The 202,213-nt window shown below is 40.5% G+C and overlaps 18 protein-coding genes across 30 annotated transcripts; 6 read left to right on the top strand and 12 right to left on the bottom strand.

The window, feature by feature from the left end:
• Positions 1-1,097: 1,097 nt before the first annotated feature.
• LOC121181842 (gliomedin-like) lies at positions 1,098-9,894 on the bottom strand. 2 transcript variants are annotated; one of them, XM_041038021.1, is made up of 25 exons: positions 9,435-9,894; positions 8,338-8,389; positions 8,216-8,233; positions 8,065-8,127; positions 7,495-7,578; positions 7,132-7,260; positions 6,707-6,790; positions 6,526-6,615; positions 6,331-6,423; positions 5,839-5,916; positions 5,659-5,748; positions 5,284-5,376; positions 5,126-5,200; positions 4,594-4,668; positions 4,198-4,287; positions 4,009-4,101; positions 3,776-3,859; positions 3,564-3,617; positions 3,352-3,441; positions 3,167-3,259; positions 2,933-3,013; positions 2,692-2,760; positions 2,480-2,605; positions 2,241-2,391; positions 1,098-2,097 (listed from the first exon to the last, which is right to left on the bottom strand). In XM_041038021.1, the coding sequence occupies exons 1-25, from the start codon at positions 9,813-9,815 to the stop codon at positions 1,635-1,637; spliced, it is 2,799 nt and encodes a 932-aa protein (XP_040893955.1). In that variant the 5' UTR covers positions 9,816-9,894; the 3' UTR covers positions 1,098-1,634. The 2 variants fall into 2 exon arrangements, with proteins under 2 accessions (XP_040893955.1, XP_040893956.1); XM_041038022.1 differs by lacking the exons at positions 3,564-3,617; positions 3,776-3,859; positions 4,009-4,101; positions 4,198-4,287.
• A 2,280-nt stretch (positions 9,895-12,174) lies between these two features.
• Positions 12,175-14,802, top strand: LOC121181855 (aromatase). Its single transcript, XM_041038047.1, has 9 exons — positions 12,175-12,325; positions 12,662-12,812; positions 12,909-13,063; positions 13,242-13,418; positions 13,543-13,657; positions 13,745-13,859; positions 13,970-14,132; positions 14,207-14,448; positions 14,551-14,802. Exons 1-9 carry the CDS (start codon positions 12,175-12,177, stop codon positions 14,800-14,802), a joined length of 1,521 nt encoding a protein of 506 aa, XP_040893981.1.
• A 1,005-nt stretch (positions 14,803-15,807) lies between these two features.
• Positions 15,808-25,606, bottom strand: ap4e1 (adaptor related protein complex 4 subunit epsilon 1). Its single transcript, XM_041038011.1, has 21 exons — positions 25,285-25,606; positions 24,413-24,484; positions 24,168-24,291; positions 23,838-23,911; positions 23,636-23,757; positions 23,349-23,508; positions 23,054-23,220; positions 22,866-22,939; positions 22,658-22,780; positions 22,461-22,570; positions 22,234-22,373; positions 21,526-21,638; positions 21,293-21,411; positions 20,626-20,928; positions 19,781-19,892; positions 19,544-19,682; positions 19,194-19,449; positions 18,231-18,791; positions 17,955-18,145; positions 17,708-17,871; positions 15,808-17,393 (listed from the first exon to the last, which is right to left on the bottom strand). The coding sequence occupies exons 1-21, from the start codon at positions 25,423-25,425 to the stop codon at positions 17,233-17,235; spliced, it is 3,426 nt and encodes a 1,141-aa protein (XP_040893945.1). The 5' UTR covers positions 25,426-25,606; the 3' UTR covers positions 15,808-17,232.
• A 1,328-nt stretch (positions 25,607-26,934) lies between these two features.
• Positions 26,935-30,897, bottom strand: gnb5a (guanine nucleotide binding protein (G protein), beta 5a). Its single transcript, XM_041038052.1, has 11 exons — positions 30,762-30,897; positions 30,096-30,232; positions 29,931-29,972; positions 28,708-28,784; positions 28,480-28,612; positions 27,963-28,106; positions 27,776-27,867; positions 27,627-27,675; positions 27,419-27,515; positions 27,103-27,269; positions 26,935-27,001 (listed from the first exon to the last, which is right to left on the bottom strand). The coding sequence occupies exons 1-11, from the start codon at positions 30,895-30,897 to the stop codon at positions 26,990-26,992; spliced, it is 1,086 nt and encodes a 361-aa protein (XP_040893986.1). The 3' UTR covers positions 26,935-26,989.
• Positions 30,898-31,550: 653 nt separating this feature from the next.
• Positions 31,551-42,276, bottom strand: myo5c (myosin VC). 2 transcript variants are annotated; one of them, XM_041038010.1, is made up of 40 exons: positions 42,136-42,276; positions 41,656-41,766; positions 41,379-41,550; positions 41,126-41,270; positions 40,887-41,043; positions 40,563-40,706; positions 40,400-40,481; positions 40,145-40,252; positions 39,961-40,067; positions 39,606-39,871; positions 39,427-39,508; positions 39,193-39,333; positions 38,978-39,100; positions 38,753-38,836; positions 38,496-38,597; positions 38,262-38,359; positions 38,069-38,155; positions 37,861-37,972; positions 37,560-37,771; positions 37,290-37,455; positions 37,037-37,183; positions 36,792-36,956; positions 36,586-36,679; positions 36,426-36,489; positions 36,026-36,300; positions 35,850-35,913; positions 35,678-35,758; positions 35,353-35,533; positions 35,151-35,244; positions 34,993-35,056; positions 34,740-34,908; positions 34,555-34,639; positions 34,376-34,474; positions 34,064-34,218; positions 33,683-33,772; positions 33,426-33,576; positions 33,047-33,332; positions 32,797-32,971; positions 32,626-32,706; positions 31,551-32,542 (listed from the first exon to the last, which is right to left on the bottom strand). In XM_041038010.1, the coding sequence occupies exons 1-40, from the start codon at positions 42,160-42,162 to the stop codon at positions 32,390-32,392; spliced, it is 5,199 nt and encodes a 1,732-aa protein (XP_040893944.1). In that variant the 5' UTR covers positions 42,163-42,276; the 3' UTR covers positions 31,551-32,389. The 2 variants fall into 2 exon arrangements, with proteins under 2 accessions (XP_040893944.1, XP_040893943.1); XM_041038009.1 differs by having other exon boundaries at positions 38,496-38,627.
• Positions 42,277-43,252: 976 nt separating this feature from the next.
• On the bottom strand, positions 43,253-59,083 carry LOC121181835 (unconventional myosin-Va-like). Of its 2 annotated transcripts, none has more exons than XM_041038007.1 (40): positions 59,001-59,083; positions 58,508-58,618; positions 57,719-57,890; positions 57,381-57,525; positions 57,115-57,271; positions 56,889-57,032; positions 56,380-56,461; positions 56,133-56,240; positions 55,871-55,977; positions 55,442-55,707; positions 55,270-55,351; positions 55,043-55,183; positions 54,780-54,905; positions 54,127-54,210; positions 53,678-53,803; positions 53,335-53,432; positions 53,135-53,221; positions 52,932-53,040; positions 52,602-52,813; positions 52,363-52,519; positions 51,479-51,718; positions 51,081-51,329; positions 50,393-50,486; positions 50,162-50,304; positions 49,794-49,907; positions 49,387-49,521; positions 49,181-49,237; positions 48,736-48,963; positions 47,134-47,201; positions 46,819-46,893; positions 46,533-46,731; positions 46,207-46,300; positions 45,961-46,104; positions 45,695-45,849; positions 45,518-45,607; positions 45,271-45,421; positions 44,873-45,155; positions 44,312-44,486; positions 44,140-44,220; positions 43,253-44,015 (listed from the first exon to the last, which is right to left on the bottom strand). In XM_041038007.1, exons 1-40 carry the CDS (start codon positions 59,025-59,027, stop codon positions 43,863-43,865), a joined length of 5,469 nt encoding a protein of 1,822 aa, XP_040893941.1. In that variant the 5' UTR covers positions 59,028-59,083; the 3' UTR covers positions 43,253-43,862. The 2 variants fall into 2 exon arrangements, with proteins under 2 accessions (XP_040893941.1, XP_040893942.1); XM_041038008.1 differs by having other exon boundaries at positions 50,162-50,319.
• A 977-nt stretch (positions 59,084-60,060) lies between these two features.
• Positions 60,061-62,173, bottom strand: arpp19b (cAMP-regulated phosphoprotein 19b). Its single transcript, XM_041038063.1, has 3 exons — positions 61,995-62,173; positions 61,343-61,465; positions 60,061-61,257 (listed from the first exon to the last, which is right to left on the bottom strand). Exons 1-3 carry the CDS (start codon positions 62,037-62,039, stop codon positions 61,087-61,089), a joined length of 339 nt encoding a protein of 112 aa, XP_040893997.1. The 5' UTR covers positions 62,040-62,173; the 3' UTR covers positions 60,061-61,086.
• Positions 62,174-63,206: 1,033 nt separating this feature from the next.
• On the bottom strand, positions 63,207-65,593 carry rsl24d1 (ribosomal L24 domain containing 1). Its single transcript, XM_041038062.1, has 6 exons — positions 65,436-65,593; positions 64,350-64,463; positions 64,191-64,263; positions 64,032-64,095; positions 63,781-63,866; positions 63,207-63,641 (listed from the first exon to the last, which is right to left on the bottom strand). The coding sequence occupies exons 1-6, from the start codon at positions 65,514-65,516 to the stop codon at positions 63,565-63,567; spliced, it is 495 nt and encodes a 164-aa protein (XP_040893996.1). The 5' UTR covers positions 65,517-65,593; the 3' UTR covers positions 63,207-63,564.
• A 2,751-nt stretch (positions 65,594-68,344) lies between these two features.
• LOC121181840 (protogenin B-like) lies at positions 68,345-82,342 on the bottom strand. Its single transcript, XM_041038015.1, has 19 exons — positions 82,276-82,342; positions 81,316-81,615; positions 78,127-78,271; positions 77,831-77,964; positions 77,447-77,743; positions 77,058-77,217; positions 76,662-76,909; positions 75,865-76,029; positions 75,288-75,593; positions 74,167-74,352; positions 72,140-72,235; positions 71,838-72,024; positions 71,472-71,599; positions 71,155-71,325; positions 70,573-70,755; positions 69,362-69,485; positions 69,110-69,248; positions 68,861-68,968; positions 68,345-68,758 (listed from the first exon to the last, which is right to left on the bottom strand). Exons 1-19 carry the CDS (start codon positions 82,340-82,342, stop codon positions 68,345-68,347), a joined length of 3,558 nt encoding a protein of 1,185 aa, XP_040893949.1.
• Positions 82,343-84,949: 2,607 nt separating this feature from the next.
• Positions 84,950-98,576, bottom strand: LOC121181906 (DNA-binding protein RFX7). Of its 2 annotated transcripts, XM_041038128.1 has the most exons (10): positions 98,191-98,576; positions 96,083-96,116; positions 94,324-94,409; positions 93,888-93,926; positions 93,674-93,796; positions 93,448-93,564; positions 92,430-92,514; positions 92,117-92,324; positions 91,191-91,486; positions 84,950-91,094 (listed from the first exon to the last, which is right to left on the bottom strand). In XM_041038128.1, exons 1-10 carry the CDS (start codon positions 98,316-98,318, stop codon positions 87,684-87,686), a joined length of 4,527 nt encoding a protein of 1,508 aa, XP_040894062.1. In that variant the 5' UTR covers positions 98,319-98,576; the 3' UTR covers positions 84,950-87,683. The 2 variants fall into 2 exon arrangements, with proteins under 2 accessions (XP_040894062.1, XP_040894063.1); XM_041038129.1 differs by lacking the exon at positions 93,888-93,926.
• Positions 98,577-106,776: 8,200 nt separating this feature from the next.
• LOC121182067 (transcription factor 12-like) lies at positions 106,777-116,008 on the top strand. Its single transcript, XM_041038381.1, has 13 exons — positions 106,777-106,913; positions 109,346-109,445; positions 109,828-109,970; positions 110,060-110,183; positions 110,282-110,352; positions 110,736-110,832; positions 110,943-111,016; positions 111,629-111,805; positions 112,568-112,679; positions 112,828-112,981; positions 114,153-114,382; positions 114,704-114,881; positions 115,109-116,008. The coding sequence occupies exons 1-12, from the start codon at positions 106,845-106,847 to the stop codon at positions 114,844-114,846; spliced, it is 1,494 nt and encodes a 497-aa protein (XP_040894315.1). The 5' UTR covers positions 106,777-106,844; the 3' UTR covers positions 114,847-114,881; positions 115,109-116,008.
• Positions 116,009-117,123: 1,115 nt separating this feature from the next.
• LOC121181562 (cingulin-like protein 1) lies at positions 117,124-128,239 on the top strand. 3 transcript variants are annotated; one of them, XM_041037498.1, is made up of 19 exons: positions 117,124-117,327; positions 118,932-119,933; positions 120,008-120,102; positions 121,043-121,148; positions 121,240-121,335; positions 121,440-121,588; positions 122,189-122,330; positions 122,469-122,651; positions 122,762-122,968; positions 123,151-123,255; positions 123,384-123,536; positions 123,762-123,932; positions 124,262-124,414; positions 125,210-125,299; positions 126,061-126,144; positions 127,101-127,225; positions 127,494-127,602; positions 127,698-127,861; positions 127,973-128,239. In XM_041037498.1, the coding sequence occupies exons 2-19, from the start codon at positions 118,959-118,961 to the stop codon at positions 128,049-128,051; spliced, it is 3,186 nt and encodes a 1,061-aa protein (XP_040893432.1). In that variant the 5' UTR covers positions 117,124-117,327; positions 118,932-118,958; the 3' UTR covers positions 128,052-128,239. The 3 variants fall into 3 exon arrangements, with proteins under 3 accessions (XP_040893432.1, XP_040893429.1, XP_040893430.1); XM_041037495.1 differs by having other exon boundaries at positions 117,125-117,327; positions 122,439-122,651; XM_041037496.1 differs by having other exon boundaries at positions 117,125-117,327; positions 120,035-120,102; positions 122,439-122,651.
• A 470-nt stretch (positions 128,240-128,709) lies between these two features.
• Positions 128,710-132,541, top strand: LOC121181565 (aquaporin-9-like). Its single transcript, XM_041037503.1, has 6 exons — positions 128,710-128,811; positions 129,118-129,244; positions 130,287-130,424; positions 130,657-130,775; positions 131,558-131,775; positions 132,337-132,541. Exons 1-6 carry the CDS (start codon positions 128,710-128,712, stop codon positions 132,539-132,541), a joined length of 909 nt encoding a protein of 302 aa, XP_040893437.1.
• Positions 132,542-136,335: 3,794 nt separating this feature from the next.
• Positions 136,336-151,351, bottom strand: LOC121181564 (disintegrin and metalloproteinase domain-containing protein 10-like). The gene is made up of 16 exons (XM_041037502.1): positions 151,200-151,351; positions 149,286-149,436; positions 147,340-147,458; positions 147,016-147,174; positions 146,371-146,471; positions 144,545-144,694; positions 143,578-143,670; positions 143,296-143,479; positions 142,811-142,974; positions 142,508-142,691; positions 141,570-141,720; positions 141,259-141,442; positions 141,043-141,151; positions 140,717-140,937; positions 140,464-140,590; positions 136,336-139,753 (listed from the first exon to the last, which is right to left on the bottom strand). Exons 1-16 carry the CDS (start codon positions 151,264-151,266, stop codon positions 139,542-139,544), a joined length of 2,376 nt encoding a protein of 791 aa, XP_040893436.1. The 5' UTR covers positions 151,267-151,351; the 3' UTR covers positions 136,336-139,541.
• A 503-nt stretch (positions 151,352-151,854) lies between these two features.
• fan1 (FANCD2 and FANCI associated nuclease 1) lies at positions 151,855-157,948 on the bottom strand. Of its 5 annotated transcripts, none has more exons than XM_041037500.1 (14): positions 156,487-157,948; positions 156,244-156,384; positions 155,776-155,977; positions 155,458-155,691; positions 155,230-155,361; positions 155,016-155,124; positions 154,807-154,926; positions 154,505-154,669; positions 154,237-154,399; positions 154,034-154,137; positions 153,763-153,957; positions 152,971-153,099; positions 152,738-152,827; positions 151,855-152,539 (listed from the first exon to the last, which is right to left on the bottom strand). In XM_041037500.1, the coding sequence occupies exons 1-14, from the start codon at positions 157,640-157,642 to the stop codon at positions 152,504-152,506; spliced, it is 2,976 nt and encodes a 991-aa protein (XP_040893434.1). In that variant the 5' UTR covers positions 157,643-157,948; the 3' UTR covers positions 151,855-152,503. The 5 variants fall into 5 exon arrangements, 3 of the variants coding, with proteins under 3 accessions (XP_040893434.1, XP_040893433.1, XP_040893435.1); XR_005894051.1 differs by having other exon boundaries at positions 152,522-152,539; positions 152,738-152,873; XM_041037499.1 differs by having other exon boundaries at positions 151,855-152,827.
• Positions 157,949-160,764: 2,816 nt separating this feature from the next.
• apba2a (amyloid beta (A4) precursor protein-binding, family A, member 2a) lies at positions 160,765-165,691 on the top strand. 3 transcript variants are annotated; one of them, XM_041038581.1, is made up of 11 exons: positions 160,765-161,986; positions 162,201-162,310; positions 162,525-162,555; positions 162,654-162,799; positions 163,398-163,484; positions 163,569-163,754; positions 163,921-164,100; positions 164,256-164,468; positions 164,868-164,987; positions 165,142-165,282; positions 165,620-165,691. In XM_041038581.1, exons 1-11 carry the CDS (start codon positions 160,765-160,767, stop codon positions 165,689-165,691), a joined length of 2,508 nt encoding a protein of 835 aa, XP_040894515.1. The 3 variants fall into 3 exon arrangements, with proteins under 3 accessions (XP_040894515.1, XP_040894513.1, XP_040894514.1); XM_041038579.1 differs by having other exon boundaries at positions 160,765-161,985; positions 162,206-162,334; positions 162,516-162,555; XM_041038580.1 differs by having other exon boundaries at positions 160,765-161,985; positions 162,206-162,310; positions 162,516-162,555.
• An 855-nt stretch (positions 165,692-166,546) lies between these two features.
• Positions 166,547-169,393, bottom strand: duox2 (dual oxidase 2). Its single transcript, XM_041038769.1, has 8 exons — positions 169,327-169,393; positions 168,764-168,942; positions 168,494-168,551; positions 168,273-168,407; positions 167,870-168,077; positions 167,566-167,780; positions 167,264-167,454; positions 166,547-166,955 (listed from the first exon to the last, which is right to left on the bottom strand). The coding sequence occupies exons 2-8, from the start codon at positions 168,908-168,910 to the stop codon at positions 166,944-166,946; spliced, it is 966 nt and encodes a 321-aa protein (XP_040894703.1). The 5' UTR covers positions 168,911-168,942; positions 169,327-169,393; the 3' UTR covers positions 166,547-166,943.
• Positions 169,394-169,869: 476 nt separating this feature from the next.
• Positions 169,870-181,742, top strand: duox (dual oxidase). The gene is made up of 33 exons (XM_041038612.1): positions 169,870-169,995; positions 170,104-170,187; positions 170,299-170,463; positions 171,003-171,190; positions 171,328-171,529; positions 172,754-172,920; positions 173,414-173,477; positions 173,868-173,964; positions 174,107-174,197; positions 174,764-174,866; positions 174,959-175,131; positions 175,227-175,402; positions 175,578-175,696; positions 175,783-175,920; positions 176,010-176,123; positions 176,237-176,439; positions 176,738-176,923; positions 177,167-177,392; positions 177,607-177,700; positions 177,797-177,972; positions 178,065-178,134; positions 178,274-178,315; positions 178,449-178,627; positions 178,734-178,964; positions 179,089-179,188; positions 179,315-179,364; positions 179,470-179,597; positions 179,711-179,864; positions 180,056-180,288; positions 180,390-180,548; positions 180,654-180,809; positions 180,920-181,048; positions 181,208-181,742. Exons 1-33 carry the CDS (start codon positions 169,929-169,931, stop codon positions 181,328-181,330), a joined length of 4,587 nt encoding a protein of 1,528 aa, XP_040894546.1. The 5' UTR covers positions 169,870-169,928; the 3' UTR covers positions 181,331-181,742.
• Positions 181,743-202,213: the final 20,471 nt, after the last annotated feature.

Here is a 202,213-nt window from a genome sequence, read left to right on the forward strand (position 1 = left end):
TTTCAAAATGTAAATACATTTCGAAAAAATACTATAAATATAGATGAAAAACAATAAAATAAACAATAAAAACAACAGTAACAAAGAAAATAAAAACTGTAAAAAGTGTGATACCATTTAATAAAATAAATGCTGGACAAAAAACAAAAGCCATGAGGCGCAAGTCAATCCATTTTTTCCCAGATAATCACAAATCAGAGAGGAAAGCCAGTTCTAGCACGATTATGTAACATCCTGTAACAATCCTATGAGGCACACTCTGCCAGTTGATCTCTGGGCACAATTCCCTTTTTGTATAAATCGATATTTTCAAGAAAGTTAACACGGCCTTCATGTTTATTAGTGGCATTCAAAATATCTTTTTCCTGTAACAGTCATGCATAATGATTTAAATAAAGAGAAACATGTAGCATAACTTCCTGTAGATCCCTCGATTTATTCTCTGTTCCCTTTGTAAGCCCCAAACCCAGCTGGTTTGTCTTTAAACTTTAAACCATCTTTGCACCACAGACATCCTATACCTCTGGTTAAATTTCAGTGCATGCCATCTATCTGTTCACTGCAGCTCACTAGCTGTGTGCAGGACCAGATCCACTGATAATTCACAAGCCAGGCAGCATGCAAGAATCAAGCATGAAGCTGTCTTATATGCTTCAAAAAGAGGACATGACTCCTCTCTGTCTGTATGATCAGAATGGTAATGTCACCATTTAAAATTCACAGTAAAATTAAATATGAATTATTTCTTGATACAGAGTGACATCCAAAGTAGGATGATAGAGCCAAATCACCCCATGCCTGCTTCAAAGTGTACAGTAACAATTACACTTGAGACCTGCAAAAACAACCCACTTAGGTGAACATCTCAAGTCTGGTTTAAAACTAATTTAAGGCATTTTCTCTCTCCAAAGATCAGGTCTCTTCCCTGCTGCTCTAACTTGATGAGACTACAGCTTTCATAAGTCTGTATAAGAGGTAAATTGTACTGTTTTTGTCATGCAGGATTAATACCCAGAGGGCTACTGACCACTAATACCCCATTACCTGAGCGTTTAGATGTTGTGATCCCTCCAAGTTTCTAAAAAATAAGATAAAACTGCAGAAACTTCTTTATTGATGGTGATACTGATATTGACAAATAAACAATTGACAAACATGAATACCTGGGGCCTGGGGCCCCAACACACTTGCCTGCTTTGCCCAACTGGTAATCCATCCTTGGCTTTTCTGCAGGCAGAGGTTCTCTTACAAGTAAGCATGCATGTTCAGAGCAGAGGGTCCTCTTCTGAGTTGCACAACAGTCAGTGTGGCTGTTTTGGGCAAAGCACTTTGTCATATGACTGTGATATGAACAGACTCTTTTTCTCATGTTCTTGCAAAACCTAAAATCAGACTGTTGCAGCTCTTTTAATCTGAATGTGAAATTCATGAAAACAAATGTTTCTCTCAAAACAAATGTTTTTCTGTCTCTCTCTCTCTCTCTCTCTCTCTCTCTCTCTCTCTCTCTCTCTCTCTCTCTCTCTCTCTCTCTCTCTCTATCTATAGATATATTTATATCTATATCTATGTATAGATATAGATATATAGATATATAGATATATATAGAAGCCATATTAAAAGGTTTTTGGTTATTTTTAGGTCCCTTTGAGTTTAACTCTGCATGTTTTCACACTGCTGTTGTTCCACATATACAAAAGCTTTTTGTTGGGATAGTATGACAGCATAGCCAAGATGCCATTAGCTGGCCGTAAATCAAAACTTGCATCAAAAGGACTCTCTTTCTTTAAATCAAAGGCATATTGCACTCTTCTGTCTTTATCATCTGTAAAATATAGCACCCCACATACAATGAAAGCATTTCCTGCTTTAGTTGTAGGGTAGGCAGTGTTAATCACAGATTCCACAGAGAATGTGTCAGGGTTGAGCTTCGCAACCATCGTATGATCATCTGTATCTGACGCAAAAATGACCCACAGTCCATTTTCATCCACAGCAAACTTGAAGTACGTCTTTGAGTTGCTGAAAAGATAAGTCAGGTTGTTATATCTGCTGTTTGCCATGGAAAGTCTGTGTATTCTCCTTGTGTTCAGGTCAAACCTGTAAAACCAAAAATGGATCACAGGTAAGTTAAAAGGCTGTGTTCAAAAACATGTTACATGACACAAACACAACAAATTTCAGAATGGGAACGGTACTAAGACACGAGCAATGTCTTATACATATTTTACACAAAGTCTTACTTTAAAAGTTTGTTTGTTCCTGCATTGTGGAAGTAAAATGACCCTTTGTAAATAACATGGCCACACCCCTGGTAGAATCTCCTGATGTCTATAGTTTTGTCACTGTTGCTCTGAAATGCTGAAACATTCTCGTACTCCAATAAAAGTCGACCTGGGGAAGAAATGTTAACATGTTATCCCACGATGATTCACTAAACTCTGACGAATGATGAAAGCGCCACAATTGCTGCATAACTCACCTGAAAAATGGTCGGCCAGCCAGTATGGACCTTCATCCAGCTGTGACGCATCTGACATCCAGGCTCCAAAAGTAAATTTCATTTTGATGGTTTTCTCAGAACATTTAATAGATTTAAGATTGCACTCTAAATGAATAAGGAAACATATTTTAGTATTTGAAAAGTTAGTCAACAGATAGATACATAGATTATTTTTTACCCATTTTGCTAACCAGTTTTTGTCCATCTCTCATTGGTTGTCACATTGATCTTGTTGGCTGTTTGTGCTGGATGTGAAGAGTCTTCAGAAAAAGAAAAAGGCAGATTTTTATTTTCACAAAGCTGAACCTTTGAATAAATTATATTTTTAAATTTTCAGCATTTTAAAGATGATAGATGGTTTTGAGATATCTAATAAACTACATCTTAAAGTCAGTACTGAAAGTAAATATGGTGCACATGACAGTTTCTTACCACTTTTCATGGGTGTATCAATGATGTTTCCACTGGTATTGAAAGTGTCCCTCTTTTGTCCCTGTTCCCAAGAATGTGAGGCTGTAACATGAAATGAAACAGACATACTGTAGATAGATATATATACATACTAATGGTGTTATAGTGCAACATTAGATACAAAAGACAAAAGAGAATGTTTTTAGGTTATTATTACTCACAATTACATGTCATTCAAAAAAGAATGTTTCCTACTTGTTAATAAATTAATTGGTGCCCCTGTGACAGTCTCACTGTTGTTATCATTTAAGTTGCCATGGCTGTCATCTTGATGAAATGATACTGACTCTAGAAGATAAAAGAAAATTTAGATTAACATGCTTTTTTTCATAGTTTGGCTTGTCTTTAAAATCTCGCTGCAACACAAAATGGTTGTTTACCAGTTTCAGTTTTTGTGTCTTGAAGTTTCTTAGAGTCAGCAACATTCACGACATCTCTGCTGTTGTCAGGTGGAAGAGGTGTTGACGATTCTGCAGAAAGAAAGATCAGATTCAACTTGGAAAGATGTATGGACATTAAATATCAGTGCCAATAATAATTCATTGTTGTTTAGTCCTGTAATTTGAAGCTTAAATTTACAAAGTTCACTCACCAGTTTTTGTCCATTTCTCATTGCTAGTTAAATTTAGATTGTCATTCTGGGAGTCTATAGAAATAATGTGAAATAAATCAACTCACATTTTCTTAAATAAGAGATATACATTAAGCAGAGTTTGCTTTCATAAAATATATCATAGTGAACCTTAAATCGTACCAGTCAATACTAACATCAAATACAGTACATATTGTGAGACAGTTTCTCACCACTTTCCATGGGTGTATCGATGATGATGTTTCCACTGGTATTGAAAGTGTCCCTCTTTTGTCCTTGTTCCCCAGAAAGTGAGGCTGTAACATGAAATGAAACAGACATGCTGTAGATAGATACATATACCTACTTATGGTGTTATCGTACAGCATTAGATACAAAAGACAAAAGAGAATGTTTTTAGGTTCTCATAACTTTTACATATAATTCAAAAAAGAGTGTTTCCTACTTGTTAATACATTAATTGGTGCCCCTGTGACAGTCTCACTGTTGTTATCATTCAAGTTGCCATGGCTGTCATCTTGATGAAATGATACTGACTCTAGAAGATAAAAGAACATTTAGATTATGCTCTTTTCATATACTCAGAGTTTGGTTTGTCTTTAAAATCTTGCTGCAACACAAAATGGTTGTTTACCAGTTTCAGTTTTTGTGTCTCGAAGTTTCTTAGAGTCAGCAACATTCAAGACATCTCTGCTGTTGTCAGGTGGAAGAGGTGTTGATGATTCTGCAGAAAGAAAGATCAGATTCAACTTGGAAAGATGTACAGACATTAAATATCAGTGCCAATAATAATTAATTGCTGTTTAATTTGTTTAATGTTTAATTTGTTTGTGTAATTTGAAACTTAGATTTACAAAGTTCACTCACCAGTTTTTGTCCATTTCTCATTGCTAGTTAAATTTAGCTTGTCATTCTGGGAGTCTATAAAAATATCTATCATAGCTATCATAAAATATATCATATCGAAACTTAAATTGTACCAGTCAATATTCACATCAAATACTGTACATATAATGAAAGAGTTTCTTACCACTTTGTATGGGTGTTGTCATCACAGTTCTGCTGCCTTTGACAGCATCAGCGTTTTGTTCTTTAGAAAGTGGGCCTGTAGTGTAAAATGAGTATTTTAATGGTGTTAAAGGGCAGAAAGTTATACTTAATTTCAATGTTCAATGGTTTTCCCACCTGTTAATAATTTTATTGGTGTCTCTGTAATGTTCTGTCTTTTACTATAATTCAAGTTGCTAATTAATATTTGTAAGAAAAATATTGTAAGTAGTCTCCAATACTTTTAATAGTCACTTAAACTGTCCCAAACTGTAACCGTAGAATAATACCTGTTTACCTGTTTGTAGCCAATATTACATATGAAAAATTCACTTTTGTTTTTTCCTTTTTGTGCAAGGTATAAATCATACTGCTGCTAATGTATTTCATTGATCTTTGGAAAAAACTTCAATCTTTAAATCAGCACATTAAGGAGGATGGACAGGTTTTGAGGAAAGCAAAAAACTGTGGAATGTGCATTAGCCGCTATTAATAAAATTACAACAGTTTCTTACCACTTTTCATGGGTTTATTAGTAGTGGTTCTGCTGGCATTGAAAACATCTCTGTTTTGGTTCACAGAAAGTGGGGCTATGGAATAAAATAGAAGAATATGTATAAAGTTGACATTATGGTCACTCACTACACATAACACCCAAAACAGTATTTTCTACCTGTTAATAATTTTATTGGTGCCTCTGTAACAGTCTCTGTGTTGGATTCACTCAAGCTTTTGCGGCTGTTGTCTTTCTGAAGTGACACTGACACTAGAAGATAAAAGGCATTGAGTTTAACAAATGTTTCATATAATATATAATTACAGTTTATATTCTGTACTTTTACTTTTGAGACTTCAGGTACATTTTGCTGCTTATACTTCTGATTCACAATTCATAAGCCTAATTATTTATATTGAACCACTCTATGAGTTAATGTTAGTCATATTCTTTTCTAATATTAAGAAAGGATATGAGATTAAATATCCACTGTAAGGAAAAAACAAAGAGGTTAGTCAGTGAAGTCTTTCCATCCCTCAAATGATTGCTTACCAGTTTCCTTATCTACATTTGTGAGCTTCTCCAAGTTAGTAAAATTCAAAACATCTCTGGTTTCATGAGCTGAACGTGGTGTTGGTAACACTGTGGAACGAAAAAGATGAGCAAGGCATGACGTTAAGATCAAATCTGTGGGTACAAAAAATTAATAAGCTGAGTTCCAGTATCCTCTACCTGTAAATTCATTTGGTGCCTCTGTAACACTGGTTTCGATCCAGGTGTCAAGTCTGTCTGGATGAAGTGATACTAACTCTGCAGAAAATAAAACAGAATTTGGTCAACCATAATTTTTAATACAATGCAGAACACTCTGATTCCTAGATAATGTTAAGGTATATTAAAGTTTGCATTTAAGATTAAATGAATGTGTAATTAAATAAACTCATATCAGTAAAATAGTCTGTCAGTAACATCTGCCTTCCATTCAAAGTGCAAGTGAATTGGACAGTACTGATACCAAATACAGGACATACAGTGTGATTTTCTCACCATTTGCCACTGTAGTATCAGTGATATAGTCACTAATGTGACTCCAGCCTAAAGAAAGTAGGGCTGTAGAGTGAAATTAAACATTATGCTAATGGAACCATTGCATAGAGCCTCTGGGACACAAGAGACAAATGTGGGATAGTTTACAAGTACACTTCAAAACACAGAATTTCCCACCTGTTGACAATTCAGTTGGTGCCTCTGTGACATTTCCTGTGTTGGTATCATTGAAGGTGTTGTAGCTGTTGTCTGGATGAAATGATACTGACTCTAGAACATAAAATAGAATTGTATTTAAGATGTTTTTGTTTTTCATGCAGTCAAAGATATATTTTGTCTTCTGTGTTCCCAATGTTCAAAATGGCCTTTTACCAGGTTCTGTTTTTGTTCCTAGAAGTTTCTCAGAGTCAGTAACATACAGGATGTTTCTGGCATCATCAGCTGGATGTGGTGTCCATGATTCTGCAGAAAGAAATTGAAAAAAGATGAAATTCAACTAGTGGAAACAGTATGGACAATTGTCAATTGTTGTACACAATAGATGTAAATGTACCAGTCTTGTTCATTGTTGGCCTGCTAATGTTTTCAGTGTTTGTTTCAATGAAGGCCTCCGTGGTCAGGAAAGGAGGAGATGTATCTAAACATGTAAAATAAGAGAAATGGAAAGTTAACTTTTGTGTTTTTACACTTTAAAACTTCTGATCATAATAAAAAGGGATGGTAAAACACATGAAAAGTCAATCAGAATCAGAATCAGTTTCATTGGCCATGTTTGTGCATACAAACAAGGAATTTGACTCAAGTTTTTCTTTGCTCTCAGGCAGTACAGAACAATGACAAGACCAACAGCTACAGCAACAACTTTTTTTTTTTCATTTTTTTCTACAAATACCAATAGTGCAATGACCAGTCTACTAAAAATACTGATCAACTATAAAATGTTTAGAGCCAGCGCTTTATGTTGAAAGATGTTCTTACCCATCAGCATGTTGGTTTGATGAACCTGTCCTTTGGCGGTCTTGTTTCTCACTTTAATAGAATAACAGGCAGGGCAGGCAGGACCAGGTGGGCCCGGTGGGCCTGGTGGACCCCTTGGACCAGCAGGACCTTCAAATTTACACATAGCTACAAGTCAGACATGTAAAACTGGCCCAATAAACAATACTGCTGGTCAATTACAGAAACTCTTTACAACAGAGTTAATGTGGGTCACTGTATTTCACCAAAAATTGAGTCTTGGGGGAATATTGGATGCAGTCTGATTGACTTTGAGAGACGTAATGTCTTCTCCCTGTTAGACAAATTATTCATATCAGGTTCAAGTCTGGTGCAATCCCTCACCGTCAGTGAGAATGTTGTTGCAGGTTTCGCCTTTCAGTTGAGGAGGCCCAGGGTCTCCTTTAGGTCCCGGTTCTCCAGGAGGTCCTAAAGTGTACATTGACAGGTTTGTTGGCATTAGTTCAAAAGAATGAGTCAAAAATGGAAAAGAAAGAAAAGAAAAACTAACAACAGGAAGATTATGTGTTAATTACAAGGTTGTGAACCTGTCACCAGGTGATCAAACATGAAAAACATTTTCTAAATGAAAAACACAAGCTGTGCCAAACTGTGATGCCTTCAGGGAAAAATGAAATATTTCAGAGAATGAGTGAAAGATAAACACTTTGTCCACAGAGTGACTTTCTTGTTGAAAACAAGCTACAACAAAATGCAGCATAATTAAGGTGTAATCAGTCCAGTTAAGTGGCAGATGTAAACAAAGCCTCCTGTACACAGTGAGTGGGATGTTCATGTTACATAGCCATAGTTTCACAATGGAAGACAGTTTCAAACTTGTTGCTGACTTCTCTTCCGTTTCTTTGTCTTGGTTAGTCTATTGTGATGGATTATTAGATTGAACAGATCTCTCACCTCTTTTTCCTCGTCTTCCCTCAGGCCCTGGCACACCCTGTGGTCCTGGTGAACCAGGCAAACCTAAAATGGAAAAGGCACTTTGTTATTCTGTAATAAATTCAGCTTAGCTTAAGAACTTAATGCGGTTAACTAAAATGTCTCTTTTTACCTGGAGGTCCAGGTGGACCTGGAAAAAAAACATAAATGATGTATCACACAAACTGAACACTGTAGAAGCATCAGTGACCATAAAAACACAGTATTTCAATGGTGAAAATTTATGAAGAGCACCTGTTAAACAAACTCCTCCAGAGCTGCTACACAGATCTATGAGGGATTTAATCTGAAATTAAGAAAAAACAAAAAAGACACTGTAAAACAAGCACTGACTGTAAGTACGCTTTGACAAACAACACTGCTCTGCTCTTTTAGTCACTTGGAAACAAAGATCAGTTTTTATTGTGTCATGTCTGGACAACTGCAACAGTGGCATTTACTCTCAGCACCAAGGGAAAAGATTACTTTCATTTTAGTTTCACAATTTTCCTTTTATTAGAGCTGAAACAGTCGATTGACAAAATATCAACTGGGAACAATGTTGATAGTCAAGTGACTGTTCATATAATACTTCTTTCAGCTACTTACATATGAATGTTTGCTGGTTTTCTTCATCTTCTACAATAGGAAATTGATTGTTTTTAGGTTTTGGACTGTTGATAGGACAAAATAAGCAGCTTGAAAATGTCAGCTTGTATTCTGGGAACTTGCACTGGGAATTTTCACTGTTTCCTGCCATTTATTATCTTAAAGGATTGATCAGTACATCCAGAAAGTAATTAGAAGATTAACTGATAATGAAAATAATACCTGTTATTATTGCTAATTATAAATAATTACAAAGTGAATTTACTGAGTGAAATCTATATCCATCAGGCCAATAATGACACTAGACTTTATTTTAGGCAAAGACTTGCATATCAGTGATAAAGGGGCTGTCAAAATACACAGTAGTGCCTGCTGAAGAAATGCCAGTTCCCCGAGGATGTGAGTACAGCCGAGGGAGGAGCAGGCAACAGTCATGCTCCACTACTCAAAGCATTTTTCCAGGAAACAGTCAATGGAAAAACGTACCCCTTCTTAATCACTGCAACAGATTCATGGATTCTTTGCATTACATGCGTTTTCCATTCCCCAAAAGGGAAAAGAGAGGAAATGTTTACATTTAAGATGAGAGACGAAAATGTAGAATCCTTACTTGTTCTCTCCCATACTAACAGTAATCAGAACTTCTTAAATCTTTTTTTTTCATGTTTTACAATACAGTGAATGACCTGTAATATTCACTATCTCACAAAAAGAGCCCATAATCAAACATTTGGGTGTCTTACAGGGACCATGGAGTATGTCATCATCATCAGCATGTCTTTCTTGTCTTCACTTGGTGTTGGTTCTTCCTCCTGGTTCCTTCTGCTACGGTGAAGGGTCTTCAGCTCTGCAGCCTCTCCAGGGTCCATTGTCAGGATTCCTGCCTGCAGCTTGCAGCTCTGTGACAGCTCCTGCATCTGAGCGTCCAACCTGACCAGCTCCTCCGTGAGCTCTTTCTGCCGCACCAATAGAAACACTAAACCTGCAGAGCTGAGGAGCAGCAGCAGCACACACATCCCCACCAGCAGCAGTTTGCACGCGTTAAAAACTCCACTTTGCTCCTTCATATTGGTGCCCTGTCTCCCGGTACTCTGCTGCAGAGTGATCTGGGCTCTGAAATTCATGGGCACATACAGCACATAACTGAACACCTGCCAACAGATGAGACGTCAGAGGGAAACTACGTTCGAGCTGTCGAGAGGAATAAACATGTCAAAATCTGTCTGTAACTACTGGGGGAACCACATGATGCATTGCGTAACAACAAGCATCTGGGAAACAGTTACAGTATAATCTGTAGTCTAGGCTTGATTTAGAAGCAGCAAATGTACATATTTCCAGAATGACACACCCTGCAGACAGTGTAGTGCTTCACATCTCTCTAGTACACTTCCTCTCAATATTGTCACCAGCCCATCCCACACAAAATTACATGGAAGTGTAAAAAATAAGTTGTGAACAAAGGGAACATTCTTTGGATCTACAAAAGAGCTTTCAGAACACTTTCAGTAAAAGACTGTGAATATGTGAATGTGAATGTGAATGTGCATGTGAATGTGTATCCAGATATATTTTTTATGTAAGTGGCTAGATGTTTTTTATTTATCTAAATATGCATTTACAAATAATCAATGTTCTATATGTGTTTTTCAGCTTGTGTTGGTATGCAAGTAACCTTAAATTTTCCTCTATTTGAAAAAAGCCCTGATCATTCAAGTTGCAACTGAACTACAAAGGAGAAAGAAAGTTTTTCAGCCAATGTGGAATAAAAGCTCCAACTTAAACCCCTAAATGTGAAGCCAGTATCAACAATCAGCTATTCAGTGGGACTGAGCTTGAAGGACAGCTCATTATATGCACAGTCTCTGCACGAACACCGTTTTCCCTTTCAAGTTTGCATTTATGATTTCATACGTTGAAGGAATACACTGTGAACAGCATTTCTAAAGGAAATTCTAAAGGAAAGGAAAAGATTAAGTTATTAAAATGATAGAGATAACAGTTTCTCACTCCCCTGTTTCCTTATTTGAACTTGCTGGGTAAATCCCTACTCCCTTTTGTCACAGGTCAGTCTGACCCAGCTAATTAATTTCCCCTTGAAAAGCCTCCTTGGCTGATGAATTGGACAGTGGGGTTTCTTTCTTTTGAACAAAGCTAAATGTGAAGTAAGCCCATCTGGAAAAAAAAAAAAAACATAATGCGAGTACAACCCATAAAAGTGTTTTTTTTCTTCGTATGGAGGAAAACACCTTTTCTGTTCTTTCAGAAGGTGTTTTGTGCTTTAGACATGCACTGTCATCTGGCCTGTTCAGTGTTCTGCCATGTAATGGTATTTGTAACCCCAAAGTGGAAATGTTTCTAAGCAACCAGTGAAGTGACGGCTTAACCAAGGATTTATAAACACTTGAATCCCTGTGATTTATTTGGTGGCAGAAGGCTGTTCATCTTTAAAACCAGTGGACGTTTCTCTTCAAACTGCACTCCAACTTGTCAGGAGAAGCAACAGAAAAAAGTAAGTATCATAAATAATTTGATCATTTGTTAGTGAAGAATTAAAAATAAAATTGTTCAGAACAGTAAATAAATTGATCTTGAAGACACTGCTTTAATATTTTAAAGATGTTATCCCACCTTGACTTTTTATTCTTTTTGAAAAATTAAATTGGACTTTTAAAGTGGACTCTGTGTGGAATTTACTTAGTTTGGAATTAAATAAGAAAACATAAACATATTCAGGAATTCAGTGCTGGACTCTGCTGGATTTTTTTTTTTTTTTGATTGACAGCATTCATGAGTTTTTGCATAGTCATTTCAGCTTTTAAGTAGGTGGGTGTAAACATAAAGCAAAGTGAACTACTTTCATTTTTTATTACACAAGGAGGGAATAATGATACGCTTCTACACTCTTCTCTAAGTAACAAAAACCTTTATTTCCATCACTCCAATAAAGACCTGACATCGTCACTATGCTCATGTTTACTGATTTTAAATCCATCACGGCCTTTTTAAACCAGTGTGATCTCCTGTTTAGGTTTTAAAAGATGCAGCACCACAATAGAGAAAAAGTAAAATCGGGAAATAATGCAACCCACTCAACATAGTAACTTGGAGGATACACCAATTAAAAATGATTGAAAAGTTATAAATGCTATGCAAAACAATAAACCATTATAAAGGATGTTAGATAACTGTACCAGGTACAAACCGCTTTGTCAGCAACAAACAGTTCATCATAAAGCTTTATGTGGGTGTATTTTGGTTTTAATGTGTACCAGAGCTTTTTTTTTTCCATGTGAGCACTGAAGGACAAGAGCATTACAAGGGATGAAAGGGAAGGTTGTCCACAGCATAAGGCACTTGTTTTGTGAGCTCATTTGTTCACTAGTTGAAGTAGACAGTAGCTCTATGAACACTGGTCAAACTCTGTCTCCAGGCAGACAGAAGACAGTGAGTCCGTTCAGGTGTGTGTATGTACCTGGAGTTATGAAGAAAATGCTGCCACTGGAAACGCTCTCCGTTGGCCCCATAGTGGTTGACACAGTGTCCGAAGTCACCTCCCTTCTGCTTCTTCTTCTTCTCCTGCTGCTGCTGCTCATCAACGCCTGGAGCCAAACAAACCGGTCTCACATACCAGGTAAGGAACCACAGCCTCTGCTCCCTCACATAACTTGTATAGACTGATACCCATGAACAAACTGTAGGTGTAAGCAGGTCGAAGTAACATAGGAAACATGAGAAATATCTCATTTAAATAGGGATTTTGTGCTTTAAACAGTACTGTAAAAACTGATGTCTTGTGTAGGTGTTTTATAATCCAATGAGAGATGGCAGGACAATATAATTCATGCAAATTCAGTAAAAGTAAATTCTCTGCAATTCCTAACTTGGACAAGTCACATCAGTAGACTCGATGCTTGCTAATAGCAGGAAACTATTATGTTTTAATTCACCACCTGTTTCTTTCTGCCAGGTCCTTCTTTCTTGGCAGGGCTCGGTCCTATTCTCTCCTACATCAGGTTCATGTGGACTGGGATTGGAACAGCAAGCAACTACTACAACAACAAATATGGCAGCATGGTCCGGGTTTGGATTAATGGCGAGGAGACTCTCATTTTAAGCAAGCAAGTCCTTTTAAGATAAAACTTTTTGCACTCACAAATTATATCACAAATCTGTAATGAGATCATCATCATGTCAAAGTCTGGTTTCATTTATAGGTCTTCAGTAGTGTACCATGTTTTGAGGAGTGCCCACTACACAGCCAGATTTGGCAGCAAAAAAGGGCTGCAGTGTATTGGGATGGAAGGGAGGGGTATCATTTTCAACAGTGATGTCCCACTCTGGAAAAAAGTGAGGACATACTTTGCTAAAGGTGAGCGATTAACATGGAGTGTATTGCAGTGCCTTATTTCATCTCTCTTTCGAGACATTTCCCACATCTGACAAGTTAACAAAAATAAATCAAATTCCTCCAGGTTCAAATCTGATGGTGGTGGAACCACTGCTCTGTGGAATTTGAATTACTGTACAGTTATTTGGTTGTCTCACAGCCCTGACAGGCCCCGGCCTCCAGAGGACAGAGGCAATCTGTGTGAGCTCCACTGCCAAACACCTGGACAGCCTGCAGGAGATGACCGACTCCTCCGGACATGTGGATGCTCTAAATCTGCTGAGAGCCATAGTGGTGGACATCTCCAACAGGCTTTTCCTCAGGGTGCCGCTCAATGGTCAGCTGCATGTTCACTGTCTGTAAATTCTGCACTCAAACTGTATATTTCCTGCCAGTAAATAACATTTCCAGTCCTTGCACTCAAGCCTGCAGCTCCTGACTATTTTTCGTTCATAACTCAGAGAAGGACTTGCTGAAGAAAATCCAAAACTACTTTGAGACCTGGCAAACAGTTCTAATAAAGCCTGATCTATTCTTCAAGATTGGATGGCTGTACAACAAGCATAAGAGAGCGGCGTAAGATCCTCCCACACGCACCAGTAAATTAACATTTGTTTTGGAACTTCTTCAAGCTAATCTTCGTGTTGCTTTTTGTGCTAACAGCCAAGAGCTGCAAGATGCGATGGAGAGCCTTCTTGAAATTAAAAGACAAATTATTAATGAAACTGAGAAGTTGGATGATGATCTTGACTTTGCAACAGAGCTCATCTTTGCACAGGTCAGTCTCTCTCTCTCTCTCTCTCAGTGAATCTGCACCAACAGATTTACTGTCCTGATAAACCTTTGTGTTTGACGTTTTCCAAGCACCTTCATTTTTCTGTTTAATAGAACCATGGGGAGCTGTCAGCAGATAACGTCAGGCAGTGCGTGCTAGAGATGGTGATTGCAGCACCTGACACGCTTTCCATCAGCCTCTTCTATATGCTGATGCTGCTGAAACAAAACCCAGACGTAGAGCTGAGGATAGTGGAGGAGATTAACACTGTCTTGAGTAAGTGGCATTTGTCTTGTATTAATCTCATTTTCACTCTACAACACATAAATATGAAACTATTTCACTTACAGGTGAAAAAGATGCTGAAAACATTTATTACCAAAGAATGAACGTGCTGGAGAATTTCATCAATGAGTCTTTGAGGTTTCATCCTGTGGTTGATTTCACTATGCGAAAAGCTCTGGAAGATGACAACATCGAAGGCACTAAAGTCAGGAAAGGAACCAACATCATTCTCAACATTGGTCTCATGCACAAGAGTGAATTCTTCCCCAAACCAAAAGAGTTCAGCCTGATGAACTTTGACAAAACCGTGAGTCAGCAGAATGTTCAAAAATGTGTGGCTCTGAAAAGAAAAAACAATCAAACAAACAAAAACACCAGTTCAGTCTTTACCTGTTTATCTGTTTGGCAGGTGCCGACTCGTTTCTTCCAGCCCTTCGGCTGCGGGCCTCGTTCCTGCGTGGGCAAACACATTGCCATGGTGATGATGAAGGCCATCTTGGTCACTCTGTTGTCTCGTTATACAGTGTGTCCTCGTCAAGGCTGCTCCCTAAACAGCATCAGGCAGACCAACAACCTGTCGCAGCAGCCTGTGGAAGAAGAGCACAGCCTGGCCATGCGCTTCATCCCACGAACTGCACCACTTCAACACAGTCAGCTCTGAAACACAGTGATGCTGTTACATTTTGGATGAAGTTTATAGTTTTGAATATGTTAAAGTATGTAACTGCTAACTTGAAGGGGTTAGATTTGCTGAGCTGCTAATACTCTCTTACACTCTGCTCCTCCAGCGCATCATATTTCTATATTTGCTTATATTTGTAAGAAAACAGAGTTGAATGTTGCAGAAGATGTTTTAAATACTTCGACATAACAGAGCTTTAAAGGGATGCAGCTTGCAGTTTCTGCCCACACAGAGCAGTGCAAGAACGACCTTATTGCCCAGGTGACACCATATAAAAAAAAAAAAAAAAAAAACAGAATCAACATGGCTTCAGTTTTTGTTTTGTTGTCTTGGGAGTCACCAAATAATTGTAATGACAGAAACAACAGAAATAATTAATATGGGGCCAAGCTGCACTTCAGCATGATGGAAAGCTGGACTGAGACAAACACCTTCATTTTTTCATTTTGTACATGTTAATTAACAGTAGTTCTTGTTGATGAAGGCAGTGTTATAGTGTAACCTTGATAGTTTACATACACAATGTGTTTCCTTTACATGGGTAGTTATTTGTATTAAATGTAATCGAGGGAACAGTAAAGTATAGTGAGTAGTGTTTGTACACATCATGTTAATAATTTCAGCACACACTGAAATTATGTAGAAATGATTAGGAACCGATGAGGTGAGTACAGGTGAAACATTTTCTTTTACCATCCCTTGTTTACTAAAAAACAATAAATAAAGTAGATGTATCTAAGATGTATCTTTTTTCCTTCTTAAACACTGAGAAATGTGTATAGAAAGGAGGATTGTGCTAAAGGGACAATGTTATTAACAGTTTTTACATTTGAAAATGTCATTTTTAGATTCTCTGTAGGCTTAAAGCTCATGCAATAAAGGCTCAAAATATTCGTTCCTAAGTAGCAAATATTAAAAACAGACCACAGAGAGAGGAAAGGAAAGAACATCAGAAAATAATTAACTTTCATAATATCCCTCTTAGCCTCAGGTCTAGCACATTACAGCCTGTATTGAATAAACCACAGTGGAATCAAAGTGAAGTTTACATGTGTAGAAGTTTACATGTGTAGAATTTATTCAGGAGTTAGCAGAATGACAGGCACTCTGAGAAACAATGATTCTTCTCTGTACCACAGGCACAAATCAAACACGCCAGCTTGGCATTTGAACATAAGGCGTTGGGTTAAAGTTGAGTTTTAGACGCTTTGTTTGCGCCATGCTGTGTTTCAGATCAGGACACAAGCAAAACAGAAAAAAAGGAAACTTTCCCTTCATGATAAATTAAATAAAACAGGTTGAGACATGTCATACAAACTGAAAACCAAATCTGGCACAGCGCAGACAAAACAGTACATGAATCACAATGATTTTGTTTTTCTTGGAGCAAAATTAATATAAAATATTTTCTGTAAGAATATAAATCCAATAAATATGTTTTCAATACTGCATTGATAGAAAAATATAATAATCGAAAACCACTAAAATCCACCTCTCAAAGAAACTGACAAACCAGAAATATGAGTGCATAGACACACAGAGGGCAGAATCTGCAAAACATCACCATGATGATAAACGGCCAATGTGGACATCGCAGAGTCAGATCCTCACTGTTATATTTAAAACAAAATACACATCGGCTGGATGTTAATGTCAGCATAATGCCATCTTTTAGACAAGCAAGGAGGTAAACCTCTATTTGCTGCATGGAAACTTCAGCAGAAGACAAAAAGGTTCTGTTTGAAAAGAAACACTGCAAATGTTAGTTTGCTTGACTGACAGGTAGAGTATTTTAAATTCCATTTTAATCAGTATTGCTTCAGTCAGTATTGATGAACATGAAAAAAACCAAAAAGTTTAGTTAATAACAACAATGAAATTCTTTCTTCCATCTTTGTCTTATTTAAATCCAAATGGGCTTCACTGTCATGATGTCTCTCTTACATTATAGCACACAAACCAGAGGCACAGAAACAACTTAATGATTTTCCTCTTATACTGAGAATATCACACTTATAATCAATGTTTTCACCATTAAAGTTTCATCAATTTAAGACATTAGTGTTGTTCCGAAACACCAAACAACCACACAGGGTTAAACAAACGGTCTTTTGGCCCTGAGGTTATTACCATCCGTGACTTTCAAATGGTTGTGATCCTGTGAAATATTCTACCAATTTATCTGTTAAAAATCAATGATCTGTGGATAATTAAAGACAAATCCTACTAAGGAACTTATAATGGAAGAGATAAACAGATGGTAAACACTGTAATAGAAAGATGAACACACAACATCAGATGTGTCCCTTTCTGTTCTGCACTACAGCTCCTTGTACCTTCATCTTCAGTGGCTGAGGGTCTGGTGGTCTTGTCGCTCAGTGGTGTCAGTGGAGGTGTTGCAGTTGGGGCTCAGTGCTCTTGTAAAGCTCTCTGACAGTGGTAGATGAGGCAGTCGGGCAGGTCGGGGACCGGAGAGCGCAGCCACACGGCCAGCGAGCCCGCATGCACACGGCAGTGCATCAGACATGGCTGATCCCGGAGGAGCCGACAGGCTAAAATACCTTCCACCCCTGTGGGCAAAGAGATAAAGGTCACTCACCTACAGTGTAAAATATATAAGAGTAGGCTGCATTTAAGACATATCAGACATATCTGGAACAAGTGGACCTGATTTGAGTTGAGCTGAGACTGATTGGCAAAAAAAAAAAAAAAAAGAAATCAAATCAAATCCGTAAGATTTTCTAATACATATTTCTGCTTAGGTAATAATACATAAATTGGCTGCAACATTAAAAAAATACATTCTTCAGCTTTGGCATTTCATTTGACAAGGTTGAGGTCAAAGAGGCAACTGAGCCTGAGCAGGTTATAAATGTCTCTTCACCTATTATTTCCACAATATGAAGTTTAAGTTTCTTCGTCAGTACATTCAGAGAGGCTGTGAGAGGTTCTTGGCCATCACTTATTATCAGTGTCAGATTCTGCTTTGTGTCATGAGAGAAGGACAGCCACATCGCCCCGTACTCCTCCGTGGACACCGTCAAGGGTCTGCAGGAAAGGTGAGATTAAAGTGAGCAAACAATGGTCTCTGAACGGCAACTCTTTTAAATAAAAGAAGAAAAACACGTCACCTGATGAAGCTGGTTAGGGGGAGCTTGTATGAGAACTGCATTGCCTGAGGCGTCCCAACAGGCAACTGGTAAGAGACCATCCCGACTACTTCAACATGAACTGAAGGCCTCTTCACGGTCAGGGAATACTGGTATACTGCTACACTGTGGCTTCTCACTTCCTCCACTGGACTGTCAGACACGCAGGATACCTGAAAATGAAAATGTCCTTTAATATAAAAGATTAATAAGGACAGCATTAGCCTTCATTAGTGAACTCTTAGCTCAGTACATTACCTCTAGTTGTTCTGAGTCAAGATCTAGTAGTATCTGTTGAATGGCTGAGTCAGAGGAGTTGGTAATGAAAACGACTAGCACTAAGGAGTCCTGTTTCTGCACATGACAGGCTGAGAGATCCAAGCTTTGGATGGTGCACAGAGGAGTGATTTCTGAGTGGCAGAGTTCAGAGAGCTCTGCAGGCAGATGAGAACTGAGAGTCTTTAGGTCTTTAGGTCTGTCTGGGTCTTCATGTGGAGCAGGATCTGCAGCCACCAAACCGTTATTCCTAACGAGAGAGGGGTTACTTTCCTTTATGCCACTGTCAGTTAACTCAGCTTCTAATTCACAGGTGCCATTAGCAGTAGTGAGGCTCTGAGAGAGTTCAGGTGTCTGTTTGGATGAGGAAACGGGCAGTTCTGGGGTGATGCTGGAGTCCAGTAGGTTGTTACACAGCAAATTATCCACAGCGCTGGTAGCAGAGATGAGGGAGTTGGATATCTGGTCAGAGGCGCCCGAGGACGATCCCTGACCTTTGGTTTTTCTTCTGAATCGTTGGGGTGCCAGCTCAGATTTTCCCATCTGTTAGACAGTAAACTTTAAGTTTCACAAGGTGATTTTTCAACAATGCAAAGGGATGTAATATCACATCAACACGGCTGAGATTAATAGAGCCACTAGATCCACTGTAGAGCCAAAACGACTAGTCTGAAATTTTCTTATGTGAGGAAAAATTAAATATCTTTGGATTTTAGACTGTTGATCGGAGACAACAAGCAAATTAAAGACATCAGTTCAGGCGTTGAAAAGTTCCGATTGTGAACAAATGGCCCAGATTGTATATATTTTTGAATCTGTTAATTTCTCCTTGTGTTTCAAAGTAATGTCCCAAAAATATAACAAAGAATCCATCTTTCCTCCATTCTGTGCAGCCCCACCTCAAACAGAAAAAGGTAACCAATACAGAAAACTCTGTAAACTCACCAGACACACAGAGCTTTGGGAGCTGAGGCCAAAAAACAGAGAAGAAGCCAGCTGCTGCTTTTCTTGTTCAGGCTCAGGGGTCGGTGTCGGTGTTGGAGTTTGGCTGTGTGAGCTGTCAGCCTCTGCCTGCTGGTTGGGTGACCGGAGGGGACTTGGTACCTCCACCTGGGCAGTTTCCTCCACTGGTTCCTTCTGCGGCAGGTATCCCTCCCTTCCCCACAACCTCTTCACTCCATCCAGCTTCAGAGTTGCAGAGCTGAAGCAAAAATGGAGAACCACCAGTGTGAGTTCAAAACAATAAAGAAGAACATAATTCTACCAGCAGAGGAATGCATGTTGTGACCACATACCCTCCTTTGTGTGAGAGGTCGGTACTGTCGCCTGACAGACCAGAGCTCATGGAAAACAGCGTTGGAGACTGTCTGTCAGCAATGCTGCAGGAAGACATGCTGATGGGCAGGGACAGGCCGTATGGCTCCAGGCTCAATGCTGAGGTAGACAACACAGCCAGAACAATTCAAACCAAGGCAGTGCACATGTTGCCAAATGTACCAGTGTGAAAGTTAACTTTTTTTTTTTTTTTTTACCTTTTGCCTGGGCTAGTTCCTCCTGCCGTTGATGGGGAGGCTTGTATGGAGCAGCCCCAGCAGCCAACGCCTCCGACACAAATCCATCCAGGAATGACAGAGAGGAATCCACCTGGGAACCAACATTATAACAACAGCAAGTTTAAACGTCTCCTTTAATGAGGAGGAAAAGAGTATTAGAAAAATTCTGCAGGATTTGAAAATTGAAGACGTCATATGTGACGTCTTCAATTTTCAAATCCTGCACGATTGAAGACGTCATATGTGAGTGCTTGCAAATACACTATGTCTTTAGTATTTTTACACTTTGTTTTGCCACAAAGGACAATAAATCTGCAACAGGAAATTTGCATATTTTTATAACATCACTCTTGTTGTCTGCTTGGCTGACACTGCATCTGATATTGAATGCAGTTCTGTGGTAAACCCCACCCTTCACATTATTCCAGACATGCCGAAACTGCTGCAATAGTAACGGCTGAAATGATGAACCCTATTATTTTGGTATAATACTGTCATTAATCTAATTGACTGAGTGCCATGGAGGGCAAGTGTGTGCAGGCCTTTTACCAACCACCAGATAATGAGCACTTACTCTGCCAGAGAGGGAGCACTACAAATTGACACCATCTGCTGTGGTTCCAAAAGCTAAATCATTTTACTGTGTTTCTGGCATCTTTTACCAAACACTGATAAGTTTCAACACCAGTGGACATTTAAAATCAAATCAAATGTTTTCATTTTATCAATACACCTGATTTCTATGAATATTGAACAACACTGCAATCATAAAATGCATACACTTAAAACATTATTGTAATTCTGCAGCCCTTCATGTCTCTTACCTCCAGGGGCTCCAGGCCAGTGTCTCGATGTAGCACCCTGGCTCGTAGCTCAGAGTTCTGGCTGAAGTACTGCAGTTCCTGAGCCCTCTGTCTCAGCACTGTGTCCATTGAGCTGCTGTATGTTTCACAAACCTCCTGAGCGACAGAAACGCCCGCCCTGCCCTCACAGAGCTTGGTCATTGCCATGAGGACCCAGCTCTTGGTTTCACTGCTGGTTTGCCTCATGTCCAGCAGCTTCGCCAGAGGCCTCAGGACTGTCACCGGTTCAAGGTCCTCCCTCAAATGGGAGTATTCACCGAGGACCTGAGCATGGCAGAGAGGGGGCAAAGCCTCAGTGTATGAATCAGATAAAGAGAAGTACTGTCTATACAACTAAGTTTTTATTTGCAATCATCAGCAGAATGTTCTTAAATACATATCAGATAAAAGCACAAAACTTCTAACCAGCCTCTGGTTCTCCTCTCCCCTTATAAATGATCTGCCAGAGGAACTTAGGCAAAATATCCTTTACTGATATTGCTTCTTAATGGACTCGCTTTTATTGCTTTTATTTTCATCACCTCTTTTTGAAAGTAATACATTTTCCTTCTTCTGCTTCCTGTTTAATTATTATTACAGAAGAGTAACACACACTGCTCATCCAGCTCATTATCCATGCCGCACTCACCCAGCTGATGACTTGAAGGAAGCGCTGGGGCAGCTTGCCAGGCTCTCCTTGCAGCAGAGAAACATATGAATCCACGGCAAACAGCCTCAGCTTCCTGTCCTCCTCCTCACTGTCAAATCCTGGACCATTAAAGAGAAATGAAGCATTGTAAATCTAATCAATACCGGCATCAAATTACTGAACTTAAATATCACAACACAGGAACACCACAGAACAAGTAGTGGTTATCTCACCCTCAGACAGCAGTTTAAGGAAATTGTTTGGGATGTCAGGCTGCATCATGTCTCCACCTACTGAAAACACTGTGTTCATGGTCTCAATGAACCATTCATTGTCTGGTGCATATGTATAATGTGTATAGGAAAAAAAAGCAAATAGGAAGAAACGAGGTATAAAAAAATATGACAGAATGTTATTAAAAGACTGGATTACTTTTCTTCCACCCAAACCTAATTTAAATGTCGTACTTGCACCTCAGCAGCAGCTTTAGTGTTGGGAAACTGAGAAATTCAGCTGCAGGCCACTGGGCTTTAACACAGTCCAACCAGTTTAAATCTGCAGGCGAGTCATACCTGTTTTTATGCTCCACTGACAAAAACTGCATTGAAAACCATGCTTTCTTCCAGTTTTTTTTTTTTTTTTTTTTTACTTTTTCTTATCTCTCTCTGTGTCAGGGGAGGGAACTTAATAAAGTCAAATCAACTTCAAAGAAAGCAAAGTCTGTGACCCCTTTTAACTGTCAGAACCAATAAGCCTACCAAGAATGTGAGCTTCCCATTAGTCAAAACACAATTTATGGTTGTTTTTGAAGGCCTTGACAACTCCCCCTTTCAACTTTGTTTATTTTTGAAAGGGTTTTTCCAGTTTTCCAAGTACAGTGAGTCACCAGAGGTAAAAGAATGTATGTTTAACACTGAGCACTGTCACATGCAGAAGGATATTTTTCTGCCAGTTCTGCGACCTTCCCCACCAGGTCAATAGTAGTGTAGTCATCTGTACTGATGCGCAGAAAATCCAGCATCTTCTCCACAATGACCATCACGTTTTGGCCGTTTGTGATCCGAAAGAGCAGCTCCAGTGTCTACAAGAGAACAGAGGACACACCAAATCCTGTAAACCTACAAAGCTCACGACACCAAAATCCAAACTACACCACTATCTGCCTCACCTCACGCTTGATGATGAGGTCAGGGTGATCGAGACACTCTATGATGGTCATCTGATGCTGCAGGGCCAGTTTAGGATCCTGCTGGACCACATAAGTGAGGGCCTTTAAGCCTAAAATAACATCAAATAAACAGAGTTTATAAATGAAATCTTGATTGCCAGTGGAGAAAAATTACTCATTAAATCATGCTTTCTTACCGAGATATTTCAGATTTATCTTCGGAGACAGAACAAAGTTGCCAATGCACTTTGCAGCTTTTTCCAAAAGGTCGGATTTGGGATGAATTGTGTAAATACATTTTACACACTCATATAATATTGCTGGAAATAAAAAAAGATGTATATGAGTGGCTAATGATTTCAAACAAACACATTCATTAGAAACGCTACTCTACATTTAACATACCATAGGTGATGTTATGATTCATCTCTGCTCTTTGTAAGGACTCGTCAAGGACTTCATACATGATCTCACTTGTACTATGAACACAAAACAGACTCACAAATTCAATTTGAAGGAATTCATTAAAAGAGCACAACCACACAACAGCATAAACGTCCCATTTATCCAAAGACAGAATAAGTAATAATTACCTCTGGTCATTTTTTCCCAGTAGGGACAGTATTCTGAGAAGCTGGATTTGAAGCCATGGAGCAGGAACACTGTGATAGTTAAAATCCATGGGCAGTTTTCCTCCTACCACCTGCTTCAGTATGGTGACAAAACTTGCTGTTAAGTCCTTATAACCCTCTGGATTCTCCTGTAACAACAGAAAAAAGGGTCTCAGGAGCAGATTACACCAAATTTGAGCAAACCAAGATGTATGTATAATGTTTTTTCAGTAAAAGCAGTTAATGTGGTCAAGTCGAGTCCAAAAAAACACATTACCTGGATCATCTGTAAGTAGATGTGTAGTGAAGCTGTCATCACACCAGGATCCTTGTCACACAGAGCTTTGCGAAACTTGTTGTGGATGTGTTGCACTTGATTCGGTGCTATCAGGTAGAATTTGTACAGTGCCAGGACTGCTTTTCGCCGAATGATTTCTCTACAAATGTTACATGTTACAAGAAAGATCTATAAATCCCAATATTCAAGCTAATTTTTCACAGTCCAAGTACCATATGAAGAATCCTGTAACTAATTGACCCAGAAAGGCAACAAGTATTTCTTACTTTGGGTGATTAAGTTTCTCCTCCACCAGAGGAAGGATTGCAGGTATCATATCTTTGGGGAACATTTGGCTGACAACAGTTAGAGCCATGCACACTTCAATAAGGTTTGTACTCTGAAGATCCTACAAACACAAAACACATCAACATCCCTTATTTGCGTTCAAACTCAAGATGACAAATGCTGTAAAAACGTAACACCCACCTTTAATACAGTGTTCACAAGAAGAAGAAGCAGCTCATGACTTTCATTCAGAAACAAGGACACAGAAAGGTAACCTGCAAATCACACAGAGAACTATTTTTTGCTTGTGTCAGTGTAGGTGTGATGCAGTGGAGCTGTTTCAGAGTTAGATCAATAAAGTTGTTGTGATGACAAATGAAGAATGTTCTCAAAAATCACCATTTTAAAACATCAAAAGGCAACAAATTATGCTCCTAGTGTTGATTATGAGACTAACTGAGTATTGCTGAACCAGTGAGTAAGAATTCAGAGGAATAATTAAGCTTTTCAGCTAATTTCAAAAGGACATACCAACTCTTTTCTCCAGAGCAGTGCCTTGTTGAGCCAGTTTGATGGCATGAATATAGCTGAAGGAAGCCTCATAACCCAAGCTTTCACAGTAGATTGCTCTCACCATTAGCTCCTTCATCTGCCTCTGAATCAGATCATAACACAAGGAAGAGGTCCACACATCAATAATTTCAGGCATTACTGGACTTATTTAAATAATCTGGTTTCTTGTGCAAAATCAAACTGGAAAATCAGGTGAACTGTACCATGGTGGTGTTGGGGGAGGACAACTGTTCTTTGATAGATGCAAGTTCACGCTGAATAAGTTTCTCTTCTTCCTGAATAGGAGAAACAAACAAGTAAAGACAATAAGAACAAATGTCTGAGGTAAAACTGACTGCTGTCATTGGCCATGTTAAGTTAAAGAAACATACTTAAGCCTATTAATATATCAGGATGTTAGCTACTTTTTAAAATATTTCAAGAAGGTAGGAAAGGTTAAAAGTATAAATACCAGAGTCAGTGTAATAAATTTAGGTATTTATGGATTTAATACAGTTCAGGATGCTTTTCTGTACACTGGTACTTACAAATAGGATAATCTGCCTTAGGTAAGCCTGCCTTCATTAAGAAAGTGTCAAACCTTACTGCCCTCCGTTAGCTGCATTTTTGTGGCATAACTTTTGTGTTGTGGTTGTAAGCAGAGGTAATGTGAAACAATTTTTGTACAGTAACAGGATTTTTTTTACCCTCCATGTTTTGCTTCCAGGTTTACCTTCCCAACACCACAGTGTGTTAATGCAAAGACTGTGGACGCTTGACTTCTAGCAACTTGAATGCCAGAGCTTATCACAAGCACATGAACACACCAAGACAGACAAGCTTTTAAAATAGCCCTGTCTCTATTTCACACGAATTACCACATGATAACAACCCGACAGAAACGAGAGTGTCTGTAAATCTAATTAAGGTAATGTCCGAAACACCTGGCATTTATTAACATAAAAATACCTGTAATTCGAAAACACAGACACACCTTTTTGAGTTAGCATAGTCAGCTTAGCAAGCTAACGTTAAAGCAAAACTGACTGACACTCATGTTTTTCCCCAGAGCTCCAGTTTTAAAGGGCAGACTCACATGTTTGGACGTTAGCTCTGTGATTCCTCTGATGAGGTTTCCTAGTTTGGAGGTGGAGGACAGTTTTGCAGATCCAGGCTGAGAGTCTAAAGACAGGAGGCTAGGCAGGGCTGTCAGGGTCTTCTCCACAACATCGCTCATTTTGGCAGCAAAAAGCGGGTTTGGCAGCTGGCTTCTCACTCCGAAAACACGTTTACTAAATCATCTATCCATCCCAGCGAGACTCTCTCACACAGAGACAGTAAGCGTTGTCTGCTAAACATTTAAAAAGATCTCAAGAGGTAAGATGCTAGCCTGCCAGTCGGCCATTGTTTTGATTCAGCAGAAGAGCCAAGGCTTGTTGTTGACGTCACTTCCCCTTTAATTTGAAAACTTTATTAGAAACCTTAAACATAAACAGTGTTTGCTGGGTCAAAATAATAAAAATTGTACAAGAAAATAAGTGTAAAACTATTAGATGAGGTAAAGAAAAATAATCAAACACACAGCTGTGATATTCAAAACTCAGTTTATTATGTTTGTAATATTTTGATAAACAGTCCCTTGTATAACTGTACACTAAACTACAATAAAATAATTACAGTAAATATGAAATTACAGCCATTGGACAACCGCATGAAAATGAGTACATTATAAGAATTGAAACATGTTTTGTTATATATATATATATTTATTAGTATTTAGATATCTAGTGGGGGACCATAGGTTGAGAGTGTCTGCAGTGACCGAGTGTGCACATAGAGCAGTGAGTAGCTTCCACAGCTGGAAACAAACAGAGATGAGAGGTAAACCATATTTTAAGACCATAGCAAAGGAAAATAAACATCACAGATTTAGGTTTACCTTTAAATGTGCTTTCTTACAATAGAATAATATTGGCAGGTGAGTTGCTGTCAAGAACAAAGATGATGTAGGATTAAAAAACACACAAATTTGTTGTCTATTTCAATCTTTAATAAACTACAAATTTGTATTTTTGGCCATAGTTTTGGTCAATATTTTACTTCAGCGCTCATTCATATGTAATGTTATTTTCAACTGCTGCAGAATAGCTAATATTGATTGATTTCTAGAAGCCAATCTAATAATTCTCTCTATTATCCCTCATTTTCCAATATATCTCATTTACAGAGAAGTGACATATCTGCATCCTTCCCTTTGTATTCTCTGTCTGTGGCACGACTTGGTTAAACCGAGTGAAGCTGAGGCCGTCACATAAACGTCACTGCTTCTCCTGCAGATGCATTTTGTTTCCTTTGGTCCCATTTTCTTCCACAGACTGCATTCCTCCATTACTTTTTGTGCAGTAAAACAAAATAAAATAAATAAATAAATAAATAATGTCCTTTATGTGGGCACATACAATACATCACTTTATTGTGTCACTTCTATCCTAGACTGATGCTAGCCACTACCAATTATATTTTCTGCAATATACATTTTACTTCTTAATTTGTAACCATAAGTACTTCTGTGCAATTTTCTTTCAATCATACTGTAATACAAGCGTGCCATTTGGTTTAATTACTCTCTGAAATATGTAAATCTACCCTGGCCATGAGACTGGAGCTTATACAGTGCTATTAATATGCTCTATGTACAACCAAGACTGAGTCTCTATCTCTGTGATTGTACTCTAGCAAACAGAAACATCGGTGCGTCTTCAATAGGTCTGTCTACCATTTAATTCTCTGTGTCTTCATCCTTAAGCCCAGATCTGGAAATGAAGAAAGAGCAGCCATTACAAGGTATCATAAACAAAGATCATTTCAGACTGAAAAGTTGTCAAACCAGACAAATATAACCGACATCTCATACCCGGAGAGTGTGGTCCCAGGAACCTGTGCAGAAGGCAGTCCCATCTGGGGAAACACGCAGTGTACTGACACGGTTCTCGTGTCCAAACAGAATAGACACCCGTGTTCCTTTGAGAACATCCCAAACATTTATGGTGTAGTCGTTGTAGCCGCCAAACAGTAGCCGGCCTTTGAAAAAAACACACACGCATACACAAATGCTTTTAACAGTTTGTAAAAGCAATATCTTTAATCTCAGGAGGAACCAAAGTGCAATGAATTTGTGTTTGATTCAATATTCTGAGTAAATCTGAGGAGAAAATGTATATTTATCTTACCACTGAGAGAGAAATCAACGCTAGAGACCCCAAATATGATGCTCTCTTTGGAATAAATAGCCACTTCTCTGTCTGCCCTTAAGTCATACAGGCGGCACTGTAAAAAAGGTCAGTGTTTGAATTAAATACGTAGATGAATAAACATATTTCCCAAAATGCTGAATTATTCTTTTAAGATCAAATGAATAAGTAATATCTGAATACATACTGTAGCATCATCCGAGCCAGATGCAAATGCATCTCCACTGGGATAGTATCTGTTTAAAAAAAGACATAAACAGCCACAGTTAGGAACAGTGTGCTTATCTGTACACTTACATCAGAACTCAAAGTTGCCATTTCAAGGTAATCACTTACCGCACACTGTTTATGTCTGATTCATGAGTTTCAAAGGATTGAATACACTGTCCTGAACGCATGTCCCACACATTGGCCTTCTTATCACAACCCTGCCATAAAATAAAATCATGTAGAACATGGCAAAATTCAGTCGAGTTAAAAAAGTGATAAGAAATTGTGAAAACGGAGGAAGGAGTGTCCTCACCCCTGAAACAAATGTGTTTCCGGTCTCAGAGGGGGCCAGGTCCAGACAGAGCACATCTGCTGCATGTCCATGGAAACTCTGCAACAGCTGCCCACTCTCAACATCCCATAATGCACATGTACCATCTCCGCTGGACGTCAGAATCTTTAACACAACCAAATGATAAGGAGGAAGAATAACGGCAGTTCTTAAGCTCAGTAAAAAAGTTGATAAGGGCTAACACACTGCTATAAAGGGATCATCTCTGCTGTGTGAAACATCATGTGACCAGGACATCAAACGGCTGCTGTGAATTATTAACAAAGCGGGGAAGCTTCTTTCACTTGAATATATAAGGCAGCGATTTCCGATTAATAATGAGAGAATAATTACAATGAGAGAAGCAGCCGTGTTTGCAGGAAACGAATTTGTTGGTGAAACAGAAGCATGACATGAAACACAGTTTTTCTAAATATATACTTTGTATTGCTTTTGTGCTTTGTGTAATTATTTATTGTGTATGCAGGGATAGTCCCACCTGCATATCCGAGTTGGTGAAGCTACAGGCAGACAGGTAGTTTGTGTGCATGGCCACTGACTTCTTCTTCGCGGCCAAATTCTCATTCTTGTCCAGGGACAGAGGATACACAGAGCATTTGTTGTCCAGGCCTCTGTGACAGAAAACAACAATAGTTTACAAAAAAAAACAGAAAATCAAATAGTTGATACACCGCATTAGGATCATCAGTGGTAGTAAGACACTCACCCACAAGCTACAGCGCACCCAGAGGGGGCATAGGCACAGGCCATCACCCAGGTGCAAGGCATTGTCACAGCATGCTCCTAATGAACATAAAAAGACAAAGCTGCATGAGCTGCACTGGGACAGGGAGATGAACCAAATTCATTAGGCATAATTAGAGCAGAGCAGGCAGCTTTAGGCTGTTAGACATTAGAGGTGTTGCAGTTTGTCCAAAACTAAAAATAATGGGATGGCTTTTTTTGTCACCTCCCTCCTTAATCATATCGAAGGAAGCCTTTGGGCAGCTTTTGTGTCCCTTACAAAAAGGTGTACAAATGTAGTAATTCCCTCTGATTCCATGCGCTATCACAGCTACTTCTCTTAAAGCCATGATAGCTCATGAATTAGATTTTCTACATGATAATGGAGAAAGTGAAATTCTCAATTATAAGCTCAATGGAACAATTTATTGCAGCCCTTGATAAATTACATAAAAAATAATGGACACTACATTCCAGTTTTCATGGACAAATGATAACCACTATTTCATAATCTACACACATATATTTTTAGATTTTTGGTTTCAAAGTATTAAATTACTGCTGTGTTCTCATGATTTAGATTACTTATTACACATATAACATTAACTTTACATTTTACTTTAAATATGGATATTTGTTTAGTAAAGTTATGGATGTACACCTGTGGTTCGTCAACCAAATGGTCCTAAGATAAATTTTAGCGTCACAAAATGATTGTGTGAAAAAATATGTTACTCAGGTTATTTTTTTTATGACTTTGTTGTAGTTTTTACTGTTGTCTGGGGAAATACCTAATACTAAACACTAATTATTATTATTATTATTATTATTATTATATTATTATAATTATTATCCTTTCAGACCTTATAAAATCCTTCAAATAAAACAATCTGAGATGGAAAAATCACTCTGTTGGAGCTATTTACAACCTGTGTCCATACTCACTAATGACATACCAGGAGGTGGAGGTGACAACAAGGTAGGAAACCACTGATTAGACTATAGCTATGTTGTAGTGTTGAAGTACTTTCAGGACTTTGGTTTTGTGTAAAGAAGTACGGCTTAAACACCTGTTTGTAAAAAGTTTCAAGGAGGATGTAATGAGAATAGGAAAAAATGTGAAAATGTTTCAGCATTTTGCTTAAGCGGTCCTGATGATTTTCATTTTGTAATAAAATACCTGTGTACTGAAGAAAAAGCATTTACCTTGTTGGTGGTGAAAGCATCCCATACAATCACTTTGCCATCCTGTAAAGAGATTAGAACAAGTAGAATGTTAAAATACGTAGATTACATGCAATTACAAATGGTCTTTAGAGTTGGCTGCAAGGTACAAAGGCAGCTCTGAAAGCATAAAAGTCAGTACATGACCTGTGAGGAGCTGACGATCCTCCTCTTGTCCTTACACCAGTCCATGCACAGAACTTTGTTGCCATGTCCCTTCAGAGTTCTTCGGGTCTTCATGACAAACTGACCCAGTCCCTCCACCTTCTCTGCCACCTGATGTACTGTACACACACAGAAGCATACACAATGCACATTACAGACATTACATCAAGCCTTCGACTGTATACACCCTCGATTAATATTGCTGGCAGCAATAAGGATTAAACAACAGTAGGCCTATGTTAAATGAAGGGACATATCGAATTGGTCTTTGTTTTTTGCCCTGTTCTGAAATAGCTTAAGTGAGCAGACATGCATTACAAATATCCTGCTTCTAGTTTTTCACATTTACTTTCAACATCAATACATATTGCTAAGACGTGAATGGACAAAACCACTACACAGAGGAAATTTGGATGGAAGCAGTGGACTGTAAAATCGGAAAGCAAACAAACATCCTGTCCAATCTAGGGTAACGTCAGGCCAGTCAGATCAATAATCAGCTTCGACAAATTCACATCACTGAGAAATTGGCGATATTTGACTCCTGGCAGAGATACGGGAGGCTATTTTCGGTGCATTTGATGTTATTTGTCCCGTCACAGTGTAAACGAAGGGGTGAACCGAGGCCTCTCCATTTTCAGGACTCACGCTCGACATCGTGCAGCTTCGCTCTTTCCTCCTCCAGCTTCGACTTCAGCGTCTCCGACTCCGTTTTGAGGTGGGCCAGAGTCTCATTCAGCTGTACCTCCTGTGTCGCCATTTCAGGGATTAGAGGGGATCTCATATATTTCCTTTGTGCAGGCAGCGATCGGCAGCGAAAAGGCTTAAAGCAGAGCTAACAGCTGATGCTGCTGTCATGACGTCAGAGGCAGAAGATGCTCCTCCAGTTTCCAGGGAGGAGGGAGGAAGAGGGGGGGAGGGAGGGATGGAGGAGGATCCTGTATCCTGGTGATGCTGCCGCTCCACACGGTCTGCATCAGCGGCGGTTTTTGGCAGGGGCTTTTCATAGCTAACTAGAATTAGATTTCTATTCAGAATATTTATTCTATATTTTATTTGTATATTATTATTTTATTTTATTATTCTAAAATTATATTGTTTTTATTTTATATTATTGTTATTCTCTGCTGTTGTTATGTGTGATTGTGTATATTTTTGCCACTTTTATGTATATTAAGTATATTTATTTAATTTCTGATAACTTTAATTTCTGCACTCAGAGGGGTCTCGCCCAGGGAGTAATTCAATGTAGAACCACCACTGGTCTGCATCCTCATTAACACACGGCCTCACACGGCCTAAATAATGCATTTTCATACCGAGCTCGATGCTGTTTCTCCATCTGTACCGCAAAAATATGGCAAATAAATAAGGCACCCAGCTTTTTGACTTATCCAACACTTTATTTCAGTGGATATACTTATTAAACGTCTGCACATTAAATATAGAGAAAGAAATATAGAAATAGAAATATATTAAATTCTAATCTAATCCTCTGATGTGAGTGAATGATTCAAAATACTGCAGTTTTATGGATGTCACATTTTAACAGGGCAGGTCATGTCCTCAGTGTACTGTCTGGGAATTCAGGACTTTCAGCAACTCTGGTTACTTTTGAGGCAACAACATAAAACAATAAATCAGTGATTCACTGTTTCTCCACTAGAACTTTATTCACAGCAGTGTAGAGAAGGCTCTGAAACAGCACTTAGACCTTTATGTTGGGTAATAAAATTTAGGGCTGCAATTATTATTTTCATTATGGATTAAAGTGTCAATTATTTTCTCGATTAATCTATTAATTGCTTGGTCAATAAAATGGTGAAAATTACCCATGAGTCCAAACTAATGTCTTCTTGTTTTGTCTGACCAACACTACGAAACCCAAAGATATTCAATTTATTGTCATATAAAACAGAGAAAATGACTGAAATGATCAATCAGTAATCAAAATAATTGCCAGTACATTTTCTGTTGATCACCTAACTAATTGACTATTCCTTGCAGCTCTAATAAAAATTACCGAAATATTTGAAAGAATAAACTGTAAAAAAAAATGATGACATTTTTCTGACAGGGGAGCAGCGGGTGCACTATAGGGAGACATGACCTCAGTCTTTCTTAAATCCTTGCTACAGCCTTACATTTTAAATATGTGGTGTACGGTACATTGTTTATTAAAAGTGTTTACATATTTATATATACAGTAAAATGCTGCCTTAGGCCACTGGACTATGATTCAGTCATGTGGAACAAAAGGTCAAAGGCCATTTGTGTCAGATCCTGGTCAGAAAGCCCAGATGAAGACTACTCGGAACCTGCAGCAGCTCCAGAGCTTGTGAGGACGGGCAGAAAGGAAATGTGACCTGGAAACGATAATCTGTGTCCAGCATCAGCTGCGTGGACCCTTCACGATCTTGTAGTAATGACTGCAGACAAAAGCAGGACATGTTTATAAAAGTGCAAGTAAGGCTTGTTGCATTAAAATGTTAAAATTCACAGAAGATCTTACCTGAACTTTACGGACAAATGATGACGTCACCCTTTTCTCAAAATCGTCAATGGGTGTGTATGAATTCAAAATCTTGACAATCTATAAAGACAAAGACTTTTGTTCAAATTTATTGCCCTGCTAGAGTTTTTAATATGAAAATGCATAATGATATATCACTGAATAAAGTACCTGAACAGGGTTGAGTTCAGTGCATTTTTCAGTGATCTCCTTGGCATCATCATCTGTGGACTTGTTGACTTGCAGTAGCCAGGCGGCCTGAGACAACGGCCTCAAAGTGTCTATGGCATTAGAGCTTTGAAGTTCCTTCTCCTTCAGCCACTCCTCCAGGTAACTGATGTTGCACCTAGAGAAACAAAGGCACTATGAAACTGAACATTTTTTGCTTTTTAATTCATGTATCATAAAAGCAAGCACAGACCTGATTTGCATTCCCTTCCTGCAGGAACACATATCTTTGCGGAGCATGATATTGTTGAGGGTGACCGCACCCACAAGAAAGAACAGTTGTTTGACAGCCTGTTTGATGAGGCCCTGCTCCATGCCATGCTGGAGCATGGTGGAGTGGAAGACACTGAGCTGCTGAATGATGGAGGAGATGGTGTAGGTCTCTGAGTCCTCGTAGATGCTGTTGGATCGCTTCCTGAAGCCTGTCGGCTTCATGCTAGAAATTCCCTGTAAACTCTCGTGCTCCAACATACCGGGCACTGTTGGTAAAGACAGTAAAGAATTTTCGAACACTTATAAAGGTTAATCAATATCAAAATCTGCATGTGACAATAATGGACTGTGGAAAATACCAATCGCAGGAGTGAGGGTCTTCTCCATGACCGTGATAAACTGATGGTAGATGTGTATGGCCAAGTCGCTGAGAATCTGTCTGTGTTCTGACAAATCAAAATTCTGCAAGCAGTTCTTTTTCTGACGGGGAGTATTTTGTTTCAGGAATTCCTGTGTTGAAGAGAAAGTGAAAACAGAACAATGTCAAAATATGCCTGCCACTGTATATGACAGCCAAAACGACAGCCATAACAGTTCAACCAGGTTAGATCCATACCTCCTCCCCGCTGTACTGCTTCAGACAGTTGAGCAGCTGATACATGTTTGAGAGCCAGAAGGACAACAACTCAAAGTCCTTGTGGTGACTCTGAAACACAAAAGTGGCATGTGTGTTTTGTTTTCATTTATTTTCAGCAACTCAGTTATATATGTTTTTCTAATGTTATAGAGATGTGACATTTTGTTTTATTGATGCAACTTTCTTTTTTATCCTTCTTAGATAAACAACATATCAAGAGCAAACTAAACCGCTGACAAATTACTACATAATTTCAGATATGGTCATGAATAATAGCTTTTTTTTAATAATATTTACTCTTCATTTAGCAGATCTACAGTGCAGACAGGAGCTAATACACTCATCGCTAATTAACCTCACCATGATGACCTTTTTGACAGCACTGATGATTGCATTCATAAGAGACTTGAGTTTGGCTTCATCGTTCAGGTAGTCAGCATGGCGGACACACATGAAGAGGATGTAAGCTGGCAGGCCCGGGATCATGTTGACCACCACACCTTTGGGCTTCAGATCTGTGGGCAGATAGTGACATGTTTGATTATTAAATCTGTCTGTTGATTCCTGCTCAAACTCACACAGGTTCCAGCCTATGATAGCACTGGGAGAAAGGCAGACAAACTCACAAAATGAATGAGACCATGTCATAGAAACAGTACAGAGGAAGAATACCCAGAATGATGTTCTGAATGAGCCTGGGCTCGTCCTCTCTCTTGTACTCCAACATGCCCAGGTAATCTTTAGGAATAGCGGGCGCAGATGTTTGCTTGGCTGTGTGAGAAACAAGGAAGTGATAAATGTGGCAAAGTTAGATTTATTTGAGAATTCCCACTTACAACCCACAATGCTACCTTTCTGTGATGACTCAAGGCTCTTTATTTGATTCTGGAGTTTCTTTATTAATCTGTCTTTCTGGTCAAGCAGCTCTTCAAAGTCCTAGTAGAAAAGCAAAATAAATGTGTTATTGTTTTTCTTAAACAAGACATGCATTCTCCCACTTGTACTGTAGCCCTCAGCCTTTTATATCTACACATACCATGTTCTCAGCAGTTAACCGTGAAGTCTCCTGTCTGAGTTTGCTCTTGGCTTCACTCTCCATCAGCTGTTGTCTCTTCAAGTGATCATTCTCCTCTTTCAGCTCCTCCACTTGGCCTTGAAGCTCCCTCTTCACCTCCTCCAACTCCTCAGCTTTCTCCTCAAAGTGCCTGAAAATCAGCAAAAATCAGGCAGACTCAGAAATGACCATCCCATCTTTAATCAAGGAACAGACTCTAATCTAAGTATATTACCTTCGTTGTGAGCTCTCTTCTTTAATCTTCCTTTGAAGGATGTTGGTGATCTCCTCTGTTTTTTCTTTCAGATGACATGGGGGAAAAAATCAACAAGTAAAATGCTACTCTGAAAGAATATCCAAAAATTCTTGGACAAAAAAAATTCTCTGATCTACCTGCTAACTCTCTGTTCTGCTCGTCTACACGGACCTCCAGTTCTTGTTTTTGTCTCTGCAGCTCTGAAACCTGCAGTTTCAGCTCTGGTATAACCTGTGGATCACATCAAACAAGGGAAAATATAATCAGGCTACACACTGCACCTCATCTATCCTAAGAAAATAAATATGGAATCAATCAATCAATCATTAAATAACACACCGAGTTCTCACTGCTGAGCCTGGACACTTCTTGGCAAATATTCTCGTTGACATTACTTTTCTCCTGGAACAGGTTTTGCAGCTCACTGTTCTCATTTTGAAGGTGGTCCACTTTCAATTGCAAGCCCTGGAGTTGGGTCTCATATCTTTCCTTCTGCTCCCTCTTGTGGTTTTCCAGTATTCTGCAATCAAAATCAAACCATGAACAAACAAACAAACCGTGCTTAACAGGGTCAAGTCTATGTAGGTTTGTCACACAGATACAATATTTAATACAAGTGGTACGAAGTGGAAGGACTGTTATGGCTGACAGCAAAAATATACACCTTGTAGCTTTCTGCAGGCCTTCAAAGGCTGCCAGCAAATCTTCAATTTCATAAATCTTCTCAGAGTCATCTGGAGTTAGCCTTCAGAGGAACAATGTGTGAGATTACATGTCTAAATGAGATGTGGAATAACTTCATGAGAGAAAGGGAAACCCTAAAAAATGTGGATTACCCTAAAAGAACCTCCTCTTCAACAACACCACCAAGAAGTTGTCTGGTAATCTCGTTCATTTTTGCTGCAGAAAAATATTCAGGGATTATGAGCAAAATGTGATTTTCATTCGTGTACTAACACAAGGACGTATCATATTTCTAGAAAAGGTTCACAAAATATGGAAAACTCTATACCTCTTGCTTGTTCTGACTGTTGCTTCATCTTTCGGTCTATGTTATTCCTCTGATTTTGCAGGTTGTTCAGATCTCTGCGGAGCTCAGGAATGACCTTGACATGCTTGGTGAGCTGGATGACTTGTTCCTGCAGGTCAGAGGTCACCTGCCCTCCCTCCTCTATCTTTCTGTGCAGACTGACTCTCTCCTCTTTCAATCTCTTAATCTCCTCCTTCAGAGCTTCCACCTCCTTCTCATGGTCCTGTCTCTGGATCTCGGCGTTGTTCTCTGCAATCCTGCAAGCAAAGAATACTCTGATCAACAACCTGACTAATTGAGCAAGAGCTGAAATTTGCTTCAGTGGAAAGCAAAACTTCCTCAGTGCTGTTAAGGAGCTAGATTGCACATTTTCATGACTTACTTTCTAAGCCTTGCTTCATTTTCTTTCTCATCCATAAGATTCCTCTTTACATGATCAAAGCTCTCTGCAAGAGAGTAAAACCAGACATAACTATGGTGCAAATTACTACAAGAAGTATTATAATATAGGTAGCATAGCAAGGGTTCTCTAGTCCTATCACCTTTGGCCTCTGTGGTGGAAGCTTCAAACTTTTTCTCCATGTTCTGCTTTTCAAGGGTGAGAACCTCTATCTCCTTTTGAAGCTGTGCAATCATCTAGAGTGAGAATAACATATAGTTTTTAATATAGTTTAAAAAAAACATAATTTCAAAATAAAGGGCTCATAAAGTTTAGTTTGCCAGCAGACAAAAAGCTGCAAAGACTGACCAGAGAAGAATCTTCTTTCACTTTCTTCTCTCTTGCCTCGAAAGATGCCTTCTGACTGGTTGATTTTTCCAGCTGTGCTTCCACACCCTGAAGTCTGTCCACAGTTTGAGAGTGGGTGCTGGCCAAGCTGGTCAGTCTTTCTACCAGCCCACGGTTCTCTTTATTCTGCAAGGTTACACAAATTTTTAAACGTTATGTCTTCTATATAAAAGCCACAGTTAAAATAACTTTGGAAGCATCTTTACCTGCTCCTCAATCTTCTTTCTGAGCTGCTGCACTCTGTAGGAAAGCTGAACATTAAGCACCAGCCGACGCATGGTCTGAAATCGCCGCCGAACCAGCCATGCTCTGGCATACTTCTGAAGAACAAGGGCTTTGTGCTCTTCCATCATCTGGCAGGTAACGAAGAGATGGCAAGACATCAATCTCATGTGATGAGATTTTGTATTTTCATTACATTAAATGATACAAATGATTGATTAATGATCAGTTACCAACCGTCTTGTACCGTTTACGGGCCATCCATCCTCGTGTGAAGGCCTGGATGGTGACAGAGGCCAGAAGGACTACCTGGTAGATCTGTCTCATGCGGTAACCTCTCCAGTGTTTCTGGATCACCACAGCTGCCCAGCCCTGCTTCAGTGTTGCAGCACTCACTGTTTTACTGGAGGTTTACAAAGAAAACGGGTGTCTAAATGTCAAAATCCTAGTTGATACAGAAGGACAGAATAGAGGATGAAGACAACACTGTTTCTGAATGCTTCTAACCGGATTGTCCTCTTTCCACGTATGTACTCTTGGAGGATGATGGCTGCCTCTTTCATGCGCAGGTACTTCCTCCTCTGGCTCCATCCACGGACGTGTTTCTGAATGGTTACACAGGCTCCTCGAAGTCGGTCCAGACGCAGCTTCTCTAGATAGGCTACCTGACCAGCTCGAAAGAAGATCTTTGTCCGACCAAACTTGTACTGGTTGGGGTCCTAGAGACCAAGCACATACACAAACATGTAGTGTGCACTAATGCATGACAATGTTGTATTTAAAGGCAGAATTTAGAGAGGCAGCTAACCTGAATCAACCTCTGCAGCACATTCTTGCAGGTCTGTTTTTTGTCACTGAGGTCTGCCTCCTGATGTGACATTAGGATACTATATCGGCTGTAAAACTCAATGTATGTCCACCTGCAAACAAAAAGCATGTTAGCCACTGCAACACAGCCAGAAAGATACGTGAAAATTAATATTAGGCGAACGTAGAATCACGTGGTGGAGGATCACCTGGACGGATAGCTCTGTGCACTGATACGAATAGTTTCAAGGACTCCGCAGGCTCGCAGCTGTTGCACTACCCTCCTGGAGTCGTATCTGAAAATACGAGCAAACACTCACTTTAAACCAAAAATACAAACATGTGCAAATGGTTCAGTGAATCACTCAATCAAACAGAGTGAACCACGTCTGTAGTACTCACTCAAACGGGAGCTTTTCTTCGTTTGGCTTAATGCAGCGCACATAGTGTGGGGTGGTAGCGTTCAGTGTTTCCATCAGTAAGGAGAGGGAGCTGCGAAACTACATTTGACCACAAAGTTCATGAGAAAGAACAAAAACAAACTACAGACTCAAATGTATGCTGTACACACCAGCAAATATAGGATTGGGAGCTCCAATAATCTCCAGTGAGCAGTGACTGAGTAAACATTTTTACCTTATCTCCCACAGAGGTTCTCAGCTGTTTATTGGCTGGTTTCACCCCAGGCCTGGCAGGCCTCACTTTCACACCTCTACTGTTCACAGTGCTTTGCTCCTCCTCATGGAAAAAGTTGGCCAGAAAAGGAAACTGTTGCAATCAGGAGATATATGTTAAAATGAGAAAGGAAAAAAACACTGCTGCGTGGAACATCTTTTATAATAATACAGAAACCAAAATATTAAAAGCCTAAATAAAACAGGGTCTTTGATTACCTTACTGGCTCTCATAATGTCCACCAGTTCTTCATAGAGAGTGTCTCTGTTCTTTTCAAGAAAACCTCTGCTCTGATACTCCACCTGTTAAGGGAAAAAGACTGTCATAGTTTAAAAAAAGACACCTACAGTGGAATCCAAAGGCATTAATTGTTAATAACAGTATGAGTATTTTTTGTGCTCCATTCTGGAGGTAATGGGTCTGTAAGGGGCATCAGACTCCACCTTGTCTGCAAAGTGTTGTATCACAAAAGCCTCATTTGATAACCTGGGCTTCTCAAACAGAGGGTTGGCGTCTAGGTAGTTGTACAGCTTTTGCAGCCAGCTTTGGTCAGTGCCCTGAGGGAACTGTAAAGGGAAACATGCATCAAAAGAAAAATGAAAATACAGAACTGAAAAATAGAACTGTAGAAGTCCAAGTCATGTCTGTTCAATCTTACCAAACATTCCTCATCAAGCAAGTCAAGGATCCCCATCTTTGCTTCAATCAGGTCAATGACCGGCTGGTTGTCATAGAAATCTATCAGCGTCCATGGGATGTCCTCTTTCATGTACTCCTCTTGCTCCAGCTTGAACACATGCTGAAAATTTGGGACACAGCAGAAGAATCCTATGAGTTTGCAAAGATGTATGTGCGGTGCTTTGCAGTGATTTTGGTTGATCGTGTTGCATACCAAGTTAAACTGCTGTTGGAGCTTTTCGTTTGCATAGTTGATACAAAACTGTTCAAAGCTGTTGATGTCAAATGTTTCAAAGCTGAGGACACAGGACATCAGTTTCATGTCAAAAACGGTGTCAAAATAAATTTGAACATATCAAAAAGATGAAGAGATATGTGTTGTATCTGCATTACCCATAAATGTCCAGAACACCTATAAAAGCATGTTGCTTTCCTGGGACCTGCAGAGCTGTATTAATCCTGTTAATAATACAGTCAAACAGATGGGCATAGATTTGCTTGGCTAGGGCATCTCTGGCATTTACTGCCCGCTTCTTGGGCACCGGTTTCACCACCGTTTCAGCCACCAGAACGATCCTTCGATGGCACAGCCAACGCACCAGCCCCTCTGCGCTCACACCCAGCAGATCACAGAAAACCACCAGGTGTGGATCACTGGGCTGGAAGTTGTAAAAATAAAGTTTTGAATTTAACCTGGTTCATGCCTGAAGTTCCACAAAAAAAAGCAGTTTAAGGCTTTATGACTCACACTAACTGATGATTTGTCCTCTCCTGAGTTTCTGATCTCCACGTTCCCCAAATGCAGAATGGCTGCCAGAACTTTGAACACATCTGACTGAAAGTCCTCCTTCAACCCTGGAAAAGCACAGAGAGGAAGGTAAAGCTAATGTAATAGTCACAAGGTACAGCCTGACAGCTGAAGCACTTTTTACCCAGCAGTGAGAAGGTCCGTTGAGTCTCTTCCATGTCTTTCTTGTCATCCACACCGTCAATACTGATGTCGCCGCCCATGCAGGTATAACGGAAGTTATCTGCACTCACTACAGGTAAAATGAAAAAATAAACACAATAAATATGTGCACAACTGTGAGACGTAGCTTTGCTAAATCAAATTAAACATCACAGCAATAAAACAGTAAAAGCTCCGTCTCAAACATGCAGTATAAGCCCTGAGTACTGGAACTCACACAGTCTTAGGTTCTTGAACTCTGGCAGGTGAGCACAGGAACACATCTGGTAGAAAATGTGATAATTCCGCTCGTTGTCTGCCTGAAACAGAACAGAAAATCATCATTGTGGATCAGATAAAAGGAAAATAACACTCATCAACACCCTCATCTCATACACTACCTGAAAAACTACTCTGGATTTCTCCAAGAGGTAGGTCCTCATGTTCGCTCCGATGATCCGGTACCTCCTGTCGAAGCTGATCTCTGTGTACTTCCCAAATCGGCTGCTGTTGTCATTCCTGGTGGTCTTTGCATTTCCTATTGCCTGAGACAAAACCAAGCCCTTTTGTTCTCTTTTCGGATCATCAGAAAGATATTAATTATGGTAATTAAACAATGGGTTCATAAAAATGGAAGCCTATTAGTTTAATGTTTTCACAGTGATGAAACATCATCAGATTAGTGTTGCCCTCTGAGTATGGCTCCAGGTTCAGTAAAATCATACCTCCGTTATTGGATTGGATGCCAGGACTTTGTCTTCAACTCGAGTCTTGCTACCAGATTTGCTTACAACAGCAAAGTACCTCATAGCATATCGAGCGGACACTGTTTTACCAGCTCCAGATTCACCACTGACGATAATAGACTGGTTCTTGTGGTTTCTGAGAAAGAAAAAGGTGTAGTTTACTGTTTACTACACTGTATATTCTACTTTCAGACTTTAATGTCTGAGGTTTTATTTACCTGGCCATCTGCTTGTAAGCCTCTTCTGCCACTGCAAATATATGAGGGTCCATGTCTCCCATGTTCTGGCCTGAGTAGGCATGAATGATTGCATCTCCATATATAGGGAGCTGTTTGTAGGGATTTACAGCCACCAGTATAATACCTGAAAATGAGGAAACAACACAGGTTGAGCCAAAAGTACAAATCTCCGACAGCCTACAGCTCGGTGCTTGGATATTTTTTAGTAGGTAAAAGCGTGTTACAACTGTACCACAGTAAGTGTAGATGATTCTGGACTCCACAAATCGCACTTTGAGATTATGCAGGACGGCAGGTTCATGGAGGTAGCTGAGAGCAGTGAGGTCATTCTCTCCAACCAAGATGTCTGGGTTGCGAAGAGGAGGGAGTTGTGGCTTGGCTGGGTCAACAGGGTAGTAGTGCTCCTTTCACAGTGACAGGTTATGTAGAGTCAGGTCAGCTGTTGTTTCTCACCATCATAAACCCACTACAGTTGCATGTCATGGCTTTGTTAGTCACATTTTACTTACTGTGCCATCTTCAAGAAGCAGTTCGAGAACATTATCTCCAAAATGAAAATCTCTCATAATCTCGGCTGATTTCCACACATGTTCTGCATCTGGAACCCACACCCTGTTGTACTGAGGAAGATTTCACAGGGAAAAAGTTAACAAAAAATCAATACTTTCTAAAGAAATCATTAAAACGTTATTTAACACAGTATATGGAAGGAATCACCTATGTAAACACTAACTATGTAAACTGAGGACCTCATTTTCAAAGTTTGTATTAATTTGTTGTTGTTTGTTCATCTATATTATAACATTTGCATTTAAGAAGTTTAATATCAGTACTAGTTGACCATTTAGACTTTAAATTCCATTGGGCACAGCTTCCTCTACATCCATTCAACTTGTCTAAGCACTGACAAAGTTTCCATATGTCTCAGTAAGTAAGTCAGTATGGAAATATTATCTATACTGTAATAATGCAGGGTGCTTTTCTCTTACCTCGGTGTACAGTTCCAACAAAGCCATGTTTATGCATTATTCCTGAGACTTCCTTTCTCTCTGTATTTGTTGATCACCCGTTTTATCACTGTACTTTCCAGGTTACCAACGATTTTCCTCCCTGCCCCTCACAACTATGCCCGAACCACCAGTCAAGTCACACAAAATGCACAATCACTCTTCCGGTTGTAATTTTCAAAATAATAGTCCTTGAATAATTCGAAAATCTCTTTGAGAAACACTCATTTGTTCGATCTTTTTCTACATGCAATATTGCATAAATGCTATTAATGTTAGGTGCTTAACAAGTATTTTGCCCATTTCTCCAGTTAGTTAAATATGGGGTCAAGTCAACATTTCTTCGTTTGGGGATCACATAATCTGTAAATGGAAAAAAAACCCTGGAGCTTTTATTCTGAAAGCCCCATTCACTCATATTTCAGGTTTGTCTCGTGTCTTGCCGGATGGCTTGTCGCTCACCTGCTGCGGACTTTGGCTGGGTGACTCCGCCCTCCCGTCTTGTGACAGCGGCTCCACAGAGTGGGTGTGCTCGTTTGATCAAGGATTGTGACAACAAAAGAAACCGGATGCAGATCTCAGCCAGCTCACCGTCTGAGAACACATTTCAGCCAGTGCTTTACCACAAGTAAAGTAAAAATGATGTTTTGAAAAAGTAAATATTTCGCCACCTTTTGCCAACTTGGCCCACATTATCAGCTGACAAATGAAACTTGAAAAGTTTTAAAGTACTTAACACATTCCTGGGTTGCACAGCTGTGAAGCTAAGCCCATAGAGGTTAATCATTAATGCTTTTAAGGTATTTCCATATGTTAAACATTTCAAAATACCGAGCAATGAGGAACATGAAAAAAATAAAAGATAAGATGTTCTAATAGCACAGCTTGCATGTAAAGTCCTGATACTGCATAGACTGAAAGTCAAAAGTTGCTCAAAAATAGCTCAGAACCCACTTTGGAAGAAAAACACTGAGTTTGATCTACAAGACCCATAACACCTCATGTGGCAGTGAAACCCTTTGTGCAGTATTTTTAAACATGTCAAACCATCTTAATGAAAAGCCAGCCTTTAATACAATCAACAGCATTAAGACTGGTTAAATACATACTTGAATTACTTTCTGTTCCTTCACCCTGTCCTGGCATAAATACCATCACTTGATATTAGGAGTTATAGAAATATAGTAGTTACAGATATAAAACAACAACTGAATTTCATCATTTCATCACTGAGACATTTAAATGAGTCTGTTTAGTTGCACAATAATGTTTTAAAATTGCTGATGGTTGTCCATCTCTTTAAAGGTTTGTAAACACTCAAATTCATAGTTACCAGTTTTGTGTTGGAAAAAGGTCAAACTTCCTTACTTGGTTTTAGACAATACAGTAGGCAAAATACCCATGATTGCACACCTACATGATTACAGTATCTACACCTGTAAATCTGCACAACATCAGGTGTGGCAAGAGGTGACCTTTAAAAGACATTTTTTGCATATTCGCTGCTCACGATTATTACCCTTTGGCTATGGAGAGCTGAAAAGCTAATACACAGATGCATGTAAACAACATACTTGTATTCTGGTGCAGTACTGTAATAACCAGTGACACTGACAACATTACAAAAGATAGAAACTTTGGTGACTAACAGCCTTAGTTGTTTTTACTCTTGTAAACGGAACAAGGTGAAAGTGTCAGAGATCACTAATTTAGATGCGGGTGAGGAAGCTCAGATTAAGGCTAGCAGGGATCTGGATAGTCTCCAAAGCCACAGAGGAGGGTGTGAAGGGGAGGCTGACAGAGAAGATCTTCTTGGCGTCCATCATCAAAGTGGATGACTCAACTCTATCTTTCAAAAGGTTCTAAAATATAAAAAAAGGAGATATAGTAAAACAAGCTGGGAATAGTGTTATTAAACACAACACTGGGTATAAAAGAGCACTGCATACGTTCAAACTCACTCACTCAAACTTTCCATCTACTCACTTTAATAGTTGTGATGAAACTGGTTGACACTCGCTCTTCAAATTCAATCACTGGGGTGTACAAGGTCAACACTTTTACAATCTGCAGACAAAAAAAAAACAAACAATGATGAAACACAAGCAAAATATTACGTCTCCACATTTAGAAGGCTGGACCTATACTGATGATGGACCTGTGCTGTGGTGAGGGCAGTACACATGTTGCAAATAGCTTGGGCGTCTGCCTCCGTCTTCTTCTTGATCTGCAGAAGCTGTGCAGCCTGTACAAGAGGCTCCAGAGTCTCTTTGGCACCACAGTCTGCCAGCTCCCTCTCCGTCAGCCACTCCTCCAACTGCCAAACATTGTACCTGAAGCCAGAGGCATTTGGGAAATAATGCAGATTAATTCAAGGCACAACTTAGGTAGTTCCCCCAGCATTAGTGCTGAAACAACTGAATACACTATATACTGTATATTTGATCCAACACTGTGTAATTTTGTGTAAAAGGTTAAATTTGAAGGGGACACCATGGTTTGAAAATGACTAATAATGTTGTGATGAACAAAGTTGAAATTTGAAATTCTGAATAATTCCTACATGTTTTTTAACAATCACACCAAATGGCAGTTTTAGATATCACTTCAGAAATCTTGTTTGATGTAAGACCAACAAACTCCAATCCATACTCTCCTTCCTCTCTAATTTAAAGACATACAGTACAATATCATGGCCAGTGTGTGTCCCCTGCTGTACCTGATCTGCAGGCCTTTACTCCAGGAGCACATGTCCTTCCGCAGCAGCAGGTTATTGAGGGTGACCGCACAGATGATGTAAAACTGCTGCTTTACCACCTGCTTAATAAGGTCTGAGTCCATCCCGTGCTGACTCATGGTGGTGTGGAAGAGGCCAAGACGCTGCAGGAGGACTTCCACTGTAACAGCCTCCTCTTCTGGGAAACTGGTGCTTCTCTTCCTCAGGCCTGTCGGTTTGGAACCCAGCACTCCCTGGATTGTCTCATGCTCCAGCATGCTTGCCACTACACATAACACGTAGATTGAAGGGGGAAAAAAATCAATTCATGTTGTTCTGTTATAGTCAGAGTTCTGAGGAAGTCAGTGTTAGTTATTATTTCTAAGATCATGTCTCCTCACCTATAAGGGGCTGCAGGATGTCCTCCATGCATTTGATGAGCTGTCGGTAGATCTGGATGGCCAGGTCTCCCAAAACCTGCTGGTACTCTGACAGTTCAAAGTTGACCAAGCAGTGCTCATTCTGCTTAGTGGTGTTGTGCGTCATGAAGGCCTAGAGTGAAGAGCAGTTGTACAGACATCCAGGGTTAATTAAGGGACATGTCCAGCTGTAAACATAACTCTGGCAGAGGGACCTTCGCAAGCTTACCTCAGCTCCACTGTACTGCTTCAGACAGTGCATTAACCTGCATGTGTTGGCCAACCAGAAGGACACTACTTCTAAATCCTTTCCTCTTCTCTAATATAAAAAACAAAACAGTGTAAAAGCAAATTCATGTTGAACACAAGTTACTTTACTTACACAGATGAAAGCTATATACTGCACCTTAATGACCCCTTTGATGCTGCTGATGGTGGAATTGAGCAAAGTGCTGACTCTCTGATCATCATTCACGTTGTCTGCATATCGTAGACACATAAAGATGATGTAGGCTGGAAGCCCAGGAATGAAGCTGACTGCGACACCACGAGGCTTCAGATCTGAGAAGATTTTAACATTTCAAAACAAAATACTCAAAGAATGTGAAAAATATTTGCATGCAATTTTAAAACAGTTAAGAAAAGTATTAAAAAAAAACAGGTTAAACATACCTACGACCAGATTCTTAAGCAAGCGGTTCTCGTCACCCTCCTTGTACTCCAACATACCCTGATACTCCTTCTCCTTGCGGGTGATGTTAACTGCTCTGATGGGAGCGTTGATGGGGGAGGCATTATTCTTTTGCTGAGTGCTCGCTAAACACAGCAAGGACACAATATGAACAATGACAGGAGTCATACTGTACTAATATAATCAGAAAATATACTGTACGATCACAGTCAGCACCAAATAATTACCTTCTAAATCGTCAACTCTTTTCATGTAAAATTTAAGTTGTTTTTTGAACTTTCTTATGGTTTTGTCTTGTTTTTCCAGCTGCTCCATGAGTTCCTAAAATTATTCAAACAGATTAGTGTGATGAAAAACAGCACTTTTATACACGGCTTAGAAGTGTTTTTAAAACTGTGAAATTAAAACAGCTGTGAATAGCAACATGCTCAAAATTCTTTTTGGCCAGCAGACAAATTCATTAACCACCACAAAGCAGCGCTTTGTGATAATAGGAACTGATAAAACACAGACTGAGATCTTCAGCGTCTGGACAGACAGTGAGTGGACCCACCAGGTTCTCACTGGTGAGCCGTGTGATCTCATGCTTCAGGCTCGCCTCAATTCGGGCATCTTCAGGCAGGAGGAGACTCTGAGCGAACAGCTTCTGCTGCTGCTCCCTTTCATCCTTCAGCTTGTTTACCTCCTCAAGCAGCTTCCTATACTTCTCATTGTGAACACGTTCCTGCTCCTGCATCTGGAATTCCAGGAGCCTGGAGAATGGAGAGAGGAGTATTTGATTCCATATGGCATGAAGATGCTTGAATGCACGAACCAACAACGGAATATTACTCCATTACCTGTTGGTCTCTTTCAAGCCTTCATAAGCCAGCCACAGCTCTCCATCTTCATTCAGAGTATGGATGTCAGCGGATCTGAGGAGAAGCATCAGAACATGAAGATGACACATTACTCCTGATACAGTGTGAAGGGTTCACCAAGTTTATTTTAAGACTTCTTAATAGCACATAGAATGCAATTTAATACTTGTTTGATGATTATACCAGCCAAAGTATGAAAGTATGATGGAAAACCAGCAGTATGTAACAAAAGTTCATGTCAGCAAGAAGTCACCCTGTACTGTTTAGACAAGAAGAGGAGCCAAAAGGTCTTACCTGTCAAAATCTTGAAATGAGGGAATTTCAGTGAGATCTAATTTCACACTTCCTCCCAGTGCAGAGTCCTAAAGGTCAGTACACATGGAATAAATGATTTCTAATTAATGTAAGATGTAATGAAGACTATTAAAAAAGCATTCCTACCGGCACAAAGCAGATACAAGTTCTGCTTGTATCTGTATCCAAAGTATGCCATTCAGCTATAGTTAGGGCTGGCCAATTTAAGTGGATCTCATGTCGCATGAAGTATTTAGAGGTCAAATTGTGCACTGATACATATTAACGTGACTCCCCTCCGCACAAAGATTAATCACTGCCTAGAGATGTGATGGTGGGCTTTCCCAAGACACTGGATTAATGGAATAATCACCTGGATGGGGACAGAACAAGAACTTACTGCCCCCTTTAGTCCAATCGAAGCGCTACCACAAAATAGCCCATATCTGAATAAGCCCTGGAGCAAAGAGACTAATCCAATTTTACAACCCAAGTTCAGAATGTCTGAACTAAACTTCACAAATTATTATAGATTTCACAATATTAGCAGGTATGTTCTTCACCTTGAAATAACCCAGCGATAAAAATGAAGAAAATAGTCCTGTCAAGAACTCAGTACACAGCTCAACCTAAAAGATAAATCAGACTTCTGGAGATATTTGCAGGTAGTTTGGGAAGTGTAGTTTAGAAGTCGCCTGGGGAAGATAATATGCTACACTGCTATTTTACACTACCTAAAAATAATTATTCAGCTTCCACCTTTGATAACTGCTAAAGCAATATATGGCAACTGTAAGAACTTTGGGCTTATCTGGCAGAAAAAGATTTGAATATGAACATTGATAAGAACTCTTAGGCAAAGATCATTTCCACTGCAGGCTGGTTTTTAAGAGAAGCTCTGGGACAATTTAAACACTATAAGATACTTCTTCAATATTATTATACATCTTTTCATAAAATGGGTTTACTAGAAATATAATTTAGGCGCCTTTATCCATGCAGCGTGGGCCTGCCCTTTGGTTCTGTGTCTCTGGAGAGAGACAATCAAAACGATGCAGGAGTGGCTAGATGCACGTATATGTGCCTGGATCAATTCCACTTTGCCTCTTGGGTGACAGGTTGTGTTCACCCAAGATCTCCAAGCCAGCATTTGCTATAGCTCTAACAGGCTTTATTTCAGCTGCTACATTAAGTTAGACCTCAATGTAGAAAGTGGGTTAGGCTAATGACAGAGAATGTGTTATTTGAGTTAATGATAGCCCACATTTTTTGTTTCCAGGTTTGCATGGTTGCAGGGTTGCTGCATGGGTTATTTGATGACTCCTTCAAGGACTGGCGCTGTGCTGATGGACTTTTGAATCATTAATGTTAGGAACACTGCAGAAATGATACTGTACTTTGGTCTGGTCTGTGCTATTTTGGTTCTTGTTTATGTGTTTATTAATTAATTAATTAATTAATTTGTCTTTTGTACTTGTTCATTTGTGTTAATGTTTCTTAAGTGAAAAATATATAAAAACTTAATACATAATACTTAATAATACACACAAAACATTCCTACTGTAAAATGAGGATAAAGACAAATGTAATTTACTCTCTCACCTTATGTTTAAGAGCTTCCTGGCGGACCATATGTGATCGAAGGAGGAGCACTTCCTCTTTTCGCATCTCCAGCTCCTCATTGGAAGAGTTGAGTTGCTCTAGCAGTATGCTGTAGGGCAGAGTGCCAGGGGCTGGAGGCATCAATTCAGTGTTCTCATTGGTCAGAGACTTTCGCAGCTCATTTAGATCCTGCTTCAACTTCTTGTTCTCAGACTCCAGTTCTTGCCGCTACATTAAGACATTTAGAGAAACATAAACAAATCAAACATCTACAAACTAATTTTTGTTTCTATTCACCTTTCAGTATTTCAATACAAAAATAAGCTATTGTAGACATCTGTGTTCACAAATAGTAACGGGGTGACTCTTTAAGAACACCCCCTTTCTTGGGATGTTGGGACAGGTTTTCCTTGGATCCAATTATATATACCTGACCAAGTCATACCTTCAATGTTTCCAAATCCAGTTCTGCTCTGCCAACAGTTCTCTCCTCCTCCACCTCCTTTTTTAAAAAAAAAAATACACATAATTCAAATATCAAACATTCAATCACAAAAATCTACAAAAAGAAAGAACCAATATCTTATTGATAAAAAAAGGGTTTGGTAAATTCCAATTTCACCAGTAAGAAACTGGTGTTTCAGAGCATACTTTTGCATTTTCTTGTTGGGCTTCTTCTCTCTTATCCAACTGCTGCAATAGTGACTGTTTGTCCTGCTCAAGTTCCTTCACTCTTCTCTGGAGCTTCAGAAGGACAGGCAGGTCCACCGAGGGCGGGGTCTCATCCTAACATAACACAGCAAGCACTGATTAATGAATCTCTCCACAGACTAGAATGCTGCACCAATAGGATTATAACACTAACAAGGCCAGAACATACATCATCATATATCAAACATCAACATCATTTTCCATTCTTTTATTTGTGGCACTAATAAAATGTTTCCTGTAGGCTGCCATACATCCTTCTTGACAGCAACCCAATTATTAAAGAACTCATGTAAATTGAGGCTATTAGGAAAATCAAATCTAGCATTTTGTGTGGTGTAGTACATTACCTCTGTTTGTACAGAGCTGTCTTCCCCCTCAGTAGAGCCTAAGCTCTGACTAAACTCAGATGAGTTGCTGCTGTAGTTGGAGTCTGTCCTCTTGTGACCAGATTCACTTGAACTCTGGTTATGGGTGAAACAGAAAACAAAACATGCAACAGAAAAAATAAGTAGCCTGGTCTAATTTAGTAGGTACTGTAACCTGTTCAAACCAATGTCACATTTTCTGTACAGATACTGCACTTCTCAGTTGGAGTGACAGCATTTTGAAATCACCACTTGATTTGAAATCACCACCTATTGAAATCTATGAATCAAGAGGAATAAACCAATGTTGCCATCTGAGAGGGAAGTGAAGCCAAAATAAAGTTCCTCACAATGTTGAGATTCATCTCTTCTTGCAAGTCTCTATGCCGCTCCTCCAGATGCAGGTGTTCACTCAGCAGATTTTGGTAGCGAGAGCGCTCTTCAGTTAAGTCCTTCTCCAGCTGTTTTGTATTCTCAGTGTTGGTTTTAATCTCTGAAACAAACAGTTCTGTTTTATTTATTTGTTCTGAATTTAGCTATCACTAGTCAGCTGTAAAGGTTTAAGGTGAACAGTTCGGTACCTGATAACCGTTGGGCTTGTTCAAGGATTATCGTGTTCAGTTCATCTTTCTTGTTGTTCAACAAGCTGTTCTTCATATTAAGCTCTTCTACCACCTGATTGTGAAAGAAGCCAAAATCATGCGTTGTCAGTGTTTATTTCCATTCATTAGGGCTCTTTGGGTTTTCTAAACCAACAGAAATAAAGCAAAATAACCTACTAAGTTCATAAAATGCTATTCTATTTTGCATTTCATTATGATCCCTTGTAACTCAAATGCAGCCAAGTAAATTCTATTGTTGTCCTCCATAGGCCACCATAGGTGATTTGCGGAAGCCTAAAATCCAAATGCTCCACTCTTTCCTAAATGTTTTGGGCAAACAAACTTATTTTTACATAATTACAACTAGCAACAGAAGTTAAACGTTTTTTTTTTATGAAAATGAAAGAAAACACAATTTGAGCAATAAAAGGTAGACTGACTGGACTCGGGGAAATGAACAAAGTTCTGCCATACACCCTAGTGTAGGGCACAGAGTACGGTATGAATTCAATTTACTGTCATTGAAGGTATCTTCACCATGTCTATGTCATTAATCCCATTTATCACCATTCCAGATAATTAAAGAAAAAGCGCCATGTAGAAAATTCTAGTGAAGCTGCCAGGCAGCCAGGTTGTATAAACTTAGATGACTGTGTGGTAGGCCTACCTGTTGTGTCTGCTCCTTGTAGACTTCTGTCTGCTCTTCCAGGTCTTCTTTCTCTCTGCGGGTGTTTTCCAACTCATGCTGAAGGAAGGACAGCTGCTCCAGTAGAGAGGGAAGTGTTTCTGCCTTGGCTCTGGCCTCCTGCTCTGATCTACGTAGGTTTTCAATCTCTCTGCTCTGTCTCTCTCTCTCCACAGTCTGAGACTTCTCCACAACACTCAGTTTCTCACTGAGCTCTCTGTTTTCCTTTTGCTGCAGGGGAAAGATACGCACACATGCTGTGCATGTGATACAACAACTCCCAGTGACCTAATATTTCTCCAGCAACATTTTTTTTTCTATTGGTAGATTCCAGAGTAAACAACTTTAACATGGACAAAATAAGATATCCATACTCTCACCTGCTCATTTATCTTGTGCTGCAACTGCATAATCTTGTTCTCCATCCCGATGTTGAGCTTCTTGAAGTGCTCCACAGAGCGTGCCTCCACTTTGAGCTTCTTCAATTCCTTCTTGGCCATCATGCGACGTACACAGCTCTGTAGCAGAATGATGGCTGCCACGGTGCGTCTGTAAAGCTGTCTGGCCAGCCAGCCTTTCACCCACTTCTGGATGACCAAAGCCTTTTGCTCAAACATCAACTGTAAAAACAAAGACAAATATATAATGTTAAGTTTTTAAGTGAAATGACAAAGACAAGACTTGCAGTGAGTGTCAGGGAGGTAAACACAGACCCAAGCTGTTGCCTTGTGATCCTGTGCCATACTTAAGTGTAAATGAGGTCAACAAGTTCAATATGATTATTGTCCAGCTCTATTTATTTGATTTAATGATTAAAATCAAATTGTTGGGTAGTATTACCCAACAATCAAGGTTCACAAACTCCAAAACAATCTAATGTACTCTGTGTCCTGCTGCTGCAATCCTTCACTACCTCAACAATGTTAATACCAGAACCTTGCACATCTGGACTTCCTCTGAGCAAGCAACTCTTCAACAATATGTTCAAGAGGCAATTCCTGTTTTTTCTTGGTGGCACCTGTTAAATCCAACTGTGGCGCCTGCCATAATCAACAATCCACTTCCTCTATGGGTTGAGTAATTTCCTTTAAGCACCCATTCATATGACAAGAAACAAACCCAAAAAAGCTAAACTCAGGACCAATGTTGATATTGCCTTCTGGAGCTATGTTAGCAAAATCTAATTTTGACAACCATACAAGTGTAGACTTATAACCTAATTCATTTCTAAAGGCCTCCAAATTTTTATCAAGTAGGGCATTACCTTATGATACTGCTTTCTAGCCATGTAGGCCCTCAGGAAGCACTGAATGGTGATAGCTGCAGAGCGTTGCTGTTGATAGCGTCTCCTATTCACCCACACGCGCACGTTCCGCTGAATGACAACAGCTGCTCTGGTTCTTCGCAGAAACATAACATAACTGACAGAAAAAAAAAAACATGTAAGAAATTTCTAGTGCTTCTAAAACTCTTCTTCTACTGTTGTTTAACATCTCCACTCACCAGCGTGCCTGATGGCCCCGTGCATATCTCTGAATGGTGATGGCACATTCTTTCATCCTCAGGTACTTTTTGCGGGCCAGCCAGCAGCGGATAGTCTTCTGGATGCGGACACAAGCCATACGCAGCTTGTCAGAACGCAGCTTCTCCAGGTAAGCCACCTGACCAGCCCTGAAGAAGATCTTGTTTTTGCCAAACTGATACTTATCCTGGTCCTAGGGACAAAACACAAAACACAGTGGCATATGTAATTTGTCACATTTTAGTAGGTCTTGTAAAAGTTATATTTTGCTATTAACACTAAAGAAATGTTTTTATACAACGCTGACATACCTTTATAAGTTTTTCCAGGAGGTTTTTGCACGTCTGTTTTCGATCAGAAAGCACATCCTTTTGCTTCATGAGGACCCGATAACGGCTGAAGAACTCTTGATAGGTCCATCTGCAATATTCATAGAAAAAAGTTGGATACATCATTTTTGGTGTTTGCCACTGCCTATACTCCTGTGCACCAGTTGCTGTTGTTGATATGCTACCTAGATGGGAAGCCTGCTGCTGAGATCCGGATTGTCTCGAGGACGCCACATGCTCGAAGCTGCTGCACTGCCCTCACAGGGTCCAAGCTTTATAAAAGATAACACATAAGCTCTTGTTACAAAAATGAGCATACTACTCTTTCCTCTGTGCTTGTTGCAGATAATCGTACAAAACAGAAGAGTGACATTATCATCCTCACGTGAATGGAGCTTTATGGTCATTTGGCTTGATGCAGCGCACATAGTGAGGAGTCGTAGCATTTAATGTGCCCATCAACAAATGCAGAGACTGTCGAAACTAAGTAAAAAGACAACAACAAAACCTTGTTAATTATGGCAGTACATGCATTGTAAAAATGTGTCTGAACATTCACTTTAAATGTCAAATATCATGTTTTGACTCACAATCACTTAGACATTATCCAGTCATACAATTTTTGGCGGTTATTTATTCTTCCTCCCCGGGTTTTTCATGGGTACTGTGAATGTATGACCAACTATCACCACCAAAAGTAATATGTTTCCTGCTTTTTATAATCTCACCTGCAGTCCAACAGTCTTCTTATTATCCCTCTGGCTCTGACCAGCCCTTCCAATCGTGCTACTAAGTTTTTTAGTAGAACTTGTCGCCATCTCGTCATCCTCAAACAGCTTCAGCAGCAAATCAAACTGAAAAGATCATTTTTCAGACATCAAATCAGCAGAGTACAAAGTTGTCATCGTACAGCAGATGGCAGTGTTTTAAAACTAAAATTCAACCGTGGGTGTATTTCCTCCAATAGTTATGGTTGAACAATTCTAGGGTGTGTGCCTGGGGACTTGCAACACAAAAAAATACTTAACAGTTATTTGCTCTTGGCTTCTTGGCAGTTGCAGAGGTGCTGACATTAAATGACACTGAATACATTTCTAACTCTCTACCAATATAAAGACTGAATAATTGAGAAGGAATAATAAGTGGAAATATTGTAAACAATGATAAACTATTTCACCTTGCTCTTTTTCAGCACATTTATCTGCTCCTCATTGACTGTGTCCTTGTTTTTCTCCAGGAAGCCCTCGCACTGGTACTCCACCTAGGCACAAAGGACCAGGTCACACAGTGCTCTTCAGCTAAAAGAGCAAAGGTCATATTCATCATCCAGAGTCTGAAGACGACCATTAGTCCCAGTTTAATAAATAGAATTATCAAAGATTTGTGGTGAAGGCATAGAATTATGACTTTGCTGACAAACTAGTTACAATTTCACACTTCACTCTCTTGGTGCCCTTTACTAGAAAATATGAGTCATGCATTCATCCATCCGTCCATTTTCCACACTGCTTTTTCTGTGCTAGGGGGGGAGCTGGAATGTGTCCCAGCACACACTGGGAGAAAGAGCAGGTTATACCCTGGACCCGTCGCCAGTCTATCAAAGGGCAAACACATAGACATACAAACACATTTGCACCTATGACCAATTTAGAGTTCTCAATTCACCGAACCTGTACACATTTGGACTGTGGAGGGAAACCTGAATACCGGGAAAACACCCATGCAGATACACACAGAACATGCAAACTCCTCACAGAAATCCCCACTGAGACACAACCACTGCTACTTCAGCATGAGACATATAACTGTGTTTTACTGGGCAGTTAGTACCTTGTCTGCAAAGTGGTGGATGATGAAAGCTCTATTTGATAACCTGGGTTTATCAAAGTGAGCATTCTGCTTCAGGAGGGTGTTGTACAGTTTCTGGGCCCATGTGTCATCAGAGCCTTTGGGCATCTATGGAAAGAGGAAGAGCTGACACATCATTTAGTCATGGCATTACTCATAACCTCTAAACACAGTGTGGTGGAAATGCCTCCAGTGGAAAGTAGCTGAACAGACTTTTAGTGAAAAAAGTAAAACAGGCATTTTACCTTGCATTCCTCATCAAGAAGGTCCAGGACACCCAGCTTGGCCTCAATGAGATTTATGCACGGCTGGTTGTCATAGAAGTCGATCAATGTCCATGGGATCTCCTCTTTCATGTACTCCTCTTGCTCCAGTTTGAAGACATGCTGGAGGGAGTGATAGCTAAAAATAATTTTCATGTATATTTTGACTACAAAATGAATGTGAGTGTTGAGCAGGAAAAGACACATACCAGGTTGAATTGCTGTTGAAGCTTCTCGTTGGCATAATTTATGCAAAACTGTTCGAAGCTGTTGACGTCAAATGTTTCAAAGCTGCAGAAAGATTCATGTTTAAATTAAAACATGTTTAGTCATCTAGGGTTAGTAAATCGAAACAACACAAACCAGGGGGTGACAACATACCCGTAAATGTCCAGAACACCAATGAATGAGTGCTGTTTCGCTGCAGATTTTAAGGCATTGTTAATACTGCCCACAATCCAGCTGAAGAGTTTGGCATAGATGTGTTTAGCAAGGGCATCTCGCCCATTGACCGCATTCATTTTGGAGACGGACTTCACATAGGTCTCTGTGGTCGTCTTGAGTTTCCTGTGACATAACCAGTGGGCCATTTCTTCACAGGGCACACCCACCAGCTCACAAAACACCATCAGGTGGGCATTATCTGGCTGGCAATACATAAACAATAATGATTTTGCAGGGGAAAAGAAATCTACATCAATCTACATTTCCTCAATACAGTGTTTGGACATAAAGTTGACCAAATATACTAGAAAAAATACTTAAAAATACTGAGCTCTCTTGTTGTGTCCAGTTGTAATCAGTATTTACCATGATACTGCTTCTGTCTGCTGACTGATCTTTCACCTCCACATTGCTAAGGTGGAGAATAGCTGCCAGAACTTGGTAAATTTCCATTTGATCACTTTCACAGATTCCTACAGTGAAATCAGAACAACAAAACTGTGATAAATAACATCACGTAATCCCAAAACAAAAATGTATATGGACAGTACTGTCTATTCAACATATGGTGTAAATGCAAACTTTAAATGCACTGTAAGTGCAAAACTGAAATGCAACTAAGACTCACCTAACAATGTGAACGCCCTCCTGGTGTTGCACATCTCTTTGGCATCATTCACTCCATCTATGACTGGGCTCTGACCTTGGTTAGTACAGTGGAAGTCATCTGCGCAACCTTCAGACATTAATCATATAAAATATTGTACTTATACAGACTAACCTTTACAACAGCTATTACAGTTGTTGTTTTTTTCACTCCTTTGTCACTCCTAGATCATGGTAAAAGGAAACCAATATTTCAGAGTTTCACATACCTAACTTGAAGGCTTTGAACTCTGGTAGATGTGAAGAGGCACACAGCTGATAGAATATATGGTAGTTTCTTTCTCCATGGGCCTAAAAGTAGTGCAAACAGATGTAAAATGGAAACCAGGTAAATAACAGTAAGTACTAAAAATGCATTCACTAAAATTGAAAGCTCTTTCAACTGTAGATGCATGCATGAACAGCAAGTGCTTTGCTAAACTGAAATCATCATTTTTTTTATTTTGAAAATACTTGACAATAGTTAACAAAACCCAATATCCTGACATCTCTGAGTCAACAGCCAGGCAGGCTAAACTATGGGCTATTTATGTTGTTGGTTATTACGTTGCTAAGATATACACATGGTACATGTTACATGCCCATGAGAGTGTTTTAAATCCATTAACTGCAAGGAGAAACACAGAAGCAGAAGATAGAAAGATAGGATGGGCCACATTCAGACACTGAGGGTAGTCACCTCAAGACATGCAAGTTAAATCCATACCAATGAAATTACCTGAAACACAACTCTAGACTTTTCCAGTAAGTAGGTTCTCATGTTAGCCCCAATTATACAATGCTTCTTGTCAAAGCCAATCTCAATGTATTTCCCAAACCGACTGCTGTTGTCATTCCTTGTTGTCTTGGCATTCCCAAGGGCCTAAATAAAACATACAGAGATCTATTAGTAAGCTTTATCATTTTATGATTCTGTCCTATTTTGCTCTAGTGGCAAATGTTACCTCCATTATGGGGCTGGAGGCAAGGACTCGCTCCTCAACATTGGCCTCACCAGAGGAGCAGCTGACTATAGCAAAGTAACGCATGGCGTACTTAGCAGAAACGGTCTTGCCAGCCCCAGACTCACCGCTCACTATGATGGACTGGTTCTTTTCATCTCTGCATGAAAATGTGTTAACATACAGATCAAAAATCAGATAAAATGAACGCAGAGATTCACCATCAAAGAAAATGAACATTTCGATTGTTTCAAATTTTGTGTCAAAACCTGGCCATCTGTTTATATGCTTCCTCTGCCACTGCAAATATATGGGGGTCCATGTCCCCCATGTTCTGCCCACTGTAGGCATTGATGATGTCAGCTTCATAGATAGGCAGGTTCTCATAGGGGTTGACGGCAACCAGGACAATTCCTAAATACCACAAGGAGAAAAAATTATCAGAATCTATATCAATAAACATTTTGGTGTGTGTTCCTTTAAGAGCGGCCTGTGTCACAATAATCTGCAAAATGCACTGTAGATTATGTCAGGGCGTACAGTCAGCAGGGCTCCAAAGTCTACAGTGACAGTGATAGTGTAAGTCAAAGGAGATGAAGCTCATTACCACAGTATGTGTAAATCAACTTGGAGTCGATAAAGCGCACTTTAAGGTTGTGCAGGACAGCTGGTTCATGGAGGTAGCTGAGAGATGTGAGATCATTTTCCCCCACCAGGATGTTGGGGTTTCTTAGTGGTGGCAGGTTGTTGGTTCTGGGGTCTATTTTGTATTCCACCTCCTAGAAATACACAGGAATTTAGCTTTGAGTACCTACAGCATTAGTCTGAAAACATTTGTTTTCATTTTAGAGAAACTACAAAAAACTGGGAGGACAACCAGTGGACAAAAAAATGCTTAGCTGCTTAAAAAACATTAGCATCAGTAGTATATCATATTAGAGCTATCTAGCAACCACCATGCTTCCCTAGTTCAAGTTCACTCATGATAATACTCTGGCCTTATTTCCATACCTGAAGTGCATGCCCAAACTTGACATCACTGCTGCAGGTATAAACAGCACTGAGAACAGTATTTAAACCTCATTATTTGTACCCTTTCGTCCATCAATCCACCTGTTTTGAAGCCAGCATCTTAAATAGGCTTCTTATATTAAAGACAGGCACACATGATGTTTGTCTTGTCTTTGAATCTCTGTGCATTTACCAAACATCACAGCTGCCTCGAATAATCCCAAAACACAGATTTATGAGGCTCCATTGCCAATGTTCTTTCTGCGAAATGTGCTTATGACACAGAACATCGCACACCCATTTCCACCTCAGTGCATATTTGAGTGCGTGTGTGTGTGTGTGTATGTGTGTGTGTGTGTGTGTGTGTGGCATTTCCCTGCCTCACCGTGCCATCCTCCAGCTGCAGAGACAGTGTCAGGTCGCCAGGAGTGTAATCTTTGATAAGCTCCGCCGACTTCCACACCTCGGCTGCATCTGGGAGCCATACACGGGCATACTGATGGACGGGGGGGGGGGGTGCTTGGTCAGAGCCTTTCAACCACTGCACTTACAGTAACAGCCTTTTACAAAACTACAGTAAAATGGCACTGACATGTACCTAAGAAAATACCGGGATAGCTAACTTGAAGTCAACAGGCAGCTCTCAGCGTAAAATGTAGATGGATATAGGGTATTTTAAGTGCCAAACATAAATAAAGCAATAAACGAAGGTTTTAAAAAAACTCAAATGCCGTTCAATGGATACCTATAAGTGACTGACACTGGTAAACCTCCATTCTTGACTGATATATTTAACGAGAGGTTAACTAACGTTAGCAAGAGGAAACCGTTGAATGAGCTGGATAACCGATACAGACTCACAAAGTTCAAATACCTACCTTGGCGTAAAGTTCAGAAGCTGCCATGTCTTCTAACTTGCTCAGTGAGCCCTCACAAACTTTCTCTGCCGGCAGAGAGAAGAGTGACACATCTTACAGACTCTCGGAGCAGAAAAAACATAAACTTTTCTGAGCTCCTCTCCAGGGATCCGCGCACGGCAGAGGACTCAGCCTGCTACTACCAACAGTTGTCAGTCAGCTGCGCGTGCCCTAGCACGTTTTGCTCTCGAGCGTCTTGTGCCTCCCTGCGGCCAGCACGTTCAAGTCAACTAAACCCACCCGAGGAGGAGGAGGAAAGGGAGGCCATGGAGGAGGAGAATCAGACCACACTGCACATCGGGTCTTATTATTTTCTTCTTCAGGTCATAATTTATGGGGGATCATTTTACTCAAACATTAAAATTAAAACATAGAACATTTCAGAGAACTGGAACTGCGGTAATTGCTTTTAATCACAATCACAATTTCCTTATCATCATGACTTCTAGTCCACATCAGCATGGCCGACCTCCCAGAAGACATCCAGTAGTCTAAAGCGGAAATGATGTTAATTAATCAATGTTTAATTAACTGACATAAAAATACTTTGCAGCAATGGCTAATAAGTAAGTTTGGCTTTCATTAAGTATTCATTGTGATTACTTTCACGGTTGAAAAAGATTTCAGTACCATTTCCTGTACTGCTTACTGGGAGCATTTAAGAATGAAATCAGTGGTGTATCCACTGGTGGTGGTAATTTCAAAAAGGAAAAACTGTGCCTTCATTAATGAGCCATGTATGCCATAAAAAGTATGAACAATTAATAAATATGGGGTAATACATCGGAAAGATGCACCAAAACATCAGCAAACTGGGCTTCCTCAGGCAATATCAAGACCACATGCATATTTTGAACTGGCATTTTTATTCCTCACCCTACCCATGGATGAAGGCATAGTTTTTTCCTGTTAGAAAGTCAAGCTTTTACTTTAGTACAATGTAAACAAGGCTCTGAGCACAGGTAGTTCTGTTGTTTAGTCATAACTGGGTGCAAAAAAAGCAAGGACACATTTAATTGAGTAAGTGTTCTTATAAGATATTATGCAAAACTATTTTATTTACAAAACAAATGGCACAGTGTGATGCACAGTAAATGCACATGCACACTCCAGACATGTCAAGGGAGTTTCTTTCCATAAAATCCTAAGTGATTCCAGTCAGACAGTGACAGACATTTCAGACAAGATTCACAACTAATATTCTCACTGAGGGAGCAAATATTGCTCAAGAGGAACAACAGTTCATTACTTTTAAGGCCATTTTAGAGGTCAAGATGAGATGAAAACCAGCAGCAAGTCTTAGCAAACCAATGTCACTAAAATGAATTAAAATACAACTGGCTACAAAGTGTGTGTGTGTGTGTGTGGGTGATCTAATCTTCAGTACTTCAAAAGCACAGAATCAAATTGCTTCACTGGGAGAGGAGGGGACAGAAACAAAATCAAGGATTAGAAAAAAAACAGCATAATTATTTCACTTTTCACTATTTAAATGGACGTCTCCACATGAGCAGTGGACACTTGAGTTTCAAACTGAAAGGCATATCTGAAAAATTACACTTCTACTTCACACATACATCAATGCAAACTCAGATGACATATTCTCTGTGGTCGTAACTCAGAGGTACTTTTGCCTCTAATCATCACTGACAAAATTCCTTTGTAGTGATGAAGACAGATCCTCTGCACAGGCAATTCATTTGTTGTTAAACAGGCATCTGTATGAAGGCATATATCCTTAAAAGTGAAAATGTACTGTGAAAATAAGATAGCATTAACATCTATTCATATCCGTGAGTGTGATATCATGTTCAGAAATCAATCACTACTCAGTCTTTTAAGAGCTTGTGAAACATTTTCCATCTTTTCTTTGTTGAATTTAACTGACAATTCAGTGCCTGACAGTTGCCAATTTTTCTCAAGTATTTGGCTTAGTACATAACTTGTTCTTAAGGAATACATACAAAGGTGAAAAACAAAAACGTAAACGGCAGGTAGATATAAAGTGGGGAGTTGGAATGGTAACAATACAGTAAACATAAAACCATCAACCTGCCAGTTTGCTGGTCACGATTGAAGTCTTTCTTTGAGGCAGGTCCTGAGGTGTTGGGATGTGGCCCCCTGTGATTTCAGTCTTCTCTGTTGGGGCTGATGGCAACTGTTTATTCTTCATTTTTGCCTTGGCCATGTTGTAGTCACCAGAGTCAAAATACTTTTGCTGGATAAACAAGAAAACATAAAGTGAGAACACTGCAAGGCTGCTATTGTTTAAATGTATAGCCGAGTTTAGTTCTGAAACACACCCCCTTCTGAAGTCTTTTCCTGAGGAGGTCTGAGCCTCCAGGCTTGGCTCCGAGGTTTGGATACCTGGCCTTCAGTTTGGCCTCCTCTGCTTTCTCAGGACTGATTACTTTGTCCTCCATTTCCTGTTTAGAGAGCACAGAGTGTATGGATGGCAAATGCTGCACTAAGCTGACGGGTGAAAAACCGATTAGTTTCTTTAAGACTGAACATGACAATGATTAATGAAGCTGAAATATATATTCTCACAGCAGAATCAGTTACAGCCAGTATGGCTTCTAATTATTTTCTACTATATGCAGGCGCCGCCATGAGGGAACTCCCAGCTGGTGTTTGAACTAGCATTAATCTCGCTATTTAACTTAGCACGTTTGGCTACCGCATTAAACTCCCTTAGCTAAGCTATCACCCAGTTCACAAGTGATTGTGGCAACCTCCTCGTTGGCCCTAAAACAGCAGGCTGTTTGCTTTGCTTTGCCAACAAACGCTTGAGGCTAATTAGCTAATTACTTGGCGGTAGCATCGTTGATGGCATTAGCTACAGTAGCTACTAGCTAACTGCCTTGCTGCTAGCCGCCTGCTAATTTAGACGATTTGGCGTGCTAGCGGCGCAGGGCTACTTGTTAAAATTAGCCTTTCGTCGACACAGTTTACCTGCTGATCTTCCGAAGTCCTCGTTTCTTCAACCTCCTCAGACATAGCTGTTGTGAATCCCTACTCTGTCCGCTAAACTGTAGATACAGCCGTACAACCGGCCCTTGTGGAAGATGAAAGACAACAGTGTCAGCGACGACGCGGGCCAGGGTAACAGCAGCAGCCTGTCCAGCAACAGGCCGGTGAATCGATGCCAGAGAAGCAGATTCGACCATGAACGTCACATGAACAATGACTGTTTATACCGTCACAGCATGAACAGCAGACTATGGCATTTGAAGATGTTTACAGTCAGTCTGTGACATGAACGTGTCACGCGACCTACAACTCCTTTTTTAATCTTACCTTTCCAAACCTTGTGCCATTCAAAAATACAATCTGCCAAATTCAATGTGCACGAAAAGGTAAAAATAGCTTCTGGACTCATGTGATATCATACATACTGTATGACTCTATAATTTACATGGGATTTTATGAATTGGATGTGTAGATTATATAAAGATGCTGAGGATTATTCATTTATGCTTTGACAATGAATGAACTTTCATCTACATAACATCTTTAATACGTTTTAAGTATTTGTATACAAATCAGCTGTCTTCCAATATGAGCATTTAACGTGGAGAAATTCCTATTTAAAAATTTCCATGGACTCATTATATCCTTAAAACCCTTCATTATAATCTCAATTATTAAATGATTAATTCACAGAAATTTCATTAAAAGGTGAAAGAATTTCTCTCTGATGATGAAGTTAGCCTATTTGCTGTCCTAAGTGATAAGAAAGTCATCAGAATAAGTAGCATGGTAAGTAAAACAGTGTGATAAACAAGCATACAATTTTCTCTTTATTTTTTGTGGTGCAAATTTTGTGTCTGTTATTGTTCATTTGTGTTTGAATGAGTGACAGTGATGCACTCCACTTACTTAGAGGTTACACATTGGATGGGTAAATTCATCCTATAATGTACTTGTACAGTTTATACATTGTGTGTGCAGTGAAGAATAGTGCTGCTAACTTTCCCTTCCTCCATGTTTTTCATACCATCCAACAGAGATTAAGGGTTGATCAGCAAAAATCCACATGTAACACTAAAGAAAAATGGCTTATTGTTTCTAACAGCTACTCAATTCTACTTTCATTTTGGCACCAACTTGGGGTTATGGTGGGTTTAATGTCACAAAAAATCTGAAACAGAACAGTAATTCCCAAAAGATGTATTTATTTATTTTTAGGTTGTTATTATTATTATTATTATTTTTTTTTTTAACATTTTCTGCATTTCTTTAAAACTTTATACTTTGCAACAAGACTGAGTAAAAGCCCCAACTACCACACTGAAAAAATACCTGGGAGAACTGTGGTTAATTGCTGCCTTGGAGGCAGATCTTTGCTAGACCAATGCTTTCAGTCTTTTTACAGCAGTTAAAAACTGCTGTAAAAACTGAATGCATTACTGTGTCCATCATCTACCATCTGGAAATACCAAAATTAGAATATAATACAAGGTCAACTTGCTCTCAAGTTTCTTGACCAAAAACAAAAAAAATAACCCCCTTAAGCAGAAGATTAATTATCCTCATCCCCCATGTCGACATCCTCTTGTAACTTTTGCACCATTTTGTCTTCCATTTGTTTGGCCTTTCCTGTAAAATAAAATAAAACAAAGAAAGTTTCAACAATGACAGACATTTCACAAGGACAACCATTCTGCAGACTTTTAAATTTTCCCCTAACTTGATTCTCCTTTTAATTTTAAAATTTTAAAACCTGTGAACTCTTTACCTGCATGTGGTGCTTTGATAAGGTGAATATTTTTCTTCACTTCGTTGATGGCCTCTTCTTTCTCCAACTGTTTGCCCTTCTTTAATCTATAAAGTCGAAACAAACAGTAAAAGCAAAGTAAACATCTTGTAAATACCATATTTATTTTTTTTAAAAATCTATTACACACAAAACAATAGCTGTAAGATGCAAAGAAGATCAACTCAAAAGAAAATTCATTGTCAAACATGAACACAAAATAAACAGCTCACCTGTTCATGATAAATCTTGCCTGTCGTTTCTGTTTTATCTCCTCCACCCTCTTCATTGCTTCCACTGTAGAAGATAACAGTGAAACATAAACACTCCACTCAAAAATCAAATAACCATGTTTCTACATAGTTCTTTAGATAAGCAAACTGACTCATTACCTGTCTTGTCCCACAGTTCCCTGTTGTATTTAACAGGTATATTTCTGCGTTTCTCAAACTCCAACGAGTTATCCTGCAAGACAGTTTATTTGGTGCATAAGTAACAGCAAAATAAATAGTAATGAGACAGAGGTACTGCACGATAGATAAAGAGCTCACCACTGTCAACTCCTTCCCTGATGCCTTTCTGAATGCTTTGGTCCATCTTGTTTTTCTTGGGTTACGCTTCTTCTTGAAGTTCTTGTGGCATTTTGATTTGCAGAATCTAAATGTCTACATTTTTTTTAAAAAAGAGAGACAAAATAAGAAAAACAGTGTAACTCAAGAAGAAACCAAAGGAATCCAAATGGATGTGAATGGCATTCATGTTGTCTGACGAAAAACAAGAAAGTGCAGTAAAGAAATGCCAAAGATATGTCTGAGGTAATCTAGAAATTACATTTATGAAATGTAATAAATGTAAATTATTTACTATAATAACATAAAATGCACCTTAATGATGCAGCTGGTGAACGCAGGGATCATTTTTAATGACTTCGGATACTGTGGAATGTTTTAATCTTCTATAATATTTAATTATTTCTCAATTGTTTATATTTTATATTGATAATATGAATCTATAAAACAATTGGTAACTAAAGTTATTAAATAAATGTTTAACAGAAAATGGAAACACTGAGGAAAAGTACTTCAAAATTGTACAGTACAGTCCTTGAATAAATGCACTTAGTTACTTTCCACCACTGTATCAGACAGGTATTAACTCTATCGCACATCAAAAAATTATGCAAAGTTTAAAAATGGCGCTGACACAATCTCCAGTATTTAAAGCTTGTTAAAGGACAGTATAACTTTCAGAGCTTCGACTGTGGAGATACTTGTGATTTGTCCAGAAGGTCCGGCTCACAGCTTCTGTTTCCACATCTAGCCTTCGGGGGGCGAAATCACCCCATTAGCCAAAACCAAGGCCCTGCTAGTTAAATGCCCACGTCTTATAAACTCAATTAAAAAAGCATAAAACTCTAATTTAATAAGTGATTAAGTAAACGATATGTGCTTCACCCAACAAATCTTGTCTCCTGCTGAGTTATTTACTGTCTGTCAGCTCCTAAAACCTTGTGTCGACCCACGTGAGTGAATCCAGCACGTTAGGTTAGCCTGCAAGCTAACGGGTGGACACTGACAGCCAAACATGAGCTCCTGTTAAATTAACATGATTGTTCAGGCAGAAAGACAACACCATACCTTACAATCGTTGCGTACAAACATCACCCCATGACCAGGGTACACTGGTCCCGAACAGAAATAACACTTTTCGATGCGCATTTTCACAGCACACAAGCTGCGTGCGACAACCGACACAAACAAGACCGCCCCGTGTCGTGCTTCTCCTCCTGCTTCTTCTTCCTCTTCTTCGAACCTCGCAGCTGAAGCTTCCGCTGCAGATGTACTGCCCCCTGCTGGGCCTTCTGTCGCACATCAGTCTCTACTTCAAAATGATACAAAGGTACTAAGGATTCACCTTAAGCGTTTGAAAACGTTTCATCCACCTCATGCTGGAAAACCTTGCACTTGCATTGAGTGTTGATGAGTATAGTTTTTATAATTTACGTTCTTGGACTTTTCTGATCTGCTGTAACACAGAATATTATTACTTCACATTGTCCAATGTGACATGACAATGACAGTTTATTATGTAATTTTTTATGACTGTGGTTGTAGGGCTGTGGTACCAGTCCCTGCCACCTCATCTTTCAGCCAATCACATGGACATAAATACTTTATCATGTAAATAAAGATGAAGAAATACCATTTTAATAATGAATTTAATTCAAAATTTAAAACTGTATCAGACCCATCATATACTTTACTATAGATTGTATGTACTGTAAATTATAGATAGTTTATGGGTTTTGGTTTAGAAACAGTGTTCTGTTTGTCCACCAGAGAGTGTTGTCAAGTTAATTTCTCATGAGTTAAATATCCTGCTCTGTGCTGGTCATAGTTCGGAAAAAAATCTCTACCAAGACAAAAAAAATAATTGAATAAAATATTGGATTTTACTGGATTTTTAAAACTCCAGATACCAATATCAGTATTGGTCTTAAAAATCCAGAATCAGTCAGGATATACAGGGAATGTTCATTTGCTCCAAAACACAACACATGCACGCTGATAAACCCAATGAGACAAATGACAACACAAAATATATTTTTCCAAGAACAATTTTATTATCTAGTATGTATGATCATCTTGAGAGTATCAAAAAAATCTGTTGCAACATTTCAGCACTTAAAATAATTTGTTTTGTTGCTCACTTTGGATTAAAAGATGTGTTTTGATATTAAAAATGAGAAATATCAGAAAACCATAACTTAAATAATAACAGATAGGCCTACACTCTAAATCTATTTTTGGCACATGAGTTGGCAAAAATGGCCTGTGGCTTTCAAATTACCCTTTTATTTTAATGCACTACACCGACAAACTCTGAACTTGAAACCAGCCTTATTAATTTAGGAAAATGTCACATTAAAACTGGGGAATTTTTTTGTTTACAACACCATGCTAAAAAGACGATCTAAATTATAAATTCCAACGTAACCAAAGTACCATTCAAGGGGAAATTTCATGGTGATAAAAAAAAAAAAAGAAACAGCAGAACAGTTTTTGACATCTCAAGCTTAAAAAAAAAAAAAACTATGTAAAATGCCTTAGGAATCAAAACCATTGGAAATCTATCACATTTAAATTCAAATAATGTAAATGGAAACCAAAGAAAATCACTAAATAACAGAGACTTCAAGTTTCTTTGGTTAGGATTATTTGTATTACAAAGATATAAAAATTGATTATGTTGCTCTTCACACATAGGGTTTCCTTTATGATAGTCAGAATCCTTCATTGTCACACCTGGACAGGAAATATTATAGGGAGATGAAATGAATTCTTCTCCATAAAGCAATATTGGTGAACGGTGACAGATAATTCTCTGAACAAATAATAAATATCATCATCTATCACTGGTAGGACACACTGGATCTTTGGTTTCCACCTCATCATACCAAGGATCAACTGAATGGAAAGCCACACCCATCTGAGGAAGCAGACAACTCTTTGGATAATAGCACCGGCATCACCGCTGCATTTAGCAATGGTCTAGAAGGCAAATGGAACACAAGCCGGGGAGACTTGTGCTAAAGCTTTCACCAGAATAAAGCATCAAGAAAATTTACACTGAGAAAAGCATTCAAACCACCATTCTAAGGGAAATTTACATCATTGGCAAGAACAATATTTTGGCACACGCACCCTTAATGTACAACCACTATATTTTTGGTTGCCTTAGAATATCTATTGTATTATCAAAAACTCTTTGGGTACAATTTTTCCTGTCTTTGGATCTCATTATCTTTAGTATGCAAAGCCCTTTTGATATTAAGGCCATATTAAAGCTTTGAGTTCAGTGCACTGAAAATGCCAAACAATATAGTATGATAAAGCTCAAATAGTTTGACAATATCTAATGCACTTGTTCTTTCACAGCATACATCATTCAAAGACAAACAACGTGAAACAAAAGCTCCTTCAACCATGAAAATAAAAGAGAGGGAATTTAAAAACATGAGGCCCACTATATAATAACGCCCCAGCTGAGGTAACAAGACCTGGCAATGAAATGTTTTCACCTCGTCCCCTGAGTCTGAGATAATACTGCACAATATGTGGTAAAAAGGAGGTAGTAGTATACATACAAGAACAGAACACTGAGGTAGATAATCAGTCAACGGGGCTCAACTACACCCTTCACTCCAGTGGAAAGTAATTAAATATAATGAAAATGTATCACAATACATTTCTGACATTCTTTTTAACATTCATCATGGGTGAGCTTTGGTTTAGGACAGACAACGCCAAACACAGGCAAACAGGTAGAAAGTTGTAAAAAAAAAAATGGAAATAAAATGTTATAACAAACATTCATACAAAATCCTGAGGTAGATCCGAAGCAAAAGCACATCACCTCCATCGCAGCAGCTGGCTTCCTGATCCCTTGTGCCTCAAGAAACAACTGAGTGGCTCAACTCAGGAAGCGAACGAGGTAGAAGTGGTGTAGCTTCGGCTGCTGGAGAGCAGACACGGGCCGGGTGATGTCAGGATCCGGCTGCTTTGGACGCATGCGGGGCAGGACGAGAGCCCTCCGAGGTGCAGCAGAGCCGGGAAGCATCAGGGGCGGAGTGATGGAGGGGGTGACTCGACATCTCCTCATTTTCCACTTCAAAAGACTGCTTCAGCTCAGCGATGGTGGTACTATCGTCCGGCCCAAAAGATTCTGGTCTGGAGCTCATGCTTGTCAAAGGGTTGCTCATCTCTTCGTTGCTTTCTTCGTTGGAGTAATGTCCAGAGTCTCCCGTCTCTTGGCTGCCCTCACTGGTGTGAGAGCTCTCCGAGTGAAGTGGTCCATAGATAATCTCCCGGGAAGAAGGAGGAAGGGGCGCTGAGCCTAAATTCTCATCATACCTCAGAACGGTTTTGCCAGCCTCATACAAGCTGGCTCTCCTCTCCACCTAATGAGATAAAACATGATGAGATAGAAATCAAGATAAATGGAGATATGGAGATCTAACTGAAAGATTAATGATTGATCAGAATAATGTCACATCATTTACATCAGTTTCAGCTGGATTCCTGATCTCCCTCTTGAAGAACAGCCACCTCTTGCTTTGATTCTGGTTGCTGACTGGACCAGCACTGTTTATGACCATATTAGATCCACCCTAAAGCAAACAAAAAAATACATGATAAGACCAGATTTCTTCTAATGATCCTGTGCTCTTTTGAACATAAAGCATGTACCTGTGAAAGCTGTTAAAATTCTATTTCAGAAACCAGTAGTCATCAGGTTTTGTTTCGCTCACCTTGGAATCTAAAAAGTGACCACTTATCATGGGCATAAGGGCCTCGACATTCTCTGCATGGCGTTCATTAGGCAGGGACACACCAGCACGTGGACCTTCTCCAGTTCCTACAGCAATGACTTTGTGACTGGAGGACTTTCTGTAAGTCATACAAAGATAATGATGTAAAGAAATGTCAGACAAACCTCATTGATTATGTTTTCTAATATAATTATGAACTGTTTAATTATTTCAGATAATTAGAATCAGTACCTTGGTCTGCCCTTGCTGATGAGGATCAAGGCACACATAACAATACAGGACAAGGCGATGCTCACACCAACAATGATCCCTGTCATCGACCTCTGGTCTATGTGGTACAGACCATCAGAGAACACTGGAGGACAAAAAAAAAAGTGTTTCAGGTGTAAGTAAGTAATTACACACTAGCTACACCTATGAGAAGCAACTGAGATACAGTGGGGAGGTAACATTAAAGGACAACAGAAGTGAATACTCTCACCTTAGAGGCAGCTGTTTAAAGACTTTACATTTATGTATTCTGCCCCACAAGGCAAAATGCAGTTGCTACGAATTTATTATATAATTCATGTGAAGACAGCATTTTAAATTTGCAGTAACAACAAAGCAGAGCAAAACACCGAGCCAAACCACAGTAACTACACTCTGACTGAGTAGTTACTGCATAATGGCTTTCTATTGCTGGCCAGGCTGTGGTTAGTGCACTCTGTGGACACCAGAGGCCACTCCATCACAGACCCCTGCCAACTAGAGAAAACTACATTTATTAAATTGATTGCAATATAAATATTAATACCCATGGACACCAAGATCCAAATATTTCCCAAAAATCTATGAACTCAAAATAATAAAATGAAAGTTTATTTTCTTAAATCAAGCAGTGAAAAAGCATTAAGAAAGTTGAAAGAACATATTTCTTTGGTAGATACTGTGGAATGCAATATCTCCATCTTTTAGGTATTGTGTATGTTTGATGCCAGTTTTTTGTGGTCAAAAAATAAGCCTAAAAGACATAAAATGAGGGAATTACAACTTTTCTGTTACCCAGTTTGCCAGCCATCCAGGAAACTCTTCTGAACCACTCTTTTGTTTAATTAACAGTATTAATAAATGTTACTGACCAACGCCTCCTAGTGGTTTGTTTCCAACCACAGAGGAATCTTCATTTGCACTCCACAGACCATTCTTACTAATGATTATAAATCCATACTAGTGCCAGAATCACAGGCTTTGCACAGCAATAAATAACACAATGCAGTTTTATCAACACTAGATACAAAGATGAAATAAAGCTGGATTCAAATTAAGCCTAAGTGGCATCACAGCCCTAATATTACATTATAGACTGAAAAGTTCCCTGTGGATAATTCATACCATTTCATTTCAAGTAAAGAACACTAACACCAAGCCTCTATTGTGTGCTTGTGTTTCATGATGCTAACCTGTTGTATCTGCGAAGCTGTCAGAGTGCCTGGGGTTCTTGCTGCGATGGGCGTTACCCCGCTTCAATGCCAGTTCCACAATGTTAGAGAAAGGTCCGTCTCCCACCTGATTGGAGGCTGAGATCTTCACCAGGTAGACATTCCCCGGCTCCAGCTTCTCTAGCAGGGCCATTGTATGGCTTCCTGTAAATGGCAGCAGAATCATACAGTTAGGATTAGAAGTTCAGAAAACTGATACTGATTTATAGCCCTCTATGACATGCACACTTGAAGCTACAGAGTTTATATTTCTTGGGCAGTGTAGATGAATAACATACAGCAAAATAAGATATACTGAAATGCTTCCTGGAAATGAAATGTTTTTATTATTTAAAAAATTCCCTAAAATACTCACATATTACAGGGAATAAAAGTGCTTCAGTGGTTTTTGTAAATTTTATAGAGTTTTCTGTCTCTATAAAATTACGAAATCATTACGATACAGCACGTGTTTGTAAGAGGTAGTGTTGGAACACATATTTCCCCTAAAATTCTTTCTGCATCACTGACATTACTGATAATGTGATCAGGTGTGCTACTTACCCTCCCTCTGCATTATTTGCCAGTGTCCAGCCATCCAGGCTTTCTGGGAAGCGTACAGGATGGTGTAGTGTGTAATCACCACATTGGGCTCTGTGGGCTCCCTCCAGGACACCAGAGCAGTGTCATCCTCGATCAGAGTTACTCGTACTCCGGCAGGTGGTTGGCTGGGTGCTGTACAGCGAATTCACATTCATATTAATCAACACATTTATTGAGAAATATCTGATTTGAGTCTGCACCATAGAGGAAATAATGGGACACACAAAAAGCAACACAATCATGACAAACTGATGTTACAGTAATGTCCAACTTGTTACCTGCTGGCAGGGTTTGATGGTAAACAACAGAACTCCAAGAACTCGACATCTGGTCCACATGGAGGCGCACAACAAACTCATAGCGAGTGTTTGGATCCAAATTCTGAACCATCATGCTCTGTTTGGTACTGTGAAGAAACAACATTCTTTCATTATCGGCATGTGGCAGGGATGAATCCAGACCTACTTACTGTATGAAATGTACAATTATTGGCTAAGCTTATATTCCTATATTATCATTAAAAACAGCCAATGATAAGACACATTCATACATAATTTGCAAACATGTGATATACTGTATGTTTTGGAGGCTTTATTTGTCATGCCAGAGGTAAAGTACTAAATTGTTTTTGGTTCTCAGCTTACGTTTGAATGTAGCGTATAGCAGAGGCATTGTGGGTGCCCACAGGTGTACAGCGGACTGTATAGCTAACAGCCTTTCCAGGGGGGAAAGCGGGACGACTCCAACGCAGGGACACTGCAGATGAATTGTTGGCCAAGACGGTCACGTGATCTGGAGGTGGAGGGGCTGCTGCCAGTTGGTCTCTAGCCGCTGAATGATGGAACAAAAAGTATATTTTCATCACATTTCTCAATTTGAGAAAAGGAACTATTTCATTTAGTATCAGAAGACTTCTGAAATAAACAAAAACGAGAAATGTACTTACACACACATCCTGGAGTACTAACTGTTTGGTCAGTCTGATAGCCGTCTCCAGCTTGACTGACAGCCAGAATTTTGACATGATACTTTCTCCTTGGGTCTGGAATATAAATAATCAATATTCAACTACAATTGCAACTGAAGCTTGCTCAAACAGACATTACAATAATTGCACAGAGCAGCTTCTTTCAAATACATAATCCAATGTGGGTCAAATAACGTGGCTAATAATGCCAAAGCCTGAAAGATCACCATTAAAATAGCAAAAGTGACAATTTACAAATGGAGCAGCATCTATTTGAAAAAAAGGCAGAGACACTTTGATAGTTAGCTGCTGGAGGGGAAGTTTGTAGGTCATAACTAGCTACCCCCCATGAATGGACAAAGCATGGTCTCCTGAGCCACAACAACCTCATTTATCATGTGTTGTCATGTGTAAGGAGCATAAGAAAGATAAACAAGCTCCAAGACCCAGGAAATATGGTGACATAATCAATAAGTTCTTTGAAAATGATCACAAAATGATACAGAATTTTCCCCTTTGAAAGATTTTACAACTATAAAACCCTATTAGAACCATGTTGTGTTTTAAGCACAGTACAAACAAATCACTAACTTTGAAGGGAATAACAGAGGTAGTTAAAATAAAATGTGATCTTGTCTGCAATGTGCACTTATAATAATTATGGACAGACAAGACTGTATGAAGGACTGGCTAAAATACATCAGAAATATCAATGACATCTAGGGGTTGGAAGCTTTTGTACATATGCCTAAAATTTTGTGTATTAACTTGAGAAAGTATAATTGCCTCAGCTCCTAAATCAGGACATTTTTAGGGAGTATTAAGATTTGGTTTATGCCTCCAGTGTGAAAGGTCAGCGTATGGGTATTGACCAGTGAAGGCGGTGTGTCCAGGCCTGTTGTGGGGGCTGGGCCAGGGGCAGTGTTCAGCTGCTGGGATCCTAGGCCCATGGGACTGGGGGGGTTTGACTGGGGTCAACAGGTCAGGCCAAGATAGAACAGAAAGAATCTGGGCGCAGGACTGTGGGAGAGAAGCAGGGCCCCTTTTGTTTCCCCCTTCACATTCTTCTTGCTGGCCTTGTGTTATAGCCTTCAACTTGGAGCAAACATGGCTTCAAAACATTGGAGCCAAGTTATATTGAGAACGGTGATATAGTGGAATATGGAACCAATGACAGCGGCTTGTGTTATTGTCAATATAGAACCATACTAAAAAGGTTTTACATTTATAATAAGTAATTACTACAAAAGCATTTAAGTTAAAAACAATTATTAACAATCTACACAATTCTACTTCAACTTTTAGGGTATGATCTGAGTTGGAACAAAACTGTGCTTGAAGGTTCAGATCAGAAAAAATGATATAGTTCTGATCAGTATGGCCTTGTTCATATTGCATATAGATTGCTGTGGGTTATTTACATGGACAGCACAGATGACCACTGGGGGTGGGGTCCTAATACAAGACTGCTGTCTCACGGCTAGAGGTCAGTGGCTCGGTCCAGCCCTGGCCAATCCCAGGGGTCTTTGTTTATGTTCACCAGTGTCCAGCTAAAGGGGGGTAGTGACCAGAGTCTTACAGGGCAGGTCTGGCCTTGGATACAACACAATGGCCAGGGGTAATTATGCAAGCTGCAGGATGGGAAATGGTGGTGGGAGGGACATCTGGACCCTGACCTCTAACCCTGGGAGCCTGAGCTCACACAATACTGCAGCCAGACTGGAGAGGGCTTCTGGTTAGGCAAGAGGGGTCAGCCAGGACAGGGGGTGAAAATGCAAATGCAGCATCCAACTGCCCATTGAATTAAATTGGACAGTGCAAAAGAGAGTCATTAGAGTGAGAAGCGATCGGTCACTCTATGTTGTCTCCACACCCACACATAGGTCTAGATGGTAGAAATGCACTACTACTATAAACAGTCAAATGTAATCTTATGTTTTTCATTCACTCCACTACCCTGTGACCCTACAACTAACCAGCTATAACAACAAGACTGCATCACTCACCAAGGCCACTGATGGTGTAGGTGTAGGTTCGAGCCTGAAGTTGGATGCTGGGCTGTTCTGGTTGACCTTCTTCATGGTAACACAGCTGGTAACCCTGGACAGCCACAGATTCTGGGGAGGTTTGCCAGCGTGCCACAATGGAGGTGCAGTTAAGCGGCTCAAGTTGAAGAATAGGGGCTGAAGGCACTAAGGGGGTGGGAAGGGGGGAGGTGTGTTAGAGACAGCAGGCATCAAATCAATAAACACTCATATTTAGAATATCAGTGAGCACAAAGGGAGACTAAACCCCTGAACAACAAAAAACAACAGGATACTGGGAATAGAAAAAGGTGGATAGATGGACCATCACCTAATTAAGACAATGATTTTCAGAAGAATCAGCACATGTTGAGAGTTCCAGGTGTTTGTCATAATTTCAGCTTCCTTCTATCAGAAAATGACTTTAAAAATGCAGCTGGCTTTGTAGTAGCAATTTTGAGTTGCATTATCTTTATCTTAAATGTGTAATTCTCTCTGTGATCTATGTCTACACCTAAATATATAACTAAACTTCTGAAAACAAGAAATCCAGCTTTGGTGGACAAACAGCCTCCCCCCAACACACCAGGCCATGAAAAGAGGCTATTCTTTCCCCCACACAGACGCCTGAGGCCCTCTCTTTATGACCCGTGACTGAGACCGCTCTAACATCACTGACAGCGAAGGGCAAAGGTTCCTGGGTAACCAACACAAAGACTGTGGGACAATGCTACAAGAGCAAACTCTAGTCATAAGCTGGCCACTCTGCATGAGCTCCAGTGATCCTCCTGGTATTCTAAGAGCAGAGAAGCACTGTCTGACAAAAGCAAAAGGACAGCCAGTTACGGATTTGCAACCACATGATTCTATACTCTATAGCACATACTTGTTGCTTTCTTATAATTCTGTTGAAGATTTCTCCTTTTGAGCCAACAAAATAAATCCAAACATGCATGAAAAAGTAGCAAGAAATGAAAAAGTTAAGTAGACAAAAGGCTCTATACAACCACGTGATGAGATTACGTAGAAAAAAGTCATACAGCTTTATAGCACCAGCTCTCAAAATTTCGTGACATTTTGGTTTCAGCCTTCTGCAGGTTTACCTTTGTTGCTGGAGGTCTTAGGTGTGCGATGCGAGGTCCATGCAGAAGGCTCACACCAGCCCACACGGGTTGCTGCAGCCATTCGGAGCAGATAGATGGTGTCAGGCTGCAGGGCTTCCAGCAGATATTCAGTGCTGTTCTGTGGTAGCTCCACAGAGGTGACAGTGTTGTCTGCAGCTGTACGATAGGATAGTCTGTATGCAGACACCCGACCACGGCTCACCTTGGCTGGCAGTGGCTGCCAGCTCACCTGGATATCTGTTGAGCTGTGGCTGGTCAGACTTAGCTCTGGGGTACGCAGAGGCACTACGGAAAGACAAGTATGTCACAAATATGCTTGATACTAACGTGGTGATGTATCTAATCAGAGTACAAATTTGCTGGCAAAAAGCTAAAATGTCATATATTCTATGCATCTTCCACCTAAGTTTGTTTTTAGTGAGTAGAAGAAACCAGCAGCATGCCCATCCCCCCATTTCCACTCAAAATGTGCTCTGTACACACATCACTTGCATGCATGTTAGCTTAACTACCAAAGTGATTTATTGCAAGGAATGCTGGGAGTCTCTGTGCTTACCATCCTCTAGGGTATGTTGACTGACTTGGTCTGACATACGACTGGCTCCCATTGGCATATAAGCAACAATGTAAAAGCTGTAGTTTCGAGCTGGCTCAAGGTCGTCGATGATATAACTGGTCGTGTCGTTGCCAATAACAACTTGATATTCTTCATTGTTTAGCCCTGACATGGAACAGATCAAAAAGCATGTTAGGAAATAGATTAGGATTATCCAAAGAAGAAGAAACTTCTATGAAAGGCTGGCGAGCATGGACCATGTAAAGAGTTAGTGTTTTGACTGGCTTGATGCTTGAAGTTTCTGAATGTCACTCATCCTTTCTATAAACATGTGCAATGCTAGGCATGACAACCTTACTGCTTCCAGACCTCTTAAAGCAAACTCAATTAAACATCTAAAAGCCAGTTTACCACAAAGGCAGAGGTGACGTAATAGAGTTAGTTAACTTTCAATTCAGTTGTTAAAGCTAAATATCTCTTTACATTACTAGTGTGCAAGACTGTGAGGCCTTTAAAAAAGCTTTCCTGTCCCTTTAACTGCAGGCAGAATGAGCTGGGGAGTGGACAATGGGTTGGCTAAGCCTGTTGTTATTTCAGTGAAGTTGCCATTCTGAGTCCTCCTTGACCTCTGCTCTGTGCAGCATCAACAGATGGCCTTCACCAAGGAAGGTTGATCACATGTGAGAGAGTGAGATTGCTTATTGTGTCATCTTGCATCTCTTCACGCCTTTATCCTTCCCAGTTCACAACTTGCAAAACCCAAAACATAATTAACTGGCTCTTTCTCTTGGCCTTACCTTCAGCCTTCATGTAATGGATGGAGTAGGCAATGACTTTGTCTGCATTGTAGAGTGGTCTCTCCCAGGCCAGTAAAATAGCAGAGCTTGAGATGGTCTCAGCATGGATATTTCTAGGCGCACTGGGCCTGTCCTCGGACATGACAACAATGAGGCGAGCCAAGGACAGCACAGAACCTTGTTCACTCTCTGCCATGCACTGATAGATGGCATCATCCTCAGGGATGATCTGGGTAATCACCAATTTACTGTGAACCAATAAAAAAGACAATGCATATCAGCAAAAAAACATATAAAAGTTACTTCAAGCTTTTCATTTTAATTAGTTTAGGGAAGTTTGTTTTCATGGTACTAAAATTATGTTTGATTGTGACCATTACTCCTTTTGCAAAGTACCTGTTATACATTTTAATCCTCCCATTTAAGTGAACCTCTTCTCCATTCTTTAGCCAGGTGATGCGTGGCTGGGGCACACCTTCTGCTTGGCACATAAACCTAGCAGTGCCTGCTCTTGGACGGGTCTGGCTCTCAGGCTTCTCAACAATGGATGGTGGCTCTGAAACAGAGTTGTAAGAGAAAAGTAATCAAAACATTCTATTGCTTACCATTTATTAACTCAAGCACAAAATGCTAACTGTTTGGCATCTTGCACCTAACAGTGTCTCTACAAGCAGACACTGACTGGTCCTGTGAGTATAAAAACTAGCTCATATCTGCAGAAGCTTGGAGTACAAGAAGCAGGCAGAAGATGTGAGAACCTAGGTGTTATGACTACTAAAGAGTACCTAGAATTGTGAGGTTAGCTGCAGCAATAGTGTGGTTGCGGGTTCCAGGGGTGGTGGCCCTGCAGAGGTAGACTCCACTGTGCTTGGAACTGACATCAGTAATAACCAGGTTCCCATTTCCCAGCACTTTGGCATTGTACACATCGATGGGTTTACTGTCAGCACGGCTCCAGGAGATGATGGGCCAGGGGTTGCCTGTGGCCACACACTCCAACACCACTGTTTGGTGAAGAGAAGCGGTGACATTCTGAGGTCCAGCAATGATTCTGGGCCTCTGACGTGGTTTAGGACCTACACCTTCAAAAGAAAAGGAAATTACTGAAAAATCAATTCAGATTTGTCTAAACAGTTTACACAGTTTAGCGTCAGATGCAATGTTTTTACCTTTGTTGACAGTCAGAAGTGCTTCTCTACTCTTCAAACGGCTACCAATGTTAGTTGCCACACATCGATACTGTCCAGCATCTTCCACTTGTACATTGTGAATCTGAAGGACTCCATTAGGCAAAACCGTAATTCTACAAACACACAAAGGTAACATTAGATTGAAGTGAACAGAAAAAGAATCTGGCAGTGTAAAACCACTCACAGGCTACAAACATACTGACATAATAAAGTATATTATGCGGGGATAACTGTGTGACGTTGTCTAAAATGACTCAAGGCATGTCTGCAGGTACCTTTCTGTCTGTAGTGGTAATGTGCTTTGGTTGAGCTCCCATGTGATGGTGGCAGCAGGGCTGGAGGTGACTGCACAGGAGAATCGTGCCACTGACCCCTCAGTCACCACCATAGGCACAGGATGCAACACAAACTCTGAGATACCTGTGGAAAAAAATTAATTAGAGATCAAGGCCGGGAAGCATCAGCAGTAGAAATTTTTAACCAAAACCTACTGTATTAACATATTAGGCCATCGGTGGGTATTTGTTTTAGGGTGACTGAATTAAGTATTTTACATCATTATTTACACTAATTTATTTCACAGTTACTTGTGATAGCCACACACTCAATATAACATTTTATTCCACATTTGGTAAAACATATATTATGCATGCAAGGCTCTGGCTTTGATGGATGTTAACTGATTCTATGAAAGGAATTGATCTCTGTAAGACACCATGATCTTGCTTTTGTGCAGATGAGCTATGAGGTCCCATACTGACCAGTTGGTCCAATCAATGGATCAATTGAAGAATGACACTGAATGATGCATTGTTATAGATAAAAACTAATCAATTCACTTTGCATAAGAAGGGCTGCAAGCAACCTCTAGGCAAAGAAAATATCTAAAACAATATTGCAACACAAAGGTAAACCTATGTCTTGCAGATGTCTAGGATGACACGCTGCATAAAGGCAAAATATTCCAATTTAGTCAGAGTCATGTCACACATTTACAGTTTACTTAGACCCAGATATGTAGACAATGCTTAAGTATAACATAACTGCTTTACAATAACTAAAACGACTGTGCACAATTTGCTGAGTCATGCTCTATTTATGTGCATTCAAAAGATCTTTCAGTAATCTGCATTATCAGAAGCCCACTCTATAAGATATGACCAGTGACCTTCATTCATTAAGGTGATAACTCTCTCCCTTCCCCCTCACTCACAGGAAGGAAGTCAATATCATGTTAAAGAAAATCAATACCCTGTTCCCCCAGTGAAGCTCCACATTTAAATCCTGAGCTTTGGGAGATTCAAATTAAAGAGCCATCCTTTAATTTAAGACCTAATCTCATCAATATTACACAAATAAACTGGTAACCCTGCTTATGTGAAGTGCATTAGGGGTTAGCCTCAACCAGAATCAGAAATGATGATCCTTTTAGGTTTGTTTGTAAAGTATTCCTTGGAAATGGCAGTAGGTTTTGGTTTAGAGTTAGTACATGACAACCAAATCCCATGCCAAATGACATTTAATTATTATCCAAAGGCCAGTATTGTCATGAAGTCTGTTTTATCCACCCATCCTATCTCCAGACAGCACACCTGACTGCTGAGCATCATGAAAAGTCCCTAGCTCCTGGTTAGAAGTTAAAAATAATATGTTGTTTACTCTCCTCTGAGAGATGACAGACCATCTTCACTCTTGCTGTGGGAGCAGAGATGTAGATGGTGGGTGTGGCCTGTACAGACTGATCCGCTAATTTGGTCACCTCTGTTGTAAAGAACAAATCAATGTCTAGGTCAAACAGCGCAAAGGTTTCTCTAAAGAGGTCAGAGTTCACTTCAACCCCCTTCAATTTTAGCCCAAACTGGGGGCCAGATCGAAGTCAGTTTACCATTAGTCCACAAAAGAGAACCTTGTGATTCTCATGGTGTTTATATCCTCTATCAAATAATATAGTAGTAAATAATTATAAAGGCCTTATTTTGCAAATTATAAAAAAGAAATGACAGATATCTGACCCTTATAAATCTAAGAGGGGTTGAAACTGGTAATGTAGTCGTAGGACTGCAAGGAAAATACTTCCTGGATGTAAACATCCAGGAAGTATAGAAAACAAACGTTCTGAAAGGCCCAACACTATTTATTGTGGAATATCAGGCACGTTTGTTCACATGACAAACTGGCCTTTCTTTAACAAAAGGCCTCAGCTTGACAGAGCAAAAGCGAGACTGATCCAGTGAAAGGGATTGTGGGCTGGGAGAGAGAACAGCAGGACAGCCCAGGCAGAGCAGGCCTGTGACATCACAAAGCCTTTCCTTGCTGACCCCTGACCCTCAGGACCTCTGGACAGAAGGGGAGCACAGAGGAGGCCCATCCTCCACTCCCCGCCTACAGCTGACCAAAAACCTTTAACCCTTTCACTGTCAAAGGCTAGACACCAGATCAAACCTGACTTTTGAGGATTTTGATGTGGTCATCTTATAGAAAACTTATTTTTTTTAGCCCTTCAGTAGGTTGTTGCAACAAGATTGTCAGACAGCTGGTGTGTGAAAAAGCCGCTTTTCCTGTTTGTATTTCTGTATTTAGAAATGTCTTCCTGCATCCTAGTTGTATCTAGTTCTACATCAGCTTGTACTGTTGAGTATTAGGACCCATTGCCTGAAATTTCCTATCTTCAGTGTCAATGTCAAAATCAGTATATTTCAGAAGGCCATGTTGGTTTCCATGACAGCAGTCATGGGATATCCCTTCTAAGATCTGTGAAAAGTGGCCATGGTAGACCAGGCCCAGTGAATAGACACAGCTGTCCTGTCCACTGATATGTGGACAAACAAATGCCCTGAAAACCTAGCCTTTTCTTCTGGGGCAGTCAGGGGCACTCCAAACAAAGGCTAAAAGGCAAATGGCCTTTCAGAGATTCCTCTGTGTAGCAGACCATTCAGCAATTACACAGCCACAGTCTGCAGTGACAGTGCTATCCCACCGGCATGGGAGAGAGAGAAGGCTAATTTCCAACTTTTTGCCGATGTTTCCTGAGCAAGTGATACTTTGCCTCAAAACAAGGAAGACAGAGTGAATTCAGACTGAGAGCTGCCTATTTATGGAGTATTTATGAGCTTTTAGATAGACTCTCCATCTATCTTTAACTGTCTCTTAAAATGTTCCTATAACTGGACTGAGAGCTTTAAACTCAAGCATGGCAAAGTCTGAACAACTTCCAACAACATGGAAACCCAGACTTTAGAAGTTTTTACTCAGTAAAAAAAAAAAGAGAGGGGTGGGGTACATCTGCTTCCCATCTCCAGGTTAATAACCCATGAACTTGCTATTCTAATGCCTGCATGTTGACACCACAAAGTGGATATCACCAACAAGTTTAACCCATTTCATCTTGGTCCCATCAGTGGAAAACAGGAATAAAATCCATGTTAGCCCCAGGGAATCCCTTTGACTTTGAGCTCCATACTTACTTGCGATAGTCAGACGTGATCTTTGGCTTAGGATAGCTCCATATTTGTTCTGGGAGAGGCACTGGTAGAATCCTTCATCTGAATCCTCCTTGGTATGCTTTGTCTTTGGTATGTACAGGGAGCCGTTGGGCAGAAACCGTATGTGCTCACTTTCTGCCAACCGAACTCCATTCTTCAGCCACTTGATGGTGACTGGAGGCTGTCCATGAGCCTGACAGTCTAAGACAGCAGGGTCCTTTGGTAGCACAGTAACATCACTGGGCTCTGTGATGAACGACAACTCGCTGAAACATAAAACACCTAGAAAAAAGTGGAAACATTAGTGAAGAGTTGGTTATGTTTATAAGTAGTGGAAGACCACTGCACAACAACTAAATAGCCTGACAGACCATACATATTGTGTACTGAAGGGGTATTAAGGAAAACTATGTTGCTATTTCAGGAAGATTAAAACAAAAAGGAGACCATACAGAATGATGCTATTAACAAACATTCACTTTAAACACACTGCATATCTAAACACAAATGTTAAAGTAATAGCAGCTGTATTTGATGATGTGATGTGTCGTGCTGTAATGATTTAAATAAAGAAAGAAAAAGCATTTATCTTTAAAAAAAAACAAAAAACGAGATATGGTGTTTAAATATTTGCAGCCTGTCATAAGCATCAGATATGAAGTTAGTGAGAATCCACTACTTAACTGACATAATGACAGAGAAGCTCTGGACTACTAGAAAGTACAGAGTTAACCTTGCTATCTCTTGTTTATCAATGCAGTTCAAAATACAACGTTATTTTTCAACAAAATAGTTATTTATATATATATATATAAATACATACACATGTATATATGTCTGTTATGTATGTATGTTTATGTAGGCAGTGGACAGTACGTCCCCGGACCACAAATCAGGTCAGCGTACTCAAAAACAGCGATAACATCAATAACAAAAACTTACCTGATAAAGGAAGAAACAAAAGAAAAAGCAGCAATTGCTGGCAGGCTTTCATCTTAAATTTCGCCATTTATCCAGATTGTTGTGTCATTTTTTTCCCCCCCGCACCGCCGCTCTCCTGCGTGCTGTCCGTAGCTCCCCAAAACCGATTCTGCCGGCAGCGGAGGACCAACGACTCTACAGGGGGGTGCCAGGGACACCTCCAACCCTCCCTCTCACGCATGCGCTGACACTACAGGCCAAAAGCAAGCGTGTGTGTGTGTGTGTGTGTGTGTGTGTGTGTGTGTGTGTGTGTGTGTGTGTGTGAAAATGGGGTCCGTGGACCTCAGGGGCACCAGGGAGGAACTCCTAGAAAACGCGGAACTGGAAAGTTTCTATAGCAGTTTCGTTTATTATATCAACAGAATGATGTGATGATTAGAGACTGTGATTCCTATTTGATCCTCACCTGAAGCTGAACCTGGCAGCCAGAGGAAAGTCTCATCAGGTACAACACTATAGTCAAATTTCTATGGCCATGTTTCCAAATAATCATCACATTTTGTTATTTGACATAAATAACAGGGAACTTTGAACAGCTTTGCAGACATCTTTAAATGTCCTGTTTTGCTCCATCAGCAACCCAGAATCCCCCAAATATTTTATGTTCATAAATGATGAAGAAAAACAATTGACCATTTTTTTCAAACTTTGAGGCTATATGAAAAAAAGAAAACAAGAACTGATTTCATTTCATTGAACTTGAGTTGTTCAACAAGTTGAGAGTTTTCATTTCATTCAGTGAAATTAACATGCTATAAAGCTAAAACACACATACACACTGAGCTCTGATCAGGTCCACACATGACATCCTTACACACTGATTTTTCAAACTACAAACTGATCAGTAATTAACAACTGGTTTCTCATGTAACGACTTAGCTTAGTGAGATCTTCTTTTCTGTTTATCACATATTTAAAACAACAAAATAAGATGACAAACATAGAGAATTATCAGTTACCAAGGGCCATTGGTAATAAGGTCACACTGAACAGCATCTGCTCCTACCACAGAACCTGGTAATTATGAGGAGGTATTGATGGCTGCAAGTCAGCTGCCTAATGAATTCAGATATTGATCCAGCGACCATGCCTTTTGACAATGACCCTCCCGTCTCCCAGCACTCATTCAGTAGCAATACAATGGGCTCCAGCTGTTAGATCAGCCATGCTGTATCAGCAAAACACACCCATCTACTGGTACAGGTAAATGCAGTCATCACATTCAGACTGGGAGATGCCTTGCGCCTTATAAAAGATATTATATAATATAATCTTATTCTAATCTACGAATGGTTGTGTAATGATTTTAAGGGATTACTGGCAGAAACAGACATCTCCACACTTCAATATCCAATCAAATGAGGAGAGTGAAGTGTAATTATGTATTGATTAAAGCTAACTATTGATTTAATCATCTAAAGTCTTATAGTTATAATTCAACGCTCAAAGCCAATGGTCAGTTAAACAGCATCCTGTAATATGTTTACTTAGTAGTTTAGATTTTGAGATCATTTTCATTATTCTTAATTTAGGGAGAAATACGTGCATCTGCTATTATATATTTAAATTACATTTTCTGTATTTGGAAACACACTCATGTAGTAGTTTATTGGGAATGGGTGATTATTAACTAGTTCACTGTGTTCATGTAACAGTTATTGACACGCATCAGTTGACAGAAATGAAAAATTGCTGATATTTTATTTCTGTGGATACAAAAAAATATATATTTTCTTCACTCTCACAAAACCTGCAGTGATATTTTAGCTGTGAAAAGGGTGGCAAGATGTCTGTTAGCGCATAAAACACAGATAACCGGAGTTATCTGTTGTTGTTGTCTATCTACACTTATACTATAAATTGTTTGGTTATTGATAAGTTGAATACAAACAGGAAACATGATCATGCGTTCCTTGTGAAATCTGTCGACTCACGTTGCCAAATGTTGTGGTGTGGAGGTCACAGTTACCGCCGGGCTCCACATGGCTAAAGGTTAGGCTGTTTGGCCATGATCAATAGGGTGAAGGTCATTAACATGTTATGAATATCATGAGGCCCTGGGAAAGCTGAGCAGAGGACCAGCGCACTGGGCTCTGATTGGTTGGAGCTTGTCTCTAGGAGAGGCCACCCCCACTGACTTTAGAGGTCATTTGAAGAGCTGATGACCTATAACCTTATGTCAAGAGGGTGATTGAAGGGTTTTTGCGTTTGCATAGACTTGACTGCTAAAATATTAAAAGTCTCTTGTGTTTGACTAAAAGCAAATAAACATCAGTATTCACAGATGATGGATTTCTTTCCTAAAATTACCTGGTGATGTTTTAACAGTACTGACAATGATACCTAATATAGAAATAGTTTAGCTAATAAATCAGCCAATTCAACTGTTAATGCCTAGTATGACTATTATTAAATTACAATGACAACTAAGTCTTGGAAAGTTACTTTATCTTGTTTTTTGTTTTTTTTTTATTTACTGCAATAAAATACAAAATCATCAGCACATAAACACGCAAGAACATTCTTTAAAAAAGTTTATTGGCTTTTAAAACCACTTTAAAAATCTCACCAGTGAGTACTTTCCATTGAAAAAAGAAACAACGCGTTTGCAATATTAACAAGCTACTGTACATTAAGCAGTACACCAGACAACACCACAGAGGAGGGTTTTTTTTTTTCTACTGGTAGAAATGGACAAGATAGTCAAACAGAGTTGGTTCTGGGTCAGTCAAAGGTAAAGAATCAGTCACTGCTTGATGGAGCTCCTGTACACATTAAGAGGTGCATTTCCTTCATTCAAATTCAAATATCAGTGCCTTATTGTTAAAAAAAAAAAAAAGAAGAGAGAAAATGTTAAATTTCTTCACAAATGCATTTAGCAAAATAAGAATATGTAAAATCGACCGAAAACAGTCATCAACATAACATATAGAACAACATTAACTTAGTAAACGGCACACAACAAACGTAATGTAACTCATAAAACTAGCACTGCCAGTCTGGTTAACAGAACCTGCCCAAATCACAGAAGACAGTGGTTACCAAGAATACAAAGTACAACAGAAGTCATCACACATGCGTGCGTACAATCATTTATCAACATAATGAGCATGTAGGTTTTAAAAGGTTATTTAACTTTTTTTTTCCCTCAATGCTTTATATTCTCATGTATGAGAATGAGTAAGAAATGTGTATCTCACTGAGATTAATGCACATTTTGCTACAAGACAATTAGTCATTTTCTGACAATTCAGTTAATTTCCTTACTCATCTTGTCATAAAAATGTTTTTTTCTTTTTTTTTTTGCGGGCATCCATCATTACATTTGTCCATAAAGATGTGGCAAAGCCATGTGTCATAAAAATTTAGTGCAATAATGTGAACCTCCAAAGTTTGTTGAAACATGAGTAATCATTTTTTTCTCCAGTGTCTGCTGAAAGGCTTCGAGCACAATGTCTGTCACAGAGATGTTTGCAACCAGCTAACAGTATCACAACTTTTTCTCAATATACCATGCTATTGATCCTGCTCAAAGCACACATCACTTCTGCAACCGCAGAGACCTATTATCTTTGAATAGAAAAAAATAAAATAAAATCAGCAAGCGAGACCAGACAGCATTACTTTTACGACACATTGAGCCAGAAATGTAACACACAACATACAGTATCTTGCCGACTATAGATCTGTTAAGCTTTTTTTTTCTTTTAAATGGCACATACTTAGCTAGAATAATGGCCATAATATAGTGTCTTGATACATCAAATCTCTATGTATCTATCCTATTTACAGATGGAGCTTAAACATGACTTATACAACATTGACAATAGCCAAAAACTCAAGCAAGCATCCTACTGTATCACATAGCCTACCTGGCTAGCAGTGATGGTTTCAACATGCTTTCAGGTCCATGGTTACCTATAAAACATAGGACAGTGACCATTTCACAAATTTACATACTGTACATAAGATTTATGCAACTTAATCCTTTTCCTCAAATGCAATAAAACTCTTTTATATCTCCGAGGCTGCCCGTTTCCCGTTGTTGTTAATGTTTACTAGGAGTGTCTCTAAGTGTAATAATCTCTTATGTTATTCAAACAGATCATCTTTGGTATGGAAATAAGGCTGGATCGCCACAAACAATAATTTCACTTCCTTTTGATCTCAAGATGACATCAAAACGTCAGCCTTTAGCCTTCTATGTAACTAAGCCTTCTCCATACCATTAATATACTTATCCAAGCTGGGAGTATAGCATGCCAAAAAAAATCTCATGACTGAAAAGTGTGCCTGCCATGGTTTTCATGAAAGCAAATCAGATTCCTCTAAATCCATTACTGATAAGGGCACACACAGTGTCGTCGTAAGCCTATACAATACGCGTCTAAATTGTAACACTGCAAAACAAAAACAGAATAAGAAATAGTACTGAAAATATCAGAGTAACAGCTGCCTTGATATGATGAAGCTCTGGATGGTTCCGAAGATATCTTAACATTATACTATATACAGTCTCTCTAAAGATGGCGTAAGGCCTTGGACTTTGGGAATAAGGCAGCCAGTTGTTGATTCCTTTCAATGTATAGTCCACAAAGAGGCCTAAATTCCCACCTTCTCACTACTGATTCGTCTACTCCCTTTATAAGATATTAAACAGTACAAGAAGTATAGGCTTTAAGAAAATTTCACTCTTGGACAATGCTCAGATGTGAATCAGTTTTCCACTGATTTGGTATATGATAAAGTATAAAGATTATGTCATAAATTCAGCACCTGGCAGCATGGGATGCTACCCTTTTTAATATTCAGATATGGCAGGCAAATGTACTACAACTATTATGTGCATATACTACAATCCCAATATTGTCTCCATTTGGTTGAACTTGAACTGCACACACTGAAAATAATTATACAACAGCATACGTTTTTTTTTTGGTGAAGTCTTTTGTGCCAATTTTCCTACCCATCTCACTTTCATTAAGTGTTCATTGAATACAAATATTGCATTATTGATTGGCTATAACGTGGAAGATTACGATCCTCTTGATGTTCATACCATACAAATCTGCTCTTGTGAGTGCATGCTGCCACCAAGTACTCAGACTTTTTACTTGAAAGGCTTACATTTCTGATTTCAGATGAGGGAGAAAAGTGGTTAAGTACTGAAACTCTGGGTGACAAATGAAAAAGGAGAGAAGTAACTAAACGTCAGTAGGAGAGATTTTCTGGTAAGCCTGGCACTTTTAACAGAACAGAACGGCAAAGTCCAGAAAAATCCCAACAAACTATAGTTTTAAAAACAGATATACTACATACGCACCAAACAAACAACAGAGAACAGAAATCATACAGAGTAAAAGATAACATTAGCCCAGCATCTCTACTGTAGTAGGCTGGTCTTTGCTTTCTAACCAGTCAAAACCAGAGTTCACAGTATCACTGCATATCTGCTGAAAAAGCGGGTCGTTCTTCAGTTCTTCCAGTGTTGAATCTTCATATTGTTCCTGCTGTTGATTCGGATCAAACAGTAGGTTGGTGTCCAACGTGTTAAGGTCAGTGATGCTACTGGACAGATCTGAGGTCAGTCTGATGTCGTTTGAGAAGTCAGATGCCACGGCGTTAAGCTCTGAAGCTACCTGACCCACCAACTGGGAACTGGGGTTGAGACCATCATCCCCCAACAAGTCCTTGACAGTGTTGTTGAAATCCAGCTGCTGTTGCTCGTCCTCCACCTCCTGCTGCTGTGTGCTCTGGAGCAGGAGCTGTGGTTGTGTCTGCACAGGATTCTCCTGGAGCTGCTGCTGCTGCTGGTCTTGCTCACCAGGACCCACTTGTGCTTGGCTGTCCCCAGTGGAGAAACTCACCTGTTCTCCACTGCCAGTGGTGAGGTAGCCATGCTGCTGGAGTTCAAAGGCAGCAGGGCTGGAGCTGACAGGCAGCTGAGTCTGGTGAGTAGTTCCTCCAGCAAAGCCAGGAGTTGTCTCCAGGATCTGTGTGAGGTTCATACGGGCCGTGTAGTTAGAGGGGAGGTTGTTTATGCCCAGGCCACGGACAGAATCATCCCCATCAGCGTCCATCTTGCTGAGAAGAACATTGGTGATTTTGGCGGTGTTACTCTGACCCTGCACAGGCAGCATCTCACTCTGCATCATGATGTTCAGCGGTACAGACTGGCTACGCTGGGCCATGCTGTGGACAGAGCTGACTGTCTGGGTGTTGGACAGGATGCTGAGCACCTCAGAGGTGATGGGGGAGTTAAAGGGTGAAACCACAGTACGGGTGGTGGTGGTGGTATTTGTGGTGGTGGTTGGAGGGCCGGTGTTGCCACTGAAGTTCCTCTGGCGCACTGCAGGGCTAACACTGCGGCAACGGAAAGTAATGGACGCAGATGAGGTTGATGCTTTGTTGTCTAATGGTGCAGGCACAGCAAAACTCTCCTGCTTAGTGGGAGTAGTTACACCTGTAACCAGCTGCTGCTGCTGTGGCTGCTGCTGCGGTGTTTGTTGTTGCTGTTGTTGCTGCTGCTGCTGCTGTTGCTGCACTGGGGAAATGGGAGTCAAACGGCCAAAATGAGCAGCATCCTGTCTCGACTGGGCTTGAAATGACTGGCCTGGAATTGCAAAAGCATGTGGCTTACGAAACTGGTCATCTACCAGGTCTTGGTAGCTGGGCAAAATACCAATACTATGGTTGGAAAGAGGGCCTCCAGAGTTGCTGTTATAGCGGTTGTTGATCCACTCCAGTTTGGCCTTGTCAGGGTGTGTAGCCATGGGCCTCTGCATGGGCTTCACAGGGCTGCTGGAGACAATACTGGCGTCATGATAACCTGTGATACTCGAGTTTATGGGAGTGAAAGCAAAAGGGTTCCTACACTCTACCGGGCTTGGGGGGACGCTGCTGCTGCAGTTGGACAGTGGTGTGCTGATAGGGGTGTGGCGACCCATGGCTCCATCCACAGGGGTGACGGGAGCCATGCGGGAGCAGGGGCTCTCTCTCGTCAAGCTGTGCCCAAGCGTCATTTCAGAAGTGGGGGTGGGTGTCGGGGTTGGTGTCGGCGTTGGAGTGGGAGTTTGGACGGGAGTGGTACTACTGTGGGCAGAGTGGTAGAAGGTAGTGCTGGTCTGGTGAGCATTCAAGATAGAGCCTTGGTTGCTGGCTGACTGGCCTTGTAGAGACACGTCAACACAGCTTCCAAACAGACCCTTCAGCTTCATCTGCTCCTCCATTTGAACCAGCTCCTCCACGATGCTGTCCTGGGTCATGTCGTCATCGTTGAACGGGAAGTAGTCCATGTTGGGCTGAGAACCTGCAAAGTCAACCATCTCCTGGGTGAGGGTGAGCTGGCCTGAGGCCTCAGCAGGTTGAGCTATAATAGAAAGTTGGTCAGTAGGGGCTTGTTTGTGTTCTGCTGGTATCTGCTGAGCAAACGCCTGCTTCCGAAGCTCATCAAGCTGTCCCTCCTCCCATATTGTGCTCTTTAATTCACTCATCACAGAGGCTTCGTGTGCTCCTGAGTTGGCTGGTATGGCACGAGGGTCCCCAGTGATCTGCTGTAGCAACACCTGATCAGACGGGTTGTTTCCGGCTGCTCCAGTGCTGGTGTCAGTGCTGAGAGAATGGTCTTCGTGTTTCACCACCAAGGCCTGGGGTTTGACAACAGTCTGGGAGCCCTCAGTGTGTGTGATGGGCGAGTCGGAGAGTGCAAGAATCTGCGTGGGCCCTATGGGTGTGTGTTTCACAGTCACTTTGCAGGGGGCACTCTCTGGTCTAGCAGGAGTTCCCGGTCGGGGGATCCTCTTCACTGCAGCACTGACTCCAGGTTTTGGATTGTCAACTACAGCCAGTGGCTGCTGGGAAATAAACACCCTCTTCACAGGAATCACATGGGAATCCCCGCCTGGGCCTGTGCGCTTCCTGGGGCTCTTGGCATCTGGGCAGGGATCCTTCGACATCGGGGTAACAGCGGATGAGCCATTGGATGACATGTTGCCATTGGAGTTCTGATTATCAACAGTCAAGTACAAAGTACTGTCATGGCAGTTACTGTTATTGCTGTCCTGAATCCCAGCTACAGCTACCGAGGTGGGAGAGGATGTGGGGTCACTTTTTATCCTAACCCCTTTATCTGGTCCCGGAGAACACTTAACCAGGAAGCTTGGCTCACTGGCAGCCCTGAACTTCGCCACTCTCTCCTCTTTGGCCCCAACAGCAGTTTTCTCTGTGCCACATGTGGGGTTACTGTCATTTCCAGCTTCAGACACCACTTTGGTGTCAGTGGAGAGGGCCGAGGTGGATGCTGGGGCACCGGGTCTAATTGCAGGAGACTGAGGCGCAGCCGAGTTCCCACCATGTGACTGCTGGGAATCATCCGAAGCCACCGTGGTACTCACACCCGCCGAGGCAGGACGCACAGTTGTGCTACTGCTGTTACTACTGCTGCTGCTGGGAGCCAGAGCGATCGCTGTCATCTTCACCACATTGACCGAGCTCACGTGGGAAGAGGGCATCACAGTTTTTATGGGGCTGTTGGTGATGAGCAGGGTGGGGGGTGAGCGCAGCGTGATGGCACTGGTGGCAGAGGGCTTGGGCAGGATCTGAGCGTATCTTGTACCGTGTCGTGCCAGACGGTCACCCACAGGACTAGCTGAGATATTCTGGGGAGTTTTCGGGGACTGCTTAAGAGACTGAGTGACCACTTGGAAGTTCACAGGCAACACTTTTCCCTCTGCTGTCCCTACAGGGCTGGGGGAGGTCATCAACTGCCTGCTTCTCTGTACCTGGTACAAAAAACAGAGAGAACATAAAATTACATTTGGGCACATTCATCAATAACTTATCTGAGAATAAGTAGTGGGAAAAATTCAGTCACATACCGTGACTGGGCTGGGGACAGCTGCTACTACAATGCCTATGGTGGGCTGAGGGGACAGCAGAGCAGGGCTGCCACAGGGGATGGTGGGCCCGGGGGTACTGGCCTCCGCTCTCTTGACCTGGGTCTCACTGGGCAGGGGTGAGTGCAGTTTCTGCTCCTGTTGTTTCTTCTGGATCTTTCGCTGCAGTTGCTGCTTTGCATCAACAGAGGGAGAAGGCAGGGTCTTCACCTGGGGCTGGAAAGAGTTTGCCTCAGCTGTTGGCACAAACGCAGAAGCAGGAGTTGGCGTCTTCATTCCTGTCAAGGGAAGAACATTTCAAAAACTGATCAATAATTGGCAGCTATGAACAGTATTACCAAGCATTTCAAACCTGCACAAGGTTTAAAATTGAAAAAGCTATTTCAGTAATATATTGTATATACTGTCATTCTAATTGTCAGCAAGCTATTGAACTAAGTATAAAATATGGATCAAATCCTTTGTTTTTTTAGTTTACATAACATCTCCTTATTTAAAAATGTATTTTTGTATTATAATTATTATTATTAGTTATTTTTGCTATTCCTTTTGAATTTGGGCCAGTTTCTATTTGTTTAACGGCTGCGTCAGGCTGTTATCTGACTGAGAACATAAGACTACACTTTCATGGTGTACCCTAGTGCAATAATGAATTTTTCAATAATTCATAATTTATTTTTCACATCTTTCAAATCTGCACAGACAGTGAGGTGCAGATGTGTAGACACATATATACACAAATCCTCTGAAATAAATGAAAATCGGTTTGTATAACTGTTCTACCACAGCCCTGGGTAACAGCACTTAGCTGACCTAACCCTTTCCAATTTAATATATCCCTCCTCAAAACATGTCAACATGACATCCATACACAGTAGTAAAATTAACAGATCAGAGGACATCTTTACCTGTGGGCGTTCCGGTCATAACAGTGAGTGCAGCCATGGACTTAGTACCAATGTAGTGGCTGTTGAGCAGGAAGCGGGCCAAGTCCTCCACGTTGTCAAACTGACGACTCAGGACCTTTTGAGCCCACTCACACACCAGTCCACAGGCCGCAGATCTCATTTCATCTTCAGCGCTTGGCGACTGGCCCGTCGGCTCCATCAGCTCACACTACAGTCAGACCGAGCAGAGCAGCAGGTGCATGAGCATCGGACTACCTTGAAAGTGTAACTTGATATTAGCTTTATGCTTTGAAATTCTTATGATGTAACTTACCCCATCACCAGACTTCTGCAGATCCAGGTTGGGTAAAGACGGCATGTGAACAAAAGCTTTCTTCCTCAACCCGCTATAACAGTATGTAAGAAGGAGTTAAGGTTTCTAAAACTTCATGGCTCTGGATACAGAAATGGGTATAATACGCTGATGCTGACCTTACGTTGAGTCTGGCCAAATCCTTTTCTGAAACTCTCTAATCTCTCCTCTGCTAGTCTTTGGATCAACAAAGAAGTTGCTCTGAAAATCTGCCCGAAATGGTAAAAAACAAACTCTGCAGCCAAACATTAGCTTTTCAGCTCTGTGCCGTGGATACCCTGCAACGGACTCTTTAAATACCACCAATATTGGCAACAGGTTTTTGGCAATAGTGGTTTACAGTATTACAGACTAAGTCACCACAGAGCAATGTGTTCAGCGCACTGACAAAACTGACAACTACTAACACATACCATTTATGTGGCACTTCCTGTTGTAATCTTTTGAAACTGAAATTTCCTTCTGGATCACAAGCATTACGTCATTTTTACAATTCCTTTGCATGTGTAGGATAAAATCCCCTAATTACCGCAATCACATTAAGAACTGACAATATTTTAGGAAGTTTGATTTCTCACTGGCACCTCATTGACGCCATGTGCCTCTGCTTGTGCATTAATGATGTTATGTACAGTTTAAACAGTATTTTTATTTTGTCTTGACAAAGTCAGAAGAGATTATCCACTGTGCATATTCATGCATTTACACTGTGAGCAACACATGATCCAAGGCTTTATGGAAATATAAATAGCAATAAAGATGTTTAAAATGCTATTTGGCTAATGGCTATGCCCAGTTTGTCCATTTTGAGTTTTTATGTTCATAGTAAACATAATAAATTTAGAAGGCTGGCCCTTAATAGGAGCTTGTTAAAACTTTAAAATGAAAACAAAGTGACACAAATTTACAGCAGTGAAACTCCACATACAACAAAACAGTAGGACAATTTGTTGACGGGTTCATCAACATTAAAGGATATTTGGATTTGCCCCTCATGCCCAGCCGACGTGCCTTCATGTTAGGAAAGACATTCTTCATGATCTTTCCAAAGTCTGCTGCACTCAGTGGATTGTAGCCGAGATTGTCACAATAGCTCCTGTAAGAAAAGAAAATCCACCATAAGATTAAAGGGTAAAACAAACACTGGTCTCCTCCTCTGACCCCTTTCACCTCCCCTGGTCACACTGTGAAGGTCACACACTCACTTGTATTCATCATACACCTCTTGCTTTGGGAGGGAAGTCTCTGGGTGCTCTTCTAGGTGATTCCGTATCCAGTTGAATGCATACATCTGTTGAGTACGGCTTGATGACATGGAACTCTGATCACTGAAATTAGTGCATGAGAAAAACAAATCTGGTGAAGCGGTGTCCTTGAACTTGTATGCATCATTTCTTGTTAATACAGAAACTTCAATACCATAATCCAGGAGTGGAGGACCCCCTCTCATTCTCAGTCCAAATGGGCAGAATTTGGGGGTTGGGGTGATGAATAGATATGGGGAAACAAATGAAACACAGACAGCTAGGTATAGCAAAAATCTACACATATCAGTGGTTTGTGTCATAATGATATTCAATCATACAGCTGGAAAATGAGCGATTATTTCTTATGAAGGAACAACCCCCCCCCCACCCCCAGAAAAAAAAATGTCTAGGAGCTATCAGCCTAAATTGACTCTGTGCAGTAGCCAGTGGATAGAGACTTTTTGACAAGCAATGAGACGACAGTGCCAATAATGTAATGAGAGCCACAACAAAGCAGCCAAATGTGTGTGAGACAAAAAAAAAAAAAAAAAAAAAGGCCAAAGAGCAAAGTGGAAAACCGGAGTGTAAAGTGTGTGTCTGTGACATACCTTTTATCATTGCCACTGCTGGGACCAGAAGGCAACTTAAGGTAGAGGTAGAGTTTTTCGATGTCTGTAAACTTCTCAACATCTTGCTGTGAAAATAAAAATATCACAAAGGAAACAAGTCAAAAGATCATTCAAACAAAAGTAAGTAAATAAAATGCAGGCTGGTATCCTAAAGTCTTTCCATTTTCCCCTGTAACTAAATCTATAAATGTATGTTTCATGAAGTATTGAATACTTCATGAATAAAGTCAGAAGGTGGCACCAATCAAAAGAATCAAAATCGAACGGTTAGGTCTTTACAAATGGACAGACAGATTTAAGCACACGCTAAATTTAGCGCCAATTTCAAAATACTGCACAGGTATGACAGTCGCACACAGGCTCCTTACTATTGATTCTGCTCCATCTATTTTTCAATTGGTTTCTAGGAATGGATTCATCTTACCTGTTCCTTTCTATTTGTCTCTTTGTTGCTAGGGGAACCAATACTTGAATGAATGAGGTGAGAGCTGTCAGCCAATGAGCAGTGAATGAAAATGCTATTTACTACACTCTCTCTACACAAGCATAGAGTGAACTACCTGAATACTTCTCTGCTAATACCATGGCTGGAGATTTAATTTTCTTCATTTGCACCATTCCTATATATATATATATATATATATATATATATATATATATATATATATATATATATATATATATATATATATATATATATATATATATATATATATATTTGTTTTTTGTTTGTTTCCTTGGACTATCTAAGATGGCCTATACGCCTGGCATTAGCATGTACACTGGTAACCTGGGCAACCTTAGAAGTTTGCATTTAATTTGATTTTTGTTTCCAGAATCCTGTTCAAATGTCTCAAATGACAATTAAATGAGTTATATTAAATCATCTGTAAAACTACATACATTTATTTTCAATGTTTACACTGGAATTAACCCTTTATTATAGTCCATTTGAGCATCAGTTGCCCTAATCTGATGCTGTAAGCTTCAGAGGTGCTAAAAGGTGGATATTTTATTAGGACTTGTAGTGAAATGAACTGAACCTGCCTGCTGAAATCTGCCAAGCACCAGACAGACTTGTTGAAATTAAAATACAGACTCTGTCTGTATTTTTTCTTTTTTAGTGGTGACATAAAAATAGACAAAAGCTTTATCATGCAGCTTTGGTTGCTGCTCAACACAAGGTGTGTGACACTTCAGCTCAGATAAATCCACAACAAAATGTGCAGAAATAGATCAGTTTTTACTGATTTAAGAAAAATTAATACACTGATACACACACACACACACACACACACACACACACACACACACACACACACACACACACACACACAAACACTCAGTAACCTACTTATATTCTCGTATATTTGTTCATGTTAGTTGGTTCTTTGTATATACTGGAAAATTTATTCAGAAGCCAATACTGTATAATATGGCAGCAGAATAATGTATACTATAGTATGTACTATAGTACATATTATCATTCTATGCCCTATTTTATGTCTACAGCTGTGATGTAAATAACAGATAAGCAAATTTAAGCATCATGGTTTCAGTTAGTCACTTCATCAGGTTAAAGGCATGAAACATACATTTATATACTTTTATTTATCAAAAGCTAAGATGCACACCTGGTCTGATGACCCACAAGTAAACAGTTGTATTTGTCTGTCTGATAATATGGGGGTGGCAGACTGACTGTCCTAATGAAGGACAGTTTGTTATGAATACTCACCAATATGCTGTCCACTTTTGATTGTACAGATTTGCTACAATGAGAAACAGAGCAAAAGACAGAAATGTGAATGAGTGTGAGATTAATAGAAGCAGGAGTTTCAGCTGAGTTTGTTTTTATTTCCTAAACCCTGTTTTGTTTATGGTTTTTATACAAACAGTCAGACCGACCACACTGGGAAATTTTTTTATTATGATTTCTTAAAATATTCTAATTTAAATTAGATGTGCTGAAAAAAACATTATATCAACGTGCAGTAAAGTGCAATGAAGACAGAGTGACATTTTATTATCTATATCTACTCAGGTATTATGATATATAGCAGGTTTGGAAAGTGTTCAGACTATTTTACTTGAAATGGAATGTATGTACTTTTTGATAATCTACACACAACAAACCATTTTTGGGGAAAATGAAAACATGTTCATTAAAAATGTAAATCTCTCATTTACATAATAATTCAGTGCCTTTATTCAGTACTGTCGAAAGCCCATTTAACGACCGTTAACACCTGCAAGTCTTTTTCCAGGCAGATCCTCTCAAGGTCCCTCCACAGATCTGGCTGCAACTGTTCTTCACACAAAACTGACGGGTCTCCCTGTTCATGCCCCTGCCCCAGTATGGTGCTGCTACCCTTCTGTTTTATTGTAGAAATGGTGTTAATAGCCCGAACAACTTCTTTGTCACCTGCGTGACTGAGGCTCTTCTTGCTTGGTTACACGATTTACCTGGAACACCAGCTCCACAAAGAGTCCTAGTGGCTTCATACTTCATCCACTGTACTCACTCAAAGCTTAAAGCTATACCTTGTCAGAATTTAATCTCAAAAAAACTGCACAGACCTCATATGGACTAAACCATACACTACACTAAACCTCTGTGCTCAGTAAGTCAAATTTGTCACAGGTGGACTCCAACCAAGGTCTAGCAGAAAGCAGTGGACATGCCAGAGACACTTTTTGAGTTGTAAATAGTAGAAAAAGCATGTTTAACTATTGACATTAATACTGACTTTGTTATATTGACATGTCCTGGTAATCCCTGACAGTGATCCAGCATGTTCAGTACCAGCACCCTAAAACTGAAGCAGCTAAATGGTATTCAGCCATCATTACTTTTATTATTTGCATAAATTCCACATTAAGAATCCTGAAATTCAAACAATGGCTGCCAGTGAAAGTAGTGCACTATTTAATGAAGAGATAGATATATATATAGTATAGTAATCTGAGTTAATAACGATTTCAGACACAGATATCTCAAGGATAATCAAAGCAGGTGCATCAAAGGATGTAGCTGAATCCCACGGCACACAATCTGAATATTTATGTAAATGAGATATATCATTTATTTATTTTTAACAAATTAAAAAAAAAAAACTCTAAAAAACATATTTTTTCTTTGTCACTGTGGGTTATTGCACGTAGACTGACTGTGTGCAAAAGGTGAAGAAGATCTCTGTGCTCTCTCCAAAGCAACTCAACGGTGTGTCATAACAACTGGATTCATCCATTTGATAAAATGCAAAGTTATTTAGATGATTTTAATCACAATTTACTGCATGTTAATGGGGAACCAAGCTGAAACTGCATAAGGAATTTCCAAAGCCACAGTAGATCATCTTGAACTGTAAAAACTGAATCGCTATCAGAGGAACTTCTTGTATTCTGACAATTAATATAATTGTGAATTTTTATTTCCTCTCCATCTCTTTGTCGTTAGCAGCATTAAATCAGTGTGGAGCTGTATCTGTGGAGCTGTCTGACTTGACACCTGTCATCCTGAGCATCAACACCACCGGTGGATTTGGTGTCATCTGTAACATGGCCTCCTATGGCTCGATGCTGATGATTATAGCTACTACAGGTGGAAGCACGCCGACGTTAACGTGTTATTAATAAACAGGTACCAGACAGCGCGGCTCTGACTCTCTGCCGCCGTGTTTCGATTAAAATATCCGCGGTTATCACCGGGACCACTCGTGTTATTTTCAGCCGCTTTGTGCAGCTCACTGCCTCCCTGCCACTCCAGAGCTAGATACGCTAATTACGAGGCTACGGCTAGCGAAAAGGACAGTGTGGCTGCCTGAGGACCATGTCCATCCTTACCAAATTGAATTCTTTATTTTGAACTGTAACGCGTTAGCCTCGGGCCCCTGGAGTCCTGGCACCAGCGCTGGAAGAGAGCCTAATCCCGAGGCAGGCTTCAGACCAGGTTGTTGTTGATCATCAGCCATCACGATGGAGGGGTGGTGGGGGAGCTTTAACAAGTAGGCCTCATCCCCGGCTGTGCACTGCACCGGACCCACCGCTGCTGGAGCGGCTCAGTCAGCTAGGACAGCCCGCTGAATCCACCGCAGAGCATGGCTACAAACGCTGTGATCTGACCCTCGCAAAACGCAAAACAAAAACCGGAAAGAAAAAAAAAAACACCCGGGCATACAAAAGGCATTTCGAGGAGGTCTCTCCGCTGCCGCAAATAGCACGCCTGCAGCAGCAGCCAGCAGCAGCTACAGACGAGCTGTCTGCGTCAAGGTGCACACACGTAGCAGAGACCAGACCGGAAACACAATCGATTTCGCTGTCGATATAAAAGCATGAAGTTTGACGTGTCAATACTGTCTTAAAACATTAAATAAAAAAATGCCCAGCTATAGAGAGTGCTGTGCAAAAAAAAAAAAAGTTTTAGGCACATAAGGATGAGTGAGGATGCTTTCAGAAATAGTGCCATGAATATCTTTTATTTAGCAGTTAGTAGCACCAGTTCTCCTCTGTACACACCAAGGTTTATTCCAAGCATCTTGGAGAACTCGCCACAGTTCTTATGATGGATTTAAGCTGCCTCAGTGTCCTCTGTCTCTTCGTGTGATCCCAGACTGTCTCCATGATGTTGAGCTCAAGTCTCGGTGGGGGCCAGACCATCTGTTGCAGAACTCCTTGTTTTTCTTGTTTCTGAAGATAGCTCTCTGTGACTAAACCTTTGCTCAGTTCTGAAGATTCAAAGAGTTTCTGTTTGCTGTAATAATTTCTTCTGTTCATACAGGCCATTATACGATCAGGAAGGGAGTGTTGGACAGTATGAATAGGAGGGACGATTACAGCAAGCAAAACTGGTTCAGTTCATATGAGCATCTGACCACTGTTTTAACACAGACTTGAAAAATCATGAAACTGCCCATTAAAAATTACAGAGTAATGCAGGATTGGGTGTGCACACACAAACTGGAATACTACATTTCAGTTCATGTTATTATTCTTCAGTTCATCAAATGACTGCAAATGAATTTCCACATAGTAAATCTCAGGCATTTAGAGTCCCTGATATACAGTGGTAAAAAGAAAGTAAATGCTTCAGTATGCTTGCAGTTTTAAGGTACTTGTACTCCACTCAACATCTTTCATTTTATTCTATCTAAGCACATTTCAGAGGGAAATATTGTACTTTTTCTCCACTGCAATTTTTTTTCCACAGATAGAAGTAGGAGTTATTAGAAAACCAATATTTTTTATATCTTATATTATGCTAAATTGAAAATCTTCAGGTTAGTGAGTGGTGGTCAGACAAAATAAGCAGCTACAAAATTGACAGTTTTTTTTTATGGTAGATTGGTAATTACGATCATACTCATAACTTTCCCCCAACATACACTGCTTTATTAAGCACCTAACTAAATTAGCAAACACTCAGATTTCACAAAGTCCGGAATTGTGCATGTCATTTAAACCGAGTTTTAATTTTAAAATCCACACCGGGGCTTTAGTTTTTCATTGTGTCTAATTTGACGCTGCCAGTGCGCAGCAGTTACGCTGTCAGCCGGTGGGGGCGCTGCTGCAGGAAGCTGGTTGATCAGATAGTGACAATGACGGGTAAACAGCCAGGATGATATCACTACACCGTGTAAACCGGTCGTTTACACCAGCGCATGTATTGATCTCGATATCCACCTATATCTTCCTATCGAATGGTTATCTGCTCAGACAGTCGGCGGGGACACTTCACAGACAGATTGTCCCAAGGTTTTTCTTTGCTCATCACACAGCTTACTATTTTTTCCTTCGCCTGAAATCTGAGACACAGTTGGCGGAAAAAAAATAAATAACCTGAGAGGATGAAATTGAACTGAGACTGACCAGACACAAATATAACGCTTATGTCACATCATTAAACCTGCCATAAATGACATATCACACACACGTGCTGTTAATTTGATGATAAGCACTTCTTTTAACCTTCAGATAATTAATAATGATCCATAAATTTCCTTCATGAGAATAAAAATGTGGGAAAAAAATCAAAAGAATCAAGCCTCCAGGTCAAGAAAAACAAGACCTAAATAAATTCTTTCATCATGACTTATTTTATGCTGCCATCTGTTGATGGAAACCGGCAACGTTAAATCCACCGCTCCACTGACACCATGGTCGTGAAACATAATGCAAGACAGCAATAGACTGACGCACACATGGGAAAGGCACGTATCTACAAGTGTACAGTAACCTGGCTGACTTTGAGATAAGAATAGCAGGCACATAAGGGAATAATAGAAATGTTGCTACGTGCTTTATGTTGCAAGACATCAAGTTGCTGTGCCCCAACTTTCTTTGTACCATGTGTATTTCATGTCTCTTTGCACAGTATGTGAGTGCTTTTCTGTTTGTCCTTTGCAGCAACAAACCTTTTTTTTCAGTACAAAGAGTCTGATGATGGAGTCAGAGGCAAAGGTCAGACATCGAGGTGCGCAAACTTAACACAGCTGACTACTGGTTGGTACTTTAAACCTTACAGGGTCGAGTGTGTGAGTGGGTGTAATGTTTCTGCAGGTGGAGGTTTAAGGAGAGTCTGAGCGAAGCTACTTGTTTTTTTTAAATCATATATCATATAAGCTGCACCACATTTGTTATGAGTACAGTTCAACGCCCTCTGGAAAATGTATGTGAACTGGTAAATGATTATAGAACAGGTCGGCTGAGTGATGCAGGGAAGTGTATGTAGTAATCACTGATGAAAATAAGATGATTGCTCGAGTTTGAGTCCTCGATCTCACACCTGGTATTTATTCCTTTACTATACTGATGTTTATGGAGTATGTTTTGTATTTTTATTGTGATTATACACTTTCTCTTAAAGGTCACACATATTAGTGTATAGCAAGAAACATGCATTATGTGAATATTGCAGATATGGTATCTCTATGTAGTTGCATAAATCTTGAATTTGAATGATCATAGACTGAGATGCGGTAGTTTGGGAAATCATGAACAAATGAAGGACAGATGTGCAGAATAGAGCTGTGAGCTGTTTCCCAAAGAATACGTAATAGACAAAAATCTTACGGTTTGTGGAAATATGATGAGGAAGCCATGTGAGGGGATGCATAAGGTTTGTATGGAGTAGTTCTGGAGCAGGTCAGAAATATATTCAGTTTTTTTTTTACTGCGGAATATACAATGTCCTGTAGGTGAGCTTTGCACCCTCTGGTGTATGACATTCAAATAAAACATTCATTTATCATACTAAAGGCCAATAAAAATGACACTGACTTGCAGAAAGGGAAATATTTACTTTGACCTCTTTAGCCCTTGTTTGGTGACATTTATCAAACATAAAAACTATACATTTGAGTAGAACAGACAACCTGTGATGTAAAGTTGCAAGATTATATCTTTAATTTTGTTGTTTTGTGTGTAAGTGGGTGTTCTGGGAACAGTCTGAAATTGTAAAACATTTTCTCATACACTTGTCAGGCAGATGCTTTAATTAGGATTAGAGGGCGAATGTGCCTTATTCTTATTGCTGGTGTGATTTAATGAAATAGATCTTTGCTTCAACATTTAGATATTCCTGACAATTTCTCCTTCTTTCCACAGCGTATCACACACATCCATCAAACCTTGTCATTTGCTGACTTGTGAACAACACCGGAGGTGTGGAACGGTGACACTTCATCTAAATCTCAAGAAAATGTTGTTTCCTTGTTAGTCATTGTTTTCTCACTCTATTTTTGACCTTCGGTTGCTGGCTATTCTGGACTGATTTATTTTACTGTCAATCTTCTGTCACTTCTGATTTGGGTTGGAAGGTCTCATCTCAGCAGTCTTTGCCCTTGCTCATTCCTCCAAATGTTAAGATTTACACAACACTCCTCCTGAAGTGGCTGCCATTTTTGTGGCCATAACATACCACACTTAGGCCTCACAACACCTCCTCAATGTAAGATGTGTAGTTCGGAGACAAGAGTTGGCCTACATTGCTTTATTGTTACACAAAACATTACTTTTTTAGAAGGAATATGTGCCGTTATGCTTATCAAACACATGCTATTTTAATTTTTTTAAATTTCCAAACACAAGTAATTTTCAGGGATGCTCTCCTCAGTATTTAAATACACTGGAAATAAAAGATATATTAAAATAAAGAGAAATACATAAAAATTAAGCTGACCACCCAGTCTGGACAATCAGCCATAGCCCAACAATGTTCTTTTATTTTTTCAATTTGTATTTTATTTTAAGAGAATTAAAATGAAAGGTAATATTCTGAACCTTGTTCTGTATACTGTAGCTTAAAATAAACAGTACTTGTTGGCACATTTAAATGCATTTGTTGATGTAAACACCAATTATTTTGTTTGTCATAGTGTTTTGATTTCATGACATGCTCCCTGAATATTGACCAGGTCACACATTAGAGTGACAGTGACCTAAAGCCACCCGTCCTGTCCTTATAGGTGCCGCTGAATGTGGGACAGCAAGGTCAACGTTGTGCAGAGGTCGGTGAGTCTGGCTCTCACGTGCACCGTTTAGCCACAGCCGATCCAATCCTCTTACACCCCCCACTTCGTCCACCGCTCAGGCCAGACTGTAAGATCAGCTCACTGTGTTCAGGTTTTATCCTGAAGTAGTAGATCCTCAGTTGAGAGTCACGCCAGTAGGTATCAAACACCACAGCCAACTCCCTTTACCTCTGGACACATATATTAGGCCTGTTTGCTTTTGTGATGCATTCACTGACATGTCCTCAAAGAAATATTGGCAATAAAATACTTTAGAAATCAAAATTAAAAATTGTCAAATACATTTTTATAGCACTGACAGGCAACAGTGTAGAATCTCATTATGGTGACGTTATGTGTTTAATGTACAGTATAAACCAAACTAGCTTTATCTGTCTGATACAAGCAGTATAATGTCGATGGTAACCTGCATCTTATTAAAGTGGTCATCCAAGAACTTTGCTGCACAAGTGGACAAGAAAGTAACAAAAGCTGAAGTGATTGATTGGTTCCTTAATCAATGAGTAATGACAGAAAATAATTTGGCAACTGTTTTGATAACTCAACATTAATATTTATATGTCAATTTTCAAACAAAAATGCCAACCATATGTTGGTTGTAGCTGTTCTTCATGCATGATGGACTACTGATCTATCTGGCTTCATTTTTTGTTTTTGTTTTTTAATTAGACAAAATCAAGTACAAGTTTGAATAAATCACCCCTACCGGAAATTATAGTTGACATTTTTAAAAACTATTTTCTGACATTTTATAGACAAAACAGTTGTTCAAGTAAATAATAACCAGATTAATCGATGAAAAAATGACTAGAAATCAGTCATGTTTCTGTAAAAACTAAGCCTAAATATTTAGTTATGTTCATGTAACACTGTCAGAGTCAAGAATGCGCATTGTGTGTGCAGTAAGGAAGTGATTTTAGTCTTTTTATCCCCCAGATACTGTTATCAAATCCCCCAAAATAACACTGCACTTTTGTCTGCTTTTTACTTTGATTTATCAGTTTAGTACCAGGGTGAAATATGGGAGTCCCTGGGTTTGACGTCACTTACACAACCTATCCCAAGCCAGGCTGTTATTGCCGATTTTATACAGTGTGTTTTTTTTCCTCCTTTTTCTTGGCATCCTGTGGAAGAGCGGATGGGAAATTCTGATGTCATCAACCTTGGCACAGCGGGACAGAGGAGCATGCAGACCCTCAGGGTGCCACGATTGGTGCCCGTGTATTTGTGCCCCGTAGATGGTGAAATAGATGGTGTGGTGCTGCCCGCCTGTGCTGCACCTGCGTCCCAGCATGCTGATTGATCAGTTTGGTCATGTGGAATGTCACCATCTGCTCCCCAGTCCCACTCACCCCTTCTTGTGTGAATGCCAATCACTGGCAGGAAGATAGTTATTTAAGCCATGTCAAATCAGGCGCATGACGATGAGGAATATGCCAACAACACTTGAAATGTGTGTTGAAGGCATAGTATGCACAACAGCATATCGTACACTAAAAGGACAACCATGACTTCAGACTGCAAAGAGGTTTTTTTTTTTTGTTTTTTGTTTGTGTTGTTCAGCGACATCAACACAGATTTGTTCCTTTCACAGTTTATAATCAGATTTTGTGCACCTCACAATATCATACATTCTGCAAAAATTAAATTTGAAAACCGAGAACTGCAATGATGGCATGATTACGTGAATGTGTTTTTATTTATTTGCATATAAAAGTCTTCATTTTATTTTGAGCGCCGCTCCTTATTTATTTCTCCTCCATCCCCTTCAGTTGCTCTTTTTTGGCCTCTTAATGGCCAACAGCCTATCAGGGGGCCATCAGGAGTGACATTCTTCATTGTAGAGCGCCATAACCAATGACATTTCAACCATGGGAAAATAAAGATATGCAAATTTGAACTCATTAACATTTGCATTACCTGTTTGAATAATCGCACTCCTGACAAGACTGCAATTAACTAAGATTGATGCAAAGTTCAGGGTTAGGGGACTGTATATATTTGCTCTTGGATCATTTACCCAAGATATGTGTGTGTGTTATGCATGCTTAGTGTCTCAGATAGGAAAACTGATCTCTGTCAGCTGAAAAGGTCATTCAGTAGCCACTGGTGTTTTATTGGTGGATTATTTGTTTAAAAAAAAAAATTAAATAAATAAAAAAATGTGAATTTTGTTTTAAATTTTTGGCTTAAGCCAGCTGCATTGAGATAATTTCCCCTTAACAACCATCCAAATCGTAAGGAAAAAATGATCACGCCATTCCTAATGATCCACAAATGATTGTCCTGATGTAGATGAAGGGACTGACCTCCTAACCCAGTTAACGCTAGCGTGGATAGTCAGGATTAGACTTTGACTTTAAGGAAGCTGCGCTGACTGCACAGCTCACCTTCAGAGAGACTGAAACCATTTGACAGTGGTTTGTTTTTCTGCTTTCAGATCCGTTTATTAGTGCACTGTTTGCTAACCTATGGTCATGCTTCCTAAATAACTGTTTTCTAATTATTTAGTGAAGGATAACACATCAGTTCTTTAAATACAAAAAAAAATTACAGTCAAAGAATCTTTCCCAAACACATTTGCTATTTTTAACCTGCACTGGCTGTGTATTAAAATGTCATAGACTGAGACACCACTGCAAATATTTTCTCAAAGACTTAAATAGAAATAGATGCTATGGAAAGATTCCAAAGAAGCGTTAGTTTGGCCACAGTGCACCCAGTCCCCTGTGGCTTCAGGGGACTGGGTGCACTGTAACACTAGAGGGTTAGTAAGACAATGTATTTAAGATAAATACTTTGCTGCTTTCTCAGTGGGAATTATTTGATTGGATTCTTGTGGGGTCTCACTCAGATAAAATTACTTGCCAGGACACTGTGCCACACCACAGGTCCATGCATCACGCCAACTGCGGGTTTTTTTTTCCCTCCATATGTGTAACATACAGAGTAAAGTGCACAAATACTGCAGGTCAACTCCTTGTACTGTTTACATACTCTCTATTGTGGCTGATAAAAGAGGGTATGTAAGCTTGGGCAGCTGACTTTCCTGGAAGAACGTTTCTGAAGACATAATTGAGACATCACACCTGTAAGTTGTTCATTTGGACATGTAATAGGTCACTGTGAGTTTCAGCACCAGGGCAGCAGACAGTGGAGTTTACATCAAACAGGAAGTCTGACTGTTGTTCATTAGCAGATCACCCAGACAGTCTTGTGTATAAATAACCTTTAACCCAGCCGCTGGAGGAGCTTGCCACGCTACACGTGCCTTCAAACTAAGACTTGGTTCTATTTGTAAATGTAGGTCAGACAGGGGTGTGGTATCCCCTGTTTACTGGAAACCTCTACCTGTCTAACAGGAGTTAATCTTCACGGCGTCATCACTGCTCACTGGTCCTGAGGAGGCACCTCTGAGCTTGTTTGCTTATGATTTTACAACAACATAGGATGTGACAAGGATAGGACGACCACTGTGTAGCAAAATTTATAACCCACATTGATGATGGCTTCATTTTTTTTCTTTGGACTGGTGTGGTCACCCTGTTTGTTCATGCCTGGGTGGGGAATTCCCTGATTATCACAAGTTTCAGTTATTTTCACGTTGCCACTTTTGCACAAACAGGCTCCTTAACTGTCAACACACACTAAACACTACAGCCTAACCACATTTATTTAATGACTGTGATAATGAATGGGATGGGAAAATGGGAAAAGGATGCTCGCAATATCCTGGACCAGGCTTGTACCATAATAAATAGCATCAACCCTTGGCCACCCCCCTCTCCTGCCTGGAATGGTCCAGCCCTTATTTGCATAAGTTGTCTGTGGGTAGCTGCATGACCAGCAGGGGTAGGTTAGGGGAAGGAGTGCATGTGGACTATATACACATGAGTAGAGACACGAACAGACGAGCTGTGTGTGGACTGTATCGTGAGCCTGGAGTCTTGAACTGAACCACAAAGAGTTATGTACTGTGCTCATCCTGTCTCAGGCACAGGCAACAACTCATTGATGTATTGCTACAACATGAAACCAGTGAGTACATTTCTTATATATATTTGTATTTTTATTTCCAGAGGTTGCATGACACTGTCAGTGTGTTTGGTGATGATGCTGTTGCTCTCTGAAATTATCCTCTCAGACTGTTGTGTTTGTTTGATGACTTTCGTGGTTCATCACTAGTTTCCAGCTTTATCTGTTCACAGTGCTTCAATAACAAAGTGTTCTCTAACAGATGAGAAAATTTAAGCCTCAGTAAGAAATGCATTTACATCTGCAACCTGTATAAAAGTTAGAATTATTGTAATTTAAGACTGTCTCATTTGGATATACCTTTGGTGAGGCTCTTTAGAGTTGGTAGGAATGTTTTCTACTCTGCACCAAACATTTGCTGGAATATGAGGTTGTTTTATCTGGATTGTTTGGATGTGTGTGTCTTTCTGTGTGTGTGAGTGAGAGGCAGAGGGAGAAAGAGCTTTGTGTTTTATTTGTGTCATGTCTATAGTTTGTACTGAATGTGTCATTGTCACTACCTTGATGAGTTGTGTACATGGTAGCCTCTGAAGCTTACTCTTGTTTAGACCAGTGGTTTCAGCTTAGCAGTTAATGCAAGAAATGCATGACTTTGTGTAAATATAATAAGGTTAAAACCTGAATTGCTTCATATTTATCTTGTTTACATAAGAATTAAATTTTCTGACATTGTGAACCATGGCTATTCCAACATCACACCACTCATAACCACTACCCATGCACAACACCCGCAGTAATATTATCATTCAGTCAGATAACACTAAAAGTCCTCACTCACTTGTGGTTTTATGTTGACAAACTCATGTTAAAATGCAGCAGTGAGACTCATGCTTCCTGTTAGCTGAGCACCATGTAGTCAAGCCAAGCAGCAGAAAACATCTTGACATGAAGCAGATTGCTGCTATTTCTATTTGATTTAACCCTGCTATGTTGGAGCAGTCCCTCCACCACGAGCCATTATCAAAGGCAGCTTTGATCTCTGTGAGACTAACCATATCCAGACATCGTGGATCACAGAGGCAGAAAATTGGTTGCATGTGGCTGGAGTTGGCCATGGTGGAACACAGCATAGGCTCTGAATAGCAAGTTGATATTTCACTCATCTAGCATCATAATGCTGTGTACATTTACAAGGGGAAAAATGGTGTAGCTGCTTACTCTTTTTGTACAAGTTTATAGCTGGATTTAGACTAAAATAACTTTAGAAATTCAAGGACATGTTCAAAATGAATATTTTCAAGCAGATATGAAGGTTTTGTAGTATTACAATTCCCTCTTAGTTGTGTTCCTTTTTGCTGAAAAAAAAAAAAAAGTCCCATATCATTTGTGATGCCATGATTGATGGTTCCTAAATCAATGCTATGCTAAAAGAGGATGCCATGGTGACGGCCCCTCTCCAGCGGGGGCCAGAGAGGGCGTGCTGGGGCGGGGGTGTGACCATTATTAACGGGTCGCCTGCTATGCTGATGGTAAGGAGGACAATTGGCTTTATCCTCCGCCATATGCTGCCCATGGCGGCTCAGACGGGCCCAGTGTCGGCAGGGGCTCCTCTGTTTGGCCTAGCCCACAATCACCATGGGACTCATGCCAGCCAGGGTCATGGCTGTGTGTATGTGTGTGTGTGTATGCTTAAGTGTGTGAGTCTTTGTGCGTGTGCGTGTGTGTGTGTGTGTGTGTGTGTGTGTGTGAGCCTGTGAGTGTGCTTGCACGAGCATACTCAAGAGAGTCTTTAATAGCCTGCTTTACAGAACTTGTCGTCCGGGTAACTGACACCCCATTGATGCTGCGCAGGGAGGTTTATTTTCATTTCCTGGGGCACATCAAAGCAATCGAGGGAGGTGCAGGTGCAGCCCAGACCTCTTGGTGTGTTTGAGTGAGTGAGCATGTGTTGGTGTGTTTTGTGTGCATATGTGCAGTTTGTAGCCCCACGCTTACAAGTAAAAGAAAAAGAACAACATATAAGTTGAAGATATCTTTAGTTTCATTCTTTGATCCATTTGCTATTTACAATATGTTTTTTCTAATAGGAGAGATCGTTAGTGGGAGACTCAGTTCTCCGTTTCTTTCTGAGGGCAAAGCACAAGAAGGACTGTAATTCAATTTTATTTGGGAGGGAATTGTATCCCAGTCTTCTGAAGCCAGCCGAACCTGATCATGATTAGGGCAGGGATTTCTCATGGTGAATGGTTCCTAAATCCGGATGAGGAGGTGCATGGATCTGCAGCTTATGGATTATCGCAATAGCTCTAAGTGTGCATCAGCTCTCTGCTTTGTTTTCATAATACTGTTGCCTCAGCCTCACAGTACTCATGCATTTGTGTCAGTAAGATCTGTTTGAGTAATTTAGACGCATTAGAAAATTAGTGTTTGATTATACATTATCTTATGGTTCAAAGTTGTTTTCCAACAATGCCTAATATAAGTCTTCTTTTTAGGTTTACGGGCAGTCTCCCACTAATGACGACATCAACCAGAACTCATCTTCACATCCATCCAACAAGGTCCCCAGCAATGTGTTCGCAAGCACCTTCTTTGGTGAGCTCACACAGTCCAAAATTAACATGATAATTCATCAACAATTCTAGCAGAGACAGCCACTGTAATTAGAACATTTTGTTTGGTTCAGTGTTCATTCAAACCCGTCATCCCTTTGCAAATTCTGTATGAGTTTCAAGGCATCCTCAAACAGCCATTAGGTTCAAGTTTGATCAAACAGTCTTATCCTGTGAACACACCAATGGTGTGTTTTGCCTGCTTTGAGTTAAATGCTCATTGTCATTGTTTTCATACTGAACAAGTGCTAAACATTGGCTTTAGGTCATTGTTTCCATAGAGGCCTGTGTAGAGCTTGGTGGCTGGACTGGCTGCTTGAGATGCTGTTTCAGTGCAGGCTATAACATATCATTATGCATTTTAGAGGGGACGAGCAATTCACCCGACATCTGGAATGCTGTAAATGGGCTGAACCAGCAGGGCTATGAAGGTGCACTGGGAGCGGCCACAATCCACCAAACACAGCCGGGGAGCTACAGCAGCCTGCAACCACCACACAGTCACCTGGTGAGATTTACCTCCAGGAACCTTGGATGTTGACAGCACTGCACTTTTTGACCCCTGTGTGTTTAACTGTGTGTTTGCTTGCTGTTCAGGACTACTCTTCACATTCAGTGATGGCCACTGATATGAACAGGGGTCTCCCACCCATGTCCACATTTCACCGCAACAATACGGCACCACGCACTCCGTCAATCAACACCTCAGAGAATTCAACAGGTAAGGAAGTGGAGAAAATAGTCTTCACTTTTTATTTCAGCGCAGATTTGACTATTCTTTATTCTTATATTTTATGATGACTGTTTTTTTTTTTTCAGTCTCAGGGAGTCAGGCAAATGTATCAGGAGGGTCACAGACAGGCGATACCTTGGGCAAAGCTTTGGCCTCTGTAAGTATGCACCACCTCAATCCCATTAGACCGACTCATCTATGCTTCGTTATGTTCAAACAGTCAGACCAGTCAGAGCATAAAACAAATCCCTGAGAGTCCCAGTGGCATAATGGAAAAAGGAAATAGTTGTTCCTCCCTGCCAGTAACAGTGCTAGTGCATATTAACGAAGGGCTACTTTTGTGCCGCTGGACTTTTTATTGGCTGCTGACTAGTAAAATGACCAGAATTGATGAGTTTAGTTCAGGTTACGAGCCTGCTCCAAAGGCTGTGGCAGCAGCTGTAAAACCTTACGCAGAAATGACAAGTTGTGCTTTTAAAATGATCCATGCCCTGGTCCCCACCCCTCCCCCTCCTTCTCTCTCTCCCTGTCTGCCGCCAGATTTATTCCCCTGATCACACCAGCAGCAGCTTCCCCTCCAGCTCGTCCACACCGGTGAGGTCTCCGTCTCCACTGCCAAACACAGCTGAACCTGCAGGTAAACTGGAGTAACAGATGCAGCCGCAGGTGCTGCTCAGAGTGAAATGAAATGTATTTTTATTTTGTATATCTCAACATATTCTATTTTGGTTGTTTTCCTCCTCCCAGGTACTAACATGTGGCCCCGGAGTTCAGTTCAGGCACCAGTCTCACCACATTATGAGTCTTCACTTATATCAATGGTAAAGACCTAATTTAATATTATCTCTTCATACAGAGGTAATTAATAGATGTATATATAAATAAATAAATGATAAATGAAACTCATGACAGTATTCCAGAAAATTGAATAAAGTAGGAAAGACAAGCAAAATATGTTATATAAAAATAAAAAATAAAATAATATCAGAACAACTACATGCTTTAAAAATACATTTAAAGCTATTTAAATGCATTAGCTTGTGTACATACCTGAAAAAATTACCATTTTGAAAATACCAATATAGTAGATGTAATAATAGGGCATAATATTTGCTTATTATACCAATTCAAGACTGCAAACCAGGCTAAATAACTGCTTCCCTGGCAGCCTGGTATCGATCTTCTCTCAACAAGAGAGTGATTAAATGTGTCCCTCAAAACATCTAGCTACTGCTTTAAGGTGTCCATCATTCAAGGAAAAACTGTGACCTTCGACTCATGTGACTTGTCGAAACTGAGCAGAAAAAGTGCTGTTTTTGTATTTTGAAAGGATGAATTTTTAATGTGTAAAACAAAATTTCCCATCTTTCTTTAACCAAGATGATATGAAATGCCAAATGCAGTTTTAACTTTTTGTCTCCTGGTGTTTGCAGTCTCAGGTGGAGGACCGTCTGGACAGACTTGATGATGTGATCCACGTCCTGAGGAACCACGCTGTGGGCCCGACGGCCGGTCTGCCCACTGACATCCACGGCCTGTTAAACCAGACCCACCACGGCCACCCGGGCTCTGCCAACACTCTGCCGCTCACCTGTCACACTCCAGCCATGGTTAACAACCATTACTTTGAAGTATTTAAGGAAGGACAGGGCTGTGTGTATGGAAATTCCGTGTTGTGTGTGTACAGTACGAGTGTGTGCCAGTATTCAGTTTCAGGAATTTTCCACCCGCTATGTCTGCATGTTTTCCTCATGTAAAGGTTGTTGTCCTTGAAATAGGAAACTGAGCACAATAGGAGAGCTCTGTGACGTGTCACCCTTGTATGGAGAGTGTACAGTATGTGCACACTCTAATTCCACTGTGGGGTGATTGGGGGGGGGGGCTGCAGTCCCATTCTAACATGTTTCCCTTTCAGCAGACCAAGGGGATTTTAGCCCAGCTGGAGTGGAAGTATATGCAGGGGAAAGGGGTTTTTAGTCTAATCCTTTGGGGGAGGGGGTATTAAATTCTCTCACTTTTATTTTTTCCAAATGATGTGTCGGTTGGGAGCAAATCATTCCTGAAGAGAATTAGGGGTATGTTTAGGGAGTATATAGTAGTTTTAAGGGAAGGATTAAGATTGCCTGAGATTAAATTAATTCTGCAGAGCGAGAGGTCTACTCAGAGCTACAGATGTTGGTTTTGTGACTTATTTGTCATTAGTTGTAAACTGTATGTGACTGAGTCACGCTCGCTGACTGAAAGATTTATGGAAGAACAGCATCGTTCACACTCATCATTTAGAGAATTTTCACGTGCTCAATGCACCTCCGAGGACTTATGAACACATGAACATTGCCCCTGTCTTATCGCGGTCTTTGTGTGTCATAAAGGTTGAAGCTGTCAGTATGAACAACAACCACTCAGCCTTCCAGAGAAGTACACAAAATGGCCACCCGTACCCAGCCAGACAGAGGGCCACACTTCAGCCCATGCAAGGCGGAGGTAGAGGCGAGCTATTCCTCTCACCTGTCCACTGCTGCATTCCTGTATTTTTTAATCTGCACTTTTCAAACTTTTAACTTTTGGGACTTTAGACATTTCACAGTTTACATTTTAAAAGAAAAAAAAAACCTTGTGTGATATTCCACAGGAGGTCTGGGAGTTCAGGGCAATCTGGAGCTGAAAATGGAAAGCGGGGAAAGGGAAGAGATGATGCACACCAATCACAGTCACAGCTCTGACAGCCAGAGATCAGATGAGGAGAGCGAACACAAAACACATGGAGAAAACAGCACAAGGAACAGGTACACTCGCACACTGTCCTGCTTTATTCTGAGGAGAATAAAAACAGAATCCACCTGGTCAGTAAAACCTGCTGCTGAAAGTCACTGTCAAAGAAAAACTGCCCCAGACTTATCGTGGCGATTATGCAGAGTCAGGACTAATTTAAAATACTGTCAGACCCCCTTCTGGGAAAGACAGCTGTGCCTGTGCCAGTCTATTTAGCGCTGCCTCATATTTCGTCTTCAAGTTTCTTGAAGTTGCAGTAAATTCAACCATGAAAAAGAGGCATAAGAACAACTGCTAGTTAGTACAGTTCATGGTAAAGACATCATGGTAAACCCCTGAGTCAAAATTAAGAGTAAGATACCGTTTAGGCTGAGTATTCTTTTTGACAAGGCCAAAGACAATTATTTTTGTTACTGATGGTTAATTTTTTTTGTATGTAAAATAGTGAAAAATGCCAGTTGGAAACTCCCAGATGCCATCAACAAATTGTTTGTTTTATCCAAATCCACATTAGAAAATGTGGATGTATAAAGTCGGGGTGATTGAAAACTATACAAAAATTTCACAGATGAGACTCTATGTCCTGCAGAAGTCACTTCAGGACAAACCTCCTCATGACATCAGCTCTGATGTCTGAGTGCATGCTTTCTTTTTATTTAGATCCATAATCTAATTGACGGATATCAGTGATGGCATATGTGAATGACCTCCAGCAACAATTTTATCTATTGAACATTATTTTTAGTTTTTATTCAAACCAAATAATAAAATAATGGAAAAGAATTGTCAAAATATGACCCAAAGTGAATCTCTAGACCAAAAATGGACACAGACCGTTTCTAAAAAAAATGTAAAAATGCTCTCATGGATTAATTATTCATTTAGAAATGTGTGACTGTTTACACGAGCCTGTTGTTGATGTTCTATGTAAGCCTTTTTCAAAGAACAACTGAGAGTATATCAGATGACCTCAGGAGACTCAGTAACTCAGTGTCAGCTCAGTGACCAGCAGAGGGCAGAGAAATCCACAGTATGACTCAACACATTCCTCCTGTCTGTAATCCGTTAAATCTTAGACATGGATCCACTTAAGCTTGGATGTCATTTTTTGCAATATGCAACTTGAAATCATTTATACATTCATGAGCATTCTGTTTTTTTTCTTGTACCTTTCTCTTGTTGTAGTATCCACGAGGACGAGGAGCTCAGCCCGGAGCAGAAGGCCGAACGTGAGCGTGAGAGGAGGATGGCCAACAATGCTCGTGAACGTCTGCGTGTGCGGGACATCAACGAGGCCTTTAAGGAGCTGGGTCACATGTGTCAGCTGCACCTGAAGAGTGAGAAGCCGCAGACCAAACTGTTGGTGCTGCATCAGGCCGTGGCGGTGATCCTCAGCCTGGAACAACAAGTCAGAGGTCAGTGCACCCCATTTCACATTAGACATAGGCTTTTGATTCAATATCAATATACAAACATCAATTGGAGCAGCTTTAAAGTGCTAATAAACAGTATTTGAACATTTGGATTTCTTGTGTATATATCAAAAGTGCACTGTGGCCGACAGCAGCACATTCATTTGCCACATCAATAGCAGAATTCAGAAGGTATTTTCCAGTAGTTTGCCCTGAGGTAAAACATTTGAGTGTGCATTACACAATGAATAATATCCAGATCCAACCACACGTCTTCACCTTCTTTATTTAGATTCTAACCCTATTGTTTGCTTAATCCCACAGAGAGGAACCTGAACCCAAAGGCAGCGTGTCTGCGGAGGAGAGAGGAAGAGAAGGCGTCTGCAGTCATGACGGATCCACAGTCCATGCATCTCGCTTTTCATCCCAGTCTGACTGACCCACCAAACCCCATGGGCCACCTCTGAGCATCTGATGATAACTACGTCACATGCAATATCAAGTATTTAACATTAACTTTTACAATTTGATATCAGCAATTTTTTTCTAAAATGAGAAATACAGGATCTGCTACAGGATGTCTCTACTTTTAGAGATATTGGGAGGAAACGTAATGATATTTCTATTTGGAATAAAGCATATTTAGGAGAAACCCTTCAAAAATTCATTAATGGTATTTATACAAAAAGTCTGTCATTAACATTATGTCGCTGTGTCTTTGATATCCAGATGTCGATTGAAGAGCATCCCAGCATTTCTTCTGAATCTGGACCAGAGCAGAGAGGTCGGCCTCTCTGATTGTAAAGTGTGATGCAGTTGAACAATCATCTCCTCACTTCCCAACAAACTTCCAACTTTGTGCCTAAACTTTATCTGTAAGAGACAAATGCATTGTAAGCTGCAGATGTTTTGTAAATATTTTGTATATTTATTGATTACCTTTATGTTTGATTATATCTGAATGGATGAAACGCAGTAGAGGCAAAGTGTCATCTGCAGTTTTCTTTGTTTTTTTTTTTGGCAGGGCCAGATATATTGTCTGACTTTTACAGTGTGTCACTATTTACCACCTACACTCATGATTTCCACTGAGCTCAGAGAACTGACATTACCACACATGTGCGTTCAGACAGCGGATTTCATTTGTCCTGTGGTTTGTGTGTGTGAGTGTGTGAGTATTGCTGGAGTTTGACCATTCTGTGAATGAACAGATCTCCGAGAATGTTCTTAAATGTGTGGGCATCATCTATTGTTCGTATATTTGTTATAAATTTGTGTTATAGCACTGATGACAAGATTACACTTACTGAAACACTGGTGGACAGAATCTTTCTTCTTCTCAGTGTAATTATTGCGCTTCAGATGTAGTCAAAGCTCTTTGCATGTTTCAGTTTTCAATAGAACATTTTGTTTTTTCTAAGTTATATAAGTTATCTTTTATACAGATGTCGTGAATTTATCAATGTTTGTTTTGTTTTTTCCATTCTGATTTTACACAAAACACTTTTTGTGCAGTTTTGTTAGATGTAGCCACATTTCATGCTCTGAGCAATACAGTATTACAGAATAATTGATGTCTTGTTTGCTTATCACACTGCTGAACAGATAATGAATAATAATCCAGAATAATCTGAAATACTCCTATCATAACATGTACAGTATGTGTACAGTTTGAAGTAGCCTACAGGCATGTGTCAAAATGATAATGTAGCAATAAATGTCTTTTTTTTTTTCAAATATTTTGAGTCTGTGTGTTCGATAGTAAACTGTAAAAGATAGTAGCACACAAACACACACACAGTACATATAGTGTAGTTCCAATTATCAATAAGTGACAGCTTTAGATGTTTGAGACTCACTGAAATTAATAAACAATGGACAATGCTCACAAAGTTACAGTTAATTGCTGCTAAATGACAAATGTCGACCCAATGAGCTTTGGGGTTTAATGTGCTGACCATGTAATTTCAAAGTCCCAGGTTCAAGTCCAGGAAGAGTCCAGCATGTCACAGCCCTTTCTTTCCTCCATTGCCCATCTGCTTTCTTCTGTCAACTCTCTACTAAAAACAAAAAATCACAAAGCTTGTGGTCTATTTATAGCAGGGCTTCAATTCAGAAACCATGTTTAATCAAGACCTGGATACAAAGATATGATTTGGTGCAAGGAGCATAAAAACCTTGAAAAACCCCAGAATGATGGAAAGATTCATGGAATGGATGGAAAAATGTGTTAACTTCCTTCAATTTATATCCACACTGTGCAGAAAAAATGTGAACGTGCACAGTGTGACACCACTAGGGTGTTTTCTCATTCGTCTGCTGAAGCCTTAAATCTGAGCTTGACACATACACTAGAGAGCAAGAGATTTTGTGAGCCAATTACACAAGTGTGTTGTGAAAACATCTGGTGCACATAAACTGAAAATGGGCTTCTGAAACAAAATATTTGTGCATATACATACATTTTGTAATTTTAATACACAGAGCTCTGGTGAAAAACGTTTCCTTTCTGGCGTTCAAATATTCCATGATGATAATGCCTCATTGTACTGAACATTGAACACTGCTGAACATCTGGATGAAGTCAGACGTACAAAACTCTGGTCCAATTTCCCCACCAAAGGAGTTCAAGACTTCAGTAGATCTGAGTACTACAACGTGATAGATGGTCCAGTTATTCTCATCATCACCAGGTTCCTACAACATTCACTCAGCCTGTAACATCCCATTAAGCACATACGGGTTGGCTGTTAGACACGGAGCAGGCAGTGAACGCCTCTCCGAGCGGGACAGTGTGATCGTGTCCGGAGGAGGACTCAGAGCTCAGACTGGACACACAGCGGGTAACTTTCACCTCGGATCGATTTCTTTATAACCCGTGTTTGCTCAAAGGAGGAACTACATTATTGATCCTGTAGCGACGTGTACTGTTCGGGCTGCGCGCAGTGGTGAGTTTTGGATCATAATGTACTTTTCTTTTCACTTTATCTGTTATGTTCCTCCTATAACACTTCAGTGGGACTAACAGCTTTCTCTGACGTTTAGCGCTTATGTGCCTTAATGTAACGTACCTTTATATATGTATTTGCCAGACTGAAGGACAGGCTGTTTGTTTAAAGGTAACAGTGTGAGACCAAGTGAAGTTCATCAAGAAAAACCGGATAAACGCAGATCACACAGCAAATAAACGTTGATCCTACTTGCAAGTGATATATATTTTTTAAGCTTTCTAATGCGACTGTCTAATAAATTACACTTATGATCATAAGCGGCAATTAATGGTTAATATGTTATATGTTTCAGAGAACAGTTATGAGCTATGAATAAGACTATCAATGGGGTTGCCAAGTTGTATAAAATCCTCCTTCTGAACGAGAACGAGATATTTAATTCATTAAGGAGACTCCTTAAATGGACTATCCAACCAATTACCTTTTTGTAAGTAGTATGTTGATAAGTTGATGTGATTAAAGTTGGCGATGAATGGATTCAGGTGGTCAAACAGTCCATTTGAGTTTAAAAGTTTGCCTAAATGTCAAAGGAGGTGGTATGTTGGAGGAGTGTTTTCCAGAACCTAGCAGCCCAAAAATGATCCTTATTAAAGAATTCTGTCATATGAAGTTCCTGTTGAAGTTTACAAAATTACAGCCTCAAAAGCTGCACAAAATTGGCCTCACCATGGTGGTTGACGGGTTTAAGTAGCTGATCAATGCAACGCCCCAGGTTTGAGTCAGGGGACCTTTGTTTTTTTCCTATCTGCTTTCTAATAAAAGCATAAAATGCCTCAAAATAGTCAATTTGAGTGGACTTTCTTGGGAATTTAAGAGCTATAACAAGTCAGCAAGTGTGCTAAAGGAGGATTTGTATAGCCTGGTAACACAAAAGTGGTTCTTATTGATGGCTCATAACTGATCAATAAAGCATTAGTGAATGATTACTAACTATTAATATAATCTATTACAGCTTATGAAAGTTATCTTAGAAGAAAGTGGTCTCAGTGCTTGTCTTTCTTAACTTACACTTATAATAAAGGAGCTGCAGTCTGTAGTGGTATTAACTGACGTATCTATGCTCGGGACGATGCTCTTAAGAAGACACTGTTTTGTCTGCAGCACAACACCTCTTGTGTTCTTGTGTTTCACCCTCACACTAACATATTCACTGGCAAACATTTTCCTGAAGTGTTATACCATGAAGTGGGTGACGACACCTTGGAGACCTCGGCCAGTTGTAGTCGTCATGGAGTTGGCTCAGCTTTGGCTGTACAATAGTGCACTGTCATTAGCACACAGAAGGAGCTGTTTTCATGGCACAGCAATATCAGGCTGCAGTCAGTGTCCTTTTATTGTGTCTCTATGTGGGATGAGTGCAGCTGTGTGAGGACCTCCCTGGATATGTGTGTCATCGTGTCCCACTGAGGCTCCAACCCTGCTCTAGTGTTTTGTAAACACCAGCCTCAGCTCAACCAACCTGATGCATCAGTTTTCAGTTCACCTTCCCATGCAGGATTACGTCTCCTTTTAACATACCTGTATGTTTTTTCTTTCACCAGTTCATCTGTTGATCTAGTAGAGTCAGGATGGAGTCTCACAGACTGAGTGGCTCTCCAGACATCAGGATACAGAGAAGCTACATGCAGCAACACAGTCCCAGAGGCAGCCAGGACAACTTGTTTGGAGTGAGGGTGCAGGTTCAAGGGATTAAAGGTCAACCTTATGTGATTCTGAACAGTTCTGGCCAGGAGAGCCACAGGGACATCTCTGTCATCACTCACCAGGCGGGGTACAACCCGGGCATGGTGAGGAGGTCTGTGGATGAAAGACAATCTCCAGCTGAGACACGGAAGACTGCAGCCTCCTCTGTTCTTCATTATCAGAGACACCCAGAGATTCTGAGACCTTATGACCCTGAAAGTAATAACCTGAACCCAGTCATTTCTTCACAAACAGCCTCAACTGCCCGGCCTGGACTTGTTCCTGAGACAGCCCAGACTGCTAATATGACCAAACCCAGGATCCCTCTGCCAGCTGAGGGACCAGGAGGAGACCAGGTAGATGTGGCCCAGAACAAGACATCTTCTTCAGGTGGACACATCCCCGCAAGATCCCCAAACACAGTGGACACAGACTCCATCTTGTCTGTGGGGAGGCTAATAAGCCAGTTCAACAGCAGCCAGCGGAGAGGAAGGGGCGGCCCGAGGAACAGGCTGGACCCAGAACAGTGTCGAAGGTCACGCAGCGTGGACAGCGGTCGAACCTCAGACTCCTCCTCGTCCTCCTCTTCCTCCAGTAGACCCTCGTCTCTGAAGGGCATCAGGGGGGAGAACCCAGGTGGGATGTATCCTCCCGGGTCAGCCAGAGCTCGACTCCTCAGCGGAGAGGCCTCTTTGGCGAACAAGAGGGAGGAGAACAAGCCCAGCACCCTGCTCACAGGACATCATGGAAAAGAGACCATATCTCCACAAGCTGCAAAACTGCTTCCCAGAACAGAGAAAGCCTCTATCTCAGGATCATGTAGTGACCAGACCGATGAATCTGATGAAAGAGATACACAGGTAATGAGATTTGCTTTAGATCACAGTTGTCCTTTTTAAAGGCTCTATTTATTTGTTGTATGTTCTCTAACCAGGTCACTCCTGATCTTCTGAAAGGACAGCAAGAACTCTCAGCAGACCCAACTGAAGACACAACAAAACAAATACTGTTTACTTACCTCAAGGATGGGTAAGCGCTCCTCAGCTTTCAACCCTTTTAGTCAAAAGAATGGTTCTGAACTTTTGGAAAATAATTCTTATTTGCTTTCTTGCTGACAGTTAGATGAGAACATTGATGCCACTTTTGTGTTTACAGTACAGTAAATGTGAACCTATAGCCAGCAGCAGGTTAGCTTAGCTCAGCTCAAAGGCAAGGAAACTTGCTTGACTATATATATTGCAACACTGATACAATTCAGAGTGCTTTACATAAGGCAAAGCAATACATTAGTAATACTTTAAACACAATAAAAAGCTAAATGATGATGAAAGCTAAAATAAATCAAATACAATCAATTATAATAGAATAAAATTGCCTTCTAAAAAAGTCTGGAAAGCTAGCATGAGTCTGTCTGACTCTTGTGAAGTATAGACATGACAAGTTTTAAAGACTAATTCTTTGACTTTCTGGAGTCAAACAAATGAGATACAACCTTTTAACTCGTGATCTAACTCTCGGCAAGAAGGAGAAGAAACATCAAACTACTCCTTTGAAACAACTTAATAAATGAAATTGGGTTTTCGCTTTCAGCTGAAGATTCAATAGTGTGTAAAGCAGTCAGATAAGAGGTTGCAGATCCAGCTGTGTGTGCTCAAACACACAGCAGTCAGGAATGCAGAGCATGAACTTATTTCCACTGATAAATAACTTATTCACAAGGAAAGTTTTTAAGATCAGTGCCTGTTTTCGAATATGTGCTGGAGCAGGGGTATCTCTTCTTTAAAAAGATATCAAAAGTCTCATGAAAGTCTTAATACACATTTTCCTCTCTGGATACCAAAAGTAATGGAAATTTACACGACTCAGAGGCCTGTACAGCCATTTATTTGATGAGCTGGCAACTGACTAGATTTCATTTTATCATTACACCCTATCTGTGTGTTTGTGAAATGTTTGTCTTGCTTCTCAGAACGACTGATGATGACTCCACCACTCAGAGGAAAGTCAACCTGCTGCTCGAAAGGATCAACAAGCTCAAGTGGAGGACTGCTGAGAATGTGGAGGAGGAGGAGAAAGTGAGTGTTGTGTTTTCCTGTGTTGATAGTTGTTCAGAATGATTTGGTGTCTTTGTCTGAAACTCCCAATGTTACCGCTCTTTTCACACAGGATTATGCAGCTGAGGTGAAGCAGTTGCAGGAGAAACAGGCAGGACTGGAGGAAAAAGTGTCCGAGTTAAAGCAAAAACTGGAAACTGAGATGAAGGTGCAGTGAAGTCAGATCCAGGCTGATTCAACTCTAAACCACTCACTTCCTGTTCCTCTGGTTGATGTCCTCCTCCTTTTCTTTTCTTTTGCTGTGTTGTGCAGAATGAAAAGACTCTAGCCAAGGCCTGTGAGAAGGCCAGGTCAGAGAAGAAGAAACTTCAAGAGGAGTTGACCAAAAGTCAGACAGAGCTCTGCAAACTCAGGGACAGACTGGCTGAAATTGAAGAAGAACTTCAGTCAACCAAACAGGAGTAAGTCATTCGGAAAAGTTTCAAAGTAAAGCTCCGCTAAGTAATAATACTCTCATCTCATCACCTGAAAGGGGGCTACAGCTGAGAAGAATGTTGTCTTGTTTAAACTCATTGCTCACAGTAGCTTCATACTTACTGTGCTGACATGAGAGTGGGATTAATGTGAGAGTGGCATAATCTAACTCTTGGCAAGAAAACAAATAAGTGTATTCCCCAAAATGCTGAACTCATCCTTTAAATGATTCTCATTGGTGTCTAGGGCCACAGAAGAAAGTGTATGTTTTCCATGAACCTCTAATGAAACCGTTATGAAAGTCAGGACTAAACAGCATATCCACACACTGTATAGTCCACTTTCTTAACAAATCTTCTTCTCATACTCTTAGGTCAGTGAAGTGAACCATAATGCGTGATCTGATGAAAGTCATTAGACCGAAAGCAGAGTCAAAAACCATTTGGATTAAGTGCGCAGATATCTGTTTGCATTATCTAGTCCCACTGCTCTAAAACTTTAAAGCAGGGTGAGCAGGCTTCTTTTCTTGAAGTATGGAATTAAAAATATGTCTTTGCTGCATATTTTTGTTTCTTGTACATTGTCAGATTGAATCGGATGAAGGCGGAGAGAGAAAGATCTAAGACGGAGATGAAAGACCTTCAGCAGCAGCTCTCTGAGATGCACGATGAGCTGGACCAAGCCAAGAAGGCAGAGGTGATAAATACGGAGAAAGAAATCCTTCTGCAGGTAAATGAAACCAGGTGTAGAAGATACACTTCACAAATCAACAGCAGCTGTAAAGCTTCTTCACTGGACTCACTGTAGTGACACTGTATTATGATGGATGTCTGTCAGGATATGGTACAGTTGCGTGTGGACTTCCAGGAGATGCTACAGGTGAAGGAGGAGCAGGAGGAGGCGCTACACCACCGGGAAAGGGAACTCAGTGCTCTGAAGGGGGCATTCAAGGAGGAGGTGGAGACTCATGACAAATACATGGCTGCTTTGAAGGATGAATATGAACAGGAGATTGAGAAGCTGCTCAGGGATTTAGAGCTGGCCAAAGAGGTAGGAGGGAAGACGTGCGCTTCTTTTGATTTCTCTTTATTTCCAAAAACTAAAATGTGGTTTATTTCACTTCTCATGTTCGTCATTTGTTATGCCAACCTGTCTTTTAGAGCAATGCTCTGCTGGGTCAAGAGAAGGCTGAGGCAGAGGAGGAGAAAGGTGTGGCTAAGGTGCAGCTGAAGGAGCAGAGTCAGGAGAGAGATCAGCTGAGATCGAAGGTGCAGGAGCTCAACAAGAAAGTGGATCAGCTGAGCCAGGCAATCCAGGAGGCTAAAACCACAGAGAGGCTGCTGGAGCAGAGAGCAAAGCAGCTGGAGGTGAGGAAAAGGTGGGGGTGGGGGTGTAGGGAGTTTGATGTGGAACATGTTTTAGTTACTGTGATTTTTTCATAGGTGTTTTTTTTTTTGTTTTTTTTTTTTGTTTTTTTAATCAAAGTCTAACTGATTTGATCTGTTGTTTTCATGTATATTGCTGATGTTTTTTTTGTCTTGTTGCTCAGAGGGAAAAGCAGCAGCTTGAGGAAATGCTAAAGGATGTGAGGAGGAATGAGGAAGAGATGTGTCAGTCTAACCAGCTGCTGCTCACTCGGTTGGAGGACGTGCAGGTAAAGCCAGGTCATGATGGTGGCCTTAGTGATCTGCGACACATATCATGTAACCACAGTGTCCCCAGTATGTCCCCAATATGACTGGAAGCTCACAATCTCCCCTTTCCTCTGTTTTCTTTTGACAGAGTAAGTTGACCAAACTCAATCATGAGCACAGGGACCTGAAGGAGAAGCTCAAGGAGGAGAGGAAACAAGTAGAGGAGCTGTGGAAGACAAAAACCGAACTGGAGGATGAGAGGAGGCTGCAGGACCGGGCTGTGGAGCAACTGCAGAGGAAGGTGAGAGGTGGACCTGGGCCATTTATTAGGCCCCTATGGGAAAATTCAACATTTTTGGAGCCAAACACCAAAAAAAAAAAATGTTATCCTAACCCTGAAGCCACATGATATCAGCAGAAACAGCCGATGTTTCTTGTGCTTGCATAGTTTCTTTCATCCCTTATGCTCATACACCCAAAGACACTCATCTCACTGTAGCAGCTCTTTGTTTATCTGTCTGGACAGATGAATAGCATCATGGAGGAGTGTGAGGCATCTACAGATGTACTTCAGAACCAGGTCGATGAGGCCAGAGAAAAGAGTCAGAGGGAGTTGGCTGAGCTGCGCAGACAGCTGCAGGAAAAGGGAGCAGAGCTGGAGAAATCCCGACAGGCGGCCAAAAAACTGCAGGAAGAGGTGTGGTGCTCATTGTCTCTCTGATTCATTAGTTTGCGGGTTCAACTGTCTTAGTCACCAATAAAATGAAAAGTCAGAGGCAGGAAAAGAGGAATTATTAGTGTTTCAGAATTTTTCTCCTGATAAGGTGCTGTGAAGAGAGGCTTTCAAACATTTTGCAGGAGTTGAAATTAAAAACTTTCAAAATTAGTCAAATGTATTTTCCAAGACTTGTTTTCTTCTGCACTTTCTTAATAATGTATGATTGTGTGAACACGACCCAACACTAAACGTTGCATGTTACCTTATCTCATAGTGTGTGTTTACTCAGCGGTCTGTTCTGTGTTCAGCTCCTTCCTCTGGAGGAGGATCTGCACCGGTGTCGCAGGGAGCAGGAGGAGGCCCAGCTGAGGGGTCAGCAGCTGGAGCAGAGGGTGGTGGAGCTGGAAGAGAGGAACGCAGCCACGGTGGAAGAGAGAGAACGGCAGGTCAAACTCATGGAGGTAAATGTCTCAAGAACTTTCACTCAGGATTAGGAAGTTGTCAGAAGACAAACATGCATCCAAATGAAAAATATTCAACGCACAATATTTGCTAACAATTGCAAATTCTCTTGTGATGAGCCATATTTATATTATTATTATAATTGCTTTTTTGTTTTTTACAATTTACAGCCATGTATGTTTATCTGAAAAGCTGCCATTGCACACTGATGGCTATTCAATTAGAAACTGTACTCACTCTTATTAGAGTACACATTCAAACATACTTTACTTTATCACAAGTTTTGAAGTGTTTATCTGTTCAGGTGCCAGTATTTGCACTCACTTGTTCCTGTGAAATATGAGGGTGCTGAAAGGAGCCATGGCAACAACATCTCACAGCTCAGCACTGTTTGTCTTGCTGATGACAAAACATTACACGGTGTGACACCAGTCCGCTCCCTGTTGACACTGCGTATCAGCTGAGGAAGCTGATGTTTACTGTAAAAAGTTATCAGACCAGTCTGGGTGTTCTCAGGAATCTTCTATCCTCCCCCCACCCCCTTGCCCATTCTCACTGTTATACTCCTATCCATCCAAAAATCTATTGTATTACTATTACTTTGTCTTACTGCATTTCTCCCACCAGCCTCCTCTTATATTATTGCCCAATAACCCTTTTCTCTGTGTTGGTTTTCTAACCACAGCCTCTGGGGATAGACTCATCACATTCTCTGTACTGGTAAACATTGTTGTGTAGTGTAATATAAATTAACTCGATGGTTTGACATTTTTCATGTTTTCCTCTCGTCTTAGGGACGTATCAGGCAGCTAGAAGACGATCTTCATGATGAGCGCAGCAGTGCTGACCGCCTGATGGAACGATTAGACAAAACCAAAGAGCAGGCAGGTTTACTCCCTCACTGTCTTTTTTTTTTTTCCTTTTGACACAAAGCTCTCATTTTGCATTTGCTAACGTTCATAAATTTCCACATCTGCCAAGAAACAACCCATCAGTGATAGAATTATGCACAGTCTCGAGTTTGAACACCCAGCCCTACATCTGTTTTTATCATAAACAGATGTAGGGCTGAGGACTCAGGTTTCCCCCCCAGACACTGAAAGCTGCTGATCCATGTGTTCAGACCAGCTCCTTAAACGAGTTTTGTTTTTGTTTCTTAACACACTTTTTTTTGTAACTGCTCTAAAATATGACTTCATATGTGTTTCTTCATCTGATGCCGTCATAAGAGCCTCACATCCTCCGTGTGTCTGTAAAGTAGGCCACCATTCATGGGAGAAAAGTGGTACAGACTAATTGACACCAAAACACTGTTTTGGGTGCAGTGCAAAGACAAAAAAAACAAACTAACTATTGTGAGCAGCTTTTCACACTCCCTTCACTGGGCCTCTGGATGTTATTAGAGAGGAAAGAGCCTTCAGGTCTGATGTGGCCGCTCAGAACAGACAGCATTTCCTCTGGGTTTAGGAATTAAGCTGGAAACGTTTCATTTAACCTGAAAGTGCTTGTCAGCATGTCTGGCTCTTTTTAATAATAATACAGGCATGTTTTCAGTTAAAATGGAGGAGAGTACATACTGTACGCACAGGTCCTACCCCGATTAACTTACTGAACTGTGTCTCTCTCTGCGGGTTGTGTATGACAGATGGATCAGATGAGGAACGAGCTGATGCAGGAGAGAGCAGTCAGACAGGACCTGGAGTGTGACAAGACCAGCCTGGAGAGACAGGTACTGACCCCTGACCCCCTCACACTGGACAGCAAACCAGAGCTGAATCGTTTTTCAACAAAGAAAATAAGCACAAATTTCACTTACTGATGCCGGTGTTATAATGACAGCTGTAGCCAAGAACACAAGGGAAGAGGACCCAAATGCAGACAGCTCCAGGCAGACTTAAGGAGGATGATTTTCCTTAATAACAAAAAGTCACTGTTTACAAAGTCTTTAATCTTCAGTGATAGAGAGTCCTCGTGGGGGGGAGAGAAAAACCCAAAATCATGGACTTGAAGGAAGCGTTGGACTCTTATGTGCCTCAAAACAGTCACAGGGGTTAGATCCACAGAAGTTCCAGGGAACAAGGAAGTGACCAGATACAAGCACAGGCAAAATCAAAATAAACTGAGGCAAAAACAGGTACAAACTTGGGCAGAATGACAACAGGAACACAGACTAGGGCACAACAGACAAATCCAGACTCCAGGACAGAGAGGGTGACTGACCACAGGTGATTCACATTTGGGCAGGGCAAACAATCAACATGGTAGGAAAGACAGGAAGTGAATTAGGAACAGATACACAAGGAATGGGACTTCAAAATAAAACAGGAAATGCAAAACACAACCAGGGACAGGTACCAGTAGCAAGACTTCAAAAATAAAACAGAAAATACAGAACCAAGCAAGAGTCCACAAATAGTCCATAAGGAGTTTAACAAATTCTAAAAAAAAAAATAAAATCATGCCAAAGAGTCCAAACGAGCAACAATAGTTCAAAAAGAGTTTAACAAACAGCCACCCAGGGCGCTAATCATAACAGCCAGAGACCATCTTCAGTCAGAGACTGCCAGAGAGGCTCATCTTCTCCATACCATATCTGATGACCTGTTATCATGGGAATGTATAGTCTGCCTAAAAATGTGATTTTGCCTCATTTGTTGCACCATTCCATTTGATTTTCTCTGTCAGAATAAAGACCTGAAGAGCAGAGTAACTCATCTTGAAGGTTCACAGAGAACCAACCAGGATTCACTGGTCTCCAAACTTAACAGCCGCATCCAGGAACTGGAGGAGAGGTTGCAAGGAGAAGAACGGTGAGCATTTGCACATGAATATTAGTTACAGACACGAATGTATACAGTGTTTGTATTTATCAGTGTAGGCTAACACTTAGAAGACACCTTGGATAATAGCTCCATCAGATACTTGATGGTGGCTGTGGAGGGGTGAACCCACTCATATCACTTTCCCTGTGGTTGTACGAGTGAGAGTATCTTTGGCCCCGACACACTGGGAAGGTGTTGAGTTACAGGAAGCTGCAGCAGCAGCAGCGATGTGATCTCTAGGTGCTTTTGCCCTCAGGGACAACAACAGCCTGCAACAAGCAAACCGCAAGCTGGAGCGCAAAGTGAAGGAGATGAAGATGCAGGCAGATGAGGAACACATCAACCTGCAGAACCAGAGAGACCAGGTAGACACAGCTTTAACCATCAAGAAAGAAGTTAAGCAGTCAGGAGCAGCAGACTTGACTCACGATTCAATATCTCACTTATGTGAACTCTGCAGCTGACTCAGAGGCTGAAGACGGCGAAGAGGCAGATGGATGAGGCGGAGGAGGAGATCGAGCGTCTGGAACACACTAAAAAGAAGCTGCAGAGAGAAGTGGATGAGCAGATCGAGGCCAACGAGCAGCTTCACGGCCAACTGAACGCACTGCGGAATGAGATGAGGTGACCGCTCACCTTCTGCTGCTGAGTTTCTGCGTTTGATGTGTTACATTAAATCATGTTGTCTAACTCTAGCAGTTAGATTTATTTATTTATTTATTTTTGCTTTAACAGGCGTAAGAAGAAATCACCTCCTCTCATCAAGGTTGTGGAGAATGACGCGAACGACGTGGATGACTTTGGCTCGGACTGACTGACTGAGGAATCAGAGGAATCGCTGATTTAATGATTCTGCATATTAACAACTCAGGTGTGATCTCATAGTGTTTCCAGTTATGAGCAGCATGGCACCCTGCCAAAGCTGACCTCTTGTGGCAATATGTATAACTACAAGATCTGACAAACTAATGTTTTACAATGTGAAAATGTGACTTTATTTACTCAAACTGTTTCCTAAGTTATTCTATAACTGTGTGAGTTAACATGGTGCAAATCTTAAACTGATGAATAAATGTATTCAAATGCTTTCCCAGCATTCACTCATGTTTGTACACCTCCAGTAACTCTTTAAACTGAAATAAATCCAGCCGTATGATGTCTATGATGTTTCTGTAAACCTGAGAGTTTGTCACTGACTACACACATAAATAAAGAAACTCAGATTTTAATTCAAATTTAAAGGAAATGCCTGGTAAAACACACCTGTCAATCACCTGGCCTCTGCTGTGAACTGTTGGTGTGTTGGCGAGGCTGACGAGAAGAGTGCGATGGTTGTACAAATGGATCAATGGCCTGTGCTGACTGGCTGGAGTTGGGAGGAGGTGGGGGTCTGACACGAGCTTTCTGATCAGCTCCAGAAGTTGACACAGCTGGACATCTGGCAGTTTTAACAGCTTTTTGCACAGTGATACATGGAAACACATCACAAGAAAAGCATGAGGCAACACTGTGCTCTCAAACATGGAATATTCAAGGAATTCCTGGCAGAATTCCTGGGGACGTTTGTCTTGGTTGTAAGTATCACGTTGTTCAATAAAACTGTTTTTTTTTTTTGTCATTTGAGCTTCAGACTGAGCAGAATAATTTCAGTGTACTGCACTTTATCCAGTGTATTTGCTTTATGACTTTAAAGTTGACATTCTCTTTCTTATGTTTTCAAGTCTGAAATGTTGTTTACGTGATAATTTCAGTTTATTGTTGAGGTCCGTAACAGTAAAGCTTCAGAAATGTTTTTTTTTTTTTTTTTTTTAAAAGGAGACTTAAGTCACTTGATCAGATGTGTGTGAAAATCTGTTGTCCTCTTCCTCCCTGGTGATCAGTTGTTCGGCTGTGGCTCAGTCGCTCAAACTGTCCTCAGTCGAAACACCCTGGGTGAGCCTCTCACCGTCCACATCGGCTTCTCTGTAGGTCTGATGATGGCAGCCTATGTGGCTGGTGGAGTTTCAGGTAAATATGATTTTGTGCTGTTGTAAGTAAAACCTATCCCACATGAGCCACAACACCCCACTAGCAGTGTTTGATATTGCACTTTCAGTTTAATGCATATACAAAACAGTGAATCATTGTTACTGGATGTTGCTGAGATCAATTTCCCTCTCTCCTGATATTGGCGTCCTGTCAAATCAAGTGAGAAATATCAGTTTCAATATTATAGTTGTTAACAGTTTGTTGTTTGCACATTCAGCTTCTTTGCTGCTGTATAATCTCCTGCTCAGCACCACAGGCTCTATGAAGCCTTAAAATAATTCATAGTTAATTCAAACAAACTGTGTCAGGTCACATAAAACAGCCCGACACAGGTTGCTTTGCATGTGTTGTAATCCAAACACTGTTACTCATGTGGCTTGCAGCGTGTAATAATATAACTTTATGGCTTCCTGTCCAGCCATGTGCCACCTCCACAGCTCCAGTGTCAGCAGGAACGTGCCAGCTCTCTCCGTCCAGATCCAATGAGTGTGTACTGACCATTGATTTGTTAGTGCTAGTGCACAGCCTCTCCGGGGTCATACATAACCCTGGGCACCAAATGTCCTGCAACCTCCATTGATCACAGGCTACATTCATCTGTCTATGACAGAGACCAGACTCATTCCAAACGAGACTGCTTGCCTCCTCTGGGCAACAGCTACCTCCAGTTCTACATCAAAAGGACCAAATGTATTTCATAAGGACAGATTAGAGACAGACATTTTATAATATGTTTTTAATTAAATACTTGAAGGATGTGAGCACAGTTTGACTAAAAAAGGAAGAGAACAAAGCTCACTTTTGTTTTTGTTTTTTAATTATAGGAAGAATTTCTAATATGTGACCATTATTCTGCCTCTCTGCTCTTGAACATACATAACAAAACCCAGCACCGCCCCCGGGGGCTGTTCCCCTTCTGCTGCTTCTTGTCAGTGTGACGGCCTCGCTAATGATGGAGAGGATATCATGCCAGCCACCCACTGCACCCCTCTTTCACTCTGTCCTTTGTCCTCCGTCCCAGGGGGCCATGTGAACCCTGCTGTCTCTCTGGCCATGGTGATTCTGGGCAAACTGAAGATTTGGAAGTTTCCCTTCTACGTCATCGCTCAGTTTCTTGGTGCTTTTGCTGGAGCTGCTGCAGTCTTTGGATTATACTATGGTGAATACACCTAAACTCCACTCTTTCATACATGCTGATTTAACCATAACTGCTGGTAATGATCTTCGGTAATGAACTTAAAAACCCAAGCCCTGTTAAAACTGAATGTGTCGACCTACTGAGCTGTCACAGTAAAAAAATATTTGAACTACATGTTCATCCATATGAGATACTCATGGATGAAAGCCACCATTGCACCCAGTTAAAACTATCTCTTTGTCCCCCGTCACAGATGCTTTCATGGACTTCACCAGCGGGATTCTGTCAGTGACAGGAATCAATGCAACAGGTCACATTTTTGCTTCCTACCCTGCGAGACACCTGTCAGTCCTCGGCGGCTTCATTGATCAGGTGAGCTCTGCTCTCTGTGACCCAGTAACCTCCCGTCTATTGTGAACTGCATTTTTCAGGCTCTAAATACTGCAAAGTCTGGCAAATGTGGCTAATGCAAAATTGATTGCTCCATTTAGTCTGAGAACGCCCCCTCATTTGCTTAGTTTTGGGTCTAATGACCTAAATCCTGGCATTCACTGGGAGGTCAAATCTATACTTACCACCATTTTCAGTCTGTTTAGTTGGTGCAGCGATCCAAAAATAACACGTCTACCTTCTTAAAAAGATTGAAAACCACATCGGGTGAACCGCTGAGATAAGTCTAATTAGTTTGACTGTGCTTCTGTTAATGCCTGCTTTGTTAGTTCTGTGTAACAGTGGTGAGATGAGGAGCCAGTTGTGTTCCCTAAATACGTTTTAGTAAGACAACTAACAAAAGCTTAAAGCTTAGATTTGAACCATTAGGATAAGACTTACTTGATTTAGTGATAGCCAACAACTGTTTTTGTCAAATTTATAATATGTACACATTCACATATATACAGACACACTTTTACATACATTAATATAAAGTACACAGAAGCTTGTGCAGGAGAGGTGAGAGGCTAAAAGCTTGTCTGCTCCTAAAAACTCAAGGCAAAATAAACAGGATAATGTTAAAAAATAATGAGGAAAAAGAAAACTGACAGGCTCTGTAACTGGAAAGTTACCAGTGTGTTTTATGATGTTTTTACTGCTGCAGTACTCTGTTGGGCCTGTAATCTGCAGTACATGAGCTAACTGATGCTTTGCTCCTTCAGGTGGTGGGGACAGGTATGCTGGTTCTGTGCATCCTGGCTGTCATCGATGGTGGAAACATTGGAGCTCCTAAAGGCGTGGAGCCGCTGGCCATCGGGCTGATCATCATGGCCATCGGTGTGTCCATGGGACTGAACTGTGGTTACCCCCTGAATCCTGCCAGAGACCTGGGACCCCGACTGTTCACAGCTGTAGCAGGATGGGGGATGGAGGTTTTTAGGTAACTGTACAACAGAGGAGGACAGATAAGGATTTTGCTTTTAATTCATCTTATTCCCCCAGAAAAAAATAAAATCATGTCCATAATGGAATAACGTGAATAGTTGTTTTTGAGAGAGAGAAAAGGAAATGTTATTGGTTAATTGTCTGCAATAGGATGTGCTTGTTTGCTATAATTACATGTTATTTAAAGCAATCAGATTTTTATAAACAAATGAATTTAGTAGGTGATGTAGATTTAAAGTTATTATGTTTACATTATGGGCTTTTTGGAAATGTATACATGGCTGTTTGTTTGTGTCCAAATCTCCCAAAGCTGATCTTTTTATAAGATTTATTCATTGAGATTTTTTATTAAACTGATAAAGACCTGAGCTGCTAACATGAACCTTAGTGTTATATAAAGTCACATGCACTCAACAGATGCAGTCAATGATTGTGAATGATCCGGTGGTGGCACCGATGACCTGCGGTGACCTCTGTTGAAAGACTGCCAGAGATGTGCCTGACACTTTCTTTTCTTTTCTCTTTTTTTCTTCTTACACGTTTCTATTGTTTGCAGCACTGCAGACTACTGGTGGTGGATCCCCGTGGCGGGCCCCATGGTGGGTGGGGTCGTCGCGGCCGTCATCTACTACTTGCTCATCGAGATGCACCACCACCACAGTGAGCCTGAGAAGCCCCATGAGGAGGAGGAGGAGGAGGAAGACGAGGAGGACGAGGACAGCAGTCTGAAGGACAAATATGAGATGATCACCATGAGCTAAAAAAAAAAAAGAAAAGAAAAGAAAAAAGGAAAGACATTAACCCTCAGGACTGACTGGTCAGATTCAGCTGTTTTACTGTCAATCAGATGACAAACACCCAGCACAGTTTCCATCTGTAAGCACAGGCTTCCTCTGTCAGTCTGCTCTCTGTGGGAAACCCGTTAATAGCAGGATAGGCTGTAGTTACACTGCTGATTGACTTTATGCTTTGCAGAGACAAGCTTTTCCAGCTCAGTGATGACACCATTAAAACCTTCACGGGTCAAAACACAAAGTAAAATGAATTAGGAAAGTTTTTAGACTGAAAAACTGCAGCTAGTTGCACAAAATAAGTTGTGTGGATCCTGTTTTCCAAACCAATACTGGACTCCGCAATTTAACTTTCTATGTTTTATGTTTCATGAACACGTGAAAATCTCGGTCCTGCCTCACATTCTTCTCATTTTTCATATAAATGTGTTGTAAATAATGTATTGTAAATATTATAGAAATCCACACTGGAATAGTAGTTTAACATGCATGCCAGTTTCCTTTTAGGTTTGTTCCTATTTTCTTCAGTATTATCTTCAGTATCTAATTGGGTTTTTTTGTTGTAATTATTTTCTTCTCCCCCCTGTTATTTATTATTATTATTTGTATTTCACTCAGTGTTGTTTTGTCTACATTAAAGTTTCTACAAATATCAATTTCTTAAGAGATGCTTCACTTCAGAGACTGATTCCACTTCATCGGAGTGACACCATCGTCTATTTGATTTATCTCTGAACACTGCAGTTAAGCTGAATGGGTGTGTTGATGTAATTTTCCTCTCAGCATTTACAGCTACTCTTGTATATCCTCAAACATCCCGGGCTGTAATGGTCTGTGTGATGAAGTGAAAGAAGACAGTAACAGCAGCATGAATCTTTTCAGTAAACCTCACTAGTACGTTCATTAGTCTCAGACTCAGCACCTTCAACAATAATTGGACGGATATGAGAGATGGATTATTTGTGTTTAGATGATACGATTGCAGAGGATGATTATGCCTCACAGTGTCATCTCAGAGCACTATGCTAAAAGAAATATTTGAGCTGATCACTCTCGTTAATGTCCTTGTATGTATCAAAGTCGATCTGAGTCACAGTTGGGTGTCTGATTTTAATTCTACCAGGAACCTCAGGTGGCAACGCCGCTGTTGGAGAGTTGAGGGAATATGGCAGCTATTAAAGTCAAAGTGAAGGAGAGCCTTCCCCTCATCCTGTGGAGACTCCTCACAGCTTTGCTCAGTGGTGGAAGAAGTATTTGTAACCTTTACCTGAGCAAAAACATCAATACTTTTGTTTCAAGTAAAACTCTTGAATTCAAACTTTTACTTAAAGATTCCTGTCAGACTCCACAAAAATAATCAGTTACCTGGTTATAAAAATTCCTAGAAGAGGATTTACTCCTTCCCCTTCATTGAAAACACCACAGTCCGAAATGCAGCAGAGCAGATGTATAAAGCTGCATAGAATGGAAATATTCAAATAGAGAATAGGCACCCTGTTACTTCGCTGGCTTTGGCTCAGTATTTATCTGTGGGTGAAGGCAAACTTTTCAAAAAGGGTGCTGTGATGCCTTCAGTGACACATGAAACTTCTAACCAGATTTCAGAGGCAGGGTGAAGGTCACTGACTCCAGCAAGGCAACAGGTAAAGCTCTCCCACTGGAGCCCAAATTCTCAATGCTGAAGGGTGAGATATCTGAAGGGTGAACTGCAGGGTGAGTTTATCTAACACCAGCCTGAGGGTGCAAATAACAGATTATCGCATTATTGTCCATGTCAGTGTGTCGTGTATACAGTGCATGATTGCATACATGGAACAGAGAGGAAAATCAGTTTGTATGGACTGACAGACGGCTCAATAAGGATACATGTGTAGGTGCATGTGATCTTTTCTTTACCTAGAGGCCGCGCTTTGAACAATGCAGGGAGACGTCACTGTGCTGATTCAGCCAGGCTTGGACAGGCCTGTAAAAAACACACATTTCTCCTTCTCTCTGTGAACAAGTTCAATATGAGGAATGCAGTTTCTCCAAATCATCTGTTACCTTCAACTAACCTGACACACATTTTTTTTTTCAAAACTGTGTGGAGCTGTGTCTCTGTATGTTGTATTAAATTAAGGGAAAAGACACAGTAAGATTTGATAGCAACAGATGAGATTTCTTCAACTTGGCAGCATCTCATAACAAACAGTGCCCTTATGTTCTCATGGGATACACAAACCTAGATCTAACTAAATCTCCTTAGACTGACAGAATGGAGGGGTTTTGAAAATCTAGTGGCCATTATGTGATACTGGACAATGAACTGGCAGTTGTTTCTGAGCCTCTAGTGTATTTCCACTCTTTGTTTTGCAGTCTTCAGGGTCAGCTGCTCATTGGAGCGAGGGTTGGCTGCCACTTAGTTTGAGTCTGGGTGACACTAAGCAGACCGGTGCCACTTTTACAATCATGCTTTGTCACTGCGAAGACAGACAAAAGGTACTGCTCGCCTATTGGCCGTGACGTCAGCTCCTTGCACAGAGCTGTGGCTCTAAATGTAGAATATTGACCAGGGTTGGTCACATTGGCCTCTCTGCTAGGAAGGACATTGTTTCAGGGACGGAGCGGCAACAGCAGTTTGTAGAGAGCTGTGGGAAAATGGACTACAGCATCAGTAATAACAACAGTATAAACTTACTGGAAAACAGCTCAGGCCCCTGCATTGTCCAGAAAGTATTGAACCTAAACTCTTGTTGTGGGTAACTGTGCTCGTTCATGTCACAACCAGCGAATGCAGCTGAGGATCTGCATTGAAAATCAATAGCAGGCCTCATTCCATTGCATGTGCAAATGTGTGCTTGCAGGATTTCACATATACTTTCCTGTGGTTGTTACATCATCAAACACACTCATGAGGAAAAATCATCAATAAATACAGGCAATGAAGGATAAAGTGTGTAACAAACACATGGATTATTCTGTGAGTGAGTCGTGTTTGCTTGTGCAGGACATTACAGTAGCTGTATTTCCTTCTGCCAGCTTTGCTCAAATAAATATTAATATTACTGAGCCCACAGCACATTTGGAGAAAAGATCTCGGTTTAAAGTCATCAGTGATTGACACGGAGGGGATGAGAAGACGGTCTGTGGTGCTGATGTTGGCGACTCACTGGCTGCTCTAAAACCTCTTGTCCCAACATTTCACCCACAGCAGCTGCTCCCTCTGTGTGGACGCCCCTCTACTGCATTTGGTAGAAGGTTAACGTCACACAGGAATTCACCACAGGAAATGATCAATTCAGGACCCGGCTTCCAGAGCCCAACGCTACAGGAAAGGCCAGACCAGCAAGCAAACATGTATGTACACTAACGCAACCAAAACAAGCTGTAGGGACAGTTGTAAAATCAGTTTCCAAGGGTTACACAAGTGACAGAAATTTGCATAACAGTAAATTTGTGGTCCTGCAAGAAACAGATTACTTATGAAAAATAAGAAAAAAGAAAATCATCCGTACAATCTGATCTCTGCAATTTGGATGTATTAAAACAAGCTTTTGGTCAGAGACCTGAAAGCTTGTCTCAATAAATGAATATCACAAAGCCTGTGAGGTGCAGATGCTTTTCCTATATAGTATATTTTGTCAGAGAGTCTTAGCTCCAGCACTTCCAACAGGCTTTTATTTGGTGGGCAGGGATATTTGTTTATTGGAGAAAGAGATTACAAAAACAGATGACAGAAATCGATGCAGCAGAGGTTGAGATATTCTAACTTTTATTCCCAAGACGTTCAAAAAAAAACAAAAAAAACAAAAAAAAAAACAAGCACTGAAATCCAACAGTTTCCATAGTAAACCTCAGTTTTCTCAGACCCTTCCTGTCAGCTAAAGGCCCATGTCTTTCAAAATTCACACCAGTTTGTAACACGAGCTGCTGTAAATTTTAAAGTCTCAAGCGCTGAACTGTGGCCTCTGATTTCATTCTCAGTACTCATGACTAAAACGGCACCAAACAAACAATAAAAACCAAAGAGCGCACACTTTACAGACAGTAAACAGGGGTCTATTTTATTTTTGAATGAGTCTTTTAATTAATGCATTTCAAGTACTCCAAAAATTACATCTCTTTGCACAATACAATTTGAAATTTTTTTTTTTTTTAGTAAAAATGTTCAAAGTGAACAAAAATTTCCGATACTGTATAAAACACAGTGAACATTAAAATCAGACAGTAGTATTACTTTTTAATCTTGTGTTCTTTCGGCCTACATCACCTACAACATTTCAACTCAATTTGGACATTTTCAGTGCACGTTTATCTAAAAACTTTACCAAGACTACGAAATTAAAAAGAAAGTAAATTTACAGGCATTATTCTTCTGCTCTTCTACCCAAACCATGCCACAGGATAACGAAGACGAAAATGAGAATGTAACATTAACTCCATCACACTGAATTGTTTTTTACCATTGATGATGGTGGAGAAAAGTATCATAAGCAAACTCCAGTTCAACTAGCACATATAAGAACATAAATAACTTAGAGGAGAGGAAAGTTTGTCACATATGAACATCTTTGAACGACTTACTCTGGATTTAGAATACAAAAAATGAAACAGATGTATCAAAATGTAATTTTCATTTTCAAATGAAATGCAAATTTCCGAAGTACTGTACAAGTTTACATGTAAATTCTCTAGGCCTAACGGGCGGGATTCAGCCTAGACGTCAGAATTTAAAAAGAGCTCCATTTTGTACAGACATGAGAAGTTGTAGCAACTGCCGAACCTGCCCAATTCATCTGCCATGTGAAAGAGATCGTTAACTGTTAGACAGCTTATTTTATGTCCCCTCGAGAGCACACGTGTGATTATTACGACCATCAGGACAGTATTTTAAGATATTAGTAGAGGTTAGTATTGCATGCATTCAAAAATAATAATGCCAGGATAAACTAAAGCCAGAGCAGAAAAAAAAAAAACAATCCTTTGCCAACTACACAATGCAAAATCCTGTGCTTTATTGTTTATGCAAAACCTTTCTCCCGCTTGCCAAATTCTTTTGGTGGGTTAAAATGTTTGCATGATAAATAAATCTAGGGATTTTGCATAATATATCATGACCAGATTCATCCAATCCTCTCATTTAGTGTCATCATTTTTTCCAAATTGTTCACCTCTTGCTTTGCTGCAGAGAGCAGGGGGAAAAGAAAAAAAAACCCAAACACCTGAGGTGAAACGATCTCACAAAAACAATCACATCTCCTTCATTTCTTCCATTTAAAGTGGTTCCACAAAAACCTTTACAGAAGCTTCCTGTGTCTAATAAAACCTGTGCACAAAGATCAGCTGTATTAAGTTTTATGGCACGCTGATGTAAACTCACACTGAGGCCTGCACTCATGAGCTCTTAAGGGGATTCGGTCCATGATGAGATCTGACCAGGAGAAAACTGCAGGTGAGTTTAAAAAAGAAAAAACAGACAAACAAAAAAAAAAAGACAGCTGCGTGTCTCCTGTGAAACTAGTGAACACACTGAGGAATGCATTAGTGAATAGTGTTACAATACTGCCGCGTCACACCGCTCCTTCCACTTGGTTTAAGACTAACATTAACAGCTGTCAAAGGAAATGGTGCTGAGTGACATACAAATATTACAGACCTTGGTCAATTAATAGTCACATTTAATAAATGTGTCTGCATGCCCACATTGAAAAATTCTTAGATTCGCTATCTTGAAGAATAATAGAATGATTTAATCTTACATTTTTTTTTTTGTACATCCACACTGGAGTCATTTTTAAATTTATTTCCACACGCATGTAAACTAACTCTGTAACATGATACACTCTCATTTCTAAACTAAGCCACAGCAGCCTTCACTTTCCCTTGTTTTTTTTCCCAGATCTGAACAGGTAGAATCATCATAAGCTTCATTTAGTGGTTATTCATTCTTCATTATCAAAAAACAATTCGGTGAAGACAATTTAAAAAAAAAAAAAAAAAAAAAAGGTAAACCAAACTAGGTGAGCTTCCCTTTCAGTTCTCATGACTCCATACCTCATCTAGCTGGTTATGCAACATGAGCAAAACATGATGTTAGCAAGACAATAAAAAATAAGAGAGGGAAAAGGGGACCTTGAACAAAGAAGGCCTAAAATGTGGGATATGGTGACCTTGTTGTTCAAATTTGAAACCTGGCAATCTAAAAGTGAAAGAGATCCACCTGATTGGACGACCGCGAAGAGAACTCGACGGCCTCAAATCCTCGACAGCAACGTCCAAGGAACTCCTCACAACCATCATTCCTTCTTTTATGTGTTAAGAGTCCTGAGAGCACTAACCAAAAAAATAAAAGAAAAAAAGTGAAGAATTACACATTTACAGTAGAAGAAATAGTTTGTTTTCACTTATGATACACTAAATATGTACAGTCACATGCAGAAGACTGTCTGCACGAGAGACCGGAGCCTGTGTCTTTTGCCATTTGACATGTGTAAATCACAAAAGTGCCGCAAATCCCCTCTGAGTGTCTCTCATTTCTGGCTTGAATGGCGAAAGAAAAGCACAGAACAATTCACCAGCAGCCACGGGTGTGTCACTCAAGAAGATGTTGCAATAGAACAAAAAAAAAAAAAAAGAAAAAAAAGAAGAAAAAAAAACACACATCACAGAATGTACTAAAGCTACACATGATTCCTTAACTCCTTGGCACTCCTTAAAAAAAAAAAGAAAAAAAAAAAAGGTGGAAAAAGATGCTAGATCGCACTGCATTGGAAATGGCTGATGGTCGAGTCCACTCCACAAAGAGCCAATTGAGTTGCTAGATAGTGTTTTCTCTTTTCCACGTGTCTGTTTTGTCTGTAGATGGAGGATATGATGGTGACTAACAACCATGTCAGGCTTTTCTTTGGATGGAGTGACGCTTTTGTTTCCCACTGTAGGCACAAGGAGGAGCCAAGGCATTGGGGGGCAGGAGGGGACAGGGTGCAGGGTCTCAGCGTCTCATCTGGCCCATCTGATAGTTCTCTCTGGGCTGACGGTGGTGCCTCTGGGGCTGCGCCTGCCGCTGAGGCTGCCTCTGGGGTTGCCGCTGGCCCCCGTGCCCGCCGTGGCCACCGTGGCCGTGCTGGTGGGAGTGCGGGTGCTGAGACTGGTGCTGCACCTGAGAGCCAGCATGCTGCTGCGCTCGCCGCCTCTTCAAAGTGCCTGTGAGGGGAAAGGTTTTAGGTGAGCTTGTTAAAATACAGACTATGAGATCAACAGTGCACTCCCAAACAAAATATATCAATTAATTTATTACAATGACAAATGGAGGAATTTGTGAATTGTAATGGGTGTATTTATGTAAATATGTATGAGTATATCATATAACATTGTTTACATCTCTGCAGAACAGTGTAGAATAGAATAGAATAGAATATACTTTATTGATCCCTTTGGGAGGTCCCTTGGGGAAATTTGGGAAATTTGTGTGCCGATAAACACTTAATTTTGATTGCAAAATTGCCTTTTAGCCTGCAAACAGGCTGAGGTCTGTGTCAACATGTCAACTTACTCACACGCTGCAGACAATTATAAACAGAAGAATTTGAGCTTATTCAACTGCAAAATTCATCATGTCTGTAAGTACATGAATTAAGGCAATACATCAACTGTAAGACCTGTTTATGCATGTATTTATTAAATGCATATGTTTTTGCAAAATCTTACAATATATTGAAGTATGTAAACATTTTTAAAGATTTCTTTTAAATATTAAATATAAATAGTACATCACCACCCACAAAACAACACCTGTACAAGCAACAAAAAAAACCACAAGTGGCAAGTGATGATATGTAAGTCTGTCATCTTAATATAATAAGCCTCTTTTCCTCAGGTATGACAAAACTCTGCTTGTAAACGCCTGGACTCACCTGGAAGTGGTTTGGGAGGGGGAAGTTTGGGGTTACTGCTCGGTGTATGCACACTACAGATCTTAATGAAGCCAGCCATGAGCATGATGAGGGCAATTCCCATCAACAACACTGCCCACCAATGGGCCTAGAGAAGAAAATGAAGAACAAATCAAACACAATCAATACAAAAACATCTAATAATAATAATAATAATAATTATTATTATTATAATAACCAATCATGCAATCAGAATCGAGAAGTGGACACATACCACAATCCACTCTGCAATGTTCTCATAGAGCTCTGGGTTGAAGATGGCCTTCTTTAGCCTAGCAAGAGGCCCGTCTGCATCCACCAGACGGCATTTCATGAATACGTCACAGTAGCCCTTGAAGTCATTGCAAGGCGAGCCGGCTGGCAGCGTGGTGACTTTCTTATTGAAGAACCGAGCCAGGCGCTCTGATCCGGTGCTGCTGCACGTGTTGGGATTCACTGAGGAGTTGGATCACAGATAGTCAAAAGCAATTCAAATGACAAAGGCCGGTTTTATTTTTAAACAAATCACTTGTCAAGGTGAGAAAATGATAAATGACTCACTCTTCTCCATGCAGCATACGTGGCAAAGCTCAGTCTCATCCTTGCCATCTTGGCTGGCACAGGTGCATGCCTCAAGCCCATACTTCTCACAGATGGAGCCGGAGCAGCCCTGCGGGGGAGGAGCATGAGGACAGGCAAGATCAGACACTGACTGGTATGAATATGAAGTTGCTATAACAACCAGTTCCTCCAGGTGCAAAGTCTTCAGCCACTCACCCCGTTGAGGCAGACTTGAGTCTCTCCGTGGCAGGCGGTAAAGTTGGCCTTGGGCTCAGACGTGGGGCACTGGGCACTGACTCCGTTACACATGCCCTGGTGAGCACACTCTGACTCCTCTCGGCACTTGTCATTACGACCCTTGTAAGTGCACTCGGCAGTACAACAAGGACCCTGGCTGGGACTGGTGGGCAAGAGACAAGTGTTGAGTCAAGATTGAGCACAGATGAGCTGGCAGTTCTTCCTTGTTACACATAAAAATGTTCACACAAACAAAAAAAAAAAAAAAAAAAAAAATCTACCACATCTACCTGCAGACTTTGTTAGGCTTTAATTTGCACTTCTTGTTGTCAGCCTGGTTGGCATCATAGCAACACTGGTCCCTGCACTGATCGCTGTAGCCACAGTCGCACTCCTCTCCAGGCTCCACCAGACCATTCCCACAGATGGGCTGGCCAGACTCTGTTGGGGGAAGGAAGAATAAACATTGAGCCTGGTCCCCCCAAAAATTTCAAACTCTGCTTCATTCTTTGACTTCTTGCACAGAGGACTAAACATGTATGAGAAATCAGACATTTACAATGAAAACCATCTCATTAAAAAAACAACAACAAAAAAAACAAACATTTTTGTAAGAGAATAAGTTGAAAAAATAGGGAAACAAAATCACAATCAGTGTTTAAAGTGTTTGTTCAAATAGAAACAGATCCGTGGGGAAAGCCCGATGCAACATTAAACACAAGCAAATACTCATTAGTCTGCGGATAGAAAAGCCTAAATATCAGGCAGTGCAAGTGTACCAAGTCACTTCCAGGAAGCTAACACAAATATCTAATATTTTCCAACTAATATCTGCGAAAACCGATAAGTTTGAGACTGCGTGTGCAGAACTAACAAGGCATAACACGCCAAACTTATGGTTAAGTAAGTGAATGATCGAAAAGAATTTATATTGCTGTTTTATGTTTCTGTTGAAAAACACCAAAAAGAGCACAGTCAGCCAAATACTGTCAGTAAAAATAATACTGGACTAATGCCAATATTGCTTTTCAAAGCCAATACCAGCTTGAGTCGTGGTGTATTTTTAGTGACATGGATTAACTCTCCAGCCATCACTGGGGTTAAAAATCTCCCACACTCATCACTCCGTGTACGAATGGGAATAAAATTCTAGTTTCTATTTGAAACAAAGCTTAGTGTGAACAGTTAAATTAAAACTCCAAGGTCAAACACAAACAGTAAAACGTACCGACAAAGCAGTTGCTTCTCTTCTTTTCCAGCACCTGGCTGATGTTGCGAATGCTACAGATGGAGAACTTATTGTTGTTGAGCTTGTCTCCTGATGTAGCTCTTGCATACATGATATAATTGCCCTTCTCTTTCTTGTCTTGGCTCTTAGATTCTCCTGGGGTGCACTCAGATCCAGAGTCGTGCTGAGTGTGAGAAAGAAAAAAAAAAAACACACAGGTTAAAAGAAGAAGGGACAAAGTGTACGATCCCCTAATAAATTCCTTCTCACCATGTGTAAATGTGGAACATCTAAGTAACTCACCGGGGAGCCAAAGTTGTGTCCTACTTCATGTGCAAAAGTGATATGGGAGACTTTTGGAGGTACGTGGGAGGCATAGTTCTGTACTGTGATTATACCGGTGTTGAGAGACTTCTTTTTTCCGTCTGAGTACAGCTTGCTTTTTTCACAAATGCCTCCAGAGCTCCCTGAGAAGGAAAAGCAAAGGTTGGAACAAACCTCCTTCCAAAGTACGGCTAAAAACATAAAGGATTTTGCTCACTAAGGAGGGCAAATCTGATTAATGTCATGACAATTACTTCATTATTCTTTCACAGAATAATCTCATATTCAACTAAGACTGGGTGATAATGTGCCTAAGTGCCCATAACAAAGACTGTGTTACATAATGTTTTAAAACCTGGATCTGTTTGTTAGGAGTTTACTCATATTTTCCTTTAAAAATAGGACAGACTGTTTGCAGCTGCTGACAATTGTCACTGACAATATACCGACTTGTCTTTCAGTACCTGAGGGAGCTCCCACCCAGGCCAAACCCAACACTCCGTCATCAAAGTCTCTGTCGGTGAAAACATAAGCCAAGCAGTAGTCGTCATGGTTCTGCTCTGAGTTGAGCTCCAGGAACTTCTCCACGCCAATGTTGGCAAAGCGGAATGGGTTGGACCTGTCCCGCTCATCGCTGGTGGTGTTTATCTGTGAACAGAGGATGAGGACGAGGTCAGAGGAAAGGCAGGTCACCAAATATAAAAACGTAAAACTCAAAATCAATGTATCGTCAGCACAAGACGTACCCTGATCCTTTTCACCATGAAGCTGATGTTGCGAATGCCCATGAAGTCTGTGCCTTGATAGATGGCATCAATGGCCTTGACATGGCTGGATATCTGAAACAGAAAGGTGATACACAACATTAGATAAAAAAAAAAAAAAAAACTTAAGGTGTGAGACACAGTTTTAACAGCCTGATGACACAACACACAACATCTCACTGCCAGATTCAGTCCATAATGTGTGAAAATACAACAAAATGCTAAATGTACAGTATATATGCGTAAAGGGGTAAATAAAGAAATAGTTTCACTGTAATCAGTGTCAGTGGCTTGTTACACTGATTAACAATGCAGCATCCAAAATTAGATTAAGTTTAACAGACTCACTTTGTATGTGATGAGTACTAATGTCACTTTTTTGCTTTATGTTAAAAAGGTATAGTTCGACAACACGTTTATTAGCTTTCTTGCCGTGAGTTAGATGAGGAGGCTGATACCAATCATAACTGTACAGTACATGTAAAGCAGCTTGGCATAAAGACTGGAAACAGGAGGAATTAACAGGTAATCAACACACTGCACCATGTCGCTTGACATGGTGAAACTATTCCTTAAACATATCATATTTCCATCAGAATTATACTTTAATGGACACTTGCTATTTGTTGCTATTTTTTGTGCACTTCCAGGCTCCGAATTTGAATTCCAAACAGGAAACAGACATTAGTGCACACAACCGCCGAGTGAACCCTAGAGTGATGTTTTTTGTTGCTCTATTGTAAAGTGTTATGACTCACCCCTTGCATTGAATAAGAGGTGTTATTATTCTGAGACTAATTAGCCTTTTTACTTTATACTAATTAGCCTTTTCTGGTGGTTAAAAATGTGCCTCTGCACCAACATCACCAGACACAACTCACGGTGTAAATCTAATTTTAACAGCACTGCAGCAGAATGAGTCAAGTGAATGGCACCGACTGTGTATTACCTGAGCGATGACAGCCTCTCTGCTCTTGTAATACTTGTAGAAGAGGTGATCAGTTTGGATGAAAAGCTGGCAGGTGTTTTTCTCTGCCTGGGCCATCCTCTTCTTCCTCAACAGCACAGGGTCACTAGAGCCCGCCTCAGTGTGGAGCTCCTGGTGTGAGCAGCAAAGGAGATGCAGAGCAGGAAATAGACAGTTAAATAAAACATACATATAGAATTTCAACCAAACAGTTGCTAAATAAATAATGTCCGGTATTTTTAGGCTGTGGTTTTTGCTGCAGTACATTCATGGACTGCAACCGCTAAGGAACATGTACTTCTTATGTTACATACGATGGGGAAAAACAGAAGGAATAATAAGAGCAAAAACACACTAAACTTCCAGATGAAGAAATGATTTGGTTTTGGGGAAATGTCTTTTTATAAACTCTGACCGACAACTGGTGGGTGCCTCATATGTCATATTGTGTGCAGCTTTAGGTAGCTCCAGTTTGTGGAGCTAAGCATCTGATCTGATCTGAGAGTTTTCCATCTGATAAAAAAAAAAATACACATTGATAAAAAAAAAAGATTTAAAATGTTTTATAATCTAGGTAGCTATGCCATTACTCTTTTTCTGTAAAACACAAGCAAAATATCAATTAGTTAATTTGCAAAATTAAAAAAATAAAATATACTGCAAAGAAACAGCAGTGTTAAAATAATAACATTTTTATTTTTGGTTCTTGTGGAACAAATTGAACAAGTGCATATGTAATTTCTGGCAAGCATCTTTGTTTGGATTAGAAGAAGAGGCACTCGAGAAGGGGGTTAAAAATCTTTGTAGGCTGGAAGAGTCTTTAAGGATTCTGGAAATTGGAAAACTACATACTGAGCTCTATGACTTGTGTGTAATGATAATACATGGGAGGCATAAACTGGGGCTAGTTTTATGGGATACTGGACAGTGTGATTAACCCAGCTTTCCTCCATTCATGGAGGATTATGACAGCAGTAACAGCTCCTCTCTCTGAAAATAAATGCAATGCAAAACTTCTCTTAAGAGCCTAACTAAATTATCATTTATATATTTATACTATATAATTTGACAGTATACAAAGAAATTACATTATTTCAAACCTCCAATTGACTTTCCCCCTATTTGAACTTACACCCTAGCAGGTCAGATGGAAAAAGTAATTTCAAAACTAATGTCACTGATACAATATATGTATTATTTTAGCTTTATGTGTGTAAGTCTTTAGTGAGAAAAAAACAACAACATTAGGCTAATAGCTGTGACAGTGGGTTAACTAATGGCGAGTTAACAATAAAGTAAATAAGCTTAATTAAACAGATTTACTTGTTTGATATTGTATGTTGAGGAGTAGTAATGCCACTACTCCACTTTCCATAGAGTTTGAGCATATTTCAATGGCAATAATACTTAGATGGACAATTTGCTATTTGCTGCTTTTTGCTGCTATTTGATGTGTATTTCCAAGCTCTGGGTTTAAAATTTTAAAACAGGAAACCAGGCATTACTGCGTACAACCCTACTTTAGAATGAAGTATAAAGCTTTCAGCTTTCTTTTTTTTTTTGCTATTGGGAAAAGATGCTAATTAATTGTGTAGACATCCATTAATTAAGCTGAGACAGGCGATTCTCACCAGTCAATATAAGTTCAAACTGCACACAGACTTCAAAAAAAAGGCCTCTATGCATATCTGTGACCCTCACTCTCTGACCCTCACTAAGTTGAAAAAAAAAATTTAATTTCATCAAAAGCCAAACTATCTCTGTCCTTAACACTGTAAATGTCTGTTGTGGTGTGTGGTGAAGTTCACCTTGGGTGGCTCCTCAACGGCAGAGGCTTGGTACTTGTTCATCCTTTCAAAGACTGAGCTATCAGCACAGCCTCCCTCTGGGCCGTACTTGTGCGGGTAGTCTGAGTGAGAGAGGCAGAAACAACACTGTTAGGATTATGGGAGACAATGTTAGCTACTTAACCCCCTGAGTCACTCTATTTCTGGCGCTATTCATGATCAGCTAATGGATGTACTTACACGCCACTTGAGCCTAGCTTTGCTGTGTGAGCTGTTACCTTCCTGTCTCTCTCATTAGCAATTCTTCTCACATTTCTGTTTAATTTGCCCCTCAGCCACACACTATATGTACACAGATGATCTGAAATTACAGGGTGCCAGTGTAGTGAAGTGTACTTGGTGCTCACTATCAGTGCCAACACTGTAAAGACTGCTTAAATGAGCCAGTAGCCCAAGAGAAAGATTGTGTTACTCAGCTAATGAGCACCCCAGGTATCTCTGCTCCCTGGGGGGCGATCGCACCAGTCTGCCTCTATCAGCTCAACTGCCCTAACCTTGCGCTTTTTCACACATTTACATATACATGCATCCAATTACAGATACTCAATGGTTACAAGAAAACGGGCTGTCAAAGGGTTTGCGTAGCTGAATTTGCTGAGGACTTACGGATGTCGTCTTCGTGGTAGATGACAGAGTGGAAGGGCACATCTTTGCCCTCCAAGTATCTCTCAGCAGGCTCCACGTAGTAGGTGCCATGGTAGCTCTGAATGAAGCCCTCAAACTTACCATCCACAATGGAGCCATGAGTCAGGGTACCTTTCTCACCTGGGTGCCCAAATTACAGAAGTATAGGTGTCAGAGGATTCACACAAGATCAGATATTCGTATTTCAGAAAACAGTAAACAACAAAAAGCCTGAGGCTGCCTTACTGCTTTCATTATTAAGAAATAAATCAAAAGAAGTGGATTAAATTAGATGTAAAGTCTCACCGTAGATTTCTCCGGTGTAGATATGAGAGGTATCATATGGAATCTCTTCTCCTGAAACATCTACCTTTAAATCTTGGGCAAACAAGGTGGTGTCCCTCTTCATTCGTAAATTAAAATGCCTGAAATCAAAGATATATATAACAAAGTTATATATATATTGCAAGAAGTTTGTTTCCTTGATGTCCCAAAAATGTCTCCTGATTTATTCATGTTACAGGGTTCAAGCCTATGGATTTGGGTGTGGATCTCTATTTGGCTTCACTTTGGGAGCTAAGCAATATTCCGCCAGCCTCTGAGAAAAAGGAAAATGCAAATGAAAGAGGGAAAAGGGTGAAAGCAAGGGCATGGTTTGGCAGAGAGAAAACATCTAAGCATTTGCTGTTGCAGAAGAGGAAAACTGCAGTATTTATCTTTTCAGAAAGGGAACAGAAAATTAGGACATCTTGAAACAATGCTGTTTTTTGATGATCGAACATATGGCAGGGAAACAAAGATGTTACAGTAAACCTTGGGTTTCATGTAACACCTACACAGTGCTGTTATTGTATGCTCGTTTGGTGTGTAAGTCACTGTTCTGTAGGTCAGCGCACAGTGGCTAGATGAACTGCAAGAAAACTGAGGGCTTTGTAAAATTTTGATCTGAAAAATATGGTCAAACTTTACATGATGGCACACAGATCTTGCCCGGTATGTGTACAGTACCTACTGAACCACAGTTGTTAAGTTATGACTCAGTCTCAGGGAGAAAACATACAGTACACAAAGCCCAGAAAGCAGTAACGCATCAGCTATTTCAGACGCTTTTGGACATTTTGTTCAAATCAGGAAAAGAGAAAGCGGATGGTGCTGCAAATTAAATGTAAGCGTCTGAGTTATGTCTTGAGTTTTGTCATGAAATCAAAAGGAAAAGAAGCTGACACATTCCTGCTTTTCAAAGGAACAGACATCTACCTTCTTTGTGCTTGTTTGCACAGCTCTTATCGTTCTCTTCCCTATTAAGCACCATCAGAGTTTGGGAACAGCAGGCCTTGCTACAGGCAGGATGATAAACAGCCTTTGCCAAGCTCCCAGCCAGATGGTCTTGACTTTGTCGTGGAGAGTGTAGATACTTCCTATCAAATAACATCACCTCTTCAAAATGCTGTATGGGGAACCATGACAAGAACTATACGTATCCATACATCCACCCTCTATACCTTGAGGGGACTCCCACCCAGGTATCAAGTGTATGGAAACACCTGATCCATCATAGGGCGAACTAACATATTCACAGTTTCTACTTCACCTGCCACGCGTATATTTCGAATGTGGCAGGAAATCAAAACAAACTCAAACTGAGCTGCAACAGATAATTATTTTCATTTTCATATTAATCTCGATTTAAGCTTCTAAACTAATGGTGTTATTGTTTGGTCAAAAAGTAGTAAAGAAAAAAACCTACCTTACAATTATCTAAAACCAATGTTTGTGTCTTCAGATATGTTTTGTCCAACCAACAATTCCACCCCCCCACCCTCCCAAAAAAAAGAAAAGGAGCAAATCCTGACAACTCAGAAGGTGGATTTAGGAAATGCCTGGCATTAATGCTAGAAAAATGACTTGAATGATTAATTATCAAAATAACTGATTAACTGTTTTAGTTCTAGTGAAGAAACTATACAGAATCAAACAAGTTTGAGATTTAAAATCTGTCCTCACCACAGTGTCAATGTGATGTCCCTGACCAGGTCTATGACTTCATAAAACAGGATTAAATGTAAACAACTTTCAATCACTCTGCAAATCTCCGCTACAGCTGACCTCCACCTTCACTCATAAACAATGTATTCACACGGGATGAGTTTTGCAAATAAATAAACAGACAGAGATAGACGAGGAGACATAAAAATAGACAGAGATGCAGACAGAATTTCCCTTTAGGTTAATATGTATAAAAACTGACAAACCTTCCATGGGCATGAAAGTCTAAATGAAGGAACTTGTCTTCATGAGAGAGCGCCCTCTTGGCTCTCTGATGCTTGCTGTGCACAAGCTCTGTGTCATAAGACAGGCCTTCATAGTGACGGATGTACTTGTTCAGAGGATTTCTGTAGTGTCCTGTTTGAAAAGAACAGAGGAGCTGCTGTTATCACCCAAAAAAAAAAAAAACAAGGAAATCCAAGCCTAACAAATTCTTGTGTGAAATAAACACCCTCATAGCACACATTTCAGAATTTCATGATGTAAACAGACAGCAAACCAGCAGGGACTGTGTCTTAAAATCCAGCTAAATCTATTTAAGTCAAATGGCTGCCAGTTTTGGAGCAGTGTTAAAACAACAGCCCCCAGCGTCACAGCATAATTATTTTGCCACCAGAAGAGTGGGTGGTGGGCTCGTAGGACAAAAAGATTCTCAAGCACCTCCACCCATTTCACCAACTGCTTCACACTCAAAAACATTCTGACAAACTCCATTTCAAGATAACACAGTAACTTTCAAAAGGTCTTAAATGGCCTGAACAAATTTACTCCTACTTAGATCTTTGTCCCACTACACACAAACCAAAAGAAAGTATTTTCAGCAAATACAGTACATATAATTAGTTCTCTCAGACAGGTAATTATGCCTGACTAGTGAGCCATAAATTACAGGATTCAGTGGAACTATGTAACAAAGATGGGTAAGTAGACCAGGCTTCAGCTACTTCTCCAGTCATGTGCATTATGAAATATTTAGCTGCTAACATTAAATTTTTCATTGAGGTGACTATGAGAAGTGAAGGCTGTGACTATTCTGAAATACCTTAATTCCTTAAGGCCTACAACAAAGAAGACAAACACCGAGTAAACACATAGATTCCTGTTTCCAACATTTCTGTGATCACACAAAACCACCAGAAATACTCAAAAAAAAGAATCCAAAATAATATCTATAAAATAACGTGGTGAAGCATAATCACGTTCATCTTTTGATGTTGATTTTACCACACGAAATTGTCCAAATGTGTGAAACAACTGTAGCTGTAACTTTTTATAGTTCGACAAGGGATCCAACCTGAGGTGAAAAATATATGGATTGCGAATAATCAATATGGACCCTGCAAGTGGCTGAGATCTTTAGAGTGAATAAAGTATATAACTAATTTCAATTCATTGCACTAGATTTAAAATCACAATAGCAATATAAAGAAACTGTATGATACCATAGGTACAACTATCAATACAGCATTTTTGCAGGGAGATAATTGGACTGCCAAAAAATTTCATACAGGAGAATTATTTTCTAAATACCTAATCCAAAATGACTGCGGTTAACGGAACATTAAATAGGAAAATAGTGAGAAAAGATTAACACAACGATTTAACCTGTGGCAAAACAGAAGGTAAAAATAATGCCAGCAAACCTGAAAACTCGTGTCATGTAAACTGTTAACGCTGCAACAGAATGTCAAGAGGCTAAACTTAGTATTTTGACAAAATTGTTCATGTTAGCGGCTAAAGTGTTAGCTAGCACAAAGCTAACGGTCCGTCAGCCCAGTCGGCATCTCCATCTTCTCATAACAATGGCTGTCGGCGCTATTCGCACGATAACAACAAAACCGACCCAAACCCGACAATAAAAACCGTGACAACCCACAGAAACAACTCAGCAATAACGCTTCATCTCAATCAACTACACGAATCCAAGTCAGCTTTTGGCCGACGTATCATTTGTTAGCTAGAAGTAAGACGGCAAAAAGGGTGCAGTCCTCTTCACAACAAGCAGGCCCCGCTGATCCATCCTGTTAGCTAACGGGCTACCAGCCTTTCTGCTCCTCTCAGCCGCCGCTTCATGGATTCAACACTGCACGTAAGGTTTTCTCTGAAAATGCCTCACTCACCGTGGGTATAGTTTAGTAAGTACGCGAAGAGGAAAACTTTAAGAAGAAGCATATCTGATAAATCCATTGTTAGAGCATTGATGCCGTTTTCACTTTATTGTCCTACTTAGATAGGCGCAGACGCCCTGTGTGTTTATTGCAGCTTCCACTCATCGCCTCCTCTCTCCCCTGCGCCCTGACGTCAGACGCAGGGCTGCTTGGCATCCCTTCCCCCAAACGCGTCCATGATCCAGGCCTGGGAAAATAACAGCGCTGACTGCGCCTGTGTGAAGTAATGTATGCAATGTAGGTATTTTTTTTCCACCCTTCCAGACACATTCAAAATGAGGAAAATAAAGCCAAAGTTTTTTTTTTTTTTTTTTTGGGTTAATTTTCAGTATCCACATTATTGCATCCCAAAGGTTCTTCCATTTTACCATTGGTGCAAACTCAGTACATTTACTTTAAGTACTGTCCCTCGTACAATTTTGAGGTATTTTTACAAGAGTATTTCAGTTAATGCTACTTATTATTTCTACTTCATTGCAAGTAAGATGGAAACATTTCTTCACATTTAATTATTTATTTTGAATAATAGTTACTTTCATTTTGCATACAAAACATATGGTTTACTTATAAAATATTACGTGTCATTATGGATTAAAGGCCGTGGAGTTTTGCAATATACATGAGGTCACCATGTACTAATAAGGATATTAAGAATGAATAAGAGCTAATTAGAATGATAATGATAAAGTAACTTGACTTAAAACGAAGCTAGCAGGAAAGCCTGGAGTCCTCCCAGAAATATTAGTTTTCATCTTCTTCCATAAGATAATAGCTTATGTGAATTGTGGTATTGTTGCTTTTACTTGAGTAAAAATCTGAATACCTCTTTTACCATTGCATTTTAATTTAGATCATTCATAGATCTTTATTGATATTATTACATACATACATACATACATAGATTCAATAGTCAAGTCATTTTTAAACAAAAGTGGTAAAATGGCATAGTGGCACAACTGAATATTTATAGCCATATTACCACAGTAATTACTTGCATAACGAACTCGTAGAGCTGTCATACAATTCATAAGCAGCCAACTAAACGTTTACGTTGCTTGGCAACTCAAGATCCTGAGAATATAGTGTTGCCAAAGAGAAGGAACCACCATCAGTTTAGTGTGGTTGTCGGATCCATTTCCTGTCATGCATCAGCTCTGATTATCCGTAAGCTATTTCTGATCCTGGCAGTTCTCAGTGATGATCACCTCATGATGCAGCTCTTCCTGTTGAATGCAGTGGTTTCCTTGATGACAATATCATGTCACAAGGCGCACTCCTTGCCACAACATTCCCTATACTCAAATAGGATAAAATTAGTTATATATGGAAGATAAATTCACTTTTTAGAGATAATCTTCGGCATCTGGTCTGACCAGAATCAGAAAGAGCACCCAAATCATGTTTAAGCAGCAGCAAAATCTTATCAGTCAGCTCTTCTGTGTTTATTCCAGACAAGCTCCTCTGGCTCCAGTAGCTGCCACATGACACACCTCCACATCAGCCCCCAGTTTCTGCAGCTCATCCAGCCATATCTGTTGCTTCTGGGACAGTCGGTCATTGGGCCCCTTCACCTCCACCAGCTACAGCAAACCAGACAACCCGTGTCACAGGTCTATATGCAGTTTCCTCCATGTAATCAGACATGAAATGAGGTACCACAGAGCATCAGAATCCATACACAAAGGAAAATATATAATTCAGCTAGGATGTGACATGATCTCACCTTGTAAGTGTTGTTTGAGGTGTTCCACACCACTAGATCAGGCAAACCTCCACGGCAGTGTCTATAGTCTTTTGACATTCTTGCTATTACTCCTCCTAAGAAGGCTCCACCAAGGCAAGACACGAGAGACTGCAAATGCCAGTGTATAAAAGTGGTTATGTTAGTACCTACAATAACACATGTAGACAAACATCTAATCCTTGTTATTTATTGAAGTCTATCAAGGCATAATTTGCATTATTTGTCACACTGTCACTACACACAATGTAAGAAAAAAATAAAGATACATCCGTAACATTTATGTAATGTTTAATGTGATATACAGTGGCTTCAACAAGTGTTCATGCCCCAACACTATTGTGTTGTAGATTTCATTTAAATTGATAAAACTGCCACGCCAACATAGAGAACCTTGGCTTTTGTGCTGACATGCAGTGTGAATTATGGGACATTATATACACACTGGGGAGTACTTTTCTAAACTATTTTCAGTCGTTTTGCCACAGTTGGACTCCAATCAAGTTCTAGACATATCTCAAGGCAAACACGTGCACCTGACCACAGTTTGGCATGCCACAACAAAGGGTCTGAATACTTTTGTAAGTGTGACATTTCAGCTCTTGATTTTTAAGAAATTTGCAAGAATTTCTAAAAACATGTTTCCACTTTGTCATTACGGGTGTGAGTGAAGACCGGTGGGCAAAAATGGCAATTTGATCCATTTAAAAGAGCTTCAGGGGTCTGAATACTTTCTGAAACCATCTGTATATTTACAAGAGTGACAGTAAATACCTGTGCCTGTTGAAGTGATGAGAAACGCTCCCAGTTGACCAATGAACACACTTTACCCTCCTGTGAGGTCCAGACATCCTCCAACATGCTATGTAGTGTGTCCACAGACGCCTCGCTGAGTAATTGAACACGAGAATCAATCGCCTCTTTTCTGTTCTCATAGAAACAGTCAGTGTAAAGATCCAGTGGACATGTCTGTGAGGGGAAACAAACGTGTTAAACTTGTATAGATACACGGTTTTCAACTAAACATATGTAGAGGTTACTTTACCTGGTATGGGTTTCGGAAAACATCTGGTATACCTTCTATAAAAATTATATCCCACATCAAAAGACCAAACAAGGTAGAGAAAGTTGAACCCTCACCATGGATCCCTTTTATAAAAAAAAAAAAAAAAAAAAAAAGACAATGTTGTTCTCGTGATCAGACGATATCCACGTTTTTATTTTTTGATAGAGGAAAAAGTTGTTTACCTTGGTCAAAACCATGCTGGCGGTAATGTGCTAAAGACAGTTCTTCCACAGAACATATTACAGTGGCATCAGCACTATCATTCCCCTCTCCATTAGCTGGTAAAAGAAACTTAGATTTCCCCATGCCTCCCTCATGAGGAAACAGCTGTCCTCGGATTGTCACCTGCAAGCAAAAGTTCAAACATGAAAATCTTTCACTTTCATACACCCAGCAATTACCACAAAAGTGCTTCCCAAGCTCAATACTGACATATTGTACCAAACTCACATGTTTGACATCTTGGACATGAACAGTTTGTAAGTCTTTGAGTTGCAGTCGGTACTTCTTGAAGCTGGCGGACTCTTTCATCCTAACAGCCCTCTGATGCAGAGAGAGTTTATGTCCTGTTCGTACCAGAGTGTCTGACAGCCCATCTCTAATAGCACAAATAGCCTAAGGGCAATGGGAAAAGACCAGCAGTCAGACAAATGAAAACACAACCTCTATTACTGAGCACAGTGTCATGTAAAGATAAAAGTGACGAGAATGTCTCTGAGGCGGTGAGTGGAACCAAGGATACTGGTGCTCACTTGCTCAGGTTTTTTGAGGTGCTGGTGAAGGTTTAGTGCCAGTCTGTCCCACCATCTCCCTCGGCTGTCAGGACAGTAAACAGACTGCGACAGTAAGGACTGCAGCTCCCCTACTGCTTCCTGTAACAGAAAAGTAACCCCTATAACTATAGCACACCTCATAAACAGTTAAATGTGTGTGAGGGTGTGAGTGGATGAGGCCAGCAAACCTCATACTGACGTAGCCTCTGGAAGATCTCCACCCCTCTGGATAAGATACGAGTGTAAGCCCATCCTGTAGTGAAGCTGCGCAGGAACACAGGCAGCTCTTCCTGATGACTATACAGAACAATGATAATGTTAACATTAAACAATCACAAGCGGACTCTCTAAATGTGCTTGAGATGCTACAAATATAAATAAATAGACTGATGTGCTCATCACCTGAGGTCATGGTTTTTCCTCAGCTCCTGCCAAGCCCTTTTGGCAGCAGTATAAAGCTCTAGGGCCTCTTCCCACTGACCTGCCTGCATAGCAGAGATTATCTCTTGCAGGGATCGCATAGATGCTTCATATCTGGTGGGATGGATGGAGTCATGATTACATATTCCTGCCTATCCTGCTTAGATAAAATACAATACCCACAATTTAACTCTCTTGGCAGGCTCTCACCTGATCAGGTCCTCTCTGTCCTGGAACACCTTAGCTGCACGCTGTACTGTGTAGTTCGGGAAGGCCAGACGTCCTGAGTTGACCAGCAGGATGGTAAAAAGCTGGTTCTGTCCACCAGCTGCCATCTCCTCCTCATCCATGGTGTCAGTCAGAGAAAAGAGCAGAAGGATGCGAGAGAAGACAGCACGAGGACCACGACACAGACGCACACAGGAACCTGCAAGCTGCTTCGCCCTTTAACGTTAAAGAGGGCAGGAGTGAGATTTTTTACTACAATACAAATACTGTGATTAAACACAATCTAAATGATCATTTCACCTTTTGAGGATGACAGCCCTAATGTTGTTTTGAGCTGGGGTAAGAGAGAAGAGGGACTTTTGCCTGCTCAGACGAAGAAGCCCGTCCACTAGCTGCTGTTTCTGAGTCCCAGAACTGCCCAGATGGAAGGTCTTAGCCAGAGCTTTGAGTTCTGGAGCAGGCAGGAGATCCAGAGCCTCTCCTAGGTCCTCAAGATCATTCTCTTTGAGAGGCAAAAATCAACATAGGTGGGCATTAAGAAGAGAAAAATAAATAAATGTACATTTGTGGTGATGTAGTATTTCAGAAGGATAACACACATGCCATGTACTTCCAGTGTTACAAGCTATACACTAATTCTATCAATCCATTGACCAGTCATGAAAATAAATGCAAGAGAAATATGAATATACAGCCATCAACAGCGAGTTTTCATCTACCTCAGCCAGTGATGTTCTAAAATATTAAAAGGTTTAAGGCAATATTTACCTGACTGTAGAAAACCGTTTTGAACCAGCTCCTGAGCAACAGGTCCCAGATCACTGCATATCTCTTGATAATCTAGTTTATTAACTTGAAGCCACTTCAGCTTCCTCTGAAAGAGCCTCACGTACAGCTTCTGCCCCATGACTTTTGAAAGAGAAGACAAGTGAACAATTTAGTTTTTTTATTAACATTCTAAAATAATTATTATTTCTTAAATCACAATAGCTGAGTGATATTCCCGTGTACCTGATAGCTTCTCAAATGCATGTACGAATGACATATCATCCTGGTCGAATAATGTCCTGTCGTCCTCATTTTCCAGTACAGCCTGTAATACGGTCCGGAAGTTACGGAGGTAGTAGGGAAGCCGAGGTTGTTCTAAGCTCTCAACAGCCTGGTCACTGGTGGTTTGCTGAGCACCAAAGTCTGGTAGCGAGTCACTATTAACGACTGCAGCACTTTTCTCGTTAATTTCCTCTGAACTCTCAGTTTTATCCGCATCAGCTGTCTCTGCTTTACTTTCCCTTGACAACCGCTCCTCTGGCCCCCTGCTCCCCTCAAATTTAGCTTTCTTTCTGAAATCAGCCTTGTCAGTGGAAGTTGTTTCCTTTTTCCTCTTTGCTAGTTTGGAGGAAGAGGAGTTCAACTTTGGAGTAACCAGTTTTTGGAAAGTCCCCGGTGTTGGTGCTTTCTGTTTAAGCTTATGTCCTTTTTCTGAGCATAAATGATCTACCACTGTTGCTGGAGTCTCAGCACTGGTTGTTGTCAGGTCAATGACCGTCACACAATCTTCTTTGTCCTCCAAACTTTGAATCTGAATATTTTCTTTCTGTGAGCTGCTGAGCATCTCAGGAGGATCTTTCTCCTTTTCAGAGTGCACTGGTGCATGTTTATCATCTGCCTGGGTCCTCTCAGGTACTTTATGACACTTTCTAGATAACTTGGAGGAGAGACTTCCCAGGTCAATCGTCCTGACCACAGTCTTACTGATTATCTCCCGTGGTGCCTGTTGAACATTATTCTTTTTGAAATAAGGACTGGTCTTGGTCTCTCTGACCACATCTTCCTTTTTTTGATCCAGCTCTGGGGACTTTGGGAGGTTCCTTCTGGGTGACAGCTGGATGCTTGGCACAACACTATTACTTGCTGATGCAGCACTGCTGTCTCCTCTCTCAAAGTTCTTACATTGCAAATCAATGTGCTCATTGATCCTGAATCTTGGTACCATCTGGCCACACAGAGGGCAGGCCAGCTTAGATGGGGGCTGGCTGCTGAAGAAGGAGCTGATTGGGGTTGTGGTGGCAGCACTGGCAGAAGTCCCAGCCGTGTCATTGCCTTTCTTCTTGCTCCTGGACAATGACAGACTTCGCCTCAGTTTGTTCTTGTCAGCTCTCTCGGTCATGGTGCAGCTCGCTGTGGTGTTGCTAAATAAAAACGTCTTCTGGAAGCTTTTCTTTGTTTCATACTCTCCAGGTGAACTGTCAGTGTGGACAGGTCTGACAATACCGTGGCTATGTTTAGCTAACTGAAAAAGAGCTAACTTGGCTCAGAAATAAACACTTTAACAGATTTTGAATCGTCACACATTTGCATCTTTTAAGAGTTTAGTGGGTGCATCGTAAAAACAACAAAACACTGATATAAAATCTTTTACTGATTTAAAACATTTGCTAACATACCGGTAGCGTTTGGATACAGAAGCGCTGCACGATTACAATCCCGCTTCGCAGGCTTAACCAGGAGAGCACAGAACGCCTGGTAGGATGAAATAATCGATCACGACTGCATCGATGTTTTTGAAAACTACAAAAATACAAAAACCAAAAAGGTAATAAATAAAATAAATATTCTTGTTGCAGATGTAACATTGTCATGGTTTAAAATTAAAGTTAATTAAAATGAATAAGAATAATGAATATGCATACATAACACTATTTGTACTTCAGTTGACTGTTATACATAAAATATACAAGAAATAATCTCTTTAAACTAAAATGATGTGGGTTTATTATTTAGGTGTATGTCTGACCATTCACTGATTATGCCTCTCACACTGTTTTTATGTTGGGGAGCAGAGCAGTGAGCACATGATGAAGGGGGGTGTATTTTCTACACAGGTTCCTGGGCTGCTGTGCGGCTTTTATTCAAAAATCACCATTCCGGAGAGCAATCTGATCTGATCAGCACACGGGCATTTTACAAGGAGGGCCGCCGACAGGACTGATGTTGGTAAGTGCCGTACCGGATCTATCTGCGCATAGATGGAGAAATGTAATAGTGATGCATGTAGGCCTATCCGGCTTGCGATAACAGGGATGAGGACAATGCTGGATGTGCTCCTGTGATACAACATCAGCCCATAAGCTGGATGTCAGCATGGTGCAGTCTCGATGCTTCAAATCAAGGTCGATGTGAATTGCAGCAGCAGCAGCAGGATAATATGATGCTTCCAGATGGTAAATCCAGCAGTGTGTGTGTGGAAGGAGTCAGCTCCATTAATGCGTGCTATATGCGCAGGTAAACCATATATCCGATTATCTTATCGATGTTTAGGCAGATGGGGGTGCGGCGTCTACTTGAGGGGAAGCCGGAGCAACCACAACAACCACCCCTGCAGCTGCGGCAAAAGTTCGGCGTAATGGGTTTATAAAATACCATCACAAATACCAAAATGACAGGGCAAAATGGAACATTGCACCGCGATTACTACGACTATAAATGACCCTTATTGTTTTTAATTATCAGTTCAGCACCGTGGAGAGGTCATGATTAGGTCCGCGTGGTTTTATTATAGGTTTTTGTTCTCGTAATACCGTTGTATCAGTTGTATTATCCTCTGATCAACGTCGTGAATGGTTGGGATTTACTGTGTTTATTGTATTAGATCATATCCAAAGAGCTTGACCCTAAACACCACAGTCGAAATGTTTTTCCAGTTCAGCCACAAGCTTAGATCCTTCATGTTTTGATGAGGTTGTTGATGATGACATGTTTAGACTGGGCGTGTACAAACCGCTGTGCTTAGTGTGATGGATCCCATACATTCAGCACTAATCAAATGCTAAAGCTTTTGTTAGCAGACTGAGAACGCCATCATCACATTTCAGGGGGTGTTTCATTGTTTAAAAATCATTACAGAGATGAAAATAGATTTGATGGATTCTGGAAATTCATATAAATTCAGTGTGTGTGGGTGGGTGGGTGTGCGTGCGTGCGTGCGTGCGTGCATGTAATATAGTTCTTCTAAAACACTACTACATTTTTTTAACAGTATTGTTTATATGACTGTTTTTTTTTGTAGTTGAATTCATTATTTATCTTTATAAAGTTCTTTTTAAGATCCTTTTTTTAGTGTTAGATGTTATTGTGTGCTTGTATTACTGTAGAGCTGCCACTAGCTATATGCCCATCATCTCTTCCTAGTGACTGACTTTAAATTTAATTTTTTTTTATGACAAGCATTCAAACATTCAAAGATATTCAGATGACTGTCACAGAAGACCACGAAAACGGAGAAATGTTCACATCTGAGTGGCTGAAACCAGTGAATTATCGCATTTTTGCATGAAAAGTGCAATTAACTATCACAATAGTTTTAGATCAATTTTCTGTTCATCAATTTATCAATTAACTGCCTAATACTTTCAGCTTCATAGTACTGTATGACTTTATTATTTGATTTAGCGCAACTGTGGTGTGATTACTATTGTTCCTTTTTTCTGTTGTTTGGGTCCTTAAATAACTTTTTTATAAAAAACAAACAAACAGTGATTTAACAGGAAATAAACATCACATGCTGGTGGTCTGACTGACTTACAGCAGTTCTGCAGCAGGTTTCCTGTTCTGCAGGACATCAAGACAAAATTAGAGCAGACACATCAAAGCAAGATGACAGATAATAAAAAACCATAGACAAAGACACAGCAGTCACCATAGACAAAAGGACTGAGAGTGTGTGGGTGTTGATGGTGTAGAAATAATGGATGAATGTAAATTAATGAGTTTAGTAAATGTCAAGCAAGGCTTGATTCTGTGTGTGTTTAAAGTGTGAAACAGAGACGTTTATTCAGATATGATAGGGGATGTCATTCCAAATTTTGTGTAAGTGTGGAAAACAATCTTTAAGTTATTTAAATCTGGTACAGTATGGAGTGCTTGAGAGATGCTCTGGGAATGTGTTGTTGCCTTGTATCTTATTAGTTTACAAAGTAAGAAAGAGAAGAGGTTGTTTTGTAGCTAAAATGAAATAAAGGCTAAATAATTTGTGTATTTATAGAAGAGAGAGCTGCATACTCTGTGAAAGTTCATTTCTACAGAATGTTAGTTCCAATGAAGAATTTCATGTTAACTGCTTTCATGTTCATGTTTGCTTGGCTATAAAACTTTATCATGGGTATGAAGGAAGAGGTGCTATTGAAAAGTGTCAAAATTTACAGATATCATAATGCAAGTATCTGAAAAATTAAGTTTTGGTTATCTCTTAATGTTCACAGGGTTGAAGGTAGTAGGCTTACAGGGCCAGTTATGGCTCATGGTAAGAGGCCAGGAACCATCTCCAAAATATTGGCTTCCAGCGCTCCACCGTGTCCTGGTCCAGGACTCACAAAAGAGAGCCAAGAGGAGCAGGGTGGTTTGGTGAGGGAGGCGTCTGAGCAACCACCTTGCATCTTGAAGGATGATAAGAATGATCAGCTGACTCCACCTGCTTCTGCAAACCACTATTACATGAGTTGTGACCCTAGTCCTGAGGACATGGAGGACACCTGCTCTGAGTACGACAACGTGGGCTCTGATGTCGAGCAGGACTATGATGAGGTGCTGCATTTGAGCAAAGAGGGCGTGGTGGACATGAGATACTACAAACAGTACTGTCCTGAGGATGGGGGCTACATAAAGCATGCAGTAGATGATAATGTTAATGAGAACAGCAGTGCTGTTGACCAGTTCACTCCCAGAGCTCGTCATAGCACAGAAATATGTGAGGGACCACAATGTGACACTAAACCTCGCAAGACGGGCCATCGTTTTAAGTCACATTGTGCCCCAATTGCTGGAGTTGAAACAGAGAGGGAAGTGGAAAAGGGTCAGGAGAACAGGTTCTTCTTCAGTGATGGAGATGAGATAGAAGAGGTGCTGGATGGGGCCAAATTTATAGAGGATTTAGAGGAGACAGAGACCAGTGTTCAAAGACCGACCAGCCTTTATCAGGGCAATGATAATGAAAGAATTAGAAAAGGAGGTGATGAAAGGGGGAGAGAAGATGACACTCGAGTTACAAGAAACCATGATATCCAAGGAGCCGGTAAGAAGTGTGAGTCATCTCACATGGGTTCAAAGGAGAAGGAGAGGCAGGGTAAAGGACGAGCAAGGAGGGGAACAGGAGAGGACATTGAGCATATTGTTTCTGGGATCAAAGGATGCACGACCAACAGCACTGAACAGCCTCCAAAGATTTCGTCAAAGGACTGCAAAAAGGCCGCTGTGCGGACCAAATCTAGATCGGGTTCCAGTAAGCAACATCCTCCTCCACCACCTTGTCATTCCCATGCTGAGTCACCTGCCGAGACCCAGAAGGCCCAGCCTCGTAGAGAGACTCCTCCTGTTCCCAGACCCAGCCACTCCTCTGCTAACAGCCAGGAGAACGAACCCAGGGTTATCAAACCATCGCTGGCTCCTCATCACACACCAGAACAACAGAGGGAGCCTCTTGAGGAGAGGCAGAGACGGCCAGAGAAACCCCAGCAGGTAACCACTGCAAATGGGGCAGATCTTTGTCAGATCTCATCCCCTGTGGCTTGTGTTTGCTAATGCTTATGCCCAGTCTACCATCACTGTGTCCCAGTGTGAATTAAGTCAGACATTAATTACATCCTTTGCCACAAATAGTCTCTGTGCCTGCCTGACAACAAAAAACCTTTAAAACAAGTTTAGCCCAAGTTAAAGCAGATGTTTTTTTGTACAACAGGGTGAGAAGCTAAGCACAGCTGTAAAGCCTGAGGAGGCGCCAGAGCAGCCGAGGAGGCCCCAGTGCCAAGAGCTCGTCCCTGCAGAGGAGACCAACACACCCAAGGTGAAGATGTATTACACAACAGCAGTTTTCAGCCAAGATATCTGGTTTGACAAAGATGTAAATAGCCAACATTATATGTATGATCATGCAAATTTAAATACTCTACATGGAAATAGATACCCACAAATACTTGCTAATATTTCTTATTACCATTACAATGTTTGCACTTGAGGTCTAACTAATGCCATATTGACTTATTTTAAAGAAAACACAGGAGGCTACTTCTTTCCCCAGCTTTGAAGATGGTAAATATCTCAAAACATTCTTTCATTTTATAGCTTTTATTCATCTGTGCAGCCAGTTACAGTGTCTTACTAAAAGAGCCTTTTGTTTTGCTGTGCAGTCCCAGGTCCCTGTGAGCCAGAAGATCTTATTGATGGGATCATCTTTGCTGCTAACTATCTTGGCTGCACTCAGGTGTTGTCTGATAAAAATCCATCTAAGTCCGTTCGCATGTCCCAAGCCCATGAAGCTGTCAGTCGTATCAAGGTAATCTGCATCCATTGATTTGAGTTATAAATATTTAAATCTGTCAAAAAAGATTACTTATATGCTTTTTTTCCCCCTATTTGCCTGTCTCAAAATTGTAGGAACAGCCTTGAAATAAATTTGGGGAACAGATCAATTTTGGTTTCAGGAGAAATTGATTAGATTTCGGTGGTGTCCTGTATCCGAGATGCTGTTAAGCCTTTTTAATGCCTTTTAAGCTTTAGCTATCAAAGTAACAGAGATACAGACTTGATTCCAAATCCTAAGGGTGTGTTTGCAGGTTCAAGAAATCGAAATTTGTGCATTTGTAAGATACTTGTTCAGCACTGGCAAAGGTTTGCGTCCCAAAGTGCCTTTTGCTGTGGGTTTCATTTAATGAATGGGCTTGCAAAGCTGTAGCTGTATTGCCAGGTGAACCATTTATGAGAGGTGTGCTGTGCAGAACATTCATTTCTTTTACCACATGGTGGCGCTGTTGCATGCCTTTTTTGCTTACCTCGTCTTGTCATTGTTCTGTTAATGAGCTGAAAGTTTGCAATGTGAGATTAAAGTACAGAAATATGAAACGTCTGATTAAAACAATATATTATTTATTTAGAGTCAAGATGAAGACTCACAGATGGTGACAGAAGTGGACCTGTTTATCTCCACTAAAGCTGTCAAAGTGCTGAATGCTGACACACAGGTTAGTAACTCCTAGATCTTTGTGTTTTGAATCTATTTTTAGACATAAGAAGAAATGATTGTTATTTTTTTTGGGTCCACGTAGGAGACAATGATGGACAGTGCCTTGCGTACCATCTCCTATATCGCCGACATTGGCAGTATTGTGGTTCTGATGGCTCGGAGGCGCATGTCTCAAGCTTCGTCAGAGGATTTTTCCGAATCTCCCGATTCCCCCAGTGAAGGGACGACTCAGTACAGCATGATCTGCTATGTCTTTGAGTCAGAGGATGTGAGTATGTGTTACTAGATCATGCATTTAGTTTATACTCAAGCTTTGTTTTAGATAATTATTCTGTGGTCACTTAAACCGCTGTAATCTTTCTCACCTCCTTACTGTTGTCAATTGGGATAGCCTTTTTGCTGAGTAGTTTTCCCCAACGCTTCCCTACCCATAGGCACAGCTCATCGCACAGTCCATTGGTCAGGCCTTTAGCGTGGCCTACAGAGAATTTCTGCGAGCCAACGGCATCAACCCGACCGACTTGAGCCAGAAACAATACAGCGACATCATCAACTCCCAGGAAATGTACCACGATGACCTTGTCCATTTCTCAAACTCAGACAACTGTAAAGAGGTGCGACATTTGACTGGAGGTCAAATGGGAATTATGACTTCTGGATTTCCCTTAACAGAAATGGCTTTACCTGAATCTTACAAATCTAATAAATAAATATCAGCATGTAAAATTTTCATTCATTAGGATTAGGAAATGCTTTTTCTGCTTTCCAGCTGCATGTGGAGAAGCAGAAAGGGGAGAGCCTCGGTGTGGTGATTGTGGAGTCTGGTTGGGGCTCCATTCTGCCAACTGTCATCCTGGCCAGTATGCTGAACAGCGGCCCTGCAGCTCGCTCCGGAAAACTCAGTGTTGGGGACCAGATTATGTCCATTAATGACACCAGCCTGGTTGGGCTGCCTCTGGCCACCTGTCAGGGCATCATTAAGGTACAGAGTAAATCAGGGAGCTAGGTAGTCTTTGCAGACAGTGTAATGTTAAACTAAGAGTTTAATGTTAAACTAGTTTTGATGAAATGTAGGAATGGCACAGTGGCTTAGTCATCACCTACAACAAAAATATCATCTCCATCTATGTGCTTTTTTTTTTTTTTTGGCCAAAAGGATTAAATTGATAAAAGATACACGAATAAATGTTTGATTTAATCACAACACCATACCATCTTAATATTTTTAGACTTTATGAGATTTTGAATACACAGAAAATACTAGTAGTAGAACAAATCCATTGTTACTTTAAGGCTTTTTGTATGATTTGTTGATAAAAAATATCAGTTGACTTTTCCTTTAAGATTGCTATATCATTATGTGTTTTTTGACATTTTCCAGGGTCTGAAGAATCAGGTGAAGGTAAAGCTGAGTATTGTGAGCTGTCCTCCTGTCACCACTGTCCTCATCAAGAGACCTGATCTCAAGTTCCAGCTTGGCTTCAGTGTTCAGAATGGCATTGTGAGTAAGCCCTTGTTAGTAAGTAGCGTGACACTAAACTTTGGTTGCGGCTCGAAATGAATGGTTGGCAACTTCTGAAGAGCACCACTGTTTTTAAAGAGTGATGGTTGTGCACTATGCAGTTACATATAACATGTCTCTCTCACTCCCTCAGATCTGCAGTCTGATGCGAGGTGGCATTGCAGAGCGAGGCGGTGTCCGCGTTGGACACAGAATCATTGAAATAAATGGTCAGAGTGTCGTTGCCATGGCACATGAGAAGATTGTTCAAACTCTGTCTATCTCAGTGGGTGAGGTAAGAACTCTTCATGCCACAAGATGGCAATTTTCAGTGATTACTGCACCACTCAGCTTACTCAGGCATACATCCCTCATCAAGATAAGCATCCAAAAAATTTGATCTTCTGATTTTGTGTGTGATCTTCACCTGATTTCTCCCAGTATACATGTCCATAAAAGCTCCTTATTTGTCAGTAATGGACCCAAGGTCTCTTCCGACTCTCTGGTGGTTCCGAAAGGAGTAAATTAGGCCTGAATTCAAGCGATGTGAATTACGACTGTGCCTATATAAATGGGCTCTTAAGCTGACAGCGTAATCGTGCCCTCTCCTCTCATCTCTGCCGCTGTGCCAGATAAACATGAAGACGATGCCTGCTGTGATGTTCAGACTACTGACAGGACAGGAGACACCTATCTACATATAGAGACCCTGCATGGATCAGCCCACTGTGGTTCTGCATGTCTGGCTGTGTGAAGACTGACGGACAGATGATGGACAGGTGGCTCAGTGGGACAAGGAGAATTTATTTTTCTATCATTTTATTTTTTTGGCCTCCTGTTGCAATGCTGTAAAGAACATCCAGTTCTCATTTTCAGGTTTTATCTCGAATTACATTGTCATAATGGCCTTACAATGTGAATGCTTTGTCTGTAGTACTGTATGTGAGTCTCTGGTGTTGAAGAGAAGTAGCTTTAAGGTCATGATTATTTTCTTATGAAGAGATAAATTAGTACATTTATTTTTTATTTAGTCATTTTTATAATGTGTATGGAGTTTAAAAATGTACTTTTACTGTAAATACTTTGGATTACTCAAGGACTTGACTGGAAAGGCCATATTACTCCTACAGTATATGCATGACATTATGAAGAATTACAGACCAGGGATTAATTCTCAATCTGACATGATAATCTAATACAGTAAGTATTAAAAGAAGATAATAATATGCTGTACAAAGGCACTAAACTATGTGTATTATGGTGACGCTGAAGGCCAAAGACACACCTACTTTTCAAAGACAAACAGTATGGGTGATCATTACCTTTACCAGAGCGTACAAGAATGTATCAAAAATATACATTTCTGAATGAATGTAATGTTAAGACACACTAAAAATACAATCTCACTGCTGAACTTTTCTTTGTTTTCATTTTATTAAGGTGTTGCTGCAAAAAAAAAAAAAAAAGTGTTACCTACAAACAGATAAGACAATAAAATACATTTGCTTGGATCAGAGATTAATCAGTTGAACTTTCACAGGCTGTTTCCTGTTGTGTTTTCACATTTGTTTGGACCTCGGAGGCTGTGAAAGCAGGAAACTGCAACTGACAGTGCTCAGAAAGTATGCACAAATGCAAGAAATCCTGCAGAGGCTATCAAACACCAAAGTAATCAAAATCAGCCTAAGGAGCTGAACAGTGACAGACCTATAATCAATATTGATCAGTGTATATACACACTGTATGGCTCCCATACAACTTTATATATTGTATTTACAACCACTGCTACATGACGATAAACTTCACAAATCCAAGTATTTACAGTTAAATTAACACATAACACTCACAGGCTCACACACATTACAAGTAAATTTAGACACTCCCATCTGTAACACATTCAGCAAAATCTCTTCAAGTACTGGCTGGAAATGCTCCCTGAGGGAAACCTGGATGGCTTCATATATGTTCCTGAAACACAGAAGCAAAATGATCAGAGTCAGTGAGCAGCGTAATTGTTTTAAATGGTCTATAGACATAGAAGTAGCCATAGCAAGAACAGCAGAGATACATTTCATTTTAATTTTGCAGCCCGAATTATTATCGCATTGGTCACATGTCCTAAAGTAGAAATGAGTATGTTCTGTATTTTGCAACAATAAGCTTATATCAAAGTCAAGTTTTCCAACAAATTTATAAACGGACAAAGAATAATTCACCTTTGCTGCTTGTAAATAAATAACTAATCCATTAACAACAAGCAGCAAAATGTTACATACCGTGGAGTTTTTTGATGTCAGTGGTGAAATTGTCACTCCATCAAGGAAAATTGAATTCAAGTAGCCCTCCCCGTAAGAAACCTCCTCATCTTCATAACTGTCGACACCAACACTGAAAGCCTCTCTTATCTTCTCTGGTATCATGAAGTTGAACATCACCACCAGAATCCCAATGACAGTGCACAGGATACCTAGAAATAATCTCAGTTAGTAGAAATCACTTCCCTGTAGTGTGCTTTGTACGCCAGTAGGAGGGTACAAAACATCTGAAATCAGTGTGCAGCTTATTACAGTATCTTTACCTGTAGCCAGAGCCAGCCAGAACGAATGGCTGTACTGTGTTTCAAAGGAGTCAGTTCCTATGGAGAAAACACACTGTGGCACATTCATGATGGTGGAGAAGGAAGCCATGGAGAAGAAGATGAAGGCAGCGGTGGCCATCATCATGTACCCGGCATACAGAATGACCGGCATGGAGAACAGGATATTGGCAAGAATCCAGCAGCAAAAGGCAGTCCTGAAAAAAAAAAAAAAAAGTACAACCATTTTAATTTCTGCAATTTGTTCACAATTTATCTGCAGAAACTCTATATTATGTGTAGTTACCAGAGAGTTGCAGAGGCGTATCGTCCAGAGTATCTGTACTGAAAGATGAGTCCACATGGGCTGCTGAGGGTGAATTTCTCAGCAATGTACAGGATGGGATTGGGTAAACCTTTCTCCAGAGCTTCCTCATACTCTTCTTCAATGGTGTCATGAAGGCTGAATATCTCATTGTAGTCAATGGTCTCATTGAACTGTACAACAGGATTTCCTGAGAAAGAGAAGAAATGCAAGCTCACATACATGCACTGTGACAGATGCACCTAAAATTCATATACAAGGTAAAATGACTTGTCTGACACACTGTTTCACAAAATCGCATTTTTTTATGACAGATATGGTGGGAATAGTTTCTCTGACATCTTAATTAAACATTTAAGTTGTTCAAAACATTGCAGTGACTCACCCTTCAGTGTAACGTTAATGCCGTACAGTCCAACGTGCAGGCCGATCTCTGCGTTAATCACTGCGTTGCTGAAAGACTTGTAGGTGGCATTAGTGGTCATTCTGGCCTCAGCCCAGTCGCTAGTAAAGTTGAGCGCTGCAGGAAAGAGAATAAACGTTTATCACCAGGGAACAGAGAATCTGTGATTTATTCAACAACGATGATAAGAATCCAAAACTCACCCACAATCACCGCACCTATGAACAGGCTGATAATTATTCTAAACATCCAGAACAGCCGCTGATTGAAAGAGAAATAACAGAATAAAGATTATTTTTGGGTGCATAGGATAAAGGAAGGGGAGACTAATTAAATTAAAGCACTGAAATATGATATTTTCAGCATTTTGCACTTTCAAAAACCATCCAAAGAAGCACAAAGGGAGACTACAACTCTGAGGTTTAGTGACACGTTTGCAGTGAGTAATAGTTTATCTGATGGGTTGCACTCACCGACTTCCCTCGTATCCCTGGCAGAATGAGAAGAAGACTGACTGCTAGCACAAGGAAGACCAGAATAATGGTGAGCAAGCGCCCACTGAAGATGAACGAGGTCCTTTGTAGAGGGTAGAATGGGTAAATGTCATTGTAGAAAGTCATCTTAGCTCCTGATCTTACGGACTCAGCTGAGACTAGACAGTGTAACAGAGAAGACAGTGTTAGTGGCAGGGCTCTCAGTTTCCTCCAGATGCAGAGATAGCAGCTCTTGTTTCTTACAGTAGATGAAGAGATGGGGCATTGTTACCACTATGTAACATTGCACATGATTAAGTACAAGCATGTCTGACATATGAAATAAAAAAAAGAAAAAAAAATGCATCTATGATACACAAAGGCATGCAATTCTAAACATCTATTTGACCAGGCAGTGTAGTGTAAATAGTTGCTCTTAACTTGGCTGCATCCTGATTTTAATGCACCCACTTGGTCCTAAATTATTAGGAAAGTTTCAAAGAGTCTAATAAAAACCAACCCAAGGAACAGAGAAAAGGTAAAACCCAAAAGAGGTTTCTTACCTGAAAGCTCAAAGACGAGGACTGAAGTGGAAGAGAGTGAAGTGTGAATGTTGAGGGAACATACACTTCTTTTATACCGCTGGTCCCCTTTGTGTCACTGAGGAGGAGGATGCATTGAATGGAATCCTGTGGAAAAGAGGTGTGATCCAGACATGATGACCATTCCCATTTGGGCGACACAGGTCACATGCAGTTTGTGATAAGCTGTGCAGCACATGTTGGCTTTGGTGTTGCACCATTCCTCACCTGCACCTGTGCACCTGCACTACCTCTTCTCTACATTTCAACCTCTACGGGAGGTAAGACTCAACTATTTCATCCTCTCTTATAAGACATTATGCGAATAAGGACACACGACATTGTCTGTGATTGCCTGGGGTTTACAAAAAGGAACAGTGGCAAAGTTTAGAAAAGTTTTGTTCATTTAAGCTGATAAAGGGCGTCAGCTGGTGAGTTAGACTACCTGGCTTTTCTTTTTAATTTCTGCGAAATTTGACCGAGATATAAGAGTAAATGTGAGTTACCTGCACCTTGTCTTCAGTTCTCAGAAGTCCTTCACTCCTCTTGGCTGCAGGCTGAGCTGAGGAGCATCTCTCGCATCAATGGATTTGCGTAAGCGGCTCTGGAGTATGTGTGCAGTGGTTGGCTTGGTGCTCTTTGTCAGTGAACGTGAGTAGACGGCAGCTGAACTTCATATTAACTCTACACTCAACTCTGTTGAGGTAAAAATGATGGTAAGGAGAGAAATTTAGTTTAAACTCGACATGTGTTGAACAGATTCACGCTGTGAAATAACCTGGGAGGTTCCCCGCTTTGACGGCTGGTACAACAGTCTGGGGTATCCTAGACGCGGAGCTGTAGGTAAGTCACAGAGTTACCAAAGCGTTCAGCAACAGCAGCAGCAGCAGCAGGAGCGGTAGCACAGCCTGCCAGCTACACACCTGCTCACACACTGTGTTTGTACTCGCTCAGGTTCTCACCTTGTGCGTCTCGTGCCCGCGCATTACTGGGACGGAGTCTACCAACCTCTCCAGGAGCCGCTGCTGCCAAACCCCCGCAGACTGAGCAGCCTGCTGGCCGAGGGCCCCTCGGGTCTGCCCTCCACACGCAACCGGACCGTGCTTTCTCTCTTCTTTGGTAAATATGTGCTCTTTAGAATGATCAGCAAAACTGGGATACGAGCCAAACACACTGTTCCAGCAGGAGTTCTGATAATCTGCCAACATGGCACACTGATATTCAACGACCCATTTTAACGAAGTGCAGGTGCAACACAGGTGTAACCTTTTAAGGTAATTAAATGGTAAAAAAAAAAAAAAAAAAAAAAAAAAAAAAAAGACAACAGTACCCTTACAAGTGTTTATCTCACAGTTGGATTAAGTGACAAAACCATGGAAAAATAGAATTACAAAACTGCAAATTACAAAATCGGACAAATAACACTGATAAAAGATTATATTGATTTCCTTTAGACTTTCAAAGCAGATATAAGCTGATACCAGTAATGTCAAGATATCAGCTCTTTGGTTGTCCTGACATGTCTGTGATTGGATGTCCTCCAGTGTTGCACTCCAATCGAACCCCCCTGTTTTATGATAACCGGTAACAATATATTAATTTAGTAATATAGTTGGTCATGACTTTTTGAAGTAATTAACTTTTATTTAACTTTTCAGGTTATCATGTAGCTTTTGAAATTTTTGACTCAAGAACTCCTGGGTGCCCGCCTGAGTTTATGAACATCCCAGTCCCAAAAGGCGACCCTGTCTTTGACCCGAATGCCACCGGAACAGTCCTGCTGCCCTTCCAGAGAGGACCATGGGACAAAGAGTCTGGACAGAGTCCCAGTAACCCTCGCACACAGGTGCTGATTAACTCTCAATATGGAAAAAAAAAAAATATTATTTAATGGTATTGAAATGTGAACAGTACAGCCAGTACACTACAGTCCCCTTTTCCTGAAGTGCAATAATTTGAGAAAAACAAATACAACACATGCAGGTCAATTTGGTGACAGCGTGGTTAGATGGCAGCTCCATCTATGGCCCATCCACATCCTGGTCTGACTCTCTGAGAAGCTTCTCAGGAGGGCTCTTGACTTCAGGCTCTGAGTGGAACATGCCAAAACAGGGCAGAGGACACAATCTCATGTGGAGCGCTGCTGACCCCACTACAGGAGACCACGGACCCCAAGGCCTTTATGGTGAGACATGTTACATTTTGAGCCTCTGACCTGCGCCACACACTGTTTGCAAAGAATTTTATTTTCCACTTAATAGGCTACCTGACAAGTGTTTTTATCTGATTAGGGCCATTTTCTAAATATGTCAGAGGATCTGGTTGTTGCAGAAAAATCCAGTAAACTGATTCCGTCTGTGTGTCATAGATTACAGGAACAGTTCGCACAAAAAAAAAACCATCAGACATTATTACCACCTTAACTACAGTGCAGTACATCCAACTAAACAGCTAAGTGTGATTTGTTGAAGAAATCATGGCTGGAATTCAACCCAAAGCACTGGTTTTCAGTAATATTTCATTAATGGCCTTTAAAGCCCCAAATCTCAACAACAACAATTTCTCTTTCCAAGTAGAATGACACAGCTGTTCACAATAATCCAGAGCTCTGGTTGTGAGCATTTTCTCCTCCTTAAAACAGTAATTTTCAGTGGAAAGTATTTCCAGTGTTTTTTCAGATGTAACTTTTCAGAGTTTTTAAACATTACAGTCGTAATTGCAAGTAACAGATCTTCAACTCTCAGCTCGTCACACTGAAATGCATGTTCCACTCGAGGTAGAATTTGTTTTGCTGATCTGTTGTTGGTACTGTCTTTTAGTTGTGTATGTGGCAACACCCACCCATTCGATACTGCAAGCTGCTGAAAACAAACAGCAATAATTTATTGCAAATATTATTACACCGAGGTCTGCTTTGATCAGGGTTGCAGCCTGTGAGGCTGAGTCAAGAGAGGCCCAGCCTGACGTGTGTTATGACTCTTTAATTATTGTGTAAATGGTTTGTCACACTCACCACAGTAAATCCCTCTCTCTATAGCAAAGAAGATGCCGTACAGGTGTCATGAAACCAGTGTTTTGTTGCTTGTGTTGTTAAAGGTGTGTAGTTATTATCTGGGGCGGTGGTGGAGGATCTTCTCCTGTTGTCACCGCTCTGTTGTCACGTCCTTGGAAACAAACAGCAGAATTATCATTCCATTAGTGGTCAGATATCCTCATCAATTAATGCAATGGGAATGTGATACTATGTCAATATGGTGCAGAACATCTGGGAATTTTGGGACAGTTTTCTATGTAAAAGCCGTCAGATATGCAGCTTGTTCTCTGTTTATTGTGTCATAGCTGCAGTGATGTTAATTCACATGATGGACCTGAAGAATTCCCTATAATTTGTGCCATCTTCTTTGTCCAGAGTTGGGAAATGCCTGGGCCAATGAGAACATGTTCACGGCAGCAGAGGGGATTATCTGGTTTCGCTACCACAATTATGTAGCCTCCAAACTGCATGAGGAACACCCAGATTGGTCAGACGAAAAGCTGTTTCAAAACGCCAGGAAGACCGTTGTGGCCACATTCCAGGTAGAAGGAAAAGTCTGCATGTAATCCTCTCGCTACACAGGTGCTGATTTAATTTGCACTCTGGAAAGAACTAGTTGGTTGCATCAACACCAGGTGGTCGTGATTTTATGGATGAAATTGATGGTTGTAGTTTTAAGGGCGAATGCATCATCTCTGACCGTTTGCAGAGTCTCTCCTCTGCAAGAACATGCCCTGAGCATTACACACACTTTTTCTGCTTCGATTGAAAACAATAGTTAACATACTATTTTAGTATATTTAAATATATTTTAAGTCACATCAAATCCAAAATACAAAGTTAGTTATAAAATCACAATTTATATATGAAAAAACTATCCTAAAAAAAAGAGAGAGAAAATAGAAGGAAAAAAACAGATTGCGGGATATCTTTGAAGCCCATACTGTCATGTTCAGTTTGTCCTTTTTGGAAATTGTTTAAGCAGGTATTCAAAAAAGCTGCATTAACTTTTATCCATGCTACTTTTCTAAACAGAATATTGCTCTCTATGAATGGCTGCCTGGATATCTTGGAGACAAAAAGCTTCCTCCTTACCCAGGTAAGAATCAGCCAGAGTGCGTGTGCGTACAAGTGGAGGGGAACGGGTAATGCACCAGTGACCACAAGCCGTGGTCAGGTGAGCTATCGTTGGTGCTGTTTGACAAATATGTGCTCCGTCAGCAAAGCATCACCCCGAGTCTCCTTCTTCTGCTGAATAAGCACCCGCAGCTGAAGAAAGTTAAAGAGAGAATGGTCAGATGACCATACCACCTTAATCACTCTTCATTTTTGTATCTACACTGATTTTCTTGTCTCTCTCTGACCATTCGGATGGATTTGGTGGAGGAGGTTTGGAAGCTCAAAGATTCTTTCTAACTCAGCTTTAGTTACTTTTCTTGTCATTCTCCTTTTGTTGTTTTGTATCCTGAGCTTGTTTATCTGTATGCAGGTTACCAGAAGTTTGTTGATCCAGGCATCTCTCCTGAGTTTGAGGCTGCTGCCATACGATTTGGTATCACTATGGCCCCACCTGGTGTTTACATGAGGTAGTGATTTCTTTTTTATAAGGAAAAAATCAAAGCTCAGTGTTGTTGGTGTTCTACTGTGAATGCAAACACAATTTAAAAGACAGCATGTGTTTTATTGAAGAAATGTAGCCTATCGCGCCAACTCTCCTTTTTCCTACAGAAACAGAACCTGCCATTTTAGGAAGATCGTCAACATAGACGGTAGCTTATCACCAGCAATGCGTCTCTGTAACAGCTTTTGGAAACGTCAGGTATATAACAATCATACTTGTTCTTTTATCATTGGAGCGCACTAAACATTTGACAGTAAAATTACAGGTGTGCTCGTTTAAATAGTATGTGTGTTTATCACCACAAACCTTTTATCCATTACCCAACTGTATGATGTTTTCTTTAAATGACAGCAGAATTATTCATTTATGGAAACAGTGGAAGAGAACAGGAGGGATTTCTGGCAGGATGTGACCCAGGGTCTTTGTGAATTAAACCAGTGTATGTCTCACAATAAAGCACAAATGAGGAAGTTTATAAAAATGTCTTTACATGTATATAACAGTCTTAACTAAACATTTCTCTTTGATAAATTCATTTTATAGTTAGTGCATGCCAATGAATGTTAGATATATTCATGCTCTATTAAAGGAGGATCTTTTAAATATTTTTAAGGATATAATGAGCAAATACTTGCTGTGATGGATGATGATTGTTTTTCTTCCAAGTATCTCTCCAAAGAACTGGTGGAGTCAGCGTCTCCTTTTTAGATACCATCTGTGATTTTGGTGTATTATATATTAATGCTGTGTCTTTATGTTTCCAGAGACTGAACGTGAAGACAAGCCGGGATGTAGACGACCTCATCATGGGCATGGCCTCCCAGATTGCAGAGAGAGAAGACAATATTGTTGTGGAGGACCTCAGAGGTTTTTAATCAGTCTTATTCGCTGCCTATCATGCAGTTAGACCTATTCAATTTATAAACAAATATTCACTGCTCTGATTTATACTTTGATAGACTACATGTACGGACCCCTAAGGTTCACCAGGACTGATGCGGTGGCCATGACCATCCAGAGAGGAAGAGATTTTGGCCTACGGAGTTACACTGAGGTCAGAGAAGCTCTGGATCTGCCCTCTGTAAAAGCATTCGAGGACATAAATCCTGAGCTCAACAGAACCAACCCACAGGTAAAACTGTCTTTCATCAGAGTTATCAAACATGAGCTGCATAAAAAAGTTTGTGTGAAACAGTAACTCTGTGAGTTAAACTGTCTTGTGCACAGTTGCTCCATAGTATTGCAGAACTATATAACAGAGACATCTCAAAACTGGAGCTCTTCCCTGGAGGTCTGCTGGAGTCTCTCGACGGTCCAGGTCCAGTTTTCTCTGCCATAATCTTAGACCAGTTTGAACGCATCAGAAATGGAGACCGCTTCTGGTTCGAGAACAAACAGAACGGGTAAGCTCCCCTCTAAAGGACTTTGAACTTACAGTAGAAATCACTGTAGTATGGGCTTAACCCCACAGAAGTCTGTGATTGATCTCACTTTACTGTTTGTGGTAGATCCATCTATTGATATCATGTGGGTCAGTCAGGTCACAACTGTTTTTTATCCACTTTGGGCGTTCTCCAGTTTGTTCACAGATGAGGAGATCCAGACGATCCGCAACATGACGTTTCATGACGTCCTTATTGCAGTCAGCAGTGCAGAGGCCACTGATGTACAAAATAACGTGTTCTTCTGGAGGGATGGTACAATATGCAACGTGTCTATCACACAAATAGATTAATATTACATTTATTGAATGACTAAAAAAACAATCTCTCTGTTGCCTTAGGTGACCCTTGTCCCCAGCCCGCACAGCTGAATGCATCAATGCTCTATCCCTGTACTAATGCTACCAAACTTAATTACTTTGATGGGAGTGAAGCTGGCTTTGGCATATTTATCATTGTTCTGTTCCTCTTTCCTGCTGGTCAGTATCATACTCTCAAATCTATCTCTTTTTGTACTGTGATAATAGTGATATCACTCATCAACAGTTTGATTGGTTTGGATTCACAGTGAGCTTTCTAGTGGCCGGTATGGTGGCGTATCTTCGCAAGTACAGGTACAGGAAGTTCCAGAGAAGAAGAAAAGCTGGTGCCAAAACAGAGGAGCCGGCTGTGGGAATCGCAGGTATTGATCACAATATTTTATTTGCGTTGTCCAGTGTCTCAACTTATGATCGGTTATTCACAGGTGACAGTGAAACCAAAATGCCTTTGCTATTGTCTCATTTCGCTCTCCAGCTTATGAGTGGCAAGGCCATAAAAAACCTCTGCACCCTGTCAGCGTGGAGGTCATTGAGAAGAGGAGGCTGCAGGTCTTCGACAGATCTGGACCACCTCTGCGCTCGCTCAGTCTGGGCAACCAAGACTACCTAGATGTCCATCTCTCCAGCGACTGTTACCGCAAAGCCCTGCTGCTCAAAGTACCCAAAGAGTATGACCTGGTGAGTGGCTGGAAAAAGGAGGGGATTCAACTTGATCTAAAAAAACGCAGCTGTTGTCTGATTCAAATTGCAAGAAAGAAACTGTCAAAAAGTGTTGTTGATGGTGCATCTTGCGCAAGCACACACAGCCAAATTTAAGATTGTTTGCAGTTTAAGCATATATACACTCAGGTTGCCTGTTTGACCTCTCCAATTGTTGTTGCAAGCATGAGTCTGCAAATGTCCCTGATCTACATCACTTTTATCTCCTTCCAATCCTGTTTACCATCCTCTGATGTCCTCTTTCTCGCACATCCAGGTGCTGTTTTTTGATGACGAGAGCAAACGTACAGCATTTGTAAAGCATCTGCGCCCGGCGGTGACAGACTTTGGGCAGGAGATTAGAGTGAAGGAGAGGAGAGAGAAGGAACTGCTGAAGGAGGCCTTAACCAAAGAGCAGAGGGCTCAGATTGTGGAAACTTTCATTCGACATGCTTTCTCTAAGGTACCATCAGCCTCTGGATGTTTACCTCATCCTCTGCTCTGTTACAGAGGCAGCAGCTTTAAGCTCAGCCACAAAATGTCGTCAAACCTTGTTTGAGGTCAAATTAGGTCCAACCTCAAGCCAAGAGAACTAATTGTTGGTCTTGATGGTGACCTCATCTGTGATGATAACCTCAGCTGACGTCAGTGATTTTACTAATGACACTACGGTGACATATAATGACACTGTCCATTTGGTGCACAGGTTCTGGAAATAGAGAAGTGTGACGCTGGTGACATGAGCGGCATTTCCCACGAGAAAGCCAGAGAGGTTCTCCAGTGCGAACTGACAGCCGCAGAGTTTGCTGATGCACTGGGTCTCAAGCCGGACTCTTTATTTGTGGACTCCATGTTCACACTAGCTGATAAAGATGGAAACGGTTACCTCTCCTTCCAAGAGTTTCTTGATGTGATAGTTATCTTTATGAAAGGTAAAACCCTGGACAAAATATTTTACTTCACTGGACCTCCAGGTGTGCTCTCACACAGTACAGTACTTTTCATTTAAAAGAACAAAACTCCTTTAAACAATTAAGTAAATCAATAAATACACCAATAAAACAGATGTCTGAAATTTTATTAAAATTTGATGCCATACAGACCAGTAAACAGTATTAGCTATTGATGATATATGTATTCTTCCAGGGTCTCCTGAGGAAAAATCCAAACTGATGTTCTCTATGAACGACATTGGTGGAACTGGTTTCTTGTCAAAAGAAGAATTTGCCAGGATGCTCAGGTTTGATCGACTCTTTTTTTTTTCTTTCGTGCCTGAACCAAGTCTCTTGTTGTTGTTTTTTTAATGAGCAATCTCCACCTTTTCAATGTGCTGCAGGTCCTTCATTGAAATCTCCAACGGTGCCCTGTCAAAGAGCCAGGCAGAGGATGGCATCAAGGCCATGATGGAGGCTGCAGGCTTTAATGACAAGGAGAAAATCTCATGGGAGGATTTCCATTTCCTCCTGAGGGACCACGAGAGCGAGCTGCAGTTCGCCCAACTCAATGTCAAAGGTTGGAGGAAGTTCTGTCTAAGAAGGTGTATTTGTGTAATATGTATGTCTCTGACCTTGTGAGATGAGTTAGTGCATCTGCTGTGTGTGCAGGGATGGAGAAACAGGGGAAGAAGCGGCTGAGTCGAGACCAGAGAGTTTCCTTCATCTGTCCAGCAAACAGGTGAAAGATCAGGACACGGGCTGTTTATCGCTATAGACAAACACTAATGACATCCTGTAACTTTTTAAGTTTCATGTGATTTTTGTGATTATTGTTTCCAAGCTCACAATAGGATTTTTGATCACTTTTTTGTTTGCAGCATCAACAACACAAATGGACCAGAGATACGTAGACGGAAAAAGTATGCTTCTTGTTTTATTTTTCTGCTCCTGTAAATGTAAAGTACAAGTACAAGGAATACTAACAATGACAGTACTTTCAGGTTAGTAGATCTGACTGTCATATATTTACTATTGCACATTGAACATTTTCAGGTCAAGCATCAGCACCCCAAATGTCTACGTGAAGCCCAAGCGTGAGCAGTACATAAGGAACCCAGTGCGACAGAGGATCCAGCATTTCAAGCGTTTCATTGAGAATTATCGCCGCCATATCGTCTGCTTCATCATCGTATATGGCATCACTGCTGGTGTGGCACTTGAAAGATGTTACTGTGAGTGTTCCACTTCCTCAATATGTCTTGTTGATGTATTATAGTCCTTCACTACCCCCTTGTGTCACACTTTTCGGTCTGACCTGATTAAAAATACTGTGTTCAGACTACGGTTTGCAGGCGGAAAACACAGGTATCCCTGAGACTTCAATGGTGGGCGTCATCGTCTCCCGTGGCTCAGCAGCCGCCATCTCCTTTTTGTTTCCCTACATGCTCCTCACCGTGTGTCGTAACCTCATCACATTGTGCAGAGAGACTTTCCTCAACCGATACATCCCCTTTGATGCAGCCATTGACTTCCATCGCTTCATGGCCATGACTGCTGTCATCCTCTCAGGTTGGCAGAGAGAAGGAGAGAGTATTACAGAGATAATAGTAGAGAGTAATGATGGAAAGTTAAAGTTTTGATGTCTTCCCCTGTACGTTTTGAGTGCTCACTCCTATTTATGTTCTCGCTTTAGTTGTTCATAGTTTGGGCCATGTGGTCAACATCTACATCTTCTCCATCAGCGACCTCAGCATCCTGTCTTGTCTGTTCCCCAAAATCTTATCCAACAATGGGTAATGTTTGAAATATCTGCCTGACTTTAGTATATATGTTGTGCACTTTGCTGCAGTGCTATGGCATGTGGCTTTTAGCTAAATAACAGCGGTATAATAACAGGTTTTTATTTATTTATTTTATAGGTCTGAACTTCCTCTCAAGTGGTCATGGTGGTTCTTTCAAACTGTTCCAGGTATTATAGGACACCGATTTTAGACCTTCAGTGGTTATACAGTACATTGACTGTAATACTACTCTGTAATCCATCTTTTAACACTCTGCTTTGTCCTTTTCCTAGGAATGACAGGCGTCTTGCTTCTTTTTACTTTCTCATTTATGTATGTTTTTGCCTCACACTATTTCCGTCGCATCAGTTTTCGTGGATTTTGGATCACACATTACCTCTACGTTGTCGTGTACATTCTAGTAAGTGGTTTTCTGACTTAAAAACTCATCCAGATGCTCTCTGCAGTCAGACGGCTTTAGTGATGGATACGTTTTACTAATGGTGTGATGCTGGCTTTATTTTCATCCAACAGACGGTTATTCACGGCAGCTTTGCCCTCCTCCAACAGCCCCGTTTCTACATCTATCTAATCCCTCCTGCGCTCCTTTTCCTGCTGGACAAACTGATCAGCTTGAGCAGGAAAAAAGTGGAGATCCCAGTGGTCAGAGCAGAGCTGCTGCCTTCAGGTTACACTTCACCATCTTCTGGAAAATTACCAGTCTTTAAGATGTCTCTTTTCTCACTATAATCAGTTTTTCTTAGTTTTAATTTTTGCTAAAGAAATTGCACTTTTACCTCATCTTCACTGAACTCATGTAATGTGTGTGTGTTCATTGTGCATTCGAGTTCACACTTCCCTTGGCTGTGCTACCTGTAGGTGTGACGCATCTGGAGTTCAAGCGACCACAGGGCTTCATGTACCGTTCAGGCCAGTGGGTTCGCATTGCATGCCTGATGTTGGACACAGATGAGTACCACCCGTTCACACTGACGTCAGCCCCTCACGAGGAGACGCTGAGTCTGCACATCCGAGCCGTGGGGCCCTGGACCAGCCAGCTCCAAGAGCTTTACACTGAAGAAAGCCTGGCTGAGCTCGGAGCCTATCCAAAGGCAGGTCATTGTGTTATTTTGTGTGTGTGAATAGTTTCATCTGCTTCTCCATTCTTTATCTTTTTTATGACATTTATATTCATATTTCATTAAATCCCAAGCTGTACTTGGATGGCCCGTTTGGTGAGGGCCATCAGGAGTGGATTGACTTTGAGGTGTCTGTTCTGGTGGGAGGAGGAATTGGAGTCACTCCATTTGCTTCCATCCTCAAAGACCTGGTGTTCAAGTCCTCCGTCAAATCCAAGATTCTGTGTAAAAAGGTGCAGCTTAAAATCATACAGCCTACAGCCCCGATTCCTGATTTATTTATACAAGAAGCTGAGTCTCTATACAAACGCTCGCTAACAGTCACTGATTGTTTGAAGGTGTACTTCATCTGGGTGACACGAACACAGCGTCAGTTTGAGTGGGTGTCAGACATCATCAGGGAGGTGGAGGAGATGGACACCCAGGAGCTGGTCTCAGTCCACACTTACATCACTCAGGTGGCTGAGAAGTTCGACCTCCGCACCACCATGCTGGTGAGGTCTACATGTAACTCAGCAAGAAAGTTGAACTGTTCCTTTAACAATATATAATGGTGGAAACCACCAATGAATTCCTCACTGTTGTCTTTGAAATGTGTTGACAGTATGTGTGTGAGCGCCACTTTCAGAAGGTGTGGAACCGCAGTCTCTTCACCGGCCTGCGATCCGTCACCCACTTCGGCCGTCCGCCCTTCGTGTCCTTTTTTAGCTCACTGCAGGAAGTCCACCCCGAGGTCAGCTCTTCATCCATCTTCATCTACCTTGTGTCTTCCTGAAACGTTGCTCATTACACCAGCCTGATTAAAATGAACAAATTATTATTTTTTTATTATGATTATGATATTTTTATTCTTTTTAATTATTAAGTTTTAAATTTGTGATATTTTCTGTAGGTGGGTAAAATAGGTGTATTCAGCTGTGGACCACCTGGACTGACCAAGAACGTGGAGAAAGCTTGCCAGCAGATGAACAAGAGGGATCAGGCCCATTTCATGCATCACTATGAGAACTTCTGACTTGTTCTCAGCACTGGACATGGCTACAGAAGGAAGGACGAGCCACTTTATCCTGGAGAATACAAGTTACTGTAGTTTTTCCACACACAATTAGAGAGCCAATGTAGGAAGTTTAGATTTTATGTAATACTGAATATTGAAGTGAAAGATACTTGTTGCCTACAGATTAGACGTGTCTCATTCTTTTACATTTTTATTCTTTAATCATTAATATTTTTGTTACATTAATTTCAATCAATCAAGGATGGGAAATTTTATTTCATGTAATATCACAGAAAATACTGGATTTTAGTCATAATTTATGTCAAATTATTGTTTTAATCATCATGCATCATGGGAGTTTTTCTTTTTTGCTGAGATCATATTTTATAACTGATTTTATCTTAGTGATTTCTTGTGTTTATGTGTTAAATATCTGGGACAAATAAATATTTTACAATAAATATTAGTAGCACTGTCATGCCAGTCAATGTTTCTGTCCCAAAGCAGAAACATCTTGTCACACTCTGCTCATAGATACAATATGAGCTTTCAACGCTATGTCTTTGTTGTAGGACACCAGATTATGTAAGGACCTGTGGGGTTTTGTGCACTGGAAGTTCACTAAATTATGCTGTTGGCTCTTTCTGATGCCTCTAGCTTTTGGACTACAATTACACTTGAATTAACCCAAACTAAATTTGATTTGTTGGTTGAGTGATACGCCAGGCAGCTTCTCCATCCAGAAGAAGAACAGCAAGTAAAAATGCAGATTTTCCACAAGAACTAAACGGTCTCTTTGGTGCTACGTATGATTTATCAGTTCAAGCCCTCAGACATTGTCCTGCATTAAACTGTATTGTTCACATTCATGTGTTTGCTTTTTATTAATTACAGAGAGAGAGCTGCCAGCACAAATGTCGTGCCACTGAGCAGTCCCAAAACAATGGGCTGCACACATTTGTTTCCTTATCAGACTCACTTAAGATAACATAAGCAGGGTGTATGCAGACATTTCATGAAGTGAGTCAGTGTCATGGAGGTTTTAGGCAAACAGGAAAAAAGAAACAAGCTCAACCATAGGTGTATATTGTTTTTGTTTCTTCAAATTTTATCTTAGTGGCACAACCACCAGATCTGCACTTCAGCCTGAGGTCATGGAATTAAGTTTGTGTGCATCGTCAGACAAAAACGTCCACAGTATTGATGAAGGTTTTGTCTTTGATCAAGACACTGAACCACTAGTGGATCCAGAGGTGCCAATTTATATGACTGTAATAAAGTCACACCATTTGCAATTACAGAGACCAGCCTGTAAGCTGATGTAATTTTTCTTTACCTTTATCTTTCTTTACCTTTAACGCCCCTTCAACGCCCTGACCCTATCACCTATATGGTTACACATATTCACACCCAGGAGTCGCCGGGTTTGACCACTGTCTGATCTGCTGACCACAGGCCTTTAACCCACTAAAGCTTGATCACCTCAGCGTGTGTAATGAGGGAGGGGTAAGCACAGCTATTTGATTTTCCTCAACCAGATTTACTGCAGTAGTTTATGGATCAAACTCAGGGCCTTCTTGTCACAAGCCCACAATGTACTGTCCTATTCTGTAACACTGAAATTAACATGAGACTCACAGCATTATCACAGTCATGCAATTAATCACTTCACCAAATACTTCACCAATTCAGCATTACTGTCCAGTTACAGTGTCAGACTCATGATGAACAGTTAGCAAAAAAAAAAAAAAAAAAATAATAATAATAATAATAGATAAACTTTTTTTTTTCTTGCACTTTTCTGCCTTGACAAAACCTGCCACCAAGTGTCACGGCTTGGGAGGCAAGGACTTGGACCCAAACACACGACCCCACAGACGTAATCAAAAATAATAATAGTTTTTATTCTAACAAAGGTTCAAACAAGGATCACCCATAAAGGGGAAAAGGGTACAAAAACAAAAATACAAAATGCAAACGCAAAATCGCTCTTAGCGAGGAGAAAGACGGAACACGGAGCTAAAACCAAACAAGAAACAAAGTAACAAATACACAACCTGACTGGGGATACAATGACGAGAGGCAAGACGAGGAACGAGACAAGGCAAAGGCAAGAGACAGAAGCATGAGACAAAAACGAACTGACAAGAACAAAGGGAAACGACGAGACTTCAATACACAAGGTAAGGGGCAACAGGTGAAACCAATTAGGGCGGGGCAGACAATCACAAAGGAGGGAAACGAGACAGAGACAGGAAGTAGAACAAGACAAGATACACAAGGGCAGTGATTTCAAAATAAAACAGGAACTATAAACAAAACTTGACAAACTAGAGTTCAAAAGTCCATAAAAGAGTTCAGGACATAAAAGGATTCCCCAAAACAGCCCCCTTAGGGGCTAGTCATGACACCAAGCTTGGTTAGAGATTGAAATCAGTTCAGTTCAGCTCTTTATTGTTTTTGCAGCCATGGAGCATAAAACACAAAAAACAAAAAAGATCTGCTCTTTGTAAATACCATTTCCTTTCATGCGGGAGGCCAGAGTTCATGTCCCATCACAGACCTGCAATTCACATTTGCATTTTTATCAAAGTCACACCATCTCTTCGACCTTTGGCCTGATATCTTGGAACTTTTACAACTCTCTTGTAATCCTGCAGCCATATAGGACATGCAATCACACTTTAATAATGCATTTTGCAATATTAAGAAATGTTTGGGCAATGAGATAAGGAGCATTAAATAAAATTGGCACAAAAGACAAACACTTTCCTTTTATATGTGGTTTATTTGTTTATGGGCTAATAATATTACACTGGTAGAAAAGATGTGAGCACAAATGAGAGAACAATGAATTTCAGCCCACTGCAAGAATGTGCTCAAGAGCCACTTGATATTGTTTTTGTTTGTTCACATTTCATCTTAGTGGCACAAGCACCAAATCTGCACTTCAGCCTGAGGTCATGGATTTAAGTTTGTGTGCATTGTCAGACAAAAACATCCACTATATTGATGAAGGCTTTGTCTTTGAGCAAGACACTGAACCACTAGCGGATCCAGAGATGCCATGACATTTCCCACATGCAAGACAACAGAAAGAAAATGACTGAATATCCATGATGAACTTTATATATAAAGCCACACCATTTGCAATTACAGGGACCAGCCTGGAAGCTGATGTCATTTTTCTTTACCTTTATTTACTCAGGGTAGTTTCAGTGAGAGTAAAGCTCTCTTTTTCAGGAACGCCCTGGTCCTATCACATAGTTAGACATATTCAGGCCTGAGGGCCGCCGAGTTTGACCATTGTCTGATCTGCTGACCACAGACCTTTAACCCACTAAACCTTGATCACCTCAGCGTGTATAACGAGGGAGGGGTAAGCGCCGCTATATTATTTTCCTCAACCAGATTTACTGCGGCAGTTTACGGATCCAATTGAGGGCCTTCTTGTCACAAGCCTGATTAATTATGATGTACTGTCCCATTCTGTAACACTGAGAGACTCACTGTATTATCACAGTCATGCAATTAAGCACTTCACCAGGTTCTTCACCAAATCAGCATTGCTGTCCAGTCAGTGTCAGACTCATGATGAACAATTACAAAAAAAAAAAAAAAAATTTGCAGCAGAATCAGAATTTTTAATTTAAAAAAAAAAACAAACTATTATTTCATGCAGTCTTCTGGCTCAACAAAACCGGTGCTGTACCCACAGTCGTGACCACCAAGCTTGGTCGGAGATTCAGGTCAATTCAGTTCAGATAAAACATAAAACATAAATTTAAGGGAACTTTGAATCTGGTTCAGGATTTTTGTGGTGTAGGAGAGAAGAGAATTTATTGTGCAGCTGTCAGAGATCAGGGGAAATGTTTTTCTTTTTTTCAAACCAAATAGGTTTGTAACATGTTGTCCAAGGTTTGATGATAATCTTCCCTGAAAAGCTGTGTACAGTAATTCGGGAAACCAGAAGTACCTGCACACTTACTGTAAATGGCACACAAATATCTGACAGCTGTAAAATTGTCATCACTCAGCATTATAAGGAATATGGCAGGCAATCACATTTGTGCTGCAGAACAAATTAGAAAAACATCACATCTTTATCTTATATTTGGTCATTATTTCCTGAATTATCTTTATTATGTTTTTTTGGGGGGTTTGTTTTTCTGTTCTTATCTGTTTGCAGTTGTTTTATGCAATGACTCCATTTTCAAACTGTCATAATTCTAATCTCATTTAATCAGGTGGTTCAAGGAAGTACCAATTGCCAGCAGTGTCCTTAATAGTTCCAATCATGACCACATCCTTTTCTGCATACAGTACAAATCCTTTTTCCTCTTCATTTGTACAGTTTCAACACATTGGAAAAGCAGACACTCATTACGTGACACTGCTCTTATATTGTCCAGTTTTTGGCCTTTGCCACTTTCGCTTGTTTGCCATCATTTGCACAGCTGCAACACCAAGTGTTTATTACAAGTCAAACAGAAGTTGAGTCACAAAGCCAGTAAATTGCTGACTCAAGTCAACTTACCAGAAATAAAACCAATTTAAAAGTACAGTGTGTGTATATGTGCCAGCATTTAAAAAAAAACTGGAACAGAAATAGATCAAGACTTACAGTCAGCCGCATGATTGGGCAGCAAATAAGAGAGCCTTATTTAAACAACAAGCCAAACCTTGAACACATGGTTATTAATTTTAGAACTCATTACTGATAAGTGATAAGCCTTTTGTTTATTTTATCTCCAGAGGAATATTTTTGTTAAAACTTTCCTTTGGAAATCTTTCCGCAGACAACAAAGGCATTACATAATTCACCCTGATTGCTAGTTACTGTACATGCAATGAAAGAAGCAATTCATGCTTTGGACATATGACAACTTTCAGCACACACTGACACGTCGCACAGTGTCTTTGTTAGGCCTGAGAAGAGTGTCAATGGTGGAATGGTGGACGATGCCATTTTTGTCTTATCACTTGCCTCTGGCCTGTTTGCCTCAACATCTTTAGAAGTGAGATGAGAGTGAAGTGCTGGGTGTAAAAGTGACCACTGTATGGAAAAGTCTTTAGTCTTTAGCTTTAGCTTGGATCTGTTCAGTTAGTTCAGTCAGTAAGTTAATCTTTTTATTCGAGCTTCTACATTACAGATCAAAGTTGTCACTGACGTTCATATTTAGAGAGGAACAGGCCGTTCATGGCACATAGCAAGCAACCTGTTCGATCCATGACCGATAGATGGGAAAGGACTACTGATGAATGTTTTCATTTCCAAGGAACTAAGCAAAATTTGTTTTTGATAAGTTCAACCTGCTCTTTGTAAATATCATCCTTCACAGATGAGCGAAGAACCTAAAGTAAGTGACCTACAGTTGCTTATAATGGTCTTCTCTGTGGATCTCTATCAAACAGCTCTTTTGTAATCCTGCAGCCATATAGGACATGCAATCACACTTTCATAATGCATTTTGCAATATTAAGAAATGTTTGGGCAATGAGATAAGGACAAAATGACAAAAGGCAAACACTTTCCTTTTATATGTGGTTTATTTGTTTATGGGCTAATAGTATTACACTGATAGAAAAGATGTGACCACAAATGAGAGAACAATGAATTTCAGGCCACTGCAAGAATGTGCTCAAGAGCCAAGTTCAACTTCTGTGATTCAGCAGTTCATAGGAAATAATGCAATGTGGATTATCGATGCTGAAAATTTGCACCCTTACTATTATGCAGATAATTTAGTGTTTGTACTCTGAGTGATATTAAATGATAAGGAAAATTAGTGTATATTATTTAGCCAAGTTCAACAAAATTAAAAAACTCAAAGATTAGGTTTAAGACAATACTCATGTGCCATTAAAACAGTTTGTGGTCATTGTAGATTATCATCACGTTCATACCAGCCCTGAAGTGATTCTCTCATACAGTGACTACAGTTTACCAGATGGGGTCCAAAGTCTTTGTTTTATGCAAAAATGCAGTTTAGAAATTCAACACTCAAAACTGATGTAATGTTTCAGCAGTCTGCTTTACTCAAATCTAGTGGGTATTTCCCAAAGTAGCACTGTTTTTGATACAAAAATTCTTCTTTGTGTTTCGCCCTCCACTGCAGCTCAACGAGGAAACGATGTCTGGGGAAACATAAAGAGGGAATTTAGTTCTCGTTTAATATAGTTTAGATCACACATTCAGCGTCTTTGTGCTGCAGACTGAAGCATGGTCAAATACTGTACATAAACATGAATTATTCAGTCTTAATGACTGTATAACAATAGTTATTTCTTATCTTCCTGATTTGCCTTATGGCAGCAGGTAGTTAAGTGATCTAATGCATCGTCAGGTGGGATTGAAAAGCCTGGTTTAAAGGTCTGGTTTTATATTTTGGACACATGCAGAGGAGAAATGTCTGTCTGTTTCAGTTTTTGTTGACATTGCTGGCAGATATCACTCTGTATTTAGCAAAGATTTTGCTCTCAATCCGATTTTTATCAAACTGTCACCACAGAATTCACTGTAAAGGTGATACCCAGTGATCAAATAGCACCCCCTTCTGGTACAAAACAGACCATCTTCTATCCTTTTACACAGCAGCTGGATAAAATGTGATTCAAGGTCATTTGATTTGTGCTGCCTTTTTTTTCTTTTTTTTTTTTTTTTGAATAGATTTTCAATACAATGTATTAAGCTCTCCTTTAAATGCCCTTGTTCCATTTTATTATATGTTAATGCCTCTCCTCAATAGAGGCCTGACATCTCAATATAACGGGTCAATGCCCATTGCAAATTGCTGTAATCTTGTTTCAATCAGGTGTCACATTGAAAGAAATAGCCAAAAAAACTGTGAACTGTTGACCAGCTGGGTGCCTTAGGCGGCACAGCAAGAAGTGCCTTGCTCAGGGGCAACTTAAAAGTATGTTTCATCCACATCACACATATTCATCTCACGATGTGTAGAGGATTTGAACCTCACAAGTCTTCTTTTGTAACTCTCTGGTGATTTTAGGGCTGTTTAGCATTACCCAAAATACATGTGGAGCCTGTGACATCGTTGGAAGTAACAGAAAAGAGAAGCTAGTTAGACACATTTTTAATTAAAGGGAGCATATGGTGACTAAGTGACCACTTAAGCAGCTCAGAGGTTTGATCTTCCAACGGGAAAGGCAAAATAATGTAAAATATGTTCAGGATGTCTGTGCAGTGGTGAGCAGTTTGCATTGGTGTGCTTAAGAGTCTGGTAATCTTCTTAGTGTCGGTAAATACCCAGCTAGAAATCAGCTACTGTCCAGATTGTCTCTTCCTGGCCCAGATAAACGACTCAGACAACAACAAAGTGAGGCTCGAGGAAATATGTGGCATGGTTGTTTCACTTCCATGAAATATGCGCCTCCCCTCCTTCGGGAACTGTGTTGACAGAGCCGTGGAAGAAGTTCTGGTGGGTTTCCTCAACTTGAAGATGTTTGGCAGCGGCACCAAGAAGTGGTTTGTGAAGAAGCAGAAGAGGCAGCAGCAGCAGAGGTCTGGCAGGAGGCCATGCACCAGGAAGAAGAAGAGATGGGCAGCTAAGATCCTCAAACAGCACCGACAAAAGATCCTGAGTGAGCTGGATGTCAACATTGTACTTCCCTACCTGGTGTATGATAAGGTTTTCTCACTGGGGGAATACAAGGAAATACTGGGACAGGAGTCCAACAAGAAAAAGACGGAAATATTCCTGGACCATCTGTCCTCAAAAGGGCCTGCTGCATTCTGCTCATTCTGCTCTGTTTTGGAGGAAGTGTGTCCCCACCTGCTAACCTGCTTTCTGCTGGATGGAGAAGGTATAGCTGTTGATTAGCCATAAATTACATCGATATCTAACACTGATCGGTAGTAGTTTTCCACTTATTTGTTCAGTATTTTCACTTATCTTGTATTACATTTAATTTTCTGTGAGAAACTGAAAACAAACAAATAAAAAACAATACAAAGAGAGGGAAACTACTTTGCAGTAAGCCAGAGCACAGACTAAGAGCCAGCAAAAATAGCCTCTTAAATCTGGATGGCTGAGGGGATTACTGAGCCGCCAGCATTCCTAACTAGCCTCTGACAACATATGGCCTCAACGTGGCTACAGTCTGCAGGGCCTTGTCTGTGCTGACCTATTCCAAATCAATATGCTTTACTTACATATATATAAAACTGACTGCTGTCAGGAAATTGGTTCACATTTACAGCTTAGTGTCTGCTTTATCTGTGGCTAATGTCCCACAATTAAGACCTTGTGAATCCTCCTGCTTACTCACCCAGTCACAGGGGAAGAAGCGTAAATTAACAGAGCCGTAAAAAGTGTCTAATATATTAATCTGTGCCTACAGATGGTGCTCCAGGACCGGGGAGGAAAGGGGGGCACCCTGGGCCCCCAAACAATGCAGGAGAGCAATCCCTGTGCTCCCCTCCAATGTACACCAACCCCATGTTCGACTCCAGGTGAGTCGACTTTACATATCACTGATTTCATGAGAAAGTCTCATATAGAAACTATTTTAATTTCTGCTGGATTGCATCATGTTTGAGGAGTTGATAAAATCATCCATCCAGGGCTTCATAGCCTCTCAGGTTGACATGGTGGAGAGTTGAGGTTTTGCCAGAAAGCACAAACATGCTTTCACTTAAATTTCAAAACTCCCCTTTAGTGCTTTTAAAGAGTCTTCACAAATGTTTTTGAACCTTGAACTGACCATCACAAGGCCTGGGGTCAACAAAAATAGCAAAATTATTCTTCCAGTGTGTTTTGACTGCATCTAGAAGCCCAGACAATGTCAGGCAAATTGTATTTTCTCATTTCCATCACAATATTATAGTTTTTTTTTCTTATGAAAGGGGCTGTTTTAGCATCTATGGCATCCTTGCAGTTTCCAAACCACTGCCACTGCTCTCTCATTTTTCAATTAATGATTTGCATTTCAAGTATACAGCTGGATGATTAAATTGAAGGAAGAACTTAATAAACGTGTAGAAACATAACAAATGCAAACATGGCACAAGGAGTCCTTGAGTGCTCTCAAGCAGCATTGCTAAAACGCTGAATGAGGGAATAAGACACTAAGACTAAGACACTTTATGCTGTTTTTTTCCTTTAATTTGTCACCAATATATAATTTGACTTCTTTGCATAAATGATTATACACAACTGAAGGCTATTTGCTGCGCTATATTCATGTCTTGAAATGGTGACACTTCACTGTGTGCATAAATGAACTGACAGAGAAGAGGAGCATAACATGTCATGTGCTGAGCTACACTTTGGTATCTAAGAATGAGAGCGACTGGAGCAGTCCAGTACACCGGTGCCCAGTCCTGCGGGGCTGCTTTTGTCACTGTGTGTCAGGCAATGTGAATGCGTCATGACTGAGTGATGGTGTCGTTCTGGGTGTGTGTGGACCCCTGGAGAGTACCCTTGGCCCAGCTAACACAGCGGGAGGGGCGGGGGGGGGGGGGGGGGGAGCACTTGACAGTACTGGTATATGTGTGTGTGTACATGAGAGGAAGAGTGGGTGGGGGTTTGCCTGGATTGTGATGCCTGAAGTGACGGGACAGACAAGCTGATATACTCCCCAGACCGTTAAGGAGGCCTCTTTAATGTATGACAGCTAAGTCAGCATGGAGACAGCTATCCCAGTGGTCTGGCTCTGGGCACTGACACACACTCACACACACACACACACACACACACACACACACACACACACACACACACACACACACACACACACACACACAGGCTGACAGAAACAGACCAACACACATAACACAGTACCATAGCAGCACACACAGTCAGAATGGTCACAGAGCCTCCACAGGAGATGCAAGACACCAACAAAGCAATGTAAGTCCTCTTAAAATGTTCTTTCAGTCAGACACTTTATTTGTACATACGTCAAAGACTCTTGAGTGCAGTTGTATGTGATGCTGCTCAGACACAATGAGCGAGTCAAGTGTCAGGCAAGGTTGACTGCGTGGATTTCTGGATAAAAACGAGATAATCTTTTGTTTGTTCACTCTTTAGAGAAGTAGGACAGAAACTGCCTCAAGTCATGGATGCTTGGATTCAGAATTTGTGTGCCAGCATGTGCCCCTGTGTGACAGAGTCTGCAGCCGTGCTTGTTATAAACGTGGAAACAACCTGGGAATATCTTCCTGTGGTGAACAGTATCTTCTCACGAAGTCGTGTGTGTGTGTTATTTTCACCCTTCTGCTCTGCACACTTTCTCTGATCCACAGAGGAAGAGCGGATTGATTGTCAGCTGTGTGGGTTCAAAGAGACACTGTGTTTATTAGGTTGGCTTTTTGCGCCCGCCTCTGGTCAGTATCCTGCTGACTGAGAGTGAGCATGCAGCATTTAATCACATCCCTGGACTTCTGTCTTAAAGGGCACAAAGGACCTGTGTATCAATGTAAAGAGCAGCGCGGGAACTGATGAGAAGCTGACTGAATCCAGTGTAAGGGCCATTGACTGCCACACTGTTTTCATGGGACTGTTGTCTTTTAAATCAACATTTGAAACCTCTAGAGCACTAATCTCTGTGTGAACTTGCAAATTCAAGTGCTGACTTCAGTGCATTAAATGCATGATTACGTAGGAATTATTGATTGGATAACTGTCTTGTTTTAACAGCAGCATATACCACTTTCTCCTACAGAGGATGTGTGTGTGATTCACCAGGATGAGTTGGCTGTGTGTTTGGATCTGAGACCTTATATGTATATGTGAGGCTGCAGTGATGATGTAAGTCACGGTGCCTTCATCCATAAGTGGAGAAAATGAGATGCTGGCAGGTTGAGGGGGAGAAGGAGGTGGAGGTGGAGGAGGAGGAGGAGGAGGAGGAGGAAGAGGAGGAGGAGGAGGAGCAGAGGAGAGATTAGCTGAAGCTGTGAGGTTATGCTTCTCTGTGCTGATGACTCACCTCACAGCACATGGAGAGAAAGCACTGCGACAGCACTGAGGTGTGACTGTGTGTGTGCGTGTGTTTCATTACTCTTGTTCTTCTTGGTGCAGTGCATTCATGTGAAGAGGACTTTCTCTGTGAACTTCTCCTCTTTGTTTGGTGCAAAAGTAATAAATCACGGTGTTACAGCGGTAGTGGTTCTTAGGGCTTTCGTCCAGGTTTGTCTCCTCTGGGAGCAGCCTCCGAGTCCTACAAACCAGCTTTGATTTTGCTACACAGAGTAAAGTGGACAAGAGAGTCTAAGGACACAAGAAAGAAGGGCAGGCCTGTCTGTCCTATTTACATGCTGAAAAAAAGGTACTTTAGTGTGTTATTAGTGCACATGTGTCTGTGTGTGTCTACGTGAACATGCTGGTGTCGCTGTGTGCGAGTGTGCGGCGTACAATAAAAGATGTCAGCAGTGGGTTCTCATGTGAGAAGGGTAATGATGGGGCAGGCTGCTCTGAGCCATTACTGTGGAGATGCAGAGGGGGGGATGCCAATGTGAAATCAAAGTGCTGCAGTGGAGTGTGCATGGGAATGCAGTGGGCTTCAGACTGCAGCACAGCCACTGACCCACTGCTGTCTCAACGCTTCCCCACTGACACACTACTACTACTGGTTCCCATACAACCTCCCCATAAAATGTGTGTGTATGAAACAGAGAGAGAGAGCGAGAGAGAGAGAGAGAGAGAGGGAGAGAGAGAGATAGGAGAGAGGGAGGGAGTCCTGGGTAATGTGTGTGTGTGTGTGTGTGTGTGTATCTGTAGCAGTTTCCTCATCCACTAATGACTGCTGTGTCTTACATGCCTGATAATGATGATCTGTAGTGTCTGATTAATCAGGAGAGTTATCTGAATGGCGTCCTGGTCAATGGGAGATGACAGAGTGCGTTGCTGGTCAGTTTGTTGTAGCTCTGATGATTCTGTTAGTGGTGTATTAGTTGAGCGTTGACAGGATTCAAGAGGCTACGAAGAAGAAAGCAGTGATATAACTGCCAGCATGTAACCGACACTCAATGTGGACATTTTCTGTACGTGAAAACTGAAGTATCTAAACATACAGGGGGGTGTCTTCATGCTACCTAAACTATTTCATGCTAGTGTCAGATATTTTGCTAATATACAATTTAGTAGAAATCCTTTCAAAATAAATTTAAGCCTCATGAGCTCCAAATCTGACATTGATTTTGGCTTAAAATGTAACTGTTGTTATCACCTCTTATTGCCAGGACCAAAGCCAGGATTTTAAAAATACTGAAGTCATGAGTTGAAGTCCAACCAGCACCAAAAAAAAAAGTTTTTTCAGATCTTCCATATTGAGTCAGCTGTTTAGTTTTATTTAAATAGAGCAGTTCTTTCAAGGAAATCAAAAACTACTGGCAAGCTCAACTAAGTAAAGTAAACTAAAGTCTCAGAACAACATCTATGTTCTCTTTAATACCAAATTACATAGGTTATTATGAAGAAATAATGGACCTGAAAATGACGTGTTACCATTTCACTTCCCACCTTAAGTAAAATTCTGTTATGAAAAACAATGAATCTTTTATTAATTTATTTTGCTGGCTTAAATGTACTCAAATTGAAATCTACCAAATCTAAAAATACTGGAATGAGTCCACAAATATGCAAAATGTACACTTGTACTGATTTCTTCCTAAATATTCTGTTTCAAACTCAGAAAACTGTGCAGAATTCAGGCTTGTTTGACATGTATACACAAGTATACACAGATAACATTTGATGCTTTCTAATTAGCAGGTACTATGTTTAGGACATTTTGGACATATAAGCAATGAATGTAGGTTCCTTTAATGCCCTGAAGGGTTTTCTGCCTCCAGTCACTCAGAAGTAACTGACTAGCAACCACAAAAAGGGTGGTTTTATATTTCAGAATAGGCCTGATGTTCATTCTCTGCGTATTATTTTGGGCTTTACTGTAATGTCTAAATACTACCATACTATAATATCTAAAATACTAAACCAATACAAGCTGAGCTTTTTATTGTAGATATAGGGGACATTTGTCATTGTTTAATTTTACATTATCATACATCATAGTATACTCAAACGTGCAGTTCTAGATGTTTATTCTCTTGCCAAAGAGCAGTTTACACTGTCAGTACTGCAGGTTAACATAACACACAACATGTAGAGGAGATTTTCACACATAGAGCGCTACAGTGTCATGGGTGCATACATTTTTAGCAACATTGGCCACAGAGGGATTTGCTCCCCTGACACTGGCAGTGTCAGTGCCGTGCTCTGCCTCTTTAGCTGTATGAGATCTTTCGGAGGACTCACCATTTACTCAAGATCATTTTTAGTATGCGATCAGATAATCTCTTTATCATATAATGCTTATATCAGCTAATTTTTAATGCTTTTGTATTACTCACAACAGATAAGATCCTCAGTTTCCATTTATCTGGCTTCCTCAGACTGCCTGTGTCGTTCGACATCACTGTTTAAGTCTGTCTGGTCTAGTGAGAGTGAGAGGTGCACTTTTCTACTCAGGTGAGAAGGCGGCTCTCTCCTCTAAGACTTCAAAGTCTAGACTAATCGACTTACTCTGAAGCTTAGAACGGCACCAGTGTGTCAGTCTATTGACTGAAAAACAACCCACGCCAGCCTCTGTTTGCTGCTAATGACAGGTGGTGTGGGCACAGTACACTGAGGCAGAGCTGCTGTGTACTGCACCTCCATGAACTAAGTCACGGTATAATCTTCAGCAAAACTGAAAAATGTTTTCTAGCATCACAATGTCACTTTAAATTACTTAGGTAAATAAATATTGCCTGATGAAACAAAAATGTTTGATTTTCTCAAGATAAACTACTGTTTCTTAATTCATGTTTTAGGCCCATAATAGCTGAAAACATACAGGGTTTATCATTCAGTGATACAATTAGAACACGTCCAATATTATAATATTATATATAATATAATTAGGGGGAGGGAGGGGTTATGGTGAAGATCAGGAACTAATGATTTTGGCATAATTTTCATCCTTAATTGCTCAGTAATCCGACTTAAAGAGAAATACCACAAATGTTTTCTTTCTGTGTGTATTCTCGTTTCTTAAAATGTATGCAGTGTAAGGGAAGATACTTGCCCTGATCATTCCCACAAGAAACAAGGTTGGTGTATTTCTGAAAATGCTGACTTTCTCTGTGGAGTTTGCTCGCTTGGGTTTCATCCCACAGCCCCAAAACAAGCATGTCCTGATGACTCAGAATTAGGTGTAACTGTGAGTGTGAATGGTTGTCAGTCTAAACTGTATGCGTCAGCCTGTCCAGGGTGTACACCTGCATCTCACCCAGTGTAACTTGAAATAGGTCAGTCCCCTGTGACCCTGCACAGGATAAACAATTTGAATTTAATGAATTTAATGTCTGATAAAATCAAACCCTTCCCTCAACCATATTTTTTAGCACAGTGTGCTACATAAAACATTCTTTCTCAGCCCTTGAACTCAACTCTGATGCCTCCCAATATATATATTTAAATAACTGAATTAATGTCATAAGAGTGCAATGAATAGTCAACTAAATGGCTAAATGTTTGTTGATTTTTTTGTTTGTTTCTTTAAATTGAAAATATGCTTAAAATTAGGTGACTGGCAGCATGCACAATACCAGCAACTACATGGAATTCAACCATCAATCACTTACCATTTACATTTACGCTTTTCCTAAGGTGACATGTCAAAATGTCCTCTGATAAAGGTCTCATGTAGAACAGGAAGTACCCTCAAAAATACCCCCACCCACCTCAAAAAAAAAAAAAAGAAAAGAAAGGAGTGAGGGGAAGCACACTACTGTGCTTTGAGGCTTTCAGGGGGGCTCAGAATTTCTAGCTACGCCCATGTCAGTGATTACTGCTTCCAGAAAGTATTGTGTAACACAAATACACACGAGTATCTGAATAAGCCACCCTTTAACAAGTGATTAAAGACAAACTTTCGACTTCCTAAACAGATGCTACCGAGCCCTCCCTCGCCTCCCCTCCCCTCCTTCCTCCTACTCCCTCTTCCCCCTCGCCTCTCCCTCCTCCCCTTCCTCCCAGTCGCTCCCCTCTGACTACACTGTACACACACTCTCTCCCCTACCTCACACACACGGACGCCTGGACGCTGCAGCGTTTTTAAGAGAGTGTTTCCAGCCCTGGATAGGAGGGAGGAGGCAGGAGGAAGGAGATAATGTCCAAATCCTGAAAAAACACACACACATACTCTCAAAGAAATACAAATCGAATGGATCGGCGAGCTGTTTCCGAGCGCTAAAACACGGTCAGAGTGTCATTGCAGACATGGGTCGCAGCGGTACGGCACCTTTCGCTCAGCTCCTTGGGGAGTGTTTTCACTGTCAGTCCTTCAGCGCTGGAAATGGCGTTGTGATGCTGAGCATGGAAGACGCAGCGGAGGCGGATGCCAGGGAATAAAGAAATATATGATCACCTGTGCTTTTCTTTGGGTTGGATTTTTAGTAGCGGTGGACAGTACCATGGTGAATTACCAGAAATACATTACTGTTATGCAGCTGGCTCTGGGGGTGACCGCCTCCAACAAAGAACATTGTCTTCCACCCAGGAAGCGTATGTGGTGAGTATGAATCTTGGTGCGGATGATGATGATGATGATGATAATGTGATGCAGGTTGGGAGAAAAAAAGGGGGGCTGCGATGAGCCGAGCTGTCGCCTCCCACATCTCGTCAAATGGTGAGCGGGTCACGGAGCCACGGTGCGCCCGCTCACTCTCCAAAATGACACAATATTCATTTCAGCCACTGCAGCCAGTCTGCACCATGTTGCAATCACCACAAACCTACTGTGGTCGATACACAGTAGGTAAGGCAACTACTCCGCATGCTGGGAGTTTGTGTGCGTGCGCGCGTGCCTCTGTGCGTGCGTGCGTGTGTGTGTGAAGTCCAGTGGCTCGAGCCTATATGTCCTTCCTCTCCATCAGTTTGCAAAGTTGAATGCGTAGGATGATGTCATAGCCTCATCATTGTTTCTTTGCCTCCAACTTCATGTGCTTTAATGTACTGTATGGCCTCCACTGCACTGCTGTTGTCACTGGAAATGTCACCATCAAGCTAACCATGTGGTAAACCACCACCACCACCACCGCTTCCCTCCTCAGCCCCATTCTTATCCCCACTGCTGTTGTAACTAATTAATAAAATGTAAAGCATGAAACATGGTCCTCTCCTGTTTTTATTTCCTGTGCTGCTGCCAGGCCTCTGTACACTTCTCATAGCCCTGTCTATTAAACATTTTCTACCCATACTCCTATCTCAGCATGTGTGTTTGTGTCTTGTCTGTCCACCTGTTCGGTGTCCTCATTACTCTGTGTGCCTGTATGCTACAGTATATTGCAGTGACCGCCTCTCACTCTCTCTGTCTTCTCCTGCGGCCTTGTTCATTTGTTTACTTTAAGACAATCTTCCTTTCATTCCTTTTCCTTGCTGTAAGCAGATTGCTGCCAAGGCTGCAACGTGGGTGACATAGTTTCCCTAATTACAGCCGGATTATCATCTTGTTTGAAAGCAAAGACGGTTAATTAGGAGTCAATGGGCTCAATGGCACTCTGATAGCAAGTGTTTCGCACAAACTCGAACTACATTGCACCGTGTGGATCATTTGCCCACATAATGCAGCTACATTGGCTTGGATCTAGTGTGTGAGGCTTAACTATTATCATCACCGCTTTGAAGCCAACCTAAATCATTTCCTAAACCATTTATGTCACTGAAGCAAAGACAAAACATGGATGCTGAAAATCTCTGAGCATCATGATGTGTTGGGAAAGCTTATTGTGATCAAAGGTGGTTTAGAGACACTTGCACAACCACAACCTGAACATTAGAACATGTGAAATAACGTTAGAAATTAAACAACTGTATATTATCCAGATAGTATGCATTCAACAGGATTTTTTTTCAGTTTGTACTTACCAGTGTTCCCAAATCTCTTTTCTGTATCTCAAATTCAAACATTTACAGGAACATGACCACCATCCTTTTATAAACAGCAACGTGACTGAAGTCAGTGTGCTGCTGTAACCTCAGCGGGGGTCAGACGCTTATCACATGCAGCTTTTTATCTCTTGGTCTCTATGGCTAATCATATTCCTTAGTCATCTTCTTATTAGCCTAATTGCCCTTCTGGGAGAAGAAGAGGGATTTCACTGAGACAGTGGACTCCTTTCATGTTTCTGCTCTTATTGTAATTTTGATATTTATCTCCATATTTAAGTAGATTTTGTGGAGAGCGTCTTGTCTCATCTACAGCAGTGCACTGATACAAAAGGCTAAACTAGTTATGTAACTCTTAGAACAAGCTCTGACCTTGTTAAACTGTATATTTTTTTTTACAGCTTGGGTGAAGAGCAGTTGTCCCAACTATTGTGAGATGGAGTGTAGATGCTAAGATCTCCTAGCTCGGGCACCCTTTAATAAGCCACTACAAACACTGATCACTTTATAATTGGTATTTTTGTTTCTAAACTTTTTTGTCATTGTTTGACATTTAAAGCATCATAGGAGGGTTTTTGAATGTTTGACTCCATTTACTACACATGCCTCTGTTACAACTGACCATCTTTGGAAATCGTGTCAGTGTGGTTTAGACATTTTAATGTAGGTTGGGGTTTTTTTCCCAGCTTTCAGGCATCACTCATCATTAATTTCCATGACGTAATTTGCCTTAGTTGTGTAAGTCATCACCCACGCATCATGTCCGCCTTTAATTTCGTCAAAGCCATATTATTGTTACAAGTCAGCCTTTTTGCATTTAACTGTCATTGCGATTTAACAATAACTGATCTCTGACAAAAAAGAATTACTGCAGTCTTAATAGTTACTGTGATAAATGACCTGTCTGTAGCAAGTTTCATGAGTTTTTGAATTTGTATTTGTGCAAAGGAAAAAAAAATTCTACAATATCATAGAAACAGATTAAGGTTGAAAAACAAAGGTGGCCGGGGAAGGTGGGAAAAAACAAAAAAGACATTTGAAACTCTACAGCACGCATTTGAAATTTTTCAGCAGTAGTATTAAGACTAAAAATATTAGTAGAAAAGGAAAAGCTCTTGATAATACAGCCTAAGAACTAATGTACAAAGATAACACAAAGGCTTGAAGCCACTGTCTGGTGCAAGGAGACACCAACAGCTGCACTTTGTTTAATACCCTATTAACCTGACTTAATATGGTGATTGTTAAAAACACATAAAATATAGTATCTGGGATTCATATTCATGACTAAAGTTTATCCTTATGTTTTCCTCATTTTTATTAATTTCATTGTAATCTGTATCATCAGTAACTAAGAAATACTAGAGATAGTAATAGTAGTAGTAGTAATAGTAATAGTACTGGTGGTTGTATCATTAAAGCACCTTCCCTGTGACTCAAAGTGCCTTCAGCAGATATGCCGCTCCTTGACCATATATTATACAAGAAAACACACAAAGCGTGTGTGCAGAACTGATCTTTTAGTTATTTATTTTGGACAAACACGTCGTCCTAATGAATGTGGTATAATGTGATGTTGTATTGTGCAGTGTCCTGATTTGATAAGCTTGTGTTTTTGGAAATATGTGTGTGTGTGTGTGTGTGTGTGTGTGTGTGTGTGTGTGTGTGTGTGGCTAAAGACCTTGTAAAACTGATTAAAAAGCAGCCTAGTGACAAAAAAAGTAGAGCAGCACGTTTTAACACATGAATCAGAAATCCTCAATGAATGACGTATCGTTTTTTCTTTCAAATACAATAAGCACACATAAAGCTTCTTAATAAGTATCAGACAGGAAGCACAAAAATATTTTTATAAAGACAAATGTGTGTAAATGTAAGCCTTGGGTTGTATAATTCTTAATATTTTAGTTGTAATTCATATTCTTACATAACAGCTGGTATTATTATGTGAGGACTTGTTCCTCCTCGTCTCCCTGCCAGGATTTTGGAGAAAGATGTTCTATTGGTTTAACCTTTTTCCACAAATGATATTGATAGCTTGATTAAAGTGACCTTTAAGATCAATACTGCTCTATACTCATTAACACTGTGTGTCCATGGTCAGAAATTTAAGAAAATACTCCAGATAAAAGATATAAAATAAACATAAGATAGACATAAAATTAGTCTTTGGCTATAATATTATTTTATTTTTTTATTTTATATTCTTTGGTTTTAATATTTGATTATCACCATTTTTTGTTACAGCTTCTAAAATGTAAAGATTTGCTGGTTTTCATATAACTGTAAATTGTGTTAGGTGTGAGTCATCTCTTGGAGCTCTGGTATCATGTGATCACCATGTGTCATCATGTCTGACTTTTAAGAATGAACAATTAATTTAAAAAATCTATTTCTCAAATGACAATGAAAAATAATAATTCATTACCTACCTATGTAAAATGGTCATCTTTTTGTCAGCTCTATACGCCACCCTGTTAAGGATTTGGAAAAAAAAAAAACTATGATTCATATTTTTGTCATTCATAAACATTTAGGATACAGATGTATGACAGGATGTGACATCACTGAAAGATACACCAGTGTAAACAAAGAAAAAGGCTCAGTTGATTTTGCATACAAACAGCTTGTTGTATCATTCATGTATCCTGTTTTTAAGGTTGCCTTTTTACATAATTGCAGCGTTAATTCTGTCCCATTTCTGGTCAAATGGTCAGAGACGCTTCCTGTTCTGCTGATCTCAGAGCGTGTGGCGGTGAGATTACACCCCGCTCTGCCTGAACACTCTCACCATCCACGAGCAGGGGCCATGTGAGCCATGTGCATCACATTCTCCCAAAATTAGAAGAGACACAGCTCTGCTTGCCTTTGATAAAGACTGAATAGCAGCAGCGGCAGCGCTCTAAATTGGGATTGGTCTTTGCAAACAGATGTTCCTCTCGCCTGCAGTCTTAAACAACCCCCCCCCCCCCCCCACCCCCCCCCGCACACAGCCAAAGATTGGCATTAACCTGACTTAATGAACTTTACACTCTGTTGCAAGCCTGCAGGGATAATACAACAAGTTACTGTTTACACAATGTTTCCCCTCATTTTTAAATTGCACCTTTTCTCCAAAACAAAAGCAGGCAGATAGTGTGGTTCCAGCTCAGAGATAGCTCATTCGGGTTCTTGTTGAATTAGCTGAGTATGATTGTGTTTCTCTCACCGTGTATGTGTTTTATTGTGTCTGTGTGTATCAGACACTGGTCAGGATTGCTGTCTTTGTTAAGTTTTATTTTAGCACTGGCCAAGATGGGAGGAATGAAGCGTAACATTGCCTATTGACCTGCTGATTAAGCAGTAGCCGTTATTGCTCAAACTAATCGTACCTGATGGCTCCTCCAGGCAGACCAAGACAGAGGGAACAGTGGGATGGCATAAAATCCTGCAGCTGATTCATGTGTGTGAGTCTGTTATTCTGTCTCTGTAATAGCATCAGGCATCTGCTTGACCTTATCTGTGAACCGCACTATCACACTTTGTAGTGGACAGTGCGGGCCATTTGGGGACTTGGCATTGATCTTATTCCATTATTTTTTGAAGCAGATTTCTCTGTGTTCACAGAGGCTACAAAAAGAGTCCCCTACCGTTGTCATATCAGGGCCAAGCAGACACTTATTGTGTCATGAACCTTCCACACAGCAAGCACCTGACCTGTCTGCTAAAATAAAACAGCAAAAAATAAAGGATCTGATGCTTCCATTCAGCCTCTTACTGATTAATATATTTGCCATCTTATGCCAACAGAAAATAAAATAAAACATCATTCACTGCCCTTTTAATTATATTATGTGTATTTGGGAAGTACACTTATTCTCTTACTTCCTCAAAGTTAAACGAGAAGATCAGGGCCACACTGTGATGTGTGTCTGAATGCTAAATACGCAGCTACATCCTGCAGCAGCAG

The sequence above is a fragment of the Toxotes jaculatrix genome, chromosome 5 (assembly GCF_017976425.1).
Source record: "Toxotes jaculatrix isolate fToxJac2 chromosome 5, fToxJac2.pri, whole genome shotgun sequence".
Classification (NCBI taxonomy): domain Eukaryota; kingdom Metazoa; phylum Chordata; class Actinopteri; family Toxotidae; genus Toxotes; species Toxotes jaculatrix.

What these genes read in the sequence shown, in the direction of transcription:
- LOC121181842 (XM_041038021.1), bottom strand. Translation starts at nt 9,815, where the DNA reads ATGAATTTCAGAGCCCAGATCACTCTGCAGCAGAGTACCGGGAGACAG. An exon ending in TGAGAAATGGACAAAAACTG is followed by an intron (nt 3,442 to 3,563) that starts GTGAGTGAACTT and finishes TTCTTTCTGCAG; the next exon opens with AATCGTCAACACCTCTTCCA. An exon ending in GGAACAAACAAACTTTTAAA is followed by an intron (nt 2,098 to 2,240) that starts GTAAGACTTTGT and finishes TTGGTTTTACAG; the next exon opens with GTTTGACCTGAACACAAGGA.
- LOC121181855 (XM_041038047.1), top strand. Translation starts at nt 12,175, where the DNA reads ATGAAGAAAATGCTGCCACTGGAAACGCTCTCCGTTGGCCCCATAGTG. An exon ending in CCTCAGGGTGCCGCTCAATG is followed by an intron (nt 13,419 to 13,542) that starts GTCAGCTGCATG and finishes TTCATAACTCAG; the next exon opens with AGAAGGACTTGCTGAAGAAA. An exon ending in GGAGATTAACACTGTCTTGA is followed by an intron (nt 14,133 to 14,206) that starts GTAAGTGGCATT and finishes TTTCACTTACAG; the next exon opens with GTGAAAAAGATGCTGAAAAC.
- ap4e1 (XM_041038011.1), bottom strand. Translation starts at nt 25,425, where the DNA reads ATGAGCGATGTTGTGGAGAAGACCCTGACAGCCCTGCCTAGCCTCCTG. An exon ending in GAGAAACTTAATCACCCAAA is followed by an intron (nt 23,509 to 23,635) that starts GTAAGAAATACT and finishes TAACATTTGTAG; the next exon opens with AGAAATCATTCGGCGAAAAG. An exon ending in GATAAATCTGAAATATCTCG is followed by an intron (nt 22,571 to 22,657) that starts GTAAGAAAGCAT and finishes ATGTTATTTTAG; the next exon opens with GCTTAAAGGCCCTCACTTAT.
- gnb5a (XM_041038052.1), bottom strand. Translation starts at nt 30,897, where the DNA reads ATGAGATCCCCTCTAATCCCTGAAATGGCGACACAGGAGGTACAGCTG. An exon ending in GGGTGCGCTGTAGCTTGTGG is followed by an intron (nt 28,613 to 28,707) that starts GTGAGTGTCTTA and finishes TTTCTGTCACAG; the next exon opens with AGGCCTGGACAACAAATGCT. An exon ending in CGTTGATTTCTCTCTCAGTG is followed by an intron (nt 27,270 to 27,418) that starts GTAAGATAAATA and finishes TTTTTTTCAAAG; the next exon opens with GCCGGCTACTGTTTGGCGGC.
- myo5c (XM_041038009.1), bottom strand. Translation starts at nt 42,162, where the DNA reads ATGGCTTTGTTGGAACTGTACACCGAG. An exon ending in GAAGAGAGCTCACAACGAAG is followed by an intron (nt 34,909 to 34,992) that starts GTAATATACTTA and finishes GCTGATTTTCAG; the next exon opens with GCACTTTGAGGAGAAAGCTG. An exon ending in GGTTAACTGCTGAGAACATG is followed by an intron (nt 34,640 to 34,739) that starts GTATGTGTAGAT and finishes CTTTTCTACTAG; the next exon opens with GACTTTGAAGAGCTGCTTGA.
- LOC121181835 (XM_041038008.1), bottom strand. Translation starts at nt 59,027, where the DNA reads ATGGCAGCTTCTGAACTTTACGCCAAG. An exon ending in GAGGGCGTTCACATTGTTAG is followed by an intron (nt 55,978 to 56,132) that starts GTGAGTCTTAGT and finishes ATTTCACTGTAG; the next exon opens with GAATCTGTGAAAGTGATCAA. An exon ending in GCTTAAGAATCTGGTCGTAG is followed by an intron (nt 45,850 to 45,960) that starts GTATGTTTAACC and finishes AAATCTTCTCAG; the next exon opens with ATCTGAAGCCTCGTGGTGTC.
- arpp19b (XM_041038063.1), bottom strand. Translation starts at nt 62,039, where the DNA reads ATGTCTGAGGAGGTTGAAGAAACGAGGACTTCGGAAGATCAGCAG. An exon ending in GGACTTCGGAAGATCAGCAG is followed by an intron (nt 61,466 to 61,994) that starts GTAAACTGTGTC and finishes CTCTCTAAACAG; the next exon opens with GAAATGGAGGACAAAGTAAT. An exon ending in GGAAAAGACTTCAGAAGGGG is followed by an intron (nt 61,258 to 61,342) that starts GTGTGTTTCAGA and finishes TTGTTTATCCAG; the next exon opens with CAAAAGTATTTTGACTCTGG.
- rsl24d1 (XM_041038062.1), bottom strand. Translation starts at nt 65,516, where the DNA reads ATGCGCATCGAAAAGTGTTATTTCTGTTCGGGACCAGTGTACCCTGGT. An exon ending in CAGGGAAGGAGTTGACAGTG is followed by an intron (nt 64,264 to 64,349) that starts GTGAGCTCTTTA and finishes ACTGTCTTGCAG; the next exon opens with GATAACTCGTTGGAGTTTGA. An exon ending in TATCAAAGCACCACATGCAG is followed by an intron (nt 63,642 to 63,780) that starts GTAAAGAGTTCA and finishes TTTATTTTACAG; the next exon opens with GAAAGGCCAAACAAATGGAA.
- LOC121181840 (XM_041038015.1), bottom strand. Translation starts at nt 82,342, where the DNA reads ATGGCGAAATTTAAGATGAAAGCCTGCCAGCAATTGCTGCTTTTTCTT. An exon ending in TTACCACTACAGACAGAAAG is followed by an intron (nt 77,965 to 78,126) that starts GTACCTGCAGAC and finishes GTGTGTTTGTAG; the next exon opens with AATTACGGTTTTGCCTAATG. An exon ending in AGCTAACCTCACAATTCTAG is followed by an intron (nt 77,218 to 77,446) that starts GTACTCTTTAGT and finishes ACTCTGTTTCAG; the next exon opens with AGCCACCATCCATTGTTGAG.
- LOC121181906 (XM_041038128.1), bottom strand. Translation starts at nt 98,318, where the DNA reads ATGGCTGATGATCAACAACAACCTGGTCTGAAGCCTGCCTCGGGATTA. An exon ending in CAAAAGTGGACAGCATATTG is followed by an intron (nt 94,410 to 96,082) that starts GTGAGTATTCAT and finishes TTATTTTCACAG; the next exon opens with CAAGATGTTGAGAAGTTTAC. An exon ending in GGCATGAGGGGCAAATCCAA is followed by an intron (nt 92,515 to 93,447) that starts ATATCCTTTAAT and finishes ACTCCTTCTTAC; the next exon opens with ATACTGTTATAGCGGGTTGA.
- LOC121182067 (XM_041038381.1), top strand. Translation starts at nt 106,845, where the DNA reads ATGTACTGTGCTCATCCTGTCTCAGGCACAGGCAACAACTCATTGATG. An exon ending in ATTGCTACAACATGAAACCA is followed by an intron (nt 106,914 to 109,345) that starts GTGAGTACATTT and finishes TCTTCTTTTTAG; the next exon opens with GTTTACGGGCAGTCTCCCAC. An exon ending in CCTGGAACAACAAGTCAGAG is followed by an intron (nt 114,383 to 114,703) that starts GTCAGTGCACCC and finishes TTAATCCCACAG; the next exon opens with AGAGGAACCTGAACCCAAAG.
- LOC121181562 (XM_041037495.1), top strand. Translation starts at nt 118,959, where the DNA reads ATGGAGTCTCACAGACTGAGTGGCTCTCCAGACATCAGGATACAGAGA. An exon ending in CTGATGAAAGAGATACACAG is followed by an intron (nt 119,934 to 120,007) that starts GTAATGAGATTT and finishes TTCTCTAACCAG; the next exon opens with GTCACTCCTGATCTTCTGAA. An exon ending in AGACCAGCCTGGAGAGACAG is followed by an intron (nt 126,145 to 127,100) that starts GTACTGACCCCT and finishes TTTCTCTGTCAG; the next exon opens with AATAAAGACCTGAAGAGCAG.
- LOC121181565 (XM_041037503.1), top strand. Translation starts at nt 128,710, where the DNA reads ATGGAAACACATCACAAGAAAAGCATGAGGCAACACTGTGCTCTCAAA. An exon ending in TGTGGCTGGTGGAGTTTCAG is followed by an intron (nt 129,245 to 130,286) that starts GTAAATATGATT and finishes CCTCCGTCCCAG; the next exon opens with GGGGCCATGTGAACCCTGCT. An exon ending in TCGGCGGCTTCATTGATCAG is followed by an intron (nt 130,776 to 131,557) that starts GTGAGCTCTGCT and finishes TTGCTCCTTCAG; the next exon opens with GTGGTGGGGACAGGTATGCT.
- LOC121181564 (XM_041037502.1), bottom strand. Translation starts at nt 151,266, where the DNA reads ATGGATTTATCAGATATGCTTCTTCTTAAAGTTTTCCTCTTCGCGTAC. An exon ending in GACTTTCATGCCCATGGAAG is followed by an intron (nt 147,459 to 149,285) that starts GTTTGTCAGTTT and finishes CTTTGATTTCAG; the next exon opens with GCATTTTAATTTACGAATGA. An exon ending in AAGCCTAACAAAGTCTGCAG is followed by an intron (nt 141,443 to 141,569) that starts GTAGATGTGGTA and finishes CTTGCCCACCAG; the next exon opens with TCCCAGCCAGGGTCCTTGTT.
- fan1 (XM_041037499.1), bottom strand. Translation starts at nt 157,642, where the DNA reads ATGACCGAGAGAGCTGACAAGAACAAACTGAGGCGAAGTCTGTCATTG. An exon ending in AAACGGTTTTCTACAGTCAG is followed by an intron (nt 155,978 to 156,243) that starts GTAAATATTGCC and finishes TGCCTCTCAAAG; the next exon opens with AGAATGATCTTGAGGACCTA. An exon ending in CCTCAAACAACACTTACAAG is followed by an intron (nt 152,828 to 152,970) that starts GTGAGATCATGT and finishes GGTTTGCTGTAG; the next exon opens with CTGGTGGAGGTGAAGGGGCC.
- apba2a (XM_041038579.1), top strand. Translation starts at nt 160,765, where the DNA reads ATGGCTCATGGTAAGAGGCCAGGAACCATCTCCAAAATATTGGCTTCC. An exon ending in AGATGTATTACACAACAGCA is followed by an intron (nt 162,335 to 162,515) that starts GTTTTCAGCCAA and finishes CTTATTTTAAAG; the next exon opens with AAAACACAGGAGGCTACTTC. An exon ending in AAGCTGTCAGTCGTATCAAG is followed by an intron (nt 162,800 to 163,397) that starts GTAATCTGCATC and finishes TTATTTATTTAG; the next exon opens with AGTCAAGATGAAGACTCACA.
- duox2 (XM_041038769.1), bottom strand. Translation starts at nt 168,910, where the DNA reads ATGACTTTCTACAATGACATTTACCCATTCTACCCTCTACAAAGGACC. An exon ending in CATTAACGTTACACTGAAGG is followed by an intron (nt 168,078 to 168,272) that starts GTGAGTCACTGC and finishes TCTCTTTCTCAG; the next exon opens with GAAATCCTGTTGTACAGTTC. An exon ending in CTGGCTGGCTCTGGCTACAG is followed by an intron (nt 167,455 to 167,565) that starts GTAAAGATACTG and finishes GATTATTTCTAG; the next exon opens with GTATCCTGTGCACTGTCATT.
- duox (XM_041038612.1), top strand. Translation starts at nt 169,929, where the DNA reads ATGGATTTGCGTAAGCGGCTCTGGAGTATGTGTGCAGTGGTTGGCTTG. An exon ending in GAATTTGCCAGGATGCTCAG is followed by an intron (nt 177,701 to 177,796) that starts GTTTGATCGACT and finishes AATGTGCTGCAG; the next exon opens with GTCCTTCATTGAAATCTCCA. An exon ending in AAAATCTTATCCAACAATGG is followed by an intron (nt 179,189 to 179,314) that starts GTAATGTTTGAA and finishes TTTATTTTATAG; the next exon opens with GTCTGAACTTCCTCTCAAGT.